At 43.6% G+C, this 253,451-nt stretch overlaps 6 protein-coding genes and 1 long non-coding RNA gene across 15 annotated transcripts in view; 5 read left to right on the top strand and 2 right to left on the bottom strand.

Annotated features, from left to right (window-relative positions):
- Positions 1-37,215: 37,215 nt before the first annotated feature.
- Positions 37,216-78,446, bottom strand: LOC306811450 (protein spinster homolog 3-like). Of its 4 annotated transcripts, none has more exons than XM_079325158.1 (15): positions 78,275-78,446; positions 70,139-70,239; positions 68,936-69,088; positions 63,296-63,618; positions 60,158-60,223; positions 59,558-59,694; positions 58,876-59,027; positions 57,938-58,004; positions 56,904-57,100; positions 54,972-55,124; positions 51,661-51,850; positions 49,109-49,174; positions 42,972-43,070; positions 40,209-40,377; positions 37,216-39,725 (listed from the first exon to the last, which is right to left on the bottom strand). In XM_079325158.1, exons 4-14 carry the CDS (start codon positions 63,492-63,494, stop codon positions 40,210-40,212), a joined length of 1,494 nt encoding a protein of 497 aa, XP_079181284.1. In that variant the 5' UTR covers positions 63,495-63,618; positions 68,936-69,088; positions 70,139-70,239; positions 78,275-78,446; the 3' UTR covers positions 37,216-39,725; position 40,209. The 4 variants fall into 4 exon arrangements, with proteins under 4 accessions (XP_079181284.1, XP_079181283.1, XP_079181286.1 ...); XM_079325157.1 differs by lacking the exon at positions 78,275-78,446 and adding an exon at positions 46,453-46,557 and having other exon boundaries at positions 68,936-68,987; positions 70,139-70,215; XM_079325160.1 differs by lacking the exons at positions 68,936-69,088; positions 70,139-70,239; positions 78,275-78,446 and adding an exon at positions 64,343-64,641.
- A 77-nt stretch (positions 78,447-78,523) lies between these two features.
- Positions 78,524-103,430, top strand: UBE2G1 (ubiquitin conjugating enzyme E2 G1). Of its 4 annotated transcripts, XR_013776672.1 has the most exons (7): positions 79,945-80,011; positions 93,276-93,378; positions 96,093-96,190; positions 97,257-97,435; positions 100,571-100,694; positions 102,628-102,663; positions 102,784-103,430. XR_013776672.1 is itself a non-coding variant. In XM_079325165.1 (6 exons), exons 1-5 carry the CDS (start codon positions 78,780-78,782, stop codon positions 100,655-100,657), a joined length of 513 nt encoding a protein of 170 aa, XP_079181291.1. In that variant the 5' UTR covers positions 78,524-78,779; the 3' UTR covers positions 100,658-100,694; positions 102,784-103,430. The 4 variants fall into 4 exon arrangements, 3 of the variants coding, with proteins under 3 accessions (XP_079181291.1, XP_079181290.1, XP_079181292.1); XM_079325165.1 differs by lacking the exons at positions 79,945-80,011; positions 102,628-102,663 and adding an exon at positions 78,524-78,825; XM_079325164.1 differs by lacking the exon at positions 102,628-102,663.
- On the top strand, positions 80,904-86,239 carry LOC306811454. Its single transcript, XR_013776673.1, has 2 exons — positions 80,904-81,490; positions 82,839-86,239. It is a non-coding gene; the product is annotated as an uncharacterized lncRNA (long non-coding RNA).
- Positions 103,431-107,140: 3,710 nt separating the features above from the next.
- ANKFY1 (ankyrin repeat and FYVE domain containing 1) lies at positions 107,141-138,187 on the top strand. Of its 2 annotated transcripts, XM_079325152.1 has the most exons (25): positions 107,141-107,244; positions 111,549-111,741; positions 113,254-113,372; positions 115,677-115,812; positions 116,733-116,856; positions 117,984-118,133; positions 118,616-118,781; positions 120,792-120,996; positions 121,541-121,609; positions 122,326-122,525; positions 122,946-123,043; positions 123,428-123,653; positions 124,540-124,638; positions 125,015-125,168; positions 126,074-126,242; positions 127,362-127,480; positions 127,823-127,979; positions 128,922-129,122; positions 130,358-130,534; positions 131,629-131,776; positions 132,047-132,137; positions 132,468-132,592; positions 132,807-132,953; positions 133,428-133,518; positions 134,453-138,187. In XM_079325152.1, the coding sequence occupies exons 1-25, from the start codon at positions 107,235-107,237 to the stop codon at positions 134,583-134,585; spliced, it is 3,507 nt and encodes a 1,168-aa protein (XP_079181278.1). In that variant the 5' UTR covers positions 107,141-107,234; the 3' UTR covers positions 134,586-138,187. The 2 variants fall into 2 exon arrangements, with proteins under 2 accessions (XP_079181278.1, XP_079181279.1); XM_079325153.1 differs by lacking the exons at positions 107,141-107,244; positions 111,549-111,741; positions 113,254-113,372 and adding an exon at positions 113,642-113,716.
- A 112-nt stretch (positions 138,188-138,299) lies between these two features.
- Positions 138,300-145,286, bottom strand: CYB5D2 (cytochrome b5 domain containing 2). 2 transcript variants are annotated; one of them, XM_079325161.1, is made up of 4 exons: positions 144,293-145,271; positions 143,396-143,536; positions 142,672-142,858; positions 138,300-141,120 (listed from the first exon to the last, which is right to left on the bottom strand). In XM_079325161.1, exons 1-4 carry the CDS (start codon positions 144,513-144,515, stop codon positions 140,907-140,909), a joined length of 765 nt encoding a protein of 254 aa, XP_079181287.1. In that variant the 5' UTR covers positions 144,516-145,271; the 3' UTR covers positions 138,300-140,906. The 2 variants fall into 2 exon arrangements, with proteins under 2 accessions (XP_079181287.1, XP_079181288.1); XM_079325162.1 differs by lacking the exon at positions 143,396-143,536 and having other exon boundaries at positions 140,861-141,120; positions 144,293-145,286.
- A 124-nt stretch (positions 145,287-145,410) lies between these two features.
- On the top strand, positions 145,411-202,516 carry ZZEF1 (zinc finger ZZ-type and EF-hand domain containing 1). Its single transcript, XM_079325255.1, is given in 56 exon segments — positions 145,411-145,872; positions 149,979-150,123; positions 151,120-151,314; positions 152,170-152,341; positions 153,715-153,914; positions 154,915-155,125; positions 156,638-156,754; positions 156,968-157,146; positions 158,191-158,289; positions 159,359-159,450; positions 160,383-160,531; positions 161,047-161,158; positions 162,247-162,462; positions 162,933-163,033; positions 163,370-163,539; positions 164,292-164,425; positions 164,711-164,781; positions 165,202-165,316; positions 165,934-166,093; positions 167,034-167,155; positions 167,240-167,350; positions 167,997-168,163; positions 168,734-168,815; positions 169,391-169,592; positions 171,268-171,398; positions 173,001-173,120; positions 173,122-173,242; positions 174,769-174,848; positions 175,737-175,830; positions 176,396-176,900; positions 177,495-177,659; positions 178,271-178,390; positions 179,282-179,443; positions 180,085-180,214; positions 180,453-180,591; positions 180,792-180,957; positions 181,426-181,688; positions 182,634-182,806; positions 183,353-183,491; positions 184,045-184,181; positions 184,593-184,870; positions 185,885-186,059; positions 186,586-186,718; positions 187,694-187,890; positions 188,446-188,565; positions 189,445-189,636; positions 189,994-190,094; positions 190,577-190,712; positions 191,680-192,039; positions 193,846-193,989; positions 194,834-195,002; positions 196,902-197,000; positions 197,725-197,890; positions 198,525-198,675; positions 199,132-199,203; positions 199,685-202,516. Coding segments are annotated over 56 exon segments (8,871 nt in total). The 5' UTR covers positions 145,411-145,536; the 3' UTR covers positions 199,760-202,516.
- Positions 202,517-228,517: 26,001 nt separating this feature from the next.
- Positions 228,518-253,451, top strand: part of ATP2A3 (ATPase sarcoplasmic/endoplasmic reticulum Ca2+ transporting 3) — a 52,886-nt gene continuing 27,952 nt past the window's right edge. The window contains 7 exon segments of the mRNA XM_079325256.1: positions 228,518-228,709; positions 246,019-246,036; positions 246,443-246,525; positions 248,451-248,555; positions 249,237-249,375; positions 252,042-252,122; positions 252,476-252,561. Of these exon segments, the coding sequence (XP_079181382.1) occupies positions 228,592-228,709; positions 246,019-246,036; positions 246,443-246,525; positions 248,451-248,555; positions 249,237-249,375; positions 252,042-252,122; positions 252,476-252,561 (630 nt within the window). The 5' untranslated portion in view covers positions 228,518-228,591.

The raw sequence follows: 253,451 nt of genomic DNA, 5'->3' as shown, positions 1-253,451 counted from the left end.
AGAGAGAAACCTTCTAGCACCAACAGGTTCTATCTGTGCAGTCCTTCATGGTTCCTGACCACCTGCCTTGTCCTGAGTGAAAGACAGAAAGGGGACCAGTGTGGATGCTGGTGAAAGCCAGGGAAAGAAGCAGCTTGGATTTTCTCAGGCTGCTCAAGGAAAACATAAGAGGAGGAATTATAACCATGATTAAGCACCTGCTGGATGTGTGAGAGAGGTGATGCTTTCATGAAATCATGTTTACCAGGGTGTCACCTGCCTTGTACCAAAGAAATCACTTCTGTCCTTGATACCAAGATCTACTCTATAAGTGTGATTTGTTTCTTTAATAAAGGGATTTTTACTTCTCTTCTGCATGAAGGAAGCATTGTTGCTGCATCCTTTGCACTGCTCTCCTAGCCCAACAGCAACAGACCAGTTGTCATGTTTTGAATTTTCTGGATAATACAGATGGATTTCAGAGAAGTAATTTAGACAAATCTGGTTTACAAAGAATATTGAGAAGTTTGAAACCTCACCACAGAGTCAACTTTTTATCCTAAGAACAAACAAGTAACAGGGCACCTGCCATTAATTCTGTTTGCACAAGTGTTAGATTGTGCCTCAGCCAGAAGGGAATAGCTGGGAAAGCTGATTTTATTATTCATTCACAAAACATTTTTCTACCATTATGAAAAAATACTCTCAGTGATACCCTCAAATCTGAATCTCCAGCTTTTGCTTATAAAAGCAAAACCAACGCCTTGGAAATACTACTATTGAAAAAAGCTGCCACATCTTTCTCTCTGAAGAAGTCACAATTTTTTGAATTGTGAGGTCTTTCACAATAGACAAGCCACAGAACTTTTATCACCACAGAGCAGCTGGCCCTTGATACCACATTAATGTCTTGTGGGTTTTCTCTTCTATACAAGTATTTTTAGCATTTGGGTTTTCCCTGATTTTTGGTGGACTGCACTCCCTGAGGAATAGGTGGTGGAATGAAATGAACATTCTCACATCTGAGCACCAAGGGAATAGCTCTGCCCTCTGCATGCAGCCCATGGAGAACTGTGCCATAAAATCATCACTAAGGAACTGACTTAAATTGCAGCTTTCCTCCCAAGCACTTGGAAACATCCTACTGCCACACAAACATGGCAGAGCTGATTTACAGCTTGTTTGGGTATCACAGGTAGGAGCTGATTTACTTTTGTCAGTTATCAGCAAGAGGCTGAGAAAAACTAGTTTTATAGGAGGCAAAACCTGGGCTGACTCCAGGCTGTAAGAATGCTCTGCTCCATCTAACCAGCTCACCAGAGAGGTGTGGTTTTGGCACAGCAACTGGGGAAAATTATACCAGATAAATAAATGCAGTTCTGACAGATTCCATTCCTGTCCCTTCACAAGCTGCTTCACTTCCTCTGTTCCTCCATTCCATAGACAAGGTGTCCTCTAAGAGATCAGACTGACTGTTTTGGTGGAAACAAGTCAAAAAATGAGGCACTTAAAAAATAAATTAGCAGTGTCCCTTTCAAGGTCCAGTCAAATATCTACAGGTCCAAATAGACATCTGTAGGATATACCTGTACAACTTTCTCATGCTGACATTTCCAAAGGAAACTCAATGTCTGCAATCATCTTTAAAGTGATGCAGAAATGCTCAAGCATCCAGTCAGACCCAATATGAGTCTAGGTGGGCAGTGGGTTCCTCTGCTGGGCTCCAAGGAGTCTGAGCAGCTGGAAAACAAGTGACTAGGAAAGCTTCCCCCACAAACAGATACAACAGGAGTTCCCATAAATAATGTATAGTAGCTATGGAGGCATCCCAGTGGCATTTTAATTCCTTACACAGGAAATCCAAGGCTAGAGGATAATTTCTTCCAGAATCACCATCTAGGTTTGTAGATGCAGAAAGAAGGGATCCCTTCAGAAAGGGCATAGCAGCAACCTGACTTGTCCTTCTGGTCCTTGAGAGTGGGAAAGAGCTTCAGGTCAGGTGTTCTGACATGGGAATGTATCTACTCATCAAGTGTCAGGGCTCAAACAAACACACAGCTACAATGGCATGGTCTGGGAACAAATCAAAGCAAGCTACTCCATGGGACTTGCTGCAAGGACAATACATTTTATAGCTACAGATTTATATGCAGGAGCAAAGAAGTAGACAGCAGTTCTAGTTAAAATATTTGAATACTTAATAAAAGAAATTGCAGGAGAATCACACAGTGTTTTGGATGGAGCAGTATCCCCTCAGGAAATGAGCCATGAGAGCTGCTCCAGGGTGCCAGTGGAGGAGTGCCATCCTCCTGGCATGCAGAGGAAGGGGCAAGGTCCCACCCCGTGGGTGTTTGAGGTAGAACAAGCCCAGCAGCACAAATATTTCTGTCATTGCAGCATTTTTACCTCACTGAGCAGTCTGGTAGCACTTCCAGATTCTTCAAATTGCTGTGAGGCACACAACTAATTTTCTATGCTTCTCTCAGACCCGAGTTCATACTGCAAGTCTGGAAACAGAGCTAGACTCCACCAGGTCTGTGCTGCCCGGGGTCAAGTCTTCTCCTCACACCTCCCATTAAGCACATTACAAGAAAGCACAAGAACGTGCTCCCGTTTCCTAGTGGCAGCAGGACTTTGGCATAGCTTGCAAAACACTTTGGATGTTTCTGAGAGCAGGTGCAATAGAAACATTATTTACCACTATATTTCCTGGCATCTTTCCTAGATCTTCCTCAGAGCAGATGGAGAATGAGCAGCACTAACTCTGAGCTGTGGGTGCCATCATTCACACATGCCTAATACTCCTCTGAGTAGCAATCACTACTTTCAGTACAGAAAAGTGTGCTCACCATCACTACTGCAAGAGGCAGAGCCCTTGCTCAGCAATCCAAAAACACTGTTCACAAGTGCTCCCTGGTCACCTGGAAGGGACTCCTTACTGCCACGAGCTCAGAGAGACCAGGGCTCAGAGTTACAACACAGCAGCAGTGATGAGGAAAAATATGTGAAGTATTTTCCTGCACCCCCAGGGGACAGGTCACAGTCCTATTAGCATGAAGCAAGAGAAAGGGGGGAGAAGGCTTTGAGTATTGTAATCAAACCACCTCGTAGGACAAAGGAAATGCTCTGTTTCTTGCAGAACCATGCGAGCAAGCAGATGGATGAGAAGCCGCAAATGTCCCATCCCCTGCGATGCTTCCCTCGTTGTGTTTGGCAGCTCCGGGAGGCTGAGCTGGCGTCCTGTGCCCGGTGCAGGAGCGCGGTGCTCAGCCGGGAGGGCACAGCGCAGAGCACTCCTTCCCGGGAATGTTCCCCGCCCTGCACTGCCCTCCTGCCTGCTCAGCCTGCAACTCAAACAAGGTTTTCCTGCATCAGCCCAGGTTTCTTCTGTCAGAGCAAATACAAGGGGGAAAACGCACAAAGAAATTTGAAAGTATTCGTATAGTGAAGCCTATTACACCAGCTCAGTCACAGCAGTTTAAATGCATATCCTGCTGAACGCTGGCATTCCTTTCCCATGTTTGCTGGGTTCCCAAAGCTAACACCCTGCAGTTTTCTGGACTCACTGATTTTATTGTGGCCATCCCAACAGGCAAAAAGAATATCAGCCACTTCCATTTGAGCCTCGTTGTCTCTAAGGAAAATTGTGGGAACAAACACCTATCTGGCCTTGAGAAAGGCCAATGCAAGACCTGTTCATATTCTCTGCTTCCCTTCCCTCTCTGCCTCCTTTCAGCCTCTGAAGGCTCAGGTGACAAAGTGACCTCCTGCAGGGAGGGCTGGGACAGGGGCAGGGCACAGCCGGGTCCTGCATTCCTGTGCAAGCACACAACAGTGCCTGCTCCTTCTGAGGGCAGGCAGCCCCCTCTCCTGGTGAAGGGCTACCTGCAAATCCAGCTCACCTGAGGATAGAATTCCATAAGGACCAAGCTTCCCAATCCCATGGGAGTTCATCTGACAAGCACAGACTGACTTCTCTGCATATAACCAGCAATCTTTGGACAAAAAGCAAAAATAGGAAAAAATTAGAAGACAGCATGTAGTAAATCTTCCATCAAAACCAGAGAGCCCTCAGCCTGCAGTTCAGCCAGGCCAGGTTAGTTTACAAATATTCCTTCTAGGTGAAGGAAATGCTTGGAGATAAAAGAGGTGGTGAGTTACCTGCATTTCAGTCAGCCCTGCTGGAAGGTGGGACCCCATTCTTCACACACACACACAATGAAAAACTAAAAACTGTCACTGTCACATGTGGCCCTGTGTGAACAGAAAACACAGGGTGCAGTAGGAATCTTCACATGGCAGATTGGGGCTGTGGCACAGAGCAATTAAGTGGCATCCTAAAGGTGTCACTGTAAGTCTGTAACACAGCCAAGGACTCAATAGAGATGTCAAATACCAGTGACACCCCTGTGTTTTCCTCAGGAGACTATCTAAAAATCAAGGCTATAAAAATTCACCTAGGTGATATAGCCATGGAAAAATACATTCCCTGGCAAATTCTATCCCTACCTCCATTTTTCAGAAGCTCTCCCTGTCCATCCCTCCCCTGACCTCTAGTGGCTTAGGCTCTGTCCAAAGAGAAGCCTTTCTAAACTGAAGTGTCAAGTGACTCTGCTAGTTTTGGCCCAGTAAAATGCAATCTTTCCCTACTGAGAATAAGTGTATAAATAGGAACTGAATGCTAACCACCTCCAAATGACATTTGGAACTTGCAGAGTTTGAACGAGACAAGCTTGGTTTGCTTTTACTATTTGTAAGCCTGCTCCTGTAGACAGCAAAGGAGGCTCTTCAGAGGAAATATTAACATTGGCTTAGCCCTTCCTAAGCTCAAGCATATGCAGGTTGCTGAGGGATTTGTCTGTTCCTCCTGCAGACTAAACATGAGAGGGAAAGACTAGAGAAGGTGCCTCACAAACCCAGATAACACAGGAACAGAAGCTGGGACAGTGCACCAGCACAGCAATGGCCACTTAGAACATTCCTGTTGCTGTAACCCAGATGTGGTTACCTAGGAAATATTCTTGTGCGGGTAAATGGGTGAAAACATGGCATGCTTTAATTTTGGGTGGAGACACACAAAGTCCTGTTAGCTTCTGCAGGGGGGTGCAGGACACTTTATGAAGTCTGGATACTTTATGAAGTACTAAGATTAAAGCAGAACATGCCCAATATCCAGTTTCTTTGCTGAATTAATGCACTGTTTATAAATGCAGCTCCAAGGTCATTGTGCCTTAGCAATCAAAACTATGTGGCACAAATATGGACATGCCAATGTGTGAGAAAGATTACAGAAGAAATTGATTCTATGTTTTCTAACCAGGAGTAATTCCAGGTGGTCAATGGCTCATAAGTTGCTATTGACTTAGAAATGGATTTCCCATAATCTCCTTGCACAGAGGATGTAGTAAAGAGCAAGAGAAAAGTGGGAAAAGGAATGTGGGAAAGATGTGTTATTGCTCAGGAAAAGACAAAGAATGTCTTCCCTGTATTTTTAACTCCAAGGACCTGCTCTCCTTCCCAGCTTCAAGTTTGGAATTTCAGCCAAAAGAGCAGATCCCAGACTATCTTCAGAGCCCTTCCAGGTGATGTCTAAAACATTAAGGTATCAGCAGGAGTCCCTGCATGCACTTGTCAGTAATGCTAAGAATAAAACCATTTGCGGGATTGAGATCCGCTTATGAACGGAAAGAGAATAAAAATTTTCCCTACATTTCTTTGCAATCAGTTTTTTGAACTCTCCCTGTTCCTGTCATCACACAGGGTTCCTTGAGGTGAGTAGGAATTATCTTCTACTACAAAATACATTTTCTGATATCAGAATAAAAGATACCTGGGTGGAAGCTGGTGCAACAGACACGCAGTTTGCTTTGAGCTGTGCATTAGTCACACACCTGCAGAACATCCAGGTGTCACACAGGACTTGGCAGGTACCACTGAACATCACATATGTGAAAAATAAATCATCCAAGGTGAGGGCAGAGAGTGCATGGAGGAGCACAAAGTATTCCAGCTTTCCTACAGAAATTACAAAAATAGAAGTGTTGGTTAATACTGTTGGTTTTACAACAATGCATTTTATTAGTTTGCCTTCATCCATGAACTTTCCTAGAAGACATTGTTACTTTCAACTTTCTCCTACCCAGCCCATTGAGATGGGTGAGAGCCACTATATTCTCCTCAAAGCTAAAATTTCTTCCTCACAAATTGATCCTCAGCCCAGGTTTGCAGAGTGGAAGCCAAGCCAGAGCCACTGAGGCATTTCCAGCTGCCCTAGTTCAGACCTCTTTATTCTGTGACCATCCCAGAACTTTCCCTGGCTTTTGGACTCAGAGCTACAGAAATTGGGAACTGCCCACCAGTCCCTATTCCCTCTCAGAACTGCCCTGTATCACATGCAGAAATTCTGAGATTCACTTGCCTGTTCCTAAAACTCACCCTGCCCTGGTTTGTGGTTGCAGGGCTGGTTTGGTCACATGTGCTTTTTGAAAAATAAACACTTATATTTAAAACCAAATGAGATTTTGACATGTGTCCAGTTTTCTGCTACTTTTTTTTTTTTTTTTTTTTTTTTTCCTCAAGACACTGCTTTGAAGCAACTAAAATTATTTGTTTGGGTTAAAGGTAATATCAATTGATTATATTTCTTTTTAGATACCTGTGATTCTAGTGAGGGATGGATAGGAATCTCACAGCTCTAAGGGCCACTCACTGACACACAGCCCAGCTGCCAGATCCACTCCCTGCTGTATCCTCAGTACTCACATCACACACCCCTCCAGGGCAGGCCCAGAATTTGACCACAAAGCATCCTAAGAACACAGAAAGGGTCAGGTCACTTCAGGGGCCTTTGGTCTCTGAGGAGACACTGCTGAACAAGCAGTCCCAGGACAGCCCAAGGACATTTTGTGCTGTGGGGGAGATAAGCTTCAATGCTATCAGTTAATGGGAACATTAAAATTTGCTTCTAACTTGAAATTGATAATCAGTTTAACCTTGAATATTCAGGATACATCACCCACACCTACAGGAGTTCAGCATCACTCACAGCAGTGGCCTTTGCAGGAGATTTAGGGTGTGTCTGTACATATTTAACCAGCAGAAGATATCTTGATTTCACAAAGAGGATCTACAGAATTAGATCAGTTAATGCTGCCAGTAAGATTTCATCAGTATAAATTACTGTAGAGACCCAGAGTCTGATCCAATCATCACATCTGCAAAGACTCCCACTGGTCTCATTCTTTAAAATCAGAGATGTTCCCTGAGACTTTAGCTAGGGATTTTCCTAAGTGCTCCTAATGGGAGAACATATCAGTCATTAATGCTTCAGAAAATACCACTTCTCACCTGCCATTGCATTTTGTCACCAAACCTCAGCCCCATTTTCTTACTGTTCTTTCCACAGGGTTCATGACCTTTGCCATGCCCATGGTGTGGCTCTGGGGCTGCCCTTTGCAGGGCCAGGAGCTTTGCTGAGCTTTGTTGAGTCCTTTCTGACCCGGACTGTTCTGTGATTGTCCCCTGGCTGCTGCCCAGCTCACACTTTTGGGTGCACTTCCCCTCTCAGCACCAGGGACATTGCTGTCCCCACTGGTGAGTGTGCTGAGCACATCTCTGCTGCACTGGGGAGGGACTGAGGTGCCTTGGAAACTGAGCACAGGCTTTAAGAGACTCAGCTATCCCATGGGAAGGCTGTGCTACAGAGGGTTTCTCCAAGTCCTAGGCAAGTCACCTTTATTATTTTTCTGCCATGATTTCTCAAAACAATTTCTAAAGGAAAGAATCTGGGAGGAAAGCCTACTGAGTCTGTTGGGGAGTTTTCCAGGAGGAGATTGCTGTCAGCTGGGATGCCATTGTGGGGATGCTGCTGTTCTCACACATGCACAGCTCTGTAGCAGAGAAACACAGAAGGAGATCAGCACATAGAATTAAGAATGTAGAAACAATTTTCTCCTCATTTGTCTTTCTCCTGGGGGATTCTTGTTGAGATACATTTTGTCACGGTTGTTTTGGAGTTTAATGCTAATAAGAATAAATTTAATTGCAATCTTGATATTCCCTCTGGTATCATAATGGATACATGTAAATAATTTGAAGGAAATAATATTTTTAATGCACTTTCTCATTAAAGAAGCCAATGAAGGAAGAACCATGCACACACTGGTGTTGATTATTCATGCTCCATTCTATACCAGAAGACCCTGGACTAGATTGCATCCTCAGTAGTGTTATTTTACATTCCAGGCTTCTAAAGACTGGATTTGGGATGTCTTCCAGCAAATGAAGAGATTCCATGTGGTCCCTTTGAAGTGGTACCTAGTGATTATTTTCCTCTCTGTTTTGATAAGACAGGTTACTCCAGGTATGCTGCCAGTTCCTGTTCATTTCTCTTTTGCCATCTGTTTCTGGTAACTTTTGTGTGTGCCAGACACTCTGGATTTTTATTACTCATAGTTAATGCAACAGGGAGCCTCTCCTTGCCTATTGCCCCCTTTCTTTCTGTCCTGATCAAGTGGTAGTGGGAAGGGAGAGGAGAATGATGCTGTTATCCACAGGATGCCTTGACTTACCCTCACTTAATTAACAGAGTCTGCAGCAACACATGCTGATATATTATAACAGTTATTAACACAATGGTTGTATTTCAACAAGTTTGCCTGCTCATGAAGTACTTTTGATGGCCCCTCAATTTTGTTGCTCACAGTCCACAACCTTCCCACAACACAGGAGCTTCTTTGCATTTACAGTTGATGCATAAAGTGGAATCATCATCAACACAGAAGAGACCTAAACAAATATTCCTATTTTATAGTACTCAAGTCAGGATATCTTTGAGACAGAAACCAATTCCATGGCATGATTTTCTGTACTAGAGAAGGATGGTTAAAAAGATCCAAAGAATTATTAGGTCAACAGAAAAATAGAATATGAAAAAAAAACAAAAAAACCCAAAGTGATGTGAAACAAGGCTACTGGGTGAACACAAGTGCTGAAAAAAGGCTGAGATATCCTATTCATAGATGGAACATCAGCCACTGAGGGAAAAAAAAAAGTGAAAAGAAGCAAATAAAAGGAAAAAGTATGGCTACATTTACTGGGAGAAAACAGCTCCTGTAGCAATTCAATTCCAGCTTCTCTATAGCACATTTCACATTTTCAGATAAACAGAAACATTGCCATCAAAGAGTTTTACCCTGAAAGAAGGTGTGCAGAGAGCTGCTGGTGTGACAGCAGATTTTTCCTGGCATTTTGTTTTGATATCTTCTGTGTACTTAGTGACAGATCTGACATCTCCTCCTCAAGAAGTTTCCACATAACAATGCAAAAAAAAAAAAAAAAAAAAAAAAAAAAAAGAGTCAAATTTGCTTTTTTGTTATGGATTTCTGTTTTGGGGGGGTTTTGTTTGTTGTTTTTTTCTGCTGACAATAAAAAACTATTTAGCAAAGCCAGTTGCAAGTCATAAAGCCCATGTTTTAACTCCAGAAGGCACAGGTAATATTGCTAGACTCAATTATTTTGTGGGAAGTCACAGCAAGGATGCAAAACTGCCTTGTGTGGTGACAATGACACCAGACTTCCAAATTCCCTCCCCACTGCCCAGCAATAGGATTCTCTTAACATCAGTGCAGTTTTGCTATAAAGTAAAAAACACAATTTACACAGCAAGAAATATTGATCTTCCTTAGGAAAATCCTTCAAATCTAGTTAATGGCATTTAATTAGATGGGCAGAGGGAAGGCAGAAGTTGTAATCTGCACTGGGAGAAGACAACAGAGGATTCCTGCCTGGGACAGGGAATGGGAACAGTGTGAGGACAGTTGTCTTTTTGCTATTCTAATGGAAAGAGCAGTGGGCAGTAGGGAGAAATGTCAATGTCAGACAAAAGCTGTAGAGCCTGTGCTGGGGTTACTTGTGGTTCCCTGCTCAGGTGACTCTGCCCTTCACAGGAGAAGTGAACGAGGAAAAAAAAGTAGAAAGGGAAACCACAGTCTGCTCTGAAGGCTAAGCCAGGAACAATCCTCTTTTGCTATCAAAGGAGAACTGGACTAGCAAGAGTTCCTCAGCCAGGCAAATGCAAAGATTTGCAGAAGACATGCTGTGGGAGCTAATCAGGGTTTGTTAAAATATGTATGTGCACTAAATAAAATATCAAGTGGTATAAATACATCTCTGTCCCAATTCATTCTGCCCTGCCAGGAGAGCACCACAGTCTACACAGCTTCACAAGGAGATTCTTCTGCATGCACTGAGCTTCAGTCCTCAGTTCTGATCCCTGTCAGACACATCAGGCATCAATCACATTTTGGTGTTTCTTTATGCATCTGTCCCTGCTAAAGTCCTATGATTGCTTCTTGGTTTATACTATTTTGTAGCTCTTTGCTTTAAATTCACCATTATGGGCCAAACATGCAGAGCCTAACAATAAACATCTCTTCAGTTCTCTGGTGCCACACAATGGGGCTTACAAAAGCAGGATAACCCAGCCCTGCAGCAGGGTTTGTTTGGTCTCTCACCAGGTGAAGGTCAATGTACATTGAGTAACAGCAGGTACCAGAGTCCAGCTGCTCCATTTGCCCTGTGCCAAGGCAGTGCCACCACAGTCCCCATGCACACAGGTGGGATTCACCTCTCCTGTGCAGCCTGACAAGCAGCTGCTGGGAGCCACAGATCCTGACACATCAAATCAGTTCTGTTTGCAGCTCCACTTGTGGAGAGGGGCCAAAGCAAGGTCACACCAGCTCTTACAGGTCCCTCTTGGGCACAGCTGCCACATGTCCAGACTTTTACAGTCCTTCCCCTTTCCCTGGCCTCTTAGGGCACTTTCTGTGCCCTGTCTGGGGGCAGCTCTCACTGCCAGGCAGGAAACACAAGTTGTTAATACATCCTTCCTGCAGGAAGCTCTCCTTGCCCAGGATGGAAGGCATTGTGAGTTAGCAGTTCACTTCCACCAGGATCCTTCAGAATTTTTCAAACACTGGTTATTTTAGGGTTCTAAGACAACTATTGTTTAGTTTTTTTTATGCAGTCTGGGAAGGTCTGGGCTGACCTGCATCCTCAGCACACACTGTCCTCTTTCTCCAATGCTGTGCCTTCTTTGGCATGCTCAAGATTCCAGCAAAGTCCAGAGATCTCTGTCATAATGTTCCAGCACTGGTCACCATCTGTCCCTTAGGACCAACAGACTTCCACCCACACAGAGTGAAGCTTGGGCAGGTTTTCATAAACATGTTGGGGCAGAATTAATTGCAGCTTCTGGACATTTTCACATAAGCTCCATCCTTGTGAAGCACATCCCAAAGTGTCTGTCCTTGCAGGAGGAGGGGAAAGGAGCTGAGTTCACATGAAGATGACTCAGCTCTTTCTTGCTAGAAATTGCTGTCAGAGCCCATGATGCTCTGTTGATTTTTGCCTTTTTTTTAATATATTCTCTGTCTTCTTTACACATATATTTGTAGCTCTGTAGTTTATTATTATATCTTAGCTTCAGTATTTTCCTAGGCTGAAAGACAAAACATATTCCAACATATTCCAACATATTCCATACCCTATCTTGGGTTGATAGGTTCAGACCAGCTCTTCAAGACATATTTTGTAAACAAAGTTTAGTCCCCATCTGGGGATAGAGGTTTAGAAGGTACTAGAACTGGGAGCATGACTTCACTGAGTGTGCTTCTAACTGGGGATTCTTGCTAATTTGCAAAATCTATAAAAATTGTATCACATTGTGCAGGAGTGCATCTTTGGCATTTTCCACCTGATAAATTGTGCACCTAAGGATCCTTATATAAAGGTAATCCCTTTTTTATCACCCTAACTGTGTTTGGTTTGTAATTCTGGGACCAGAGACAAAGGAATCACCCATTTATGATTTATGGACTGTGTCAGTTTTACTGTAGGAAGGATTAAAACCCATAGGATAAGTAATGTAAGGAGATATAAACCCCACTGAAATGGGTCTGTTTGAAGGATTAATAGTACAGCTGGCAGAAAGAATATCACTGTCAAGCTAATACATTACTCTTCTGGAACTGCACCTGGTTAGTTTGGACAATACAGTCCTAGTTCTTAAATACCTGCAGAAGTGTCTTTCACAGGAGGAGTGGCTGCTTTGATTCACTTTGATGCACTGTCATCTGACTTCTCCAAGGCACAAACATGATACAGGGTGAGCTGCAAATTGACTCGAGGCTCTAGATAAACTGCAAGTTTAAGATTAGAAAAAATAAGAAAAAGGCCATTAAATAGTCAGGAAGTTATTTTGTTTGGTGCCCATGCAGTTTGACATCCTGGTTAGATGAAGGCAAAAGCAAGTCCTACAAGGTGCCAGGCAAAATCTCCTGGATGTGATCACTTACAAAACCAGGGGTGATACAGCCCAGTGTTGGACTCTTTGTAGGTTACCCAGCTGCAGAGCAGTGAAGAACAAACACCTCTGGCCATCTTCATCCTCACACCCCAGCACCTGGGAGAAAAGGAAGCTGCAAGAACATTTGACATCTCCAAGATTCCTGTGAAATAACTCCCATTGGTAGTAAATCAGCTTTGCACAGCTCTGTGTGCTCAGGCTGGGCTGCATTACATTTGCATGAAGCACATCTTTCCCCAAAGCAGATCATTGCCCTTCACAGCACAGCTGGCACTTGAACCTGCAATACCTGAATATCTCTTCTAGACTGTGATGCCTCCTCACTTTGTTCATCAATCCTGCTAAATAAATTGCAAAGGGAAGAATCTTTCACTTTGATTTCTCTGAAGGTACAATCTGAACTCTTTTTGTTATTGTAACCAAATTCTAGAGCCCTGCAAATCGGTTACCATGCTTTAAAGCATGAAGATGAATCTGTACTGACTTTACTTCCAAATCAATTCCTCTCAGCTCTTATTGCTTCTGGCTACATCAAAGTTAGGGTGGAAGCACCCACCCAGCCCAGTCCTTGGCTCAGCTTCCAGGACTGTGCTAAGCCCACAGCCAAACTCACAGATGCAGAGAGGCTGGAAGGGGTGTAAGGCACTGCAGAGCTCCCCCAAACACCTCAAGCCCAGTGCACAAACCTGCATTTTTAGGATCTGAATCACCCCTGGCCAATGCTGTGCTAACAGCAGAGGACTGTTACTGACCTACCACTACAGCTTTAATTCTGGAGAAAGGCACAATCAGCCTGCAGGACCCACTGGGGGCTTTGTGCTCCAGACTGGTCTCAGCTGGTCATTGCTGAGCAGCACCTGGGCACCAAGAGCAGGAGAATTTCACTTCAGCTTAGGAAATCCTGCTGCCCCTGGAATCTATGGCACCTGTGACTTCCATGGATGCTGATGCCAAGTGTTTTGAGCTGTTACACCCTCCCACCTCATTTAGACTAGTTGGAAGGGTATTTTATTTCCTTGCACCTTTGTCCCTGAATATCTGAACCTGGAGCCAAAAACTGTGTTATAGAATTAAACAGGTGCTTCATCTGTACTGGCTCAAGTTGGCTTTTAGGGGAGATTTAAATACAAGCTCACAACCAGCTGAGTCCTCCTCTGAGCTCTGAGGTGAATTTCTGAAAGCCCTGAGAGGATTTTATCCAGGGTCTATTAGCCATTGTACAGCAGGAGGTACATTACCATGGAAAAACAACTCCAAGGAAATAGCTCAGATTTACAGTGCAACTGAACAGAATGGGAAATTAAGTAGTCCCAGGTGAAGCCTGAGTAAGTTCCTTGTAACAGGAAGCAGGAAAAAAAACCTGAGTGAAAACTAAACAGGAATTGCTCCAGGAAGGTGTGGATGTCTTTCACTCATTTCCCTATTTAATATTAAGAATTGTATATTTTATCCAAATTTTTACTCTATATAAATGCACTTGCAAATAATATTGCACACATATAGAAAATTACAACCTTCTGGGTGAAAAATTCTTTACCAAAATATTTATGTGCTGTTGTTTGTAAGCTTTTACTGCTGTGAAATACTACAAAATATTACCATGTATGTGGATCATAGTCCTGCAGTGTCATGAGGATGTGATGCTAAATGCTTATGGATATTGAAAACTCAGTGAATTGAGAGGTCTGGGTGATAAAACTCTGGAGCAAAAACCAGCAGGGAAAAAAGAGGGGGAGGGGCAGCTAACTAACCAACCAACCAACCAAAAAAACCCAGAAAGACACAGGATTTAGTGTAGCTGTCAAAATAAAATAAATACAAAATGGGAACAATACCAAGCATGTACCACATTGTACACTGAATATTACATTACATGGCTGAGGAAATACTGTGAAATACTGCCAAGAGCTCTTTAGCCCTCCTGGGGTGCCATCAGCATCAGTAAGGTTCAAATGGAAATCCCCTCCCTTGGGAGAAAGCAGCAGGAGCACCACATTGTGACCCTGCTTTGGGGAGCTGCTGCTCTCAGCCCAGGGAGGGGAGATCTCTGTGTGCTGCTTTCCTTTTCCACCTCCCAGAGCTCACTGGTGACTCCTAAACTGGTACAGATCCAGTAAGACCCTGCACTGGCAGGAGAGTCAGCAGCACTGATCTCTGCTTGCCTAGAAAACAAGTTTTTAGGACTGCAGCTATGAAAAAAAAAAAATACCCTCCAGGGCAAAGCAGACTGACTAAACCCAGGTGCACGTAACCAAAGTGCAAAGACACAATCCTTGACTTCTGTTCTGGTACAAGGCAAAGTGTGGCCCAAGTGTCACTTCCTATAAAGATGGGAGCTGGGCAAACCCTCAGTGTGTGTGTGAGATGGGAGAGCCCTGCTCAGGGCCAGGGGAGCCAGGCAGGAGCACGAGGTGCCTCCATCCAAACTCCTGCTCTGCCATCAGGGATGGAGGCTCCATGGGAAGGAACAGCTTCAAACACAGAGTGGCAAGAGCCAGGAGCACAGAGCTCTGTGTGACAGTCCCAGATGCAGGAGAAACAGGACAGCAAACTAATATGATTATGTAGAAGCTGATTTATTGCTTACTTTTTAGCTTTAGTTATGTATTTTAAGACTCCTGTTTATGTGATTACACATTTTTTGATTGGTGGTTTTATGTTGTTTATGTCCTTTGCACAAGCTTCTTAGATGTGATGGTTGGTGGCTGTTTAAAGTTTTGATGCTCACTTTTATTTGGGGTATTTTAATTTTGGTATTCTGTATTTTAGCTTTTTTTTATTATTTAGTACAGTTTATTTTTTAGTGGCTTTGAAGGGTTTTAACAAGTTGTTGAAAAACACTTAAAATGGCTTATTTTGTGCACTTGTTATAAACACTGGTTTAAACTAAGTAATATATAGAAAACAGCTAAGCATGTGAAGAAACAGTAAAATATGCAGCAAAACAACTAGGCAGTAAAACATGGAGAAAAGCAGCTAAATATAGTTTGGCTGATGCACACAGTACAGAGCAAGGTCTCTGCATTTCTAAAGCCAAGTTCTGTAAGTGGGCACATTCTCACTGTTGCTTATACAATATAATTTGCATCCCACATTCCTCCACTGCATCTTCATGATCTTGCATGTTATGTATCCTGCTTCTCTTAGATAATTTGAATTTGTATAGGAATATTTTTCATCCTCCAACTATTTTTCTCTGTCTAATACTAAAGCACTAATGCATCTGGGGTCTCAAGATGTAGTTGATGTGTGCATTGAAACAAATTTACCCAAGGCAAAAATCAAACTTTTTGATCTGCACATCATATAGAATCTCATCTGCAGTGCCTACTACATGAAGTTAAATACAACAGAGACATTTCTTTTCCAAGCCTATGCTCCAAACCTCACTGCTCCAATTCCATGTTCTGTCCAAGGCAGCAAGCAAACCCTGCACAATTGTCCTCTGGAAATAAGTTCAGTTGTATTTAGAGCAAGGAAGGTACCTCTGGGATGAACATTCTGAGCTGGATGGAGCAGCAGTGCTTCTGTGCATTGATACAGAGGCTGGTTGTGAAAAGAAGCCTGATTTGTAATGTGATTGTGTTTGTGAAAATGCTCACTGCAAGTGCTGCTTATGTGTGCTGACCCCTTAAATGCAATTACTGACTATGATTACAGCTCAGATTGGAAATATTTTGTGCTTAGCCTTCAGGGAAATAATCAAGAACAGAAAACGAGATGGAATTGTGTCTTCTTACTGAAGCTGAAAAGTAGTCTGCTGTGGGCTGACACAAAATGCTTCTATACATTAACTAACTCACCAAGGGAATTCTGGGTGGCAAAAGACTTCACAGGCGTTAAGGAAAAACAGTGGATCTGTATAGGCTAAAGTAAATACTCCTGAGTAACCAGAACAGTGTCTAGGCCAGACAAACCCACCATAGTTTTCCTTTTTACTGGGGCAAAATCAGATTATTTGGCAGAAGAGCTGAAGATGTCCATTCACACAGAGGGTTCCCTTGTGGATGGAGCATTGTTGGGATCCCAGCATATCCACAGCTGTCTCTGGGCCACGACACTCCCTTGGAGAAGCCATCCTTTGGGTGGAGTTCCAGGTCCCTACTCCCTGCCAGCCTGAACAGCCTGAGGTGCTGCATTACAGACATGGGCTGCACCTTGCAGAGTAGTGATGAACATGAACACTGCAGATTTACATGTAGGGATATCCCAGAGAGCCTCTGGCAGAAGTCCCCTGTGTCTCTACTGAGATTGTTTTGCTTTAAATGTGAATCTCCTGCCTTGCCTCTGCCAATCCCCTCCAGGGATGCCAAGATTTAAAGCAACTGTAAGCAGACAAAAAAGCAGAAAGCCTGATTCAAAGACATGTCCCTATGACAGCACAGATTACTCTCATTTTTTTTACTCATTTACTCTCATTTTACTTTCATCCCATTCTGGTGCTTTGCTGGAAGTCACAGAATTTCCTCATCACAAGGAAGGGCTCTGATAAACAGCTCCTCACACGTGGCTCCCAGTACAGTATTGTTGTCAGTAACACTCTGAAATGTTTCTGTGTCACAACATTTAGCCTGTCAGAGTAATGATGCATTTAATGCTCTGAAGTTCATAGGAGACAGCAAGGACTAACTTATAAATAAGCACAATGGGAGTTAATTTCTGCAGCATGAAAATATTGCCTCAAATTGTAGTTCCACACAATGCAGGTATTCTCGAATCCTTGGGATTGCTCATGATGGCAAAGTAGCTCCATGCAGCAGATAAGCAGCAGCTGAAAAGAAAAACTTGGCTACTCATGGGCTTTGCAAATCAGGGCAGTGGTACAAAATGAGGATACCTAGATAATGAATTTCCTGTTCACAGTTTGGAGTATCCCAGTTCCAAAGAAAGAACCACTCCTACAGAACTGCTGCCAAGAAACCTTGAGTGAATCAGCCTCAGACACACCTTGTGCAGGATACAAGACATATTCTGACAGAAGTTCTAAAGCCCACATTATTAATGACAGAAAATGAAGCTTTATTGAACTCTTTTTCCATTGGTCTCTCCCTGTGAGACTTTATCCTGGATCCCAAGGTGTTTCCTATTAGACACCCTTTAAGCACTGCAAAAATCACTGAGAAAATCCAGGAGGAGCCCCTTGGACCACATCTTTCAGATGTTTAAAATGACCTGGCTTAGCTTGGAATCCAATATTCACTATGCCCTAGAAGGATGGATGGGGCCACTCTAAAACATCAATAGTACAGTCTCTCTGTCATTTAAGCAATTACTTCATTTCTCTTGCTACTGCCTGTAAAACAAATCCTTCAGCAGTGATGGACCTGAGCTTTGTGCTGTATCAGTCAGGACTTTAATCCTGTTGTTTTCTCACTCAGACTTTACCTTGCTCCTCTGCATATCAGAGCCAAGGTTTATGCCAGAGGTTATTGTTTTAATCACCATTTTAAAATGTCTGTGAAGGGAAAACACTCCATCAAGTGCCAGGACTTTTTTCTCTCATTTTTTTCTATTTTAATAAACTGATGTTCTGTTTCTTTAGTAGATTTAGTTCTCACCAGTGCTCAATTTTTACTCATTTTTTAAGTCTAATTAGTCAGTATTCAAATGTGCCATGCATTAATTTGGCCACTGCTCAAATCTCACACAGATTTCATAAGAAAATGGATTATTTGAATTTTAAACACAGTCTGTTCCACCAATTCTGACATATCAAGCAAACTCACAAGCCATTAGGGCCATAAAATGCCAGCTGACCTAACAACCTGCAACAGCACAGTGTGAAAGAGCTGTTTATGTTATTAAGTAATGTTCTGGAGTGAGAGCTACACACACTGATCCTATATAATTTGTTTGCTCCAGGATTTGGGTGAAGCCCAGGTATTTGGCTACTTCAGCCTCAGTGCAGAGCTGCTGGCCATTAGACACAGAAGCAGAGGCTGGAGATTCCCAGAGCCAGGATTCACTGTGACTGCAGCCACAGAAAACAGATCATCCTGCCTGCTTCACCTGTTTAATATGATAATGAGGTCATTTTAGCTAATGGGCTTTAAATGCATCTTTTAGGGTAGTCTAGACAACTCCTTAGCACTGTCATCAGAGCAAGAAGGGATTTCTGCATTTCTGTGCCAGTTTGTATTGGAGAAAAGACAGAGGCTGATCAGAGCTTGAGGCAATCAGTTAAAGACAAGCCTAAGCCCCCACTCCTCCTCTCACTGCTGGGTGCTGCTGTCAAGTGTACCAAGGGTTTTTGCCTTCACTTAGAACACTCCAGTTCTGCTTTAGAGCATTTCCAGGTTCCCCCACTGCCTCTGGCACATGAATCTGTGGCCATCAGCTTGTCTAGACAGGGCTGTTGGGCTGGCAGCTGGGCTATTGATGTTAGCATAGGAAAAGGAAAGTGCATTTGAACACAAGTTCGAGGCTGCTCTGCCTCTGCTAAGGCACTTGGGTGGCACAGCACAGCCACTGTCCCTTCAGCCAGTCTAGACAAGGCCACAGGGACTCTGGGATCAGGGCTGAGCACTCAACTTGCATTTCCTTGAAATGCAATAGCTTGGTTGTAATTCAGCACGACAGCACCTTCCAAACACAGCAACCTGTGAAATAAATGTTTCAGGGTTCAAATCAGGGTTAGCCTGACTCCTTTGGCAACACTTCCTCCTCCAAATAAGTGCAGAAATTACAGGAGAAAAGCAAGTCCACCCAAACCATGGCAACAATCCAGGACAAAGATGATTAATAAAATCACCTTTAGGTGAAAAAGCACAGGACTGCCGAGATCTTTGCAAATAACAAGCTCTGAAATTCCACCACTGCAGCTTCCATAAGGCAGCAGTGTTCAGAACTGTGGTAGTACCCTCACACTGGGCAACAGCAAATGAAAGGGAACCTTCCAGTTTTACCTCTCTACACATGGTCAGGAAAAAAAAAAAAGATGAGCAAAGTGGGGTGTTTGGCTGCCAGAGCTTTTAAGCATCTCTGACTTGATAGTTCTTCTCAAAATGAACATGGGACCAGCTGGAGAAGGGACTTGGCAAATCATCTACAAAACTTTTCACAACACTGCCCTGGCAATGGGATCTGTTCCATCTATCAGTCTGATGTGAAGACTGATGACCTTCTTCAGGTTCTGTGGACCCAGATATGAGCAAATAAAAGAGTTCTCTTTTGTTCCAATAGTGAAATTGCACATACATATGAGAAATTGGGGGTGGGAGAGACAAATTTTCACAGTGGGGAGGGGTAGAGACAGAACTTGCTTGGGGATAAATGAGGGTTTTCAGGTGCATTGAAAGAGCCTGTAGCTTTTGACTGAAGAGCTTTCCAGCCCAAATGAAGCATTTTACTTTGCCTTTGTAAGATGCAAGAGTTATACAATTTAATTTTTTTCCCATTTCAAACTTTATATTTCTTAAGTAAAAGTCAGTTTTTCAACTGGCAGTCTTAAGGCAAAATGCTTTGGTATTTCAAAAGTGCTGTGCTTAATCTTTTTGAGTTAAAAATATTTGCCACCTGCTTCAAAGGCTGGCATAACTGGTCAGGCATGTAGTGCTGAGCAGAGCCACGGTGGTTCTTGTTGCAGTCCCAGTCATCTGGGATTAAGGCACAATGCAGCTTGGACACAACCTTTGTATTCATGTCTGATAACATTTTTTAAGTTATCAAGGACTTTGAACACTCAGTATCTAAGGACAGTCTTGCAATTTTTTGGTTTAGTCTGTTTTAAAACTTCTGATCAGCACAACAGGACTAAGAAGCCTGAATTTAAGAGGAATGACAAAGGATGGCTAAAGCTCACTGTGTTTGAATACACCTCATTGTGCCTTTACAGTCCAGGATTTTCTACAACTGTCTTTCCAGCACAGTATTTTTCTGGATATAATTGAGCTGGTAAGTGGCAAAGAAGAATGTGAAGAGCTCTGTCCATCACTGCAGCAGAAATTAAACTAAAGCTATTGTATCACAGGCCACTGGATTTTCTTCCCTCAGATGCTGGATGCAAACACTTTACTAATGAGTGAAAGCCCAACTTCTGTTTCCAAGGAGAGAAAACACCAAGGGTTTGGTGGTTATTTCCATGGACAGTGCCAAGCCAGCAGAGCCATCACCTTGTTGTGCTGCTGTGCCTGGCTCAGAGCAGCTTTGCACTGACCCAGATGATGGGACAGGGGCGAGTCACTGAGTTACTGCACCTTGCAGAGCTCTGTGCTCGCTCATCTGGGCAGGGCTGAGGCACAGCCCACAGCTTTCCCCTCAGCACCACTCTGAGCTGCCCCTGGATCACTTTCCCCATAAACTTCAGGGGGAAATGCACCTTTCAGGGCAGAAGAGAGATTTGAGAGAAGTCATTGGGAGCCTGTGAAATGCACAGAATGCAATGCTGTGAGCAGCTGCTCAGGAGCCCCTACAGCCCCTGCAGGACACCACAGTGATGGGCTGGCACAGAGCCTCTCTGCTGCTGCCCACCAACACCCAGCCCTGCACTGCCACCACACCTGTGCCCCAGGAGCAGCTCCTCAGCATCACAATCACACCAGCCTCCAGGAACACCAGCTTTCCCTTCCCTCTCTGATTATCAAGAAGCATTTGGGAATACTGATAGAATAAAAAGGGGAAAAAAAATTTCCCTTCAGAACAATCCCAGCAGGAGCCTTCTTTGTCTCCCTCTGAGAAGAATTGGTTTTGTGTTACACTTAAAGACTGGGGAGCCACACAGTGCAGCAGGCAGAGGCAACAAGCAACACCTTCCATAACTCAGACACTTCCAAGTTCATGCTGATCCCAGTGCTGCAGAGGATCTGCCTCCCAATGCACCCCCATCCAGACCCCATCTGGGAAGCCTGTGGGAAGCAAAGGCAGGCAGTGAATTTGACTGTCACTCACTCAGACAAATCAGTGCCAAAAGGAGTGCAGAGCTTAGATTTCTAAACTGCTTTCTCTGTTGTCATCAAAACCTACTTTTCAAGCAAGTCTTGCCAAGGCTTCAAATCTTAACCAAACTATCAGTCTAAATGATGAAATTGGAAAAAGAAATGGAAGAAATCTTATAAAGCACAAAGCCATTCTAGCACACAGGCAGATGAGGCCACAGGTATAGGAAATGCACTTTGCTGTCTGAAGTGGAAAAATGATCAGCTATGGGATGTGTTTTTCAATGGAAGATCAAGTTTCCATTACCCTTGCCATTCATAGGTCAAAGTCATCAAAACTCCACAGCAAAAAAGAAAGAGATGCACCTGTGCTACCAGAGAGTGAAGGATGAGGACAAAGATAGAAAATCAGAGACAGAGAGGCCTTTGACATTCCTCAGGAGAGAAAGGCTTTTCCATGGATTTAAATTAAAACTGTGCAGAGAGCACTTTGCTGGTAAGCAAAGACGGACGGCTGCCATTAGCATGAACAACTTGTCTGACACATTTTGTCTGTGACCTTTTGCTGTGACAGGGAAGGCAGAACCTCGCCAGATTGTTGTGGCTAAAAAATTATAAATCACCAGAAGAGTGGTGAAACTAAGTCATTTAAAACATTTTTTTTTTTAATCCACTTCCCATTAAGGATTCAACACCAACACATATTTCCTTTACAGAAACAGGGAAAAGTTTCTTTTTGCCCAGCTTAACATATTGGATTTGTTTGGTAAGGTTTTGGTAGCAGGGGTACAGGATGGCATCTGTGAGAAGCTGCCAGAGTGTTATTGTGTCTGAAGGAGCCAACACCAGTGCTGGCCAAGGCTCACATTCAGCATGGCATTTCACCCAACACACTTGATACCAGCAAAGGGCATTGGATGTCTCTGATCCATATTGCACTGAGCAGCAGAGCAGGACAGGGTAGGGTGCAGGCCTGGCCAGGAACAATGACTCCTTTGCATTTTCCATGACCTTTTGCCCTTTGGACTCTATGGCAGCTGTTGACTTAGCAGGCCAGCCACTGCCAGGGTTGGACACTGCCAGGTACCAGAAGGATTTACACTCTCCAGCTAGCTGCTTTCTCTTCCATAACAACAGCAGCATTATCTCCCACATGGAATTTGCCCAGCAATCCAGCCTGGCTCTAACACTGTATCCTGTATGTGACAGTACACCATCCCATTGCCAAAACACTCCCTAACCCCTCCAGCATGCTTAATGATGAATGAAGCACTAAATTTATTCTCAGTAGTTATACACTTGAGGCAGATACTGTATGACATGAGAGATGAGGGTGTATTGAACTTGTACCAGGCCACAGCTTTTCCCTGTTTGTTTGGCCAGGTGTGTGATAGTGTCCAGCACACACCACATCAACATGATTTAATGGAGTTCCCATCACTGTGGTGCAATCCTGGAGTGCAGCCTCTCCCCCAGAGAGGAGAGCAGAGACAGGCTCAGATAAGCATGTTTCAGAAGGAAACAGGAGTATTTCCACCTAACTTTGTTCTTGAAATGTGTGTGAAGACATAAACACTTGCTGTTCAGGTCCCTCTCCAACTTTCAGCCTGCTTCCTGCTGGAGCAGTCTGCTCCATTCATACCTGATTCTGCTCCCTTCAGGACAGCACTGGGAATATTCCCTCTGAAGTGAGGGAGTGATGAGCACAAGCTCTGGGGACAGGCCTGAGTCCATCAGCCCAGCAGGCACTGTGTGCCAGCAGCAAGTGGCACCCCAGAGAGGGGCTTGGCTGGAGAACAGTCCTGACTATCACTATCAAAGTCTCATGCCAAACCCCAGGATCACAGCCACAGAGCCTGAGGAAGGCACAAGTTCAACAGTAATGGGAGAAAAGCTCAGTACTGTCCAGATGTTCCAGTGCTCTGGAAGTCAAAGATTTAAAAAAAATAAAATAACTGCAATGTATTAGAAGTTGAATGTATGAGCAGCAATGAATTAGAAGTGTTAGTTCAACTGAGTCTTCTGTGACACTGAAGTCAATCATCAGTGCATGACAAATTACCAGCAACTATAGATCATTAATTCTCCTTGAGGTCCCAAATGTCCATGGGTGATGGATGTGAACCCAGATCCACTTTATGCAGGGGTTCAGACCAGCTTTCACCCATATGTTAATCTTAGAAAGCTAAACCAAAAAACTATAGAAATTTTTTTATTAAATCCAACAGACAAATCCACAAGAATGATGTGCTGAGCTGTGCTGTATGAGCCCCTCCCTTCCCAAGCAGAGCTTTTCAATGGACATGAAGATTCCTCAAGTCTAATTCATTTTTTTAAATTAATAATATGTTGTGCAGGAAATAACATTTAAAGTTGATGTCAGACACTGGAGTTGTTTGGATTGCTTCTGAAACATTCTCCTGCAGCAGAGTCCAGTATTATGGCAGTCAGCAGTAACAGGTATTACATCAGAGCTCAGAAATCAGTTCTTTCCTGTGATCTCATCCCCCTGATGAACAAACCCATTAATTAACCAAGTAGTGCAATTGGCTCACTCCTGTAGCAGCACCACTCACTGATTTTGTGAAGAAAAGCTGCTGCAGGGAGGATGAGTCCATTAAAGAAAGAGAAAACTGCCCTGCAATCTTTCAGGGAGATTATACAACTGCATCAAAATTAAATTGACATTAATCCAATTCTCATTTCATTGTTGGCCAACAAAAGCTCGTGTGTGATGTGGAATGGTCTCTTTACATTCTAACCAAAGTCTGGAATATAAATTCAATTTTTATTTTGTCTTTGGTCTAACCTTAGAGGAAGTCTGCAAAAGTCATTCTTTCAGGCTGTAATTCACTGGTGGTGTCCTGGGTTGATCCCCTTCCCTACCAGGTGCTGTGGTCACTCCTATGAGCTGGCTGGTGCCACTGCTCTGCTCCCCAAGAACTTCACCCACAGACAGGCACCAGTTTCTTTCCTGTGCACTGGGGATCACTGTGAAACCTTCCAGCTGCAGCCCTCACTCCTGGCACACACAGCAGTGGCTCTGCAGGGCTGCTCTCTGCAGCTTCTCCCCATGTGCTCTGGAGTTCAGAGCACAGCCTGGTGTCTTGGGCTGCAATACAGGATGTGCCCAGCAATGTGTATTCTATCCCATCTGTTGCAGCCGGGTGTGGCAGTGCCCCTGATCTCCTGGCACATGTTATCTGCTAATGGGCCATCTTTAAACCAGCTGGGAAATCATCTTTATCTTTCCACAGCCCATCCTCCCTCCAGGAGATATCATCTGCTGCTGGCCCATTCAGTCCCACTGTGTGACTGATAAAATTCCATCATCCCACTGGGAGATGCTCCATCCAGGGGAGGAGCCAAGCCTTTCCCACCTAGATGAAAACTGAGATTTTGGACACCAAAGTACCTTCTTTCCACTGGATTCCAGAGGAAAGCCAGACCTTTCCACATCATCCCTGCACCTTCAGAGGAAACTGCACCTTCTCCAGGACTGAACCACATCTGCCCCTGCAGGAGGATGCAGCCACCATTGAATGGGACTGCTGCCAACACCTTGACTGACTGACGGGTGTCAGCTTGGATTCTGACTCTGGCAGTGTTGGGATTGTAATACTGTATTTCTATTTTGATTTTCCTAGCAAAGAACTGTTATTCCTAATTCCCATATCTTTGCCTTAGAACCCCTTAATTTCAAAATTATAATAATTTGGAGGGAGGGGGTTTACATTCTCCATTTCAAAGAGAAGGTCCTGCCTTTATTGGCAGACACCTGTCCTCCAAACCAGAACACTTGGGCAGTGAGAAGCAGCACTGACAGCTCCCTCAGCATGGCAGGAACCCAGCGAGGTGGGCACCAGCCCAGGTGAAGGTGCCACCTCAGCCTGCCATGGGGGAAGTGAACCCAGCTCATTCCAGGAGCCATCAGCTCCTGCTTTGCCCAGATTTTGAAACCAGTACGAATGTGGCCAGCAGGGAGTTGTCAAACCTTTAATATTTAATTTGGGGCACTATGATAAGACTCAAAATTAAGCTGGATCCAGGGCAAAGTAATTAAAAACATGACTGGGGAATGGTCCTACTCGCATTTGCCTCAGGCACCTTAATCTGCTGCAGAAACACGTCAGCATCCTCCCCGTGGGACTGAGCACCAGTGACCCTCCTCAGCAGCACAGGATTGCAGACTTTGAAGCTACAGAAGCTGCATGAATGCCAGAGGGAATCTTTTTGTTCATCCTGATGGCATTCACCGCAGGGATTATCGCTAGGAACCCAAATGAGGTGAGCATGGGTGCAGTGACAGTTTGTAATCTATTCTGATTTCTTTACATCACCTCTCTGCTTGGAACAGCCCTGCTGCCTCCATCCACTGCCTGATAACAGCAGCAGCTTTCAGTCTTCTGTTTTAATCTACACAGTTGTTAAAAATTACTTTTCAGCAATTACCTGACATAAATTTTAGAAGTTTGGAGTTGTTGTACTCAGCCAGCTGATTAGAGCTGCAGAGTCAGAGCCCCATAGTGCCCTGGGTTCCTGTTGGACTCAGAATGATCTTTCCTTTCAATAACTTGAGCAATGGCAGAATATTCACATAGGTTGTCTCTGGACACTGCAAAAAAAATCCAACTCAGATTTTTCCCAGGCTATTACCTCCAGCTCGAATCTTTCCCAGGCTGAGGACTTTTCTCAAAAATAAACAAGAAAATTTAAAAAAAAAAAAACCCAACATAAATTAACACCTGTTGTTGATCACAAAGCTCTACATGTGCTACATGATGTTTTACAGGAAACGTATTTTCAAAGAAGTGTTTCCTTCTTAGACCAATGAGCCTTTTCTATTCTGTATTACACAAACTATCCTATATAAGTATGGTGGCCTTTCAATAAACTGCTTCTTCTACTGCTTTAAAAAAAGCAGTGTGTGTGTGTTACTGTATTATTCACTGTTCCTAATCAGACAGTGACAGGTTGTCCATACAGAACCAAAACTAAAATTCATTCCTGGTAATTCTATGTGGAGAGGACCTGCCCCACACAAACCATAGGACACTCCACAGCTGAAGCCCTTTCTACCAAAACAGTATCAGACCTCTTTGCAAACTCTAGACAAGTGCAATGATTAGAACAGGGAGCATTGTCTATCCCCCCTAAGCAAGAAAAACACAATAAACTTGGCAGCTTTTTTAAAAAAAATATCCAGGAATACTGGATCCTAGCACATTTCCCCAGCCAGCAGCATCTTCCCACCTGCTGTTCAGTGACAGCACACACAGAGCAGAGTCCATCAGCTGGTGCATGGGGGAATTATTAGGAAAAGCTGTTTCAAGGGTGATTTCAAGCTAAAGTAGAATGTTGTGTAATCTCCAGCTACCTGTTATTATTCCTTATTAGAGAAAGAAGAGCCTCTCAGTGATCACTAACACAGCAAGATGTAACAGAGCTGACAGGGCTGACTCTCAGTGCAGTCAGCAGAGCCCAGCACATTCACCAGCCCCTCCATGGTGCTCCACAATGGGGAAGCACATCCCAGCTCCTTGTCCAGGTGCACAGGGGACCCAGAGCTTAGGGGACTAGGAAAAAATCCTATTTTCTTTTTATGTTATCCAGTTCATGCCCTGCCCACCCTTCAAGGACCTTGCTGTCGTTCAGAAATTAAAGCATTTTGATGTGTGTGCACTTCATTACAGAAAATCGTGCTCAGAGCAAGTCTGTGGTAAACTACATGGAAAAAAATTATCTGCAGGAGAAGAGATTCCCAAAGCACTCCAGCCAGCCCTGCAATTATTTGACAGCTAGTTTGGGGAGAAAATGGAGCTAAACAAAGGCTGCAGCAGTACTCTTACTTACAGCACCAGTTACATGTTACAGAAAATGGGCCTGTCAGCCAAACAGGGATTTCAGGCAATATCTTAATTCCCCAAAACAGTTTATTGACAGTGATTTACATGTGACAGGAAGGCTCCCGAGCAGATGGAAAGCTGGCAAGCTGTTTGGAGAGCTGCAGTGCAAGGAAGATTGCCACTGAATGCTCCAACAGTTCTATAGAGCAGAGACAAACTAAATATGCAAACTGTAAATGTAATTAAAAGGACTGGAGGGATTGGTTGGGAAGGGAGAATGAGAAGGGCTTGAAAGGTATATGTGGAAATATTTAGGCTAACACGTGGGATTTGTAGGACAACATTAGGAAGGATGAGTATCAGAAAAAGAATAAATTTATGGGGAAATCCACAAGGCTGTTTACTAATGCTCCTGATACACTTAACTAAGATAATTAAAAGCTATAGGCTAACATGCCATTTAAGGAGAAAAGATTATAAGAAACAGCCTGGCATCAGCAAAGAATAAATTGGTCCAATATACATTTAATGAGTAAGTCTCACAAAGGATGCACTGCAGATCTAATACACAGACACACAATCCTGCTTTGCCACTGCCACACTTACTTGGGTTCCACATTTTTAGGTCTCCCAGTTCAGCACTGACATCATAATTTCTCGTGAGATATTAGGATTTGTGTCCTCAGAGTCAGCATTTAGTTCTGTCCCTTAGGAACTCATTCCAATTTCCACATGTGCCAGTGCAAGGAGGACTGGAGCAGCCATCCTGAGGGCCAGGTAACCCCAAAATCACAGTGTGCCTCAGGGCACAGCCCAGGTACCACTGTGCCTGGCACAGCAGCTCTAGTTTGACACTGCTGCAGGGGAATGGCCCAGCCCAGGGACACTCAAGGTGCTCTGCAAACCCCCAGCATGGCCAGTTACAGGTGGGAGTGCTGTCACTTATAGCACGTAAGTGACAAAATAAATGCCCCTCCCAGAGTTTCCTCTTTCAGCTGGCAAAAGACAAACTGTCTTTGTGTCATTGTGGGAACCTATCAGTTGTCCTCTGCACCATCCTGCTCCTTAGGGATCACATTTACAGTGCACAGGGTACAGAACTAAGTGCAGCCATGTCTGACTCCCAGCCCCCTGGCCAAAGGGAAGCTCCTCTGAGCCCCCTGCAAGCAAGGACAAACATCAGAGGGGAAGGGGGAAGAAACCCTGGGGCTGTGGAGGTTAACAGGAAGCAGTGTTCCCTCCTAAGCACCAGTAAGGTCACCCCCAGCACAACAGGCATTTCATCCACAGGCTTTGTATTACAGATGGAGCACACACAGACCAACAACTTTCAAAGCACAGTTAACAACAAAAAACTTACCAGCACCACCACTGAATCCCTTCAGTATCTTCTTGTAGCTGGAGAGATGCATTTCCTGACAGAGGCTTTATACTTTTCCCTCCCAGGACTGTTCTTTGTTCCATCTTACACCTTCTGTCTCACACAGTGGGCCAAGAGCTCAAAGCCCTTTGATTTTCTACTTCTCTGTGGATACTGAAATCTGATGCTTCAGGGGGTTATGTATATCTAAAACCAGCCCTGAGCATCCCAACACACACCTACTGCTGGAGGCTGAGTGTGCCCCACCAGAAACGTTTCCTGAGAGAAAAAGAAAAGCTGCAGTAGTGTATTTGTGATCTACAATAAACCCCTTACTGCTAAGGCAGAGATGCCCCCAAGGAATAACAAAAAGCCCAGCTAAAACACTCTGACCTATTACAAGACTTAGAGAACTGCCTGTATTTGAGACAAGACAGAAATAAAATTGCAGTGGTCAAATTTAAAATGAGAGAACATTTGGTTGTTATTAAAGGCAGCATCAGCATCACCTGTAACATTCAGGGCACCTGTAAAGTAGCAAAAAAAGGCTGTTTGAGCACCTGTGCCTTTATAACCCATTCCAAAGTCAGCATTTAATGTGTGTCTCTCTGGCAGCACTTTGAGAAATTGTTCTAAGGAGAATGTCCTGTACTAAATGCACTGTAATAAACATAGTGAGTCTCTCAGTTGGAGCTTCTTAGTGACACAGGGAATCCACAGCTGCCTCTCCAGCAGGGCAGGCCAGGAGTTGCACCATGCCTTTGTCACCCAGGTGAGGAATTCTGACCCTGGAGAGCCCCAGACAGAGAGTCTCACACAGAGATGTTAAAATATTATTCCCCTTGGCTTGCTGGGAGTGTGCAGCTCTTTCCCTCTCTTACAGCCAGGTCAGTGTCTTTAAAAGCAGGTGGATATATTTGCCTGCTGTCATTTCAAGCCTTTTAACCACAGAACAGAACAAGGCTATTTTTTAAAGCAGGGTGCTGAGTGACACTGGGCTTGGCCAGTTTCCCAGCAGACACAAGGATTGTTTACTCTTGACAGACACACTCCAGCACCTGTGGAAAAGGCTCTTCATTCCTGTTTCCACTTTGGTAATTCACTTTCTCCTTCAGATCACTACACGTATTTCTAAAATTAATCAACACATGTCCTTTATTGTGTATTTTATCCTGTAATTCAGAAAATGGGCTTGTTGCCATTGAAGCTGCTCTACAAAATACTCCTAAAGCTGAATTTCACCAGATGAGACTTTTTAGGAGCAGGAGCTGTGCTGGGCCAATAGACCCTTCTCTGTGTTCCCTGTGTCACTGCTGTTGTCACAGAGGGACAGATGGGCCATCTGACCACCACCAAGAAGTAAGAGTTTGCTTTGCTCCAGCTCCAACTGTTTGGAAGCAACAGTTAAGAGTCAGCTCCATCTATCTCCCCCCAGTCAATGGGATCAGATTTTCCCAACTCCTCTACACAGTACCTCCATCCTGTAGAATGCTGGCCTTCCTCTGAAGAGACAAAATATTCTTGAACATTCAGGATGTCTTTAGGTAGCTCCTGGGGATTGTTCAGTGAATTTTCCAGTGGTTAAACCCATATTCTTCTTCAATGTGTCAAGTCATTATATGTGTCAGAGTCATTTAAAGTGAGATCTTGCACCTTGTTCAACCAGACCATGACAATATAAAATAACTCAAAGTTAGTCTCAAACTGTACATCACTGCTGTGTATCAGCAGTTTTTGCAGATATTAACAAAAATCCTGTTTTCACTGAAATTTTGCAACATCTTCATTCAGTCAGGGGAGATGAAGGAGTAGATTTATCAAATCAGAGAAGAATTAGTCTCTTGCCTCAATCAGGGACCAGCTGGAGTTACTTCAGGAAAAAATGAAAGAAACTGTTCAGGGTTTAAAGTTGCTGCCTAATTTTAGATTAAAACACTTCCCTGAGGATCTTTAAAGTAACTTTCATTCATGGCAGGGATTTTTTTTTGTTGTTGTTGCTGCCCACCAAAAACCTTTGGAAATGTTTACTTGCAGTAAACACAGCACTGCTGGGCCATAGGAATGTTTCCCATGGGTACAGCAGGTACAGGTATATTTTACTGCTCAAGTACCACTGGCTCAAGTCAAGCTGGAGTCCCAGTATCTCCTCAGGACTGTGTTTTGTGTGTGTACATGTTAAACATCAGACTGCAATGTTTTATGTACCCATAAATTATAATGCAAACAGTAACAGACATTAAACAATGTCCTGATTTTATAAACAGACCTAAATTGTCTCCAAAATTCCTACCTCACTTCAAAAAGCAGTGTCACAGACATCACAACCAAACCCAACCCATGGTTAGCACAAGGTGTGAAGGAAAACAGTGTTTGGGCAGCAATCATAACATTTCTCATTGTTACCTGTAAGCATCAGAGGAATACAAAGTGCTTTGATCTGAGAAAGAGGCAGTGCAGGATTCCAGGTAGAGTTTAGCATAAATTTATTTCATTAAAAGTTTCATTAACCTGAATTGCTTTGCATCTCATTAGCTTCAGACATTCTGGTTTAGCATATGTTCACCTTCTTCCACTTTTGCACTCCTTCCTCCCCTGTCAGAGGGTTCCTGAGTGCTTTGCTATACACCAGCAGTAGCTTCCACCACCACTTCTGGATGCTGCTCTGGTAAAACACGTTGATTCTGGAAATACTGCAGCTGGCACTAAAGCCTTCCAAGGGAAAGCTGAAAGCAGCATTCCTCTTGGCTACAGAAAATTGATTTTTCTAAATTTCGCATTTATTTGCCATTCTGGAGAGAGTGCCTCATGACACAGGATCTAGTCAAGAAAAATTGGTGAAACCTCCATGTCCTGCAGTCCCAGAGATCACACACTCCAGGGACAGAGGCCATCAAACCTTTGTCCTGGCATTCCTGTGTGAAAGCCAACACCTTCCCACCTCACGAGAGAACATCTTTTACTCAGACATGTGGCAGCCCCTTTTCTTCTTTCTGTAGATCACTCTAATCCAAATTCCCCTCCTTTGATTTTCCCATCTTCAGCTTTCTGCTTGTTACAGTCTCAACTTCCCATGCCATTTCCTACTTTCAGGTTATAGCCCTCTAAGCATTTTAAATTTCTTCCAGTTGAACCTGCAGAGCAGGGGTCTCTCCTGAGAACACTCACCTGGTTTTTGCTGCTTTCGGCTGCAAGAACTGAGCATCTGAAGTCTTTACTTTGGTGTCCATGAAGGTCTGACCTTGGAGATGGCACTGAGAGCTCCTCATTGACACGTCCTTGCACTGGTGGCTGTTACCACAATGCCTTTCAGAACTGGCTTGAGAAGATGAAAAAGATAAACTGAAGAAATCTGGAGAAAAGTCAGCACTTAAATGCTGAAATGAAATTCCATGAAATAATCATGGCTCAGGTAGTTCATCTCAACTAGATGGATACACTCCTCTAGTTCTAAAAGGAATAGCAAGAGAATTGAAATCTCGCCTGATCTGGCAACACTATCAGTGAACATCATTGGGCATATTTTAAATTAACATTTTAATTTTCAGCATCAACTCTGAAACCCTCTTAAAACCTTTCTAAACAGATCTGTGCAGAACACCTTAAAAATGCACAACAATGCAAGGCTGGATCAAAGTTGCATGAGTTCCCCTCCCTACCAGGTGTGAGCAGTTTCCTGAATGGCACTAAACTCCATTGCTCCTCTAATCTGTGTTAGGAAAAGTGCTGTAAATCCAAGGGCACCACAGCCAAGGACAAACTTAAGGGACTGTGAACCTGCTGCCACAGTGTGAGCTCTGGACACTCCTCAGAAGGAAGCACTGAGCAGGGAACAAACAACCTGAGACTTCAGTCAGGTTCAAATCCCAGCTCTACCTGACCAAGAAACTTCTCTGGGCTTTACTACCATTAAAAACAACCTTACATGTGACACTGTTCCCTCTCAGTAAAATACTGCCCAGCTGGGGCTTTTTTGGTTACTTACAAGTGAATTGAGTATTATACTCTTCCTTCCCTCCCATTTGATTCTTTTTCCAAGAGACACAATTTCAAAAGATGGGAGAAAACTGCAACACTGGTGCCAAACTCCTCCTGTTGGTCTCTTCAGAAGCTGAGAACTGCTGGCACTAGCCCAGGAAAAGCAACAAAGAACAGGAGGAGTTTGGAGAGCAGCTAGACTTGCAAACCTCAGAGCACTGTAGAATAAACCCAACACAAAACAGAAAGATGATTGGCAGGGATGGGATGACTCTGCTGCTAGAAATGAAAGTGCTATGCATAATCAGGCACCTCTGACCCAGGAAAACATTGACTTCATTTGCAGCACAAAACTGATTGCAGATGGTATTTGGGGAGGGGAACCCAGCTATTCACTGTGCTTTCCCCTCACCAGAAAAATTCATTTCCTCTGTACTGTTGAGCAATGAAATGCACCTGATTGGGATCTGATGAGACAGCTGCACATAAAAGACCTGGAATGAAAAATTATAGAGTCCATGGGGCTGATGCTAAAAGTAATCCTATTAAAACAGTGGGCTGAAGGGGAAATGCACATATAACTCCTATTTTAATAAAGAATTAAAACAAATCCCTTAAAGGAACAAATTTATTTGGACATTTCTTTGAAATCCTAATGAGATTGTTGCTGAATTGGCTGGTGGAGAACAGGGTGGAGCAAAGCCTGACTGGAGAGCAAATGCAAACAGCTCAGACTGTCCCTGTGGCAGCCTCCATTGCCTTCAGCATTTCCATGTCTGACACACACAGCTCCTTGCTGGAGCTCAGGTGTCACAGCCCCTCTGGCAGATGCTGCCTCTGAACAAAGGAGTTTTAACACTGGCTTTCCAGGGCCATTAGAAATAAATAAAGTCCAGAGGTAAGGAGGAGCAAGAGGATGCATTTGGATTTTTTTTCTTGCACCTCCCCAGCATCACTGGAGGGCAAATGTTTGTCACATCAGGAAATAAAATGGGGGAAGGAGTAGGAAGCTCAGCTTGGGTTTAAGGTGCCTCAAGAAGCAACAGGTAGTTAAAGAAGCAACTTGTAGTTAAAGAAGTCTGCTGTGGAATTGTTGGGATAACAGAAAAGCCAATCACTTGTTAAAGTAGACCCATCCCATTTCCACACCTCTTCTCTAAGCTCTCTACTAGATCTCTCTTCACCTATTCTTTTTTTGGTCAAACGTTTTCATTTTATGGAACATCAGCAGATGGGAATCTTCCCCTTTCCCTCACATACTTTGCTGTTAAAAAGAGAGAAAAGTTCCTCAATTAAGTTGGCAAAAACAGCCAATCCCAATAAGCATGACAATTTTCTCCCCCAGACATAGATCATTGATTTCTTAAAAGTCACTGGTGCCAACACTTCAGTAATGGAATCACAGAATAGGCTGGGTTGGAAGGGACACTTTCCACTAGACCAGGCTGCTCCAAGCCCTGTCCAACCTGGCCTTGAAACTTCCAGGGATGAGGCAGCCACACCCTCCCTGGACAAGTCCTGTTGTTCTGTCATCCTCATCCTTCCAAGAGCCCTTGGGGCCTCTGGTGAAGTGCAGCAGAGAACATTCACTGGAGATTGCTCCAAGTCACAGAGCTGGGAGCTGTGTTTAACCACACAAACCCTCGAGGGAAGGCAGCTGCCATGGCAATAACTGCACCTGCTCCATGGCCAAGGTGCTCCCACTGCACTTGGAGGGGGTGATGAATCACATTGACTCACACACCTCCAGAGCAGGATCAGACCCCACGGTGTGGGCAGGTCAGTGGGGTACAGATACCTATATCCAATACCCAAGGAAAACAATTCTAAAATTAGAACTGCTATTTTCTTTAGGAGCACATCAGGAAGGTAGCTCTGTCTTCCATGACTTCCAGGTAAACAAAGGGCCAAAGAAAAATAATTCCCTTGCTCAGGAGCTTACCATACAATTCCCATTCAATTGTTATTGCCAAATTAATTGGAAGGATAACTCAGAGAGACTACAGGTTTAGAGGGGCTTTTGTGGTAAAAATCAGATCATAAACATGATTTTCTTGGATAAAAGATTGCCTAAACACTACCCAGCTGCCACTGAGCATCCCCTTGGTGAACATCTTGTCATTCCTTATACATAACCCAGATAATATATTTACTACAAGAACTGGATTGGTAACCAGCACTTTTCATCTCTCCTATTCCCTGCTGTGCTCACACCCACACACCCCTCTGACACCTGGTTCTCTCCCTGCAATGCTTCTAAAAGTCAGTGATGAGCACTCTGCTCCTTTCTACAGTGATCCACGTTTTATTTCACTACTGGAAGAGTCCACATTTATCCAAATGCATTGAAGAAAGCTTTTTCACCTGGTTTACTGCAGAAATATTCTCAGCAAGAACTCGGGATTCTGTTTCAGTTCATATCCTCCCTTACAGTTCTGCCTGCTCCCACCTCTGCCATACCAGTTCCAGTGAGATCTTCTCTGCCCTGGTTGTCAATATACACAAAAATTAAATTCAGGCACTGAAAACCTGCCATGACAAAAGGCTGTGCAGAAGTTAACAGCTGCTCTACTTATCAGACCAAAGATTGAGCAACACTCTCAGACCTGCATTTCTCAAAGTGATGTTTTCATTAAGCAGGATATTTTCCTTTCTTTCCCTGAAGAAAATGCCTACAACCAAGATTTCAAATTAGGCTCCTAAACCATTATTTAAATCTTCAGGCAAATGGCCTGAACTTTTTCAGTGTTGGTCACACAGTGACTTAGCCTGCCTTTGTTAAGAACTGAGGGATGCAAAGATCTTGGGAAAATAGGAATGAAAAAAGAAAAAAGTGAGCCCCTTCCTAGGGTATATGCTGGTAGAATTAAACAGGTAGCCTGAAGTCAGCACTTTCAAATATTATTCCCTCCATCTTTTTACATCAGTTTCAAGCCTACTGCCCAACACATTTGATAAAGCAAATTATACCTGCATACATGAATGCATAAATTTACCTCTGAATTCAGTTTAAAATAATTTTTCACAATAATATACAAAAATATTAGGAAAAGACCTACCAGAGTGTATGAGCAGATAAAGTCAGACCTTGGTGCCACAGTTTGAGCTGAGTCCTGGGCAGGTTGGGTTTGTTCACTGCACAGACTCCTGGTTTTAGGGAGCAGGTTTGGTTGTGTTTGTGTTTGGCTGTGTTTCCCAAACCTGCTCCATCTCCCTTGGCAGGGTCAGGCCTGCTGGGATACACACACATTCCAAATCTGGGCACTTCTAACAGAGCATTTACAGAGCACCTTCCTACAACTGGATTTGACAGCATGTACATTAATCTCTCCAATTACAGCCATCTGACTCTTGGAGGGTATGTAGGCAATTTACATACTAATAACAAAACTGTTAAGAAACATGAAATTACACAAAGTGGCACTCACACAATTTTGATCAGCTACACAGCATCAGGATCAAGAGCCTCCTCATATTAACCTTTGTTTCCCTTATAAGCCAAAAGATTTCTAAGAACCTTTCATATGCTTTATTGGATTACAATCAGGGTAATTATAGCAGTGAGATGAATCCAGTGGCTCTTTTGTAATGGAATACATCCAGTTCCAGCTACTTGAATGCCAGCCTGACTTGGCAGGGCCCCACAGACACTGTTCTTTCATTGTTTTTTTGCCTATTCCAAGGGATGGAGTGACAGCTCCCCAGTCCCAGGCACCCTCACAGGCAGAATGGGAGAACCAGGTGCTCAGAGGAGCCCTGAAGAATGAACAGTGTTTGCAAACCAGCAGAAGGATCTCTCAAGAAAACTTTTGCCATAAAGGTTTGGGGATAATTGAGTACTTTTAGCTTTCTTAGTTATTTCATAATTTATTTCAACAGACACTGCAAGTGCACTGTATTGTGGGGAAGGAAAAGAAAAAGCAGAGGTGATGAATCTATTTCTAAAAAACCCCTAAAATCAGCTACAGCTTAGATATGGGTGATTGGGCCTTTCTGCACTCATATGATGCTATTGCCTTTAGCTTCCTTTCCATACAGGAATTCTACAGATTCTAAGCCAAGAGGACACATGTACCTAATGGTAAAGGCACCAGGTGAACTCCAGTCACTGGGCAGTGAAGGGCTAAAAGGGGAGACAAGTTTCAGCCAACTATTCTGAAATAGAATATTGGGGAAACACCAATTTTCACTGCTGGAGTACTGACCCAGGGCACCTGTGCAGGTGCTGGATTTTTCAGTGGAAGTTAGGAATGAGTTAGTAAAAAACCAGCCATCAGGGCTGGTATAACTCTGAGCTGTCATAACTGACTCAGGCTTAGCACAGGCCCTTCAGAACCCTCCCCTGAGCATTCTCCCCCACTTTTGACACTCATGGTTACATCAGCAGCATTATAAAGTTCACAGCTGTTCTGCAAAACAGTCTGTAAAAGAAATTTCAGCTGGAGAAGTAATGAGGACAAAGAGGAATAAACCACAAGGTGTTCTTAGAAGAGAGAAACCCAGACAGGATCTCCAAATCTGTTGCCTGGGAGGCCAAGCTCTGCCATCTGCACCTTCAGCCCCAGCACAGCAAGTTCCTGAGCTGCTGTGAAATCCCTTCCAGAGCAGAGCACAGGGCTACTGGCTTGGGAAGAAGAGAAAAAGTTACATGAAACATCTCTGGCAATTAAAATTCTGCTGACAGCAATGTCACACCACATCACTAGTGGAAGAAGTGAAGCCTCTGGAGAAGTGGTTACACAACCTGGTATTGTGACTTAGAAATATCCTGCCCACTGGACATCTTTACAGGCATTTGGCAGAACCTAGAAATAATCACAGTTCTGAAGGCAATCTTTATGCAAAGCAGAACTCTAAAACTTGTTTAAAAAATATCCACACAAACAGCAATAAAGGTCACCTGTCCCTGCTTTGGGAATGAGGGAAGGGGGGGAAAGATCAGAAGGATTACCTGAATGGACTTAGAAAATCCCACCTTGTGGAGCTGTTTCAAAGTGCCTCTTACTTACTATTTTGATTGGAAAGTGCAAAGAACAAATATTAAGAGTAGGAGGAGAACATACAAACAGTTACAGACAATATACATTTTGACAACTTGTTTGATTATCATTCAGTTGCTGCAAGGGACAGATTCCCTGTAGCAGGAATGCTGCAAAACAATCTCAATAACCAGCAGCTTCCAGCAGCAGCTCTTTCCAATGCAGACAGAGCAGTTGATTTTATAAATTTATTTAAAGCCCTCCATTTTTCTCTTACTTGTACTTAATTGAAACCATAGAAAACAACTGGTATTTCAGTTGAGGTCTGATTACCTCGTTCCTTCACTGCCCATGTGCCAGGACTCTGTGACTTTCCCTAAGGCAGGTTGCTGGTGGCATGAAAAGACTGTAATATCTGAAATAGCTACAGTGCAGCACAGCCCCCTCCAGCACTAAGATAACCCCTCCATGCAGAATTTGGTAACACCCATTAAGAAGCAAAACCAAGATATACAGAAAAGGTTAAAAAATTCTATTGCTCAAACAAATCCTAGTGAAGAAGTTCCATCTTTAAGACACAGGACCAAGCAGCTGATGGAATCAGCTTCCCTGCCATGGAAGCAGAGGCTCCCTGGGCTGTTCCATGGCCTCTGTCAGCAGCTCTCAGTGAGACAGGACAGGGCAGCTCCAGGGAGTCCAGGCACAGCTCAGATTATCCAGCTGTTAGTCCTGCTAAATGCAGGAAAAAAACCAAACCCAAAAATAGACATCCTTTGCCAATAAATTGCAATGAAAAAAGAGAGGCATTAAAAAAGACAGGATGACTAGTCAGTGTGATCCTGCTCCTTTCTATGCACTGACTTTCAGAAGGAGATTGGAGTAGGAGTGGGAAGGAGTTTGCCATGGACTGCTTGTACCATTTACAGACAGCATTTGGCATCTCTTGCTCATATGTCAAATACGTGCCTGCACAGTGTGCCAGATGCAGCTTCTGGTGAATTTTTAAAGAGGAATTTAATGCTGACATAACAAAAGTGATAAATTGCTCAATTGTTTGCAGGGCAAATCCTGAATGTACTAATAGAGAAGCACATGGAGCTGCTGAAATTCCTGCCATGGCTGAAGCACTTAGGACCTTAGCAAGCTTATGCATTCATATCCAATAGCAAAAATCCCTTCTTGGATATGGGGTCTCTGGGACCACAGGAGGTTCCAAAAGGTCAGTGGTATAATGGCCATGGCTAGTTTTTACAACCAGAAAAAGTTGCTCAATCTTTCAGAATACGAACTTCTATTTTAAAGAATTATTACACTCTTATTGAGTATCACAAAGTTTCTCTATTATTTCCCACAATGGTCATATTTCACTTCCTAGGTTTAAGTCAGATTTCAGAACACATTTTTTAAACATTAGGCAGACAGAAGAACAAAAACCTGCAGTAGCTGAATTATGGTATTTACAGGGACATTAGACATTCACAGTCCTTACAGGAATATTGTGCTTTATGATCCTTATGATTTACTGGGAGAATCATGCAAGATTCACAACACTTTACAATTCACTTGCCAATATCTTCCTCAGGCTTTGGCTTTAGGGTGCTACTGGGAGCTAAGCCAGGACAAACAGTGGAAGTTTGCCACACTGGTCATGGCCTGTTTGGTATCTGGCATGATATTGTGACAACAATACATCCCAAATTCCCTTCTCTTTGGAGATAAGAGTTCAAATGGACAGTTACATTTAAGTGGTTTTACAGCTACTACTGTCCTCTCTTACCCAAGGCCTGAGGATACAGTGAAGACCCTCAAAGTGTTAGGAAGAGGCACACCATTAAGATACTACACATAAATTATCACAACCCTTCAGTCTTGAATCTGACATGACTTTGATAGTTTTTGCTTCTCTTGGTCATTTTAGACAACTTAAAACACTCTTTTTACTGTCTAGATTTCCCAAATTCTACAGGCAAATATCATCCTGCTGAGAACTCTTAGGCCTCCCTAATCTCCATGAGATGTTGTGCCTCAAAAGCTCCTGCCTTGCTGAGGTCAGCAGTCATGCTGCTGACAGCTCTGTAAAACACCCTCTGGAGCTCCCCAGCCCCACAGAGGATAAGGGGAGTTGCCATATGCCAAAGCATGAGCAATTTTTGACTTGCAGTCAAAAGCATCCAAAAGAGTCAGTATGCAGCATTCTCTGCCATATGGAGGAATTGTGATTTGGCCTTTTCCCCAGCTGTATCTCATTAAGCAAAAAGGAAAGAAAAAAGGGAGGATGTCCTTTTCTTCTGTGCAAGCCTCGCCCCAGAGTTCTTCTTCCTTTGAGGGACAGTTCACTGCTGGTACCTGGAAAAACAAGGCAGAGAAGAAGGAGGCTGTAAGAATCCAGGTGTTTGGGGACAGGGCTCTGTCCAATTCAAAAGTATTTTTCTAAGTCTTTTACACTTTGAACATGATTTCTTTCAGGGAAGAGGGAGAAGTGCTACAGAGAGACAGGACTGGTTCTACAGGGCTGAGAAAGATTAGAATAGAAAAAGAACCTCATGTTCCATGAAGTCTGCAGGGGTACATTACAGCAAAGGATGATATTTCCATGTACTGCAGCATTTTGCACTAGCAGCAATTTTGCTTGTGAGCTCTGTGGTCTGTTTTACTCAATGTGGAAGGTTTGATTCATCTGACACTTTGCTGGGATTTTGCCCTTATCTTTTCCATAGAGACTAACACAGCATTACATTAATATGGTTTAATGCTACAGAGACAATAACCATGGCTGGTGCCCAAACTGGTCACCACAGCTGGATTTCAAAGTTGTAAAGACACAGGCACCTCAGAGCCTCTGTGCTTCTTGCCGATCCTCCTCGATGTAGAAAGATGTCAGGAGGAAGAAGGCTCCTCCAAGGACCCCAACAAAGGCACAGCTGACAAAGCTGTACTGCATGCTCCGGAAACTCCACTGCAGCGATGGCACCTTCCTGGCCTGGACAGCATTGGAGATCTGGGGAGGGAACCAGGCTGCCATTACTCTGGGGTAACACTCCATCCTCTCCTGCTTTAAACAGACTGTTTATAGGGTGAGCCTTGAAAGGAATAAAAGAGGCAGACAGCAGAGAGTCTGCTCCCAAAGATTGTCAAACCCAGTACCCAGCACATCTGTGCTCCACCGCTCTCCAGCTTCCAAATGGTCAAGAAATCTCATGTTGTTTCACACCTTCAGTGCCTCCAGTCACAGGCAGGAAGCATATTTCACCATTTGCTAGCCTATCTCCAGATTGCCAGCACAGGATGGGCATCTGGCAGTGACCTTTAGCATTTCTTGATCCCACTCAGTAGCTTTCTGTCTCCTTTATTGGCATCCAGTGGATAGAAACAGGGGGTCAAGCAGCAATACAGGCACAAGCAACAACATTCATAAGACAGGGAAAAGATGGAAATTAATCTTAGACAGGAGTGGGGTCTGCTTTTGACCCAAAAGACATTTGAGGAGTTATGGAGTGACATTGTGAGTAGGTGAGAGGAAGAAAATACCAGGCAGGTGCTTTTTGTATTGGTGGGAGAATGAGATTGTGAAGGCTATAAATGATACACATGAATTTTATTTTTGTAGACAGAAGGAAAATCTGATTTCCAGAAATTCAGTAGGATTCAATACTTAACCCAAGAACTTAAAATCTCTTCTTGGCATAAACAAAAAGATAAATGGTGAAAGCAGTCATTTTTATTCCCACATTTGTTCTTGATGGTTAGAATATACTGTGTGACTTGAAATGCATAAATATGAAACTCTTCAATCTTTGCTGGGTTTCTATGATTATTTATGACAGTTTAGGAAGATAAGAGGAAGATCAACTCTAAATGGGCACCTAGGGACTACAGCAAGCATAATGGCCACAATACAAACCTAATGCACTTAATTTTAAAATGCTTAGTGAAAAAATCTCAGGAGTGCAGAGGCAAGAAAAACAGGCTCTGAAAAAGAAAATTTCCTGATTCTTCTGCCAGATTTTAAGATAAAAGTTTGGCTGAAGCAGATTAGAAAACACTATAAGAACATGAAAGCAGAAGATTTGGTGTTTAACCAACAGCCATGGGAAGTGTTGGTGTATGGATTCACAGAACATTCCAGAGGACAATGAGGGTACTCAGTCCACAGGAACCCACTTGGACACACAGCAGTTTTACTCCTGCATTTATTGCCTCTGTTCTGTGTGAAGTTACAAGGTTATCTGAGATTAATCTCATCTGGATAGGCTCTTTTTGTCTTCACTCTTTTTGATGAGCAGCTCTTTAAGGTGACTTCTGCAGGTCCTGCACCCAGTGACAGGCGGGATACAACACAAAGCCTCAGTTCTGCCTGTGCCCCAAAGAGGGCAAGGACAGTGGGCAAAGAGGCACAGTCAGTTTAATCTTTCAGGCAGAAAGCTTAAATCAATTGATTGGTCAAAGGGAGAGTGAACAAGACATGGTTCCATTTTTTAGAGTACCTCTCATTTTTGTATCCTATTTCAGCCATTTTCCACAGGGTTGTTGGTTGCTGTGTTCCCACACACACATACAGTCAGGTAAGTGTGAGAGCAGGAGTTTCCTAACACCAACAAGTGAAGTGGTTTCTTCATTTGCCAAAAAAAGAAGTCAGCAGGGTAATCCCTCAGGGAGAGAGGCTCTCTTCTCTGCCAGACAGATTATGCAGTTGAGACTCTGGGTTTCACCAATTTGAGGACAAGGAGAACCTCCTGTGTGGCTGGACCATAAGCAGCTGTGCAGGTATTGCTTACTCAGGATTGCTGACCCTGTCTAACCCTGACACAGTTAACATAGGGTGAACTTCTTTAAATAAATTTTCATACAGACTAAACTTTAAATCAACAACAAAGATTCGATCTCCCATGTCAAGTAAAGCAGGAAACTCAGAATGGGTGCTTTGTGAGCTACTGTGTCTTAAAATGAATGAAGGAAGGAAATGAGACTGACAGATACAGTCCATTGGAACTACAATGAATGAACTGCACAGACAAAGCAGTATGAGGCTGATTTATGCAGAAGCACCTAAGATCAAGAAAATGTAGGAAGGGCAGAGAAATCAGGTCTCAAGGAATGTGGGAATTCAGGCTTAAAGTTATTTGAGACCAGAGCTTTAAAGGTCAAGTAGTATCTAAAGACAACATTGCACACTTCTGTTCTGATTTTCAAGAGACCATTGACTAATTGCAAGATTTCAAACTTCAGGATTTGACCTAAGATTGGGGTTTTAACACATTGAATTAATTTCCATGAAACTCCTCACAAACTTAGCAGAAAGTGCTTAAATCCCATGACACTGTCTTTGCAAGAATGTATGCCTCTAAAAATATATGAATTTGCAAATTTAAAATAAATTTCTACACAGTGCATAGAACTACTCACACCTACAAGCAGTGTCACAGGACCAAGTGCTTCATGCAAGTAAAAATGTTTACAAAATGTCTCTGAGTCCTAGAAATTGAGTAATTTCTGGTTTTGGACCAGGTAGTGCCTATGATTCTGCGAGTGTCTGTATTTCAATTTCTAGATGTTTACCCTAAGGAAAGCTCAATTAGGAGAGAATTCACTTACAATCCCAATGAGGTATGGGCTGCCTGCATCTCCCAGCAAATGGCTCACCAAAATCTGCAGGGCAATGGCTGTGGACTGTCGCCTCGGCGTCACCACGTACTGAAACAAAGCACAGCCCATGGGAGGGAGCATGAACACAGAGAACTTCAGGAGTGTCCAGCTGCTCTAGAATATCCCAGAGATGTCCATAGAGCAACTTCTATGCATTTCATATTCAAACACTGTTTACAACTTTGGAGACAGAAAAGTTATTCTGAGCAAAAAGGTACACTTTATCATTTGGTCAGCCTCTTCCTTTGTCTTCAGCATGTTTTGCTAAGGGAAAAAAAAATCAAGAAAAGAAGACAAGGAGAAAATAACAATAAAGTAGCTAAACTATGACTTCCATGCTTCCATACACAGCTCAGAGCAGCTTGTACAGATCCATTTGGCCATGCAACCAATAGAAGCCTCCAGACAGTATCCCTTGCAGTCACAATGATGTGCTAATAAGGATTCAGCACTGACAATCTCTCAGCAAAATATCTTATGACCTGTGTCAGCAGGCCTGGTCTAGACTGATAGGGAAAAGTGGGGTACCTGGAACCTGGAGGAGCTGTAAAGCATGTCAGCTGAGACCTTACAGACCCCTTGAAGACTGAGGGTTAGGACCCAACCTGCCAGTCCAGAAAGTGGCTGCTGATGTTTGGATGGTACTGCCTATAGCTGAGACATAAGATGCTGTAGTAACGACACCTCACACTGATTTTTGTTTTTCAGTGCACACAGTTTAAATAACAAATTGGAGAAGGAGATGGGGTGCACATCCAGAACATGGTAAAGCATCACGTAGATTATAACTATTTTGTCAAATGAAATACAGTAATTTGGGGGTAATAAGCCTGTGCTACTCAAGATCAACCATGCCTGAAGAAACCTTTCAATAATACATTTATGCAAAAAGCATTCACAGTCAGAATGCTTCAGAAGCAATTCCAAACCTTCATACCTTTGTTTTCTAACCACTTGCTCATATCAGAAACAAAATGCTTATTATTTTCTCAGTCCCCTATTCCACAGTTTGGGGGGTATTCTTGAAACTCACCTAAATGCCACTAAGTATGTCTCACATACTAATTAATAGAGTGACTGGTGTTTTATCAAGGGACAGACTCTAGCTGTATAATCTGTACTGTGGCTCTATCACTGCCTGCAAGGAAACATTAACATGCATTATAAGTTGGGTTTAAACCTAAAAAAGACTCTGCTCTCACATTTAATTTAGAGTTTTGTTCCTGCTTACCACATACTACAACCAGTTTCAGTAAAGAACCAGAGCACAGTGTCAGTGACCCTCTTAGGCACTTGCTCTCAACCTTGGATACACAAATCACTCTTAAACCAGCTGGATTAGAATAGACAAGCTCCTTCCTTCCTTTGCACATGTGCAGCTAATGTGTAACCTGCTCCATTGCTAGTCCCTCCAAAGCAGATATTTCTAAGCAAGGTTAGAACATTTCTTTTTCATCAGGAATATTTAGGTAGAGTGCTTCAACAATAGTACATATTAAACGAGGGATGCTTTGGAGTTCTTTCCAGAGTTACAGAAATCCACTGTGATGTCAAGTTGCCACAACACTGCATCCAGTCCCCAGACAGTGTAAGAGCAGAGTGATGTGTTCTGAAAGTCCTTGTCACCTGTGGGATGAAGGAACAATCCAACAGCTCCTTTTCACTGAGGCCAAAGCACACTATGGCCTAGACAGAGGATGTGCAATCTACCCACATTTTTTTTCTCTCAGAACCTGCCTGGATGATGAGCATGCACAGTTTGTCAACAGGCTCTCTTGTACAGAGACAAAAAAACTACAATAGGAAACTTTGAGCTTGGGGAGCAGACCTGGCTATGACAGACTGTACTAGACTGGAGAATGTCAGCTCTTGGCTCTCTGAGGTTTACATGTCATCTGTCTTAGACTCAAATTTCTTTCATGGATAATGATAGGCTGTGTTTGAGAAATGCAAATCAAATATTGTTATGCACTTAATATATCATTGGCATTGCAAGCATGAGAAAAGCTAAATATACTTTGGCTCTCCCAGTGACTTGCACCACTTCCTTACTACCTTTATTTAATATCCCATATCTGCAACTACAAGAAAACTGTAACAAGAAAAATACAAGAGAAGAATGGGATGTTTCTTATAGTTTCAGGGCTCATACAAACTCTGCCTTTGCTATTACTCAGGTTCTTCTGCACAACAGAAACTATACTCAAGATCTCAAGGCACTGTGGCATTCACTAGGAAAAGAAGAAATAAAAGACACCCTCCCACAGGGCCTGTGAAGTAGCCATGGGGTCGTGCCTGGCCACAGTGACTGCCCAGGACCCCACAAGGTTTCCCTGTGCAGGAGTGGAGGTGACACCCTGCACACTCCTCCTCTGAGGAGATCCAGCCCAGATGCCTGGACAGAGAAGCAGGTGTCCCAAACAGGTACAGTTTGCAGATCCCTCATGCTGCCTCTGAAGGTTTCAGAGACCCTCCCTGCAGACTGCTACAGAACTGTAGCTAAAAAAGCAGATGGAGCACACAGGCTGCTGAACACTTCTGTACCTCCCACAGCACTTCCAGAGACAGAAACACATTTGTAGCCTTCCCAAACCCCTCCAGTTCCAGCATCTCCTACACTATTAGCTGCCAAAAACCTAAAAGACAGAGTTCCATAACCTCACAGATGGCAAACATGTTTCATAAAGAATACTCAAAATAAAGCCTCCTGGTAAACCAGCAAGGCAGTTACAGCACTTCTTCACTTGCACATTAGGACTGCATTTGTACAGTAGATACTTTTGTGTTTACACTGAATAGGAGGCACAAAGGTGGCTACATGCAATGCCTCTTGATGCACCAGCCACAAAGGGAGGAAGTCCTTATCATTCAGTCAGCATCTTCCTTTGTCTTCAGCTCCACAGGTTGCAGGAGAAATTAATTCCTAGCTACATTGTCTGGCTAGTAGTGCCATGTAGGGAAGAAAGAAAAGTCATTTTCATGGTAAAATAAGAACATGCATTAGCAAATCTAGTTATATTATCAGAAATCCTATCAGTTCACATAGGAAACAAGGCTGAAAGAGAAATTACTGCTGTTACCAATGGCACCCTTCAGTCAATATAACAGCAGTAATACACTGAACTCATGGGGTTTCAACAGGATGAAACACAACTCCCAAGATTGCCACTGAATGTGCAGACATCTACGAATTCAGCTCAATTCCAGCAGTTTTCTGATAAAACAATTAGTAGCATTCAGAATTCAAGAGATCCAACCCAAAGCACATTTGTGGTAATAAACTTGATGTCTGTTCCCAGGAGAATACAGCATCACAGAGCTCTGCTACACCAAACTTCTCACCTCCCCACTTGTTGCCAATTGATACAATATTGCTGGCAACTGATCCTACAATATTCTAAAAGAAATGGAAGTTAGGGATGTTGGTCACCTGGGAGACAAGAACTTCCTTCTCTTCCAGATTTACACAGATCCAGGATGTGGCAATGGTGCTCCCCACAGATTTCCTGCAGGCTGCAATGTGGTACAGCATTCCCTAAGAAAACTGAGACTGTTGGAGTGATGGAACTGAACAAAATCCCTTCACAGCTTGGATTCAGGAAGGAGGTGTAAGAAAGAGCTGATAGTTACCATCTGCATCACTCTCCTCACTATGTACCACCATGTGTGACCATTACCTAATTTTGTGATGTCACCTTCCTCTTGAACAGTGTCAGAGGACAGAATGAAAATGCAGATGTAGTCTTTCAAAGAAAAGTAAATTAAAACTTAAAACTTAGAAAAGTTGGTGCCTCAACTCATGTAAAAAGGATGGCAATGGTATTTATACTTTCTTCTGGTGCAAAAAAAAAACCCAACCCAATTATTTCAAAATAAACTGAAATAGAAGATAAGTAAAAAAGTCAGTCTGGACCAGTGGTAGTTTTTTCTGCACCTGTTCACTGCTGCAAGGCTTCAGCTCTTTTCTCATAGGATAATTGTTTCTGACCATTCTGTGAAAGTCAAACAAGAATCAAAACCCTCTTGGCTGTTGGCTGAGATTTTAAGTAAGCAGCCAATTGGCTAATGCTGACTGCATTATTTACTATTTTATTAAAATTCCAGAGTGCAGAAAACTGACATGTAGAGAGCAGCACCGTGAAAGAGAACATAATGCACAGTCAGTGTCAGCAGGACTTGGCTGAAGAGCCATGAAATGTAGGTAGTTCCATTCTTTCATCTCAATCAGAATGCAAAGAAAGGTTCTTCAGCTATGAAATAGAAAGATAAACTCATGTCAAGGCAAGATCAGGCAGTGGAAGGAGAGTTCTGTAGTGCTTCACAGCTGGTCCCTTTGGTCACTAGAGAGTGCTCAGCATTTGGCAATATACTTTTTCATCCTTTGACAGACACTGTAACAGAGATACTTTTATCTCTGCTCAGCTTGTCTACTACTTGGGTTTAATTAGCCAGTGCAGATACCAAGTTGTATATCTGAGCAACTCAGACCACAGTGCCAGAGACCTGGGGGTAAACTTCCAGCTCCTGTGATAGCAAGGAGCAGTGACCTGTGTTCCACTGGAGACACAGGCTGCAAGTCTTTTTCCTGTGAACTGCTATTGTGTATCACTGCATGTTGTGCTACACATGAAGGCACTCACTGTGGTTCTTAAATGAAAGATTTATTATGACTGTGGAGTTTCCAGCAGCAAAGCGATTTCAGCTCCCTTAGATTGAAACACTATTAAATAAAATGGGAAATGTTCATGTGACTCTTGCTTAGGAAGAAACAGTCAAAGATCTTTTTTCTGCTGTCCCTTAACTTTGTCCTGATGGCTTTACACAATTTCCCCACTTCCAGGGCCACCTGCAGCAGCATTGTGCCTGTACCACACTTGTCAGAACAGTCTGTCTCACAGGGAGTTTCCTGCTCAAAATATTTAGGTTACCATCACATCCACAGTTTTTCAGCACAGGGATCCCAAAGTAGAGTTTAGGCATCTTGGGTGATCTGGCACTCTACTCCTCATGGAAAAGGGCAGTGTCAATTTAAATATGTCTTATTTATATTTTTGTCTTATGCCCATGGGTAGCAACAAAAGAATTTTCAATCATATAAATAACTTTGGTATTTCAATCAGCTTTCTGCAGTCTGACTATCAGATATGAGCATTTCTTTGCTTATTGCATTGATAAACCATATTCAACTTATTCATATTACAGATTATTAAAAAAATCATATAAACTACTTGATGAGACTATAATGATCTGCCCCAGGGTTTACACAGACATCTATTAATGACTGTGGAGCTACAACCTAAATGAAAGGTTGCCAAATTTTTATTGAGAGTGAAAACTCAAGTAAAATTACTAACTCTAAAAACCTTTGAAATGATAAAAAGAAGCTGCTCATCACAGTCTAGACAAACTGTGCTACAAGATGTGTGCTTTTCACATCACTCTTTCTAAAGAAATTACTGATGACAGAATCCAAATGAAATCATGCACTGCTATTCCTTGGCTTGTGGTGTCAGTCCTGGAATTCCCAAGAAGCCCTCAGAAATCACTGCTGACCTGATGCTCTGGCCATAAGTAGCACCACTTTATGAATTGGACTTGCAAGAGCTGGAATTCATCTGCACTGTATTCTGAACAAAGGAAACTTGCTAATAGTTCATGGTCTATCAACTTTGCCTCATTTGGATCATCCTTTCAAACCTCTGGAAAACAAATAGAAAATCTGATTATAGACACAAAATGACCCTGTTTCTGGTGCAGATAATTTTCTAGCAGACAACACAGAGCTGTACAGAAGCCCAGAATAGTATGGGCAGCACTAGAGAGTGCCACATGCAGGAGTTCCATCCAAATCAGGACATCTTCCTGGGATTATAACAACTTGGACTACTGCACCAGCACACCCTTATTGCCACAGGCATCCTTGCCCAGCCAGTACACTGTGGCAGATTCCAAGCAGGATACCAATAAGAGAATTCTCTGTAGGAGTTCATTCATCTCTCCCCAGAAAGCCACCAAGATGTAAGCTTAGGAACAATATTACATTGACAAAACACTTGAAATAAGGAAATAGTTTCATGAGCACTTACCAGCAGTATGTCTGTCACAACAGCCCAGTTTACAGACAAAAACAGTTCTCCAAATGCAATAAAAATCTGCAAAACAGGAAAAAGCAGTGACTATACTATACTATACTCTGCCTTTCAATATTGTGAAGATGAGACAGGCTCACTGACTGTGCTTATCTATGTAACAGTTGTCCTACACACCCATTATTTCTAAATTAGACACACCTCTCTATGCTTACAAGCACTAGCATCATCTTGAAGGTGGGGAAAGGAACCAAAAGAAGGTTTTGAGTCAAAAATGCTCAGCAGAAGAGCCAAAATAGGAAACACATACCACCCTTCCAAATTAACTGCTATGAACTACTGAACCCAAGAAGAGGAAAGCAAGATCCATGGAAGAGAAATATTCAGTACAGGTTTACAAAGTGCACAGGGATGCAAATGAAGCCAAGTGAACACTTCTGTGCCTGTACAAGTACTCTTAAGGGCTCCTTCAGAGAGAGAACTTCCAAAATGGAATGGATTCCGAGGAGCAGGCAGTCTCAAAACATTGGTGTCCTGTGGGAAATCCCTAATCCATCACAGATGGAGACTCAGCCATGAGGAAAAGGGGTAGGGAACTGAACAGTTCTTACAGCTGTGGTCTCAGAAATATTAACCCTCTCAGCCAGCACTGGACACAGCCTGCCTAGACTAAGCAAGACTTGAGGAAAGCACTAAAGTTACACCATTGAGGTGGAGCAGTGCCAGAAAGCAGAATCTCTTCAGAAATACAGGCCATAAAGTCACATGGTATCTGGCACATTATTTTTATCTACTAATCAGACTGCTTATGGTACATTGTTACAACAGGTACCAGCATTGTGTTTGGTAAGGTCTTGGCCAAGATGTTGTTCCTGGTTGAGGAAAACTCAGTCTAGGAAAGGCACAGTGACAAACTCAGATGTTTTTGGAGGGGTGGCTTACATTCTTCTAAGGAGAACTAGACCTAGGATATCTACAGATATCCTGTAAGTAATAGATATAAATAATAGACCTAGGATATCCACACATTCTGTGGTACTTGTCTGTTCTGTTCATTTGATTTCTTCTCCAAACCAGTTTGGGGAAAAAGTTCATTGAAGCACGAGATACTGAGTATAGACCATTACCCAGACATCTTTTCCTTCACAATGCTTTATATTAGGTATAAGGAAGAATTTCCCTCTGAGGGTGGTGAGGCCCTGGCACAGGATGCCCAGAGAAGCTGGGGCTGCCCCACCCCTGGAACTGTTCAAAGCCAGGTTGAACAGGGCTGGGAGCAACCTGGGATAGTGTAAAGTGTCCCTGCCCATGGCAGGGGAGTGGAACTGGATGAGCTTTCAGGTCCCTTCCAACCCAAAACTCTGATTCTATGATTCTAATGAAAGGTATATTTTTGTAGCTCCAACCAAATATATTGATTCACTCATCTAACACAGACTGGCAAATTAAACTCTTGTTCTCTCTCTTTAATGAAAAGAAATCCCCTGAGGAACACACTAAGAGTGGAGCTATGTGGGACTCTGAGAAGCAGAAAAAGACAATGGCTAATTCTTCTGGGCACTCGAATCCCCACTCTGGGATCCAAAAATAATCTTTAATTTCACATTTTGCTCTGTGCACACACTCAGACAGGCAAATCCACTTATGTTTTCTCTTTGTGTAAAGGTATTTTTCCACAGGAATACACATTCCTGAGGAGTCAGAAGGAAAACCTCTTTGAACAAGCATTATTCTTAGAAGCAAAAAACCTGCAAAAGTGCCTTTTTGCAGAGAACTGTTGATTACTGTAATTTACTTTACTTGGATCCTCTTATTTATGTTAATCATGGTGCTTTTGGCTGTGGAGTCACAGGAAAAAAGCACAGGAGTCTTTCCCTAGCTGTTACCAGATTATAGTTGAAATAGAGTTTACATTCAGTTCCCTCTTACAGGGATTTTTTGGTCATTCCTAGCAAGTTTCTGTTTTCCCCTTTATTGAGAATGGGATTTAAGTGATTTATACTTTAGTTTGCATTGCCAAAAACTTGACTTTGAAGATCAGCTAGTGATCTGGGTTTTGAAGGTGAGGGCTAAATTATTCTTTGCAACAACAGTGTGTATTGTACAGTCCCAACTACACCAACCTCTAAGTATTCAGAAAGCAAAAATAAATAAGAATACTAAATTAGCCACAAAGCATTAAAAATTAACATATGATTGAGACTTGTTTTAACTACATTTTTGCATAAGGGACATGTTTCAATGCAGCTAAATGCATAGTTACTATTCTCTTCTGCAGTGTGGGCACTCTGCAGGACCTGAGGCCCAGTTTTTGTGCTCTGTCTGCCCTTTATACTGTACCAAGGACTGCCCAGCATGGATCTCACAGGACATACCTCAGCTATGGGAGCATCAGAACCCACAGTTTACCTGGATACCTTGTCACAAGTCACTGAAACCTCTTGATGATCTCAAAGACTGCAAAGAATTCTGCAAAAGCCACCCCTCACCTCCTCCCCCTTTCCATTCTCCCCAGGATGCCAAAAGACATTTGGCTAATTGTCACTTACAAAAGTGGAAAGGATGTTTGTCTGGGCCACCATCAGAGCTATGTAGAGACACAGGGCAGAAATGAACATGCTTGTGGCACAGATCAGAGGATCAGCTTTGTTGTTTATCTTCCTTAATCGTCTTGCAGCTTCTGCCCCAGCAATAATACCCAAGATTCCTGTCCCAATGGTGATGCCTCCAAATATTAGGCTGGTGACAAAGCAAAGGATTCAGCTGAGCATAGTAAGACTGTACTGTGGAAAAATAAATGGTGTTAGCTTGTACCTGTGGTTTCAGAGAAATTTTAATGGGGAAGTTGAATTTTATTCCACTTGACATAACCCTCCCACTCCTTCTAAATGGATGCAGTCCCAGGCCTCTGCTGAAGCTGTGGCTTTGCAATGGTGGCTGTATCCTGTGGAGAAGATATTTTCCCATTTACAGAGCAGGTGTTATGCACCCAGGCTCAAGGAGGGCTCTGCTCAGTACAATCTGGCTTGGACATGCTGTGATTTACAGGAGACCCAGTCATCGTGGTTACCCTGTGAATCAATCTAGCCAGTCATCCCTGAAACACAGATGGAGTAACCCTGTATCACAATCTGTTGCCTTGGAAGAGATCCTAGCACGTGGAATGATACACATCTAAATTACAGCCCTCTGGTTAGCACAGCTGAGATGAGTCACTCCTCTGACTATGGGAAACACCTACCACTTCCCAGAAGAGTTCAAAGAATATTGAGTAGGTAACCACTGCCAGGTCCACATAGCATTTTCTGAACACAAAGTTTCCAATACCATTCAGCTTTTGTTTCCAATACCATTCAGCACATTCTGCAAATGCAAATGTGTTCTTCAGGAGCCATTAGAAGAACATGTCTGAATAGTTTAGAAGATTCAGCTTCCAAAGGGACTTCCATGTGTGGTTCTGTCTCTGTCCCAGTGAGACTCCCCAATGACAAAGCAAGTCTCTTGCACAAGATCAGTGGCGCTACTGCATCGTAATTCTCTGAAGGCAAGCAGGGACAGGACCAATGTATTCTGAGCACAAGCACTTCTGAATATTTTAGTGTGTTACATGGGAAGTTCTAGACATTTTCCTGAGCTTTTTCTAACTGCAAAGCAAAGTAACCAGCTAGGATATGATGTTCCGTTAAACTACAGCACATCCACTTCTTAATTTCTTCCTGGCTGACTAGGAAGAGCTCAATAATTCCACAAGAAAAAAAAAAGGTATTGCTATGCAAGATAACAAGCTAAGCAAATTTGTACTATCCCTGCAAGTTCTTCAGGATTCTGTCTCTGACTATAGCTTGATAGTGACATTATAGATTGCCACTCGACAGAAAAATCTCAGAGATTTGTTCAAGAGAAGCAAGGTCCTAGGTGACATTAGTTGATTGAAGCATTCATGGAATTGTGTTTAGAATATTCATGTATTGTAAACTGTAGTTGAAATAAACCTGCAGCTGGAATAAAAGAGAACAGCAAAAACTAAATCCAAGCACAGTTCAGTTGACAGGGAGTAGGAAAGTACAGAAGCCTAGTACTGGGGAAAAGCTCCTATGGGATCTTATAGGGTCTGAGAATGCTTGCTTATCTCTCTGATCTGTTCAAAAGTGTTTGCACAAAAACCTGAACAAAAACTTCACACTGCCTATTTATCAACCTTGAAAGGACTGAGACTTAAGTCAGTTGTGGAGCCATTTGAGTCTGTGTTTCCAAGGAATGTAAGTGACACAGTCCTGATCCTTAAACAAAGTCTGAAACTGCTGAACAGCCAGAGAGGAAAACATCTTTGAAGCATCCCTGGACAGGTCTGGTAAAGTGCAGCTCAGTTCTTCCAGCACCATCAGGTCTGACATAGTAGTTTATATTCTGCTTCTTTACATCCCGTTGGAATAACAGTCCAAAAACAGCCTTATGCTACTTCTGGCATGAGCTTATGCCAAGGTTATATTAAAAGCATCCTATGAGAAGCAGTACATGAGGTTAAACTATCAGATGCTCTGTTTTCACTTCCCTGGAGACAATGTCTGCTCTAACAACACTACTGTGGGATAACAATTCAGAAGTGGATTAGAAAACAAACTAGAGGCCAACACCTTCAACTTAACAAAGGAAGCACTTAAACTGCATCTGTGAAGAGATACAGCCAAACATCTTTAACTGTTCAGCTTCCCTCATCTGCCTACCCCAAGCCAGACTGCTGTGTTTCACTCCCTTCCCAGTACTGTTCATTGATAAGTAATGTGCCACTGGTGGCATCCATGGAAGGACAATTCATTTCCCATTGAAGGATTTTGGGATGACTCTTCAATCCATCTGGTTTTGCTACAACTCAGAAATCACTTTTGAGTAGACTCAGTTATTCCATTGCAGAAAAACAGAAAAATCCCATTAGCAGAGGGATTCAAGGTGTGATTACAGCTTTTCCCTTTAATTGTCCTTACCTGGAAAGGCCATGCAATAAGCACTTAGCTCTTGGAAATTCATTACAAAAGCAGAGACTGGAACAAGACTGGGGATACCTCCCAGAGAAAGGGATACTTGCATGGACACCACTGATAGGTCTCCATGTCACTGTTACTGTTATCACTGTTACTGGGGGACACTGTGTAGACTCAAGAGGAACACTGTATAGATGTTTGTTTTCTGGACAACACACTGTGAATAAAAAGTTTTCTTCCTTGGTGGGGAAAAGGGATCTCCAAAAAGGTGTGTTATGACTACTTCAAAGTGTTCTACTAGTGTAAATTCTAATTCTCATACAATATTTTATACTATTTATGAATCTTCATTGGTCTGGACATGCTCTGTAAGCAGAGCTCTGCTGACAGCTATTCACAAGATCTTGGTTTGATGTGATGATATGAGACTACATCAAAATCATCAAGCTTTCCTCAAGCTGGGAGCCACAATGAACTCACCAACATGGTAGGGATTATAAAACCAGAATAAGAAGAAGATAATAGGCAAGTTACTAAAACATAATATTTAAATATACTTAAATGGGTATTTAAGTAGCTTGGAATGCACAGTCATTTGTCAACTAAAAACTCCTTGCTAAAGCTGCTCCTTTTTCCCCTCAAGTGTTGCTATTACTGCTTCTTCCCATTTTACTTACACAGGGTTGGCATCATATTTCCAGTTAACTGAGTGCTTATAAACAAACAAACAAACAAGGGGAGTGTCTCAGATACCTGGAAGCAATTTAACATTCACAGCCCATTGCCTTCACAAGAAGTGCTCAGTCACATCCTCCCTTTGCAAACAAGCTGTGATTGAGCATTGTGCAGTTTCCAGGTGTACTCCCACAGGCACAGCTCACCTGTTAGATGAGTTGCAGGATTCTTGGAGGCATGGTGGGACAATGCCCTGGACAACCTGAGCTCTGTACAGAAACAGTGGCATCCACACGCCCAGGGCTCCAGTGACAAAGGCCATGGCAGTCAGACCCAGCGAGGAACAGACAAAACTACAGCTGAAAGTCAAAAGAAAACAGCTGAGAGATATTAGAAAGAATGGTGTGTGTGGAAAAAGGGAAAACCTACCTGCAACACCCAGGATCTCAAGCAATATCAAAACAATTCATTCAGACATCTTGTAACCAAAACCCACTCCCTTGAATATCTGAACTCTGATCAGGCTTTATTATGAAATTCAACAATAAAGCACTAATTAGAGCAAAGGGTATGACCTACTGATTTAATGTTAAATCCTGGTCTCTTGCAGATTTCATGCCAACTTCTGCCAAAACAATTGCTGTGAATTTTTTGATAGCAGAAGTATAACAATAGCAAGTGAGCAAGAATTGAATGGTTTAGTAGCTAAAGGAAAGGGTTCTATGTGCAAGTCTAAATGCCTCAGGCTTTAAGTTGTTGCTGTAATCAGTATAAATGACAGTAACATCTGGGTCTTCTGAACTGTGAAGTTGCAGTGGCTGAAGTACTCCTTAACTCTACCTGAGTGAGTAAAAATAGACTGAATCTCCACAGCAGTTTCAGACAAAAGCAGAAGCATTTTTGAAAACTGTCCAAACCTTGTCTCCTCCCTGCCCTATTCTAGCAGAAAATTAAGTTTTTGCCAGATTCTAGTTTAGGAGAAAGTCCCCTTTGAGGTCAATAGGGATGCATGAAATGTTAAGACTGCTGCAAATGATCAGGTGACTACCAAACTAGAGGATTTGTTAAGAAATTAACTTAATTCTGCCTTTTCTAAAGATAAAGTGCTCTTGGACTTGATTAAAAGTGGAACCACATAGTTTTTTGGCAGTATATCTTTATGCTTTGGAAATCAATTGCCCAAAGAAAATAAAATGGTAATCAATTGTTAAAAGAAAAGAAAATTAAAATAGTTTTATAACTGGGACATCTCTGCAGGAAAGCAACTTTGCAGATAGTCTAGATGTTGAAATGTCAGAAAGGTTCATTTTTGATTCAGGATTTTTTTTTTTTTTTTTTTAATTCACTTCAGGATGTAGATCTACAAATTGTGATCCTACAAAACTGTACCTGCCGTTCAGGATGTATAGAGGATGCAGATTTAGTGGGCAGTCAGAAACCGCTGGATCGTCTGGAAGAGCACTCCAAAGATAAGCAAGGTCCGAGGCGGGCAGGTTTTTAAAGGAGAAGCGTTGGGCGGGAAGCAGCCTGCGGGCAGCGGCAGCGCGGAGCCGGCTCTGGCGCAGCTGCACAGCGGCACCTGCTGCTCCTGCTGCTCCTGCTGCTCCTGCTGCTCCAGCCCCGCATCTGCCCCGGCACAGCCTCAGCGCCCGGCTGCGGGCTCACAGCAGCGAGCAACCTGCGCCGCGCCCCACCTTAATGTGGTTAAAACAAGATGGCATCTGCCAGCCACAGCGCAGCCCAGCAGCACCCAAATAACACAGAGTGCCTGAGACATGCTATTTCAACCTTCCTCAGGTGCTAAGAATTACAAGTAAATTTACACCAGAAAATGATGCACTTTTACCAATCTAGCTTCTGTAGGGAAGGGAAAATTTAGTAGGAAGTAGAGATTTAGATTTAAATAGAAGAAAACTGCCATCATAATTTCATCTCCCTTCCCCTCCTCAAAATGGGAGGATAGAAGAAGCGAAAAAGGTTTTTTATCTCTTTTGTAGCATACCTGTAAAAAAGTGGAAGAAAGATTTTTACTACTGGTGTTTCCATCCTCTTGTATACAGCATATGGCTCAAAGGAGTGAAGCAGGATTCAATGGTGATTCCTCAATAGAGGGAACCTTTGTAGCTCAAACCACTTACTTTTGGACAAGTGATCCCACATCTTGACACCAAGTAGTGTTGGCAGTTCTGTGCACATCTGGCTTCTCATCTGGCATCCCTCTTCGTATGGTGCCGGAGATGCTCCGTGCTCTGTGTGCTGCTGTCCTTCTCGGGATCCTATGAGGGACCAGCAGAATCAGGAGAAGCAGTGCCAGTCCTCCCATGCAAGGAGTTACCTGCAGACACAAGGTTGGTTAGATCAAAGATCTCCGTTTTCTTCTAGCAAGAACTCCAAAGCAATTCCAATTGCATTAGAACCACTATCAGAAAATTGCAGGTGTGTTCAGAAATAGATGTGTGCTGGTTTAGGTCATATTTGTAAAGAAAAAGAGGGACTTTGGTGACTTTGAAAGAAAGATAATAGATCCTCCCTCCCCATCATACAGATACATGATCACTCCTCCCTCTGATTTTGAAGAATAACATGTGAAGAAAGAAAACTGTACTGTAGTATTCTAGCCACAAATACAACAATCACTGATGAAATCACCAGTGCTACCTGAACAACATCAGTGTTACTCCAGTAAATATTCTGTCCATTCACCTGCATGTGCCAGCTGATTTTGTATACAAGGTATGATAAAGTGCTGATAAAGTGCATCCAAAGCACTGGTTGTCTCAGTGAGAGACATCATGATGACATGACCAGAACAGGTTATTTTCTTGAAACCCTCAAATAACAGTTGTTCCCAACAGCATTCCAGAAAACTGATGCTACCAGTATAATGATCATTTTACCTTCAAATTTTTCTGTTTGAGGAGGTCTTGGTGTAGTAACAACCATTCCAAATGTGCTCTCAGGTAAGAGGAACTTCAGCACCTGCCCTGGCTGCTGTACAATCTCACCTACACCTATCAGAGCTAGGTAGAAATCCTGCAGGAACTAAACATCATGTTCCTGACCTGTCAGGGGGTAGAAAGTCCTCCCACTGCTCACCTTTAACAGTGAACATAAAGAATTCAAACCCCAGTGATGATTTTGCTATTATGGTGAATAGAAGCTAGTGACTCACCCTGAATGCCCAGTGCCAGTCACCTGTGCTTTCTGCCACACCAGCTGCCAGAATATAACCACAGCCACTGTAAACAACAGAAAGGAATCATCAGTAAGCACCAATGAATTTTGGATGGCTGAGATGACATGTCTTGCCAGCTAAGGAGAACACACAGAAGTGTTCTGTCATAGTTTCCCAAAAGGGATAAACAGAAATAACCCTCATGCTCTGTGTCAGTCTGCTTGTCAGCCAGTACTAAAAAGAGTCTAACCTCCTCAGAGATTTGAGATGATGACAGTAATGTCCCAGATCCCCCTTGGAATACATATTCCGTAGAATGACGCTGCAAACCTGGATCAAAGAGCCCATAAAACATTTTATTACCTACTCCCTTCTGCGCTAGCCACAGGAATTATGCCCTGCAGGAATTTCTTTAGTTTTATTCTGCCTTCTGGACCCAGCCTTGGCTGCCTGCTCTGATACAGAGAATGCCTCTAAACCATTTGAAAAGCCCTTTTCTTCAGACACAATGTCAATTTAACTAAAAGAGGACAGGGGAGTACCACTTCTTCCCTGGGAGACATTTAATGGAGGGTTCTTGAAAACTCTGTCAAATAAACAAATACCTAAAAGCATTTGCCTTCCAAAACACAGAAATAAATTACATACTCTCATGCACATATTTCTTTTAGAATTGATTCAATATGTTACTCAAAGCCAGAGTTTCTAGAGTCTAGATTCTCCCTAAAAATGTTAGGGGAAAAATGCAAATTTTTTCAAGGTAAGTAGAGAAATACACCTAATCAGCTCTATTCAAACTTGCTAAGGAAGTGACAAATCCCTTTGCAAGAGCCAATGCAGGAATACATCAAAATAAATCTGATTAGGCTTCAGGCTATATTGAACTGTAGGTGTGGTCAGACAGAATTTCAAAAGGCCACTGCAAGAAAACCAACCTTCCCACTGGAATGAAGATGTAGAAGATAGATAACACTGTGGTCCTTTTTCCTTCCTCAAACAGGTCTGCAATGATGGTAGGTGCTATAGTGGAGTAACTGGCAGAGCCAATGCCAACCAGTCCTCGTGAAAGAACAAATATCCTGTAGTGCTGCAGGGAAAAGACATATTATAGTAAAAAAAGAAAAAAGGTCCATGCAAGAAAGAAAGCTTAAAGAGGGGCATTTTAGTGGATGAAATCTACCAGAGGAAATCAGAATTGAACTGCCTTTTGCCTGTGCCTGTGTTCCCTCCACTCACACCTGCTCCCCTCACATCTCATTGCTCAGCTTTCTCTTTCTGTACAGCAGTGACTTCATACAGTGACACCCAGAGGGAATTTCAGGACAGCATGGATAGAGCACATGTAACCAACAAGCTGCCACACTGTAAAGTCATAAACAACAAACATGCAGGACAAAAATAAAATCCCACCCATCACAACAATAATGTGTGGGCTCTCTATGACCTAGGCTGGACTCCAGCATCCTACAAGGCATTCCTGCATGGAGTCCAGGCTTAAAGGCTTGGAAAATGAGTGGTCACTGATGCTTTTCCAAATGTGATTAGAGAAGGACTCTATCAGGCCCTGCAAGATGTATGCAGGTTATTTTCATAGCACCCTCTAAAAAAGCAACATACCGACTCAGTGATGAAGGAGCTCCCTAAGGTGACACCAGACCAGAAGAAAATCCCAGCTCCAAGGATGATTTTCCTGTTGTAGCGATCTCCAAGGTATCCAAAGATGGGGGCAGCCAGCATGTAACACAAGGTGAAGACTGAAAATCCAACAATGAACAAAGACAATATTCTTTTAATTATTTTTGTCATATGTACTGCTCATCCCTCGGATAAAATAACCAGATAAATTCAGGTAATTTTTAGGGCAGGGGCTAAAGGCAGGCTTGACTTTGTAGGACTAGGAGGGGGATTGATATTATGAAAAAGACAAATGCAGACTCAAAATATCTATAAAACAATAAAATGTATGTGAATTACTCAACTTCTTTGTTTCTTGAGAGACCTTTCATTTTTTGTGATTCACATACTGTGGGATTTTTAAAGGACCCAACTCCAATCTGACTTTCAGTTTTGCATTTGGTCAGCCTGCCCACAAGTGGAAGTGAGCAATACCACACAGAAGGAGGAACTGCAAGAGGTAAATAACTGGACTGTGTTTGAGGAGCAGACCACAGAGGGGCAAGGCAAAGTGAATTATCTGAACTGAGGAGACTTTATTACCTGTTTGCAATAGACCTGTCTCCCCATCACTAAGCCCAAAGTACTTCTGTATATCCAACAGGATCCCTGCAACAGAGGCAGACATTGAATGACAGCAAAGTACCCTGCTCAGTCCTGGTAACTGCCAACTCAACAACAGGGCTTGCAAGGATTGCAGCACATTTAGTTTTTAGTTCAGATGTAAGCCATTACTCTACCACAAGCACAAGACACACAGAACATTAAAAATTCTTATCACTATAGATAAAAGTAATGATCTTTTGCTATAAGGATTTCATTAGAGTCAGTTTACCCACTGTTTCAATCACATCTGTTCTGCTTCTTTTGCACCATTAGTACCTAAGGACAAAAACAGTTTAGAGTTCAAAGTTTAATGGGCACGATGTGGAACAAAAGAGTGGATGTTAAGACTAAAAGACCATTTTCTTCTCCATCCTATGCCAGAGCTGCAGATTTTCTACCTTTCCTGTCTTGTATTTCAAATTTACACTGCTGAAAACCAATTAAAAATAGAAGAAACTGCTTTGAAAAAGCATACCTGTACTCCAATGTTGAAAGATATCAATTAAAAAAGACATTTACTTCTCATGCCCCTTCAGCTTTGTAAAAATAGATGAAGTCATAACATTATTAAGAGGATGAAACCACCACCACTTAAGAGAACAAGTTCTGTGTAATTTCCCTGCTGTGCTCACAGGAGCTCATCTGCAGCAGAAGGCAGTGGGTGCAGTCAGCAAGAGACACGCATTCTCCCACATTGTTTTACATGTTTTGCCATGAACTGCTCCAGCCACTTAAAAGCAGTGTGGGAGCAGCTAATTTAAAGCCAAATCCGTGTTCTCTCACAATCCCCATGGCTGCAGCATCAGTTCACTCACTATTTACTGGTGTGACTTCAAGTCAATGTAGATCAAGGTCCAGCCTAACAGCAGCTCCAGAGGTTTACAGCTGTTTCTCAATGACTCTTGAACATATTTTACATTTAAGTGTTTCCTAATGGTTTCAAAAGTTTAAATAACTGATTTAATTCAAACATTTTGCATCATTAAAACCAGACAATCAATTGTATCCTTCCTTTCTGGCAGCCGGTGACCAATTCACAGAAATACTGCATTAGAGGAATTCAGGTTTGATCTCATTTAGAACCAATCACAGCTGACAAGACTTGAACAGAACCACAACTTCATCTCAAACTAGCATTCACACTGAGCACCATTAAAATGTCATCCCCTCCACATAACTAAAATAACTGACCCTGTCAGCTCCTGTCAAATTACAAAGCATTGATTTGAACAGCTTGGTGAACAGAAGAAAGGGGAAAGGTGTGCATGGTCACTAGTTCCAGCACACTGAAGTCAGCAGACAAGTAAGGGGAAGAGCTTGTTTTCTGTGGCAAACGCTGGCAAAGCCTGAGAGCAAAACTGTCCGGAAACCACAACTTTGTAACCAACCACTGCCAGTTTACTTCTGAGCAGATACTCACACCTCCCCTTCTTCCCTTTCCTGTTAGCTGGTACCTATCAACATGGACACGCACTCGGACAGCCAAAATCAATTGCACTGTTGCAAGAATTCTGCAGTGGCACTGAGTTCTAGCAGGTGAACAGTATATTGCTGTGGTATAAACAGCAGCTTACAGACTCCCCCATGGCCCAGGAGTCATAGAACTAAGTCAAAAGTGGTTTAGTCACATAGTGTAATTAAATGAGATGTTTCAAAGGCCTGGGCACTATCCCCACCTCTGCTCTGGAATTCTTGTCTGCCCTGAAGGTACCTCACTCACAAGAGCATGTTGGGAAAATTTGAAGCTCTTAGCAGGTTAAGGAGCCCCTGAGTAGTTAAAAGCCTGGAATGAGCCAAATGGCTTCTTGATCTTAACCCTCCCAAGGGGATACCCTCCAGCATCCAAGTCCTTTCTTGAAGATATTTTCATCCTCTTCTGTCCCCTGCCCTTCTCCAAGGAAAGTTACTTGAAAACAAAAATGCATACACAATTTTTCACTAACAGCCTTGCAGTGTCATTCAACATGCACTCCCACTTGCTTCCTTCCCTCTTGTGTTGTTAAAAAGTACTCAAAAAACCAGCTCAAACTCTTAAACCCACTACACTCTTAATTTTTAAAGGTACTATCTGAATGTCCTACATTTCTGAATGGTCTAAGTAGCAAAATAATTACTTTCTGCACTGTAACTAGGTATTAATTCCAAATTCAATAACCCATCCTTTGTGCTTTTTTAAGGTTTTAAAACATTTCTGTTTCCCAGGCCACTCAGAAGTAAAATATAGCAAGCTCACAACAAGTTTCCCCTATTTTCTAAATCAGATCCCTGGAAATATGGAAGATGCTTAGGAGTAATACTAAATAGAAGAATTTACAGAGACCACAATTTATATGGGAGGAAAAAAACCCATAGCTTCCCTCCAGTTTACTATAAGCAACTCTTGATTGTCTCCACCTAGGGGAAAAAAATTGTTTAAAATCATATTTTGGAGGAAGGATATTACTTATTAGACAAGAAGTCATAACTTGGGTAGGGGAAGGCTTAAGGAAGTGGGTCTCTATTCTTTATCTACAATCATGTTCCACTCTTCATTGCAGAAATCACACAACTGTCAGCAGCTCACAAGGAAGTTAAGCCTCCCCTAAGCAAACTAACATGGATAACAAAGTCATCACAAAGATGACAGTTTTTGAACTGGTAATAGAGGGAATAGCATCAGTATTCTTCAGATAAAGGAATGCCATATAGAATCTGCTAGATGCAAAGAAGGCCTTGTAAACTGCTGTGTACAGTGAAGAGAAGCTCCTTAGTCAAATCTCTGCAGAATCCAGACACAAAAATGGACCAGTTGCTCTGTATGCTAAAGTCTGTTTATAAGAGACCTAGATTTATAAGTATTTATTTTTATAAGCATTCAACTAAATAGTAATACCTAACAAATCACTTCCAGGTCTTTCCAGATTTATAATTGGAAGTTTCATTACAAGTATGATCAACAGGCTAAAGTAAATAAATGAAGAAAAGAAAAAAGATATGTAGCATAGCCTTACTTTAGAAACATTTGTAGAGTTTAGAAACATTTGTAGAGCTGTTAAGAAGTTTCTTTTTCTTTAGAAGAGGAAAATGGGTTCTCACCTGGCACAATGAACCAATCAATGAAATTTATAAAATTCCCAAAGCACAGCACGGCAACTACCAGGCAATCCCTCTTTGTGGGACTGTTCCTTGACACAGACACTGAAGGACATTGTGTCCCATCTGCTGCAGCAGCTCCATAATCCTGTCCCTCAAGGTGTGGCTGGAGCAGCAAGTCTGTGTCTTGATGTTCTTGCATGTTTCCAGTGCAGACACTCAGCAGGGATGATGAAGCATTTCCTCACACAAAATTGATGTGCTGGGGCTATGAGGAACTTCAATCACTACGGTCATTTCCGGGGCTGAAGCACAGCCACTAAGAACTGAAATGAAATGTTCTTTGTGGTCAGAAGAACTTACAAAGAAAAAAAGCTGCAGTGCTGTGTTTTGCAAAAGTGCTGAAGCCCATGTCCTTGAAGACAAGGAAAAGTAAATGTAAACAAAAGCAAAGTAATCTGTTGTGCACCTAAGAAATAAAACAACTCTGCAGTGATCTCATAGAAACTACAAATGCAAAAATACTTGTTGTCAGTGAGCTGCCAGAGCTAAAACCAGTCTTTCTAGAGAAAAAAGGGAAAGAGAGAAAGAAAGACAGAGAGAGAGAAAGAGAATGAAAGAAAAGAAATAACACTATCAGCCTTTAAAACAGGGCTGTGTCTTCCCCTTCCTTCCCCAAAAAACAGGTCCAAAAGGGGAGGAGGAGAGGGCACAGAAAGGCATTCTTGCTCTTTTGGCACATTTGGACGCCTTTATCAGTCTTCTTTCTTCTGTCTACTCACATTTTTAGAAGTATTCAGTCACATGTCTTTTGAGTGACTTTGTGGATTACCAACTTCAGAAGCTCATTTATTTTTTGCACCCTGTTAAGAAAATTTAAAGTGAAAATTACCAGCAAATTTCAAGAGTTTAAGAGTGAGGCAGCTAATTTGAATAAGGACTGCTTATGGTTTATGACTCATGCCTGAAGACACAGATCTGTGGTTGGGCATTTTTTAAGAACTGGGTATTTCACACTTTAGACTAACTAAAAAACAAAATAGCACCTACCATTCTCGGCCCTTTTGCAAAATGCTGACTCCTTTGCTTCCACGTGCTCAACACGAGTATTTAATTCTATCTTCTTTTTCTTCTATCTCCCTTTTTCTCTGCTATAGACCACAGAATGTTCTCTGAGCAACAGCATTTTATCTGTACTATCCTAATGCTAACTAAACCAACGAAGTCAAGAGTTCCTTGGAAGCTCTTGGAAGCAATAAATAACCAACACAATTCTGTAGGAATTAAGAGTTTTATCTCCAAGCTCCGCCGTGAACAAAGGGAAATCAGAAGCACCTATTTCCACTACACGACATTATTTGCATCGCCAGTTTGCACGAGTGGGATCGGGCGGTGGCAGCGCCGCGGTGCTGCCGCTGGGTGGCGCCGCCGCCCCGCCCGCTCCCATCGCGGCTCCGAGCTCCGGATCATTGCCCGGGCTCCGGATCATTGCCCGGGCTCCGGATCATTGCCCGGGCTCCGGATCATTGCCCGGGCTCCGGATCCCCGCCCGAGTTCCGGATCCCTGCCCGAGCTCCGGATCCCCGCCCGGGCTCCGGATCCCCGCCCGAGCTCCGGATCATTGCCCGGGCTCCGGATCATTGCCCGGGCTCCGGATCCCCGCCCGAGCTCCGGATCATTGCCCGGGCTCCGGATCATTGCCCGGGCTCCGGATCCCCGCCCGAGCTCCGGATCCCCGCCCGAGCTCCGGATCCCCGCCCGGGCTCCGGATCCCCGCCCGAACTCCGGATCCCCGCCCGAGCTCCGGATCCTTTCCCGAGCTCCGGATCATTGCCCGGGCTCCGGATCCCCGCCCGAGCTCCGGATCATTGCCCGAGCTCCGGATCATTGCCCGAGCCCCGGATCCCCGCTCGAGCTCCGGATCCCCGCCCGGGCTCCGGATCATTGCCCGGGCTCCGGATCATTGCCCGGGCTCCGGATCCCCGCCCGAGCTCCGGATCCATGTCCGAGCTCCGGATCCCCGCCCGAGCTCCGGATCCCCGCCCGGGCTCCGGATCATTGCCCGAGCTCCGGATCATTGCCCGGGCTCCGGATCCATGCCCGAGCTCCGGATCCCCGCCCGAGCTCCGGATCCCCGCCCGAGCTCCGGATCCATGCCCGAGCTCCGGATCCATGTCCGAGCTCCGGATCCATGTCCGAGCTCCGGATCCCCGCCCGAGCTCCGGATCCCCGCCCGGGCTCCGGATCATTGCCCGGGCTCCGGATCCATGCCCGAGCTCCGGATCCATGTCCGAGCTCCGGATCCCCGCCCGGGCTCCGGATCATTGCCCGAGCTCCGGATCATTGCCCGGGCTCCGGATCCCCGCCCGAGCTCCGGATCCCCGCCCGAGCTCCGGATCCTTGCCCGGGAAGATTTTCTGTGCCTGATGCCCAGGCACAGCTCAGACCTTGTAAGGAAGGCCTCACGGGGCAGCTCGTTGGGGTTTAACTCTCACTTTGGATAGTGTGAATGTCTCTTGATCCAAGCATCTTCGGACTATCCTATATTGCTCTCAACTGACATTTACTGCTGGACCTCTTGTTTTGAAATGGCCCAAAGTAGGTCTCTAACTATATCTGCTATGACAAGAACACATTCTGCTTTTATAGAGCAGAATTTCCAAATTCTAATTTTCCAAAGACAAAGTCAGATTAAACAAAATGATCCTCACAAACACAAAACCACTAGTTTTAAACACTTCCCCTGATTTCCTTTTTGCCCTTTCTTAAAGTTTCCAGATAATACTTCTTGCTTTTTGTTGCTGTACTACCTGGCCACTGGTGCCATCACCTCTGCCTTCACATCCCCCTTCTCCTTTATCTCCATGTCACAAGCCACGTCCTTCCACCCACTCTGGGTTTCAGTGCTGGTACAAATCTGCAGTGGTTTTTAAAAGGGCCCCTGTGACTTTGCCTTCCTCTGTCAGCTCCTATAGCCATCATTCCCTGATAGCCACCCTGCCTGAACATGCTTGTCCTGTTCTCCACTACAATTTTCATGTTTGTCCAGACCACACTGCACCTAAAACTTCTACCAAAAGCTTGTGACAATCCACTTTTGCATTGTGGGTATATAGAATGCCACTATATAATACAAGTCAACTTCTGTTAGGCAAGATCACAGCTCACTTCTTTATAGCCAATTAATTTTTTTCCTTATTTGTTCTGCCAGTCAGGCAGTCCCTTTCTTGGAACAAAGTGTAGTGTTTGCCTCCACAGCTTACCCTGTCGGTGCCAGGTGCCCATGCAATATAAAAAGCAGCTTTTTATCCCTGTCATACTCCTTCAGAAGCTCTGTTCTCTTGGTGGTTCATTTGAGCACGAGATCTCATAGCTGTGCCATGCAGTTAAACCCTCTCATGAGAGCAGCAAGTTAGAACCTCTTTATTCTCATGGTTGGCACTAGTCCAGGCACAGAGCAGCATATTTCCTTACACCATTTGGAATCTGGCTGTGGTACTGAAAGTTGTTTTCATGGCTGAACCTGACAGAGGCAACTGAGACCTCCCAGATGAACAGAGATGTTTGGTGATAGTTAAACTGGTTGGCTGATCCTCAGCAAATGTGCCATGTCTGAATCCCAACAGGACTGCTTACACACAACTGATGGGAGAGCTACTGGCTTTCCCGGAAAGGATTTCCAAGTATTTACTACAAAATGCCTTTGAATGTATTTATTTATCCAAATAACCTCTCATGGTGGATGCTACCACATCTGTGAACAGCTCTGGAAGTTTGCCAGAGCTTTCCCAGAAAGCTACATCAGAAGGGGCATTAATAGTGAACTAAGATGTCAGAAAGATATAAATTCAAAATATTTTGTTATCCTGATTAACTCCAAACTATTTCCATACATGTAAAAAAAAAGAAGCTTATTAAGCCACTAAACAGTAAACAGCAACAAAATCTGGTAAAAACTACATATGAAAATCATATTCTTTGTTTACTAGATCAAACAGTACTAATTTTAGGAAGAAAGAAATGAGCTACTATCTCTCTCATGCACTACTAGACAGAGAACATAAAGTAACCAAAAGAAAATACATACTTGTGTGTATTTCAAAGTATATATTTAATTGCTGCAATATAGTTGCATACCAACCAACAAGCATGTATTTAATGCAGATCATATAAGACTGGTCTGCATTTTGAGGTGTATTTTAGGCCTGTTGTGATGGAAGCAAATTCATAAATCATGAGATTCTTCAAATAGTTGACACTGGATTGGTGCAAAACTTAATAATTTCATTGTCTGACAAGAACAAAAATGAAATTTAACATCATTCTGGTAGACAGTTCAATAAATGCATGTCCAGACCCACCTGAAATATTCCACTCCAAGGAGATTCAAAGACAATTGTAGTGACTGCAAAAGAGCTGCAGAGTGACATTCAGGTCATTCAGGTAAGAGGCTGAGGGAGTTCAAGGTTTGTCACTCTTGTACCAAGGCTACACAATAGCTCACTTTGGTTTTGAACCCAGCCTGCAGTGTTAAATATAAAGACCGACTTGGACTGAGACAGGAGCACCTGGGTTGCACATCTGGAGGGGCAGCAGCCAAGTTTAAACCAAGTGACCAGCCTGACAGGAGGGCAGGCAACTCAAGAAATATCACCATGTCTAAAAGTAGCATAATTTTCAGTTATAGATTTATTACAGAATGAACACTTGATCCTGTTCTCCTAGAAGTCTATGTTACAAAACTCCAGAGATGACTCATCTACTAACGTGTATATTTTTCTTGCCTTTCAGCCCTCCAGACTGATGCACATTTGCCAAGCTGTTATTGCCTTGGAATACACAGCTGAGAGGGAGGGAGCCCAAGCACTCTCCTTCAGAGGGAAGTTTGAGAAATTCTGCACCTGCACTTTGTTGAATCTGCTCTATCTCTGGGTGGTGCTTGCAGCTACATTAGCCATGTTTAACACTCAGGTAGCAACTGTTGGAGATATTTAGTATTTTAGCATGAAATTTAGTACCTGAACAATCAAAACTAAATTGCCAACAGTTTTTCTTCACCTTTACAGGCAGAACTACATGTGTGAGCCATTATTTCATCTGAGTCTCTGTCCTTGGAACAGAGAATAAATCTTGTGGAACAAACGTGCAACAACAGCCTCAACCATTCAGACCACCAATCTTTATAGTAGTCCACTACTACCAAAAACTTTAAAAAAAAAAAACAGCTGGACCATCTGATCCACTATATACTTAATTGGAAACTATCTGCTAGGAAGATTCTCATTCTGTGAGTTTCAATAAATGCTACATTTTTAGTCACCACATCCTTTTTACCTCCTCACCCTGAGTTTCCATCTAAAATGCTTTCTTTCTTGTTGCCTGAGTAATAGCACAAAACCCAGAGTAGCTTCAATGGAACATATTCTAGCCTTGTTAAAGCAGCAAATAAAATTTACACACACTAAAGAATAAAACCTCCTATTTCATTATCACTGATAAATAAGCTTTATATAACTTCTGACTTCCTGGAATGCAGATCATGCTTTTGGTTGGGTAGGGAAGCTATTTCAGACTCTTCTCCTTCATCTTTTAAATTAGGAAACAAACTGCAGCTTTACAAAAGAAATTTCTTGGGATGCTTACCTAGATAACTTATCTCACAGGTGACATTCTCCTTGGTTGTATCCATATAATCCTGTCCCAAAAGGTACAGCAGAAGAAGTTACAGTTCCAGCACATAATCACAGAGCAGCAAAAGATGAATATACAATTTTATTACAGCTTCCTTCTTCTTCTCTGGGAAAACAAAAAGAAAAGCAAAAACCTCCTTTGCAAATGAGAACATTTTGCATTAACATCAGACAAAAGAAAAAGCTGCACATGGCTGGAACAGAGCTGCCTCTTCTAGCTGAGACTTAGTCAAGCACAGAGTAGCTCAAGGAGGTCAAGGGAAGTGAGGAATTATAGTAACTGTACACCAAAGATACTATTTCACCAACCAGTTTATCTGCTTTGGCCTTTACCATTTCTTTAGCTCAAGCTTATCTTTATTGGTGTAGCTGATAAGTGAATTTCTTGCATTTTGGGATTGTGGATGCTTCTGACACAATTATAGCAGGAAAGGGTTGTGACATGTGCTCGGATTCTGGAAGAAAACTGTGGAATTAAATGTCTATTTAACCTATGTTTTGACCTTTCTACCACAGTGAAACATTAATCCCCAGAAGAACCATTAGTTGACCACTGTGATACACAAGAGTCTTCTTCATTAAGACAACAGCAAAGCAGGTAAGTGCCATTTATTATGAGAAATGACAAATGGACAAGCATTGACAGAACAAAAATGGAGGCCCTTTCCCTAAGAGGCCTCTCTCTCTCAGCCTCACTACCTCCAGACTGAAAGGGAAGAACTGTAGTGGACACAACACTATCATCACTATGGGGAATGTTAAGGTCAGGGTTAACTAAAATTTTGAATAAACATTGATTTAAAATAAAAATAATCTAGTCAAGTATTGAGAATGTCTTTATTTCACAGAAATAAATCCTACACAAAGAGATTTACTGTCACTCTCAGTGCTTTCAGTAAGGCAAAGTGAGGCTGGATTTACCCTTTTGGGAAAGGCAGGTTTGTGAATTCACTATAGCCATGCCTAACTGATAGCACTGGGAAACAAATTCTGCCAGCAACAAAGGAAAAGCTTGGTCATTTTTAAGCACTAATCCCAGGATGCTGATTTTAATTACATTTATTATGCAAATATTTGGAAGTTCCTAAAGTTATAATTCAATTTAGATAGGGAATTGGGATTAAAACATATCTATAGTATCACTGATTGGTACCACCTTAGGCAGAGGGCAGCTCCCAGTCCAACAACAAGAGAACAAATGGAGAAAGTGGCCAGAGCCACTCTTTTCCTGGGCATCTTCTGTTTAATTTTAATCCACTTGAGATAAAAAAGTCTGTAAAAATCTTTACCAGTCAAACACCTACTTTTAGTGAAGCAAAGTGTTTTTAAAAAATCCATGAACATGAAGCAAAAAAGGTGAAGTGTGGGAAGGATTGTCTATCAGTTATATTGGTAACCTGACAAGAACTCTTTGCTCTGCTACTAATTCCTTTGCTAAAGCAAAGGGACCTCAAGCCTGCAGTCCTACAGCAAATGCTACCACAAATAATTTAAAGGGAGAGAGAAAAAAATAAACATTAAAACTTTGAAACACTTGCACAGCTCTACTCAACATCTGATTCTTGTTAACTAATGTACAAGATGTTTTCAGGCTTCAGCACTTGGTTTTTAAAGCTCTGGTTTGCATACAATGTTCTTCACACAATATAAAACCACAGTAATAAAATTAATATATGAATCATTTATTAATTACTTAGCAATATTAAAGTAAAAAGCTAGAAATTAAATATCTTTCTATTAATTTCATCCACAATCTTCTTCCACTTACTCTTTATACCAGAAATTTTACCTGTTCTGAAGATGGTCCCAGGATGTCTCACATATAAAATGATAAGGTATATGAATAAAATCTGGCCTTTCTTTCTTTCCTGGAGTCATGCTGGCATTTGCACACTTTACACACTTTTAATAAAGTATAAGAACACAGAATCACAGGTTTCTAATAAAAGAATTTTATTCTCATTATTTTAGAAGCTACTTTTCATTAAGACAAGTTCAGCACCAGTGGAAGAACTATTATCTCTTTATCCCTATGAGCCAGCAAGCAGCAGAGTCTCTTTTCCATACTTCAAAGTACCTTTTTGGATACTGGTCATAATAGAGCATTTGTATCAACTTCAGCTGGTATTTTTGCTTGCAAAAAAGTGTTATGACATTTATTATTGTAAATCCAGAAGTTAAATGAAGCTGAGAAGGGGCTTTGTTTCAAAGTCCAGAATGGTTGCAGGAGTTTAACTGGCAGTCATGGAAGAACTGCAACCACTCAATTTTTCAAAGTATCAAAAAAAAAAAAAAAAAAAAAAAAAAAAAAAAAAAAATGTCAATAGAATAACTTCTGACAGTTCATTAAAATTCTTCCTTAAGAAATGACTTAAAAGTACAGAATAAGGACAGTGTAAATCCACCAAGTGATTAATCTGTTCAAAAAGCCAAATATAACTGAAGCCACCTGTGTTTTCACTGCCTCCATTCCCCTCCCCCTTTTCTCCTCCTCCAACAAGTTCTTAGTCCTGACAGAAAACCAAAGCAGTCCTACACATCCACATGCTGAAATCACCAGACTCCCCAAGTCTGAGCTGTTCATCCCTTTTTTCACCCCCCTGTTTCCACACAGACCTGCTTGGTGCTCCAAAGCCCAGCTTTGCCTTTGGCCTTCAGGTGAAATGAAATTCAGCTCCAGAGTTCCTGTGTATAATATAACAATTGTGCTTGTATAATGTTCCAGCAGAGGCAAATATTGTATTATATGATAACACTACAGCACACTGATGGCTGGACTTACACTCTCTTAACCTATTTTTCTTTCTGGAGGGGACTAATCCTCACATAACATCTCTAAGTGCATCCACATTAAGGGATTTGGCACTTGAGCTGTGCAGTGCAGGTCGTGCTGCTTGTGCTCTCACAGAGCCCTTGTGCAGGTGACATTGGTATTCACTGCTCCTTTCATCTCTGGGAAATTTCTATCCAATCCCTCCCTGGCTGCAAACAGATTTCCTTCCCTTTTGTGCACTGCACTGATTTTGTACTTGCAAAGGCACCAGAATGTGTCAGGTACAAATATCAGCATATCTTAAAGAACTGCAAGTTTGCTGTTCCAAGAAAAAGTAACTTTCTTTCCAAGCCTTTTATATATCTCATAATCTGCAATTTCCAGCCACAATTTGAGGTAAGAGTCATCAACTGGGACACATTTTGCAAAATTAATTTTTGGGATATATGTTATAAAATGTAAGCAAAAGTAAAGAATTTATCAGTTAAAAGGAAAAACAACTTTTAAAGCATAATTCTTTATTTTAAACCAAGAATGTCTGTTCTTTTAAAAACAGCCCTATCTAAAATAAAATGTGAAATAAGGGCAGCCCACACACCATGAAATCCAGCATCACAAAGTACAGAATATACCAGTAGTTCAGGCTTGCTGCAGAAATTTCAGAGAAAGTCAAAACACCAAAGTGGTGGGTGTTACTGAGTAAGTGGCTGGAAATAGCATGTGGAGTGCTGAACCAGCTCCTTACAGCAGAGCTTCATCTGCAGGTGCAGAAAGAAATTTCTTCATCTGAGTTTATTCAACAAGTTCATTTTGATGCCTGGTTCATTAAAAGATGGGAAGCAAACAAGGATTTGGAGAAGGAAGCCAGTTTGATTTTTCCTTTTGACTTTTCCTTCTTGCAAAATGAGGGTGTGGGATGCTTAGCTCTAACCTGTGGGAGGATGAGATCTGGTTCTATGAATATCTTGGTAGCAGGGGGAGCTAAAACCAAATTTTCATTTCTCATTTGCAATTATTCTTTTGTGCATTTTAACCAAATCCCAGAAAATGTAACTTAACAGAAAGAATCAGTTAAAAGCTCACAGCATCTAATAAAAAAAATAGTACTTCATGGATTACAGAACAAAATCAGAAGTTTGAAAAATGTATGTTCACGTATCTGAAATCAATGACTCCAGTTCTACTGACTGTCAAAAAGTAGCATCATGCCAAGCACATGGAATCTGTTTAAGAATGTAATTAAAAATTATAAATATAAAATAAATTATGTAAATTAGTATTTCCAGCTTGCCATTTTAAATCGTGAATCAAGTATTTAACTCTCTTGTTTAAGCCAACAATAGTAAAAGAAAGTAGTGAAAACAGTATTTTAACTCCTGGCATCAAATTTATATACAAATAACCATTCTCAAATATATGTCCTTGTTTCAAGAAAGAATTCTGATGTTTATTTTCTTCCAGTAACATGCCAGCATTTCAGAAAAGGCAAATCAATTATGACCTGCCTCATATTTCACATCCTTGTGTTTGTTCCAAGGACTGAACACTGACACAGCAGTGGATCTCATGACTGCTTTCCATCAGGTATATTAAACTGATTGTCAATTAGGTCAGGCCTTCAGGTTACAGAGCAAAGATTTCTTCCACTCAATTCTTTAGAAATATGAGTTAGAAAATTGCAACTTTCATTTTAGTTTAACCCTCCCCATAATTATGTTGGATATAAGACAGTCTTTCATCATTAATTTATGCTGCTTTTGCTTGCAGATTTATTTTGATGTTGTTTTTTACTACTAATAAGGAAAGAAATCTAATTCTGAAGAAATTATGCCCGTGTTGTGTAAAGTGAGCACCTCTCAGGGGTCATTTTACCCTCTCCTACCACTAATGACTAGGCATGTCTCTGTTTCCCAGCTGAGAATGCTATCAGACTAAGTAATAGTTTAAGCTTATACAAATAAAGTTTGGAACAAGGTCATTCTGGTTTACCCAGGTCTTAAACAGCACCTTTCTGCCAAAAGCCTGAATCAACACCACCATAAGAATCCATAAGGATTTCCTCCAATTCCAGAGACTGTTTTACCACAAGTCTGTGTTCCAGGTCAGTTTTTCCAGGCATCAGTTCCTGTGAAGCCTGATTCATACCAGAAATCTTACCCAAAAGTGAGGTCAAAACACTTGTTTAGGTGTCACCCTTCAGTGAAGAACTTAGTCTACATCTACATCTGCTCTTCTTGGCTCAAGCAATCATTGTCCATGCTTCATGCCACAACTAAAGCCTTTATCAATGGTCAGTGAGGAATACTGCTGGGTTTATTATGGAATGACAGCCAGACACATGGTGAGGTTTGAACATTAGGGTCATCATGGTTTCATTTATTAGAGAATATAAGTCAGGACTAGCTCCTATTTCTGGCTCCAGGACTTGCTCTGGTATCTTGGGCAAGAAAATTTAGCACCATGGACTGATGTCCATCCAGACTATTTAGACTGGTAGGGAAGAATGGAGATTCTTACCTCTACAGGAGACCATCAACCCAGCAGGACCCTGATCTGAGCTGGAGAAGCTGAACTCTGCTACAACAAATGTAAATATTTTCATCATGCCCTGCATTGGAGGCAAGTTCAGAAGAGATGCATTAGAGCAGCTGCAGCAATTCCTGTAGCAGGCTTCTCTCTGTTTGCCATGCTACTGAGTCACTGGTCCATATTTTTCCAGGAAATCACACTTCTTCACACACACACCCACTTCCAGTGAAACGTGAGCCCAACAACATTTGAGTAACAGTTAAACTTTTGAACCTGCTCTGTAGGAGTAGCCTTGAACTCAGCACAAATACCTGAGGCCAGACTGATGTGTTCAGCCCAAGTTCAGTCCCAACTTTATTTATAGGTCACACCAGATTGGGAACAAAACAGTGTTTAGTCCTTGTTATGCTCTTATTCAAACCAGCAAGGAGCTATGAATCAAACAAAAAATACAATGAATTGCTATCTCCTTTTCCCCAATTTCTCTCTTCACAAGGAGTTTTCAGAGCATTTTTCTTTATGATGCATATCCATGGTAATGGCCAACTGCTACCTCTACATGCAATATATGAAGAAATAACTTAGATTTTACTACTCACAAGTAAACTCAGTCAAGGCTTATTCAAAAAAGAGATTCCTTAGAGCAAACTACTTATGTATCAATAAAAGCCCAGCAAAACCAAATGCTAGGGGGTAGACAGGAACACAGAATTGCTCAGCAAACTGATATTTCCTGGTGACAACTTGGATCTGGAACATAAGCTTTTAAACACTTAGCCTTTACTGTTTGCTAGATAAAAACTGCAAGAAACCCAAGCCTGCAAATGTTATAAAGGACATATAAAAGGTCCCTTTTTCTCTAAACAGGAACTGTTTTTAAGCCTAAAAACTGATACTTCACAATGCTACCATTTAAAATGTCTGTTCACTGACTCTAGCTTGTAAAATTAGAGGAGCCTTGTAGAACATGTTACAGGGAGATGTGTCTATCTTACCATCAGTTTTCTGAGTTTGCCAAGAAGCTGAAGTAGGGGAGCAGAAAATGTTAACAGTGTGAATCCAACTGGAAGACTCTATGTGTAATCTGTGATTTGTGTTGGGAAGGAGGAACTGGGGAGAAAGTCAAACAAAACACATCATATTCAAGAAAAGTAAGATGCTGAATGTGAAGCTTTGATCCTTTTTAAGGTGACAGAAAAAGTGCCAGGATTTCCTATTCTAATAATGAGATGAATTATTATGATAATATACCCTTGCCAAGGGAAAGATTAATGCAGTAAGGGCCACAGCAAATGGCTGTCAGAGCTGAACAGTCATTATACCAGAAATGGTCTCAGAAAAGAGAAAGTAATCTAAATTCTCATTGCCCTTCCACTCAATGCAGAGATGGGAAAGATGGCTGCAGAGAGGCTGCATGCCAGGGTCAGTAAAACAAATTAAAAAACCAATCTCACCTATTTTGAGATCTTTTCCTCAAATTGGTGCATGTTGCCTCAACAAACAGTAGGACAAGGTGTTTGTGCATAGGCAGTACAGCAAGTAGATATTAACAGAATAAAAGATCAGCTCATCTAGCAGGGAAAGGCTTCTCCCTCTTTTCAGGCAGCTTGGTGTGTTTAAGGACAGGCAACATGAGATGCAAGCCAACAGAGTTCCCCTCTGCTGTGGCATGGCAGCTCCATTTTCATGATGGGATTCCACAGTCTTTACTGCTGCAAGGAAACACTAAACTGGTTTATGCCTGGGTCCCACACCTGCCCTCACCACCGTGGCCATGTTGGACATTCTGCAGCTGCACACAAGCTGATTCCACAGAGCAGCATTAGAGCACTTCAAACTGCCAATGTTTCCCATAATGAAACACACTACTTTTATAAACTAGGGTTGAATTTGTTGCCAGAATAAAGGAATCTAGATTATTTGTGCCAGCATAAACCAAATCCTTTCTTTTCCAACCTACAGTCTCCTATGTTCCTTACAAGGAAAATCTTACACAGAGTATTGGAGAGCACAGAAAACTTCCTTTCTTAAGCCAGGTAATTGCCACCAAATGACCTAATGCTGAACAATACAGAATGATTTTGATGAACAGAATGTAATAGAAATAGAGTTGCTTCATATACCCTTTCAGTCTTCAGTGCTGTAGTTAGGTCCTCTATTAATAGAACTGTCAGAAAGTGTACTCATGCCTGAACTGACATCAGGTACAGAAAGTTGAGCAAGTGAATTTAGTGCTGGCTTAACTGACATTGTGAACAAAGCTCACTTTTTATTCCTGAAAGAGAAATACTATCCACAATAGTGTCACTTCTCATCAACATGCCTGAATTCCAATCTGGGTAACTGTCTCTTAACATAATAAGTTTACAAAATGTACTTGCACATGATAGCCTTCTATGGATAGACTGTTTTTTAAGATTGAATGAACCTGACTGAAGCAATACAAAATACAAATACAAAATACATTTAAGAATTAGAGTCAACCTACTAAGGAGAAAGGCTTTCACAAAGATTTTCTTTTTGGCTAAGGACACCCTTATGAGATGAATTTCAGTAATGGCATCATACACTATGGGATATTTTCTGTCATCCCAGTTAAATCATTGAAAAGGACACAGATTTAATCAGAACTGCAAGAATGTCTGGGAATAGTATTCTGATTAATTGTACCAGCACAGTAATGAAACTCTCAGACTATACTGGGCCTTCCAAATTGGAGCACAGGAAATGACGTTACCATTGCTCATTCTCTTTCCTTTTGTTGCAAACCAGTTTTGGTGTTCACAATATAATGCCTTTGTAGTAGAAAAAAAAATTAAAATTCCTTTTTATAAAGGATTTGAACATTTTGGCAAACTTATACAGGATAAATCTCTTTGTAGTAATTTCCTTCTGCAATAGAGCAGGGAATTTCCTGCTTTTTGTCACTGGTAATAGTGCTTCATCCAATTAGTCAAAACTGCATATACTTGAGAACTGAAATGTAAAATTAGGGAATCTAATGAAATATTTAAATCTAGAGGAGCAGAGCAGCCCATATGTTTTATTTTAGAATTCCACACACCTATTTCTCACACTGTATTTTTTCACAGTCAACATGTGAATCCACAGACAATTTGTACTTTTGTCAGGCTTCTCCTGGCGATATACCTAGTTCCTTGGGGTTAACTATCTTAATTTTTAGCTCTTTCCCTCTGCATTGCCTGTCCTCAGACTTGTAGTCATCCTTCAAAAGGCCTTTTTCCTGAAGGTTTTTGCTGGAGATCCAAACCTGAGCCAACGTTGCCCTTCAGGGATACACACTGATGCAGGAAAACCCCTTCACCTCATAAGCTTAAGGGCTGATTTAGGCCTTTTACCTCATTTTTCTTCCCTGGGCACATCCTCAGTGCATAGCACAGTGCTCCAAAGCATCCCCATCACACACACAGACAAAAAAGTACATTTTGTAGCAATCCTGTGGGAGCAACTTTTACCTGGCAGCTGGTAACTCTTTTAACCTCTTCTGTTTAGCTGCTCTTTCTAGCTGCTCCTGTGCTTAGTGGGTTGGAAGGTGGCAGCAGCCTGAGGGCCAGCAGGGCTCTGAGCACAGACTGTTGTTATATCTGACAGTCCTGTGCAGCTGAGGGCACCTGTGCCTCAGGGGCTGCTGAACCTCACAGAGCCTCCTCTGTGCCAGTCTGCTCCAAACTCCTCTTCTAGGCCTTGGACACTGCAGGGATCCAGGGCAGCCACAGCTTCTCCGGGCATCACCACTCTCAACAGGAAACATTCATTGCTAATAGTGTTCCTCATGAGGGCCTTTGCAGATCCCAGAATTGTGAGGGTTGGAAGGGCTCTCTGGAGATCACCCAGTCTAACCCCTTGCCAAGGCAGGGGCACCTGGAGCAGGTGGCTCAGGGAGGTCTAGGTGAGTTTGGCATTTCTCCAGAGAGGGAGACTCCCATGCCCGCCCTAGAAAAGTCTGTCCCAATGCTCAACCACATTCACATAAATATGTTTTTTCTCAAGTTGAGGTGGAACTTGCTGTGCTTTATGTCCCTAAATGCCCTTCGTGAGGAGATTCCCCTCACGAAGCACTCTCCTTTCCTCCTCGCTAACTCAGGCTTGACTCGGGAAGGGGAGGCAGGGACCTTCCCAACATGGCGGCCGAGCACGACTCCCCGCCCTCAGCCGCTCTCAAGATGGCGGCGCGGAAGGGCCGGCGGCCGGCCCGGGTGCGCCTGCGCGGCCCCGAGTGCGGTGAAATTCCTGGCGGGGGGAGCGGGAGGTGGCGGCGCTGAGGGCTCGGAGCAGGAGGCGGAGGGCGGCTCGGAGCCACGGCCGCGCTGCCCTGCCCGGGACCCTGCGTGCTGTGGCGGCCGGCGCCGAGCCAGACCCCCGGCGGGCGCGGAGCGGACGGGCTGAGGGACGCTCGCCGCCACCTCTCGCAGCGCCAGGAGCCGCGCCGTCCCCGCCGCCGCTGGGACTCCCTCCCCGGGCAGAGCGGGGGAGAATGACGGAGCTCCAGTCCGCCTTGCTACTGCGGAGACAACTAGCAGGTATCTGGGCCGGCGGCGGAGGAAGGAAGGGAGGGCGGCGGGTGATCCGCCGCGGGGGAGCAGCGGCCGGGCGGCCTCGGAGGGGCCGCGGCCCGCAGCGGGGGAAGGAAGGGGCGCCGGCTCGGGGAGGGGGCGGGCGTGCGTGTGTGTGTGAGGGGGGAAGGGGAGATTACGGCCCCCCCTCGCCGTGCTGTGCCCAGCCGGGAGCCGAGGGAACTAGGCCGAGCGGGGGAGGGGGAGCCCGACCGGCGATTGCTGCCAGGGGAGCCGGGGGAGGGGAGCGGGACCGGCACGGTGGGGGAGCGTCCCCTCGGCTGCCCCCGTCCCGCCGGGGCAGCGCGGGGTGGCGCCGGCCGCGCTCGTCGGGCCCCCAGCCCCCCGGTACCGAGCCTGGAGGACTCCTGCTCCCCTCCCCTTGCGGTCCCGTCTCCCTGAGGCAGGGGGAAAACCGAGCCGGAGCTCGTCCCGCAGCGCGGGGGATTCGTGTGGGCTGATGTTGGGGGGTGTTTGTGAGGCGCCGGGAAGAAGGAGGATTGTTCCCCCACCCCCGGAATGAGGCACTCCAGGCCCAGGCTGACTCCACGCACTCGCACCCCTTCTCGCGGGGACCTGCGGTCCCCTCGTCCCGCCTCCCCTCGCCGGCTCCCCCTCACCTCCCGTGCTCGGGAGGGGGAGGCCGCTGGCCCCTTTGTTGTCAGGAGAAGCGCCGGGGGCTCCGCAAGCACCGGCGGGGGGGAGATGACCGGGCAGCAGCGGCTGCGGGCGGGGGAGCGGGTGGGAGCGCTGCGGGGGGACCCGCGGGGAGGGGCGGGGGGGTCCGCCGGGGGCGAGAGGGCGGGGACGGGCGCGGGGGAGGAGGAGTTGGGGAGCGGGCTGGGGGACGGACGCGGCCTGGGTGCTGCGCCCGGGCTGGCGGCCGAGGGGAGCGGGGTGTCAGCGGGGTGTCAGACGGGCTCGGTGTCGCCGCGCCCCCTCCCTTTGTCCCCGGGCGGGCGGCCGAGCTGGCCCGGCCCGGCCCCGCCGAGGGGCCCCGCATGCGCGGAGCCGCACAATGCGGCTCCATGTGTGCGCTGCCACACTTAAAGGGAAACGAGCCGGCAGCGCTCCCTTCCTCCCTCCCTCCCCCACTTGCACATGTTCGCCGCATCCTCTGCCTGCTGGGCGATCCACTCAAGGAAGCACACGGGTCTTGGGAGAATTGGGTCGCCTTTTTCGTCCCTTACGTAAAAATAGCTTCGTACACACTTCAGGAAACGTGTGCCAGGTGTACCTAAAGTCGGGCAATTCCAGCGCTGTCTGGAGTTGGCCGAGTAGCCGTACAAAGGGACAGGGTCACTGGGTGGCACAGGAATTCCCGGAGGAGGATTTTGGCCCGAGATTTCAGTTAATGTCGTTGGAAGCCTAAGGGTGGAAAGCAGCATTGTTAGCAGTAAAGAGATGAGGTTGCATAACCGGGTATAGCGAACAGGATGGTGTGTTTGTGCATCTCCAGTACTGTTTTCTGGCTTTGGTTGATGATCAGTTTGAGAAACTTCAATATTGTTAACTACTAGCACAGAAGGTTTTACCCCTTTAAGGTGAAGCTCTTAAAATTTTAAAAAAAAAATCTCATACTGTGGCTAAAAATCGCATACTGTGGCCTTAGTCCTGAACATCAGCACGCACCTGTTAATGCGCTGGTAACTGCTGAAGTTATTAGTGGCACTCAGTGAGGTGTCTGCACTTTCAGATAAGCTAATAACGCCTCGGTATGGGCTTACTGCGGGAGCTCCATACTTAGTGTGACGTGAAGCTTCTCTCTCCTGTATATGATCCCTTAAGGAAAACAACAGTGTAGAATAGCAGCTTTCTAACTTCATTTTTAAAAAGGTTTTGCTAACCTAGAATGCTTCGGCTGTCTGGAATTTCTCTTTTAATCTACTAATTGTGCTCCACAAAAGAAAGTTGAACATTATAGCTGAAGTCTCTTGATAATAAGTATTCAGCTTCTGTGGTGTATTTTTTTTTTTTTTTGGTCTTATGAGATCTTAAGACCTTGTGTAAGCAGATTGGTTGGATATGTAAGTATATTTGGGGTTAACTTCTGTGTATTTTTCTGCTCTTTCTTATCTGAAGGCTTTATGTGTACTGGTGAGCTTTTCTAGTTATTACTGATTCAACTCTACTAACTGCAGCCATTTTCTTGCACCATGAAGATATTGTGGGGGTTTTGTGTTTTAAGTAAAATCAATACTTTTGGTATCCCTTTACATGTGCTAAAAGAAATTGAAACTGTATTAGAAGTGACTTGGAGTGTGCATGAAATATGGTGAGCTTTGAAGAAGAGTCCTGAACTCTTCAAAAGTCCTATGTGGGATAACTGACCTGAGAAACTTATCACATATGGAAGAAACTATCTTCTATGTGACATCTGAACTGAGCTGGACTGATACTGGTTTTTCTGGTGTCAGGCTGCTTGAAATTGTAGTGCAGAGGCTGAGCTTCATGATCTTCCTTCCCTGCTGCTGACTGTCTTCCAAGTCTCACCTGCTCCAACCTGTCCCTTCGTTAATGCCTACACTGTTTCTTCTACCTCACACCAAAAGTCACCACTCTGGTGGTATTTGCCCTGGTGGGACTGATATTCAGTCTCTGCTTCATGCCGTTTTTCCCAATATCAAGTGTGGTGAGTCATGAGGTTGTACCTGGTGGTTAGGTTTTGGATATGAGTTAGCTGACTTAAGTACTTTAAATTGCATTAGATCACTCACTTGTGCTTCAGTAATGACAAGAGATCTGAAGTTGAAGAAAGAAGTCCAGAAATGAAGAGAAATTGAAGTGAGAATCTGAAACTTGTACAATGGTGGTGCAGTTGAGGAGTATAAAAATACTTTAATGATGAGACCCTGGGTATCTTTTTAAATGCCCAGAAGAAAACAATGGCAGGAGGAGGGAGGAATGTTAAACAGAAGTTCTCAGAGTGGCTACCTGTTTGGTCCCCCGTGTGCTTTGGTTCTTAATTATGGGGAAAGAAGGTGTCTGGCACAGAGCACTTTAATGAGCTGTTTTAATTCCTGAGTACTTTGTCAAAGTATAGGTCAGCTGATGAGGCTGCTGGTTGTCAGTGAGATGTAAAACAACAGGTCTTACCAAGCAACAACAGAGCAAAACTTGACAACATAACCTGAAGTTGCTCCAATGAGTGTATGAAGGCAGCTTTTTTTTTTTTTTTTTTTTTTTTTTTTTTTTTTTAAAGCAAGCTGGCTTGTAACTTGAGCAGGGAGCTGGTACCACAGCACTGTGTACAACATGCTTCTGTGCTTCAGTGGCATGTTCTGGATGCTGATAATGCTCAGAGAGAAGGGACATTCAATGACAGTCACAAAATATAACTTCAAGTTACATGTGGGTTATTTTTTAATCTAAATTCTAAGTGGCTTCACAGTGCCTTTGCTAATGAAATACTGAGCTGGATCCTTAGGGACTAAGCATAGTAGCTGTTTTTATATTTACGTGTGCTCACCCCATTTAAGCACAAGAAGGATTCAAGGTAGTAAAAACTTAGGGTAGTTTTTATATTTTTGAGTTTTTTGGGGTTGCTTTTTTTTAACTTGAAATCTTTAGGAAGTGATATGTTGGGATCTCTTAAAAGCAAAGCCATTTAAAAAGGGTAGCCTAGGTAGAGCTGGAAGATCACATATCTATGGATATCTAAAATTAAATGCTGTTCCCTCTAAAATCAACTAACTTGTAAGCTGTAGCAGCTTTTGGAAATATCTTAAAATTCTGACATATTTGGTTTTTTTCTCTTTTTTTTTTTTTTATTTGGGAGAGGGGCACTTTGTGGCTTGATAATAATGTAAAGTAGAGGCCATGTCCATTTCTTTCAGGCAGAGTTCAGGAAAAACTAAGAGAAAAAAAGTTCCCCTGAACTTAAAAAAAGTCTATGGCAAGTATGTAGATTGGTGTAGCAGTGGGTTAGAAGAGTTCACCCCTCAGGGGAGCTGGTAAAGGATAAACTGTTCTTTTTACAGCCCCAAAACTTTATGCTCTTTAAAAAGAAATGCAGACAACAGGGTGTAAAGCTTTTCTTCAGTTTCCACAGCTGTCAAGCCCAAAGCTTTTACAGACTGAGGTATGTCTCTGAATACTTTTATTTCATCTTTCTGCCAAATTCTTGCTGACACAGGGACTTCAGAGTAGGCAGACTTGTCTAGTTCAACCAGCAAAATCACATAGGGAGGATGCAGTTAAATCAGTAGCACACAGTGGAACTAGAAGTGCGAGTCCTCTTTAACATAAACAGGGAGCATTGGAAATGGGAATAACCATGCCTTTGTTGGCTCAAGTTGAGCTGGCTTCTAAGTAATCTCCAACTTAGGATACAGAAAAAGCCACACTAATGCTTTTCTTGAACATGAGAAACATGGCATTATTTCAGTTTAAAGTGTATACAGCTTCTATTTCAAAGCAGGAATGTCAAATTAAAAACTAACAAGTTGGAAAACTGTATTAAATACTTAATGTGACAGTTAAACAGTTTTTTACTTTCTTCTGTGGAAGAATCTTGCTGTGTAATGTTGAGCTAGTTGAATTTTTGTCAATTAGGACTTACTTTATAAAAAAACCTATTTGAGTAGTGAACAGAGGGAATTGCAGAGTGAAGATCACTTTATTCATCAATGCTGAGATACATTATTTCTGGGGTGGCTGATGTATAAAATACCTTTGTTTACAGTTGAGCCCTGGATTACAGCAAGTTTGTCTATGGTAGTCATTTGAGTGGCACTGATGTGAAATATTAATTTGATACTATTTGTATTTGACCTGTTTCCTCCTCGTTGTGAAGGTCTGTTCATATGGACAGTAATATTCTAAATAAATAGGGCTCCAAGGTTCTACACATGTAAAACTTAGCATTTTTAAGTGGTCCTGAAGTTCTAAACATCCCTGCATATTTTTTTTAGAAGACTCATGTTTTTAGAGAACCTTAAATTTTTTTGTGTGATGCTTTTTGTGGTACTTAGGTACAGCATGTGTGTAGCAGTCACCTTAAACCCCTGGCAGTGTAGGGCTGTTACAGCAGATGAGATAATCCTGTTTCTTGTGAGGCTGTGCTGACAGAATTATCAAAGCTCCCTTTCTCAAGCTGACTTTATAGACAATATCATTGCTAAAACACAGGCCTTGCTTAGACTTCAGTCACTACAACAGCACAAGCAGCCTGAATTTGTTGCACTGTAAATAGCATGATAAATGTGACTAATGGCAAACTTTGCCTGCTACGTGTTAGTTTTCCACATGCTTCTCTTGTAGAAATCATCTGAACTTTGAGTCCTGAAAGAAAAGAGTATTTATAACAGCAGCCACCAGCAAAATTTCAGGAGTGCTGGCAGTTTTGGAAAGTGAGGTTTAGCTAAACTACAGAATGGGAGGGCTTGATGACTCAACCACTTGCTCAAACAGGATGAAGAAATAACCTGCTTCATCAAGGAGTCACTGCCTTGGCTCTGCCTAGGTCAGCTTACTAATCTTTCAGGGAAAGAACCAGACTTACCATGAACTCCGAGTTCTTTCCTGCTCTACTCCCCCCAAACAAGGCATTGTAAGTTACACCAAAGGCAGTAGAGTGATTTATTCCTGTTTTGTTTGAGAACAGTGCAATGGGAGAACATTGCCGGAGATCCTCTGAAGTAAGGAGCAAAATTAATATACCATTTGAGAAAATACTTCTATCAGAATTTATGCTTTGTTGGTAAGAGCTTCATTTGGACATGTTAAATCATGCAAAACCAACTAAAATGTCTTAACTTGTGTCATTGATACTGATTCCCACTTCAGTATTTGTAGTTATTTGCTGCAAACTAAGGGTTTCTTGATCTGCTCTCTCTATGTATTTGTTTAAGAGAAACTGATAGGGATAAATGAAGTGGAGTGAATGGTCTTCAGATGAAACAATATGTAATTATAGCTGATTCTGCTTTAACTTTTCTGTACATCGTTGAGATTTCTTTTTAATGCAAGACAGACTTGGAACAATATCCATATCCAATTAATATAGGGTTACTTGGTCCCTTCTGTGTTTGGTACAAGTTGGTTTTTAGTTCCCCCAAAGCCCTATGTTAAACAGTTTGAAAATAAGTGACTTTTGTAGATGAAACTTGTTTGCCTCACGTAGGCATTCTGCTGAATTTTCTTCCTGTAGTGTGTTTAATCAACCTTTTGATGTAAAATACAGCAGTTTGTTCCCAGCATAGAGATGGGGTTCTAATGAAGTGGAACTGGTCTGAAAGGTGGCTGCTGTTCTGAAAGCAAGAACTAACCAAATACTAAAATCATTGTGCAGACTTGGGTGCCTGGAAAAAGGAGAGCAGGTGGCTTGTGTGAGGAGGGGGGCATGTGACTCCTGAAACTCTCCTGTCCACTTTTTGTTCCAGTATGTGGGAACAGAGTCAGGACAACACTTCACATGCAGGCCTTTGCTCTCACCAAGCTGCATCTGCTCTGTGCTTCACTTTTCAGTGATGTGTGCATATCTGTCAGTGTCTGGTCTTGATGAGATCTTTCACTTACAGTCTCTAACAGGCTTGAGCTTTAGGCCACCCTAAAATGTAAATGCTCATACTTGCTTTTCTTTCCTACTCTCAAGTCCAAGGCATATCAGCTGGAGCAGAGATCAGATATCCAGACCTTGTAAGAACACTAAGTATAGCAATCTAATTGAAATGGGGTCCCACAAAAATAACTGCTCTCCCGGACAGAAATGCTAGTAGTTTTTGTATGAGTTTAGAATAATGATAAAGACTTTTTGATACACCCTCTGTAAAGGTTTTCACTTACAGTCTCTCTGTGTATGGATTGTTAAGGGAAATGTATTTCTGTGCTGTCATCATACACCTCATAGGTCAAGCTGGCTGTTTTTTTAGCTGGCTGGCATTTGGTGCTGCTCTAGAAGATGGTGCTGTCAGGAGTCATTTAAAGAAATGTCTTAAAACCATTCTAAATAACAATGTGGCTCAAATTAGGATATGCAAACCTGTTATTCATATTATAAGCAGGAGAGAAAACAAGCTGGAAAATTGTTCTTGGCTTGCACAATAACTTAGATGTTAACATCTCCTTCAGATGTTAACATCTCCCTGTGGCATAGGCATGCCATAGAGACTTTTCAGTGGATTTCTAATGGTGTCCTGTTTTTGTCTATGAACCATACACATCCCAGAGCCCTTGGCTCTATGCAGCAGTGCTGTTCCATGATTAATGTGTATGTGACTGCTCAGAAGATACTTGGATGGAACTTTTTTCCCTTATCTTTAGTGTGTTGGTAATTACCTTTCAAGAAGTTAATCAGCTTCTCCTGTCTATGATAAACTCAGCTACATGAGTGACACCTAGGATGACACCTGTCCTGCCAAATTCCAGCAGTTGTGTGCTGTAGGCATCTGAAACTTGTAGTGTCCTTTGGTGGTGAGAGAAATAAGTGTGTGTAGAGTGTGAATCATCTGACCTCTTTTTGACACCTGCCTTGGGATGACATAATTATGGTGTCTCTGAAACTACTTACCTGATAAAATCTCTTGAATGCAGCTGAGGATGACCATCTCAAATACAGGCACTTGCAGATACCCATTGAATGCTTGTCTAACTCTTAAGAGTGGAAGCAGGCATCAGACATGGAGGACAAAGTGGAGGTGGCATTTCTGTTACAGAGTGTGGTAGGTGAATGTGGCTCTTGCTGCAGGTGACTCTGTGGGCAAAGCACTGAATATTCCCTGGTGACATAATTGCTTCCTTTTACATGTGAATTTCCAAATCGGGGTTCTTCCAATTCTTTTTACTATCCTTGCTTTTCCCTTCCTCATAACACTTCCCCTCAAAATTCAGAACTTACTGAGTATGGTTTTGTTGTGGTCTTTTAATAGACCTTACTCATTCTCCATTTTAACCTGGGTGGTCAACTGTGCTGGATTCTGGTCTGATGGGATACACAGCATGCTTCTAGCAGTCTTGTCAAAGAAAGCTGTTCAGGAAACATTTTGTCTTGCTTTCTAGGAAAATTACATGACTGATGGTAACTTGAACATACATTCTGGACTTACTGCTGAGAACCTTAATTCTGGTAGCATAACTTTCCAAACAATGCTATGGCTTTCAAAGCTTTTCATCAGATGAGTATGTTTTATATTTCCAGTGATTCAGATAGGAAAGTAATTTGAACACCACATTTGTTTTGAAAGAAAAGATTTGTGGGCTTAGTAGGCACAATGTGGTGCACAGTAAATTAAGTTATTGAGTTTACATATTTGCTTAATGGCAAATGCATTGAGGGAGGGGGAAGCAGACCTTCCTTCTGTAGTGTGGGATGGTGGAAAGGGACTGGATTGAGTGTGTGTACAGAGAAGGGTCCATGTATGAGGACTGCTGCAGAAAGGAAATGTCTCAAAATATGTTGTGACTTTAGGACTCAGGTGAGATGGTGCATGGGAGCAGACAGTGGGCTGGGTAAACTGGGCTGCCAGGTTAGATCACTGGCTGGGTATCTGTGCTCTAGGTGACACTGAGAGCTGGTTTTGTGGGAGAGGAATCTAAAGGAGCATTGACAGTGTCTGCTGATTTCGCCTCCATGGATTTAAGGGATTATGGGGACCTCCATAAGAGCCAAGGCAGTACCAAATATCTGCAAGCCTCTGTAGGACTCAGTTTTTTCCACTACATAGCTAACCTGACCTTGCAATTGTCTGTCCCCAGGTGTGCCATGACTTCTGTGACCATGGAGCTACAGAATATGCAGAATCAAGAAACTCAGTTTTTAGCTTAATTCTAGAATAATGTGATATCTTACTTATGAAATCATTCTGATCTGTATTTATTCAATTTTCTCTGGTACCTTAATCCTCATACCTGTAGTGGCAGTTTTAGGAACTTTGTGCTAGTGCTATTCTCCACTTGTTTGCAAAGCCGAGCTGTGTCATGGCTAGGAATTTGACTAGGAATTAAACCAAAAATCAAACAAGAAACCTCCAACCTTGTCCTCTGTCCTTTCAAAATCTGCTTCAGTGTGCAAATCTAAGGAAGGTTTCACAGGTATAGCTGAGGCCATGGCAAGTGAAGCAGTACACAAAGGTGCATAGCACTGTTCTGAGATGCAGCTTGCCTGTTAGTGCTAATTGTACAACCTTTCTTACAAATCTTCTGAGCTCAGAATTTGATTTCTAGAAGTCTGAAATGCTGCCCTTATTAAGAAGGAGTGATGTGTGGAGCACTGGACATTAGTTGCCAGGCTAAAGTCAAACCTATGGCTTCTACTGAAATTGCTTGAATTGGTTGGTAGAGTCTCTGCTTAAGACAGGTTTGTCTTTACTACTTTAGTCTCCCTTCAAAATAATTTCAGTGTCCTTCAGACCTTAATCTGTTCTAAGTGTTTTCTGTTTGTCACTCCCACAGTGGCTATCAGGAGTGTGTGCATATTTTGTGCTGCATTTTGTCTGAACTTCTTGGATGAACTTGTGGAGCAAGACAGAACATGATGAAAGCAGATTAAATTGAGAGCTTGGGGAATACATCTCCACATAAAGAACATGTTACTTTATCATAATCTCAGCCCTAGTTCTCTAAAGTCTGAGATGTACAGCTGGGTCCTGCAGGCAGCAAAGTTTTGGAAATCCTAACTGCCCTCAGTGAAGTAATAGGACTATATTGAAGTCACAGTGTGGGGTACAGAGAAGAAGAGTCTAGAATGGGGGTTTTCAGTGTGAACAGTTGTTAGAAGCTCCTGAACTGGTGCTGAGCCTCCCAAAAAGCAAGGAAGACAATGCAAGTCTAAGGTGCAGCAGATGGAAAGTGCTGCTATGGCCTGTTTGCTCTAAGAGCTGTGTAAGCCAGCTAGATGGTTTATCCAGAAGCCTTAGCCAGGACTTGGGCTCCCTTGTCTGTTTGTCTGTTGTTTTTCTATCCACTGGCTGCACAAAACTCAAACACCGTGTAACTTACTAAAGAGGCTGCTATTGAAAAAATACAGGAGCTCATATTTTTGAAAACTTTGTACTGTAATGTGCTTAAAATGCTCAAAGAGTTCATATGCAGTGGCTGGCTGGGTGAGACATCAGGCTGAAAAGTTTGGATGCCATACATAGCTGTTCCATGGAGCTATGGGGCTCGTTCTGCTTAGTCATTTTTGTTGATGCTGTTTTGCTCTGGGATTGGTGAAGTCTCTTGGCTTATATAAAGGCAGTTTCAGTGAGTGTGGGAACATCAGTAGCTTGATGTAAACTAAACACTGAAACTGGAAGTGCAGCCCATGGTACTGTGTTGGCTCAAGTTTAAGGCCATGGTAACTTAGTTCTGCTTTAGTAAGAGCTAAAGGGAGACAGTGTGTTATGTGGCAGATCATGTGGAAAGGGAGCCATGGAGCTTTAAAATCTGTTCTGGATTTAAACAACTCTGTTGGATTATGGGCCTTTAGTCTTTCTCACCTCCCAAATCAGGTATTGGATTTAATCCCAGGTTCAGGACTGGGATTAAAGGAACTGAATGTCTAATTTATAAGCAGACACTGGATTCTGTTCCAAGTATGTTGCTGCTTGGCAGCTGTCCAGGTGTGTGCTGCTTTGGCTGTCAGCTGCTGCTTGGTCTGCACAGGACTCTACCTGAAACTGCTTCTAGACTCAGGGTAAGAATGTTTTGGATTTCTTTTTCTTTTGCTGGGTTAAAGGATCCCTATTATATTAAATAATCAGAAATGCAAATAAATATTGTCACAAATGCTAAACCAGACTTCAATATATAGTAGCTGCAAGTAAATGGCATTTAGTTAGATATGGACATGATGGAAATATGTTAATGTTCTCATGTATATTTAAAAAGTACAGCATATCTTTAGCTGAACAAGAAATCTCAAAGTAAAGCTTTGAAAAGAAAAACAATATGGAAGAATCCAATTCTTCATAGGAGTGTCTGGCTTCTCTGCTTTTCCAGGACTTCCAGGGCAGTTCTTCAGCAGGGCTTTGTAGGGGACCTGCACTGAGCTTGTTGGGAGCTGAATCCTTTGCTTTATTTTTGTAGGGAGCTGGTGTCCAGGCTGCAAGCAGTTAAGTGCTGTGGTGGGTGGGGACTGGCAGGCGCAGGGAGCAGGTGTCCCCTGCCCCGGGTGCAGTCGGTGTCACTGGGTGGCTGGGCAGTGACAGTGACACCGGCCTGGCAGCAGCCCTGTGTCACTGAGCCGTGTGTGTGTGTTCCTTTCGTGCCCTGCCTGCATCTCTATTCCTTTGGGATTTTGGTGCATGGATTTCACTACTGTGAGGCTCAGCTAGTGAAGAGAGAGGCAAGAGACAGGTGGTTCCACTGGTTAACTTTCCTGATACACAGCACTGACTATATCCAGGGAAAAAAAACAAAGCCAAACAAACCTTGGGCCTTGGCCTTTGCAGGTCTTAATGAGTAGCAGCTATTGGCTATCCATGGTAAAGCAGCCAAGGATGATGCTTTTCATGTCTCAGTGCAGAACTTTCCTGAGACTTCCTTTTTTGTCTGCCTGCCAGCCATGTTGTTTGGTTTAACATAAATAATCTGGATAGAAGAGCTCGTTTTTAAATTGCTGTTGGTAATTCTGCATGCCTCTTGTGGAGAAGGTGTATGAGCTTATATTCATTGTTTTTCCTCAGAGTATTTCTTCAATCAGCAGCTGTTTGAGATGTGCTTCAATACTGCTGTCATGGAAGGAAAATAACCTTTTCACAAGCTGAGACTGATGCCACCTCCTGTAAAAGAAGTAATGTGCTCATTAGCTTTATAGTCAACATCCACTAAGCAAACTGCTTTAACTGAAGATTTTGTTAATGATTGTCCCTTTCATACAGTTTACAGATGTTCTATGTTAAAGAAGCTGGCACCCAGGAATCTTATTCCTCCTCACAAGTTCTCTTGCAATATAGTCCTACATGGTCCTCGGTGTGAGTTAGGAGTGTAAGAGTTTTCTTTCTTTGGGAATAAATACATGCAAAATGTTTTGAACTACTTAGGAATAAAAGTTGTTTGAGGCTGAGACAGATGCAGAAAGAAATTGAAATAGCACACATTAAGAAATAGAGAAAAAAATGTGTATATTTGCTTTGGAAATAATGTGGCATATTTAAATAGAGAGAAACATTCTGAATTTTTTCCATCTTAAGTTCTGGCAGCCTTTAAAGTCTTATCAGTGAGCAGTGATAACTTGCAAACAATAAAGAAGCTAAAAGTGAGCAGTTTGAGTTACAACAGTTCACACAGAACTCTGCACAAATCCTTTTGTCTCTGTGAAAATGCAGAAATGGTGGGACTTGGGTTTCACAGGCTTAAATTCAAGTTTGAAAGTCTTGGGTGAGATAGTGAAACCTAGTATTTGCATTCTGACTTCTGTAGTTACTATGGTGGGTGTTCTGTATTGCAGTACTAATAATATCTGAAAGGATGATGTAAATGTCCTGAGCTGAGATGGCTTTTTTCACAAGCAATAGGTAATTATTTTAAAATGAAATCCTGCTTGAAAAAGCAGGTTATATTCAGCTACTGATGTGGTGGAACTTTTAATAGACCATGCTGAAGAAATGTTTTTCTTAAGGAGGTGGTGAGGGAGTGGTGAAGCTCTCTTTTAGTGTGAGATACTCACCTAGGTTATCTGCCCTTTCAGCCAAGATTAGTTACTCAAGCTTGTGCAGCTGTTTCCAAAGTTTCATACATGCCAGAGTCTGAAAACTGATTTGCTTAGATGAGGCATGGCCATGCTGTAGCTTTTGGGTTTGAGGTTTGTGTCTTGGTTATAGAGCCTGTGATGCTGCCTTTTCTTTCAGGCATTGTCTGGAAAAAACATGGTTGGGCTCAGTACCCAAATCTTTGTCTTGTACCTTGTGGACTGGATGGCTCACCTCACTTCCTGATTACACCCTTCTGAGTAGCTCCTAGGAAAACCCCTTTCACTGTGTTCCTTGGGATTTTAGAATTGAGTCATCTTTGTGGATAAGTTTGACTAAATTAGTAATTACCAAAGTTGATGTTGCTGCCCTCTTTTGAACCTTGGTCCTCCACATGAACTGAGCACTTTGTTTTCTCAGTGTGGACATAGACTCCTCTGTGTAGGAGGAGTTGATTCTTCTTGCCTTTTTCAGCCACACTTCAAATGATTCAGAGCTTAGCTGGCCACCAATGAGTACAAACTTATGGGTAAATCAGTTTGGACTTAATGGCAGCTTTTTCCAGAAAGGTATAAGGTTCCCACTTGAAGTTCCCCTGAGTGTACCTGAGGGCATTATAAGGCCCTCTGAATTCAAGTCTTGCAACTTTTAGGTTTACAAAACAGAAATATGTAGACAAACTGTTCTGTGAAACAGAATAATGAGGACTGCATAGAGTCTGACGGGTTATAAAATAAGTATGGTTGGTTTTTTAATTTTTTTTCCTTTGTTTTGTTTTTTTCTCCACAGTAACTGTCCTTCTTAATTTAATCTGGAAATTACTCACCAGTTGAAGGAGTTAATTTCTTTCCCCCTTCCTTTATGCTAAGTACCCAAGGTCTATCAAGACTTTGTATGTACTGTTGGAAATGCTGGATGAAGAATTCAAATTTGGCATAAATATGGCATTTAATATAATTTCTGACCTGAAGTTGTCAGTTAATAGATATAATCACCTTCCTACCCCCACCACTGCACTGTAGGCAAAACTCATTTGAAATGTTTGATTCCAAATCTTACAGTTTCTGTTCCTGGAGCAGGCTGAAAACAGAAGTTCAGTGGAGTCTAGACCTAGCTATGACTTGTGTGTAGCTATTTCCAGAGAAGCCTCTATCTGGCAGTAACTATATGAAGTAGCCTATAACATAATTCATACTGCATTTAGAATGTTCTATTGCTTATCATTGATGGAAAAAACTGTGAAGCAAAAGGAAGAAATAAAATACCTGAACAGCATAGCAGCTTATCTTCTATGTTCTCTTGTACTAGTTCAAAATATAATAAATCATTGTCTCCAGAATTCACTGGCACAGGTCTCAAATGCTTTCAGAGTCTGAGAAAATAATGTTAAAGTAGAATGTTACTTTTAAATAAAAACATAATGTGACTTTGGTGTTCTGTTAATGTTTTCTAGAGTTAAAGACAGACTTTAGTTTAAGCTGGTTCCTTGGGGTTCTTGTAAAGATTTTTTTATTATTAGAAAGCCTGTTTCTTTACTTAAATACTTGGGATCTAGTTTAGGAGACCATGTTGCATAGCTGTGTATTGTTCTGGCCCTTCTGCTCATGTTGCACTTAAGAGTTTTGGGGTCAGGCATGGTCCCAGCTCTGGCAGAAGTGTCTGTGGTGAGGGGCTGAGTGACCCACTCAGGCCATAGGTCCGTGTGCCAAATGTGGGGTTTTTGGTCACGTATGGACACAGGAGCAAAACCAGCAGATGTGTATTATAGACACCTCAAGTTACTCTTAAATTCTTTTTCCTACACAGAGCTCAACAAAAATCCAGTGGAAGGCTTTTCAGCGGGCTTAATAGATGACAATGATCTTTACCGATGGGAAGTCCTTATTATTGGTCCTCCAGATACACTATAGTAAGTACTGATACTTATACAAAAACCTAAGTGAACTTGATTTACTAGTTCTAGTTTGCTCCTACTGAATAGAAGCTCACCAAAACCTTTGTGCTAAATTAGGTAATGCTCTTCTGTTGCTAGCAGAATACGTGTAAATAGCTGGATTTGCCATGTAGAAGTTCTAAACTGCTTTGCTCCCTTGGGAAAAGGCAACACTGATCTCTTTGTACTTGTATGGAAAAGAAAGAGAATAGGTACACTTAGAGGCAGTTTCTGTTTTCTTTCACATGTAAGTAAGGCAGATAACATCCACTGTTTGCTGTTGCTGCTGGGAGGCTGTAGTTCAGCTGATAGTGCAATGTTAAATCATTACAACTTCCTGCTTGGGAAGGTAGGAAAGTATGCAATTCAACTGGGATGTAGTTGGAGGAAACAGCAGCAGTCCATAGAATTACCTTCAAATCCTGTCAGTTTGAGATGGGAGAACTTTCAAGTGCGACCTGGAGTACTTTGGGGGTATCATCTACTCCAGTTTCTGGGAAAAGGTTCTGTGCCCAGGAGAGGTCAGTTTAAAGTGTACTCCTGAAGATGAACTCTGTTCTCTTCATTAAGCTGTTGCAGTGCTAAACTACTGATACAAAAAGCCTAGTGACATTTACTTGAGGTCACTTTTGGTTGCAGCATAAAGTTCTGTATGTCTGTCAGTAGACTTGGAATAAGTATTTAAACCCAGTAATCAAATTGCTTGGCTTTTGCTCACTGCACTGTGGTTCTCATGTCTTGCATGAGATGGTTTCTCCAGCTTCTGTTGACCTTTTCTGAACAGTCTTGTGGTACTGATATATTCTCATGGCTATTTTATAAATACTGTCAATAAAGAAATGCTGGTTCTAATTAATTGTCATCTTAGGTGTTAAAAGTTGCAATAGTGGTTTTTAACTCCACTTTTATAGGGTCCTGAGTTGGTTTTTTTTTTTTTTTTTTTTTTTAGCTTTTAGGTAAGAAACTCTTTTGTTCTAGTCCCCATTTGCTGTTTTTCAGGGTAGTATTACACTGAATCCTTCATCCCTGGGCTGTTTGATAAGGATGATCATATATAGTAATTTACCTTAAACAATTTTCAGACATCAGTCTCATTCCTGGTCCCACTTCATTTATTCTGAGTTTACTTGAAAAAAAAATTAGACTTGGTGCATTACTCTACTGACAGAAACACTTTCATCAGGAATAGTGCTAAACATGGCATTGATCTCCCTTAACTGACAACTGTCTTTCATTAACTGATATCTAATGTATACCACTTTAATACCTGTGTTTATATGCAGTTGATATGGGGCAACCATGGGTGCCTACTACAGCCTAGTAGCTTCAGGATCTGCTTCTTTAAAAATGGAAAGGAGGACTTTTTGTTTGGAAAAAAAAAGGGGTTGGACTGGTTTGGGACTATCAACAAAAGCAATCTAGCTCTCCTTTGTCTTGACATTATGGATGTTAAAATAGTGTTTCTGGAATTCTTACCTCTCCTGGGATGAAGGATTCTTTGGAAACTGCCTGCTTTTTCTAAAACTTCTGAAAAATAAATGCTGTGGGTTCAAATCCCCTCAGCTGCTTCAAAGAGCCAAGTTACTTAAAGACAGTGTTTTTTGGGGTTATTTTTTGGTTTGTTTCTTTGGGGTTTTGGTGTTTTTTTGAGACACCGCTGGAATTGCACCTCTGTGGTTAGTGGTGGTAAAACATGTTATTTTTCTCAGTAGTCAGTGCACTTCAGAGACTCCTACTCCTTTACAAATACAGAAAAAGAATTGCACTGAACAGTTTTGTGTTCACCAGTTCTTTTGTCTGTTGGCTGCTGAAGAGTAGCTTGTCACACTGTGCATCTCATGCCATCTTCTTTGGATGTTTATGTTGCAGTTTGTGTTCTGCCTTTGCAATTGCAATTTCAAATTTTGTTCCAACCTTCAGTTAGAAGAAATGACAGTAGCAGGACAAATGTTATATTATTGACATTAGCAAAGTATTCCATCCATAAACCTTTCCATCTAATACAGGCCTCCCTATTTTTCAAAAGGTACTATTCCTGGCCTGTAACTCCACATAAAACCTAGATGTCTCTTGTTTATTATTGTTTTCCAGTTGAGTGGGTAACTAATGCAGAACACCTCACTGTCATGCCTGAGTCACTTTAGCTTAGTGTTGAAAAGGTGGCATTGGAAGTCTTTTTACATTTAATGCTCTAGACACAGCCAGAGCTTTCTGCAGTTTTTCCCTGGGGCTCACTGCTGGAGACTGAGATCACAAAATTAGGACTGAAGTCTCTTAACAGAGGAAAATGGGTGTCTGCTGAGCTGGACTTGAAAGGCAGTTATTGGCAATACCTTTTTTTTTTCCTGGTAATAAATGTACTGGGAGGAAAAAATGTAAGTTGTGATTCCAGATGGTAAATTCCTTGGCAGTTTTTTTAATTTCCCCCCCCCCCCCCCCCCCACCTCCATGGTTTTTCCCCTCTGGAACATCATCCTAGTTCTAAAAAAGATCATGTTGGGGAACTAGCAGTATCTTGTGAAAGAATCTTCTCAATGTAGAAACTCTTAACATTGCATATGGAAGTGTTGATACAGTTAATTACTAACACAATGTTAAGTTGTGTGAGGTGTAAACTTAGAACATCAGTAAGTTCCAATCTTCAGCTGAAGCTTACAAGAAACTCTACTAAGATATTTTTGATTCCCCAGTGAAGGTGGTGTTTTCAAGGCTCATCTTACTTTTCCAAAAGACTACCCACTGAGGCCGCCAAAAATGAAATTCATCACAGAAATCTGGCATCCGAATGGTAAGAAATGTCAAAGTTTCAATTTCTTTTTACAGTTCAGAACTAAAATGCAGTGAAGACAGATATTTCTGTTCATGTTAGAAATATGAAACTCTGCTTTTACTTTGCCATCTTAATAGAGAAGTAATAACAGTGGCAGAGTATGAAAATACTTTGAGTATTTTATGCTCTCAGAGCAGCACTACTCTGAGAGCATAAAATACAGTATTTTCAGAAGCTATTCTGAGTAGGTTCTTGCATTCTTGGTAATTGTTCAGGGATTTTTTTCTTAATTTTTTTCCTAAGTGCAAAATTCTAGTCTCAAGAGAAACTTGATTTCTATAGCTGTCTTTTGTTATACCTACAAATATTTCATCTTGCTTTTACTGACTTGGCAGTTCAATATAGAAGGCCCAAGGTTGTCCTCATCCAGTAAAGCAAGGAAAATCTTTTAGTCCCTCTAAAGGAGACTTTTAATGTCTCACTTACCTATGGACTGGTGGAGATTGGATGGGAAAGTAAAATAAAATGGAAGATGGTTTTATTGGGGAAGAGAAATGTTCTTCAGCTTCAGAAACTGGATGTTGAAAGGTGGGAGGAGACAGTGCTCCCATCAAAAGGACAAGGAATATTTTAATGCTGTGTCAGTTCAGCTCTGGAAATATCAGAGTACTTGTCAGGCACTTTCTAATTCCAGCAGTTTAAATCATATTTCAGTATGTTCCATTAATATCCAGCTGATGCTGTTGCTGTGGAAAAAAGTCACTCTCAAGTTTGCTGAACTTAACAGAAAAAGCTGTAGTGGAAGCCTGTCTAAATAAATAGTCTTGAGAATTGCAGCATGATGTTAGACTGAGTCCTGCTTCCCCAGTGCCCTCCCTGTCAGATCCAGGCACATTCAGACTTCCACCAAGCCCTGTTTATTACAGTTTAAGTTCTCCAATAGTTAATTACTTTCCCTCTTTATAAAGTGTTTTCACTAGCGTGTTTCAGACTAGCTGGAATGAAGAGGAACAGTTCCATGAGTGTCCTGAAGCAATGCCAGCATGTTGTTCATGACTGAAATATGCCTTGTTCTATTTTGTAGTTGACAAGAACGGTGATGTCTGCATTTCAATTCTTCATGAGCCTGGAGAAGACAAATATGGCTATGAGAAACCTGAGGAACGCTGGCTTCCCATTCACACAGTGGAAACTATCATGATTAGTGTTATTTCTATGCTGGCAGATCCCAATGGTGATTCTCCTGCTAATGTTGATGCAGCGGTAAGACTTTCCTTGGTCTGCCAATTGGCTTCAATGTAGAAACCTTGCAATGCCAGTTCTGTTTCTAGTTTAGCAAACACTAGCTTTGGGAAGAACCTTTGTCACAGGCTAAGGCTGCCATTGTGTTGGGAAAAGCAGTCATGTTGTCAGATGGAACTACTAATTAGTCTTGGGAAGTTTTTTTCACTTCTCTAGAACAGTCTTCCTGTCGCATGGATTAGAGCATCAGGTTTGACTGTGTAGGTCTCTGCTCTGAGAAGATACTCCAAGGCTTTACTGGGCATCTCATCTTCAACTCAACAGAGAGGGTTGTCCCAGACTAGACTGACTGGCTCAGCAGTGAGGAGAAAAGGTCTGATTTATAGTCAGAGACCAGAGTGAATCTGCAGGTGTGAGATGCAAGTGTTTGATGCAGCAGTGTTGTGGAGCATGGCCTGTGCTGTGTGTGTGTAAACACAGCTATCAGCTCTCCAGAAGAGCTCTGTTAGAGCAGAATATAGCAGTGAGACTGAGAAATGTTTGTGGTGGGGAGAGAGAGAAAAGTCTCAGTTCTGGAAGGGCATAGAAGGGCAGACTTCAGGCCCCTGCTCATCTGACATAACACTGACATGCCCTTAAATTGCAGTTCAGCAGTTGAGCAGTGAGTGTCTTCTCACAAAAGAGAAGTTTAACTGTGGGAGTGAGGAAGAAGGAGATGGGAATTGTGAGATGCAGAGTTTTGTAAAGGAATGTTAACCTGCTCTGTCAGCCAAACTATAGCTTCCCAAAATGGGTGGGAGTTTAGTAGTTTCCTGGAGCCTTTGATCTGCTATGTTGTATTTTCAAAGGTGGTTGAGCTCTGCTGAAAAGTCATCATGAGAACAGACATGTGGAACAAATTTAATGGGAAGAAAACAGAAAACAAAAAGTTGTAGTGAACAACTTCCTCATTTAACCTTTTTGTGTGGTGTTAGAGGTGGAAACAGACACCCAGGAAATATGGACATTTCCTGCTGAGAGCACTGAGAGGAGCAAGTTATTAATGAAATACTAAAAGTGCAGTTAGAATTCCTCAATTAACAAACTCATGTATGTTGACTGTAGCTGACCTAACCCTGGAGAAAGCACATACTTTTAGCTGTGCTTGTCACCTTCCTGACATCAGACTTTTTGTATTGTGCCCCACTCTGACAACTACCTCAGGAGTGGGTTTTTTATTGTATTTTTCCTTGGCAGAAAATTAATTTGCTTTAGGGCAAATGTCAGAAATGAAAACAGCTTTTTCTAGCCCAGCATGAAAGAACAAAAAAATGCAAATCTGACTGTGAAGATAGCAGTGAGGCATCACTTCAAGTGCTAGAAACTATTTTTCTGCCTGCAGCATTACATGTTTTAAGGAACTTTTCAAGTGCTGCTTGAGCAGTTGGCTTCTCCTACTGGACTGTATATCTCTTGATATTAGCAGAAAACATACTTATCAGGATAATAATCAGCAGCTTCTGTGTTTACTACAGCAATAAAATTTGGGAGTTACTATAAGATACTTTGTCTGCTGTTATTAGTTTCTGCTTTTAAGTGAGTCTTATCAATAAAGTGCTACAGGCAGTTCACAGGATTATAAGAGCAGGGATATACCTGCTTCCAGGAAAAATGAACTATGCATGTTGGAGTACTGTCTCTTGGAGTGGGAGAAAAATGAGGGTCAGGAATCTGAATAGATATTTTGAAAAGCAAATAGAAGAGTTCATGACCTAAAATTAGATTTTTGGAGATTGAGCTGTCAGATTGGAAACTCTGCTTGCTATTAAATTCTGAAATTCATAGAACTAGAAATATAAAAAGTAGAAACAAAAACTAAGGCTCTGAAGCTCAGAGGGCACAAATTCAATGCTTTTCTTGGCCTTAAGCCATCTTGTGTAACTGTCCTGTGTCCCAGTCCAAGGATCCAAATGTTTGCTGCATGAATTGCTGAAAAAGAACAAACTAATTAGTAGCCTTACTTGTGCTTTCATAGGAAGGTTAAGACATGCTGGGCTCTCCAATGTGCTGATGGTTTAAGTGAGCTTGGAGGTGATGGGTGTTAGGGTTTGCCATTTATCACTCAGATGTATTACAGCCTTCACCCCAAGTGGGAGTGAAAATGTGTTCTGTGCTAGATGGACTCAGGTGGAACAATGTGGGGATTTTCAACCCCTTCCCTCACCCCTGCATTAAGAATATATCGCTTGTATCAGAAACTAAGAACTGCAGAACTTCATGAAATAAGGGGTTCTTTGTTTTCCCCACTACTTCTGGTTGGAAGGCAGTACCCAGCACATCAATCTTAACCACAGCTGATGCTCCTGTGCTTTCATCTGAGCTCACTGTGAGCCTGGCACAAAACAAACCTGGCTGCACTTGCTCATGTAGGTTTTTGTGATACCTTGATGTGTGCATCTCTGGGTTCAGACTTCCCTCTTACTTATCTTCCTGCTCATCTTTATCTTGGCTCTTCATCTCTGCAGTTCTGAAATCAGATCCCTGTCACAGCCCTGTAGGTGAGCTGAGTATTCTCCTAAGGTCTTTCTCACAGAGCCAATATCTTACAGCCATGTCTAACTAGGAGGTGTTTGCTTTTGAAGGACACTGCTGTGCCTCTTCTGCATACTGTGACTTCTGTATTTCTGTCCTGGAGTGTCCTGACTAGATTGAAGGAAACTGAAATGGTCTTTAAAAAAAAATCTCAGAGTAACTGCTGGCTCTAGAGTACCTGTGTGCCTTTTTCACCACTGCAGTTAAAGACACTGTCTCTAACACATAACAGCTTGTGGTCTACAGGTTGAGTTTGCTGCTACTTTGCAGGCTGAAGCAAATTGATTTTAGCACAGACAATGTGAAATACTGGTAAGCCACCAGGTTAGTCTTGGAGAGTGTCTAAAATCCAAGGGGAAAATCACATCCTCGTTGTCTTGTGAGCAGCTGACACAGAAACCCAGAGCAAACTTTCAAAAGTTCTGAATATCACAGGTTTTCAGTAAGTAGCTCAATGATTGTAAGCAAATTTAGGTATTGACTAGATGGCTAATGTCTGAAAACATAAACACCAAGAGTCTTCCTAGAACTTGTACAACTCCTTGTTGTAGGACTGACATCTGAAAGCTGTCTATTCAATTACAGAAAGAATGGAGAGAAGACAGAAATGGAGAATTTAAAAGAAAAGTTGCCCGCTGTGTAAGAAAAAGCCAAGAAACTGCTTTTGAGTGACACTTATTCAGCAGCTAGTAGCTTCACTTTTTTCAGGGTAAGTATCCTTCTCAAGACAAGTCAGTTACCTGAGTTGAGGATTTCCTGCTTAAGTGTTGCTGAACTATTTTTCTCCCCCTCAAAAGCAAAAAGAAACCCCCAAACCATTCTTCTCAGCTGCATGATCTCAGTGGAGCTCTTTGGCTGTATGCAGTATTAAAGACTAAAAGAATTTAAGTGCACTTGACAGCCCATTCTGCCAAAATTGGGGAATTCTCTTGTACTCTTGTGTTTTATGCTGTTCAGAAGTTGAACTTCTCTTTATCAGAATTCATCCTGCTTTATTAATGGCACTTAGAGGTTACTGGAGCTGTAATAGAAGGGGGTGATAATTCCTTGATATTCATTATTGTGAAGAACACTTACTAGAATCTTAAAAGCATCTTAAAAGTCTTGTTATCTCAGGAGTTGTGGATTTTCTTGCAGATGCTGGTGGCATGTTGCACATAGGAGTTAAATGAGACTTCAGTGAGGTTGTCAGGAACCACTGAGAAGGGTTTGTTTCAGGTATCTATAGGAATGTTTTAACAAAAAGTCTCCTGGCACAGCAGAAAGCATCAAATTGAGATATTACCTGTCAATAATATCAAGAAAGGTAGTGTTCTCTTCAGCAGCTTAAAAAACATCTTTAGTGAGGAAGGCTTGGGGACAGCTTCATAAAAACAGCTGTGTTCTACTTGGAAACTGAACTGTGGCATATCTGAGAGCTTGGACAAGTTTTGACCTGAGAGTGGCTGATGTGATAGTTGCATTTTTTGCCACCCTGTTAAAGAGCTTCTGACTCAAGATACTCTGATTTACACAATCCCATCTCAGTTTTAATGGGACTTTTTTTTTTAATAACCTCTCGTAGAAAGCTCTGTAATAAAGCATGGCCCTTAAAGTGACCAAAGGCCAGGGATTTATCTTGGGTATGCCAAGGAAAAACTTCCTCCATGAGCTAATAATTTCCCACTCTTGCTTTTCAAAGCAGAACAGAGCTTCATGTTGAAGCTGCCTTTTCTTAATGATTGGTTTGACAAATAAACTGCTCTGACCCATTTGGCTGGCATACCCCAAATCCATATTTACTGGTTATCTACAGCATACATAACTCACAGGGACAGAAATATGGCACTGTATGCAGTTCAGAGAGGTTGTACAGACCAGAGCAGCTCACTGCATTCTTCTGCTGGGTAATTTTTTTAATCACAGTTGTACAAGAGAGAGTTCCTTTCTTACCCTTTGGAAACATTGGGGGGGTTGGGGAAGGGCTCCCTCCATCTGTGACAAATTCATTCTGCAGTCCTTATTGCAGAAATGCTTTGATTGAAAGGAACTTTCTCCAATATGGATTAAGCATGAAAAATGCTTAATATTGATCAAAAGACTAAACAAAGGAACAGAAAGTCTTGTACAACTGCCTGTGACTGGAGTGCAAGAATTGTTAATGCAACTGACTTTTTTTTTCCTGTCTTGGAGAAAGGGAGTAACTGTGAGTAACACTCCAGAGTATCCTTAACTAACCTCAGCTCTGTTGCCATGTTGAACTTAGCTATAGTGAAACAATGCTCTTGACAAATATTTTAAGTAATTGGCTGTGTTGCTTTTTTGGAAGGCAAAAGCTTTTCTAAGTCTGGTGACTCCTCCCAAGTGAGTGCTGGGCAGGGAATTGGATGAGAAGGGGCCACAGCTGGTTTCAAACCAGCCCAGTGTGACTGGGGGCTGTGGTGTCAGTGCTTGCTGAGCACTGCTGTCCATTTGTACCTACCATTCCCAGGAAGTAATGCACAGACTTTCCAGTGAGAAACCTGCAGTGTTTAGCCCTATGTGTGAATAATCAAAACTTTACACACTGTGCACTCAACAAGCAACACAAGTTACAGGAGCCAGCAAGTCTGATAATTGAGCTTGGATACACAGTGTGCTCAACTAACTCCAGTCTTTCTCAGGTGATGAGTTTGGATGTATCCATCTTCTGTTCAGAGGTATGTGAAGCTCTTGAACAAGTGTTAGTTATCTTCTTGAGCTTGAAAAACTAATTAACATCTTGAAAATAATTGAGGAAGAGGAGGGGTTTTATTTTAACACCTGTGATTTCTTTACAGGTCTCCAATTGAGAAACATGGCACTGTTTTTTTTCCTGCACTCTACCCACCTATTGCTGGACTTCAGTTGTTACAAGTTGGCAAACACTGGCTGGAACTGGGCTGCAATAAAACATGCCAGTTATCAATGCTGACAAGAGCCTAACAAGTGCCAACACAAGATGATTACGCATTTTGAAATCTAATGAACTGCTTTAACCTTCAGGAAGAATTGTAAAGATGTGTACATAGCACAACATGATCCGGATAATATATATACTGTTCATGTACATCCACAAATACACATTGTACCAAATAATGCTGTCTGTAGTTAGGGATAGAATTGTGTAAATTCTAAAGATTTTAGCAGGTTTTTTTCTCTCCCTATTCATTGTTTCCTGAGTTAAAAAAACAAAAACAAACAGCAACTTGTGAAGCATGTCAAAACCAATTAGGATACTAAGTTGTTTTTTTTTGGTTTTGTTTTTTTTCCCCTCCCACTTTAATTTTTCCTTTGACCCACCGAGGCTTAATTAAAATTTCTTGCTTATTAAAGTTTAGTATCTCTCTCTTTTTTTTTTTTTTTTTTTTTTAAATGTGGTCCCTTTTATTTCCCCCATCAGAACTTAAAATTTTCCTAATTAAACCCTGAAAGGATTTGCTATCAATTACTTGTGTCTTCTTTTATGACCTTTGTAGTCTCAAAGGTGCTTTTTTTTTTTTTTTCTTCACACCCCTTTTTAAAACCCAATTATTCATCCTTCTTGAATTTGGTATAGCAATAAAACTGGCCATGGAGCACCCTTGAGCAGCCTGATGGATTTTTAACTTCCAAGGACTTGAGTGCTTTCACTTGGAAGTTTGGTTGACTAAGTTAGTCCAAGATAAAAATGAGCTGCTTTTTATGGGTGAAATTTTTGGTTTGCCTTTTTCATTGCCTGTTTGTGGGGTGGGGTGTGTGTGGGGGAGGCTTGTTTTTTCTCAAGGTTGAGTTCAAGCATGCACATCTGTAGGCTTTCAAATGACTAACTTCTGGGTTTGGTATCAAAAATAGTTTTCCTCCTTTACTCTCTCCTGTGGCCCTTCATCTGCTTTGCCTTCTACTTCAGAGTTTTCCTCACCTAATGTACAAAGAAAATGGCGATGTATATTTTCATGTAATTTGATTTTTGGAATTCTGTCACCTTCTGTAGTGAGTTCTTCCAAAATATAATTTTTTCCAATAATAATGTGTCAAACTGGCTGTTTTGAGTATTGCAGGAGTACCTGTAGCTGGAGCACAACTTACCTGAACATCAACAACACAACACTAACACTTGAGGAATTGGACATCTTGAACAAGGACAGAGCAAACAAAACACACAACTTTATTCCTGTTGTAACCAACTTTGTCCCTCTAGTGAGCAAATACTAATCTCAGAGTATCTGCTCACAAGAGTTTTTAAGCCTTTGACAAAAGAAACTCTATAGAAGAACTTGAAACTACTCAACTCTTTCTTACCACAGCATAACCCACTAATAAATCAAGAGTTCCAGTGTCCAAGAGTCTGCTCTTAAGAGGCCTTCAGTCCTGAGTTGCTTGTTGGACTTCATTTGATGTTGCTGAAAGGCATATATTGCAGATTTGATGAGGGGGGCTGGAAGGAGGTGACAGTTCTTAGAGGCAAGGCAGCCCCTGGGGACAAAAAGGCATTTAGGGTAAGAAGACTTACAGGGTAAGGCACTACTTCCTCCTATAGGTGGGTTAGATAAACAGGCATGTTTGATACCTACATTTACAGAGTTGGAAATTAATTATCTTGTGAAATAATTTGTTAAATTTGCTTTCAAATGGCTGGGTTGCTCTTGCAGCCAGGCAGGTGTGTGCAGTACTTAATCCCTCAGACACCAGAGCTGATAAGAGTTCATATTGAAGCCCTTGTCCAAAAGGTCTTCAGAGCAGGTTTCTTTCCCATCAGCTGAACTACCTTTTTCCACTTAAAGTTGGGACTGTGCAGAATTTCAGTTGCATGGTGTCATTCTTTTCATTAAAAAAAAAAAAAGACTGGGAAAAAGCTGATCATCTTAAACCTAGCAATGGACTTGCTGCCCTTCATTTTCATTTTCCACAGTGTATCTAGAACTGAGGCAGTTCAAGGTATTTGCTACTTTCAGCAAGTTCAGCAGTGGGCTCTGTTTTGTGTTCCACAGTAACACAGTTCACCACAGAGTCACCTGTAATTTCACAAAATGGTTCAAGGCTTTATGTCTGTGCTCTCCAGAACCACTGCTTGTTTGTAATTTAGGGGGTAGGCCTGGAAATTTTTGTCTAGCTTCAGTGGTATGGAAGAACTGGGAATTCCACAGCACTCCTTCCCCTCTTGGTAAATACAAATACATATTTGGCTTACCCAGATGGTTTGTGATCCCACCTGACCCAGATACTCCCCAGGGAGGAGCGACACCGTGGGATGCTGTTAAGATCTACAAGCTGCAGGTATGGCTGATGTCCAGGGATTGAATGAAAGAGGCAGTTCAGGGTCTGGTGCCAGGTGTCCAGGTTGTAGGAAGCCTCTGGCAGGCATGGAAATGGCCTATTTCACTTTTCTGTGATCACAGTTGGCTCTTTGTTCCTGCCCCACACTGAAAGGGGCACTGGTGGAAAGCTGTTAGTGATGAAACCAAATAGGAACACCACTGAGGAGCTGCAGCATTGACAAGCAGTGTGAGGATTCTTGGTGAACAAGGAAGTAAAGCAGCATTCTCAGTTTTCCTTGTACAAGACTTTATATCTGATTGGGTTTGTGCAGGCTCTGTGCATCCTGGCTGCTCAGGTTCTCGAGGGGTTTATCCTGGCTGAGGGTTTGAGCTGATTTTTGCCCCAACACAGTTTGCCTTGCATTCCAGATACCACTGCATCACTGGGAGAAAATGAAAAGCATCAAATACTAATTAATGAATATCTAATTAGTGTGGCCATCTTAACTCCTTTTTTTCTATTTCTCCATGCTGCATCAGAGAAGATCCCCAAAACTCAGGACTGTCAACTGTCACTCTAAAATTCTTTCTGCTGCAATGCCTGAAAACACTTATAGGACCTGGATGATCAATAAGCAGAGCACATGAATTCTGAAGTGATTAGGAGTGTATTTAGGGCTTTGGTAGGGGGATGTGGGGTGGACTCCACTGTGTCTGTACCATCTGGTGCACTGCTCTTGGTGCAGTGCCATCATTCTGAGTCCCTTCAGAAACAGCACGAATTATTCTAAACAAATCAGAAGCTGCTTGGGGCTTACAGAGACTGTTGTACAACAGCCTCCTGCCCAGGCAAATCCCCAGAGGAGATTACAGTTCTCTTGATGCAAAACATAGCAGTGGTTTGAAATCTGATCCCTGTTGTTACTGAGAAATTAAACTAAATCACAGTTCCTCAGAAGATCGATAGCAGCACCATGAGCAGTGGGGTAATTTGCTATACAGCACTATCATACACAGCTGTCATCAAGCTGTGCAAAATGAGATAGGTTCTTTCATGGCAGGTCTAGAAAACTACAGTTTGTGGCCCTCCTGGGCCCAGCTCTGGATTTGCTGTTTTATCCAACACCAAAATAAATACGAAGCAGAACAACTTTTAGAAGGTCACTTCATGGTGGAGTCCAGAAAAATTATGTCTGCAAAACAATACTGTCCATAAAGTCTTCAAACGTTTAACAAAAGGTTGGTCCTCAAAGCAAGCAACAAATTTACTGTTGGACCAGCATCGAGTATTTGGCATTTCTGATGCATCTAAGCAGAAGCGATGATGAGCAATGACAACAGCCGAGGGGACAGCTATGTTCTATAGGGCTGGCAAAATCATCCTGTTATTGGTACTTGGTCATTGCCTGTCGCCTTTTCACCCGCCGGGCAGCAATGCAGTGTGCAGGGAGCAGATTCAGTGTGCAGGACGGCTGGCTCTGAAACAAAAGCAGGAATTGAAGCGACGAGGAGCCGCATGTCCCGAGCACGCTCGCTGTGGCTGCTGCGGCCGTGCGGGCGCTGCCTGGGCACAAGGCGCTCTCCGGGCTCGGGAGGCGGGGGCAGGTGAGCGGAGCTGCGTTTGTCCCGGGGCTGGCCGGGTTTTTCCAGCGCTCCTCGGCCGCGCCAGTCGCCGCCGTGCTGTCACCGCCAGCCCAGCGCTCCGGCCGGATCTCCGGGCGCCTTCTGCACCAGGGGAGCGCAGCCCCGGGGCGGCTCCGCCGGGCCGGCACCGCCTCCCGCCGCTGCGGCGGGGATGGCACGGGGCCGCGGGGCGGGGAGGAGCCGCGGGATAACGCGGGATAGCTCGGGATAAAGCGGGAGAAGGCGGGATAATTCGGGATAACGCGGGGTGAGCGGGTCCCTTCCAGTCCCGCGGCCGCTGGCGGCGCTGTCGCGCTGCTCTCGCGAGAGCCGCCGCCCACCCCGGCGCCAGCGCACAGCGGTCTCGCGAGAGCTGCGGCGCCGGAGCCAACATGGCGGAAGGTGAGGGGGGGAGCCCGGCTGAGGGGCCGGGCGGGGCCGGGGCCGCGGGCACCGGGGGTCTGCGCTGCTCGCGGGGCACCGCGGTGTGCGGCTCCCGCCGCTCTCTCGGGCGGGACGGGCTCGGCCCTGCCCGCGGCGGGTGGCACGGGCCGCTCCCGAGGTGAGCCGGAGATGGCGGGGACCGCGGGCGGACACCCCGGGCGGGGCCGGCCTGGCGCGGGCGGCTGTGCCTCTCCCGAGGGGCCGTGGGGTGGCTGTGGGCGGTGAGAGCCGGCCGGGACATCCCGCCGAGCCGTGCCCGCAGGCGGTGGGTCCCGCCCGGCTCGTGGGGCTCCTCCCGGGGCTCATCCCGGCGCTGTCCGGGGCTCATCCCGGGGCTCATCCCGGCGCTGTCCGGGGCTCATCCCGGGGCTCATCCCGGGGCTCATCCCGGGCTCCTCCCGGCGCTCCTCCCGGTGCTGATCCCGGCGCTCATCCCGCCGTGCCCTGCCCGAGGCTTTCCCTGGAGCAGGGCTGGCTGCCGGTGCTGCAGCCTCCCGCTCACTTGTGCCGGAGTGCTTCTGTCAGGTTCGGGTGAGATCTGTGAGCTTCTTGAGTGCTGCTGGTTTGCCTGAAGGCTGTCAATTACACCATGCAAATTAATTTAACCTAATGGGATTTGAAAAAAAAAACGCTTGGATTTTTACAGTTGTACTCTTTTCTGCAAGACAAGCTTCCTCTTTTGCTTGGAGGAAACTGAGTGGGCAAATGGAGCTAAAATGCTCCAAGTTACAAAGGAAATGAAGTTGGAGTCGTGAAAGCAGAGCATTCAACTCTTGAAGTGCAGCTCTTGGACAGTGGAGAAATTTTAGGAGCATTGACTAAGATGGAGCAGATGCTGCTGGACTGGCATGCATCAGCTGAGAGGATGCTGCAGTCAAGCTGGTTTGATATTCCTTAGAGAAATGCCTAACTTCTTGTGTGCTGAAATACCACTGCTTCATATTTAGCTGACAGTCTCTTATGCTTGCTTTTAAGCCTTGGTGGCCCAGTTCTGGAGGGCTTTAGATGTCCAAGTTGCCTTCAGGTAGTGAAACTTTTCCCAGTGAGACCCTCAACGATGTGAGGCCCTGGCTCAGGGTGCTCCTTTGCAGAATTAACCAGCAGCTGATACAAGCAAGCTCTGTTTCAGACAATCTATTCTTCTCAGAGACTCTTCCCTGACTTAAGTAGTTCTCTGGTCTTTTAGCTGAAAAAAGCATGTGACCAATGAATGATCCTGTGTGAACAGGAATAACAAGCTGGAGTTGTCACTCTCAGTTCCTCAGGATGTGTTGGAAATGGGCTCATTTTGTCCCTGCAAAGGAGATACCTGCAGCCACACTTTTCTTATTAAGAGCTACAGTTGAGTCAGCTGAAAAATGACGGCCTATAAAGGAAGGGAGCTTGTCAAATTGTGGTTATTAGCTCAGAAGCCAGTTGCTTTTTCTCATAAGGAAGTGTTGCCTCTGTCTAGAAAAATCCTGCAGATTTATTGCAATTGCTGCCTGCAGATTGAATGTCTTAGTAAGACAAGAGCCAAGTTTGTAATTTCTGGGTTCTGTACTGCTAATGCCAGAGGTTTACATGCAGACATGGGTAAGAACTGTTGGATTAATACTTGAGTGTAAAGAAACAATAGCTGTAGAGCTTTGGGGTGGTGGCAGGGTAAAGATCAAAAGTGAGGAGGAGCAAGAAAGCAGTGGCTTGTATGTCCTTGGGGAGATAAGGGTCAGAGTGTGGAGCAGTGGAGGGAGTAAGGAAATAATTTGGCTTTCTGAAATATTTCACTCAGGTCCACTTTGTAGGTAAATAAAATTTGTCTGTATGGCTTTTCATGGGTGGAATGGGCTGTGTGATGGGTTCCACTTGATCCTCCCTCTAGTTTTTGATATGGGCTGTCTCCTCATTGCCTTTTGCCTCCCTAATTGCATTCAGCTGTCTATTTGGTCCCAAGTACATATGTACCTTCTTCTCTAAGAAAATCACAGTAGCCTTTCCTGAAATCCTCTTCAAAGTCTTTGATATGGAATATAAACTTCTGCCAGTTCATGAGATGCTGATTAATGTGCCAGAAAGCTGTTAACAAAAGCTGCTCTTACTTACCTGGACTGTGGCTTAGAAGAAGAGGTATTTTGTGTTTTCCACTCTGCTGAACCCAGGCATCCTCTTCACTGAGGAGTTTGGATTGGTGCTCATTCAGCCAGAGGCTTACTGGGATCTTACTGAGCCTGTCCTTTAGTGTCTTGAGGCAAGGACCATCATTGTGTGCTTGTGCTTGCAGTAATTGTGCATTTTATCTGTTCACTCTTTAAGTGAGCAGTTTTCAGGGAAAATGGAGGCTTTGCTCTTGTGCTGTAAATGTTGATTAACTGGACATTGAGAACTCTCTTGAATGTGGATTTGAAATGTGCTGTAAGATCAAGTACTGTCCTCAAGTGTAGCTACTACTCAACATATGCAGATTGTTGTGTAGAATAAGAGAAACTCTTCATTTTACAATTCTTGTAATTGGTACAGTAAGCAAATACTTAGCTAGAAGGACTATCAGTCCTTCTCACTGAGTTTGCAGGAAGCATATGGTGTCAATCTGAAAACAAGAGTTCTCAGAGCTTTGGTTCTCTGAGGTACTTTCACTGCTGGTAGGGATTGTCTGGGATTGCCCTGAAAGCAACAGTAACCAGCTGGACTGTTGGTCATGCACAAAGCTTCAGCTACTGCTGTTCTGGGGTTTAAGGTAGTTTTGCATTGTATCCTAGTGATCCCAGGCTAATTTGGAGCTAGTGAGCTGACTTTGGTGAAATGCCATCTAAAAATCTCACTAGATGAACAGTGGTGCTGTTCATACACTAATTTTTGGTGCAGTTCTCAGTGACTTTTGCTCTGGGCTCCTGTCAGACTCCTGCTCTCCCTGCTGTAACAGTAGGACTTGCTTTGTGCCCCCAACACAATGCTTATGGAGAAATGAGGAAGGAGTAGTTGCTGAAGGGACATGTCATTCTAGTTCTGGGAACACCAAAACTGCATTCATCTTTTCAGAAAGACTGACCACAGCAGGATTTCAAACCTCCCTGAGGCTTGGTGTGGTGCTGATGGCACAATTCTGAAATCAGAGTATATTTCAGGAGAAAAGCAAAGATATCCCAAAGGAGATGGCATCTATGAAATTTTGAAGGATGAAGCTAACAAAAAGTCTGTTGAAGGAAGTTCCTGCCAAACCTGCTTATATAGCATTAACTGAAAAATAAAATGGGATATGTTGCCTCTTGTTTATCCATTACAATAGTTGCTAAATTAAAAGACTTAAGAGGAAGCATTTGCTGCAGGGTCCATAGAGGACAGGCTAAACAAGGTGTTCTGTCTGCAGCAGAGCCAGACTGATGCTCTGCCCTGGGGACCTGTGTCAGAGCAAGGCCAAGGTCAGCTGTGCTGTTGGACTTTTCTACAGAAGCAAGAAGAAAACACTGATTAACAGAGCTCAGTTTCTCATTCTTTGTGCTAGTGGTATTTTGTAAATATTTTAGAGAAGTCATTGAAATATGAATTCCTGGCTAGTAGGGAGTAAACTTGTAGGAACTTTCCCACCTAAAATCACTGGTTAGCTTTCAGATTTGTCCTCCCTGCCCCCTTTTATTTTAGGACTGGTGTGGGATTTGGCCTTACTGGAAAAATCAACTTAATGGTAGAAGAAACAAATGCAGCACTGTGATTAATAGCAAACATACAGTTTTTGCAACTAATCCATAAATAAACACTCATAATTTGGATTGGTTTTAAATACCTGTACAGATGTTTCCTTCCAGCACTGAAGTGTAGAGGTTTTGAGCTCACTGAAAAACTTAACCCCAGCATGTTGTGGAGTGACCAGTTAAGTGTGGTAGAAAAGTGGGTTCTGCAGTGGGGTGTTCAAGGCTCAGATTGCCAGGTGCTGTCACTTTGCTGATCATGAACTGAAATAACCATCATGGACTTGACTCCATTTGTGATGCCTCACCAGTGGAGTGCCTCCAGTGCAGGAGTGTGTGTGCCAGCAGAAGTAGTTTGATATACTTGTGACTGGCCTTTAGCATGTAGCTTCTGGGGACAATCTGTTTTCCACTCTGGCCATTATTTGGGGAATTTCTTTGCTGACAGGTTGAGGAGTTCTAAACACCTCAGTTAAATACTCTGAGGTAGATATGGTGTTGTCATTAAACAACATGTGTGATCTGAGGGTTAAGTTACCCTCAGATGCCAGACAAAGATGTGCATGTCTCAGCCTTGCAGTAACACTGTGTGCCTTGCAGAGGAGGTGGCCAAGCTGGAAAAGCACCTGATGCTCCTCCGGCAGGAGTATGTGAAGCTGCAGAAGAAACTTGTTGATACAGAAAGGAGGTGCAACGTTCTGGCTGTGGAGGCCAACCAGGACAATGCCAGTGACACCTTCATCAGTCGCCTGCTGGCCATTGTAGCTGAGCTCTACCAGCAGGAGCAGTACAGGTAAGGAATCCCCCCTGGGGAAAGGGCAATTACAGGAACCTTTGGTTTTATTGACTGCACTAGTCCTTGTCTTAGACAAGGAACACTCCCTGCTGCTGGGTGTGAATAGGGTCCTGAGTTGCAGCTGTAGATGGAAGAGCATGCTAAGGTCGTGGCATACTGAATCCTGTTCTTGAACTGAGAGCTCTGAGCAGAAGTTTGTCTCTCAGACAAGTTCAAAGAAAATTAATCATGGTCACTGTCAGCAGCAAAGCTCCCTTTGAACAGGAGTTCTGAACCATACTTAGTTGATGGATTAATTACACAATGTATCTGGAAAGACTCTTTCTTTCTTGAAAGGCTTTGTCCTAAAACGTTTTAGGTTCTGTATTCCTGTTGTGTGTGAAGAAGCCTGATTAATTTGGCTTGTCTGGTTTTATTAGTGATTTATGTGGCATAATGGTATGCTGTATTTTTGAATCTCAACACAAAATTATGGTTAACAGCTTCTTTTCCATAGGCACACTAAGGATCCCTTCCATATTCTAGATCCCCAAGCTGATTAAGTTCTGACACTACTATGATATTTATCAGATTCTTTGCTGTTACTGAAAGCAATGTCAGTATAGTAAAGGAGTTCAGTCTGTAAGGGAAAATCTATTTTAATTAAAATTTCCTTGCACCAGAATCTCTTCATGAGCCTCCATGAGAAGAGGCTCTGCACCTGCAAGAACATACTGTAGCCTGCTGGGTAAAAGATTTGATAGAGAGGATATGTGAGAAGAGTTGGAGCACTTTATTTCTATTCAGCTTCTTAGCTTTAAAGACATTGAATAGTTGTGTAAAAGGGCCTACATATCACAGAATGAGAAAGGCAGCAGGTCCCAGTGCAGGTTTCATTAAGTAACATCTCTGTGTTGTAGTTTATAGCAGTTTTTAGGCTTTGGTTTGGAAAATGGTCTGGAAAGCACTCCTACACAGTCAGAACATTTGCAAACCATGGGATTTCAAAAGGAGAAGGACAAGTATTTTCTAACTGCAGTGGATAACCTGGTGTAAAGGGTCAGGATGAAATGGGTGTTCTTGACAGCTGGTCTCCTGGGAGCTGGGGATTCTGCCTTGCACTCAGACTGCTGTCAAACAGCATTGTTCTCTTGCTGGTCCTGCCTGAAAGCATTGGTGCCTAGCTGACAGTATTAGTATGGACACTGTGACATAAATGTTTAACTTCAAGATTGTTGGCTTTTCCTAACTTCTACAATAATTCCCTTGCTGTTTATTCTGAAATGGTTTAAAAAACCAAACCCAACCAAGGATTTGAAATGTTAATGACTCATTGCATTTCTCCCTAGAAAAATAGGAATTGTCTTTTGACAACGTATTCTACTTAACCAATTGTGTTTTAATGTCTCCAACAACTTGAACCTAAATGTGGATAGCCAGACACAGATATCATGGAGGTGCTGAATCTAGACATACCTGAGTGCAGGAGAAGTCTGCATGATATGTGTTTATGCTTTTTTCTCCTACCAGTGATCTGAAGATCAAGGTTGGGGACAAGCACATCCATGCTCACAAATTTGTCTTGGCTGCACGCAGCGATACCTGGAGCCTTGCTAACCTTGCCTCAACAGAGGAGCTGGATCTGTCAGGTCAGTCACTGCTGGGTAATGTGATGCCTCAGTTGTCTTTAGGGTGACTTGTGAAAGGCCCTGTTGGGAGAAGATTATTTAAGTGCCTTTCAGTCTAGTGCTGTCCACTAAAAGTAGTGCTTAATCTCTTGAATACTGAGCTCTCTCTCTCTGAGGAGTGATAGTGAGCTTGTGAACTGGGTGCTAGTGGTAGTTAAATCAATAACCTGCCTTCTTTCTCTTTAACAAACAGGGGTTGAGATTGGTGGCCTGTTTGTCTTTTCTAGAGTCAACTAAACATATTGAAAAATCTATATGGAGGAGCTTGACTTCTTCCTTTTTGAGGAAGGACAGGGCTTTTTGAGGTAGTGTGCATAATTTCTCTGAAGCGTGTCATGGAAATACCTTGCTGCTTGTTAACACAGTGTGTGTGGGAAGTGAATGCAAGTACTGATGTGTTATTGAAATTGTTTGCTTTGCATATCTTTGTAAAACAGGTGAGGAAGAGAAGTTTTCTAAAAGACCATCTTCTACATGAACATTTTGTTCTGTTGTAGCTGTTTCTTGCATGTACTTACACTGGGGAGTGCTTCTGCAGACTGAACCTCTCAACAGGCTTTTGTGTTTTAACAGTGTAGGAGAGCATTATACAATTAATTTGTGAGCAATAAAACCAGGTATGAAGTTAAGCAGGCTTGTTGACTGGCATGTTGAGTATTAAACATTGGCTTCATGTTCTGCACTTAATCTTATCATGAATTCTAAGTGCAGACAAACTGAAAAATAGCAAGTCCCAGCAAGCTGGTTTTATGGGACAGCATGGACCTCCTTGCAACATGATTTGTGGATCTTTCTGCAGCCACAAGAAAATAGATGCCAAGGAATTTTGAAACTGAGTGGTGTGCTAACAAAAATTATTACTAAAAAGCTCTTATGTTAATTGTAGTGTTGCTACAAGTGGCAGTCCAAAGCATTTCTAACTCCACATCTAAGCTAGTCTGAGAATCAATTTTACATGTTTAACAATGCAAACACTGCTTGAACATATGCTAGTAAATGATACTTTCCATTGTAAAATTGCATTATTGATTTTTTTAAAAAATTGATAAATGGCACAAGGATTAGCTTAGGAAGTAGCTGGAGCAAGAAACAAGCTGCTCCCTAGAAGTAGTTTTCTTAAGGGGTTCTGTTAAGGATTTGCAAGCAAAGATTGCCTGAATGTTATCTTCAGAATGCAGGCAGCATTTGAGATAGAGCACTTTTAGAGTTCATGTAATCTGTAGAATTTTCTAATCTTTAAAAGAGTAGAAAGAGATGAACACATGTTCTCTTATTGAGAGGGAGAAAATGCACTCTTACCTCTGCCAAGGCAGACCTGATAGTACATCTCAAGTAGGCTTTCTGATTGCTTTAAATTTGGCAAAAAATACTTGTCTTACTAAAACCTTGTGATTCTTGGGAGGCAGTCTACATGCCAAGCACTGCTACTACTCTGCAGATAGTCTGGGCCAACCCTCCATCTAAAGGAGATGTTTTAAGATGGGTATTTCAGTGTCTTTATGGTGTTAAATTCAATTTCTTTTTAAAAGAACAAAACAGCTCGAAGGACTAAGGTTAATTTTTTAAATGAATGGTATTTCTGTTGTAGTTGATCTGATCTTCTGAAGTTATTCTTATCTACATCCTTGTAAGATGGATTGTCATTTTAATTGTGAGTGGATGACAGAGGTCCTTGGCCACTGCACTTGTGTAGTGTTTCATGGTGTGATTTTCAGTTTTTCCCACTGTGTAAAACATCAGTTTGTGATCAGTCTTGTAAAGACCTGAAATCTAACCAGCTCCTTAAACTGGCTGTTTTGCACTTTTCCAAGAAATGGCTACCAGCAGTCTGAGGTGCTTTGTAGTCATCACCAAAGTGTAACAAGGTGGAATTGTTGGTTGGAATGCAGCAGTTCATAACATATGACTGTTAAGTTAGAAAGGTTTTATTCTTGTCAGGTGTGGTTGTGCATTAGGCCATATGTGAGGATTTTATAAGGGCCCCTCAATTTGTACTATTGGTGTAGCAGGTAGATTTCATATGGCTCCCTGCATTCTGTACAGTGTTGCAGTGTAAGAAGGTTTTCCTGCTTGGTGCCAGCACTGTTACTTCAACTTCTGACCAATTTTGCCAATTTTGACATTTTGAACTAAGTACAGTTTCAAAACAAGGCTATCTTTTCCTTTTTGTGGTAGCTGTTACTTTTAGAAGTCAAAGGAATGGCAGCTCCTAGGATATGTGATTGTTTTTAGGTATTGTATTAATCCTGTTGCTCCCTGTAGCAGATGCTGACCCAGAGGTAACCATGGCAATGCTGCGATGGATCTACACAGATGAGCTTGAGCTAAGAGAAGATGATATCTTCTTGACAGAGCTCATGAAATTAGCTAATAAATTTCAGCTCCAGCTGCTTAGGGAAAGGTGAGTCTTAGTAAATATACTTGAACTCTTAAACTTTGAGCAGAAGTAAGATGGTAGCTGCTGGCAATAGGATAAAATTATACTTTTTCAAAGTCTTGAGCTTTTGATAAAACAGCATGTCATTCAGTTTATAAGGGGAAATGAAGCATTGTGCTAAACTAGCAGACTTCTTGTAGGTTTTATGTTTGCTTTTCAGTTCTTCTCCCAGTCAAACTAATAACCCTAATCTGGTGTTGAGAAAAGATCAATAGAATAGCATCAGGTTCAGGAGAAAAGAAAGGAGTTATTAGAGATTGCTAGGAATAATCAATGGCAATTAGTTTGCAATATTAAAGTGGCACAAGTGAAATTTTTGTAACTTCTGTGCATCTTGTGCAATCTTTCTTCAGAAATCAGTTTAATGTAACAGTTTGATGCTTTCCCATTCTGAGACTATGACTACACTGTGGCACTAGGGGCTAGGTTATCTTGAATTATAGTGTTCTAAACCATTTAGAGTTAGTGAGAAGCCTGAATGTACAAATTGAAACCTCGTCGGGTTTTGTACAACTTCAAAGCCTTCAATTTAGTCAAAGTACCCTTTGATAGAATAATCCTTACCCCCAGGGTTGTCTGTGGCAGTACATGACATTCATAATCTATGATTTGTATGCTTTCAACATGAAGCAACAAAATTGCTGTCAAGTGTTCTGACCAGAGAAGTTGAAATTTGTAAGGCCAATGCTAAGTCTGCTCTTAGGGAAGGTGTCTTCTAGGGCTGCTGATGAAAGTGTGCTTATGCAGTTCAGCCTTCTAGTAAAGCAAGTCCATGCCATATTCTTCTGGTATCTATGCAAAAGAGTATTGGGACTCTGTTACAGCATGGGAGAGTGATTAAGTAAAGCTTTGATTACTGACCACTGGCTTTCCTGTTCTGACAGATGTGAAAAGGGAGTTATGTCCCTGGTTAATGTCAGGAACTGCATCCGTTTCTATCAGACTGCTGAGGAGCTCAGTGCCAGCACACTCCTCAACTACTGTGCTGAGATCATTGCCAGCCACTGGGTGAGTCCTGGCTCAGGGAAACAAGAGGAAAAATGTTTGCATGTTATAGAAACTTAACAGTAGAATTTTGCTTACTTTACCACACTGTCTAACCTCAGTTAGCTGGTCAACTGTCTTGAGAATGTCTTGGTGGGGGAGAGTAACTTCTACCCAAAGACTTGTTCTGTTCATTGGAAATACTGCACTGTACAAAGTGTCTTCATTTCCTAAACATGACTGAGATAGAAGGGACTGTCTCCTAATAAGCAAGAGGGTTGTTTATCAAATCTGGGCTGCAAAGTGTTCAGAAGTTCATCCATAGTTGGTCTCTGTCTATACAGATCACAAATCCCAGGCCTGCTTTTACTTCTAAAAATAAGCCAGGGAAATTTATCTTCTGTAATGGAGGGAGAGGCAGCCAGTCTTCTAACCAACTTGAAAGTTTAACTTGCTCTGATCTCTTTTTGAAGAAAGTTTGATTAACTGTGTAATGAAGTAGCCTTTAAAATAACACTTGTCAACAATAGACTTGAGGGGGCTTTAGGTTATTCTGAATCTAAAATGCATACTCTAGATGTGGAGGTTTCTTTCCTTGGCTAATTCTAAGGCAGAGGGAAGTGTTTTGATACGTTAATACATAAAAAAGATGAATATATGTCACCCTGTGGGTCAGCAGTTTTAACTCTTGACTTTCTTCTTGACTCCTAACTTTTGATGCTTTTCTCTACCTGGAAATGAAGTTGCTTCTGTTTAGTCAAATGAGCACTAACTCAGATCTAAGATGTTTTTTTTCCTGTTTACTTTTATTTATAATTTTATGGGTCAGTCTTCAATAGTTGTAGGACTTTTTGTCAGAGTTAAGAATAAGTTAGAGCATGATTTTAAAGATTAGATGTTAATCCTCCATAGTAACATTAAAATGCTACTTTTCCATGTCTGTAGACAAAAAAGGAGTAAAAATTTCACTAACTGATCTTGAAACTAAAATGTAAGATTTAAAGCTTCCTGATTGTTTCTTCCTAATCTTAAAAGACTGAGATTGATTTTAACTGACCTTGTTTTGTGAACTTCAGAATTACATTGTGCAATGGCCTGTGTGTAAATAAAGCAGGAGTGTAGCTTACCCTTCTCTTTTTCAATGCTCCTAGGATGACTTGCGTAAAGAAGACTTCAGCAGCATGAGTGCTCAGCTGTTGTATAAAATGTTCAAGTCCAAGACAGAATATCCTTTGCATAAGGCCATTAAAGTTGAGAGAGAAGATGTAGTCTTTCTGTATCTTATTGAAATGGATTCTCAGGTATAGTAATGCTGATTTGGTCTGTCTTCTAGAATTTGGTGTTTCAAATAACTAGTTCCTAAATATTAGTCTGAACCTTGTTAGTGATTTTTATCACTGATTCTTATTTGCAAGTTTAGCATTGCCACAGCTACTTCTGTGTCTGTAATGGAGGTCTATCTAGCAATAGCTCCATGAGGACATAATTTAGAAGTGAGTCATAACATTTAAAACATCTTGCATGCAATGGAATATATCTAGTAAAATATATTGCTATGCACATTTAAATCTGAGTGGTTATAATAGATAACTTTGCTGTTTTATGGCAGTTCAGTAAGAATCATTTCCTTGAACAACTTTTCAGTTGAAATCTGAAGTAACAGGTATTTGTTCTGCTTGAATCAAAACTCTAAACAACTAGCAGCTAAATTGTGCCCCCAACAAAGGGCAAAGAAGAATTATTAATGTAGTTCTGATGTCAGTTGGCTGTATTTGTGTTGTAGCTTCCTGGGAAGCTCAATGAATTGGATCACAATGGAGATCTTGCTCTGGATCTTGCCCTGGCCCAAAGATTGGAGAGTATTGCAACTACACTGGTCAACTACAAGGCTGATGTAGATAGGGCAGACAAGAGAGGCTGGAGTCTGCTCCATAAAGCCATCCAGAGAGGTAAGTAGATGGGATGTGATTCTTTGTTAACTTTCAGTTGTTGCCAGTGTAGAATACATATTTCAAAGTCTATTCCTGTGTTATGTTGTAGTTGACACTGCAGTTAGAAAACTGTAGTGAAGTATGAACTTTGGCCTGTTTTGTTTTGGTTTTATTTTTTTTCAGACATAAAAGCAAACAGACTATTATTTGAGATCTGAGAGCCAGTCTGCTGACTGGGCAGACATGCTATGTGACATCTAGATGCAATCTAGTAGAACATTGCCTTCTAAAATAAGAAATAGAGGGAGACATTGGGAATATTCTAATTTGACAGTATTCTTTCTGACAAATAGTTGAATTGAGCATGACAACATAAGGGTCACAGAGATGAAGTCTTTTTCTAGACTTGGGTTGAATGCAGCATATGTTTCTTTGAGATATGAATAATAGTAAGAGACCTCACTACTGCACAGCAGTTCCAGATGAGGAAGATCTGACTGAAAGAGGATGAGGAGCAAGTGGAGGTACCTCTGCTCCAGTGCTGTTAGCAGAATGGAGTCTAACTACATGATTCTGTTGAGCTGTTCTCCACCTTAGAGTGGAAAATGCATCTTATGAGAATTGGAGCACAGCAGGTTCTGGTTGCCATGGCCACAGTACTCTGAAGGCTTTGGATCAGCAGCATCTTGGCCTGTGGTCAAAGTGTGGTAAAAATCTGCAGCCAGCACCTTGTGTTGCTCATTATTTCTGCAGTGTCTCTTTGGCTGCTCTATTCCAGAAAGTTTATTTCTAGCACCAAACTGTCTCAGACCCCTATAAGTAAAGGAAGAAGTTGGGAGTTGTTTTTTAAGCTCACAAAATTTAAATTAATCTCATGTATATCTAAACAGGGTAATACTGATGACTGATCCTGGGAGTGAGACTTCAGCTGCAGGAGTAGGAGACATTGTAGGCATAGGTCAGTGTTGGGATGGCTGCAGCCCTATAAAACACTGGAAAAATTGCAGCAGGCTGCTCTTCATTCTTAATACTGGCATTTGTCCTTAGTTCTAATGTCTGCTTTCAGTCTGAGCTAGAGCTCTGAGAATGAGCACTTGATTTTCAGAAACCACAGCTTCAGTGAATTAATCACAGTTAACAATCACATGTTCTGGAAATGAAGCTAAAGCAAATTGTCTGCACTTGCCACGATTCTTACTACTTATGATCACTGAAAAGTGGGGGAATGTTTATGTGGAAATCAGAAAATGGGATTTCTGTTGGCAGAGATAATCTAGCAATGTAAATTGAAACACTGTTCTTTGTTCTCCAGTCTTGCATTCAGGCCAAGCAAAATGTGAATATGTCTATGCAAAGTAGCCTTTGAAACAAGGGCAGCTAGTATTTTCCTGAAGTAATTTTTTCTCTGGTGTTTCAAATTCAAGATTTCATGTGTCAAAGTGGGTATGAGTTGAGACTTCTGAGAAACTCTCACAATGAGTTCTTGGGAATGCTGTGCATGGTGGGTCTACACTGCTAAAGCCCTTGTATAAAAACCCTATATATATATGGGGGCCTGAATTTCCAAGAGCAAAGGCAGTGTTATTACTTGTTTATGTAGTGAGACTCAACAGATTGGTTTGAACTAGAAACTTTGACAAGTCTTGGAACAGAATTTTTTGTTCAAAAAATACTTGTATGTTTAGTATCACAGTTTGTGCAATGTTTTATTAAAGCAACAATGGATTTATCTTGCTAGAGGAATGAGCAGAGTCAGTATCTCTATAACAATTAGCTGGTGTGAGAACTTGAGTCACAGGTAACCTGTGGGGAAAAACACTTTTTCCAAGGGCTTGTTGTGAAATATTTTAATCCTGAATTTGCAGTGAGGCATTGTTGAAGTTGCCTGTTGCTGAGGCATTCTAGGAGCAGATACTTGTGTTGGAATGAACATATGGTAGGGAGTGAAGTCATGTGTATCCATTTCCTGGAGTATAAAATACATAGGCTACACATATACATTAATAACTTTGTTTTATTTCACAAAAGGAGATAAATTTGCTGCGAACTTTCTCATTAAAAATGGTGCCCGTGTGAATGCTGCTACCCTGGGAGACCAGGAGACTCCTCTGCACCTTGTGGCATCATACAGCCCCAAGAAGCACTCACCAGATGTCATGGCAGAGATGGCACAGATTGCACAGTCCCTCCTGCAGGCAGGAGCCAATCCAAACATGCAAGACAACAAAGGCAGGTAAATACTGGGGGAGGGAAAGTCTGCTACCAGTGTAACAGACAGTGCTGTGGTGATCAGATGCAACCTCCTAAGGACCTATTCAGGTCTTTCAGCAAAGTACAGCTGGTGCTGGAAGCAGAAATTCAAGAGGGAAACTAAAATGTTCTCAAAAAATGCCAGTTTCTGCAGTGGGTTTATCTGAAGTGTAGGGCCTGTAAGCTTTTTCACAAGTTATGTTGGGCTGGCAAGCAAGTTCACAGAATAATATAGAAGACTTGGAATCTGTCATCTGCACAGTTCTGATAGGTGAAACTATTGTGCTTCTTTCCCAAAAGTTGCTTCTTACATTAATGAGTTTCTTGCTAGCAAAATTAATTGGAGTCATGTTCACTGAAAGTTTAGATTTCTCATTCTTTTAAGAAGTGCTTATGCCCTTCTCCTTTAAGCAGAGATGGAAGCTCAGCCCATAGTTCCCTAGGGGCACATTGGTGACTGGGGCCAAAGTCTGAAGTGTCTCACTTATTCCAGCTGTAACTTTTCCTGTTCTTTGCTCCAATTACAGGACCCCATTACACGTGTCCATTGTGGTCAGGAATGAGCCTGTGTTCAGTCAACTCCTGCAGTGCAAGCAGTAAGTGTCACTTGGATGTAAAATACACTGAGGTTACCTTGTACAGTGGAGATGTGACAACTGGTTTAACAACTCCTGTGCCTTTTTGCCTTGTAAAAGACTAGTAATAACTTGGGATGCAAAAGTATAAAGCTTTGCTTGAGTGGAGATGCTAAAACCATATCAGAAGCAGTGTAAGTTTTTGCCCTACTGTCAAGAAGCAGTGAACTGCAGCTCTGTGTTTTTCCAAGAGGCTGAAATAATTCCAGAGGTGAGGTAATGTAGGAAGCTTGATTTGTAGTGGAGCTAAAAGGAGTAATAACACTCTTGGAAGTATGTCAATATATTCTTGAGTTCAGCTTGGGTTCTGCTTATAGGTGGCTTCTTAGGGTGATGAAGCAGAACATTTAATTTGACTCAGTTTCATTGCAGCTGCATTTACAAATCTTGTACATGGGTTACTCAAGGAGATTTGCCTCTTTGTTACACTCAGCGGGACCCCAGACCTTGCAGGGATCCTATGCTTCCCTAGGAGCAATGAGCTTGAATTTAGTAGCACTAAAAAGTGCTGTGCTTGTTTCAGAGTATTCACACGTTCTCTGAAGTAACTGAAGTTACAGTAGTTGTTAGAGAGGTATGAGATGAACTGGTACAGCTGTTCAGACACCTGGAACTTCAGCTGTGTTGGGGAACCATTTTTTAACATATAAATTGGGGGTCACTAACTCTTATTTTAGACTAGACTTGGAGCTGAAGGATCATGAAGGAAGCACAGCTCTGTGGCTTGCAGTCCAGTATATCACTGTATCATCTGATCAGTCTGTGAACCCTTTTGAGGATGCCCCTGTTGTGAATGGAACCTCATTTGATGAGAACAGTTTTGCAGCAAGGTTGATCCAGCGAGGCAGCAATACAGATGCTCCAGACACAGTAACAGGTAAACCAGAGGTTTGTATTTCATTACAGATGGAAGGCTTGTGTGTTAAGTGCTTAATGCTGAATGCACTTGGAGGAGCTGCACGAGGTTTCAGCAGCATTTGCTCCATAATAAATGCTTGGTGGTAATTGCTTTACCCAGAGCTGGTGCACTGACAAGCTGAGATGGACTTGTAGGAAGTGACAGAAAATCTGGACTCATTGCCAGGCTCTAGTATCCTCTAAAATTTCAAGATGTGTAATCACTAGATGTAAGTGCATGTGACAGTCCAGTGTTGGAAGGGGGCTACTAGTAACCCTAGTACCAAGGGCATTCTTGGTTGACTTCAAAGTGTAATGTTGTAAGGTAGTGGGGAAGGTGTTAGCACACTTGTTAGTATCAAAGTGTGGTTGGATAACAGTGTTCATGGTTTTTCTTTAGGAAACTGCTTGCTTCAGAGAGCAGCTGGTGCAGGAAATGAGGCAGCTTCTCTCTTCCTAGCAACTCATGGAGCAAAAGTCAACCACCAAAACAAATGGGTAAAAGCAGAAACTTAATCTGAAAGTTCTCTTAACCTCTCTTCAGAAATAAGATAGCAGAGATCTTTATAGCTAAACCATATCTTAAAGCTCGTTGGAGCACTTTGTGAACCTTTGCATATTTTCAGGTATTTACTAGTGACCACTTAGATTCTTGTGGCACTGTTTCTGCAGAGTCACCAGTTGCTAACATGCTTTTAGCACTTACCACAGTGCCTGGTGTAATAAAATCCTTAGTAAAAGTAACTCGTGTAGTTTGGAGCTTCTAACGAGCCTCAGCTACCAGGAGTGAAACTCTTCACACCAGCTCTTGTAGTTTTAATAGTTTAAAAGCTGCTTCTCTCCATGTCTCAAGCTGTTAATCCAGCACCCTTTTTATTAAAGGGAGAAACCCCACTGCACACAGCCTGCAGGCATGGCCTGGCAAACCTGACAGCAGAACTCCTGCAGCAAGGAGCCAATCCCAACATCCAGACTGCAGAAGCAGTGCTTGGGCAGAAGGATGCATCTGCTCCTCCCTCAGCAGAGAATGTTCATCTGCAGACTCCCCTTCACATGGCTATTGCTCACAATCACCCAGATGTGGTGTCAGTCATCCTGGAACAGAAAGGTAGGTGTCCAGACTGTTGGTGCTGCAGTGAATTGGTGTGTCAGGATGGCATTCAAGCTGTTTTGACAAACTACTAAGAAAGCATGTCTTCCTGTAAACAGTGTTTAAATATAGCAATTAGTAAGACTGGCTAACTAGTCTTAAACTCAGCTCATCTGCTTGTTAAAACAACAACATTATTTTGTTTGTGTTTGTAAATTCTCCACTGTAGATAGTGGACTTGAGCAGTTAGTCTTGGGTTCTATTCTGCCTGTACAGCTGAGATCACTTCAAAGCATTTGCTTCAGGTGAATGCTGGAATCAATTTTGGATTAAGGCATCTTTCTGTGGTGAGACTTCTGCCTCCCTCAACTCCTTAGAAAGGGAACTTTGTACAGAGCAATGCTGGTATTATGGTAGAGTTGAGACTTCAGTGCTCAAATACCAGCACATGAGTTCATTAAATGATACTAGTCAGCTTCTTTCCTGCAGCAGGAAGAGAATTCGACAGCTGATTTGTCTCCTACCATAAGTGGGATTTAGAAAGATGTAGGTGAACTGGGGTAAATATTGTCCATCCCAGGGAATGGAGAAGGAGGGATGCTGCCACCATTTGTGGAGCCTCCACTCTTTATTCTCAGAGCTTTGTATATGCCACTCTGTTTGGAATTGCAGCTAGAAAGGGACAGGTTAAGCCTCTTAGGATATGTATTAAGATCAGGCTGTAGTGGCATTATGGTCTGAATCTTAGGCAGTGTCACATCAGGGAAGCTGAAGGTTTGCTCAGATCTTACAAACTCACTGCTAAAGCAACAGCCTGCTGCAAAATGTGACTCTGCTGTGCAGCTTTCAGTGTGTGACTGTGGGTCAGGTAAAGAATGCCCTAATTCCTTATGCTTTCTTGTAGCTAATGCTCTTCATGCTACCAACAACTTGCAAATTATTCCTGACTTCAGTCTAAAGGACTCGAGAGACCAGACTGTGCTGGGATTGGCTCTTTGGACAGGTATGTGCCTTCAGAATGAGAGTTTACAATGATAGGGAAGCTATGATGTGAACAAGATTTTCTTATAGATAAAACAGCTGGTGTGTCTTCATGTTCTGGCTTGTGCTGCAGGGGAGGAGTTGTCAAGGAGAGCTTTAGATGGTTGTTCATATTTAAAAATAAGTGTTCACATATGACTTAGTGAAAGATTTCTAGTCCTACAGCTTCTGCCCAGAACTGTACTTGCAATTCAGTGGAATTCTTCCTCTGTGAGCTCCCTGGTGGTTTTCATATCAGATCACTGTATTGTCTGTGCACATTAGCTCTGTTCTATTAGTCTCACTGTGTCTGGTTTATAGAACTGAAGGTAGAATACTAATGAGCTTGAACTGTTCAGGTATGCACACAATAGCAGCTCAGCTGCTTGGCTCTGGGGCATCCATCAATGACACCATGTCAGATGGACAGACACTCCTGCACATGGCAATCCAGAGACAGGACAGTAAGAGTGCCCTCTTCCTGCTGGAGCACCAGGCAGATATCAATGTCAGGTAAGATCCTAACTGATACAACTCAACTGTTCATGTGTCTAAGAACAGGTGGTGACTGCCTGTGTATAATGGCTTGAAATGTGTTTCACATGGTGATTTACACATAAGCTTGGCTCTGTTTTGTGGCACTAGTTATGGCTGAGGGATTACATATGTTAACTTGGACCTGTGTGTAGCTCTGTTGGTCAGTACCTTCTCTCAAGGCTTCAGAAGGAGGTGCCACTTAATTCAAGGTGAAACAGCATCCTCTGTAGCAGACTGAAGTCCTAGGGACAGGCCTAGAGGCACTGAACTTACATTGTGTCATCCATTTTCCAGCTTGTTAGAAATGCATGTTTGCTACCATCTAAATTAATTAGATACAGATCCAGCAACAGCAGTCTGATAAACTTGCCTCCTCATTATCTCCTAGACAACTTATATTAGAGTTAACAGAACATTTGTCTGCTTACATGACTGACAGTCTGTTTGTTAAATTTGGCAAGCTGTACTGTAATGAATGTTAAGGGTACAAACTGCCTAATGCTGCTGTCCTAACTTCAACTTTTTAACAGTTGGTGTTTGACTGTTGCTTGAAGTGTTGCCACGTTGGAGACAAAGCTGTTTGCTTCTGTGGCAGCAGGCTGGCTTGGAAGGAACTCAGTTCAAATAATGGCTGCACTTGAGTAATTGAATGTATCTGAGCTAAGAGCAATAGTTTTTCCAGCTTTAGAAATTAGTTACTTGGTAAAAGTGAGGGGAGGAAGGAAGGTAGACTACAGAGCTGTGATGAAATACATGGTGTGTTTGTGATGGTCTTAGCACAGCAAAAATACATAGGAGAGTCAATTCTTGGCTTTGCCAATGAAGTGCTGTCACTGAAATTTATAATGCATCTGTAACACTTGGAAGTGTCCCTGCTGCAGGACTCAGGATGGAGAGACAGCCCTACAGCTGGCCATCCAAAACCAGCTCCCACTGGTGGTGGATGCCATTTGTACCAGGGGAGCAGACATGTCTGTGCCAGATGAGAAAGGAAATCCTCCCCTATGGCTTGCCTTGGAAAACAACCTGGAAGATATTGCATCAACTCTGGTAAGACTGTCAGTTGGCTTTAATCTCACTTTTATTCATCTTCTTAGCAACAAAAGCTTTCATCAGCAAAAACAAACTCAATGCATGAAGAGAATAGACTAGTCCAATATTACTAATTTCTGGAGGTCTTTTCTTCACCAGAAATTCCTCTTTACTGCAGGACTCTTATAAATACTGTGATCTGCATAACTAAATATCTTGCAGCCACTTTAATAAAAATATATGTTTTATATATATTCTGCTGTCTGGATTCTTGATGTGGGAGGAGTAAGGATCTGCTTAGATCAGTCTTAGCACATGCAACTTGTGTGATGATCAGCTTTCTGAATAAAACTGAATACTCATTTTATACTTTAGTGTATGTGCTGCTTTTTGTTGCATCTTAAAATTGAACCAAGAAGGTCTTGAAAGGCTTATATTTACTTTAAAGACTGTTTACTTTCAGGCATGGGTGACAAGTAGACCTCCTTGTGTCTTTTTCATAAGGAAGTTAATTGAAAGCTTTGTCCAGTTGTCTGCTAGACACAGCTATTTAAAAACTCTGCTAGTGACCTGAGAAATGTGTCTTGTAACTGTTTTTGAGGTGCTGGTATTGGATAAGAGCATTCATGGAGTCAACACTCTTGAATACTCATGTTTAAACCTTGTCAATAGTTTGTAAAGTGGAGTAGAACAAGTCTAAAGTACCACATTGCTCAAGTATGCAGCAATACAATTCCTGGAAAAAAGCTCTCTCCGTTTAGCTGAATGACTAAGAAAGCAGGTAAATGGGACAGACCTTCAAAGGCAACATCTGCTGATGCTGCTTGATTTACTGTAGGCCCTTGTCATTGCTGAAAGTGAGGTAACTAGTCCAGCCTGCTTTAGATCTGTCTATCAAAGTATATGGACAAATACTTGAATTATTAATAAATACCACTTAATTAAGGATTACACAGTAAACCAATAAAGTATTGGAAGACTTTAAAATAACTTCCTGAAATTCACTGTCTGTCACAAGAATAAACAAGGCATCTCAAGTTTTACCTCTAGGGCATAATGTTCCAGAAGCATTCCAGGGACTGTAGTAGGAGCCTGTTGGAAAAAACCTTCACTGTGTCATTGGGCTTCTCCTTCCAGGTTAGGCATGGCTGTGATGCAACATGTTGGGGATCAGGACCAGGTGGCTGCTCACAGACCCTTCTCCACAGAGCTATTGATGAGAACAGTGAACAGATTGCTTGCTTCCTTATCCGCAGGTCAGACCCCTTCCAAAATGCAAACCTTCTAACATGCATGTAGGAATGTCCCTGGCATAAATTAATTGAATGCTATCTTCAATCAGGAACAACTATGTGCTTCCTTTGGCTTTTGCTGGGTGGTGACACTTCAGGAATTCTGACCAATCCAAGAGACACATTCTGTTATCTGTAACAGCATCATGTTCTTTATGACAAGAGTCAAACCAAAACCAGGAACTTGTGCTTTTTTAGAATGTGTCAGCAGGTGCTGGATCAGCTCTTGTAATCTTTTCTGTGAGCTTTTTTGAAGCAGTTTGTATCTGGATTAAATAAAATTAATTGACTCCCTGTTTGTTTTAGTGGGTGTGATGTGAATAGTCCCAGAAAGCCAGGCCCAAATGGAGAGGGAGAAGAGGAAGCCCGTGATGGACAGACACCCCTGCACTTGGCAGCCTGCTGGGGACTGGAGGAGGTGATCCAGTGCCTTCTGGAGTTTGGTGCCAATGTCAATGCCCAGGTATGTGGACAAATCATGCACAATTTTTTTAATTAGATTTTTTGCCTCCATCATATTGAAAACAAATTTTCCTCTCAGCTGTGTGTTTTGCTTGACAGAGTAAAGAAAATCTTGCTCTTAGAGCTGAGCCAGTGCAATGACTTGATGCAGCTCTGCTTGCTCTGCTGTCCCTTTTTACCACACCTGGTGCTTATCTGCCCATTTGGTGGTTAATTCAGGAGGCTATGCTAAAGGAAAGTGATACAGAAAACTTACTGCAATGTGAGTTTTCTCATGTAACAGTGGAATTCAGTGTCTTCTGTCCCTAGTGTGAATTAAAGGCAGGAGCACAGCTGCAATTAATAATTAAATCAGCTACAGTGTAAAACTCTGGAATACTCTACTTTGTTAGTTTGTTTGGAAAATGTCTTCTGTTATTGAGTAAACTGAGATGATGTAAGTATGAGTTACACTTCATTTTTGATTACACAGTAATCCTTTAACAGAAGCTTTGTAAATAACAACAAAAGATGTGAATGGATAACATTTTTAGGTCCTGATGCTGTTGAAAGTGACATTAAAACAAGTCACAGAACACAGTCACAAAGCAGCCTTGGCTGTAAACTGCTGCTTGATGCAAACAAATGTTTAAACACCTCAGATGACTTTGCTATTAAATTTGAATGCTAATCTCTGCCTCCAAAATGACTGACTAAATGGGAGATGTTATGGTGAGCTATTTGAAAGGCTGCAGGATTGAGGTCAGCCTGTTGAGAGAAACAAATCTCAATTTGCTTTTCTTACACTGTGAGTTTGAACTTGCCCTGCAGCTGTTTGGTGTCCATGCTGAAGGAAGCTGGAGAGGTCACAGGACTAAACTACTGTTCCTTGACCCCTCAGAATTAGGGAAGGATTTATGAACTACTGAATCTATACATAACAAACTTCCTGGTTTCCTTCTAGGATGCAGAAGGAAGAACTCCAATCCATGTTGCTATTAGCAACCAACATAGTGTTATCATTCAGCTGATGATTTCCCATCCAGATATTAAGCTGAATGTACGTGACAGGCAAGGAATGACTCCCTTTGCTTGTGCCATGACATACAAAAACAATAAAGCAGCTGAAACAATTTTGAAGAGGGAGCCAGGAGCTGCAGAACAGGTAAGCTGGGAGTGTTCAAACCATGCTGGATTTGTTACTGCACTAGTTTGTGGTAACAGCTGTTCCACTAGCCAGTTCTGTTTTATCCTTTTGTGGCTTTACATGCAATCTGTTTGCCAGATGCCAGTTCTCTTATTAGGAAACTGTAGGTATGTATGTGATATGTGTGAGTAAGAACATTGAGGGTTAGTGTCTTGTCAGATCTGCTTACCTTGTCAATACTAAACTGAGAAACAGGCATATGTGTGTATAAGGAGAAAATTCTAACTCTACTCTTGTCTTGTGCTGGACTAGTACAGAAAAAAATCTATTACCCAGCTCTCCTAAAGCTGTGCAAAACAGAAAACTTGACCTAAAATAACTGAATAACAGATGCTATGCTGCTCTGCTGAACTGTAAAACCTCCAACTGTATCTTCAGGCTTCTGGTGTGACACTTCAGGCAGCTGTTCAGGAGATTCTTCCTATCCTGTGTAAGTTTAATTACTAGTAAAATATTTGAGTGCTTAGTGAGCTCTTGTAATATATCTAAAACATGGTTACAAACACAGCCAGGTTAAATGTGCTTTAGCATCAGTTGCAAAGCAAAATTGAACAACATGTACTTGGTATTAAGCCAAAAAACCAAATTCTTATGTTGCCCAGAGCAGCTGTGGCTGCCCCATCCCTGGAAGTGTCCAAGGCCAGGTTGGATGGGGCTTGGAGCCACTGGACAGTGGAAGGTTCCCTCCCCATGGCAGGAGTGGACTGGATCACCTTGGAACGTCCCTTCCACCCCAAACTGTTCTTTGGTTCTGTGAATCCACTTTCCATCAGTGTGGCAGGATTCCATGTTGCTTCCTTCTCCTGGATTAATTGCCAGATAGACTCAAGCTTGTTTAATTTAACCGAGTTTATCATTAACTGCTGCTCAGTACTTAACCACAACAGCTGTTAACCTTTTCTCTGTCTAACAATATTCTCCAGTGTGTGGTCAAGAAATGACAAGGTTATAAAATTAGAAATAGAGTAGTGTGAGGCAGACTGGACTGAGCAGTTGCAGTAGATAATTTCTCAGTTTGGTTCTTTGATAGTCACATCTATCAGATAAGTCTCTAATGTCAAGCAGTGAAGGGAACACGATTCTACAGTTCAAGCAGAGGGAGCAAGTGTCTCTTAGTGAAAACATGTCCTGCTACATAAAACACCTTGTTCTGCAGCAGTAATGAATTAATTTCACGTCCCTCTGTGCCCCAGGTGGATAATAAAGGCCGGAATTTCCTGCACGTGGCGGTTCAGAACTCGGACATCGAGAGCGTGCTGTTCCTGATCAGCGTGCAGGCCAACGTCAACTCGCGCCTGCAGGACGCCTCCAAGCTGACCCCGCTGCACCTGGCAGTGCAGGCCGGCTCCGAGATCATCGTGCGCAACCTGGTGTGTGCTGGCAGCGCCCTTCCTCTGCCCCACAGTGGCCCTGCCTCACTGCATGTGCTGCAGCCACATGGGAGGGACACCCATGTGAAACAAAGTGCCCTTAGCTGAGCTGCCACAGTGGTCTTCACGTGAACATGTTGGGTTTGTGACCATCACTAGTGTCCTGGTTTGGAGGACAGGTGTCTGCCAGTAAAGGCAGGAGCTTCTCTTTGAAATGGAGAATGTAAACCCCCCTCCCTCCAAATTATTATAATTTTGAAATTAAAGGGCTCTCAGGCAAAGATAGGGGAATTAGGAATAACAGTTCTTTGCTAGGAAAATTATAATAGAAATACAGTAATACAAAGAACAATCCCAAACCCTGCCAGAGTCAGAATCCAAGCTGACACCCGTCAGTCAGTCAGGGTGTTGGCACAGTCCCATTCAATGGTGGCTGCATCCTCCTGCAGGGGCAGATGTGGTTCAGCTGGAGCAGTGCTCCTGGAGAAGGTGCAGTTTTCCTCTGAAGGTGCAGGGATGATGTGGAAAGGTCTGGCTTTCCTCTGGAATCCAGTGGAAAGAAGGTACCTTGGTGTTCAAAATCTCAATTTTTATCTAGGTAGGAAAGGCTTGGCTGCTCCCCTGGCTGGAGCATCTCCCAATGGGATGATGGAATTTTATCAGTCACACAGTGGGACTGAATGGGCCAGCAGCAGATGATATCTCCTGGAGGGAGGATGGGCTGTGGGAAGATAAAGATGATTGCCCCAGCTGGTTTAAAAATGGCCCATTAGCAGATAATATGTGCCAGGAGATCAGGGGCACTGCCCCACCCAGCCCCAACAGATGGTGACAGAATACACATTTCTGGCCACATCAACCCAACACAACTAGGTGGTGTTGCTCAATTTAAACAATCTTTCCTTGCCCTTTCTACATATTTGAACAAAAACACAAGTTGTAGCAGCTCAGTAATGATACCATTTTATACACTCTGGAGGCCTAGAACTATCCCTGTACAGTAGAGTGTTGTGTGCTTCATTCACAGAAATAAACTGTTGGGTAAAATAGCTTTGAAACTATCTTTGAACATATTCCTTCTTGCATCCTGACAGCTGCTTGCAGGTGCCCAGGTGAATGAACTGACCAAGCACCGTCAGACTGCTCTTCACTTAGCAGCCCAGCAAGACCTGCCCACCATTTGTTCAGTCCTTCTGGAGAATGGAGTGGACTTTGCAGCTGTAGATGAAAATGGAAATAATGGTAAACTTCAAGTTACACAAGTAAATGCCCAACACTTCAGTACATTTGTTAATGATGTCTCCTAGTGGTAGAGAGCTCACTGTGAATGGGCTTGCACTGGAAAGGTAAAAGAATGAAAGTCCAGGAAATCAAAGCAGATGGAAGGAGTTGTTTGAGAAAGAGGGTTGGGAAAGTGGAGGGGGAGTGTTTCATTTAGGTATTAGACTGTAATTACGGCTGATACACAGAGTCTTGAACCTTCTTTTTATTTTTCTTTTCTCTACTGTTCAGCTCTGCATCTGGCAGTGATGCATGGTCGTCTGAACAATATCCGGGTCCTCCTCACAGAGTGCAATGTAGATGCAGAAGCCTTTAATGTCAGGTAATTATTTATAGTCTTAACAGACTAAAAGAACCACTTTATGTTTTAAAATATGTGCTGATATGCTGCTTAAAAATATATATCTGGCTTGTATTATATTATTTATACATGAATTTAGAAGTGTACAGATGATTCTGTATCTAAATTCTGTGCAAATTATATTATATGTATACACCAAGGAAGGAAAGTTGAGGGAGTTGTCTATGATGTACTGAGTTACTGAGATGTAGCATTGTTCAAGTGGGAACCAAACTTGAAAGCAAGGAGAGTTGGCTGAGTAACTGCAGTATCAAGCAGACTTTAATCAGGATAATAAACTCTTTTCCCCAGAGGCCAGTCACCAATGCATATTTTGGGACAATATGGGAAAGATAATGCAGCAGCCATCTGTGACCTCTTCTTGGAGTGTATGCCAGAATACCCTCTAGACAAACCTGATGCTGAAGGAAACACAGGTAGGTGAGACTCAACAACTATTAAACTTAAAAGTCACTTGAGTTGTATTTGTGGCATGTCACTTTAAAAGCTGGAATAATTGGCATTAGTATGTTAAATACAGTAGGAGGCACACAGTACTTGGAAACTTAAAAACTAAAGATCCTGTCTGGACTGAATGTAACACAGTATACCACTCTGTTAACAAGGAACTCTCTGACTTTTATTTTTCAGTGCTCCTCTTGGCTTACATGAAGGGAAATGCTAACTTGTGTCGTGCAATTGTGAGAGCTGGGGCTCGCCTGGGAGTTAACAATAACCAAGGAGTCAATATCTTCAACTATCAAGTTGCTACAAAGCAGCTTCTCTTTAGATTGCTGGGTAAGTACCACTTGCTTGGGAAAGTATTTCTGGCTTATGCTTCCAGGATACTTTGGAGGAAAGAACTCTGGACATTTGACTTAGATGACAGTAATTCCAGGGAGGTGGAACTTGTGAATTTTATACTACAATCAGTGCAGGGTAGAAATACTAGTTTTTCTGGTGTTTAGCTGAAAAGTTGTACAGTGCAGACTGTTAGATAGCACTTTTTGTGGAAAGATAGACATGGGAACTCTTGGCTGGTTGTGTAGTCCAGTGTAGCTTCAAATACAGACATTGTTTTTTAACTAGTGCTGTACAGTGGACTGTGATGGAAAGCAACTATAGATTATCTACAAACAAGACTCCAACTCCTGCAAGAGTAGTTAAATCCATTATACTGAGTGCAAACTAGAACTGGAAATAGCCTTCAGGTTTAGTGTACTCAGGAGGTGTCTGAACCCCTTTTGCCTTCTCATTTTTACCTCTTAACAGATATGCTGACAAAAGAACCTCCCTGGTGTGATGGCTCCAACTGCTATGAATGTGCTGCCAAATTTGGAGTCACGACAAGAAAGCATCACTGGTAATATGAGCCACCTTGCTGTGCCTACAGGGAAATGGATTCCTCCCCAAATGTAGCTAGGCTTGTTTCTTTCAGTAGCTTAGGAAACCTTCATGTTAACATAGGTGTATAACTACTAATCCAGCTGAAACATTCCATCCTGTTTTAGATCAGAAACTTGTAGTCTGACTGATAATATTTTAAGCAGCTTGTGCATTTAATACTCTGATTGTAAATGAGAAATCATGTCCAAGTTCCAGTAGTGAAACAGGATTTAAATACCCAGATGTCAGAGTGTGATGTACTTCTCAGAGGTACAACAATATATTTTACTAAGACAGTGAGTTAACAGAAGTTTAATGGTAGCTGTGGCAGTGGATTATCAGGACTTGATTATTTCCTGGAGAGAGGATGGGGTCAGGGAGAGCCTTCTGTGGAGGCATGAGGTTCAGAGAGGACAGACACTGGGGCTGTGGCTTACACAGGAAAAACAGGAGGGAGCACACCACCACCACCAGAGTGGTAGGATGACCTGCTCCAAAAGTGGTGGCAGATTTGGGCAGGTGTTGACAGCCCAGGTTTGGGATCCTGTCTGTAGTGTGGAAATGGCTGAAGATGGACATGAGCTGCTCTTTTGTAGATAGGAGTTGCCTTTTTTAAATAGTCTGAACTTGTACAAAAAAGGTGTTAAGCTAAGATTTTCTTAGCTCAGTGTGCTAAAGGAACTACATCAGTTGAAGCAGGACCAGGTGACTCACTAGTACAGAACCACAATGTGCTGTTGGCATTAGTGAATTATTCCATGACAAATATCAGAATATACAAGACAGTCATAGCATTTCAATTGCTGGTGTGTATTTAATGATACTGTCATTGATAAAGAATGTCAAACAGTAACATCCTGGTGCTCACTAGGAGGGAATTCACTCTTCTCCCACTTTTCTTCTGTCAACAGCCGACACTGTGGACGCCTGCTCTGCCATAAGTGCTCAACAAAGGAGATTCCTATCATAAAATTTGATCTGAACAAGCCAGTTCGAGTTTGCAACATCTGCTTTGATGTCCTGACTCTGGGAGGAGTCTCCTAGTATGCTGTGGAAGTAAAGGGATTCCCAGTCAGTGCTCCTGACAGCAGCTCTGCTTACAAGCCCTCTGGATAGGGAAGAGGAGGCCTATACATGTCTTCTGCAATAGACTGAACTAATTAAGGACCCTGTTATGATATACTCTGGTATAAATGATTTTGTATGACTGTAAATGTATTGGGCTGTGATAGACTTCACTAGGAATCAGAGTGGATTGTTCAGACCAAGTGACAAAAGAATTTAGACCCTCTTCTAGTTGCAGTGGGGTATGGAAGCTGAAATTTATACTGATTGAATCTGCATAAAACAGGTCTGTCCTCAACATGGTGCTTTGCACTGAGCAACTCTATTAAGTCCTGTGGCTTTCAGGCTGCTTAGTAGAGGTGGTATTAAGTTTCAGGGTAACCAGGTATCTTTCTTTGCTTTGTCTTAAAGATAAACGTTCCCCTTCTCTAGAGAAGACTTTTTGTGAAGCTAAACTGAGCTGTTGCAACCACTGTTCAAGAAACTCTTCAGAGCTGGGGGTAGTTCTAAGTATAGCTCAAGAATTGTGGCCTTACAACAGAAAGCTTTACAACATCTGATGCAAAGCAGTCAGAATTGCAGATCCACATCTTGATACCTCCTCAGCAAATGACTCATTAGCTTTAGCATGTTCAAGAGAAGTGCAAGATTGTTTTAGGAAATGCTCTTGCTCATATCTGCTGGAACTGTCAGTCTTCATTGCACTTTCATATTTGCATTGCTGGTCCTTCAGTTCATGGCACTTGTATAAATGACCATGAGTTTGCTGAAAGGCCTGAGCATGTGCTAAAGGAGGAACACTAAAACTGGTGAAGTCTAACTCACAGTACAGCAATAAATGCTGAAGTGCATTAGGAATCCCAGGAGGGAGAGTAACACTTTCCTGGGGCTCCAGGGACCTGGTAACTGCTGTGGGAGAGTCAGTAACCCTACCAAGTGTAGAATGTGCTGCACCTCTAGACACTAAACTTGGGTCCATTTTCAGCAGGATTGCTGGTGAGTGGGAGTGTGTGTGCATGGAGGCTTCCTATTAAGAGTAAGCTGCAGTATTTTAATCTAGGCTGGTTGTACTCTCTTAAACATGCTGAATCTGTGGAAACCTACCACCACATTGTCTAGGTAAACAGGAAAAGTACTTGACTGGTAGACCAGCTTGTGATTTGGTGGGCAAAGGCTTCAGTTAGAAAAAAAGGGGTACTTAAGCAAAAAACTACATGCCATGTTAAGGCTGTTTTTATTTCAAGAGAAGAAGCTAGTATAGGCTCAGTTGAGCATTCCTTGTCTTTACTCCATGAATTGGTGTGCATTTTTTAATGACTGTTATCTCTGCTGAACAGTATGGACAGGTGATGATGTGTTGCCCTGTTTGGAGCAGTGACTTGTTGGTCTTAAAGAGTAAGATGAGATGATGAACCAGACTGCTGCTGCTATGGGACACTTGCTCAGTTTTTCTCAAGCTTGTACAAGGAGGATAGGAGAGGGTGTAATTGGTGACATTTGTATGATTAATTCCACATCAAGTCTCATTTCATCTGCACTTTGATCTTCCAATATGCACATGTGTAACTGGAATCACCCCTGTACCACTAGGGAAGAACAATGGATGACAATACAAACTTGCCTCACTGTTTGATGTCTGCTGCTGTCATGTTGCAACAGAATGCTCTGGCTAACACAGCTGGTCTCTAACACAGTTACTAATGCAAATGGTGCATCTGGCATAATATTGTAGGTGAATGGGGAAGATAGTGGTGTCAATTAATGTTAGCTACAGCAACTGAGGGTGTCAGTTAACTACAATCTACAATTCAGGGGCTTTTGAGTGAAAGAGATGATGGAAAACATTGTACTTCTTATATTTCAGAGTGTCACTGGTTGCAGATCTCTAGCAGTGAAAGAATGATGGAGAGGATGCATTTGGTGAAAGAAGTCTTGACTGTAATCCCATGATAACATGTTGTTTTCCTTTTTGGTTTGGAGCTGAAGTGATGTGGAGGGGTAAGAGTGTGCTCAGGATGCTGAAAGACAGCAGAGGAGGAGATTTCCAAGGCCACAGTCTATGGGCTTCAGCCTAACTGGAAAACTGCACAGCATGCAATTGCCAAAGCATTTAACATCACTTTTTCAGTGGCTTCTCTGATGTAAGGGCAAGGGAACAGGGAGCTCATCTCTAACAGACTAAGCAAGCTTTTTAATGATGGAAGATGTGGATCTGGTGAAAATGCAGTTTAACTGAACGGCAGGTTAAGGCTGGGTAGTTGCTCTTCTGAAAAAAACAGGATCTTGATTATTACTGTGAAACTGGGAAAGATCTGGGAAACCATCTGTAGTGCTCCTGGTTTGCTGTTTACAGCCAGTACTGTCCCAGCTTACTGAAGTCTGAAAGGAAAGTTGAGGTTATTGTTAAATGTACAACCTGAGGTGTAATTTAAAGCAACTAAATTCAGCAAATTTGATCCTTTTAAAGTGCCTTTGAGATAGTTTCCTTCCAGCCAACTCTAAATAGCTTTCTGCCAGAGCTAAAGGGGAAAAGCTCACAACTTGAACCAAAACCCCAGTTAGTTCTTTTCTAGTTCAGCTGAGGAGTTGACCCCACCAGACAACTGGTGGGACTCAACCCCTCACACACTCTGCCTAGTGTTGGTCTGAACTCTCAGACCACTGAGATTTTTTTTGGGAGTTTTGCTGGCAATGCTCCACTACAGGGTACAAATGTGAATGAGGCACTTGGTAATGTAGTGGTGGTCAACACATTTCTAACTCTAAACAACTGCTCTTCCCTTTTTGTAGCATAATACAGTTGTTACCAAACCCCCCACCCCTCTTACCCCTACTTTTGTGGTATAAACTCAAGACTCAAGTCTGCCAAGCACTGAACAAAAGGTTAGATGGAAAATCAGTTTGTGTCCCTGCAAGTGCTGCTTCCCAGGAGGCTTCAGGCACTCCAGCAGGGCTGTGTGGGGAGTTGGGTGGTTCATGCTGTAGCTTTTTGTTCTGAGACTGGATTCCTTTTGATTGCAGTCATCCAGCACTCTTACACAAGCAAATACCATGGTCCAGCACTTACACAAGCACAAACTGTGGTCTGGCTGAAATTTTTTGTCTGTAAAAATGCAGTCACTGTTTCACACCACTGAGTGGAGTGAGAATGTTGCTGTTCAAGGTACTAACAGAGCAGAGTAAGTTGCTGGCTAAAAGCTGACAGATGCCTTAATGACTTCCCATGCTGGAGATAACAGCTTGTCCAAGTGCTTGTGTAGTGCTTATAAACTAACATGTAACAGTATGGGAGGCAAAGTTTGGATCATTTTGTAGATCAAATGTTAATAGGCAAGTCCTCTTTTTTCTGTAACCAACAGAGGTGGTCACTGCAGCAAACTCATCTCTAGAAAAATCAAAGCTTGTATGAGTGACAGAAATAACTGAACCTTCTAATACCCTCTGTGAAATAGAAAAGGAAGTCTTAGAACAATGGCATTTTATCTGCAATGTTTGTCTGGAGTCGTTGTAAAAATGTATTTTTCCAATATGCATTACTTTGTGTAATAATTCTACTTGTAATAAAATGCAGTACTAGATGATGCATCTTGAGGTGAAACCTTGCTAAGGAACTATCTGCTCCTGCACAGACAGCTGTCCCCCTGCAAGCTTCTCCTTACAAACCACCAAGAAAACCAGGAATACAACATCCAGTTGGGCATAACAACTTTATTCTTTGTTCTGAAATGAGTCCATGTTGTGGAACTGCTGCAGCTGTTCTTCTGGCTGTCAAGGTCTGGTGTTGTAGTTTGTAGCATGTAGTTATCTTGAATGCCTTGTACTAGACTTACCTAAAATCAGTCTTGTGAAACAAACCTGAGCTCCCCACGGGCCAGAGCTGGTTCATGGAGTTCATCAGCCCAAGTTACTAACACTTGGTGCACTCAGTTGTGCACTGGAGGCAGCTCAGCCCCCTGGAGAGCAGAGAGCTGCTGCAGCTTCACTTCAGGAAAACTTCAGTGCAATAGCAAACCCAGGCAAGACTTCTGGGTGAGATTGTGATGCATTAGTCTTTTATTAATAAAACTTACTGAAGTACAGACAAATGGTGAGCTTTATTAGAGCACTGTCTTTGTGACTAGAGCCCTCTGTAGCTATCATTGTTTTCTTCACACCCTTTTCCAGCATGGCAGAATCCAGCTGAGCTGCTGAATTGGAGTTACAAGCATGACAGTCTTGGAGCACTTCAGGTCAGTGAGGGTGGCTCCTTGTTTGCTTTAATAGGTGACTTATTCCTAGTGCAAGACAAACTCTTCATCCCCAGTGTTTCCAAGCCCTAAACTGAGGGATAAGCTGGGAACTGGTTTTCAACAAACTTGAACCAACACCTTCCTGCCCTGCCTTTTTGCAGCAGTTTATTTGATTTTTGTGTAGCTCTTGCTATCAAAACCATCCCCTCAGCACTATTTGCATAGTGATTGAGTGTTACAGCAAGATGAAACTTGCTTAGAAAGTCAAGCTGGTCCACCTTCACTGGGACTGGTTTACCTTCACAAACTACCTCTTAGAGCATTTAATAGTCTGGAATTTGCTGCAACTTTTAAAGAGCTTTAAAAAGCTCTTTTAAAGGCCTTTGCCAATCATTTGGGTGGATGATTTCACTACTTCAAATGCAATTTCTTTTTAAAGTGGTGGTGTCTTCTTAAATGTGACAAAGGCCAGAGTTGTGGGGGCAGTGAAGTGCTGCTTTGCTTTCCTACACTTTTTACAAAGCTTGGTCTGCAGCATTGTGTGAAATGAGTTAGTTGCTCACTCCACCCCCAAGGATGGCTCAAGCCCAGAGCTGGGGTTTGGTTTTGCCACAAATCTGCTCCCCCTGTGAGGGATCTGAGCTGGCACAGCAGGGCAGAGCTGGAAGAGCTTCTCTTCAGGATCATGACAGGTAAAACCCCCCCAAAATAAAAACACAGCCCCTCTGCCTTCCCTCATTGTTACAAAAGCATGTACATGTTTAATTGGTGTGTGGCTTCATCCCTGGCAGCTGTAGCATCCTCTGAGCTTTTATCAGTGAGAAATGCTGTAATCTGTCCTCCTGCAAGGGAGTGAATGGTGCCTCCTGTAAACTTGCCAATTAACTAACTAATCACTTCGATTCTGGGTGTCTCTTTAGAGGTGCTGGTAGCTAAAAATCAGTTTATAAAGACTTCCTAGCTGCTTAGACATAGGTGGCAGCTGCCTTAAGAAGAACTGACCACAGCTCAGCAAGGATCTGTACCACCACTGGACCCTGATCTGCATCTCTCTCAAAGCTCAGCTACACTAAAACTAATTTTAGCAGCAGATCCCAGCAACTGCTTCCCTGCAGCTTGAGGTTTGTAGTGCCTGAACCCTGTGCAGGTATCCCTTCCTTCCTTTTAGCCCCACCCAGAAAGTGTAATAGCCTGCCCTGCATTTCTGGGAGTCACACATATTGCTGAATTCTGCCAGCTGTGATACACTCAGTATGGATTTTAAGAGTGCTGGGTCTTGTAAGGGCACATCCAGCTCAGGTTATAGTCTGATAGGCACAGACCAGATGGGAGGAAGTCTTATACCAGAATGGAAACAGGAGGCAGATTACAGTAGGATGGTTCTGTTGCTACCCAGGCAACAAAAAGAAAGCTATTTAAAACTACTCATTCCTGATCAGAACAGTTTGAAAGTGGTGAATCACAGACCAGGAGAGTGAGGTTAATATCAAACAACAATTCTCATAGGTGGCTTCAATATCTTGGCACAGTATCTAATGCAAACACTGAGTGAGGAAATACAGTTCTGGCCTTTGCCTTCTCTACTCCAAGAATTTGATAAAGCTTGTGTGTAACTAAACTGTGCAAGTTCCTAGATACTGCAGCCCTTAATTGCAGAGGAAATTCAGGGTTCTCCCTGCTACCTTTAAACTCCTTGGAATGAGTCATGTGCCTGGGAAGGAGCATCAGCAGTGCCCTGCAGCAGGACCTGAGGACTGCACCAACTGTGGGCAGTGATGCTGCAGCAGTTCCTGTGCTCACTGACCTCACTGCCTTAAACCACTGTGCACACAAACATCCATTTCCTGACAGCACAAGAAATGTGCAGAAATACCATTCAGGCTGTGCATCTTACAGTTTGTTCCCAGGTGCAGAAACATTTCCCACAGAAATACAGAAAGCATCCTGTTCCTTGATTTTCTTGCCACTCCATCTCCACGTGTAAAAAAGCATCACAAATAACACGAGATTGTTATTGTTTAGAAGAGATGAGAGTGGAGCTGCCCACCCTTAGTGCAAGGCTGGGCTGCAGTCAGCCCGGGGGCAGCACACACTGCTCGGCCAGGGGAGGGCAGCCCTCGAACTGCTGCAGCTGAGGGTCATCCAGGTCGCCAGAGTGGCTGTGCTGGGAGTGTGGCTGTCCCCAGGGGGGGCCCGTGCTCCTCACACACACACAGCTGCTCCCCTGCTGCCCAGGGCTGAACAGCCTCCGAGGGACTCCGGCCCAGGCTCGCTGCACGCCCCCGCTGGGAATGCAAAATGAAACCAATCACCACCAACCCCTGACACTGCTGCCTCTCAATACAGAATCCTAAGGAATAAACACAGACAATCTGGGAAAACTAGAACCAACACTGACAGAGACTTTGCTCCCAGCAGCCACCATCCCACAGTGATATCCTTTTATTGGCTGTGCTTCAGAAGTCTGTGGCCTGAGCCTGGTTTCATCACTGCTGCTAAAGGATCCACCCTTCTGAGAGTGACCAACTCCTGCATTCATGTTTCCACTGCTGGGAGAGGAATCACAGCCTTCTGCAGCACAGCAAAATGCCTTTCCTGGAGGCACCTAAATGCTCACAGGTGACCACACATCTTCACAGAATCACAGAGGCTTGGGCTGGAAGGGAACTTAAAGATATCCAGTCCATCCCTGCCACAGGTAGGGACACCTTCCAATAGACCAGACTCTTCTGTGCCTTAATATAGAGAACTGGGAACAAAGAAAAAGTACTTTCCCAACTAATTCATCATGTCTCTTTATGCCTAAGTGTCTCTATGGGCCAAATCCTGCCTGTTCCCCAGCACTGCAGCTTTTAAGCCTCTTACACAAGTCCCTGCCACATGGCACCTGATCCCAAGGCTGTCCCCAAGCTCAGAGAGGCAGATCCCTGGGGTACACAGGGCTGCTGACATCAAGCTCAAGCATTTTGCAGTGTGGTCTGTGAAATGATTTCACCTTCAAACAGAATAGTCCCTAAGCAGAGAGAGAGCTACTAACAGGAAAGTAGGAAATGATTATTCAAAACTTAAGCTCATTTTTATGTGGTTTAAGTGAAAATGTTGTGGTATCAGCCTATGAGCCAGGCTGTGAAACTGTCTGAAAAACACAGGTTTCAGCTTGTATTCCTGACAGGTGACAGAACCTGTTTGAATCCCAGTCCTACTGGGATTTCTGTGCTGTTTGACTGAGAACAGGAGGATCAGGTGCACATGTGGTAAATTCTTTGATTCCAGTGTGACAGAAGAGGTTCAGCCTGGAGAAGAGGAGGCTCAGGGGGGACTTTCTTACTCTCTACAACTCCATGACAGGAGCTTGAAGCCTGGTGAAGGCTGGGCTCTGCTCCCAGGGAACAAGGGACAGGGTAAGAGGAAACAGCCTCCAGTTGTGCCAGGGGAAGTTTAGGTTGGATATTGGGGAAAATTTATTTAATGGAAAAGGTGGTCATGTACTGGCACAGCTGCCCAGGGCAGTGGTGGAGTCCCCACCCCTGAAGGGATTTAGAAGCTGTGTGGATGTGGTACTTGGGGGCACAGGTTAGTGCTGGGGGAATGGTTGGACTTGGTGGTCTCAGAGGGCTTTTCCCACCTGAACAACCCAGTGAATTCAGCCAGGGACAGAGTCCCTGCCTGGCAGCAGCACTGCACACACAGCCTGTGCCAGGCCACAGACCTCACCTTCCCATGGAGTGTGGTGGCTGCAGGAGCCAGGACACCTTCCCAGCCCCTCCTGCCAGGAGAGGCAAGAACAAAGCACAGGGCACCCAAGAAAGGCTCTGCTCCAAAGGGGACAAGCTTACCTCTGTCTGGAGCACCAGAACCGGGTGCCTTTAGCAGAGCTCCATTCAGAGTTGCAGGGTGGGAACTGCTGCTTCCTCTGTTCACTTTCTGCTTGGAATTTGAGAGCTTCCTCAATGGCAGCCTCAACCTCCCTCAGGGCTGCTGTTGGTGCCCCATTTTCATCGTAGAATCTGCCCACCAGCTTCCCTGGGAGAGGAGATCAATTAAGACCACAGTGTTTCCAGGCAAGGAAAATGCATATTTCTGGTGGGGTTTTATTTTTAATTTATTATCTAAAGACAAAAATAAAAGGAGATTTCACCATGGCCCAATTTTAGAACTGAACTGAGCTTACATCCCCTTCAACCCTTGGATCACACAGCAATTTACCCACATTAATAAATCCATGCAGGATAAGCTTAGGCACAGACTCATTACAGACCTGAAAACCAAAGCCAGTTTCAGCTGCACAGCCCAGAAACCATTCCCACCCATGCACCTCCTTCCCCAAAACAGTTTCCCTGCACTGCTGCTCCTGCAGTCTCCTGGTGATTTCAGGCTGGCTCTGTGCATTATGCTGGGCAGAGACAATCAAAGCAGGACAACAGCCAGCTGGGAAAACTACTGAACTTTCCAGGGGAGGGAAGCAGACCTTGAAAATCGGTCTGGGCTGCAGCTCCAGCTGGTCACTCACAAGGTTCAGGACCTTGGGCTGTGCATGAGCCCAGCCCCAGTGGCACCTACCCACGGGCTCGTAGTTGTCTCTGTAGAAGCTCAGCCAGCGGTGGATGGAGAGCAGCTGGGCGGGCGAGAGCCCCGACACCGCGTCCACCAGCCCCGCCTCGGTGAAGTCGCCGCTGGCAAACGCCCTGGTGGCATCTCTGCCTGCGGGGAAGGGCGTGGTGAGAGACCCCAGGCACTGAGGGAATCCCCCAGCCCGGGAATGAGCCCCCAGGCATGGAGGGAATCCCCCAGCCCGGGAATGATCCCCCAGGCAGGGAGGGAATCCCCCAGCCCGGGAATGAGCCCCCAGGCATGGAGGGAATCCCCCAGGCAGGGAATGAGCTCCCAGGCATGGAGGGAATCCCCCAGGCAGGGAATGAGCCCCCAGGCATGGAGGGAATCCCCCAGGCAGGGAATGACAGCCCAGGCATGGAGGGAATCCCCCAGGCAGGGAATGACAGCCCAGGCATGGAGTGGGTTCCCCAAAACAGGAGGTGAATCCCCCAGGCATGGAATGAATTCCCCAGGGGTCAATGCCCCAGGTATAAGGGAATCCCCCAGGTATGGCGTAAATCCCCCAGGTATGAGTGAATCCCCCTATGTATGGGGTGAATCCATCAGGCACAGAATGAATGCTCCAGGGGTAAATCCCCAGGTATGAGTGAATCCCCCAGGCATGGGATGAATGCCCCAGGCATGGGGTGAAAATATGAGCGAATGTCGCAGGGATGAATCCCCCAGGCATGGAATGAATCCCTTAGATATGGGGTGAATCCCTCAGGGGTGAATCCCCCAGGCATGGAATGAATCCCCTAGATATGGGGTGAATCCCTCAGGGGTGAATCCCCCAGGCACGGAGCGTGTTCCCCGGACAGCACTGACACCCCCCACGCCCCCTCCCCGGCCCACCGGAGGTACCTGCGAGCCCGCTGTAGGCGCCGCCGGGCCCATAGTGCTTGCGGCCCCTCTCCACATCGAAGACCCGTCCCAGCAGGGCGAGGTAGAGCCCGGGCTCGCCCGGCGCGCCCCGGTAGCGGCGCAGCTCGGCGGCGCGGAGCAGGCGGGCGCGGGGCTCGAACCCGCGGCGCAGGAGGCAGGCGGCGGCCAGGCACAGCAGCCCCGCGGCCGCGCCCCGCCACATCGCGCCGCCACACCGCGGCACCCGCACGACACTTTCCTCGCCGCACGGCAGCGTGGCGGCCAACCACGGCTAGCGCCGCGCGCGTGCCGGCCGGCGCCAGGGCGCGCTTTACGGCAGCGTGGCAGTGGGGCACGGAGACAGTCGTGGCGTGGCTGGGGTTGGAAGGGAGATTAAAGATCATCTTCTTCCACCCCCTGCCCCGGGCAGCGACACCTTCCACTGTCCCACGGTGCTCCAAGCCCCCTCCAACCCGGCCTCCAACACCTCCACGAATGGGGCAGCCGCAGCTCCTCTGCGCACCCTGCCAGGGCCTCACTACCCTCACCGGGGACAAATTTCTTCTTATTGATACTGTTCATAAGGACCTTCACAGAACCACAGAATCTTTAGGGTTCTTAGTGCCCTCTGGAGATCACCCAGTGGAAACCCCTGCCAAGGCAGGGTGACCAAGAGCAGGTGACACAGGAAGGTCCAGGTAGGTTTTTCCACGCCCTTCCTGAGCAAATCAGTCCCAGGGCTCTGCCACACTCACGTCAAGGAGCTTTTCTCAGGTTGAGGTGAAATTTATCGTGTTTTTGTTCATGGCCATTACTGTCACTGGACACTACTGAAGAGTCTGGCACCCTTTGGAGATACTTCTATGATTTAAGGAGATCTCCCTTAGTCTTCTCCACACGAACCAGGCGCAGGTCCCGCAGTCCCTGCTCACGACAGAGCTGTCCCAACCCCCCCCCCCCCCCCCGCTGGATCCTCTCCAGCCGCTCCTTCTCGTTCCCTCGGGGGCAGCGGAGGCTGCCCGGGCGGGCTTTGCGGCAGCGTGGCGCTTTGCGGCAGCGTGGCGCTTTGCGGCAGCGTGGCGCTTTGCGGCAGCGTGGCGCGGGTGCCGCTTTACGGCGGTGTGGCGGCCCCGCGCTGACAGGTGCGGCGGGCGGGAAGTTGCTGACTAAGGCGGGCCGGGCCGGGCGGGGACCGGCGGGAGCGGCGGCACCGGCGGCGGCTGCGAGGGGCTCCCGAGCGGCTCATGGGGACGGCGGCGAGCCACAGCAGCGAGGAGGAGGAGGAGGGTGCCGAAGAAGGCATGGAGGGGGCGGCCGGCGCGCCCCAAGCCGGCGCGGCCGCGCCGGCGCTGCCGCCGGCCGAGGTGCTGCTGGAGCAGGCCCGGCTGCGGGAGGCCACGGCGCGGCTGCGGGAGGCCGCCCTGCCCGAGCCGCTCGTGTCGCGGCACCACAGCGCGCTGGTGCGATGGCTGGAGGAGCGGCTGAGCCGCGGCGACGAGGCCGTGAGCCTGGAGCAGTTCTGCGAGGTGCTGGAGAGCGTGTCCCGGCTGGCGGCCGGGTCCCGCGGCGAGAGCGAGGAGGTGAGAGCGCCGGGAGCGCCGTCCGCAGGGATCGGGGAACAGCTCGGGCCCGGAGCAGCCTTGGAGATCAGCCCGTTGCACTCCCTGCCACGGGCAGGGACAGCTTCCAGTGGGCAGGGTCGCTCAGAGCGCCGTCCAGCCTGGCCTTGGCCATGGCAGGGATGGGGGTTCCTCCGGGATCCGCCTGCCCGGGCCGGGCGCGGTCGGCCCCGAGGGAAGGGAGGGAGGGGAGGGAGGGGAGGGAGCTCCGCGGGGCTGCTGGAGCTCGCTCTCCCCGCTGGCACCGGGTCCCTGGCCATCCACGCGGCCCTGGAGAGCCCGAACACACGTCCTGGTACATGGGGAGAGGCCGGACCAGAAGGTTCTGTACAAGTTTGGAAAAGCAGCAGCTGCTGTTGATATACAGCCTGTCAGATATCCCTTTAAAAAAAAACAAAACCAAAAAAAACCCAACTTAAGTCAGTTATCAATGATCATGCTCAGCAGCCGCTTAAGGATGAAATGGGTATTTAAAGCAATATTTCTGCTGTCGCTACTGCTTCTGCAGCTGAGAGCACAGGTGAGGTAGGAAATCCTGCCTGAGTAATTCTTGATACTTAGTAGCGTGATCTGCAAGTCGAAGTTTGCCACGCTTAATTTTATTGTAGCTTTTTAAAACCAGCTGTGAAATTGTCGAGTATCTCTTTTACTGTGAAGCAGAGCTTTCGGAAAAACTTGGAAGAAAGTTGTGTAACAGAGATTCCCTTCCACAGACAGAAAGGGTTACTCTCAGCTTTTAATGGTAGAAGAGAGTAGCTTGCTTTCTGCTGAGATTCCCAGTTTTCCCCTTCTGTGGGAAAGGATATGGAGAATTTAATGTCTAGAACACTTAAGCTTTAGCTTTACTCTCTAGCAATCCAGAAATGCAGCAGGATACTCTGTTGGGAATTCCACACTCACTTGAGAAAGTGGCTGTGCCTGAATTCCTTAGTGCAAGCAGTTCCTGAGGCTCAGCAGTCACTTCCTGCTGTCTTTGTTTTGCTCCCGAGTAGCAGAATAACTGTGTAAACTGTTAAATCATGCACACACGCCTCAAATCAGTGCTGACAGGTCAACCAGGCTCCTGGAAACTGCAGGGAGATTCACTTTCATCTACAGATAGGTGTGTTTTTACCAGACTGGGTTAAGTAGCTTGGTAAAATGCTGTCTCCAGTTCTTTTACAAGAAGAGCCAGTAACAAACCCATCTTCGTTTGTAACAACAGCAAGGGTGAAATTAGTCCACTGGGGTTCTTCCTGTTGGCACAAACAGCTGAGCTTTGTGGGCTGTAGAAATATTTGGAGGATTGTCTGTATTTCACGTCCTCTGCATGGGGAATCTATTTGTTTTGGTTTCATTTCCTGCTCTAGGGAGTGGGGAAAAAACTAGTCACAGGATTTACCGTGGTGAGGGTACGTGGTCACATTTGATCTGTCCTGCAAAGTCGAGATGTTGAGAGTTCTGTGGAAAAGCTTGATGTCATTTCTGCAGCTGGCACTAACCCACGAGCTGTGGTATTTGAGCTTTCCTTTTACACTGATGAGAAGTTTAGGCGTGGCAGGTCAATAGGTTTCACTTTTTAATGTCTGTAGAGTTCTGCCAGGCACAGCCCAGGCTTGATCTGTCCTTTCAGTTCTCTGTTCTCAGAGCTTTGAGCACAGACTTCAAATGTTTTATGAACAATGTTTAAATGCAAAATCTGTTTTCTAGATAAGCTGAACTTCTGAATCCTTCTTAGCAGTGCTTCAGCAGTTGTCATGTATCCAGCAACATTAATGCTGCAGTTCTGCTGAGAGCAGAGGATGAAGTTCTCCCAAATCACCTTTTGGATAACTTGTTGTGCCATGCAGCTCCTGAGCTGTGAAATGAGGGGCTGATTTTTCCATGTGCTGTATTTCCAAGCGACTCTCTCACTCATCATTTCCTATGAAAGATGCTTCTCACATGATTCATCATGTTCAGGGTTGAACTGTGTGGAGTTGCTGCTTTTATGTAGGAGTAGGGAGAGCTGAATTGTGTAAGGCTGCTGCTGAATTGTATCATGTCCCAGTCCTGCACACAGCTCAAAAATTAAATACAGGTTGACTCTCTCATTTTTTCCCCCCACTTTTTTCTTTCTTTTCCCCATTACACAGGACAGCAGTGGAAATTGTGTTTGTTTTTTATCAAATACAGAGTTTAAATTATACTGGACAGTCAAAAAATAATTTTAGAGTTCTAGATTTGGTGCATATGATCTCTCCTGAGATCGTAAGAAGAGTTTAAAAATAAAAACAAAATACTGCATTAAGATGCAAAGAAAAGCATGTAAGTAGTAATCCCTCCTTACATGAGAGTATAAAAAATTGTTTAAAGTATGTGTCAGCAGATTCAGTCTTGTTGCTTGTGTTTTATTGTGACCAGTAACATCACAAAACTCATTCAATTTGTAGTTTAGTAATTGTGCAGTTTGACTTCAAATATTAGGAAAAATGGTGAGTGTGATGTGATGTGAAACTGTGCATTGAATTGTTTTGGCAACTGAGTTATGTCTATTAGAATTAATTCCCTCTGGCTTGTTGTCCCAAGCAAAGGTGTTGGTTTTTTGTTTTGGGATCTGCTTAGTGCCTGGGCTGGACTGGCCATGGTGCCTGCTGGATGCTCAGCATCAGCTTTGCTGCTCAAAGTGATTTTTTGAAGGTGATCATTATTAGCTTGGGTTAAACTGTGTGTATAATAAGATTTATAAAGCTTCCAAGCTAAAATCCAGCTCTGTGCCTCAGAAGTGCCATGAGAGGTTTACTCAGCTAAAACACTGATTTCCATTCTGTTCTCTTCTGAGGACTTTGCTCTCATTTTGATGGTGTAATTATGTCATGGTTAATTGGCAGGTTATTTTGAGCTAATCATTTCAGGTTACTACTCTCTAGGATAGCACTGTTAATGGTACATCAAGTCTGATAATCAGGCAACAAACCAAGAGATTGAAGCAGGAGCTTCCTCCTGAGCAGCAGTGATCCCTTGACTCAGACACCTGTGAGATCATCTGTTCTTAGAGACCAAATTTACTTGGCTTGGGTGGCTGAACATGGAATACAAAGTTCAGGGCAGTGAGACTCAAGTCTTGCTTGTAAAGAAATACCTTTTGTAAGTGTATTCCCAGTTTATATGAAATAAGTGGCTGCTCCTGAAATACCCCATTTCTCTTTTGGACTAGATTCCATTTTTAGCAATTAAACAGAAGTTTGTTTCAAAATTTAATCTGATTGTCAAAATATAGCCAGATTTTTAATAGTAGTGTGCCACTGGATCATGAGTTCTCTGAAATAGCTAGTTAAAGTAAATTACATTTATGAGCTTAGTTCTGTTTTATAAGCTCAGCTGAATTAAAATACCTTGTCCATTTGTTAGTTCTAAGCTGTGAAGTGCTGTGTGAGTTACTTTTTGTACATGCTCCACACAACTTTTTATATTAAATTTTTTATTAAGGTCAAAGTTAATAAAGCTGCCAGTGATTCTCTTCAATAAAAAAAATCTCAACCCTTTTCTAACTCTCTCCACTGTTTCCACAAATACTCAGACCAACTATATTAAACTGATATTTTGTGTAGGAAGATGGTTTATGGAAGGAAAGATCAAATGAAAAAAATATTACTGTTCTTAGGACAATTACTTAAATAAAGAAAATGTGTAAACCCTGAAGGAATTTGAGTGGATGCAGTGAGAGAGGGATGCAGCAGTGATGAGTAATCAAAGGTGTGGCTTTTGGAACCAAACCACCCTCAAACTGAGGAGCTTTCTAGTGAGCACCTTCCTTAAAGTCCCAGCACCCATGGATGGATCCTGCTGATTCACTGGTGTATATGATGGGCTGTCTCCACCTAAGCATGACTCCAGCTGGCTTTTATAGGAATGCAGTGCAAATACCTTTAAACTTGCTAAACACTGCAGATTTCCAGCCAGGCTGCTTCCAGTTACCATGAATTCAATACTTAGGGAAATGGATTATTTTGATTTTGTTTTAATACTGTTGCAAAGCTTGTTGCTATGGTTTCTATGAAATACCTTAAGGAAATATGCTGAAATATTTTTGTTTTGTTACTCTTCAGGCCTTTGCACAGTTTGATGCTGAAGGAGATGGCACTGTGGACGTGGAGAATATGCTGGAGGCTCTCAAGAATTCTAGTGGTGCAAATCTTCAGGGGGAGCTCAGCCATGTGATCAGGCAACTGCAAGCTTGTTCACTGGTGCCAGGTATGGGAGCAGAGTGTTGGAAGAAAGGCTTTCCCAAGCCTTGCCCCATAGAGAAGGAGTGCTGCTTCAATAAATTGCTTTAATAGCTTTGCTTGTCCTAATCTTATCAAAACCATCCTCCAGAGGTTCTTGGTTCTATAGTGTCAAGCAAGTGGAATTGCTGTAAATGAAACATTTCCCAGAATTACATGCAGTCATACATAATGACTGTTTCCTTCTCTGTGTGACTGGGGAGTGTCTTACCCCTGTTTGGTTTGTCTCACAGACAGAAAAGTGTACCTTGCAGATTTGTGGTGAGTGCCCAGTTAATGCAGTCTTGTACTTGGTAACTGGAAGAATAAATCCTCCATGGAGTCTGTTCCAGGGGATGAGTCACAGATTTTATTATTACATTGTTACTCAGCATTTGAAATACTGATAAAACATAATTCAGGTTTTATGGTTTATAGTTCAGAAAGTGTCAGTTTCCAGAATTTGATTTCTGGGATAAGTGTCAGTTACCAGCTTTCCTTCCAAGTGTTTGATGGTAAGTGGCTAAAGGGGATTTGCCTTAAAGGATCAGACAAGAAACACTAGAACTGGCTACAGAGAACTCAGAGGAGAGAGGGCTTAGAGAGTGCTGTTGTATGCATGTAAATGCACTGGGGTTCAGAGTACCAGTGTTGAGGAGCTGACATTTCTGACCAAGTTGGTGGAAAGCACTGGGCACCTCTTTGGGAATAATCCACAATGCCAAAGAGAACTCAGTGTAGCTCAGGGTGAGTGATGCTAGCACCTGAACTTGCTAATCACTTAGCAACTGCTTCATTTGGATTTTGAAAGTAAGGGTTTGGGACAGCAAAATTGTTTTGAACTCCTTCAGGCATTTCAAGTCACTGGCAAAAATATTTTCCTGCACTTTTCCCTGCTGTAGAGGTTGCAGACTTGAGCTGCACTCTCTCATAATTTTCCATGCTTCTTACACTGTGGTACCAAGGAAATAATGTCTCTTTCTAGGGTTTATTGATATATTTTCTGAATCCAAAGAGCGCCTGGGCCTTCACGCCTCAATGATCCTGAGGTTCCTGCACCGGAACCGCATTTCCAGCACTGCCATCCCTTACCCAGTGCTGGAGTACTTCAACAACATCTGCACCATGCGCTCCTCCGTGCTCAAGGACGCTCTGGACCGGCTGCTCCTCAAGGAGAGAGGTAGGCACTGCCTTCCTTTGACAGGTGGCAGTGTCACCATGCCTTTGGAAAAGAGACTACAGATAAAATGAAAACTTGCCTTACTATGTCACCTCTAACAGCCTCATGGTTTATGAATGCTTTTGTGGATTTTTATTGGTTTCTTGAAGCACATAAATTAATTAATGAGCTACTCAGCAATCTGAGTAACACTCTGGAATGTTCTTATCTTTCTCCTGGCCTGTTTCAGAATCCATGGTTACTCATTTGTGATATTCTGTATTCAGTCAAATATCTCTGCTAGTTGCTGCAAACTTAGTTTCCATGTGAAGGTGGAGGTGACTGTTCAATATTAAAAGATACTTTATCGTTTTGGATTGAATCTTTTACTATATCTCTGGTGGGACTGGCCTGCTTCCTACAGGGAGGGCTCCATCTCTTTAGAGCTTGACTAGATATTTTCAGATTTCTGTACTTCTATTGAAATAGATCAAGTTACATGGGAAAGAGAGTGCTTTGTCCCTTTCCTAAAATACATGAGTTGAAGTTTTCTCCATTGTAATTTACTTTTCCCTTTCATCTGTTTTTACTTGGGCACAAAAATAATAAAGCTCTGGTGAGGCCAGTAATGGAAGGGCTAGATAAAGGCTATTGAACTCCAGGGAATGGAGGTGTTTTCATACTGAGAGTGGTAGATAGAAATTATTGCAATTTCATCTGAAATGAAACTTTGCTGTCTCCCAGTTTCTGTCAGAAACAGTCCTTTGGGGGCTGTGTTTTGTGCCAACAAGTTAATTTGTGTGAGGTAGTTCTTACAAAGGTACAACAATACTCAAAACAGGCCAAAGAAAAACATTCTGAGTGATTTCTTTGCAGAATACCCCAGCGATCTGAATGGTAATCAGGAGTCAGACAAGCTGAAGTCTGTTACAAAGTGCTACACACACATCGAAACCTCCTCCAATTCCGCCGATATCGACAAGATGACCAACGGAGAAACTTCCTCCTTCTGGCAGTCGGACGGGAGCGCTCGGTCCCACTGGATCCGGTGAGTCCTGAGCCCCTGGGCTGTGGGGCTGGATTCATCCTGCCCAGGGCTGCCCCATTACTCCCCTCCTCAGCTGGGCAGGGGAGAGAAAATGTTACAAAAGGTTCTTGGGTCAAGGGCAGGGAGAGCTCTCTCATCAACTGCCATCACAGACAAAACACACTTGATTCAGGGAATTTAGTTCAATTTATTAAATCAGGGTGGGGTTAGGAGAAACAAAACCAAATCTTCCCCCTTTCTTCCCAGGCTTAGAGAAAAAGGGAAGAGAAGTTCTCTTCTCCCCTCCAGAGGCACAGGGGGATGGGGAATGTGGGCTGCAGGCAGTTCACATGCTGGCTCTGTCTTCCTCCCACACTCCTTCCTCCCCTGACTCCTTCCTCTTCAGGGGCAGGACTCACACCCTTCCCCTGCACCAGGGTGGGGCCCCTTCTATGGCAGACAGTCCCTCTCAAAGTGCTCCAGTGTGAGTCCTTCCCATGGAGTGCAGTAACAGAATCACAGAATATTGAGTTGGAAGGGACCCCCAAGGATTGTCAAGTCCAGATCTTAAATGAATGGCCCCTATGGGGGTCAGTCCTTCAGGAAGAGGCTGCTCCAGCATGGGTCCCCCCATGGGATCACAAATCCTGCTAGCAAACCTCCTCCAGTGCACTGCTCTCCCCATGGGGACACAGGTCCAGCCTCCAGCAACTTCTCACACCCTGTAGCCCCCCACTGCTAAAACCTTGTCACACAAACCCAATACAGGTGTAATTGAAAACAGCTGGAATTAATGAATAACAGATAAAAGCACAAGTCGTGAATCTCTGCATAAAATTTAAAAGCCTGACTGCCAAATAAAAGGTCACCTGTATCTGCTGTGGTTACACAAACTCGTTGCATAGTGAAGCTTTCCAAGCTGCAATACAGATTCAGTGGTTGGTGTTTGAATAGAAACACTTTGCCACTGTCCAGGAAGTTCCATGAAACTGAAATGTTCAATGAAACACAAATATTTAGTTGGTTTTTTCAGTGGTAGAACTAAGAATGTGTGCTTCAAAGAAAAAAAAAAAATCTCATTTTGGTCATTATTGACATTGCATTTTTATTCCTGAGGAAGGAATTCTCAGTTGAAAATATAAATAGAAAATTTTACAGTCTCTCAGAGACAGCTGTTTTCTAAATGAAAATTTTTTAACTTGTTCACCATGGTATGGTGTTAAGAGCATCTGTGAAGCATTAGATAAATTTCAGAGGATTTGTTTGCATTTGTAGAGGAGGAAAATCATATAATACCTATTATATATGCATATATATAATATTATAATATATAATACTAAAATCTTGACTTACCTTCTCTTTGCAAGAACTATTTTCTCTTCTTTGCTTTGCAGTTTAAAGATGAAACCAGATGTGGTTTTGAGACACCTGTCCATTGCAGTGGCAGCTAGTGACCAGAGTTACATGCCACAGCAGGTGACAGTGGCAGTGGGAAGGAATGCCAGCAGTCTCCAGGAGGTCCGAGATGTTCACATTCCAAGCAATATCACTGGCTACGTAACACTGTTGGAAAACGCTAACATTAGTCAGATGTGTGAGTCTACAAAGATACCATTGGGATATTGCTTTGCTGCTTTTTGGAAGGTGAAACCTTGGGTAGATCATGGAGAGATGTGTTGAAGTGTCAGTAATCAAAGGTGACACTTTGGGCATTGTTCTTGGGTCAGAGAAATTGTTTTAATTCTGGTTTAATTTCTAGCCTGTAAGAGAGTCTTCTGAGCCTTTCTCTTTAATGTGGGCTAAGGGTTGAAGAAAAAATTACTAAAGATGCAATTTTAGCCTTTCAGTGTGAAGACATGGGGCAGTTTTAAAATATCCTTGCTTGCAGAGTGAAGGCATATGTTGGCTGATAGTATCTAGCTAAAAAATCTGTGTGTTTTTGGTACTGAAACTCTGAAGTTAGTTCAATGTAATGCAGATTTTATTTTTGATTCTAGTAGCTCTGTGGGTGCTATATTGAAATCAATCAAGAAAAGCTGCTCCTTCCTTAGATGGTTTCTACAGCTTCAGGAATTTTGTCCCTTCAGTTCCAAAAAATCCTTTGAGAGTAGCTTTCACTGCCACAGAAGTGGGCAGCAAGGATGTTGCTCCTCAAAAGTAACCAGGACAATGCCATCTGTGCAAAATGATCAAAGACTTGTGTGAAAATTGTCATGTAACTTTAAACTTTGCCTTTAGGCTTTTCCCTATTATATCCACAACCACTTGCTTCCAAGACACTTCCTATGTATGTAGGTAGGAAGTGAAATAATCTACAATCTGTTTTCCACTTTGAGGATATTTTATTACAATTTCTCCTAGTTTCTAGCCATAGCATCTGTAATGGATCCACAGGCTATTTGTGCAAAGGCTGAATTCCCCAGATCAGAGGGTGCCCAGTGTGTCTGGCTGTCCATATCAGGCACTGCTGTCCCATATCTGCCGTTACTTTTCCAAGAGGCCCTTCTCTAACTGAATATTTGCAATATCTGGATTCTTGTAGCTCTAATCCAGCAGAAGAAATGGGAAGAAAATGCTGTGTTGTGTTTTGGCAGATGTACAGATAAACATCAAGCGTTGCCTTAGTGATGGATGTGACACCAGGATCCACGGGCTGCGGGCCGTGGGCTACCAGCGCGTGAAGAAGGTGGCGGTGTCCGTGTGCGACGCCTCGGCCATCTGGTACTGGTCCCTGCTGACCTCTCTGGTGACAGCTTCCATGGAAACAAACCCAGCATTTGTTCACACCATTCTACAGAACACTCAGTAAGTACCAAACTTGCATGGGCTGGGATTTTATCTGCCTCTTAATTTTTTTAAGAAATTCTTCTGGCTTTAGTAAGCAATCTGTCATATGTAACTGGTTCCCACTCCCTATGTTAAGGTGTTTAAACATCTTTTTCTGTCTCATTGTTCAGAGTTTTGATGTTTTTCTTCTATCCATTTGCAGATACTAGAACAAGTGTAATTCTCCTGGCTGTTTCATCTAATCTAGTTGTTAAACCATGACTGAATGGACACTGAGAAATAGATTTTTCACAGATCCATTTACTTGTAATGACTTTGAGCAGCCTAAAATTAATTCAGTTTTCTTGTCCAGAATTAATAATCAATAAAATGAACATCTCCCCCTTAGGACTGAAGCTTAATTTTGCTTAATTTTCAGCAGATTTCTTCTTATGTAATACCTTGTCATGCATTTTATGTGGATGTAGTTGAGTATATGCACCATCTCCATGCAAATGTTTGCTTGTGGTGATTGGCCATTTTCTGTGTAATGTTTCCTTGTTTGATTGCCAAACACTTCTGCTCGATGACTTGAAGGATTGGAATCCTAATAAAGCCTCTCCACACCCACATGAGCTTTTACAGAGCTCAGTTAGCACGATGTCACTGAAAAGCAGAGCTGTCATTAGGTTAATGAGTCCTCTAGGCTAAAGTCCACTAAGCCTATCTTTTAATTTATCATCTGTGAAATCTCTTTAAAGTTTAGATAACTTAATGCATGCTCATGCCTTAGACAGGCCCATAGTTTCAGGCTTTGCTGAAACTGAGGGCCTTCAGTTTTGGTGAAGTTCAGATAGTTTTTAAAAATGTAACATGAACACTGAGCTAATAAAGCATTAAAAATTATAATGGAGAAATCCTGACTAAAGTCATGCTTTCAGGAATTAGATTCAGTGTTTGGAATTATAAAGCAGAAACATCAAACTTCAGAATTGGATGGAACAACTGTAATACTGAATGAGAAAACTTTAGTGTTGGATGAAATAATTTTGGTGAAGCTGCTTAAGAATTCCTAATTTCAGGGGTTATCACATAATCTTTGGAATTTCAGAAAAATTCTGATTTAAACTAACAAGTATCTTTCTTAATTTGTCTAATTCTCCTGAGAAAATTTAAAATCCGTTTTCCCTTTATGCACATCTCTTGCTCAATTCTAGACCAATTTAAAATATAGCAGTGCTTGGACACTAACCTGTTTCTAATGCTGTCACAGATTTAATTTAAAACTCCTTGAGATGTTTGTCTCATTAAATCTGAGATTAAGACTAGATTCAAGATTACCCAGCAGTTATTGAACTTTCTCTTTAGAATGCAATACTGTTATTCCCTTTTGAAGAGATTCTCTGTGTAAATAGATTTTTTGCACTCAGAAGCAATTTTCAGAGACCTGCCCACACAAAACATGAAGATTTAAGCATCTAATTCACATTTAGGAGGCTTTTTTTTCCAATTCTGTCTGGTTTCCTGACATTATGTTTCACTTTTTCCTAGGAAAGCACTGCAGCACATGCCACCTCTCTCCCTAACACCAGGCTCCACAGATTTTTCAAGCTTCTTATCACCAAATGTTTTGGAAGAAGTAGATAGCTTCCTTATCAGAATAACAAGGTGAGCTTGTGTGGTTGATGCAGTGGGAAGTGGTTTAGAAGAATCTGTAAATCAAATTTTTACATCTTTACTTACATGCTCTTTTTTAAGTGTCTTGAAAAATAGAAATACATCAAGAAGCAGGCACCTGAGGGATTGTGTGGCAGCTTGTCTTTATTGGAAAGCAAAATGTCCCAAATTTTCTTTTCACACTGCTGTTTTTTTCTCTCACAGTTGTTGTACTACTCCAGAGGTGGAGCTGACACTCCTGGCCTTTGCCTTAGCCCGGGGGAGTGTTGCCAAAGTGCTGAGTTCCCTTTGTGCCATCAGTGATCATTTGGACACTCCATACAAGGCTTCCTCACTCATCTCTTCCATGGCTGCAGTCAGACAGAACCTGCTCTATAAATATGGTAAAGGAACAATCCTGGCTCTTTTCTTGTACAGGCTTAACAAAATACACAGCTTGGAATTGTTCCACTTGGTGGGTTTTAAAATGATCCAAATCTTCTTCATTAAAAACTGTCACTGAAATCACAAGCTAGCAACTGAACTGCCCAAAAGGTTGGTGGTTGATCATATTTCTGTGATCAAAGAGTTAAATCAGGTAGGATCTTCTCAAGAGAGAAAACATGAATTTTATAGATAATGGCCCCTGTATCAGGATAGTGATGATGGTGTTTGTGTTGCTTAAGGCAAATGACTGGAAGTATTTTTCTTCTTCCATTAAGACATTTGTGTGTTGAGTGAGCCTCAGTGAATGCTCTCTCCTGTGGGCACATGGAATTTAAGATGCATTTTGAATGTAATGTCATTAGCATCTCTTTATGGTTCTTTCACTTTTATAAGTTGAGTTAAAATTAAGTTTTTATAATCTAGTATGCCATGAGCTGTTCATGGTCTGGCATCAGGTGGTGATTTTGCTGTATTTGCTGTACTTGTTGGATAAATCTCTTTTTTCTCAGGTATCAACTTCTGAGATTTTTGTTAGTCTCCCATGAAAAATTCTACCCTTTCTTTGCCTTTAGTATGTTTTCTTTCAGTAGTTCTTGTCTTGTGCCAAAGAACACGTGGATTATTTTGTAATTATTGATTTTTGAAAATTTTGAAAATTGGTTCATTTTTCTCAGAGTAGCTAATGCCTTTTGTAAGTGATATTTAATGAATTGTGAATTCCAAAGTGTGGCAGCAGTTGAAAGAACATTAATTGTCAGGAATTTCATGGTCCTTCTGTCTGTATCTGAAACTCTAACTACTTTAGATTAATGTGTCTCTCATATTCCAGTTTCCCTCCTGTTATTTGGGTCTGACAATGGGAAAAATCTCATAGTATAATAATTTTTTCTTTTTTTTTTTTTTTTTTTTTTTTTTTTTTTTCTGAATGAAGAACTTTGGAAAATATATTTTACCATTTCAAATAAATTGGATAAACCTGTTGATTTTTTTTTTTAATTTAGGAAAGCCTTTACGACTCACTCTGCAAGCTTGTGATGTAAAGGGAAAAGAAGATAAATCAGGGCCTGAAAACCTCCTTGTAGAGCCATGGACTGGGGATGGTAAGAGGCTGGACTTAAAATCCATAATATTAGAATCATAAAATCATTTAAGTTAGGTGATTCCACCAAACATAATGATTGTTAACAATGCTGTGATGGTGTCCCATATTTACTTACATATATTTCATTCTTTATAGTTTTATGCTATGGAAAATTTGAAATTTTTAAAAGAAAGGTAAACTAACAAACAAAAAATGAAACCAAAACATATATAAATTTGATTTTGCGGTACTGTGGATTTCTCATAAACCAGTTTATGGTCAAACAAACCAACCAAACAAAAAGGTTGGATTTTGGAGACAGTTATTAATATTCTATGTGGAAGTCAGCAGTGAGCTGTCACAGGGAATATTCTACCAGAGCACACTTTGTGGGCTGAAGTCATGAATCACTGTTAGTTTCCCAAATATTGGTGGGGAGAGAGTTTGTAGAAATCATTCAAATTCTCACAGCACGTGCCTATTAGTTCTCCCTTAATGCCTCTCTTTGTTAATGCAATGCTTTTATGTACTGAACACAACCTAAACAAAGAGATTTGTGTTTCTTGACTTCCTTTTTAAGTGAAATGCCACCTAATCTTTTTTTATTATTATTAGTTTATTGTCTTGTGCAGTGCTACTGGTAAATAAAAGCCATTGTGACAGAAAATCAGGCACATTCTAAATGCTTATTTTACACCTCTGTTTGTTCATGTGTATTATTTGAGTTTATTCTTTAGTCATTTTGTGGCTTGTCTACTGTTGTTTTGTGGGTCACAGTTTGGGGGGACTATTCACTGAGTTCAGTGAATAGAGCCACAAGCTAAAGTATTTGGGAATTACTAATAAACTTTAATAAGAAAATATTCTTGAAACTGCTGCAGATATTGCAGTGCCCAGAGAGATACTGCCTGTGTAAAATACAATTTTTCAAGTAGTCCCTTTTATTTGGAAACATTTGCTAATGAGTATGTCACTGACAAACAATTGTGATTTTGTTTCCCCCCTTCAGCCCACAATCCCAGTATTCTCTTTCAAACACCTTGCATTAGCACTCATTCAAACTCATTCTGTTCCCACTGCTGCTTTAGGTTTTCTTACTGAAACTGGGAGAACCAGAGCAAGTATCATTCTTTCTACTGGAACTGAATCTTCATTTCAAGTGACACAAATTAGAGTAAAGGTATGTAGTTGTTGGGAGTTTTTTGTAGTAGCAGACTTATTTTTTTTCCCCATGGTGGAATTGAATTTGGATATTTTTCATATGAACTAAAATTTAAATTCATTGTTAAATACTATTATTTTAGAGTTTTTCTTCAATGTAAGTCAGGGAACTGCAGAAAAATGAGATCCTAAATTGTTCCAGGGAGCCACAAGCATGTAATAAAGACATTTATTTTATATTGATTTTATCTATATCTTGCCATATATATCTCAAGCCAGAGACTCTTTGGTTTATGGTTTCACTCTGAAGTGTGTGGATTTATATACAAGATTTTTTCTCTTGCATTTAAAATAACTTTTTGACTCTGTGAATAACAGATATCAAGATACAAAGCATGTGAGTTCAGATTAAATGGAGGTATTTTAAATTCTGTTTAGAGACACCAGTGCAGTTTGAACATTTTGTGTGACTGGATTAAATCTCATGGCCAAGACAAAACTTCATTGAGGTTTCTGCAGCTGGATTGATTTGTTTACTTAAGGCAAAAAATGGTATTATTTAATTCCCAGAGCCACAATGCATATTTCTATGTCAAAGAGATTTAAACATGAATGGACTTCTGGCAAGTAAATTCTAACTGAAGGTGGAGAGGCAGCTGAGTTGTTTTACAGTGTAGTGATATTAATAGGGAAATGTGATTTTAATTTTGTTTATTTTTTAAACATAAAAAGAAAACAAAAGTACAATGGGAATTAATATGGGGAACTCTAGTTAACCTTAGGGTTCTGGCAGGGTGATAAATACAGTAAATAATAACCATATCCATGATCTCAATTTTCATACCATTTCTCTAAATGTGTTTCATTTTCCTGTGCAAAGGATTGTCAGGATTTGTTGCTTTCCATAAGTTCTTGTTTTCCTTATGCCTCGTTGTGGATTTGCCCCTTCAGGTGCGGCGAGGAGCCATCGGGGCTCAGTGTGGGCTGGTGTTTGCCTACAATGGTGCCTCAGAAAAGTTCCATGCTGAGGAACACTTCAAAAGGTTTGAGAGCTACGACAAATGGAAGCTGAGAGAATTCAAACAGTTTTTAAAAACCAGGTATAAAAGGATTTTTGCAATGCGTACATGAAAAATTAATGTTATATTTGATCGTTTTGCAATGGTGCTTGAACTGCTGAGAATTGTTACAAGTGACCTAAAAATGGTGCTTCATTTAATGAGCAGCAATATGATATGTTTAACAAAATATGTATGTGGCTTTTGTTTTTAGCCACTTGATTTAAGAGCCTGTTACAAAAGGGATATAGTAAAACAAAACAAACCTTCTACTTGAGGTGCAGGTCAATGATAACAGAAATTTTTAAATTAAGTTGTATTTAATCAGTTTTTAGAACTATTGCTTAGGAGTAAAGGGAGGTTAAGGGGCCATGACAAAGATTTTCCTGATTTTTTCTTTTACCTTTCATATGACAAGAGTTTTGGGTTTGTGAAACTTTGTTATCTTTCTTCATCTTTATAGCTATAACATCCTCTAAGTATTTTGTCAGAGTATCAGCTTTGCAATGTGTCTAAACTTTTCCTTTAAAAAGTGTGTTCCATTCTTTTATACACAGAAGCAGTTATTCATGTGATGATTTGGGAGATGATGATCCTATTGGCTGGTTTGAAGTAGAAGAAGAATGGGATGAAGTTGATGTCAAAATGCAGCAATGCAGAGTTGCCAAAGTAAGAGCCCACAAAAACCCCTTGGCCCAGTCACAATGAACAGGGACTCTTTTCTGTGCCAACTGAAAATTCTATTTTGTGAGGGAAAACTTTTCTGTGTCGAGAAAAAATTTAATAAGCTTCTAGTTAAATGAATAATTCAACTTTTGTCCTCTGAACTTTATTCTTTTTCTCTGTATGCATATATATATATATATATATATATAAAACTGTGGTTGAGTGGTGCTTCATGTTCAAATTTAATGCAGAGTTATGTGATAATGTGCAGATGACTGGTTTTAATATGATTGTTGGTTCATTCTGGTATCTACAGCATTTAACTACTGTGTAGTCATAGCATTTATTCTTTCAGAGCCAGGTTCTTCAATCCATATTTCAGTGGGCAAGCAATTACAAAGTGTTTCCTGACCCAGGGAATGGAGACTCTTTCATTTTCAGAATGGCAGAAGATTGTTTTGACTTGTGGTGCTTGGTGCATTTGTAGGGAAGGTTGCATTTCAGACCATGGCTCTGGAATCAGCTGTTGTGATTCCCCAGTCCATCTGCACTGTGGAAATTAAGAGAATTGGTGGCATTGCTGTGTCAACTGAGATTTTTTTTCTAACTGTTGCTGCTTGCTGAGTTACTGCTGCTGCAGAGTAACTGAGTACATGTGGATGGCAGGACTTGCTGTTCCTTCAGTTTTGTACTCTGCACCTCACTGAGAACAGACTGATCAAAGTATGTTCTAAATATTACATATTAATCCTTTGCTTGCTTTTAAATGCAGCTAATAATTCTTTACCCTGCAAGAATACTGTAGCTATGGCAGTGAGGAGCAGTGTGTGCAGAAAGAATGAACTGATAATGAATTAAATAACTTTGCAGGCACCTGTAGAGGTCATAGAACCAAACCTGTGATTTTTTGGATGTAGGGAGAGGTCAAACTTAGCCTGAATATCAGGCTCAGTATTTTACACCTCTGGAGGTGATAGACAAGGGACTAAGGCTTTCCCCCTCAATCCTCATCTGCCTACACTCAAGCCTTTTAAAAGCCCAATCTGTGTTAGCTTTTAAACCCAAATCTTGTGCTGTTTTTGTCTGTCTAGTACCTGATGATCAAGTTCCTGTGCACCAGACAAGACTCAGCAGAACGGCTCGGGGTGCAAGGGCTGAGTGTTCTGGGCTATCTGCGGCCCCCGCGAGAGGAGCCCTGCAGGACCATCAGCTGCCTGCAGTGCAGGAAAACTGAGGATGACACAGTTTGTGGCACAACTCTGCTCCTGAAGACACTGCATTTCATCCAGCAGCTGGCACTGGACCTGGTATTTTTATTTCTTAGTGTTTTTTAAGCCTCTGTTTGCCAAGCTAGAAGGGATAAGGCTGTGCGAACAGCAGTTGTGAATGGGCAAAGAAAAGTTGGGGTACTTTTAAGAAAGGTTAAAAAGCATGTTGTGGAAAAAATATTTCTGAAAAATAGAATTCTGTGTAGTTTTGCTGGAGGTCTATTATTTCCAGTTAAATTAGATGGAGAGGTGGAGGTAGAGAAAAGGTGTGGGATCCTAGAAATCCAGAAAGAGGGGAGGATTCTGTGAATAAGGTTTCAGCATGAACTGTCACATTTAGACACTAGAAAATCCATGAAATAATTTAAACTGTATTTCATGTTAGCTGCAAATTTGTAGGAAAGCTGGTTGTACTTTCTTTTTAGCCCAGTGCTCAGGGATTTTTGTTTTACAAGTGTGCTCTGTATAGAGTTAACTTTCCAATCCTGCATTTTCTTTGCCTTTTTAAGGTTCAGCAGAAGGAGAGTGGATTAAGATACAAGTCATTTTTAGATTTCACAGGCCTTGATTTGCAGCTGTTCTGGAATTTTTACAATAAACTGCACCAAAAGTAAGTTTCTTCTTTAGTCTCTGCTGAAGCACTAATCAGTGTATGTGTGTATAAATAAAATATGCTTTGTTTAGTTACAGCAATTTGTTCTTCTTAAACTACATCATTTGCATAAATAACATTTCCCTTCTGCTGCCATATGTACTTTTAACTATAAAGTTATGGAGAAGCTCAAGCTGTAGTTAATTGAGCTTGTAGCTACACTTCCTTTGGCTGTGTCTCTCCACTCAGTGGTTTTTATCTATCTGAAATGGTGGCTTTCATAGCAAAACTTATTTGGTGCAAAAGAGCTGCTTTTCTAATTTTTGCTTCTGTTTGTTATATATCTTCTTACAGCCCAAGGGAAGAATGTATCTTTGCTCAAACACTGCTGTTGCAGCTTCTCCAGAGCTGCTTCTCTGTACTTACTGGAGATAATAAAACTGCTAAACCTCAAGAAACTACTCAGAGCAAAACATCTGGTCACACAGAAGCTGCAGAAGAGCTTTATAGACATTTGTGTGAAGGTAATTTTTATTCAATATATATTGATTGTTTTGTCTGTTAAAGTTTGGGAAAAGATATTTATTCCTAGAGGCCAAGTCAGCTCCTGTTCCTTTGTTTCTCCTTCAGGTCAGTGTGTGCTAATTAGTCTATCACTAGAAACTTTCCTTGGCCCAAATAAATGTTTTTTGTAAACTTTCTGAAAGTGTGGTCTGGAAGCAGCTGCAATAGAAAACTCCTTTTGAATGTATCACCTGCTTGTGCCACCAGGGAATGTGATCCTTTAACATTACTGGGGTTTATTTATTTCTGATATTACATATCAGCATAAATGAGTTCATGAGTAGACTGTGAGGTTTACAGGGACACAGGGAATATTCTGGAGCCAGTGAAGAGAATGGGAATTGCACATGAGATTTCATTGGAAGTAGGGTTGCACACTGTTCAAGCATAATTTGAAGAGTCTCCTGCAAAGTGAGCTAGAGGAAAAATACTTTCTATAGAATCTGTCACGTCTTGAAAATGTTATTGGCTATGATGGGTATCAAGTTACAATTTTCTTAGAAATCATTGACTTGGTGAATAGATATATTCTTTCTTACTATAAATCTTTCTTGCTATAAGTTAAAGTTTCCCCTCATTTCTGTATGTATAATGGGATTGCAAGGGCTTGCAATTGTGTGGACTAACTAACATTTAATTCAGTTATGCCTCTAACATATTAGATGGGGTATTAATTAGAACTTGTAATTTTGTTTCTTTTTTGTATGAGCAGTAGTGGATATGGAGGACAGTAACTCCATGCCAATGAAAATGCTGAAAGAGGAAGTTAAGAACACCTTACTTGGAGGAGCAGCAGTTTTTTTCCCAGACAGACAGACCAGGCGACAGCAGCTCTTCACCATGATGGTAAACACTGAATGAGAAATTGTTTATTTAGTGCCTTTCTTTATGCAGAAAAGAGGACAAATCTGAGTAGTTGTTCTCAAATAATGCATACTTTGTCCCATTAAAGTAAAAACCATTTTTTTTGCCTCTTTTTACCCTTTTTCTCTCTGCAGCTTATCCAAGGAAAGAGGAGCTAACCCTGCCTTTCTAACAAAAAATGAATAATAGAACACAGAAATTAGAATTCTTTGTCACAGAGGAGGAAAACAGAATGTATCATAAAAATAAATCTTTTTCCTTTTCTAGAAAAACATCACAGAGCAAGAGCATAAGCAATCTCTACATCTTGCCTTCAGATCCTTGTGTACCCACTTCAGGTAAGGAAATTGAAAATATTTGTCTGATACCCCTGATAAATATTTATTTATAAGTTTGTAATTAATCCTTTTTAGGAATGTTACTTTCCTGAACAAGAATTCTCTGAAGTAATCAACTAATGTTGATTACTCAATATTTTGATTAACTGAATAGCTCTGTAAAACACTGGCCAAGGTTGGTGCTGAAATCATAGTATATTGCACTTAGGCTTCTCCTAGGCTGTCTTCCAATTTTTTAAGTAATTGTTTGTCAGTGCTGATGGTTGGTATTGATTTAATTAGTATGGAGTAATCAGAACACAAACTTTTGATTTTCATTGTAATTATACAGTAAGATTTGACACAAAAAATACAAAATTTCTGGTTTGGAATATTTGGAACTCCTTGTTGTTGGTTAGTAAGAATATCTTTGTTTTGCAGTGATCAAGATCCAGGTGGACTCTTATTATTACCAGAGAAAGGAATTTCTGCAAATTTTGACATAAGTGAAGTACTATCAGTCATGGACACCCTTCTGCTTGTGGCAGCAAGAGAGGTAAGAGAGCTTTGCTCCTGCTTCTTTACCATGAGTTTTGTAGGCACTGAAGCACAAGCTGCTTCCCTGCCATGGATCCTAAGGAACAGCTTCCCTTCTGGATACAACTGCTCATGGCTGTGCAAGTTAGTAGGATTAGCTTTTCCAGCCAGTTGAGGGTTTTCCTTTTAGCATTAACATTTCATTAATAGTAGAGGAGGAAATGAATAATATATCTCCAGTATGAAATATGTAAGATGTGGTGTTTTTCCATAGCATTGAAAAGATTTTATGGAGAAACACTGGGATACAGAAGGAGTCATTCCATTTTAAGAGGAGAGGATTGGGCATGTCACTAAGGGAGCTGGAAATGGAGGAGGGTTATTTACATATGCAGAGAAACTGTGCTGAGAGCATTGAGTGACTCATATGTAGCTGTTCCTATTTAAAATTGTGATATATCAAAACAAAATGCATCACTTGCTACATGGTGTTACATGCTGCTTGTCATTTGCATTTCATCTTTTTCTGGAGTGAGTGGGATGATGGTGTCCATCCCAGTTTACTTGGTGCATACTGTGTGTCATGCTGCAGCAGAAGAGCCTCCATTACATTCATGAATGTTCCTTATTTTTCAGTGTGAAATGATGATGCTGGATGTTGCACAACAAGAGAGTGGTGTAGTCTTGTCTTCCTTATTCTGGTCTGTTCAGGGCAGCCTCCTTTCCTGGTGCTATCTGCAGCTTAAAGGCACTGATGATTCAGCCAAGGATCTTGCAGTAGAAATACTTAAAAGCTGTAAGTGCTGGGGTTGAGTACAGAATTTAAATATGGTGCAATACAGGACTTTAAAATATGGTTCTGCAAATTGCAGTATAATTAGGGGTCAACAAAGGTTGCCTGAGGCATACTCAGAACTATCATAGCATTTTTAATCTCTCTAGGAAGTAATTAATAGGCATATTAAGCAACTTGGAGTTTTAGTTGATAATCTTATCAGTACAGCTAATCTTTCAGTTGGGAGAATCTTCAGAAAGCATTTCAGTAATGGGGGCCAAATACTGAAAAAAAACCAAATAACAAATTTGAACATTTTTATTTCTTAGAATCCCTTACTTTGGTAAACTCCTGGGTGGTGATGTGTGTTTTCTCGGATGCTTGTAATAGCCAGAAGAAAGGAATTTGGTTAAAAAGCTGGGTACATCTGTGGGGGTTTGTTGGGTTTTTTGTGGGGGGAATCATTAGGTTTTTTTTTAATGCAGCAGCTTGGTGTTGAGTTAATAGGGCCAAATACTTAACAAGGTGTAATTTTATGTAAAATTACATCAAATTGATGTTATTTATATATAAATAAATCTACTGTGTTCCTGTCTTACATTTAAAAATGGCCTAAGTCTGTGGCTAAAAATTCCTACCCTCACTTGTTACTTCAGCTGCATTAGCAGTGTATGGAGACTACTGGATACATGGAGGTTGTTGAAACAATCTTGGAGTGTTTGATGAAATTACTCATCACTCATTTTTTTAGTGATATGGTTGATAAGTATGACTTGTTTCCACAACAGAAATATCACAGAAAACTTCTCTGAAGTGTTGGGTGTTGCAGCCTTGGGGCAGCAGATCTCTTTCTGCTCTATTTGTCCTTGTGCACATCACCATGCACCTAGTGTTTGGTAAAGGGGATTGTGGGAGCAAATCCTTAAGGTAGATACTAAGGATTCTTTTTTTTTCTCTTCAGATGTGGGCCAGTTCCTGTCAAATATCAGAACAATTTTGCAGTCACTCTTATCTCACTATAGTGGCAAAAAAATAGTAGAAAAAATCAGTAGCTCTGTCTTTGCTATGGCAACTCGTCAGCTGGTAAGTGACCTGTGGGATTTTATCCTGTTCCTGGGGACATGGCTGTGAGTCTGGCATTTTCATGACACCTGTGTTTGCTCCTAGGTCATCTTCTTGTTGGATTTTTGCACTTTAGACATTCCACACTGTACTCTGCTACAGGGATTCAGCACTTTGATAGAACCACTGAAAAGCCTTTGTAGTGAACCTCATAAGGTAACTAAAGACACAGGCACTATTAAACATAGTGAAACAAAAGCAAAAATGTAAGAAAGACATAGAAAACTTGGGTGATTCTGTTGATGAGCCTTGGAAAAGAGCTAGAGAGCTTCTAGAAGTGTGGGATGTGTAATGAAATGTTGAGTGAAGAATGAGAAACATCTACTGAGATGGGCAAAGTGGTCAGAAAGTGCAACTGGAATGAGCAGCCTGGAAGTGGAAGGTTGATAGGTAGGAAGGGATTCTGAAAGTAAAGAGGAAAAGAAATTAAAAATAGTATAGACTTAACATTTTTAGCTTCAGTGTTTGTGGTGATGCAAATAAAGTCTGTACGTCTGTAGTATAGATGTTTAAATCTGCATTAGTCATGCAGACTTTTTGTCATGACTGGAGACTTGCAGTCACTTGTGGGTGAGACAGTCTCCTCCTGCAGGAGACTGGGTGGGTTTTGCTTTAGAAATGCTTCTTTATCATGATTACCAAGGGTGTCTTCAGAATGAACTTCAGTGTAAATCAATGCTGTAGCCTTTTAAATGCTGTTTGTATGCACAACTGGCAACTTAAAAGTATAGACACAAAAATCTAGTGAGGCAATTTATTTTTTTCTTGCCTTTATATCTAAGAATGCATTATTTTTGTTCAGTTGGACATGGAAAGCTGGCAGCAGGAGCAGCCTGTAGTACTGCGAACCTGGACAATGGAATCACCTCATAACTATGAAAATAATTGCCATGATGTCTCAGTCTTCCTGTGTCATGGGGCAACTTACTTTGAGGTGGAATTTGATGAAAAATGTGAAACTGAAAGGAGGTAATTTAATCTGTGATAAATTCCAGTGTCTGTTTGCAGAGAGGCAATTCATGTTTCAATGGGCACTCCACATATGCCATTTCAATTTCTTCATTGTTCAGAGCAATACAGAATGTGCATTTTTTAAATTACCTTGTGCTGAAAGTTACCTCTCCTGGCAAATTTACAGACATGCTGCTCATATGAATTTTGCTTCCTTTGGCCTTGATCTGTTTTCTAATAATTCTGTGACCACCACAGTTCGTGCTCGTGGTGTTTATTTTGTCCTCTTTCTATTGGCTTGGTTTCTCTTGGTAACACATCAGGCTACTGCTTAGTTAAAGCATTTGCCAGATGTTAGATTTGGCATCCATTACCAATTCCAAAGTTCGGCAGGACACCAGATCTATGTTTGCTGGGACTTGTGCATTGAAACAAGAAATAAATTCCTTAGCAGTCACATGAAGGTGTGGCTCAGAAAGAAGTGACAGGGTGTGCTTAGATACAGCACTTGTGAAAATCCAAAAGCAAAACCATTCTCCCCCAAAACTTACAAAGTCAATTTGGAATAATGAATTGCAATTTTCACAGGTATGATTACCTGGAGTTTACTGATGCCAGAGGGGCAAAAACTCGTTACGATACAAAGGTTGGCACTGAGAAATGGCCTAAGGTGAGCACCTTTAAAATTCTGAACCAAATTATTTATCTAATCTTAGGAGGTCTTTATGATCCCTGTGAAAACCTACTATGTAAAAGGATGTGTGCTTTTGTGCATGGGTGTGTTTATTAGATTTCTCAGGTGGGGGGCAGGAGATGGGAAAAAAAGTCTGAAATGCTGCTAATAAATTAATAAAGAATCTCTCTTTGCTCCTGTTATCAAAAGAACAATAAGTTAAAGTGAAAGGGAATAATCATGTTTAACTGCCAATAATACATGGGTAAAGCTTGCTCTGCCCTTGCAAGTTTTTATATCGTAAGTGTGGCCCTTCCTGAGGCTCTGTCCTCAAATGGGATGCTGCTCTTCTGTTTTGTGACTCTGACTTTTAAAGCTCAATCATGTATAAAATTGCTCATTAAGCTGTTGAATAGAAGTTTTACCTGTTTAGTGGAGATGGTGGGGGAAATTAGATCTGTTATGGCTAGAGCATAATACTAAACCCCCAGACTTGCTGAAGGGAATTCCTTACCCTGAAACATTTTCCTGTCGTGTACATTTGGCAAAATGACTGTTTTGTTGCTCTGTAGAAAGTGACCTTTAAGGCTGGCCCACGGCTGCAGTTTCTCTTTCACTCTGACAGCAGCAATAATGAGTGGGGGTACAAGTTCTCCGTCACTGCTTACGGCCTCCCAGACGTTGCCGTGTCTTGGGGCTTGGATTTACAGCTGCTTGTCTGCCGGCTGATGGGGCGCTTGGCTTCCCGCAGCATGGCCCTCAGATCCCCCAGAGGTGAGTGCTGCCACCCTGCAGGGACACCAGCAGCCCTGATGCATCTATAGGAGTGTCAAACACAAAATCGAGTTAATAAAAATAGAGAAAGTTTTCTGTTGCGCATAGGAAGAGTTAGGATTTTAGCTAAAAGATAGATTTGCTGTTATGAATTAAAGCAGATAGATAGACAGGACTTGCTAAAAATAATTAAGAGTTAGTTAAAAGAAGTCAGATTTAAATAACTAGTTGCTTGTCATTTTTATGTTTGCTCAACCGGGTTTGCAATTAGAAAAGGAGAAATTGATAAATAGATCTAAAAAAACACAAACAATTGTGAATATTTGATATCTCGAAACCAAAAGTCACAAAGGGAGGAAATTGGAGTTCTCCCAGAGATCATTTGTATTGTCACCTATGGGAGGGGTTGAAAGTTTAGGGTGAGGAAGACTCCCCTTAATTCTTCTTTTCATTACCCCTCCCCATAAAATAATCCACTGACCCGACTGAGAAAAGCAAACCACACGTGCTCAGTAGTCATTAATTACCATAGAGCAGGGAATGGGAGGTGCTGCTGTTATGAAGATGTAAGTATTCAAAATTTTGTAAATAAATAGACTCTGTAATCACTTGTGATTTTGCAGTGTGTTTTAGGGGATTACCCCATGCAGCTGCCCAGCACTGAATTAAATGTTCACTTTCTAACTTTAAATTGTTAGTCTTTTGTCTCTCACAGTTGGGTATCAGTATTAGATCAATACCCATATTTTTGTAAATCACATGAACCTGGAAGACTTGCTGTATTGCAAGTCCATGCACTCATGGAAGTAATCCTACTAAGCTATATTACATTTATGAACTAGTATGTTCTTTTTTTTCCCCATTTAAATTTATTCCCTGGTGCTGTCATCCATCCCACATTGGGAGTGTGAATATGGAGCCAACAAATTGAAAAAATGACAGGGCTTAGGACACAAATGATTCTAAGTTTCACATAAGCATTTGGTATTGAAGGAAATTTGAAGTCACAAATTAAGATTGGTCGGTTTCAATAGTTAAGTACACTTAGGATTTGGGCCTTGAAGATAAGTAAAATAAATTTTGAAAAATAAATTAAAAAAAAATGTTTATTGTTAAATTTAAAAACAAGAACAATTCTCTGTAGCTTCCTAAATCTGAATCCATCCACCACTTACAAGAAATTAAATAAGGCTAAAGAGTCCTTGCTCCAATCAGGTGGTCCATATTTACCTTGGAAAATTTGACAATTACTTACTTGTGAATTCAGGGAATTAATTGAAGTGTTTGAGAATATTTTCTCCCTTTCTTAATATAAGCATGTTTTTTTTTATTTTTACAAGTTAGGTGTTTAGTAGGAAAGATATTAAAATCAGAATATTGCTGTAGTCATAGTACAGTGAAAATGTTTAATTAGAAATGCTTCCAAATTGTAACATTGTCACTGTCAGATAAGATTTTGATGCTGCCATTAATGAAAGGGTACATCAGTTTTCTGTACCACCTTAGAAAAATAGAGAACATTGTTAAATTACTTGTTCAGTCTATTTGCATTTACTTTTTGTTGTGTGTCAGTTTTTTTTCCCTGCTGAATGTTGAACATTAATTATTTTCATTAATCTGTAAAAATGAAGAAAATTATTTAGTAACTGAAGCATCTGTTCTCAATTTCTTGCAGAATTAGGTAGTGAAGCAGACTTGCCTCCTTTGAAAGTAACATCAGTTATTAATTCTCCTCTGTGGAAACCTGTCTTCAGGCATAAGATGTGTCCTGAGGCACTCCCAGGAGCCAGGCAAAGCAAAAATGAGGTACTGACCCTGCTTGTGTTCCCCTGGCATGAAACCCATGTGTGTCACACAGCTTCATTGGCTTTATGGAGCTGGAATGCCCTTCAGCACATGCTGCTCTGCTAAACTTGCCATTTGTGCTACTGGATTCAGATATCAAGGAGGAAAGAAGCTGTTGTTCTGTGCCCTTTATTAATTTCTATTTTCATAGAATCATGAAATAGTTTAGAGAGACCTTCAGAGATCATCTGTTTCACTCCCCACCTTGTGCAGGGATCTTTTATTGTTCAGTTTGCTGAGCTGTAGTGGATAAAGTTGCAGCTTATTGCTGCGTGTTTCTCAGCCAGTGCTGAAGTTGCTGTGTGTTTCTCAGTCTGAAGTTGCTGTGTGTTTCTCAGTCTGAAGTTGCTGTGTGTTTCTCAGTCTGAAGTTGCTGTGTGTTTCTCAGTGCTGAAGTTGCTGTGTGTTTCTCAGCCAGTGCTGAAGTTGCTGTGTGTTTCTCAGCCAGTGCTGAAGTTGCTGTGTGTTTCTCAGCCAGTGCTGAAGTTGCTGTGTGTTTCTCAGCCAGTCTGAAGTTGGTGTGTGTTTCTCAGCCTGTCTGAGTTTCTCAGCCAGTCTGAAGTTGCTGTGTGTTTCTCAGCCAGTCTGAAGTTGCTGTGTGTTTCTCAGTGCTGAAGTTGCTGTGTGTTTCTCAGCCAGTCTGAAGTTGCTGTGTGTTTCTCAGCCAGTCTGAAGTTGCTGTATTTTCTCAGCCAGTCTGAAGTTGCTGTATTTTCTCAGCCAGTCTGAAGTTGCTGTGTGTTTCTCAGCCAGTGCTGAAGTTGCTGCGTGTTTCTCAGCCAGTCTGAATTTGCTGTGTGTTTCTCAGTCTGAATTTGCTGTGTGTTTCTCAGTCTGAAGTTGCTGTGTGTTTCTCAGTCTGAAGTTGCTGTGTGTTTCTCAGCCAGTCTGAATTTGCTGTATTTTCTCAGCCAGTCTGAAGTTGCTGTGTGTTTCTCAGCCAGTCTGAATTTGCTGTATTTTCTCAGCCAGTCTGAAGTTGCTGTATTTTCTCAGCCAGTCTGAATTTGCTGTATTTTCTCAGCCAGTCTGAAGTTGCTGTGTGTTTCTCAGTCAGTCTGAAGTTGGTGTGTGTTTCTCAGCCAGTCTGAAGTTGCTGTGTGTTTCTCAGCCAGTCTGAAGTTGCTGTGTGTTTCTCAGTCTGAAGTTGCTGTGTGTTTCTCAGCCAGTCTGAAGTTGCTGTATTTTCTCAGCCAGTCTGAAGTTGCTGTGTGTTTCTCAGTCTGAAGTTGCTGTGTGTTTCTCAGTCTGAAGTTGCTGTGTGTTTCTCAGCCAGTCTGAAGTTGCTGTATTTTCTCAGCCAGTCTGAAGTTGCTGTATTTTCTCAGCCAGTCTGAAGTTGCTGTATTTTCTCAGCCAGTCTGAATTTGCTGTGTGTTTCTCAGCCAGTCTGAAGTTGCTGTATTTTCTCAGCCAGTCTCAAGTTGCTGTTTTCTCAGTCAGTCTGAATTTGCTGTGTGTTTCTCAGTCAGTCTGAATTTGCTGTGTGTTTCTCAGCCAGTCTGAAGTTGCTGTATTTTCTCAGCCAGTCTGAAGTTGCTGTGTTGTTCCCCCTCTCTGCAGGCTCGGAGCTCTCCCCACGACATCTGCCGTAACTTTCTTATCGACTTTGCCAAATCAGATCCTGCCCAGGACTTCAGTGGGCAAAAATCTGAACTTTTCAGAGGACTTATACAGGCATGTAAAAAAACAGACCCCAAAGACAGATATAGTTGCTGGTTCTACTGTTGATCAAGCTGTGAACTCAACATTTGCTGCTTTGGTGTATCTCACTCCAGATTTATTTGAGAAGCTTCAAAAATATGGTAACTCTAATATTATTAGATTATCTTAATAATGAAGACTTACAGTTTGTAAAAGGTTCTCTTACAGCTGAGTTTATAACATTTAAAAAGCAGTTTAGTGGGGCAATTTAAAGAAGATATTCTGTAGAAAATAATTTAGGCAGACTAGGTAAGCTTTCTCTCTAGAGTGATTATTTTTTATTAACTATAATTGCCTTCAGAGCACTGACAAAATATTAATAACCATCAGAAGCTACTAATTCTGTAAAGCTGTACCTAAAGAGGGTAGTGATGTCCTCTGGGGTTTTAATTCAGAACAATGTGGCTCCAGTCAGAGGTTCTTGGATCATTTTCTACATTGTACCTTTTCTAAAAAGCCAGCAACAACTTCTGTTATTAATTGTTGTGGTTGGAGGAGGTGTGAATTACCTCCCAAAATACCATTCTATAGAAATCAACCCTGCCATCCTCAAAATATATATTTAACTTTCTTTTTTCTCAAAAGAAAATAATATTTTGCTTTTAACTTACTGGCCATTGTATTACAATTTATGTATTTTTCAGTAGATAAAATGAACAAGTTTTTGACTTACAGCATCCTTCTATAAAGTTTATTGATATGTTTGAAGTATTGTATAACAAGATGTTACTTGGTTTTGAAGGATTTCATTTTAGATTTTCACTTTTTGTCGTAATTTTGACACTAAACATTTTACATTTTCATAGAATGACTGAGCTATTTTTTGAGCTGTGAAGTTATGAGTAAAAATGACTGACACAAAGACTGACTTGATGACTAATGTGGTTACTGCCTTTAGTCATTTTGTCTATGTCTGACAATTGAGCTAATTTTCTGAGTGACGTTGAAAACTGGACAAATATTAATGAGTGTTTAAGAAATCCATCCCACTGTTCTGTCAGTATCTTCATCTGCTGGTTATGCTGGGGCAGACTAATTTCTGTACACCTGTTCACCTGTGCTATGGGAAGTTTGGAGAAGGGATGCTGAAAAAAATACAGGACAAAATTACAGAGGGAGAATGGAAGAGGGAAGACTGAATAAGAATATCTTTTTCTCCATAGTCACTGTCAGGGCAGTCTGAATAGAAACTGATTTGTCAGGTTTTTGATTTTTGCAAATTGGTCTTGAAAGTCCCTTCCAGAAATTAATAGTGTGAAACAGTAGAGAAAACAAATGCATCCATAAAGCTTTAAGCTACTTCTAATCATTTTTTGTTTTTTTGATAAGCTTGCATCAGTGCTATTGCATGCATAGGAAGGATTTTATTTTCCATGGCTTCAGGCATCAATTCTGGGAAGAGATGAGAAAGTCACTGGTAAATTAAGTTTGTGAATAAAATCAGTCAAGGTGCAGTTCATTTATTTAGGATATATGAAAGTTGGCAGGTTTATCCTATTTCCTTACAGGTGTAATTCCAAGTATTGACTAAAAGATGAAGGGAAGGCTGTAGCATAATTTTAGTTAAGTAGTTGTATAAAAATTGAGCTGTAAATAAAAAGGACTCTTTTCTTTCTCTCATTTCCAGTCAACAGTGGAGGCAAGGTGCCTTTGAGTGATGAATTTGCACAAGTATATTCCCTGGCTGATTCCATTAGAATATGGATGGTAAGAACACTCAGGGGGATCTCTATTATTAAGTAAAATAATTTACTTTAGAACTTTACAATGTTAAGGAGTAGAATGGAACAGTTTTTTCTTCAGTTATTCTACATCAAGTGTTTTCACTTAGAAAGAAAATATGTTTATTTTGGAACTTTGGACTTAAATGTCTAAGTGCATCCTTACACTCCTCTCCTTCCCTCAGCCCTAGATGTATAATCATGGGTATGATGATACCCATGATTCAGTCAGGACTGAATTTGACTGCAAATCCATTAATTTGTGCTATATTTTAGCAAGAATGTATGTTGTAAATTAGATTCTTACATTGCAGTTGGAGTTCTTTGGAGGTGTATCATATAAAGAAGTGTGCCTTAAACATCATTCCATTGTCTTGTGACTTCCTCCTTTTTTCTGTCTAAGAATTCCTGGCAGGTTGATGTACTAGAATTACAATGGGTAGATGCATGTTAAAATGAGTAACTGCCTTTACCCATTGCATGACAGGTGATGTTTGCATCTGACAGAGCTTGCTAGTGGGGTGACACATTTTTGGAAGACTTTATCTCCCAATTAGATGTATATATTTTCCTGAGTGCTGAGGATAAATGAGAAGCCTTCTTTTCCTTGGAGGACTGATGCACATCAAATCACAGGACAGGGAATGGTCTCAGCCTGCAAAGCTTGAGCAGCTCAGGGTGAGGCTGTTACTGCTCTGACAGTTCAGGTGCTGCTCTTTTGGGCTCCTGGGTGCTTTGCTCTGCAGTTGGGAATAGTAACTACTGTCATCTGTTCCTGAGATTAAATTCCTTTCAATCATTACAGTCTTCATCCTGCCTTGCTGTGTAGATACAGAGAGAATTGTATTTTAACTATATTATGGTCTGTCTACAGTTGGAAATGAAGCAGAAATCCCTGATGGGGAGGGGAAATGATGCTGAGGAGAAGCAGAACACAGAAGCAAGTGAGGTGAACCCAGAAATTCTTGGTGAGTGTTCCTTGTATGTTTGAGTATTGCAGATAGCTTAGGCAAGCATTGCCTTGTAAACCTGGAGACATTATTTTTGCTGTGAAAGGTAAGTTAGCAACTGGGGTTACTTTTTCATACCTCAAGAGATAACCCAGTGTAACTTGGATTAATTACCTGGGATTGTGTTCTGCTATTCTTTGCTTTTCTTACTGAAAACAGTAAGAAGATTCTGCTGAGAGTGACTTTTCACTTGGGTCACCTGGTTCTGAACTTATGTTCATCTGTTTTTTGTAGATATTTCTTGCCATATTTAACTGATATTAGAACTGCAGCTGATTGTTATTAGAACAAAATGTGTTCTCACTGACTACTCTGTACTTCATATGGTTCAGTGTGATTATTCAGATTTAGCATTTGGAAATCTGAACTTAAGAACCAGTAGCATGGTGATCAATATAACAACAGCATTTTTAGCTGTCTCAACTGAGAAGAAATAAGATAAATCACTTTCTTCATAAGATTAAGACAGCAAATTTGTTGTTCTATTTTCATGGTTTTAACTCTTCCAATTTTTATGCTGCAGCAAAACTCTGTGTGCAGAAGAGCCTTTTGTTACTGAATTTTTTGCCTGTAAGAGCAAAGACAAAAGAGAATTTGGAAGCCCAAGACATGGATGATCCCCAGCAGTATGTGAGTGATAAATGCCAAAGACAAGGATCAGCTGTGGACATGGACTTCCAGGCAGTGCAGCCAGTGTCATCCAGTGCAGGAATTCACCCTATTTCAAAAGAAGGGGGTCAAACATCACAGTCTGATCTGAAAGTTAAACAAATTCCAGGCCTCCACCAAGCAGAAACTGCATCTGCATTTCATAGTAAGCCTGTTGAAAATACAGTTTCACAGCAGGAAGATGTGTCATCACCTCCTTCCACTCCTACACGGAAGTCTCAGCTGGGCCGTGGAAGGTTGAGGCTGCTGTCCTTCAGGTCAATGGAGGAGCCAAGAGCTGTGCTTACTGTGAAGGAAAAATACCCCATTCTGAAGAACATATTAGACTTTATTAAGGATCAATCACTTTCACATGAGAGGTAAGCAAATTGAAGATGTTGTCAGTTACACAGAAGGTTGTCTTCACACCTTTTCAGGTGGAATAAAGTATTTTAGCAGCACGATCATATAGCAGAGTATTTTGTATATAAACAGTTGTCAGACTTAGGTATCAAACTTAGTTATTCATAAGGATGTAGGGACTCAGAGAGTAGTATTTCATTTCAGAATGTAAAAAACAGTCACTTGGCAATTTACTGTCTTGCTTCCTCAGATGTATTTGCAGAGGTGTTTTGCTTTTTATCTACAAAAGCAAAGACATGGTGTATCACTATTACCAGTGCTTGGTATCAAATAGAAACTAGTTGCATCTCCCATTAAATTACCTGGTATTCTGAAGATGTAAATCAAAAGAGAGATTTCCAATTCTTAGCTTGTCTTTTTTGGGCTCTAGAACATGGAGGGGGGCAGGAAGAGCTGGATTCTGTTCAAAGCTTTATCACTCACTCCAACTAACACCCTGAAATGCAGCTGAAAATTCAAATACAAAGCAGTTGTGTAACTAGTCAAGCACTTTAATTTTTTTGTTTTAAACATGGTGTTTTGAAGTTTTCACTGATATTTTTTTCTTTCAGTGTTTTAAAGGTTCTTGCTTTGAGAAAATCCCAAGGGCAGAGTATTATGGAAGTGCTCAAGACCATCCGCCAGTGCCTGGACTCACTTGGGCAGCCACACTGCTTCCACCCACCCTGTGTGCTTTTTCTCCTAGAACTTCTAGCCTGTCAGAAAGATTTTACAAAGTAAGTAATTATTTAGGCAAATCTCAGCCATATGATTTACTGTCTTGGTTCTCATGTTCCTCCAAGCATGTATATTGACAAGAGTCGAAATTTCTGCCTTTTTTAGGCTAGTAGGCATATCTTGTGTACTTCATTAAAAAAACCCACAAAAATTAATAATTATTTTCAAGTGGGACTTGTTTGCACAACTGTTCATGCCATGAACATGTTTAGATCTGTTTTCTGTATTGTGTCTGGCCTGTGCTGTCAGAACTCTGTCACTTGGCTTCTCACTCATCAGGAGCTTTCTGTGGTCATCTTGCAATGCACTGATTTCCTGTAAGATCTTGATTAAGTTTTTGTAAAGCAACTTTTTAATTTAAAGGAATATTCTCTTCTTAGTGCTATGAGAATATTCTCTTTGCCTGTTCAGTTTCTTCACTTCTGATTCCTGGTACAGGATTCTTTCATTTTCAATTGAAAATTCTAGACTGCATTTTTAAATAAAACTAACATCCTTCTCACTTATGAAGAAGGGTTAAAAAGGGCCTGTTTGTAAAATTTGCACAAATCATGCTACCTAAAATATCACAGTGAATTCTAGGTTACTAAACTGACTCTTTAACTTGCAGCTACTTTGGAAACTTGGAAGGCTGTGGTGCTGAACTACACAAAGAGATTAGAGAGTCCTACTATCAGCTTGTTTTGTTCCTGGTCAATGCTGTGAAGGGATTTAGTACAATTAATGACAGGTACAGGCCCTTGCTTGCTTTATTTATATGATGTTTTATTTTTTTTTCCTTTCTCCACACCTTCTCCCTTGTAATTTGCTGTTTGTCATTTAATATCTTAATTAATTTTATGTATACTTTCCATTATTTGCAGCACTAAATGAGGAGCCTTGATCTTGTGATCAAAAATGTCAAGTTAGCTTTCTATTACTAGAGAAACAAAGGAAAGCACAAAAACTTATCAGGGGTTAAAAGCTTGACTTACTGCATTTTGTAGTTACAGTTCTGCAGTGTGTGTCTCTGAAGCTTAGTAGTAAAATACTAGAAATAGCAAATTTATTGTGGAATAATTGGGCAAAAGGGTAATGCCACAAGAAACATGGCAACTCTGCAACCATGCTCAGATGTTAGAAGTCATCTTTTGGCAACATTCTGGTTAAATTTGGAGGATTTATAGCCAGGTGTCCTAGAGAAATGAGAATTTTTTGCTATAATGTCATTCTCTCTGACAATAACTTTCAAGTCCTTTGTTCAGTTTCAAGTGAAAATGTCAAAAAGGTTTCAAACAGAATAAATTCCTGCAAATACCAAGAAAATGCTGTACTGTAGAGAAGAGACAAACCCTCTTGCTAATGCTCAGGCAACAGTATTAGTTTGATCTCAACTGAATCCAGAAGGAAAACTGTCTTTATTTTGAAGTCCATAGTCTGTACTTGCTAAATTGTGTAAGTTGAATACTTTGATAAACCCAAGTTCCTGCCACAGAGTTACTTTAATGCATAATAAAGCCTGAAAATCAATGTGCAGGGGTTTTTCTATCCTTTCTCCCCACACACAATTTCAACTCTAGCTCTGTGAACTTTAGATCAGCTTCAGAGCTGTCATGTTTTAATATCTTTTATTTTTATTTAGGTCATTGCTTCCTGCCTTATCCTGTGTGCAGACAGCTCTCCTCCACCTCTTGGATATGAGCTGGGAGCCCAGTGATCTTTCCTTCTTTGTGGAGATCCAGCTGCCACATCTCCTCATGACCACCTCACAGGAGAACATCAGCACCCATGACAGTGTCATTTGGTGAGTCAGGAAGGGTCCAGATTTCACATAATACTAAATGCTGGTTCCATTTTATCCAGAAAGATTCCTGAGCTTTGTGCTGGAACAAGCAGTGAGGGTACTTTTAACAAGTACTTTTAACATCATTCTGCTCTAACATCATCCAAGGGCTCAACTGAAGTATTTCAATTTGTTTTGCTGGTACAAAAACGATTGGAATTTTATGTTTAACCAGATTACTACTGGAACACTTTGCTTTGCAGTGCAGCAAGATGTATACAATAGTGTTTCTTGCCATGATGAATGTCAAATATTTTTAACACTTTTATGTGACAATTTTATAGTAGTTGTACTTGCACATGAGCAAATGTGAAGGAAAAAAAAAAATATCTTAAAACATCTGGTCTGATCTGATCTTCCAGCATTCCCAAAGCTGTTTTACAAGAGTAAATTTTCCTGATTTTTGCATTATGGTCCCCATATGTTTTTAAGAATATGTCACAGAAGCAAGAAGCAGGTGTCTGTATGGTCATTTATTAACTGAGTGATTTCTCACAGTTCTGTTTTTATTAGCATGTTATAGCACTTTGTTAAAAAGTAAAGCTTTATTAAAGGAAACCTGATAGCATTCAAACCTAATTTTAAGCATGCTTTTCTTTTAGTCAGTGGAGTGAAGAAGATGAAATTGCAGACTACAAGCAGAACTGTGAATGGATGGATGAATGTCAGGATGTAACATTTGAGGCCTGGTATGAAAAGATAACTCAAGCTGACCCAGAGAAGCAGAGAAAGGTGACCTCATGTTTTATATATTTATCTGCAGAAGGGGTAAATAACAGACCTTTAAAAGCCTAAAGGGGAGAAAGGAGTCTGGTTTTTAATTTTTATTATTTGGATCCCTGTAGACTTTCAAGAGTCTAAAATGATTAAAAGATCCCCATTCATTCAGTAGAAATATTCTGCTTCCTGTCAGAAGCTTTCTCAGGGTCAGCAGTGAATACTGCAGTAAGCTGTTGCTCTCTTGCTGTAGATGCACATGTTTGTGGCTCGTTACTGTGACCTGCTGAACGTGGACATATCCTGTGATGGCTGTGAGGAGATTGCGCCCTGGCACCGCTACCGCTGCCTGCAGTGCAACGACATGGATCTCTGCAAAACCTGTTTCCTTGGTAAGAGCCATTCAGTAACCCCCAAACCCTGCATGTGAAGCCAAAACAGTATCTTGTAAATTATACACAGAATGAAGTCAAACACTTTTCTCCTGGGTTCTTTGGAAATGTTGAAGTGTTCTTTTCCGAGTATGAATGTGAACTTGAAATTAGGAAAGGTCCTTTGTCCTAAAGATTTACAGGGAAATCTTTCTTTACAGGTGGAGTTAAACCTGAAGGACATGAGGATGACCATGAAATGGTGAACATGGAATATGCCTGTGATCACTGCCAAGGAGTTATCATAGGTCGAAGAATGAACTGCAATGTTTGTGATGACTTTGACCTTTGCTATGGATGCTATCATGCAAAGAAATACTCTGACAGGTATTAAAAATGGGATTTGCTTTTCCCCATGTGACAGAAAGACAATATTTAGTAGCTAAATACAATCAGTCATTCACATGGTGCTTCCTATAATGCTGTGTCTGACATCAGAAATCTCCTTGGTCTCCTTTGGAGAAACAAAGATAGGATCAGTTCAGCAAAAAGGTTTGGAAACCTTCCTCAATTTCTGAAGTAGCAGTTGTTTCTTGGTAGCAGTTGTTTTCTGAATGTGGCTAGAAAAGCTGCAGAAGGAGTTACCAGATATGACCAGATAGAAGAGACAATCACTGCTGTGTAAAACAATTGTCAATGCTTGACACCAGAGGTCATAAAAAGCAGGTCCACAGTTTGAACCTCTGGAGTGTGTTGGGTTCTAAGTGGTTTCTTGTGAAGGTATTTTGTGTTGACTGACAGTGTGGATTATCCAAAGGCACCTGCATTGCCCAGTGCTGTCCCTTCTCCCTGCAGCCACCTGCCCACGCACAGCATCACCGTGTATCCCATGGTGACCATCCGCATCAGTGACCGGCAGCGCCTCATCCAGCCCTACGTCCACAACTACTCCTGGCTGCTCTTTGCTGCCTTGACTCTCTACAGTGCAGATCTGGCAGGTGGGGAGGAAGCAGATGGAGAGAAACTGGATCCTCAGGTCCTCAGTCATGCCAGAGTTCTGCAGCATCAGTGCATTCAGCTCATTGGGGACTGCCTGATGAAAGCACAGCATGGAAAAGGTGAGTCAGCTCCTCCTGCTCTGAACAATGCTTTCTACAAGTGTCAGAAATGTCTGTGGTTACAAGTTTCCAAAGGAAAGGGGAAGCTACTGTGTACTTCACTGAGAATAACTGTTTATGTAGAAAGCAAATGTAGAACAAGTGTCCTTCAGGGTCATTGGAACATGGAAAATAGAGTGCTTGAGAAAACTAATTTTATGCTTACATAAACATTGGAGACAACTTGGCAAGTCTCTGGTTGTTTTTTTTTCCATCTTAGCTGTTGTAAAGGGATCAGTCAATACAGCTTCATGTTCTTTTGGTAATGTATCACTGACAGCTGAAGGACAGCAAATAACTTGGTGGAAAAATTTTTTGTTCTGCATCTCTTGGGAAGAGATTTTTAACCATGTTTGTGGTATGAATTCCTGTAAGTGGTGTTCATTAGTGTGGAAATGGAGGTTTCTGTAAACAAAGACCTACAGAAAATAGGGTTATACGAGAGGGACCTATTTTGAATTTATCAAAAATTCTAAACTAAAATTCAAATAAATTCACTGGTCACTTTTGTGAGCAGCTCTAATGCAACTGAAATAACACCACCACCAAATATTTACACATGCTCAGTAATTGATCTGTTTGCAATATACAGTTCTATTGTGCAAGTAGTCAAAAGATTGAAAAATAAGACAAATGTCATTTGCTGTTCATAATTTACTTTCTACTGCTTTCTTAAATTAAGACTTCTACCCCAGTGGCATCCCTGAGGTGGAAGATGTCACCATCTGTCCATCACTAGAGTTTAATGAATCTACATAATTATGTGAGCTTGATAAAAATATGTTTTTGATGGAGTTAATGTTCAAAAGAAGTGTATAAGAAGTTTGCAGTTCTCTGTTAAAGTGTTTCAGTTCTGCTTTGTGTCTATCTTTCCAATCAACAGCTAAATAACGTTCTTGCTCACAGGACTGAAAAATTCAGCTCTCCTCTGCATGTTACCAGAAGATGAGTCCTTCTCAGAGAGTGACACTGTTTCAGGCAGTCCTCCCACAGACAGTGCTCCAAAAAGTCATCCTGCTGATAGAGCAGGGAAGGGAAGAGATGAGAAGCGCAGCACAGGCTCTCTGCTGCGTCGTGGTGTAAGTACCTGTTATTTCCAGTACCTGTTATTTAATATCAGATGGGTGATCTGATATTAAACACCTTCAGCTTATTCTGAATGTGGGTCTGAAATAAGGGATAGCGAATTTCATTTGTAGGTCAAAATTGGGGAACAAGGGGACAGTTGTTTTTTCTTTCATTAGATCTGGCTGATCAAAAACTTCTTGATCTGAACTGATTCACAAGTGTTGCAGGAGAGGAGCATGTCATGTTCTTTGTGAAAGGGCTGTCATTTCCCCTGGTTGTTAGCACTCTAGAGTAGGAGTGTGAGTTTCCTACAGTTTCATACAGTGTTTAAAACTATTATAGTGTAGTAATTTTATGTAGGGAAATATGAGTAAAATTAAAGAACATAATTTGTGTGGAAGCTGAAGACATGAATGCATCAAGAAATTCTTCAGTAGAAGGTTTTAGTACTCAAAGAAAAATGTTTGTCAAGTGCAGATGACTGAATTCTTTCCATGCTTGTTCCTGCAGGTATTACATATTGTTTTAATCTTTTAGTACTTCTGTTTTATTTTTAGGGGAAAGGAGATACTCACAAGGAAATCCAGTCTCCTGCAGAAGATAAAGTAGGGAAACAAGAAATTGAAATCAAAGCTGTTTCTGCAAAGAAAGCTGTTGTGAGACAAGAATCTTTGGATGAGAATGATCCTGCAACAGGTAAAGAATAATTTCTCATTTTCCCTGTCACAGAAATACCACTCATCTGCAAACAGCTGTCCTTTTTATTCCTAATCCAGTTTTGCATATTTTCAAATGTCTATGTCTGCTTTGTGAAAACCTGCCAGACATTGCTTTGAATAAATGCCTTGCAGTCTGTTTAAAAGAGTCTGGAAATTGGAGTAAATTTCCACAAGTATTTATCCATGTATGGAGATTATAGTCCCAGTTGGTCTAACACAGCACTTGTGTATTCTGATGCACTTGGAACCAGAAAATGTCTTATCCTGTTAAAGACTGGGATTGTAAGAAGTTTGATAGTTAAATGGATCTGTCTGTAGCACTGTCCTTTAGATGTTTTTACAAGATGGTGTAAATTTTTTTACCTTCTGTTTCCATATACTTTTTAAAGATTTTATTTTCAAATTCTAATAATTATTTTTATAATTTGTATTAATTTTTAGATTTGAATTATAAAAATTAAGCTATCACTTTCTTTTATTTTTAATGTCACTTAGGAGATTGTCTTACTTTGTTTTTATTTACAAAGCAGGTGACTCCCTCTCAGAGGATTTAATCCAAAAGCCAACAGAGAAGGTTTTAATACCTAGTCAGGAAGAAGTTTTTGCTGAATGCTCTCAGAAGAGGATTTTGGGGTTGCTGGCAGCTATGTTACCGCCTTTCAAATCAGTTAGTTCCTTTTACTTCCATCTGGGTAGTTTTCTAGGTGCACAAATAACATAAATTAATAGGAATTAAATGTGGGATATGGGCCCATGTTGCTTCCATGTTATGAAATGTGAATTAGAATGTCTTTTGACATTGACATCACTAAGGAATGTAAGGGCTTGTTCCTGGGTGAGGGGAGAGGGAAGGGAATTTTAATGTATCTGTAAAGTAGTGTCTTAACTGATGAGCAGAGTTTAAATCTTCAGTTTGGCTTCACATGTCAGGTCACACTCACAGGTCAATAACCAAAGTAGGAATGTAGTTTCTCATTCCTTCTGTCCCATTGGAAGACCTTTAGAACAGCATTTGCTGACTTTGACTAAAACTCCTGTTTTCTTTCCCTGCCTCACTGAGATTCTTCTCTCTTCACAGGGATCCACAATGTCTCTGATGAACCTGGAACAAATACTTCCCCTGATGTTTCATGTTGTAATCTCAAATGCTGGCCACCTGAATGAAACTTATCATTTAACCTTGGGACTCCTGGGCCAGTTAATCCTCAGGCTTATGCCTGCAGAAGTGGATGCTGCTGTGACTAAAATCCTTTCAGCCAAACATAATTTGTTTGTACCAGGAGATGGGTCTGCAGTGCCAGAAGGATGGAAGACAACTCATCTTCTGTTCAGTCTGGGAGCTGTGTGTTTGGACAGGTGCTTCTTACCCTTATCCTATTAGTTAATCTGTGCTGTACAGTAATTTCCTTTCATATGTGCCTCATGCATAGAGGCTATTTAATAGAAAGGTAATTAAACCTGTACCCCTTGAAGGGGCTTAGCATCTGCAGCCTTTGTTGCAGTGAGAATCCTAATTTCCTTCCAGAAGAAGGCTGGCTGCTGAAGAGTGGCCCAATTTTGTGTGCTTTCCTACACAGCATGTCATGGAGGAGGAAGTGGGGTTTGGAAACTACAAGGAAAACCAAAAAGTCCTTTATTTTCTGTGTGATATTAATTCTCTCACATTGTTACAAATCTCTTGTGTAACTTGGGAAAGGAGGAGGGTGTGTCACAGAACTATCACCAGTGCTGAGTTCTGGATCTGGCCCTTTCTATGTAAGAGTATTTGAGACAGAGGTTTTTTGTAGTAAAAGTGCACTGGAAACAGCAGGGAGGGACAGATTTTGAAGATTCTGAGAAATCTCTCAAGCATTCTGAGATTAATGTCATGTTATTTTTTGTTGTAGCTGTGTTTTACAGAGAGGGTTCATAAAATAGAAAAGCATATGAAATTTAAAGGCAGAATATCCAGAGCATAAGCTAAGGGAAAGGATTTTCTCAAAAATGAACTTTAGTGTAAGAGACCAGTCCCTGTAGGTTATCTGTGTGATTCACAGAGCGAGCAGGTGGTCACATACATGGGAAATAAACCTCTTACTGCCATGCAAACAGAAACTTCTGAGTTCTAAACTAAAATTCAGAGTTAACAGTGGCAGTGTTCAGGCACACTTTGATTTGGGACCCTCTCAGAAAACAGAACAGTATTTATGGAAAACAAAGCAGAATTCATGTCTCAGCTGGCATGAAAGCTTCAAGTATTTGGAAAACCAGCTGTGTAATAATTTGAAAGCTGCTGCTGTGACAGATTGCCAGTGACATGCTGCCTTGAGGAAGAGCAGCTGCAGGCAGGTGTGCAGCCAGGTTCCTGCAGCAGCCTGCTCTGTCTTTCAGCCGGGTGGGTCTGGACTGGGCCAGCTCCATGGCAGACATCCTGCGCGCCCTGAACTCCTCCGCGCAGTGGCACCACGTCATCGCTGCCTTCACTGACCACTGCGTTAGGCAGCTGCCCTTCCAGCTCAAGCACACCAACATCTTCACTTTGTTGGTGCTGGTTGGCTTTCCTGAGGTAAGTGACCTGTCAGTCCTAAAGGAAACAAAATTGGTTAATGCTTTTATGTATACTACAGATTCCATCGATTTGGGACAATCTTTATAAACTCTCAAAATCTGGTGTGTGTCAGGGTTCACATCTTTCCACTTGTGTACAAATAATGTTGATGTAATGAAGAGTAATGAGTTGGTTTTGTCTGGCATTTCTTTGGATGCTACTTAGAAGTGCTACAAGCAAACCAGCTTTGTTTTTTCCAGTATCTAAAAGGACTTTTATACAAGTAAAACAATCCATTCTCCATCTTCATATTCATAACTAATCCATTACCTATGCAACATTAAGTTGGTTGTTGTAGATATTTCTTTCATATATATATATATATATATATTTCTTTTTCATTTTCTAAAAATCAGTAAATACCAGGCATCAAGCAGTGGTTCAGCTAAAAAATACAATAGGAAGAATAAGCAAATGTAGCCAATATAAGACATGGCTGTGCATTTGTAAAGAAGTTCCAACTGAAGTTGTGCTGCTGTTTCAGGTGCTGTGTATGGGCACTCGTTCTGTGTACATGGACAATGCTAATGAGCCTCATAATGTGATCATCCTGAAGCACTTCACTGAGAAGAACAGGGCAGTGGTTGTAGACATCAAAACCCGAAAGAGAAAAACAGGTTCTGTGACATTTTTGTTTTATCAGAGAATCACAGAGTATTTCCTTACAGTTGTTATGGATACCCAAAAGCAAATGTTAACTAGACCTCTGTGCAGGTCTGCAGAGTTTGAATTCCTTTATTACCAAGTTGTCTGTCTGACTTTCTGCTCATAGGTTACCAAACTCTGCTTGCAGGTCACTGCCAAATTGTGCACCTTCTGCAGGAATTATTTCAATTGTCTTTGTTCAGAAAATTATTTAGAAAACTGTTGAGACCATTCTGTTAATTGATAAATCTCAGAAATAGGCTTTTGATAAAAATGAAACAGTTGTTTCTGTTTCAGGATTTGTGTAGTGCCTGTGTCTTATCCTTTACAAACCTGTGCTTAATGTTATAGAACAACTGCTAATTTAAAAAAAGTTTGGATATCCCTAAAATTTGAGACCAAGTGAAACATTTCATATATAACAAATCAGTTGGGATTTTAGGAGCAAGGGCTTTTCTCTTTGCATGACCTAATATTGTAAAGTTAATAAAACAAAGGTTGACTACTGAAGCTGTGTAAAAGGCATTTGGAAAAGTCAACAGGCTAAGCCACTTTTTGATATTGAAGGAAGATTTGAATATAAAAGCTTTTCTTTTTGTTTAATTGTTGACATTTTAAACAGTAAGACCAGCAATATTTATTTCATCATATCAATTGCAGGACAGAATTTTCCCTGTTTTAATTGTAAAATACAACATATGCAAGCTTTGCATGCTGTCCTGCTAATGTGCAAATACATAATGTGCTGTTGCCAGAAGTGACCTGGGGATTTTTAACTTGTACTGAAAAATGAAATACTTTCTTGACTGTTCAGGGAATCTGAGATAATTTTTGTATAAGATCTTTATTAGAACATAATTAATGTAAGGATGTCTCATATCTACTAAGAGATGACTCTACAACATTTTCATGTGAACCTAGTTAATTGTGTTTTTTCTCTTCTGTAGTCAAAGACTATCAGTTGATTCAGAAATGTGGGCAAGAAGGCAGTGACTCCCAGACCCAGCTGAGACAGTACCTGCAGCACTTTGTCCTCATCTCCACCCACCTCCTGCAGACCAGCATGGACAGCAGCTATGCTGAGGCAGTGGAAACAACCTGGGTCTTGTCACTGGCTCTCAAGGGGCTTTACAAAACTCTGAAGGTACTTGAAATAAAAATTGATGTTCTGTCCTGGGCTACAGGAACTTGGGTATTGACTGAGCACACTGGGGAATTCCTATAAGGGCATTTCTATCACAGCTGGATCCCTTTATTCCTGGTCTGCAGGGGGTTGAAAATGTTGCTGGCCTTTAAATAGCTTTTGTGAGTCTGAGCTGGAAGTTGTTTTGCTTCTCCTCTGTGGAGGCCAGCCATTCAGGAGAGCTCAGGGAGAAATTCCTAGAGATAACATTTTATGGAGTGAAGCTCACTCATGAAATATTTAAAGAGGAATTTTTTTTTTTATTTCTTTTTGTTTATTTTGACTGTCAGATCCAAACAGATACTCATTTACTACTCTGTACACATCATAGATGATCCCCATAGATGATCCTTAAGGGATCTGGAGATTTTTATTTTAGAGAAATGAAAGGAAAAGATTCCAGTGTAGTTCATCTGGGCAGGAAATTCACCTGAGGCTGTGTGACAAGGTCTTGCCAGCACTGTGATGCATTGTTCTTTTTTAGTTACTTATTTGTGTGTGTGTCTATGTGTGCAGATTCATGGCTTCAAGGAGATCCAGTCTGCCTTTCTTCAGTCTGGTTTGCTCAAACTTCTAGTGAAGAAGTGTAGCAAAGGAACTGGCTTCAGTAAGACTTGGCTTCTCCGAGACTTGGAGGTGAGAAAAGTGACATTTTGTTAAAAGTCAGGCTTCACACAGTGGCATGAAAGGTTATGGCAGTACACTGCCCTCCTGGGGACTCAAGATTATATCTAATTAGTCTCTAAAAAAAATGTTCACTTAACTCTATCCCTGAATCTGCCTCCTTCTGTCCATCATAATTATGTGGATAATAGACTAAATTCTTTAAAGCAGGAGCTGATTGTCACTAATCTGATTTATTTGAAAAGAAATTTGCAGGATGAGACATTACTCACTCAGATTATTTTATGGATTTTATTTAGGCTGTTCTTGAAAATTCCATTCTTCACTAGAAAATAAAGAAAAGCATGACTTGCACAAGGTTTTGCTGCAGTGCAGGTGGGGAGATCAGTGCACACATGGGCATATTGTTTCACAGTGGTTGTTAATTGCTGAAAGATAAGTGTGGTTCAACTGTTAGTTATGTTTTATCTTTGGCAGGAGTTATGTCAGTTCATTTTTAGGACTGTGATGAAGCCAAAGGGCTGTTTGCAAAGGAAAAGGGTGTGTAGGTGCATCACTGGCATTTTGGTGATAGTCACCTTTGCTCTGTTTTTGTCTTGGAATCTTCAAATCTTTGATGTACTGAAATGGTTAAATAATTACTTTCTCAGCTTTGCACTTTCAGCTAATCGCTGAAGTTGTATTTGCAGCAGCATGGAAGGTGTAACTCATTAGTGAAGTGGGAAATGGTGTTGTTTTGGGGTTATTTTTTATTTTTGAGGTGTGCTTCTTTGTAAAATAGCATGTGTCAATGTCTGTGCATGTCTGATAACGTTCCTCTAAGATGCTGATTGCAAATAAACTAATAATACCTACAGCTGTCACACCATATGCTACCTTTTTTCTGTGCAGATTTTGTCAATAATGCTGTATTCCTCAAAGCAAGATATCAGTTCCCTGGCTGAACAGGAGGATACTGAACTGGAAGACAGGGAACAAGATCAAGATGTGGAGCAGCAGCCTGTTGTTGCTCCTGTTGATTCAGAGCAGAACAAACTTGATCCTCTGGAGGGCCTGGATGAAGCCACCAAAATATGTTTCTTGGTATTCAAATTAGTTTACCTCCTTTTGGGTAAATGTGCATTTGCTAGTTGCATAAACCATTTGGTAATTCATATGTTGTTTTTCTTCTAAATTTAGAGAGTATGGGTCTATGATTTCTATGCATCATTCTTTAAAGAAATTAAAATAGAACTGCAATAATGAATGCTACAAAATCATTATGCAGTGTTTTGCTAAATTGCTTCTCATTATTATTAATCCAGATACTAAGTTCATGAATTCTCTACCCACAAAGTGGAAAACAATGTCTAGATCATCCTTAAAGAAATTCCATCTTTCTTTTCCACCTCTAATGTGTTTTTGGGTTTTTTTTTTCGTTTCCTTTTGCTTCCTGCTCAGATGACACACGATGCACTTAATGCACCTCTCCACATTCTTCGAGCTATGTATGAATTGCAGATGAAAAGAACAGATTCTTTTTTCCTGGAAGTTCAAAAGAGGTATGTGAAAGTCTGGCTCCAGCAGAAAATCTAAAATCCTCTCAGTGCTGAATAGAAATTCTTCCAAGGATAAGATTTGGTTTTCATGTGTGAAAAAGTAAGGAAATAAACTCCTGCTAAATTGTACTTATGGAAGCAAGTCACCATGTTCTGAAACACATCACATGCTCTTTTCTATGGGGTAACTCCCAAATGAAGATCCACTCTGGCTCTGAATTGAGAAAGAGTCAAGAGCTCACATGTGGCTTGTGGTACTCAAAGCATCTCACAGAGACACCATGTTCTCACAGAAATGAGTGATTTTGTAACATTTAAATCCTACAGCTTGTTAGAACAGGGGAACAGTTAACACGATAAAAATAGGCAGAGTTTAATCTTTCCAAAACAGAAGGTGGGCAGATTTAATTTGCATTTAATTGCCCTAATTGAGTTTGCATTACTTTGGAAACACATTAGTGTATTTTTGATGTTGCTTTGCTCAGGTTTGATGGGGATGTGATCACCACGGATGAGAGGATCCGGACGCTGGCTCAGAAGTGGCAGCCCAGCAAACGCCTGAAGCTGGAGGAGCAGAGTTCCAAGGCAGTGGATACAGATATGATCATCTTACCCTGTCTGGTATGGACACCTCTTCAAACTGGAACAATTGGGAAATAAGGATTTTTGACATTCAGTAGTTTCTGTTTAGTAACTTTAAACCTCAGAATTTTTCTTATACATCTGAAATAATCTGTTATCAGTGTTTTATGTCCAAATGAGTGAGCAGGTACAAGAAGCAAGTATTTCTTCCATGTTATTCCTTCCTTAAGGAAGTGAAATTTGATTCCCAGGTCAGGAGAACAAATTGTGATTGCAGGCTGTAATTTCCTCCCCTTACACAAGAGAGATTGTATCTCATTGCTGTAAGCTTATGCCATGCTACTGTTTGAGCTTATCATTGTTATCTTACAGTAAATTCAGCAGAACAAGGAAGCAATGAATTTATCTTGTAAAGTAGACACTGCACTCACAAGCTTTAGGTTTTGTATTCAATAACAGGGTCCCCCAGCTCTGCTTTATTTTGAGAGCTCATTCCTGGCCATGTGGTGTCACCAGTACAGCTGTTTATCAGTTGCATGGCAAAGGGGAAGGAGCTTCCTGAAGCAGTTTCATGTAATTATAAGAAAAAAATAGGCCTTTCAACAGCTTATACAGAGGCTGTGAAATACCCATGCCTGGAAAGTGTCCAGACTTTAATGGACAAAGCCCTGGTTTTGAAGTTATCTAAGCCTTAAGTGAAATTTGGACCACGAGTCCCTCCCAACTTCCCTCATTTCAGGGCACTTGGTAGCTTTACCTCTGTAGGTGAGCTTCAGTTAACATCTCTGGTTAGAATTCTAACTGCTGTTTCCACAAATGCATCAGTGAATAGTGAGGTGTGTAGACATCAACAGTGTTTCTTAGGAAATCTGTAGCTGTGTGAGAGATCCCACTTTTGCGGGGTTTTTGACAAATTCATTTGTAAACTCAGCTTGCAAACAAATCCAAACATAAGGCAGTAAATTATTGACAGCCTGTTTTCAACCTTGCATCTCTCTTCTTGCAGTCAAAGCCTGTACTCTGTGATAAAGCAACAGAAGAAACCAATCCTGTTGCCCAGAAACTCATCACCAACACAGAGAGTGACCTGCAGCTCAGCTACGCCAAGCAGCGCCGCACCAAGAGCTCCATCCTCCTGCACAAGGAGCTGGACTCCAGGAGCAAAAAGGCTGTGAGGGAATACCTGTATCGTGTCAATGAGGCAATTGCAGTTCTCTATGCCAGGCATGTGCTGGCATCCTTGTTAGCTGAGTGGCCTGATGATGTGGCAATCAATGAGGAAATCCTAGACCTCAGTGGCCCAGCCCATATGACATACATCCTGGACATGCTGATGCAGCTAGAGGAGAAGCAGCTGTGGGAGAAAGTAAGTGGATTTCACTTAGACATGTGAACAAAACCTGTGCCTACATGCCATGAGACTCTGATTAACAAAAATACTTGAGGTTCCTTTCTACAACTAAATTCAAACTCCCAACATTTAAATTAGTTCTGAGAAAACAGTTGGAATCTGTCAGTGTCTTGATGTGCTGATCTTGTTAACAGAAAATGGAAAAACTAGCTGTGCAGAGAGAACTCTTTCAGTAATGAAGGAGAAATTGGTAAAATTAGCAGTCTGTTTTGAAAGCAGGCAATCTAGATGGTAATCTAGAGAAACTGGTAAAATAGGCAGTGCCTTTTAAAAGCTGCTTTTTCTTAGATCTCAATGTGTATATTGTAATACCTGCTACTCCACTGATGAGCTGGTGGTGGAAGTGATCTTGGAATTACAATAGAATGTTGTAATGAAAGTGTCAGCTCAAGGCTTCACAGCAGTCAAAGCAAATTAAGTGAAGGGAATCTTCAAAGAGGCAATGAAAAATAAAGCAGAAGGCATTGGTATGCCACTGAACCAATACTATGCACTCTTTTGGACTGCAGTGTCTCTCTCATCTCATTAAAAAATTAAAATAAAGATGCAGTACAACTGCAAGAGGCCTAGAGAAGAATGGCAGGGGTTATTACAGCCATGAATAACTTCAATATGAGGAACCAACTGGTTTTCTTCATTCTGGATCTTTCCCCTGTGGGGCATTGAGGGAGAAGGAGTAATGGAAAAGTCTGTTCCTCTTTCTCTGTAGATTTAAAGCAGTAAATAGCATACAAAAGTTAAGAGCAAGTATTATTCACTGACCCTCCCAGTAAGAAAACAAAGGAGTGTCAGATTAAGGTAATAAGTGGCAGGTCCAAAACAAACCAAAAGAACAGGTTCTTGACACAGTAAGTCATGGAAATTGTTGCCCCAGGGTGTTTTTATGGGTTCAGAAAAGGGCAGGATGAACTGATAGAATAAAATCTATTAAGGCATATTAAATGCAAAAGCCTGGCCTTTGTCTTAGGCAAAGAGTGCATTCAGGGAGCTGCTACATGCTGCCTTTGTTTTTTAAACTCTTTTTCCCAAGCAATCAGTTTTTGGTGAATTTGCTGGCCTGAGCTGGTGTGTTACATTTTATAGGAAGAGTTAGGAGATGGCAGGTGAAGACCTGGAATGAGTTGCTCTGATGACCTGAAAGGGCCTCAAGTAACAGAATTCCCAATTCAGGGCTTTTATGCAGTGCTATAGAAATAATAAAAAGGGAGACTCGGGTGGTTCTGAATTATATTTTGTGTGTCCTGATAGATTAAAGGCATTTTTTGGTAGTTTTAACACACAGGACTTGCATCTGCTGTTTTCAAAACTTCAGCCATCTAATTGATACCTTATCATTTCTTCTTATGCACAGAGTTGTACTTGTTTATTTGTAGGCTGAAATATATGACATATTCTATTCAAATCAAAACCTGTAGGTATAGAAGGTGCCTGTGTAGTATGGTAACAAATTTGTTTATCTCACTTGATTACAGCTTTAGTCTCCTGGATTAGCCTTGATTCTAACAGTTGTATGAAGAGACTTAACCAATATCTGTCATGTTTTTATCAAATAGAGAATGAAAATCTAGAACAGAGGACAGAGTGAAATCTTTTGTGCTTATGGAGGCATCATTTGTGAATGTGTCTTGTTTCTTGCTGATACTTGATTCCCTCTTCCAAAATATTGTGTGGCTGGACATGGCTTGTGTCAACCATCAGCATGACAGTTGTAAATGTTCTTTTGACAGTAAATTGTATTTACATGAGGTTTCTCCTGCCCAGATTCTCCAGAAAGTGCTGCATGGCTGCAAGGAGAGCATGCTGGGGACCATGGCCCTGACAGCCTGTCAGTTCATGGAGGAGCCAGGGATGGCAGTGCAGATGAGGGAATCTCAGCATCCTTACAACAACAATACCAACTTTGAGGTAAGGCAGCCATGGATTGCAGAGCATGACTTGGAGCTGAAATCACCCAGGGTGGGAGCAGAAGCCTCTCAAAGTTCCACGTGGGTGCCTGTGGGACTTCTGTGCTTGAGGCACCTGTGAAGTCTGTTCAGTCTTGCTTGGAAAAGGCTGATGTCAGATAGCTCAGGCCTTGCCCTGCATAGAAACATGTCCAGTCAGGCACTTTAATGTAACTCTAATTCAATCACATGAAAAGTGCATCACTTACATCATTTTACTGTGCATGTATCTGAAGCAGATCAGATTTGTAAATAGTTTCAAGGTCTTAATGATGAAGTGTTTCTACCCTTCCTTCAAAGATTTGTTTCAGTTGGCCTGTTACTCCCTTGTGCTGTTAGATGAAAGGAGGAGTGGTGTCTTTTTTCTTGCATTTCTCATTGTAGACTCTTTCCCTGACACAAACAGTTTTTTCTCTTGATACTGTTTGAAAGCATTTTTCTGATATAGTTTGGTAATTATTGCCTCTGGGAAGTCTTGAGATTTTAATTTCCCTGCTACTCTGACTCTGATTTTTATATTTAAAATGCATATAAGCCCTTAGGTTCTGGCAGTGAGATCAATATCAGCAGCAATTACTGCTTTTGAAAAAGGAAAGCATTGCTGGCGATTAATTTTACATGCTTGATAGCTAATGTGGACAATAGGCCATGTTTTACATTTGTTTAAATTAGGGTAAAAATATCAAAGAGTTTTTTACTCACAGAGATGCTGTAGCATTTTTTATATTTCTCTTGTTTGTATGGTGAAAGTTAAGTGGGTTCTGGGCAATACAGTGTGACACAAAACTGCTGTGTTTATTCCTCAGGATAAAGTTCACATTCCTGGTGCTATCTACCTCTCCATCAAGTTTGACTCCCAGTGTAACACAGAGGAGGGCTGTGATGAGCTGCTCATGTCCAGCAGCAGTGACTTCCAGCAGGACAGGCACAGCTTCAGTGGCTCTCCACAGAAATGGACTGACTTTGAGCTTCCAGGTGAATGCACTGATTCAAGGTTATCTAGGATATTTATATAGGACATTGCTGGGGATCCTGAGAGAAACTCCTGATGAGTTCAATGTGGATCTTCCTGAGATGTGTAGGAAAAAAGCCAATTCTTTCTTTGTGCCACTCTGTTTGCTCTGACGTGCTGCTCTTGCATTTGTTTCTGAAAAGTGGCTTATCTGTTGTTGTGCTGTGACCTTTCTTTCCACCCCTCAGTCAAAGCATGCACTCAGCTACTGGAAACAAATTTGATCTTGATTCTGTTCCAACACAGTCCTTGTTCTGCACGATATTCACTTACATTGTTTATGCCCTGTCTTACTTTCCACAGGAAGCACATTTTTTTATTTAAAAAAAAAAAGAAATATATGCTTATCTCTGTCTCCATGCTCTGCTGCTGCTCTGAGCAAAGAGAGCCAGTGCCAGCACCTTGGCTCCAGCTGGTGCCACTGAGCACAGCTGGAAAAAACCCAGGCTTTGGCTGCCAGCTGCACTCTGGATTCTCCAAGCACATTTGTGAGAGCACAGTGAGGAGCAAATGCAAGGGAGCTCAAGGACTGCACAGTCCCCTGCTTGTGATTTTAAACTGTTTTAACCCTCTGAGCATTGGGGTGCTGCAGGAAGTTCTTCACTTCAAGGACTGTCAGCACTTGTAAAGAGATTTAGGAGCTTTCTTAGCAAACCAGTTTGGGTTACAAGGTGCTGGGTTTGGATTACAAGGTGCTAGTTAAAAGCAGATGTGTGTTCTGTAGGAATATTTTAGATTTTGTGAGCTTCTATCTGTCTACTTTTCCCTCTCTAATAGTTGCTGAGGTTTGCCAAGGAGCTGAACTTACAAGCCCATTGTATGGAGCAGCCTTGGCTTTGAAACTTAAGTTTCACCCAGTGAAAGTTCATTTCCAACCAAGGCTGGTTGGATTAAGGCTCTTGATTCCAGCAGGTTTTAGCTGAAACATTTAAAGGCTTCTGGGCTTTTCATTTGATTGAATGGCTTTCTCCTATGAGTAGGAGAGAACACTGTCTATTTCAGGAAATTTATACAAACCAACACACCATTTCATGATAAAAATGGAAATTCTTTTACACATATTGCATTTTAAATCCTAAAAAATGTTTTCAAAATTTTTCTTGTTCATGAAACTATGAAAATTCTGCTTCCCAATGAAATCTATCCTGCTTGTCCTAGGGTGACAGGCTTTCTCATGGGGTAGAAAGATATTTTAAGTTTTAACAGCTCTAGTATTATGGAGTACAGTAGGTAAGAAGATGGTTTGTGTTGTGCAACAGCCAACTACCAGGATTTATTCAATAGTGGCAAAAAACTTTTGAATGTTTTTTGCCTGATTGTAAAGTGGTCAAATGTTTTGACAGTTCCTTCTATTTTTAAGTAGATTAAGTATTTTTAAGTGATTAAGTTTAACAGTTTTATTCCTTGGGGTAAAAATGTTCAATTTAATTTTCTGACATGTAAAAATTTTACTTTCAAATATTTTAAATCTTTTGTCCAATTAATTTAATTGTTGTAAAGAACTTGGCTGCCTGTATAGGGGTTCTTGTTTCATAATTCATAACTGATCCAGTAACACAACTGGAAAAGTGAAGTTACATATCCAGAATATGGAGTTTCTTTAATTTCCTCTATTTAGTTGTCAAAAATGTAAAAGACATTTTCCTTCCTATCCAGTGACTTTAGACAGGGGAAACCATTGTGGTTTCCTCTTTGTCACCTGTTCTTTGTGCTTCATAGTTACCAAAATATAAAAGACCACCTCTCTTGAATGAAGACATCTAGCATAAAATAATTTCAGACTTTTCATTTAAATTGTATTTGAGATGGCAAAACAAACTCAGAAGATAATAATGTGGACTTTCTTCCTTCCCTGCACATAGGAGACACACTCTACTACAAATTTACTTCTGACATGAGCAACACTGAGTGGGGTTATAAGTTTACAGTGACAGCAGGTCATCTGGGAAGGTTTCAGACAGGTAAGAGATGCTCAAAATATATTGAAAAGTGCCTTTTTTAATCATTTTGCTCAACTTTGAGAGACCTGTGGTTGTCCCTTTTCTTTGATTTAGAATTTGCATTCAGTGTCTTAGAAATAACGTGGTCAGTTTTGTTCAAGTTGAAACTCAGCTGATTTCCTCTTATTTCCTGTGATTTTTGGACACAAAATCTTCACAGAGACTTGGAGATTACAATTATAATAATCCAAAATCTCATTATATGATAGTAATTACAGACTATTTAGTAAACACTCCAGGATGCTTTAATTGGAAACAGAAATAGTGGTAATTGCATTTTTCAGAAGTGATTATCCATTAAAATAGGATGGTTCTGGGTCTAATTTCTAGCATAAGAGGTTTTGTTAGTTTATATTAGAGTTTAAATATTTTTAATGAAATTGAGGCTGGTGGATAATTTGCTACCAGCAAAACTCTACTGCATGTCGTAATAGGGAGGGCCTGTGTTTTGTTTGCCTTATTTGGGCAGAAATTTAATTTTGGATGTGATTCTTTCTAATTTTTATGTAAGTTTTACCTCAGAAAAGAGTTGCCATGTAATCTAGAGTTATCTCAGAATTTTAATTGGCATTTTAATTCAATATTTCTGGCTTGCAATACTTGGTGTACAGAGAAAATTGATTCTACGAACAGAAAGTGTCCCTACAAAACTGACCAGCTGTTTGAATTTTTTTTTCCCCCCCAGGGTTTGAAATTCTCAAGCAGATGCTGTCTGAGGAAAGGGTCATTCCTCACCTTCCACTGGCCAAAATCTGGGAGTGGCAGGTGGGAGTGGCGTGTCGCCAGACCGGGCACCAGCGGCTCAAGGCCATCCACCTGCTCCTGAAGATAGTGCAGTGCAGCAGCCAGGGGTGAGTGCTCCAAGGGAACAGAAAGACACTCAACTCACACTATTTTGAAACAAAAAACCCTGTGATTTGAAGCAGGTATTCTTAATTTGCCTGTCAGATGCAATTTACAGTGCTTCGGTAGCAGAAATGTTTTACTCTCTCTTCTCTCCTGGCCTTTAAAGAAACCTGTGAATTCAAATGTCATTGTAAAGAAAAATCATCATCACAAAACAGGACAAAGGTTGATTTCAATTAATTTTCTAGATAATAATAAGTTTCTAAATTTCTAGAAATTTATTCTCTCTGTATTAGTTATACTGCAGAATTAAGGTAAGGATGAAATGGTGAAGTGATGATTTGATACCCAGTAAACTAAATAGCTTTCCAGTTATTATTTTGAGTTGCACCATTTAAGCCTGTAATTGAGTTTTAGAAGGAATATATGTTCTTTAGCTTATGTATGGCATGAATATTTCTAGATGCAAGAGCATTTAGCAGAGTGGTTATTTTTTCTTTTTAACTGTCACAAATGTATGGTTTTGTTCTCTTAAATTTGATTTGGTTTTGGTTCCCCCCCATCTCCCCATTCCCAGAAATGGGCATGGTGGTTACTCACTATTCTATCATGATTTCATTTAAATTACTTTTTTTTCAGGGACTGTGACCTCACCTTATTGAAGCCACTTTGGCAGCTTTTCACCCATATGGAAAACAACTCGTGTACTGACACGGCCAAGCCTGGTATTCTCCTTCCTCTTCATCGTGCACTGGCAGAACTCTTCTTTGTGACAGAAAACAGAGTTACTGTAAGCAGTTCCTGCTGGGAATGACAGAATTCAGTGTTACACTCAATTCAGTTTTCCTTTATCCATCAGAGCTACACAAACATTAACAGCTTTCACTTCTAAATTCTAATTAGAGGGGAATTCTGTTACCTTATCCATCACTGGATTTTAAGTACTAGTCATGACTATCAAGGCCCTAAAGCCACTGTTTGTTCTGAGAGGAATTCTAGTTTAATAATTAATTTAAAGGTATTTGCATGTGGTTTTTGTTGAGTTGGTTTTGAACTTTAAATATGAGCAGTGTCATGAGCTCATTTTTGAGATCACAAACTGTGCTCTAGTTGGGAGAGTCTGGTGTGCAGTTCTGATACCTTTGCTTCTTGGGGACTGCTCTAATGATCAGCATTTTAATGTTAATGAGTAGATTATCACCTTTGGTAGAAACATTGGTGTTCATTGCATGTTTTCTGGCTGCAGGAGCTTGGATCTCTACAGGAGTATTTGCTTGCCTTAAATACTGAAGATCATCTTCATCGCTGCACAGCACAGGTAGGATTGCACAGCCCCAGGGCTGGCTGGGTCTGGGATCTCTGTGGCAGACACTCCATGATTTCTCATTGCCAGTGGAGTTTGTAAAGGACATATTCATGTACTTGGTTATTAGAGTATCTTGACAGGCCTCTGAAAGCTGTGAGTGAGCTATGTACAAATGCTTTTCTAGGATATTGGGAAGGAATTCTTTTCCATGAGGGTGGTGAGGCCATGGCACAGCCTTCCCAAAGCAGCTGTGGCTGCCCCATCCCTGCAGTGTCCAAGGCCAGGCTAGATGGGGCTTGGAGCAATGTGGGCTGATGGAAGGTGTCCCTGTCTGTGGCAGGGAGTGGAATGAAAGTATTTTTAAGGTCCCTCCCAACCCAAACCATTCCATGATTCTAAATTTCTATTTCTGTTTTTGTTTCATACAATTTCTTTATACTTTGGACCTGAGGAGAATATTTGGTGTGACTTTGTTTTTCCTTTTCTTTTCTAGGCCCTGAAAAACATTGCTGCTATCAGCCTTGCCATTAACTATCCAAACAAATCAACAAGTTTCTGGAATGTTTAATACTGGCTCAGGCCGGAGTGCATGGGATAGAGTAGTTTGTCCATAGGACATTGGAACAAACATCTTAACTCCCTTCAGGAGAAGTTCCTTCAGCTTCAGTGTATGAGCACTCTGCAGCCTTCCTTCCTTCCACCTTGATGTAGAATTTGTAAAAGTAACAGTGCACTTCAATGAAAAAGCACATCTCAGAGTAACTCATGCGTCCTACAGTTATGTATGCACATATTGTAGCATGTTAGAGTAAACACAACAATATTGTTTTTTATTCAGAGGAAGTAAAGGAAAGAACGTAGCTGAAGTATGAGAATGGAAGGCCCCCACATTTGTATCATCTGCTCCTGAGGAAACTTGATCCTTAAAACGTGTCAGCTTCAGAAAATACTGCTGAACTCGGGGTGATGCCATCAGCAACATCTGTTGTACATCTTCAGAGTGAAACAGGCAAACCAGAACCTGCACCAATGGTCCACCTTTGAATCCTGTCATTTTTGCTTTGGAGGCTACTTCCCAAGGAAAAGGATTTCAATTCTTACTCAACTGCAGGTTGTAAAACAGATTGTAGATGATTTCCAAAGCAGTTGAAGGATTCCAGTTTCACAGCATCCTCATGCAAGAGCTTTATGTTTCTCCTGTTCTTTGATTCAGTCATCTGGGTCACCTGTTCTTACCTTGCTTTATCTCCAATACATTATTCCAGGTAGCCCATTATTGTAGTGCAGAGGGCAGAGGCTGGCCTTCAGTCACAGGGCAGTGGTGATATGAAGACCTGAAGAACTTAGATGTTTCTAAAAAATCACATCTTTACAAGAAATTTGGAGGCTTTTTTTCTTCAGTTATTTTGATATTAGTGGCTTAGGAGGTCCTTCTTGGCAATGTTGGGAACCTGAACTCCCAGCACTCAGGGTGGGGTTAATGATCAATCCTCTCTTATCTTACAGAGCAATAACCACATTTCTCTTAGTGTACATGGAATGAATTGCAGACCTTCTATGCTGAAATAAATTGGCTTTCTTCCTGCACATTGGTTATTACCTTTCAAAGAGGTAAAAAGAACACAGAAAGGTATTTTGGGTACTATTGCACAGTTTGTAGAGCTGACCTTGTCAAATATAAATTCAGATTATTTTAATGCTAATTTTCTTCACTTCTTCACCCCAACACTGGAGTGTGGAAAAAAAAGTCAGCCAAAAGCTCTAGTAGTAACTGAATGCAAGTTGTGTAAACCAGTGGCTCTGTCAGAAGGAAATGTATTTATTGACCCTGCTTGTCCAAAATTTGAGTGGTGCCCAAATACCAGTGCACAGGAGCTCTGCTTTGGGGAGTATCCTCTGAACTGATGCTCTTATCAGCTGGGGCTGGAGTTTAAGGGTGGCCTAATCTCCCTCTGAGAGGGAAACTTGCAGTAATACATCCCTCAGATTTTTTTTATGGGCTCTTGTGCTGTAGAGTTTTGTTTTGCCTTCTGTTCAGCCAAGTGAGTGCATAGTGAGTGCTTGAATCAGAATGTGATTATTCTGCCTGAAAGACAGCTGAAAACCAAGAAGCACCATGCTGAAGCCATTGCCTTCAGGAATGGAGTGGCTCTGTTAGCAAATGAGAATGCCAGGATTCAGGAAGAGTGTAGAATTTGTGCAAGACTGAAAGGAAGCAGAGAGATGGTGCTCTGAAAGCCCTCCTTGAGCATCCTGAGTTGGTTTCCTTAAAGACATCAGGATGGGAAGGGAATTATCAAGATTGTGGTGTACTTCATGCACAGATCATTCTGTTCCCACATCCACACAGGGTGTTTGAGTGTGACTCCTGCAGGGTGTCAGGGATCCCTGGGGAACCAAGTGCTTCACACCTTGTCCTTGTTTGAGCAGATCCTGGGCACGGGGAGGTGCTCCACCAAAAGGAGATGTTTCTAAATTGATGTTAGGGAGCCATATGGATGGGGCAGGTGAGCACTTGGGAATTGCTTCTCTGGAGCAGAAGGACTTCAGTGCCTCAGTGGCACCCATGGCTGAGGAATCCCAGATATGCAATGGGCTGCTGTGCTGAGCTGTGCAGCTGCTGAGACCTGCCTGCTCAGACTAAGGCTTTTTCTTTTTCCACATCAGGGATGAAGACTGTAAATAAACCATTCACAGAACCTGTCACAGCTCTGTCACAGTCACCTTTTTTTTTTTCTGTTGGACTGTCCTTTTGCTTTCTGGATGAAGACATGAGGCTGCAAGGATGACACAGGAGTGGCCAGAATTCCTTGCTAGGCATTACCACTCAACTTACTCTACCAGCAGTGACTGGCCTCATGAGTCAGTCATCTTGCCCTGAAGGAACTGTCTAGGAACAGTGTCCACTAAATATAATTTCTACCCACTAGATGGAACTGAAGGACTGTGACCTGAGTTGACACTGAATCTGTTGCTGCCTTATAACTCAAATCATTAATTATGGATTTTTTAACAGACAAGAAACACTGATTTTTATTTTTTTTTTCTTCTGGTAGCTCTAAAGAGAGAGGAATAGAATACCAATAATGAATATTCATGATCTATCACACTTTAAAAATTATGCAGAAGTTCCAAGTGGATGTGAATGATGCTATTGAATTGTATAAAACTGTCTGGAAAACAGGTATGCTGAAAAAAAATGTGCCTAATATAAGAAAAACTAAAAAAGTTGTCCTGCCTGCATCACCTATGATGTGTTTAAAACAAACCATATTATTCCTAATGATACATTTGACTTGCTTTCATTAAACACTTAAAAACGAGAGTTTTATAATTTCTTTTCTTACGGGTTTACTACTTTGCAATTTTTATCAGTTGTTTAAAATATATCAGACCTTTAGATTTATTCCAGTTCAGTTCAACATGTAAAAAGAAAGCTACAGATGTGGGTAAAATATGCAAATGAAGAGAAATATATTGTAAAAATTCTATAAAATCAAAAAAAGTACAACACAGTGTCTGTTTTTTTGTTTGATTTTCTCCTCTCCTCACTGAATGTTTAATGCTGGACTTTGTAGTGAGATCCAGGATTTTTCTTAGGAATCCTCATTTTCCATGCCTGTAAGCAAACCTGCTTGTCCTCATGTGGTTGGTAAATATCTGATATTACATCAAGCTGTGCAAGAACCAAACTTCTGGAGTCATCTCAAATTCCAGCCCTGCTGTTTACATTCCAGTGGTCTTACCCTAAAAAATTCAGTTTTCCTGTGGCTATCCATTGGTTTCAGTGCCTGTGTAGATTCACTTTGAGACCTGAAACACACATCTGGAGGCTCCAGATGTCTCCTGTAAAGCTGAGATTTGTATCAGTGTTGATTCTGACTAGTGATGTTTATCAGCAGAGGTGCTTATGCCTACCTGCTCCAGTGGGTTTCATTGAAAAGGTTGTTTGCCTTGGGCTTGCCTTGAGGAAAGGGCTGTGTTGAAGTCAACATCTTCCTCTATTTGCCCAAAACTGCAAGTTGTTTCCTTGGAGAATGGTCTAATTAGGTGATTTTATTAAACACAAATAAATAATAGGATTGTGAGGGTGTGGGAGAGGGAGGATTGTTCCTGAGGTTTGAGGTTTCAGCTGATAAACCTGAAAGAATTCAGTGTAATTGTTCTGAAATGAAGTGTGGTGCCATTGGAATGTGACAGAGGGCATATCCACTTTGGATCTGCTTTTCAGGTCAAGTTTGTTAAGACTGTTTTTCTTCCCAGAGATCAAAAGTAGGCTGCAAGTTAGCTTAGAGGTAGGTGACTTTTGAAAAATCTGTTTTTAGGAGAAGGCTGAGCTGTGATTAAAACAGAACTGGTCCAACCCCTGTGTCTTCACAGCCCAGCTCAGGACTGGTGTTTCTAGTGGGTTTTGTACCTTCACAAACACGAGGGCAGCACCTGCCTGTTTGTACCATTTTAAACTGGAATGAACATCTGCAACTCCCTGGAATACTCTGCTATAAAATCTGGGCACCCTGGGGCAGAAAAAGGCCCAATAATCTGATTTAGTCGTTCTCCTTTTCAATGGTGAATCCCCCTGAAGTGAATCATGTTGGGTCTGCTGGGGAGGCACCAGGACAAGCATCATTCCTGTTTCCAGGGGATAAAACCACAACCAAGGCAGCCTTGGAAAGCATGACCTGGCCTTTGGGGAAAGCTCTAGAATGCTGGAAAACACATCAGTGTGTGTAAAGAGGTTGGTTTCCAGCCCTGGACCAGGAGGTCAGGCTGGATAATAACTGGAACAAAGAATGTTTGTTGGTAATATGGCCTGGAAAAACAGGAACTGTACTGGGTTTTGAGGGGTGAAACTCAATCTGACCCCCCTCACATCTGCATTTAAAGCCAAGTAGTCAACCCTGGTTCAAGTGAATAAGAGTGAAATCCACTGTGAATAAGAGGTGAAGGAAGTGAGATTAAAGCTCATTCTTTCCATGATCAGGTCAAATGTAATCAGGTCTATTCTGCAGTCAAATCTTTCCTGATTTTTACCTAAGAAAGAACAAATAATAAAAAGCTGATACCCAGCTCCAGCTCAGACTGCAGTGGGCCTCACATGTGGGTATGCAGGAATAAACACTTGAAAAAAAAGAAAACCAAACTCTTTTTTTCCTCCAACTGGAAACATCCACAAGCATTCCTGATAAATAGATGGAAATCTTAGCCAGTTTTGTAGTGGTACTTAGCATTTAGAAATTCCTATTCCTTGAATATAAAAAGAATCAATGTTTGGATTTAGGGAGCATGAGAAAAGAGGGAACTGGTCTGTGTCAGAGATGGGGGTCTTTCCTCACAAGTGCTGAGCAGTTGGCTGGGGAGTTTTTCCTACTAATCCTTTTCTGACAACAGCAATGAATTTTTTTAAGCTGGTTTCTTCTTTCCATTCCCCACTTCACTGTCTGACTTTCCATAATCTTACTGCATAAATCTTATTGTATTTTTGGAGGTTTTTTTCTTAACATTTGCAGTGCAAATAACAAATATTTAAACTTGCATTGCATGGAAAAAGTCAGTTTTATGAAACCTAAGGAAATTTGAAGTGCCTGCAAATGTTTGTCAGTGGTAGCTTCTCTTACAGGCTCATTTCCAAAACACTTTTGGCATCTCCTCACAGCTGGATCATCACATCAGCAGGTGTTGGTAAGGCCACACTAAATTCATTTTATCTCTGTATAATGAGTCATTCTTGCACTGGCACAAGGTGCCCAGAGCTCTGTGGCTGCCCCGTCCCTGGAGGTGTCCAAGGCCAGGCTGGACAAGGCTTGGAGCAGCCTGGGACAGTGGAAGTTATGGAAGGGGTGGAATGGGATGGGCTTTAAGGTCTTTCCCAATCCTATTCCATGATTCTCTTCACATGATTCTTTTTCATGATTCTTTTACACACCTGTATGTTGTGGGCTGCACACAGCCTGCCTTTCAAATACCCAAAGCTTTTAACTTCCTCAACCACATAACATTTCTAGAAACCAACAAAATACCTGAGGAATCACAGGAAATGCTTTCCCTTAGGATTTTATATTTTCTCATCAGCAAAAACATCCTGTACCAATTATCCTCTCCTAGGCTGAGACTTCGATGTGAGTATGTGGGTAGACATTTACTGGGGCTTCAGTTCATCACTGTGCTTATCTTGGATCAAGTTAAATATGGAATTAAGGTGTAATCTTAAGCACATCTAGTTCAGCTTTTAAAGGTAGGCTTTCAATTGGGTTTGTTGCCTTGGAGCCTAAACAGACGCTGCAGTTGATGGGAAGTGCGCAGATCGTGTGGCTTCCCTCGCATCCAGCAGATCTGCAAAGGCACAAAACAAAAAGATGAATTCTTGACTCAGGAGAAGTGTTGAGTCAGGAGACCTTTAGTCTCATCATTTTGCTTGAGAATAAATCATGCCTGCGTTTCTTACCCTTCTCCTCTACATCAACCACCCACAGAAAGCTCATTCATCAAAAATGTCAATGGTTTCCCAGAACTCTCCGCACTCACACCTTGGGGATTTTATTCCTCTGAGCAGCAGCTTGGGCTCTTTTCTCCCCACCAATGTTTTTTTCCTTGAGGAGGGAGTGGAGGGGAAGGTTGTTTGCATGTTTTGGTTTTTGGTTTTGTTCCTACTGTGACTTAATATTTAGAAAGAACATTTCATCCTCAGTGGGGTCAGTATTGGACACACTACTGGATTTTAAACTACATCATTTTCCCCCCCATTCAATTGCCAGTTTCAAAATACACTGTGATGTGTTTGATCTTTAGCCACCTTATTTTTCTGCAGAAGATACCTCAGCCTCATCAGAGGTGATGGCATCTGGAGGGTGTGCTCAGTGCTCACTGCTCTGCCTCCTGCCTTTTCCTTGGGTCAAGGAAGGCAATCCTGTGGGGACAGCACCTGGGGGGTGAAATAGTTGCTTTATTTCCCAGGAACTCAAAGCCTCTCTGATGGTAAAACAAGTCTCTCCTCACTTTTGCTCTAGTAATGGTTAACACCAGCAGTGCTGCTGCTGGCCAGTAATAGCTTGTTTTTAATTAAGCATAGATTGAGGGGGGTGAGGATGAGGAGCATGGCCTGGAGGTCCCAGTGCCTGTCCCCTGTGCTTGTGCTGGCCATGCACTGTAGGAACTACTCTGCTCCATGATGCCTCCTCACAGCCAAAACGAGTGTTAGAAGGGCACAAAAAAGATCTCTTCAGATCCTTGGGGTTTTCCCAGCTTTTTTCCAATGCTTGATGCCCCTTTGTGGGGTCCACCAAAGGTGCACTCCAGGCTGAGTGCCTGCTGCTCTCAGAGAGGTTTTTCTGCACTAAAATCTCGTTTCCTCCCCAGCTCATTGCTTCAAGTGCATCCTGAGCTCTCCTGGGGCAGCAGAGCAGGAGATTCACCAGCCAGGCAGGGTGTGACCTGAGCAGGGATGGGAGAGCCTGGTGGGAACAGCCACAATCCCTGCCAGGGAACTCCTGTTTCCTACAGCCACAGTCCAGGGAGCTCCTGTTCCCTGGCTTGTGCCCAGTTTGTTGCCTCCTCAGAATGTGGCTCGTGGCACACAAGTGACCCTTCACTCAGCTCTGCAGTTCCACCCTCTGAGCTTCTCGTGGTGGCACAGCCAAACTCTGCCTCAAACATCTCTTCTGGCTGCTGGATCTCCCAGGAGGCTTTTGCTGCACCAGGGCCTCATTTCTTCAGGGGCTGCAGAAGAAACAAGACAGGAGCCTGGGTCTGGCACCCCTGACACTGTGATGCTGTTGGATTGACCTGCTGGTGGTGGTGGTTCTGCTTTAGGTGCTGCCATCAGGGCTCTGGCAGCAGCTGCACAGCCCAGCAGCAGCATTTCACCTCTCCCATTGCAGCTGCTGGGCTGGGAGCAAGGGAGGCTGAGGGTGGATCCAGCTAAAGCACCAGCCAGGACACCTGCACCCCAAACCCTGGACACCTCTGCAAGGCAGAGAGCAGCAGCCCCAGGCTGCACCTGCAGAGGGTGACACAGGAGAAGCAGCCCCTGCAGCAGAGCTGGGTGATACCCAAATGAGCCATAATAACCACCCTTTGGGGACCCTGCCAGCCCTGGAGCTGCCCTGAGCACATTTCCAGCCCTGTGCATAGCCACACATTTCCCTGAGCTGCTGAGGAGCCCCACCCTGGCCCCAGCCCCGGGGGATGCTGCAGGAGGCAGATTTGTGCTCAGTGCATGTATCCCATCCTGATTTTCCAACTGCCTTCCCGGGAATCCCTGCCAGCTCATAAACCACTGTTAACCTCCCAAGAAGGTCCTTTGTGCAGCCTTTTGTCAACAGGGCCTGTCCCATTGCTATAGCTACAGCCCCTTTGCTGCTGGACACACCTGTTTGTTTTTCCAGCTCCTTTCTTTTGCCGTCAGATTTCTCTGACACCTCAATAAAAATCCTGAGGAAAGCCCTGCCCTGGTCCTGTGCCCTCCTCACCCTTGCAGATTAAGGAAACTCCTTGCTCCCCTGGGATCAGTTTTCTGCAGGCAGTGGGCTCTGGTATGGTTTTGTTTTCTGGTTATTACCCTTAAAATGCCTGAGTGGAGCAGGGCTGGGGATGGTGCTGTTTGCAGGCAGGTGAGCAGATTCCTTGGAAAGGGCCAGGTGTGGTGATGTCCCCATGGCCCCTCAGCAGAGATTTTGCAGACATATCATGGGGGTTTTTCACTGAATACCTCTCATGCATAAAAACTCCCCCAAATCTGTGCTTTTGGGATATCAACCTCATGTGTCCACTCAGCCCCTGGGGTCAGCATGGTGTGGAGAAAGGCTTCCCCCCAAAGAACTCTGCTTTCCCTGGTACCAGGAGGCTTCCCAAGGGTTTGCACTGCCCTACAGAGACACTTGAAAAAGGAAAATATTCCACATTCATGAGCTGTGGTTGTTGCACTCCCAGAGAAAAACACCCAGAGATGAAAACTCTCCAGGGTAAATTGCCCTTCATCTGCAAGGTGCTTTTCCTGCACCAGGTTTGGGTGGTGATGGGTTTCAATTTGTCTTCCCAAGTTTTATTTCTTCCCCTTCCAGACACAGCTGAGATTTGCCCCCATCACCAAAATCAGGATCCACTCTCTGTGCCTCCCTGCTCTGCTCCCTGGCACAGCTGAGTCACACTCTGTATACCAGGATAGCTCAGAGCCAGGCAGGGAAAGCCACCCCCAGGCTGCAAGGTTTGATTCCAGGCTTAGGCAAGGCTTAATCCCCTGGGCCAGAGCTCCAGCACTTCCCCCTGGCACCCAAAGTGCTGCTGACACAGAGCAGGGAGACACAGCTCCAGCCAGGCACAGACACCTGATGGTGTTGGTGAAAAGGATGGGCTGGGGCAAGGAGCAGCTCCCAGGATTCGGCTACTTTTGTGCAACAAAATAATGAAATTATTTTAATTAAAATAATTAAACCTCTTTATTTCACCAGAATGTTATTGCTCTTTATTGCCCTGCTGCTTTGGCAGAGCTTTTTAATGTGAAACACTTAATGTGTTGGAAATTGTATTTCTGATTAATGGGATGTATTTGGTGAGTGGTGAGTGCGTTATAGTTGTAAAAGGGGGGGAAAAAAGACCTTTAATGCTGTTAATAAAACAAGGCTGGGTTTGGCAGCACCTCTCAGGCCTTGCACCTCATCTGCCCCTGTGCTGACAGTCCCATGGATGCTCTGACCCCTGGCACCCTGCTCAGCTGCCAGGTCTTGCCTGCAATCCAATAACATGAGTCATGCCCCAGTTCCAGCCTGTGGGGACACACTGCTGCAGGTCTGCAGTGATGCTGCACATCTGGAGCACAGGCACATCTGGGCTGGTGTGTGCAAGCAGGAAGGGCAGGGGGACAGCTGCAGCATTTCAGAGATGTCCTGGCTCCCCCCTGCTCATCATCCCACGGGCAGACCAAGCCCAGCTGCTGTTGGGTGGAAAATGAGCATTTTCAGGAGCAATGGGCATTCCTGCAAGCCAGAGGGAGCAGTGTGTGTGTGGTGGCAGCTGCCCTGTGCACAGTCCCATTTGTCTTGGAGGAAAACATCCAGTTTTGATATTTAAGATTTCCAGCAGTGGAAAATTCACAGCAGCCACAGGCTGGGGAGCCAGGCACTAATTGGCGGAACTTGTAGGAAGAGTGTCCCTCCAGCTCTTTTCCACTGGAAAATCCAAAAGCTTATTCCAAGTGTTGATTTCTTGTAAAAACTAAAGCAAAACATGCTGGGTGGGGAAGTAGGGGTTAGGGAAGATCTTGGAAATGTTGGAGCAGCCCTTTTCACTCTGTCAGTACAAATATTTACATTTTTTTTATTGTAAAGTTACTCTTGTTTGGAAATAAGTTGTTTTATTTTGCACTCTGTTACCAGCTTTGACAAATCACAAAGAAAACAAAGTGACTTTGCAGAAATATGATGTTTTGGCTAAAGAAGAACAACTTATTTTATTCCAAATTTTTCCTGCGAACATTGACATTTTGGGGCCTTTTCCAGCTTGGAAATTTCAGAGAGAGCTCTCATCCCTGTTTCTCCAGCTGTATCATAGAATTGTAATTCTTGAAGGGTTAATAAATCTTATAATAATTTTTTAATCCATCCTGTACTGCCTGGTTCTGGGGACTGGAGCCATCTGCCACTTCCTATTGCTGTGCTCAAACCCACCCAGAGCATCTGCTGCTCCCACCAGCAGCACTGCTGGGACTGAGGAAATCAATTAGAAATCATTAACAGCAGAGTGCTGCAGGTCACACCTTGAGATCATGCAAATAGCATTTGAAAATAAAATCTTCTCCTATTGAAAGCCATCTCTGGCTGGGTGAGCACAGGTGTGTTTTCTCCCTGTGACATCCCTCCAGGTGTGAGGATCACTCCAGGTGTTTGCCCTGCACTGGAGGGGAGGGAGTGGTTCAGGTAATTAGTGCTGGGAATACAATCACAGCTAATGGGGCCAGGGAGAGCTGGGGAATCCCATCCTTGCCCATGGTAGGAGAAACAGATAGGAGGGGAGGGATGGTAGAGGTCCCAGCAAGGCTGTGGGCTCAGAAGAGGCTCCTCATTAACCTCATTATGTCCATCATATCATGGCCACATCCAGGCTCATCTTGGGGTTTTCCCTTGGGATTAAAGATCCATTGAAGCACTGCTGTCCCCAAGGCCTTTCTGTGGACACAAGCGCTTTGCATCCCAAAGCTGGTGCCACCACATGTGTCCCCAGGGCAGTGGCTCCAGAGCCACAATGCCTGGCAACTCTTTCCTTCCCAAAATCTCCTTTGATTCCTGCACAGCCACTCTCCTGCTGCTGTGGGTGTGGAGAGGCTCCCTCTCTCACCCTGCAGGGCTGTTCCCATCAGGAGCTTTGCTGCAGGGTCTGGGGGAGCTGTGCAGCCCCTCCCCAGCAGCACCAGCCTCCCCTGGGGCTGTGCTGGGAGCAGCTCATGGCCTCTCCATGGAGAGCAATGAGCACAGCTGGGGGCTCTGGCCAGGGCTGCCCTCTGTCCCAGCCATGGGCAAACTGGTCCTGATGGCATCCCTGGCTCCCAGCTCATTTCTCACCCAGGCTGGAGGGTTTGCAGGGGGTGCAGGGGGTGGACTGTGGGACAAACCCCTGTGTCCACTAGCTTCTGCTGGAAACCTTCCCTTTTGGTGCCACCATGCCCTGTGCAGCAAGGGGGGAATCAGTCCAGGCTTGCAGGTGTAGGGAGCTGGTTCAGGTGTGCCAGCAGAATTAAGCTGTGCCTGACCAGGTGGGATGGGAAAGGGCCAGTCCCTCCTGTAAAGCCCTTTGCAGGGCACCCACGGCCCTGGTGATGTGTGATGTGCCCAGGGTGGGATGTGCAGCCTTTCTTGTGTGAGACCTTCCTCTGTTTCCAGCAGCTCCAGAATCTCCTCCCACCCTGCACCTCCTGCTTTCAGCTCTCCTGGTGATCAGGTTTTGGTCCAGGCTTTCTGTGTGCCCCCCTTGGCTGCTGTGAGACCCCTCTTGTCCTGTACCAGTGCTTGGGGCAGGACAGTGGGCACCTCTTCAGCAGAGTTTTTTGGGATGCTGCAGGGAAGAGGCTCAGCAAAGCCCAGGGGGGGCTGGTGGGTCACTGCTGTGCCTTGGCAGTGCTGGAGGTCTTGGCTCACTCAGGGCTCACGATGCTGTTCCCTGCTCTCCTCTGGCACATCCTCCCGCTCAATCACTTCCTTCCTCCCATCCCGTTTTTCCAGCAGTGCTCCTGCTGCTGTCTCCTGTCCCAGCAGCTGTTTTATAGCACTGGCTATTTTGACTACTCAGTTAACTATTTATCCAGATGGAGCAGCTCTGGTGTCATGAGCCTGGCATGTTTTTTCCATATACAAATTCTGTGTCAGAGCGGAGGCGACAAATCCCAACTATCCCTGTGAGGTGTCCGGGGTGTTTGCTTTGGCCACCTCCAGCATCCCCAGCTCCCAGCCCTCCCCCAGCCCCTTTCAGACCAAACTTGGGGGTTTTTCCTCCCTTTCCCTGCTCTTTCCCTCACCCAGGTCCCACCAAGGGACCTCGCCCTGGCCCAGCTGCAGTAAGGAACTGGCTGCCTTTATTTTCCTAACACTTAATTTTAATCAAATGCAAATCCCTAACGCTTTGCAAACCTGGTGACCTGTGCAGATGTCAACTGCTCTGGCTGGGGATGTTATTTGCTGCCTGGGAAGGACTCCCTAGCCCTGCTGGCAGTGTTGGGGAGGGGTGGCCCCATGGCCATTCCTGCTCTGCCCATCACTGAGGCTCCCCAGCCCCAGTGAGGATTTGGTGCATCCCCCCAGGGCCCAAAGGCTTCACTGGGGCTCTGAATCTGGATCTCTGCAGCCCCACTTAGGGCACAAACCCACTGCAGAGCTCAGCTCCCAAACATGCAGCTTTTTCTCCCTTTTCTGCTGCTGCATGAGGACTCTTGGCTTACAGCTGCCCTTTCCCAGCAGGGTGGTGTGATCACCCTCACAGCTCTCCATCTCCACTAGGCATGAGAAACAGCTTCATCTGAACAGCTCCTTGAGCAAATTCCTCAGAGGATTTTCCCCTCCAGCTGGACTGGGGATTTCCCCAGGAGCCAAAGCTGTGGCAGGTCCCAGCAGGGCAGAGGGTGCTCTCACCCTGCAATCCCCTGGAACACACCAGAGACCTGCTTTGGCTGCTCAGCAGCATTTGCATTGAAAATCCCAACTTTGAAATGCAAAAAGTGATGTGATGGAAGCAGTTGCAACAGGGAGTTTACAGAAAAGCCTAAATATTTATTTAGAAACATTGTGTTTTTCCTCTGCTGTTGAATTTCATATTTATTTCATATTTATTTCCTTTGCTCCATCCTGGGCTGGGGATGAGCAAAGGCTGCCTCAGCTTAGCTGCTCTGGAAGGGACTTGCACCATCTTACAGCAAAACTAGCTGAAATTCAGAAAACCATTCCAAAACTCTCCCTTCCAACATTTCTTTTTCTTCCAGCTCTTTTCTTTGCAGAGAGCCTGAAGTTTCCAAGCACACTTGTCACTCGGTGTGTGAAAGGAAAGTTGGCAGCTCTCCAGCCTATTGTCACAGCCCCTTATGAAACTCAAGGATTTCAACTACATTTCCTCCCTGCTGACCACATGTTTTTGGCATTTCTTCATGCACTTGCAGGGTGCAAAACACCAAAGGCAACAGGCACCTCACCCTCCAGCCCCTTGTAGGGATGCACAACCTATGGGAGGGTATTTTAATGAAGATAAATTGCTCCCAGCACAATCAATTTAGTAAATTCCCTGTTGTTCTGTTCATGAGTTGTCAGCCAAAGTTTGCTGAGGGGCTTGAGCTGATGGTTGGTTTCTTGGGCTGCATCCCTGTATCCTGGGACTTCAAGTATCCCATCCCATTCACAGGGCTGGGATTTATGGCAAGAACGTGCGTGTGAGGGGTTGAGTGATGTAAGAGTCAAACCAGGTCAGAAATGTTTATTTTCAGTGTGTGCTGGTTGCAGGACACGCTGCCACCCTGGGCTGCTGGCAGCTGGGCTGAGCAGGCTGCACCAGGGCAGGAGGAGCAGCCCTGCTGTGTTTCTGTGGAACACAAGTGCACCCTTGGCCAGCAGCCACCCAGCAGCTCGAGGGTGTTGGGCTTCCTCAGCTGCCTGGCCATGGAGATAAGCAGGGAGCAGGAAATGTCTCACTCCAGGCGGGATGGAGCAGCTTTGGCTCGGGCTGGGAGCTCAGGGGCAGTGCTGGGGATATCCCTGGGGTTTGTTGCATGGCTTTGCTGCTGGGAACAGTCCCAGTGTGGCTGTGGTGGGATTGGAGGGGGCAGGAGGTGGGGCAGCAGCTGCCAACATCCCCATCCTGCAGCCACACACCACCCTGGCTGTGACCCTGCAGGGGACACAAGCACCCCAGGCTCGGGTCCACACTCACCTCAGAAAGGCAAGTTGGAGGTGATAAGGGAGAGAGTTCAAACTGGAAGAGGAGAGATTTAGATTGGGTATTAGGAATAAACTCTTCCCTGGGAGGGTGATGAGGCCCTGGCACAGATTGCCCAGAGAAGCTGTGGCTGCCCCTGGAAGTGTCTAGAGCCAGGCTGGATGGGACTTGGACAAACCTGGGATAGTGGAAGGTGTCCCTGCACTTGGAACAAGATGATCTTTAAGGTGGATTCCAACCCAAATCATTCCATGACTGTGTGAAGCCTCCCCGTTTCCCAGGGAAATGCAGCATCTGAGCAGGCACAGGAACAAGGACACTCCATATGCTGCACATCCACAGCACTGTCAGAGCCAATCTGCTGAGGACAGGGAGCTTCCTGCATGCTGTGCACAAGAATCCAGGGATCTGCTGAATGTGGGGCACAGCAAACCACTCTGCCCCAGTGATTCTGCCAGAGCAGGATGCTGCCCCTCCCCTGAGCCAGGCTGGGAGCTGCATCCAGCACAGCACTGAGCTTTGTGCAGCAATTAGCAAACAGCCCTGCCCGGGGTGCAAAAGGGGGATTCCAATCTGGCTCCAGAAAATCAAACCGACCCCAAGTTATCTTCCCAATGTGAGCCTGGAAATGCAGGAAGAATCCCTGCAGCCTCTGCCAGCAGCTCTGCCCTCCTCCACAGCAGGGATAATTGCTCCAGCTAGCAGCAGGCTGCTCCTGGCAGGGCTTGGCTGGCACACAGTGTTCCAGGGACCTGCTGCTTCCCTGGGGCTGTGGGAGCTGGCACAGCCCCCAGGTGTTTGCTGCCTGCTGTCTCCTGGGATTTACCTTGGGATGGGATGGCCCCAGCTGGGGCTGGAGGCTGCTGGAGGGCTTGGAAAACAACAGCTCTTGCTCAGACACCCTGATATTTTATAGAATCCTAGAATGCCAGGCTGGAAGGAATCTTGAGGATCATCTGATCCAACCTTTCTTGGCCAAAGCACAGTCTAGACGAGATGGCCCAGCACCACATCCAGCCAAATGTTAAGACTCCAAGGTTGGGGAAACCACCACTTCCCTGGGGAAATTATTCCAATGGCTGATTGTTCTCATTGTGAAAAATTTTCCTCTTGTGTCCAACTGGAATCTCCCCAGGAATAACTTGTACCCAGGGCAGGGTGTGATTTTTTCCTAAAGGGCTCTTGCACACAGCTTTTCCTGGAGGGAGGAAAAAAAATAATCAGAGTAAAAAGAAAATAATTGGAGTAATAAAATGGGGGTGCACATAGGGCTAAGCATCAGCAAACCCAGCAATAGCAAACTCCAACAGCAGCTCTGAATCCTCTGTTTTATTTTTTTTTAATGCAGTGAGTACAGGACAGAGCAATGGTTTTGCTCAGCACAGCCAGAGTGATTCCAGTTGTGCCTGGGATTGGGTCCATGGTGAGCTTGAGGAGAGGGACCTGACCCAAGCAGTCACTAGCAGATCATTTAGGAGTTTTATTCCTTTATTGGTGATTAATAGCAGTGTTTCATTTCTAATGGAAGGAAATGGGGAGGAAATGGTTTCTTGCCTTCATTTGTCAGGGATTGTTTAAAAGGGTGCTCGTGTTCCCTGGAAATAGGTCAGGGCTGTGTATTTCCAGGGATGAGGAGCTGGTCAGGCTGAGGCTGGGTGTCAGATGGTGGGATGATGGAGGAGCCCAGGCTTTCCTGTGTGAGGCTGTTTCTCTCTTGCCCCCTCCCTGTCCCCTCAGCCCTTTGCAGGGACACCCTGTGTCCTGCTGGATGGAGCCACAGGCTTGCCAGCTGAAGCAGCCTTGCTTGTGCAGAAGATCAGCAGTTGACTGGGTGGAATGAATTCTCCTGGCATGTCATGAGCTCTGTAAGGAGGGTGCATCAGCCCTGGGAGCTGTGTGCCTCCCTGGGGGGGTTGGAGTAGATAGCCACACAATCACAGATTCCTAGATTGATGTAGGTTGGAAAAGCCCCCTGAGATCACAGAGTCCAACTGTCCCCCAGCACTGCCAAGGCCACCAACCCCTGTCCCCAAGTGCCACATCCACAAGTCTGTTAAACCCCTCCAGGGCTGGTGACTCCACCACTGCCCTGGGCAGCTGTACCAGGGCTGGACAACCCTTTGGGTGAAGATATTTTCCCTAATATCCAATTTAAATGTCCCCTGGCAGAATTAGAGTTTTCTCTTGTCCTGTCCCTTCCCTGGGAGCAGAGCCTGACTCCCCCAGCTGCCCCTCCTGCCAGGGAGCTGTGGGGAGTGAGAAGGTCCCCCCTGAATCTCCTTTTCTCCTCCAGCTGATCCTCATCAGACTTGTGCTCCAGACTTCCCCATCTCCACTGCCCTTCTTGGGCACACAAATGCATTGGGCATAGAGCTGTCAAAAGAAAAATCTAAGTTTTGACTGCAGTGAATGTATTTCCCACAACTCCCTGTGAAATACAGGGACTGGGAGGCACCACTGGGGCAGCCCCATGGACAGGAGATGGCAAAGCCACTGTCCCATGTCCTTGCAGAAAAGCTGGGATGGAGTCACTGCCACTGCCTTGTGTGTGTCAGCCCCATGTTGGTATGCAGTGGGAAGGTGTAGAAGGGTTGAAGGGGCTTCACCCCTCATTGCTGCCCTGGCATTGTCCTCACTGGGGCACTGGGGGAGTTCCAGAGGTAAATAAGGATGTCTGGAGCTCATAAATGCCAATTGCTGGTCAGTTTGTGCATGGAGGTTGAGATGTTTCCATTGTGCAGAGCTCAGGGCTGAGCAAACCCAGGGCACCTGAGGTGACTCTTCCACCACCCCAAGCCCTGCAGCAGACACACTTGGACACCCTGGAGACCTACATTACTGATAATCTAAACCATTAAAATAATTCATTTGTGCACTGGAAGGACTCAACCCTTGGAAAAGTTCCTCTTCAGCTGAAATAACACCATTCCTGGTGGCCATCCCCAGCCCTGCTGTGGGCTCTTGGGCACTAACTTTGTTAGGGGTTTTTAAATTTTAAATGAGCAAAGTAGTTAATAGTTGCTATAAAGCTGTTTATTGTAAAGGTCCATCAGTCTTAAAAGTAAAGTCACAGACATTAAAGTCTATGCTAAGTTTTGGCAGAGAGTTTTAAATAGAAGTAGAAGCTGCTCTTGCCAAGGTCCTGGGAAGCTGCAGCAGCTCTTATCTTTTCCTTGGGTGTTGATGATGGGGGCAAGAGAGTAAAGCAAAGCAATGGTAAAAAGTGATGGCAAAAAGCAGTGGCAAAAAGCACCAGCTCTTTTTAATGTATATTCTTATATAGAATCTTTTTAACAAGTTAAGACACAAACTTGGATTACCACTCTTAACCGATTAGAATTTTAGCTTGTTAACATGTCAGGTTACATATAAATTATGCATATGGTTTATCTTGTTTTATTTGAAAAATATAAGTAATATTCTTATTATAGCGTTATTATGTTTAAAACTATGTTTTTGGAGCTTCCACTGAAAACACTAGTATGTTTTTCAGCCTTTACTAGAACTTGCACTTCTGCTCTGGCATCTGAACTTTTTACTTATTAAAAGCACTACAGCTCATTTTAAAACTTACTGACTCACTCATTTTAAAACTTAAACTTACACCTCTACTTTATGTGTGAGTGGCTTAACACACTTCAATCCACTCAAAGGCTTTAATTCAATCTGATTTCTGCCTGAAGAATTCAGAGAGACTCTGGACTCTCACACTCTGTGTGGATCCCTCCAGACATCCCACCCTCCCCAGGAGCAGTTCCAGCAGCAAATGTTCTTGTGATTTTTCTTATTTGACTTGATCTTTAAGAAAATCTTTTTATCCCAGGCTGTTTCTGATGTAGGACACAAGGGCTCAGCTCTGCTCCCTCGTCTGAGAGATGCAGCTGGGTGCAGCTTGTAAACCCTCTTAAGTCTTTATGCACCTGGGGATTCTTGTGTTTTAAATGTCAATTTGGCTCTTTGTGGTTTATTTAAAAGTGCACTTGGGGACTCATCAGGCTGACTGAGGGGAGAGAGAGCTTCTGGCTTCACAGGGAAGCTGGAAACAGGCACGTGTCATTTCACAGGGTGGGAGGAAGGAAGCCAAGCCCTACATTGCATCCCACCAGTACCAGGAGATGCCCTGCGTGGGTCTTCCTCCAGAGCTGTGAATTTAGACCTTAAACAAAAACCCAACCAAACCTTGTTTTGAAAGAAGTGCTGGATTCTAAATATATGCATGCTGGGGTTTACATATGGAGAGCACTTGCTTCACGTCTACAGCTTGAAACTTGGAGTGTAAAAATAGCATAAAAGCCAAGATTGGTGTGAGAGACTCCAGGAGAAGAGGCAGGCACAGCACATGCCAGCTCAGATGAAATCAGGGACATGGTGCAGCTCTGAAATGCTGTGGGGGCTGCAGGTGCCACAGGGATCCTGCACTGGGGGCTGTGGACAAGGGACAGACACAGCAAAACCCAGCAGAGAGGGAGGAGGTTGGGGCCAGCTCTGTTTAATCACTGGGGTTGAGCTCAGTCACTGCAGCACCACTGGCACAAGGTGAGCCTGAAAGTTGCTGCCTGTTCCCTGCTGCCTGGGAGGGGAGCTGGGCCAGCCAAGGGAGGGTTTCCCTGCCTCTAGTAGGGCTGCTTGTGTTTAGTGAATGATAAAGACTTGCAGATACTAAAAACAATCCATGTAGACCAAAACCAGGAGCAGGCAGCCCCATAAAAAGCCAGCCCCAAAGGAGCCCATTTTTTGGCAGTGCCTTTTCTCATTCCCCAGGGCAGGAGCAATGCTGGTCATACCCACTGGACTGCTTTTCCTGCCATTCCTCTTCACAGCTTTATCCAGAATAAGAGAAGTGGCTTTGGGAGGTGAGTTATCCCAAGGGGCTCATTTTTTTCCCTTGAGCCATGGGGTTTATTTTCCTCCACATGCCTGGACCTGCTGAGCCCAGCACAGCCATGGGTTTATGGAAACATTTCCCATTGGAATTAGAGGCCATCCACTGGCACCAGCAGTCTGCTCTAGTGATATTCTAAACACTGCTGTGTTTGGTTTTCCCACTCTAACAAGTCCTGCACCACCAGTAGAGCCACTCAGCATCCTCAGCCCCCCCAAATTTGAGGTTGAGCAGTAATAGCAACACCCCAGCAATCCATCCTGGAAGAGAGCGACTGTGAAATAATCACACAGCCAAAAACTACTTAGAATCCTGAGCACTCTGAAGCCTGGATAGAAAACATACAGTAATATTCAGTCAAGATATGGAGAGAACTAAAGGAGAAGAAAAGGATTATGGGAGCAACTGGGAGTGACCATGCAAATTGAGATTATACAACACTCTGTGATTGGCTGGAAGCTTTCTAGAACATTCCTATAGTCTATATAAATATGTGCTCAATCCCACTTTGGGACCTTCTAAAGGAGCTACACAGACCTGTGAACATAGGACATCCAGGGAGCAAGGACTTTATTTATTAGAGGCAGGTGTGAGCGGGTGTTTTGGGTTATGTTTTATGTTGCACTCCCTTTTATTTCACTGTATATTAAAGCCTCCAGTTTCAAGCCCTTTAGTCATTCCCATCCCTTTATTATTTTTTAGCCACTTCACCGGCACCATCCCGGGGTCAGGGTGGGCTGGACAGGTTCAGGTGTTGTTGGCAATGTTGTTGTTTCTGCCACATGGGCTGAGAGTGGGACAAAGCCACTGGCTGTGTGTGCATTGGCATGGTCACAGCCCCGTGAGCACCAGGCTCTGTCCTCCTGGGGACATTTTCCTTTCTCACAGAGAGGGATCCGTGTCCGTGCCAGGGCTGAGTCACCCTGGTCGTGAGGAAAGGAGAGAGTGTGTGTAGGGGGGGGATTAAGACAGTCAATCATGCTTTCAGCAAGCCTGACATCATCTGTGATATTTTTATTTCCAGATTCCCGGCTCTGATTTTTGTGGGAAGGTTGTTCCTGAAGGGGCAGCCCTGGCCTGGTACTGGAGGTGGTGACCAGAGCCTGGCTCCATCCCATCCACCCCAGAGCTGGTACTGGGGTGTGAGCAGATTCTGGCTCCATCCCATCCACCCCAGAGCCTGTGCTGGGGTGTGAGCAGAGCCTGGCTCCATCCCATCCACCCCAGAGCCTGTGCTGGGGTGTGAGCAGAGCCTGGCTCCATCCCATCCACCCCAGAGCCTGTGCTGGGGGTGTGAGCAGAGCCTGGCTCCATCCCATCCACCCCAGAGCCTGTGCTGGGGTGTGAGCAGAGCCTGGCTCCATCCCATCCACCCCAGAGCCTGTGCTGGGGTGTGAGCAGAGCCTGGCTCCATCCCATCCACCCCAGAGCCTGTGCTGGGGTGTGAGCAGAGCCTGGTCCCTGTTTTCAGAAGGGTGAGATGTGGCATTTCCCCCTAGTGAAGCTGTTGCAGCCCCATCCCTGGAGTGTCCATGGCCAGGTTTGATGAGCTTTGGAGCAACTTGTTCCAGTGGAAGGTGTCCCTGCCCGTGGCAGGGGGATTGGGGTTAGATGGTCTTTAATGTCCCTTCTAACCCAAACCATTCCATGGTTCTCTCATCTCAGGAATGTTTTGTCCCAAAGCTCCAGTCCCTGGAGCAATGTAAAGGGGAGAATTGCAAAAGGTTGGTTTTTCTGGGTTGGTTCCTTTATTTTTTGCCTTCTTAGTCCCACAGGCACACCCTGAACCCCCTTGGCCCAAGCCCAGCAAGAACAACTAAAGCAATTTGATTCGGAGGGATGTTCATGAGCAATGCTTGGACTGGGAAACCATCACCAATTCCTCAAGCTAGAAGGCAAAAATGGTGGGAAAGAACCTTTACATCTCCCACAAAAACCATGGTGTGAACAGCAGTCAGCGATTCCAGGCTCAGAATCCAAACCAAAACTGAGCAATCACACACATTTTTTTTTCTTTGTGGAGCCAAAAGCTGTTCCTGTCAGGCTATATATTTGCTCTCTGATTAATATAGGAGATTTTTTTTTTCAGGGAAGAGGAATGGAGAAGCTGACAGCAGCATGTGAAGTATTTGGCAAAGGGTGCCTTTTATGTTGCGTGTAGGTAGCACTCGATATATTTGCAAGCTATAAATAGCTCCATACTTATGTACCTCCCTCCACATATTGTTTCCACTTCTTTTGCAAACTACCTGCAAAACACAGACACCCTCTGAAGCTGTAAATACAGCCATTACACTGACTGACAGCCCATTCTCCAAAGTTGTGATGCAAAACACCTTTGTGTTTTCTGGGGAATGGGGCAGGGATGTGGCCCATGTATTTTGGGGTATCAATGCACCTGGAAGAATAAGGTGTCCTTAGCTTCTCCTTTCAACATGAAAAACACAGTAAAAATTTTGGTAAAAAGACCTACAATAAATAAAATATTTTGTTTTGGTCCCTCCGACCTGAACAGCCCAATGATTTTTATCATTTGGGATTCCTCCCATTCTCATATCCAACTAAATCTTTAAAGGGAAGATTCCCATTTTTTTCCTTAAGAAGTGCTGGAACAAGATCCTGGGACTTCTGGAAATAAAAACGCTGCTGCCTTTTATTTTTCCCTGCTTTTCCCAGCTTGATTTCTCAGTCAAACCAGTCCCTTTTACACCCAGTTGCATTTTTTTGGCTACAAACTCATCAGCACAGTCACTGCCGTGTCTTCCCAACTCATCCATCCTAACTCTGCACAGGAATGTGCTGGGTTGCCTTTTTTGTCTCTCGAGGGCTTCCCTGCCTCGAAGCTGAGGGTTTGTGCAGGTTTATCTGGTTTCCCTTTGTGCAGCTCACTGAAGAAAGAGGAAGGAAAGGCGCTGCTGCTGCTGCTCTGTTAAAAATAGCAGGGCTGGGGCTCCCAGCCTGGCTCAAGGTCACTTCCCTGAGCCCCACTGCTGCACACTTGTCACCAATGACCCTTTTTGGCACATTTCTGGTGGTTCAGAGGCAGAAAAAAGCCTGGAGGAGGACAGGATGCTCATTGCCCTCAGCTCCAGGCTGTGCACTGGGTTTGTTTTCCATCCCAGTGGCACATCCAGGGTTCCCTCCTGAATGTCAGGGTGTGATGGCTCTGGTGGGATCTCTGCAGCTGGGGAGATGAAGCTGGAACATCCTGATTCTTTTTCTTCCATGCTGGCTTGTGCATGGGACCTGTGCCCCCAGTGGCTTTTAGTTTTTATTTTTAATATTTAAAAAAATAATTCAAATTACTTTTAAATTTTTTATTTTAAAAACCCAGTTATTTTAATGCTTCTTTTAAAATGCTTTAAAGCTTTATTTTTAATTTGGTATTTTTAAATTTTACTTTTTTATTATTACTATGCTGTGCAGGTCAGCTACTGGCTGAGACCAGGGCAGCCCCAGGTGACCCTGGTGACTTGCAGGGGAACAGGACACAAGTGCAGGGCAGGGGACAAGCTCCATTCCTGTCCTCAGCATGGCTTGGTGTGGGCAGCCAATCTCCTAGGAAAAAGCAGGAAGGATTCATGCACTCAGAAACCCCCTGTTTCCCCTTTCCCACTCTTCAGCCTTAAAAAGAAATTCCATGGTAAAACCCCAGCTCATTATTCCCTGCAGGGTGGGGGGTGCTGGTGTCCCCTTGGATCCCAGAGCTCCATGCTGGGATGAGCACCCACCTGCCACCCCAGGGCACCCTCCCTCCAGGGAGCAGGTGAGGAGGGGTGAGGTTGCTTTGCTCCCCTTTTACATCCCCACATCCTCTGGGCATTTTTGGCTTCAAAGCCACTGTGATGTTTGTCCCCAGTGGACATGAGCAGTCAGAGGGGACCAGTCCCTGGTGCTGTGATATCCTGAAATTCCTGCCTGGCAGGGAGGGGGAAGGGCTGAGGATGTGAGAGAGAGAGGCAAACCCTGGTGATGCTGGTCCAGGGCCAAGCAAGACTCCAGCCCTCACCCTCCCCTTGGTGAACATCACATCTCCATGGAGAGCAGGAATCATTCCTTCTGCCTGGGGAAAACCAGACCTTTTTCCATTTTTGGCTTCTACTTTTGCTAGAAGGAAATAAGGAGTGAAATTTTGCCCACAGGGAGAGGGTTGAATTAATCACCCCAACCATCAACCCAACCCCAGGTATGTGAGGGATCCTTGGTACTGCCTGGGAACCTCCTATTGTGTTATTTGTTTTCTCTGTTTCCTAAACTCCAGCAAATCCCAGAAATGACACTCCACAAAGGCACTTTTTTTTTTTTTTTTTTTTTTTTTTTTTTTTTTTTTTTTTTTTTTTTTTCAGGAGACATTTTGCATCAGGGAAAAACCCACTTGAGTGTCAGAGTGAGTGTTGTGGTGTTCCCCCTCTAATGGATATTAATGCATTTTCCTGCCTTTGAAAGGAATTGGAATACAGTTTAAAAATAATAATAATGGGCCAATACTGGTCTGGATTCATAAACAGAGGCTCCTAAGTGTGCTGCTGGGGGAAAATGCCAGGGAGTTTGGAAACACCACAGGATCCAAGCTCAAATGTAGTTTGGCCATTCCAGGCATTGCACTTGGGAAAGCCCCACTTCCAGCTTAACTGTGGACAGGGCCATGGAAGAAAACATGTGCTTAAAGCTGCTGCTGTAGAAGTCTGAGACTTTAGTGAATTCTAATTTTCAGATCCCATTGGCAGTGGGATCAGAGCTGGAAAACAGGGTGAGTGCCCTGTGCAGCCACAGAAAATTCAGACAGACTGTTCCTCCTGATTTTCCCTAGAGGTGACAGCCTGCCTCAAAATCCTGCAGTGGCCAGCTGTTCCCAGATGTCCATCTCTGGGCTCTGCAGAGCTGGGACTGCTGCACATCCACACCATCCCTGCATCTGGTGGGATGCAGCCTTGCTGCTTCCCTGCCACCTTCTGCTGCATTGGTGCTCCAAGAACCAAATCCTGCTGTAACCACACTCCCTCACCACCCTAAGGTGCACAGGGCAGCACAGCCAAGGGAATGCATTTCCAGGAAGGGTGGGAACCCCAGAGCTCCAGCCCTGAGCATCGTGGTGGTGAGGATTGATGTTTGACCCACAGCTGCTGCAAGTCCTGGCCAGGGGATTAGAAATAAACCCCTAAGTCTGGCTCTGAAAGGTCGGCTGGTGTATAACATTTAGAAAAGCCTCAAACTGTTATTTCAAGGAGTATTATTATTTTTTTTCTCCATAGAAAAAGCAAATATCTAAGCTGCTGTGGAAAAAAAAAAGCTGTTCCTGGCTGTCCCTTGTGGATGGGGATTTGCTGCCTGTGAACTGGGATATGCAGTGAGAGGAAGCCTGGAGCAGAAAGCAAATGGCAGTGGCACTGTCACCTTAATTAATTAATTAATTAATTAATTAATCCCCCTGTGTGTGCCAGCCCTGGGGCCAGGGGAGGTGCTGGAGCAGGACATGGGGTGGCTGCACATGACCCGGGGTGATTTGGGAAGGTGAGAACTGAAGGGATTCGCTGCTGCCCCATTAGCTGCACTGTTTGGGTGCTGAGCCCTGAATCCGCCCTCCGTGGGCTCTGCCGGGAGCCCCCAGTGTGGTGTGCTGAGCTCAGGGTGGCGGTGACATCCCTGGGAAGGTGAGAAATGCATCCGAGGGCTGGCTCGGCATCCGCCACCCACTGCTCACCCCTCTGCTTTCACCTGAGCCAGGTGTGGAGATGGGGGCGCTAATCGCGCTGACGTAGAAGCAAAGAGGATTAATAAAGTCTGCTAGAAGCCGTGTGCTTTCCCTGCGGCCTTTGGAGCCGTAATTGCTGTGGCAGTGCCTGAGCTCCGGTCTTGTCTGAGCCCGGCTCCGGTCCCGCCTGGTCTCGGCTCCGGTCCCGCCTGGTCTCGGCTCCGGTCCCGCCTGGTCTCGGCTCCGGTCCCGCCTGGTCTCGGCTCCGGTTCCCCCTGCCCCCCTCGCTCGCCGATCCGCAGCCCGGTGCTGCCCGCATCCCGCTGTCCCTGCTTTCCCAGCGAGCACCATCGTTTCCCCATCTCAGGGGGGCAAAGCGGAGATGAAGGCTCCAGGTTTGTAAAACCCGGGAGTGAGGAGCGTGCCTCGGTTCGCATCGCTGCTGCCCCGGGGCAGCTCCAGCCTCCCACCGCCCTCAGCCCCAGCGAGAGGAGCAGGGCAAACGCACAGCTTCTGGGACAATTACCCCTGATTTCCTTACAAGATTATAATCAAAACTGCCCGTAGACTTCCATGTCGTGTACAGAGCTCATTCTGCCCTGGCTGGGCCCTGCTCTTCCACACTGCAGCCAAAAAAAACCCCAAAAAAACCTCCTCAGTAGCCTGGGAGATGTTAAATTCATTCCTTTCTTCTTTTTATGGCTCTCTTAAGCGTGTCCACCTCCAAAAGTTTTTACCGTGGGGGAAGCCAAGATAAATAAGGTTTGCCCTTTGTTTCAGGGCTACAGAAGTGAATCCCCCACACTGGGGGGAATGCCAGGGTCCCCCACAGCCCAGGGTGTCTGTGAACCCTTTGATTGCAATATTGAGTGTGTTTTCAGTCCATTTTCCCTCACTGATTAATTTACAGCTTTCAGTCACTAATGGTTTTCATGGATTGTTTAATTATAGGTGGGGTGGAAGGTGCTGCCTTGTTACCAGGGCTGCCAGATGTTCCCTTTGTAACTCTCACCTCAGTTGCTTCCAACCTTGTCAAACTTTAACCTCTGCAGCTGGGACAGCATCTTTGTACTCTTTTCCAGTACAAGGACTGGGTGAAACTGGGAGAAGCAGGAACAGCAGCCTGGACCTGGCCTAGTGGTGGGGACTCGTGGGACACTGCTGGGCTGCAGGAACTGCTGGTATGGGAGAACTGAAAAAAGGGTCAGGAGATGCTGAGCAAAGAGGGTCTCCAGGTGGTGCATGCACAGCTTGAGCTCTCTGTGTCTTGTCTCTGTTCTCATTCTGCACAAGGAGCATTAATCCAGACCTTCACCTCCTCGTGTGCAGTCTGTGGTGTAGGGCCTGTCTCAATCATGCCCAGGAGGACACCAAGAACCCTCTTTGCAAAGGCCTTGCTCTAAGGGCAGCATGTTTGCCCTGAAACAGGCTAGCAAGGCCTGAGAGGTGCCTGGCATGAGCTGCCACCAGGCTAACCAAGCTGGGGGACCAGGGGTCCCATCCCACCCCTGCCAGAGCTGCTGCTTTCAGAACAGCCCCCAAGCTTTGGGGGTCATCTATTGCAGCAGGTCCTCTGTGCCCCTGGCCAAGAGCACAGTGTGTGCTGATATTTTCACATTACATCCATTCCTCCCAGGCACCTGATGGAAATCTCCCTGATGAGGACAGGCTGAGGGAGCTGGGACTGTTCAGCCTCAAGGAGAGACTGAGAGGGGACCTCATCCATGTCTGTCCATATCTGAAGGGGGGATGTCAAGAAGATGAACCAGGCTCTTCCCAGTGGTGCCAAGAAATAGGACAAGAGGCAGTGGGCAGAAATTGATGCCCAGGCAGTTCTATCTCAACATAAAGAACTTCTTTCATTTACATTGACCAAGCACTGAGCTATCTGCCCAGAGAGCATGTGGAGTCTCCCTCACTGGAGATATTCCAGAACACTCTGTGCCATGTGTTCTGGGATGACGCTGCTGGAGCAGAAAGGTTGGATCAGATGAGTTACTGTGGTCTTTTCCAGCCTGATTCCTCCTGGGATTCTGTGAACCACTCAGCCCCATGAGCCAGGGAGCTCTGGGGCAGACTCTGGCCAAGACCATCACCACAGCCTGGGGGGCTCAGCAGCACAAACAGCACTTCTCCTCCCAAAACACTCATGAGAGGCAGATGAACACAATGACAGAGCTTGAAGCAAGGCCAGCCTGCAGGGCTGGGAGCTGTGCTTCTTGCAGGAGGGCCTGTGACATGCTGGGCTGAGCTCTGGAGCACCTTCAGCTGTAGTGAACCAAAACCATTTAGTTTATCAAACTTGAAAACTGAACCTGCATTTCTTCAGGACCTCCACTCCAGTGGAAGCTGCAAAACATTTTCTATAAATGAATTTACATAAATAAATAAGCCAGAGCTCCTCCCTGAGATGTCTGCTGTCACTTCCTCATGCTGGCCACTGTCCTTGCTCTGCCCTGGGCACATTTCTGCAGAAGTTGGGTTTGTCACCCTCTCAGCTGGAGAGCAGTGCCAGTCACCATCAACTACAGGCTTCTTCCAGCAACAGTGGGAAAACTGGAAGTACCTGAAAAGTCAGAAGTTGGTGTTCACATGGGGAGAGCCACTGGGAGCAGGTTTGAGCTGGGTCATGGAAAAGCTGCTGGAGTGAGAGAGCCAGGTCAGGTGCACTGCATCAAAAAAATCCCACAGATGTGGTGGTGGTGCTTACCCTTAGCTGGATTGTACAGTGGATTTTGGGGACAACCCTCCTTTTCCAGATCAGAGGAGCTCATCATGGTGCTGCTGGTGGTCTCTGCTGCATGAGGGAGCTGCTAGAACCAGTCATTTTGCTGTTGGCAAGAGGAATTTAAGTAGCCCATTGCAAAGAGGGAAGTGAATTCCTTGTGTGCTGTAACTGGAGCTCTGGCCCATCTGCAGCCAGGCAGGAAGAGGACAGGGAACCTGGCTGAACAGGGGAGTGAGATGGGCAGAGGCCAGTCCTGCTGTCTGAATCCTTGCTAATACATAAGTGCCCCCAGGATAAGCCCATTCCTCAAATATGGATGCTCTGCCTTCTGCATGAGGATGAGGAGCACTGGGGAGTGTGAAGAGGGATGTCCCAGGATGTCTGGGACACACACAGAGCAAGGCTGGTGCTCAGATTTCATCACACAGGAGGTCTCTTAGATCCTTTCTTTCTCTGCAGTGACAATTGCATCTCACATTTCCAAAGACAAAGGCAGCCCAGCACAGCTGCCCCTCTCTGGATACAGTGCATTGATGGGAGCAGTGGCAGTGTTTTCCACAAGGGTCAGGCAGGGATTTGCAATTCCAGGGCTCCTGCTGCTATCAATAGAGTCATAATCCTGCTCCCACCAAAGTCAGTGAATTTGGAACTGCTGTGCTTCCAGAGAGTAGGAGCAGGGCTGGGGCATGCTCAGCTTCCAGCTGGAAGGAGAGTGCTGGGGGGGACCCAGACAGCATCACTCTTGGGCAGCTCCCTTAGACCCCCCAGCTGAGCTGCACCCATGCAGCATTCCCACCTCCTGCTATTGCTCCTGATATTATTTATAATATTTTGGTGATGGAAATTTTAGTTCTGCTTTTAACTGCTTAAGACACAGCTATTTCCTCTGGACTCTTTCCACTGCCCACAAACCTGCCCACTTCTCAGCCTGGAAATCTGCCAAAACATGGACAGGCTCGGGGAGCTGGGCTCTTCAGCCTGGAGAAGAGAAGGCTCCAGGAAGAGCCTGAGCCCCTTCCAGTGCCTAAAGGGGCTCCAGGAGAGCTGGAGAGGGACTGGGGACAAGGGATGGAGGGACAGGACACAGGGAATGGCTTTAAGCTGAAGGAGGGGAGATTTAGATTAGGTTTGAGGAAGGAATTCTCCCTAGTGAGGGTGGGGAATTCCTGGCACAGCGTGCCCAGAGCAGCTGTGGATCTCTGGAATTGTTCAGGGACAGGCTGGACCGGGCTTGGAGCAACCTGGGGCAGTGGAAGGTGTCCTTGCCCATGGCACGGGGTGGGATGGGATGGGCTTTAAGGTCCCTTCCAGCGTTTGCCAGCGGGGCCGGTGCCGCAGCCCGGGGCGCGCTGAGCCCGGGGCAGTGCCGGGGGTGGTACGGGGGCGCTGCCGGTACCGGTACTGGGAGCGGGGCGGTACCGGGGGCGGTGCCGGTACCGGTACTGGGAGCGGGGCAGGGCGGTGCCGGGGGCGGTACCGGGGTCGGTGCCGGTCCCGGGGCGGGGGCGCTGCCGGTGCCCGGAGCGGGGCAGGGCGGTGCCGGGGGTGGTACCGGGAGCGGAGCGGGGCGGTGCCGGGGGCGGTACCGGGGGCAGTGCCGGTACCGGGGGCGGGCGGAGAGGTGCCGAGGCATCGCCGTGCGAGCGGCGCCCCGTGTGCCTCCTGCGCCCCCGGCCAGCAGCCCCGGGCCGGGGCATGGAGGCGGCGCACAGCATCCCCGCGCTCGACGTGCTCCGCCGCTTCGGGGTCAGCGAGAGCTGCGGGCTCAGCCCCGAGCAGGTCCGCCGCAACCGCGACAAGTACGGCCCCAATGGTCAGTGCGGGACCGCCGTGGGATGGGGGCGGGTGGGAGGGGGCAGCGATACCGGGACACCTGTGTCCCCGCTGGGACCCTCCACCGGGACCGGGATGGGGACCCCGACTCTCCCCACCGGCACCGAAAGGTCCAGGGTGCTGCCGTGGGTTCCCCCCGGAGCATCCTCCCGGCCCCGGCTGTGGGGATGTGCCGCGAGACGCACACCTGTTGATTAGGGCAATATTTATTTGTTTTAATTACAGGCTAATTACCGCGGGTACGGGGCGGCCAGGGACGTCGGCAATTAGCGGGGTGTTAATTGCGCTGGCGGAGGGACAGCGGTATCTTGATAGCAGGAAGGAAAGAGGGGAAGGGCGCATTGCCTGTGGGTGACAGAGGGAAGCCCCAAAACAGCCTGAGAGGTGTCCGGGTGGGGGGACCTCGCTCGCCCCTATCGGTGCTGTGGGAGAGGGAGGGGTGGTGGGGACACTGTCCGTGTACTGGCCCGGCCTGGTGTCCCTGTGTCACACTGACCCTGCCAGGTGTCACACTGATCCTGGGCACCCTCTGCGAGCATCTGGGCATCTTCACGGGATTGAGAAAGGGAGTTTTTAAACATGTGTTTTGCAAGTTTTCAGTGTGCCCAGGAGGGGCTGGCTGGGGTGTCTGGACCTACCCAGGTGATTTTAGGGTTGCTTTGTTCAGACTGTGACCAAGGTCAGAAACAGGAGGGTTTAGGGTGGTTTGCTCCAGTGCTTTGGAGTGAGTCCCTTCTCAAACTTCTGCAAGGAGATAACTGTGTGAACTCTCCCCTGGGCTGGAGCTTGTTGCATCTCCTTTTTGCTTGGTCCTCATGGATGAGGCTAAGGAAAGCCTGAGTAGATGCTGGCAGGATTACTGTCCATATTTCTGTTTGTTGGGAGGGCTGTTAGGTGGGATCAGAGGGCTGTGACTCCTGCAGCCCTGTGAGCAGCTGTCCTGTGCTGAGCTGTGCTCAGGGCTCCATCCCAGCAGTGCTCCCTTCCCAGGCAGCTTCAGCTCCCTTCCCTGAGCTAGAATGGTCATAGCTGCACTTGGGAGCTCCTGCCACAGAGCACCTGCACAAGCTGCAAGCAATGGAGCCTCACATCTGCTCCTGCTAGGCTTGATTTTGGAGAAGGACAGCTGGAGACCTGTCTGGTTAACTGGGAGGAGCCCCTCTGCTTTGGGGGCTGCAGGCAAAATACATCCTTAATGCAAAATACACCCTCATCAAACAGGTGGCTGGTCTGATTTCAGGGTACAGTTGCAGCCAATTTCTGCACCGTGCCCTGGTCCTGTGGCTGAAGGGAGGTCAGTGCTGTGCAGCAGGGTGTCACTGATGGGCATCACCTTTGTGGGGCTCCTGGTGGCTTTGTCCCTCTGTTTGCCCAACTGAATCACCATCACTGAGTCAGGCTGCTCAGTGCACTGGGCTCTGCCTTGAGAAAGGGAGCTCAAAGGTGTGACGTAGGTGCAGAGCAAAGGGTTCGTGCTGGCAATTAGTTTGCCTTTACATTTTTTTTCTTCTTGCTTCCTCCTCCTGCAAGCAGCAGCTCTGTGCTCTCCTCGCCTGTTTTGTTTCCTGTGCACCCCAGCATTGGGTTTCTCACAGGCTGTTGGTTCACAAGAGCTTCTGGCTTTGGGTGTCCTGTGTCTTCCACCCTCCAAGCTCAGCTCTGCAGCTCCTGTACTGCACAGCTCCCAGCAGTGTGCCTGAATGTTGAGAGCAGTGATGTGGGCAGTGAAATGTGGTCGAAGGTTTTTAAATATTCTGAATTTCTGCAGTTTCTGAGCAGTAATCATATTTTTCTCATGATGCAAGAGACAGAGACAGTTTAGAACAGTTTAAAACCATGCAGATAGGGACCTGTGTGGTTTGCTTGGTTTAAAACCTTAAGCAAAAAGTTGAGGTTTTTCCCAGCATGGTGAGCACATGCAGGTTTGTTGTGGCAGCAGGCACCAACCTCCTTGTTCTAGGATACCCTTGGCTGTCCTGTTTGGGAGAGCTGCTTGGGGTGAGGGTGCCACAAGGGAGCAGCTTGGGACAATGAGCTGGGCTGTATCAAATTGCATTTCAATTTAGGTTTAAATTAAACTCTGGCAGCAGAAGTGTGGGGCAGTTTGGTGACTCGTTTGAGCTTGCACAGAAGGGGAAGAAAAATCTCGTGTGGCTCAAAGTGCAGAGCAGACCTTAAGCTCCAGCCACTTTCATTTTCTCACCCTCCTGTCTCACATTCATTCATTTCCTTCTAATCTTGAGCTCCAAACTGCCAGTGTGGTAGTGAATCACAATCTAAAATACATCATCTTTCTGAAAAACTGCCTCCTGACATGCTTCATGGAGCTGCTGGCTGCTGCTTTTTTATTGCATTTTAAAAAATATGAGCTGCAACGAGCTCTGACGTTAAGTGAGAAGCAGCTGTCATTGGTGTGACTGATAGAAAATAATTTTATTTTTGAGGGCGGTATTCTTTTGGAGCTTAGAATTGGTTTTTTTTTCAGATCCAGTGCTCACAAGCACATTTGCAGGAGGAAACAGAGAGTAATACTGATTATTTGGTATCTCCAGTTTGTGGCTGGGGAGCCAAGCAGTGTGGTACAGATTACTGGAGTGGAAGAAGATATTTCTCCATTAGGAAGAGCTTGTGTTCTCGTTTAAGCTCTGTCATCAGTGCTGTCAGCATGGCCTTTCATTTGCCAAGGAAACTGGAGAAGCCGCACAACATTTCGGTCTCACCATGGCAATTCTGAATCTCCCAAGTCAGTTTTAATTAATAAATGCTTTGGATGTCTCACATGTGCCTGTCAGGTGCTTCCCTGTACCTCATCCCATCCACCAGCTCCAAGCTCCACAGGTTGCTTTTAGACCACAAAACTTAAAAAAAACCCAAACAAAAATAACCAAATGCACATCTGTCATTTTATAATAGACTGAGCAGCAGGGTACGGGCATGCAAACATTTTCCTTCCTAAATGTAAAACCAGGGGCATGATTTCCCTCAAAATGATTTGAGTTTTGCTAAGGCACTACAGATGTAAACAGGAGTTGCTTCGTGGACAGACAAGTGATTTTTCTGTTTTAAATATAGCTCTGATTTATCTCTTCTAAATGGATTTCTGAGTGTAAATGAGCATACATTTCAGGCAGGATATTGCTGGCATTAATGCCTATGCATAATTTTATTTGCTCCATCGGTAACCTAAATGGGCTGTGAATGTCAGCAGAGTCAAACTCGGGGCTTCAGCATAGGGGTGTTTATCTCGTGTTTCATCTCCTCTGACTGAGGCAGGAGCCCTGCTGCGGTTGGAAACTCAGCTGGGCAGGACCATCCTGCCCATCCTCCCTCCCTGGGGGCTCACCCATCCTCTTCATTCCCCGCCCTGCTCCGGGTGACCCCTCACCATGCTCTGCCTTGATGGAGGTGCCATGTAGCTGTGTCTAAATGCTCTTCAAACCAGCTTCAGCACCAAGCCCACCAGCAAATTTGTTTGTTTTTTTCCAGCCTACCTCCCTGTGTCTCTGTGAGCTTCATCCAGCATCCCAAATCTTTGTGTTTATTCTCCCATGTGCGTGCCTGGGCGGGAGGAAAACATCCCCAAGCCCAAATCCAGCTCCTCTCCTGAAACCCCCCAAGGAGCTGGCATGGGCACACACTGAGCCCCTGTTCTGCTAGGAACAGCACCCATATGTGATTTATTTCTATCCTTTCCCCAGGATGAGTGTGTCCATCCCTCTGTCTGTGCGTGCTCCGCCTGCAGAGCGGGGCTTGACGTGGAATTAGCTGCTGGCGGTTGCTAACGAGCCAAGGTTATGCTCCAGCTCCCTCTTCACAATAATAAAAACAACAACAACCAAAAAAAAAAAAAAAAAAAAAAAGGGGGGGGGAAGAAATAAAATTTCTATTTCACGCTGCAATATTTGAGGTGGCAGCAAGAAGAGGAAAAGCAACATTTTCTGACTCATCAAACTCTGCGCTCTGTTCCTCTGTGCATCGCCCACCTTCTCCACCCCCGAAACACACGCTTAGCAGTCTGATTCATAAACATGCTACGGGTTGTGGGGCTTTTTTTTTTTCTCCTCCTCCAAATCCTTTCCTTGAGGAGACGTGCTGAGGCATTCAAACCTTGCCAGTGCCTTTAAATTTGGGGAGAGGCTACACAAAGTTTTCGTAATTGACAAGGAAACTTGGGGTTTTCATCTCTGAGGTTACCTGCATTCACACCTACCTCTGAAAAACACTGTGAATCAAGAACAGTGTTCAGAAAAACTGACATCTGCTGTCTAAATGCTGCAGGAACCAGGGAAGGAAGATTTTCAGGGCAAGAAGACACAAACTCAGCTAAGGGAGAAGGGACTGTGTCTGGGGTTGGTCTGCCTTGTGGCACAAGTGTTATTTCATGAAGATTTTTATTTCATTGCTGGTTTTAAAGCTGGGGGTGGTGGAGGTGGTGCTACAGAACACTGATTTAAGAGGAGCTGGAGGCACTGTGGGTGCCCAGATGCTGGCTTGGGAGGTGCTGCTTCCAGTAAGGGGCTGGAATGGGTCCTCCAAAAACACCATTAGTAGCAAAATACCTCCCTTCTCCCAGGGTAATCCTCTTCCCCAGTAATTCAGGTGTCTCTTTTGAAGTCCCTACTCCAGCCAAAATTTTATGGCCATCCTGGAGCCACACTTGCCATCACCACCAAGTCACACCTCTGCCCTTTTCCATTTCAGCACCATTGGTCCTTCTGCATGTTTTAAGCCTTTTCTTATCTCCAGATCTGGTTTGGATCTGGGTCATGTCCCCCTGGGGTAAATCCCTGAAAAATCCTATTGATATTTATGTTGCAAGTAAGTTTTCCTTTCTAAAGCTTTCCTCAAACCCATTTTTCATGAGTAAAAAGCATCACTCCATGCCTCGCATTTCTGTTGCTTTCTTCTTCCCAAGGAGAATTTTAATTTTTTGAGAAGCATCCAAGCTGCTGCCTTTTCACTCTGCTTTTGATCTGCTCCTGCAAAAGGGATGGTGTGAGAACAGGGGGCTGCTGCCTGCAGGTTGGGTCTGTCCTGGCACAGCCACAGCCCAGGTGATGCCTCTGGCATGGACCCCATGGCACATCCCTGACGAGGATTTGTAAATTTGCAAATGTACAGGGTTGCAAATGCTGGCACAAAGCAGGGCTGAGCAAGGGAGACTTGAAGTGACTAAAAGCAGATGGTTGTTGTTTCTGCTGGGGCCAGCTGCCCTGTGCAGCACTCAGGACCATGGCTGATCCTGTGCACAAAACCTCCCTGTGCTGTGATCTGCATCAGGGATCTGAACCAGCCCTCACAGGGCATCACAAACCTCACAGGGCTGCTGCTGGCCCCAAGGTGCTTCTGTTATCATAGTCCTGAAAATGAGGTGGTTTGATGCTTTTCTGTATGCTCAAACCTCTGCAGGAGCCAGCTTTGATTTTTCTCCCACACACAGCTCTTGCAGAGTCAGTTGGGATGCTGATACCCCTCCAAAATATTTTTTGCAGCTGAACAGGGTGATGTTTTCTAGCACTGCTGGCACTCATGGTCTCTTAGAAATACCAAGGCAGGTCATGATTATCAGAACAGTGTTGGGGTTTTCTGCTTGTTTTTATATATTTTCTTTCTTTTTCCCCCTATTTTTTGCCCCCCTGTTTTCCTTTCCACACATGGATGACCTCCCATGGCATCTCAGATGGGGTGAAGGCAATGCAGGCAGCCCCTCAGTTGGAGCACCTTGGGCAAGAGAAAGCTGATGCTGAGGGCACTGGGATGGGTGGAAGGGATGGATGGAGGACAAGGGGCTGTGGCTGCTCTGAGTGGGTGGGTGGCAGCAGGACAGAGCTGTCTGGGGTTTCAGTCCCATCAATATTGCATCAAAGTGCAATATTAATACACAGAAAACTCAGAAAGCACCAACCTCACAGCCCGTGTATTATTCTGCATCTGATAATTATTGTTTTTTGGTGCTATTGTTACTCATGATCTCTTTTTTTTTTTTGTATTTCAGTAGAAGTAGAAAGTATAACCTAACAATAACCTATATTTTAATAAAATCCCTGGCTGCTCCATGGAGCTGCTGTTGTTACCAGTTACCTCACTGGAAAACAGGTAGCAGAGATCTGGGCTGGAAGTGTAGAAATGTTGAAAAAACTGGTGCCAAAAAGCAGCAGAGAAGATTGTGGTTCCTGCAGTGTTTCCATGACGTGAGCACGCACCGGAGGCTCCCCGTGGGCGTTAACCCCTGGCAGGCAGGGCTGCAGCAGCTCTGCTCCCCTCATCCCTGCTGCCAGCACAGAGCTGCACTGGGGCTGCCTGTTCCCATCAGGAGCAGTGCTGGTGGCTCCTCTCCCTGCTGTGCCTCTCTGGGTGACTGAGCCACTCATCCCCTCAAAGAACACATCTGAGTGCAGAGTGCTGCTCTTTTGGAGAGATGCTGGATTAATCCTTGCCTTGATTAACCTCTGTAACAAGCATTTGCTGGTTTGCTCTGGGAACCTCCCAGTTTTTGAGGTTTGGCTGCTCATTATCACTCTGTAAAAGCCTTTTCTGTTTCTCACCCGCAGAGGTGGCAAGTCTGTGGTCAGGCTGTGGTTTGGTGGTGATCCCATTGCCCGTGTGCTGCCTGGTCCAGCACATCCCTGGACATTCAGGACATGTGGTGGCATCAATCTGTGACCTGTGATGGCTGAAATCTGAGATGCTGTACCTCTTGTTAAAGTCTAGATCTATGGTAGTCCTAAAGCTAAGTGTCAGTGCTCTGATCATCAAAATCCTCCTAAAATTTAAAAGCTCAGAAATCTGCTGGATGTGCTGGTGCAGATCCTGGCTTTGTACCCTCTGGTCCTACATGAACCCACTTGAGATTATATACACATTTATATATCCTATTGGAGATTTTATGTTTTTCATTTGAGATTGTATATGCATGTCCCATTTGAGATTATACATATGTGCTCTATTTGAGAGTAACACATGTCCAATCTGAGATTTTTTTATATATATACACACATATATATATTTCCCAATGGAGATTTTATGTACATGTTTTTCATTTGAGATTGTATATGCGTGTCCCATTTGAGATTATACATATGTGCTCTATTTGAGAGTAACATATGTCCAATCTGAGACTTTATATATATATATATATACACACACATATATATATCCCATTTGAGATTTTATTTAGACGTTTCTCATTTGAGATTATACATGCATGTCCCATTTGAGATTATACATATGTCTTCTGTTTCAGAGTAACACATCCAATATGAGGGGTTTTTTATATATATACCCCATTTGAGATGTTATATATGTATATACTTTCCCATTTGAGATTATATATATATATATATGTATATATGTATATATATATATGTCTTATTTGATAACCAGCTAATATAACATTAACACACTGATAACTTATAGGTATAGATATAGATACAGGTATAGGTATAGATAGATACAGATATAGATATAGATATAGATATAGATATAGATATAGATATAGATATAGGTGTAGATATAGATAGAGGTATAGAAATAGAAATAGATATAGATATAAATATAGATATAGATGTTATAGATATAGATATAGATATAGATATAGATAGATATAGATGATATAGATATATACAGATACAAATAGATATAGATATAGATATAGATATAGATATAGATATAGATATAGATATAGATATAGATATAGATATAGGTATAGATGCAATTCCCCCCCACACACATTGGCAAGTCAGTGTGGGACAGCTTTGAACAAAAGTCTCCTTTATGGAGGGACGGCAAAGCGCAGACAATAACAATCAGTTTGTCCCGTCGGGAGTGGCAGATCCCTGCTGGAGGACAGTGACAGGGCGGTCCCGGTGCCGGTGCCGGTGCCGGTCGGAGGTGCGATGTTTTGGGGAGGAAATCCGCTCCTTGCTCTTGCGTGTCCCCTGTGCCCTGGGTTCCTGCCCGCGGTATTTTTGCTCCGGGTGTTTCCTGCTGTCGGAGCAGCCCGTGTGTTTCGGGGCGGCGCTCGGGCTGTGCCGGGATGCGGAGCCGGGACAGCCCCGAGTGTCCCCCGAGCCAGCGGCTGGGAGAGCTGGGACAGCTGTGCACGGCTGCGAGTGCTCCGAGCCTCGTCAACAGACAAAACGCCTTCTTTTATTTTTATATTTTTTATTTTTAAATTTCTGTTTTTTGATATTTTTTCCCTCTCTTTCTGGAGAAAGCCGCTGGAGCGCTTGCAGAGCCGTGCTCAGGGCAAACGCGAGGCTCTGGGTCTTTGTGTTAGATATGTGCTTTATTACACATGTGTTTTGTTTTTGTGGGGGTTTTTTTGTTTGTTTTTGTTGTTTTTTGTTTTTTAATTTTTTAGGAGTTTTAAAAAGTTTTCCTAGTTTTTTGTTTGGTTGTGTTGGTTTTTTTTTTTAATTTTAATATATTTCTTCTTCTGCTTTGGAAGCAGTTTCCCTTGCCTCTGTCGGTGATAAAAATCAGTTGTAATTTTGGGAAGGCTGTGTAGGTGGGGAGATTCTCTCTTCTCTTCCTTCACCACGGGCAGTGGAAGCTCGGAGATCCTGGAGGGGAGCGCTGGCCCCGGGCTCTGTCAGTGCCACATCCATCCCCAGGGATTTGCCCCGTAGAACATCAGCTCAGTTTGGCAGCAGGACCCTCCCGTTCCCGGGAGAACAGCCAGGCTTGGGATAACCCTGCCTTTACCTGCCTTCTGCACTTCCCTTTTTCCATTCTGCAACCTCCCGAGTCAACAGAAGGGCTAAATTAAGGAATATGTGGGGAGTGAGTGGAAAAGCAAAGCTGAAAAAGGCTGGCTCAGCAGGGCAGGGCGGGGCAGGGGAAGTGATGGAGCTCTGCTCCGGGCACTGAGGGTTCCCCTCGGGTCATCTTTGGGGTGTTCTTTGGGTTTTTTTCTGCCTTTCTGGGATTTTCCATCCTTTAGAGCCAGGGGTGTTCTCTGCTCCCCCCCGGAGGGGACTGCTGCAGTCACCCAGGAGTGACTCAGGCCCATTCTGGGGTTCCTCTTCTGTGTATAAAGCCTAATTCAAATTATTCTTCCCCTTTTTACACCTTCCCCCCCTTTTTTTTTTTTTTTTTTAATATCTAAATATATTTAGATAACCCTGTGCATAGATATATAGATAAGATTTTATCCTTATTCACAAGTCTGTGTTGGTATCATGTATGTATACATGTGTAATATTTCATCTGTATAGTTGTGCACACAGATATTATATACATTTAGAAGGAGATTGTGAAAAAAGCCTAGAAGGGACTTGTATTTCCAGGGATCTCCAAATATCTCATTCCAGGAAAGGAACTCCTTAAACCACACAGAAATGTGTGATCCTCAGAGTTCACCCATGAAAAGCTTTAATTGTCCAACTCACCCCTTTCTCCCATCCAGAAAAACAGATCCTTTCTATCCTACAGAAATTTTTTTCTTCTGATATAATCCAAACTAGACTTCATTTTCCATGAAAACCCATCCAAGAGGATTGCTGAAAATAGACTGTTCTCTGAGAACAGATACCAGAAAAAGCAAAGGGAGGGCTGGGGGCAGGTCATCTGGGGCAAGGAGTTCTGCAGAATAAATTAATGATTGATAATCTCAGTTGGAGTTAAAAGCAGCTCATTAGCACTCATTAGTGGGTCGGGGGATGCATCACCCTGCAGATGCACTGGATGCATTTTATCATCCTGATTTTATTATCAGGGGAGGTGGGTTGGGATGGGATGCCATGTACAAACTTCAATATTCCCCACAGGTTTGCCATGACAGAATCATTTCCTCCAGAAAACAAACAAATGGAAAAAATACTCCAACCCAACTCCCTCCAGACCACACTGAGGATGGAGTTGGATCCATTCAGCTCTGAGCTTGGGGCAGAGAATGTTTCCACCCCAGTGTTCACAGTCTGGACTTTCATGATCCATAAATGCACAGTTTGTGCCCTGGGGCTTGGCTGCAGGCAGCAGCAGGATTGATTAAAATTTATGGATTAAAACATAGCAATTAAAACAAACAGCTTTGGGACGAGTCAGGGTGAGCAAGTTCCTCATCCTGGCAGGGAAGGGGAAAAGATGCAGTTTGGATTTAAAAGCAATATCCTGTAGTTCTTGATTTCTTTTTCCTTTTTTAAAATTGACTCTGCAGTTGTTTCAGTAGTTACATTTGTAATGTAATTTATTATTTCTGTTTCTTACTTACTTGTATTATTTTTTGGTTTATTTTCCAAGACATGCAAATGTGATATCCTTAATGGTTGCTTACAGCCTCATGGAAGTTGCTTGTCTCAGTGTAAAGGGATTTTGGAGCTGTTTCTTGGGGAGGCAGTTTTGCTGTTTCCCCACTGAGTCACTCCCTTGCCTTTCCCTGCAGTTATGGAAAGGGTCTGCTGGAAGCAGAGGTGGGAAGAAGCAAAAAATACCCAACAATACCCCAAAACTAAACAAAAATCCACCAAACCTTTAGCTTTATTTTGATCAAGCTCCTGTAGTGGTTGTGGGGTTTTGGGTTTGTTTTCCTCTTTTTCCAAAACCGTTACTATTTAAATGCAGATTTTTAGCTTTTCCACCCGGGAGCCGGAGCTGGAAATTCTTTCCACTGCGTTGGTGCAGGAGGGAACAAACCACTGCTTTTAGTTTGCTCACATAATCCATCCCTGGCTGGAGCCAGGGTTTCCTCCTTCCCCTCCCTCCCACTCCAGAGCAATCCCAGGATCTGCTGATGGGAGCAGGGGACATCACTTGAAGTCCCATTTCCCAAAGGTTTTTCCTTTAAATTTCTCCAATATTTTATTCTTGCAAGCGCCACGTGGGCACTGGAGCAGCAAGCCCAAGTGGCAGCTTCATTTTTCAGAGCAAAGTGGGCAAAATCTTCTGTCTTTATGTTTCTGGCCTTCAGGAAAGGAGGTGGGATGCTGGCAGGGAACCAGTTTGCTTTTCACTGTGCTCAGGGCTGGGCAGTTAGTGGCCCTGTGCCAGGACCCTCTGATCTGCAGTGAAGGGAAGCTTGTGCTGCCCAACATTTTGGGGATGAGCCATTTCCAAGAATAAAGGAAGGAAAGTTTAAAGTGAGATGGGTGAGGCTTTCCTTGTTTATTTTACACTGCTTCTTGGACCATTGGTGTGATGCCACACTCCTCCTCCATCCCTGTTTCCCTCTCTCTGGACACTGGGGCATGGTGGTGGTGGCTTTTCCTGCAGCACAGGGTGTCATGTCTGATTTTCTGTGAATAAGAAGGTAGTTTTGGGCTGGGTTTGCTTGGTACTTTGCTGTTCTTGGGGGGCACATCCAGGATAATTGCATTTCCTAGTCTCTGACCTGCTGAGATCAGCTCAGCTGGGCAAAAAAGGAACAAATGAGCCTTTCAGCTTTCCCCCTCCCACTGCAACAGTGGGGCTGCTCTGCACTGGGACCCCATCACTGTCCTGGGGGACTGATGGTGCTGGGATGGGTTCAGAACCTGTCAGTTTGGAAGAGCAGGGTGAGGGTGGGATGAGCAGCTGGCCTGGAGCTCTGTCTGCCCCCAGAAGCCTTTTTTTTTTTTTTTTCCATTTTTAGAATTTTTTTGCCAGCCATTGACAGTGTCCAGGTGCCAGTGAGGAAAACGGTTGGATCATTTTTACAGTAAAGCACTGCCTGGAAAACAGCAAGGATGTTTCTTGCCTGATGCTCTTAAACCTCTGCTGTCCATCCTCATGTTATACTCACCCACCCTGGGCTGCTGCCACCCCCAGCTGCCTGAATTTGCTTATTTTTGGGGTGGTGGATCCCCCATCCAGAGCAGTTCTGGGCTTTTGCAAGGTGCAGGACATGGCTGGAGCAGGGATGAACGCTGGGCAATTACAGGAACAGCAAACCAATGGTGTTTGCCATGGGAGGGGGGGGGTTATATCTCATTTATTTTATCTTTCTGGTGCCTTTTGAAGCAGCCCTGAATGAGTGGCTGTCGCTGGTGTAAGCAAACCTCACCTGGCACACAGGAAAAAGCAGCTGTGAGGCGATAGGCAAATAAGGTGCTGGGGCTGGAGGGCTCCCCACCCACAGCACACCCAGAGCCACCACCGCCTTTGCTGTGCAGGGGAAGGCACAGGAGGAAACAGCCGTGGCTGTGGAACCAGCCCTTGGGGGTGGTGGAGGCAGGGAAGGGCTGAATCCTCCAGGACCAGGCTGTGGTGCAAAGCAGAGCTTGGCTGTGGCCACGTGGCACAAGGATGGGGATGGATGCTCCATCCCTGGCAGTGTTCAAGCCAGCTTGGAGCAAACTGGGATGGTGGAAGGTTGGAACAGGAGGATTTTTAAGGTCACTTCCAGCCCAAACCAGTGTGATTCTGTGCTCCCAGTGCTGTGCCTGCACCCATGGGGTGGTTTTTGTGCAGGGTTATTTCCTGTGTTCCCTGGGGAATGCTGGTTGCTGCAGGTCTGTGGGCTCACATGCTGTCAGTGCAGCCTGGGGTGTGATTTCCATGTGTGGGTGGTTGGGGTCAGTGACTCCCCTGCCAGAGGGTGCCCTGGGACAGCCCCAGCCATGCTTGGCTGGTGAGTTTAACATCTGGGGCTTTTCTGGCAGGGAGCTTTGGGGTGTGTTTGCCCCCCTCCTGCTGCAGGAGCATGTGGTAGTTGTGTTTCATCCTCTGGGAGCATCAGGGAGCATTAGCAGCAGTGTTTGTCATCCCAGATAATGCTAAAACACCTCAAAAATGCTCATTTTCACACTTGTCACCTGGAGGATGAGGAGCAGCCCCACACTCCATCCTTGGGTGGGATTTATGGGCTGAGTGTGTGTTAAAACATTCTGGCAAAGCCTGTCCTGGCTGTGCATGCAGCAGTTTTGGGTTTTGGGGAGCAGTGCTGGCTGTCAGCAGGGATGAGGCAGAGCAGACATCCCTCCAGGATGGGATCCCAAACATCCCTCCAGGATGGGATCCTTCCCATGCAGCCAGCCCTGGGAAAGGCAGCCAGTTAAAATAACAATTTATCCTGCCTGCTGTCTTGTGGGATGGAGGAAGGATCCCAGAGCAGCCCTGCCTGGGGTCCTGCTTTATGTCACAGCACAGGAGCTGCTCTCCCAGCTGGGGTTGTTTCAAGGTTTTCTTACCCTTTTCACTGCTATTTTACTGCCTGTCAGCAAAGTCCAAAGGAATTGGATGCATCCCTTATTTTGTACATTCATTTCTCCTTCCCTGTCTATGGGAAAAGATAATAAAGGCAGAAAAAAAACAACAAAAAAAAGTGATTACATAGAAATAGAACATAGAAATATAGCTTGAATTAAGTTATTTGGAGCAAAAAGTTGGGCCTGGGTGTGATGCTCATCATTATTCTCCCAGAGGGCATCATGCTCTTCCTACATAATTTGGGGACAGAAGTGTTTCCCTTGAGGGAAATCTGATTTTATCCAAGGGAAGCTCCTGAAATGAAGAGGGAAAATGGAATTTCAGTGTTCACCCTGCAGGGTGTTTGCTGTTGTGGATTGCACTGTGGATTGAATGTGCCTTGTCACCTTGTGCCTCACTTTTCCCCAATCCCAGTGAGGTGCAGGATGGAGAAACACCAGCTGTGCAGGGATGTGCTGCAGGGGTTTCTGCTCCTGTTGCAGCAGCAGCAGCAGCTCAGACGTGTCCCTAAGCTGCCCCAGCAGCAGGCTGTCCCCGCTGGTGTTTGCTTTGGCAGGGAGCAGGGCTGGTGTCCCCGGGGACACGGGGCTGTCACTGAGCCCCAGGGCAGCCTGTGCTGCTGCCCGTGGGTGGCACCAGTGCTGATTTCCCTTCTCATCACCTGCTGGCCCTGCCCTGCCACGCTGCAGGTGCCAGCCCTGGGCTGCCTGCCCTGTTGGGGTGGGCAGCAGCTGCAGATCAGCCTCCTGCTGAAACTGCCAGCCCCACCTCTGCCGGGTGCCCGGGCTCCTGCAGCCCCTGGAGCACCTTTGGGGGTATTTTACTGCCTGTTTGGGACAGCAGCACCACACGGTGTGATGGCACAGCCAGGAGAGGCGTCGTTGTGACAAGCTCAGAGCAAGTGCTCAGCAGTCCCTGGAGCTGTGGATGTGTGCCAGGCAGAGCCCTCTGAGGTGGTGGGGCTGGGGGTGCCCTATCCCAGAGGGGACAGTGCTGTTGTGCTGGTGGGAATGGCCCTGTGACATCCAGGCTCCCCTTGGCAGATATGCATTCTCTTGGCTCTGCTCTCCAAAGCTGTGATGCAGAAGAGGAGCAGAGGAGCCCCAGATGTGTCTCCAGGCTGCAGGTCCTGTGATGGGGCTGCTCAGCTATTTATGGTTATTTATGGTGCATGTGGGTGACACAATTCGGGGTTCTCTGAACCACCATTACCACTTTCCACTCTCGATGGTGTCACTGCATTTGTGTCAGGGAGCTCCTGCCCAGAGCTGGATTTCTGTGCTCAGCCACCATTCAAAGCAAGGGGTAATTCAGGTGCCAGCCAGGAATTTCCATTTCAGCCTCTTTGCACTCACCATGCTGTCCCAAGGCAGTGACAGATTTGGGATTTTGCTGTTTTCCTGCCCAGATGGGACATGGCAGCACTGCAGACTCACACAGAACTTGGGTTTGCTGAGTAGTAAACCCTCTTATTTCTAGTGAGACTTTGGATATGACAGAAAGAAGCTCCAGCCCCAAACCTTCCTGTTTTCCAGTGTGTTTTTATCAGCTCACACCCAAAAATGTGGGTTTATTGTGACTTTCTGCCCTTTTTCTCTGGGTGTTTGGGTGCTGAGCTGCCACATGAAGAGTGGTGGAAGGAGTCCCTGCTGTCAGGGAGCTGCCTGGCTGTCAGTGTGCTCAGAGCTGGGCTTTGGGAGGTGCCTGCAGCAGCAGTGGTTTGGTGGCAGTGGTGGCAGCGTGTCCCTGCCTGTGCACGTGTTTCCTGAGCTCACAAACCCTGCTCTCATCAAGATCTCATGCAAACCCTGCTCTGAGAACAGCAAACCCAGTGTGGGAGAAGCCCTGAGAGCACTGGGCTGTTCCAGGTGGCTGCTCAGGGTGGAAAGTCAGCCCAGGCTGAGCTGTGGGAGCCCCAGCTGCACCCCAGGACACCTGCCTGCCCTTAGCCCTTACCTTGCACCCTTAAAAGTGCAGTCTGGATGGAAATAGCTGCAGCAGGTCTCTTCTGCTTTTAATTTTGGAGGCTCTCTGGGCTGGGGAGAGGAAGCTGGGGGTGGGGAGGAGCTGTGAGAGGACAGGAGGCACTTTGCTATGACACGCTCTGTAGAGTCAGTTCAAACACTGAAGGTGCTCCAAGATTAATTTTATTTTTTACTATAAAAGTAATTATAGGCATGATGTGCTGCTCTGTGTCTCACAGTGGCAGGGGATCAGAGTAACCTGACCCAGGGGGATGTGGGTTTAAAACTCCTCATAGTGGGTTTGCCTGTGAGGGCTGAGGACCTGGTTTGAGGCATGAGCACATTCAGGCTTCTTGTTTTCACTGGTTGGTTTAGTGAAGGTAGATTTGGTTTGGGGTTTTTTTTTTTTTTTTTCATTCCTCTGAGTGAAAATAGGTGGTGGAAAGCAGATGAGCAGGTTTTGCTTCCTGCTCTCACTTAGGGCTCCACATTGGGGCTGTTTGGAGACAGCCACAGTGGTGGGGCATCAGTGTCTGCCTTGGGATTCCTCCTGGACTCATCTGGCCCTTTATGCCCTCCCAGAAACACAAGGAACAGGAGAAACATCTTGTTTTATCATAGGATTGTCAAGGGTGGAGAAGATCTCTAAGTTCATTGAGCTGCCACCTGTTTCTTGTCAAGAGCCCTGAGAGACCTGGGGAGAGGAGGAGGCTCTGGGGAGACACCAGAGCCATTCCAGTGCCTGAAGGGGCAGCAGGAGAGTGGAGAGGGGCTTTGGAAAAGGGATGGAGTGACAGGAAAGGGGAATGGCTTCCCACTGACAGAGAGTGTGGTTAGATGGGACACTGGGAATAAATTCTTCCCTGTGAGCATGAGGAGGGCCTGGCACAGGTTGTCCTGATAAGCTGTGGCTGCCCCATCCCTGGCAGTGTCCAGGGCCAGGCTGGACGGGGCTTGGAGCAGCTGGGACAGTGAAAGGTGTCCCAGCCCAGCAGGGGTGGAACAGGATGATCTTTAAGGTCCCTTCTAGCCTAAAGCAGCCTGGGATTCTGATGGGTGCAAAGGGAGACAAGCACCCTGAGGGTCCCTCCTGAGCCCTCCCTGACAGTCTGGGCCAGCCTTGCCCACAGCAGGGCCAGCACAGCCCTTGCTGCCCAGGAGCAGGAGGATCTTGGAGGACAGCAGGGTTTGTGCACTGATGCCTTTTGGGACTACCTATAAACAGAAACCAGACAGAATTAAGGGAATAAAAAGTGGTTCTATTTATTGAAGGGCATTCAGGTACATTTAGGGCAGACAAATCCACCAAGTGCTACACCCAAAATGGATGATGGGTTTTCACACTTTTATAAGTTTGGTCCATTTGCGTATTGGGGGTTAATCTTCCAGTTACAGCTTCAGGTAATGAAATCATTTACCCCAAGTTTGCTCCCTCCCAACTCACTTTTGTTTACATTTCTTGGGGCTTGTGACAGTGAGGTGTCCTTGATTCCCAGGCCTGGAGGGGAATTGTTGGGAAAGCAGTGGCTAACACTGTATGGAGTTTAGAGTTACACACTAAAGAACTGCAGGATTACAAAGAGATGGGAAATATAAAAGCTAAAATCTTAAGGCATCACATTGTCCAGTGCTTGTGGGACCTGTTGGTGAAGGTCATGGTCACCTCCTGGGGATGTGGGATCTTGGGCAGGCTGGAGCCTGGGAGCAGTGTGGATGAGGCTGTGCACACTGGGTGGGTCCAGGACAGCTTGGAGCAGCTGAGCATCAGCTTTGGATTTGTTTCCTAGAGCATTGCAGGCTGTAAAGTACAACAGATTAATAGGAAATGTGGTCTGAAAGTTACAGTCCCCAGTGGGGCTGTATTGGGTTTTTGGCAGGGCATTTTATGGGATGGTTGGACTTCTGTGTCTTGGATTTGGAGAGGGCAACTCCTGAGGAGTATTTTTTTAGGCAGGCTGAGTGCTGGAGCCACTTGCAGTAGGGCTGTGATGTTTCCAGGGCTGCTTACTTGGTGTTGGGCTGACAGGTTTGAGGACAGGCTGCTTTGCTGTGGGAATTTGTGCAGAAAAATTTGCTTTTTGGGGAACTGCTGGGCATAAGGGAAGGGGTTGCTAGTCTGGGTTCAAATCACTAATTATCTTTTTATTTTTATCATTTTTTGCTGTACTGTGCTCCTTGGGCTGTTGATGAAAACCCACAGAGCTCCCTGCAGAAGAAGGTAAGTCATGGGCTGGACGTGGCAGCACATGCCTTGAGTCTGGGTGGAGTGTGCTGAGGACAAGGAGCAGAGAATCTCTGGGGTTATTTAATCTTGGTTTTAATCTCAGAGAAAGCTAGACTGACAGTAGAGCTGCCCTGTGACGGTGAGGCTACCTCTCTGACTAAAAACACAGGGGATTTGGTTTTGGTAGTTAAAAACAGACCCAGTAAAACCAGGGCAGTGCCAGAAATGAAATAATTTCATTTTAGAGAGAATCCCCTGTGCAATGCCATGTCCTGCCCAATGCCCCTGCCCAAACCAGGGCAGCCCTGAGCAGGCAGGTATGCAGTTCACTGCCCTGGGACCTGTGCTCTGGGGATTTTTTGGAGCACTAACTGTGCTTGTCTTCATGTTTTCCCACCAGGAAAGTCCCTCTGGGAGTTGGTGCTGGAGCAGTTTGAGGATCTCCTGGTCCGCATCCTTTTGATGGCAGCTTTTCTGTCCTTTGTAAGTACCAGGGCTTGGGCTGGCCCCTGCTGGGCACACAGGTGACAGCCAGAGGGAGGGCAGGTGCCTGTGGGGTGGAGATGCAGCAGCAGAGCAGTGGTTTCTAGGGCATAGAGGCAATATCACTGCATCTGCTTAGAGATGGAGGATTTTTCAGTAATGCTGATCCATCCAAAAATGGTACCAAACAGCTCCCTGGGCTGCCTTCAGTTTACAGCAGGCTGATCTGAGCTTGGTTTGCAGTGCCCCAGTACTGAACTGCCAATTCAGTTTTGCCCACAATCTACCTTGGGAACAACTCTGCTTGAGGAGATGTTTCCCATCAAGGTGCTGCAGATTTTTGATTTGTGGAGTGTAAATCAGTGTGTTTGGCAGTAGGATGACAAAGCTGAGACTCCTGTCCCTTCCTTTTGGATGTGGCTCATGTGTGGATAAGGGGGAAGGCTGGTCCCTTTTGGGTTTAATGCACTCCCAAAACAGCATGCAATGAAGTGAGTGCAGGTAAAGCAGGTGTGAAGCCTGTGCAGAGGTCAGGTCCTTGTGCCAGTGACTGTGTGACAGAGCAGAGGTGTTGCTGTGTTGACACAGTGCAGAGCAGTTAAATGGAGTGGAAATATTTGTGTGTGTGCTTCATTTGTACTATGGTATGAGGCCTTTGTGGGTGGAGAGGGGGCTCAGTGTGGGAGAAGCCACAAGGTCAGTCCCTGCTCTGCAGAGCTGCTCTTGGTGCACTGATTATTTGTGTTGCATCACTGACCTTCTGCCCAAGAGGGGCTGCAGTGCTGCCTGATCTCCCATTCATCAGCTCATGGCCATGGTCTCCCCAGCCATCAGCTCATGGCCATGGTCTCCCCAGCCATCAGCTCATGGCCATGGTCTCCCCAATCATCAGCTCATGGCCATGGTCTCCCGTTCATCAGCTCATGGCCATGGTCTCCTGTTCATCAGCTCATGGCCATGGTCTCCTGTTCATCAGCTCATGGCCATGGTCTCCCATTCATCAGCTCATGGCCATGGTCTCCCCAACCATCAGCTCATGGCCATGGTAACTCCAGTCATCAGCTCATGGCCATGGTCTCCCCAGCCATGAGCTCATGGCCATGGTCTCCCATTCATCAGCTCATGGCCATGGTCTCCCATTCATCAGCCCATGGCCATGGTCTCCCCAGTCATCAGCTCATGGCCATGGTCTCCCCAATCATCAGATCATGGCCATGGTCTCCCCAACCATCAGTTCATGGCCATGGTCTCCCCAACCATCAGTTCATGGCCATGGTCTCCCCAACCATCAGCTCATGGCCATGGTCTCCCCAGTCATCAGCTCATGGCCATGGTCTCCCATTCATCAGTTCATGGCCATGGTCTCCCATTCATCAGCTCATGGCCATGGTCTCCCCAGTCATCAGCTCATGGCCATGGTCTCCCCAGCCATCAGCTCATGGCCGTGGTCTCCCCAGCCATCAGCTCATGGCCATGGTATCCCCAATTATCAGCTCATGGCCATGGTCTCTCCATTCCTCAGCTCATGGCCATGGTAACCCCAATTATCAACTCATGGCCATGGTCTCCTCAGTCATCATCTCATGGCCATGGTCTCCTCAGTCATCATCTCATGGCCATGGTTTCCCCACAGGTGCACTGAGCACAAAGAGAGGCTTTCCTGGTGCAGACATCATGCAGGCATTGCCTGGCTGTTTGCTCCAGCCCCATTTGTTCAATGCATCAGCTTATCCCAGCAGAGGAGAGGAGGTTCCAGCAGTGGGATGTGGCAATTCCCTCTGACCAAGCCATGTGGGTCTGGCCACCTCCAGGTTGTTTCCAGCACATAACCACCTGTGGTTTGGCTCTTGTTTCCATCATCCTTCTTAAAATGTTGCTGCTCTTGTCTGAACCACATTGTGCTGCTTCTTTTCTTTTGCCACCAGATCCTGGCCTGGTTTGAGGAGGGGGAGGAGACCACGACAGCGTTTGTGGAGCCCATTGTCATTATCATGATCCTGATTGCCAATGCTGTGGTGGGTGTGTGGCAGGTAAGGCTCAGCCTGCCCTCGGGGTCTCTGCTCCACAGGCTGAGATCCTTCATCTAAAGGTCTGCTTGCTTCATGCCTTTGGAAACTTCTTTTCCAAAGGTTAATTTTCATGTTGGCTGTGCTTCCCCATGCCCCTGCACATATGCTCAGTCTCTGGCTGCCTCTTGGCTCGTTCTTTCAGTCTTTCTTTGGCAATTCTTGCAGGCTGGAGCTTATCTTGCAGTTATCCAGGCAAAAACTGCTTGTCTCCTAGCCAGGGACAAATGCATTTTCCAAGAAAAGTCTTTACTCTGCCCCTCAGCTCACTGTGTCCCTCCTGGGGGATGAACAGACACTTCAGCCAGTGATGCTGCTCCTTTGTATCTCTTCATTATAAGGCCATTTATTTATCTGCAGCTTGATCTGAAGTGAAGCTGCCGGATGGGGAAAAATACAGTTGGTTGGGATACACTGCTTCCCAAACCATGAATGAGATGACCAGCCCCAAAGGTCCAGGCAATGCCCAGGATCTGGAGTGATTAAACCAGCAGGAATCATTTTGCAGAGGCTGAAGGAGACACGGTGCTGGTGCCATCCACGGCACGAATGCATTCCAAAGGCAGGGCTGGGGCTGCTCCTGTCCTTGCAGTGGCAGGGGAAGGAGCCTGGCAGCAGCAGCAGCTCTGCCCTGTGTGCCTGCAGGAGAGGAATGCAGAGAGTGCCATCGAGGCGCTGAAGGAGTACGAGCCCGAGATGGGGAAGGTGATCCGCGCCGAGCGCAGCGGCGTGCAGCGCATCCGCGCCCGCGACATCGTGCCCGGGGACATCGTGGAGGTGGCAGGTGGGACAGGGGCACCAGGGCCTGGCTGCCAGAGGGAGGCCCTGCTCTGGCCAGGGGGTGCCCCAAAGCTGAGCCTCTTGGCAGTAGGGAGCAGCAGGAAAGAGAACAAGGCGTCCACTTCTGACGCGGGTTTTGTGTCTCGGGAGGGTTTCCCCTTTTTCTGGGGAAGTGGGAGAGCTTTCAGTTTTGCACCAAGATTCCCTGTTTCTGGAAGCAGCTCTCCCCTGCACATCCCTGGACCAGACATGGGTGAGGGGCCAGTGCTGGGTGCAGCCTGGGAGAGGCAGAGGGGATGAGCTGCAGGCTGCTCCTGCCTCTGGGTGGGTTGTACCCCCCAGCCCTTCTGTGGGAGCTGTGCACTCAGCAGAGCTTGCCTGGGGGTGTGCTGCCTGCCCCAGCAGAGCTGAGGAGGATGCATTCCAATTATTCCATCTTGTTTGTTCCTAAAATGATGCTGTAAAGCCCCAGAGCCACAAAACTAATCCTCTCCTTTCCTCCTCGTGGCCCTGCTGGTGGAAACATGCTGCAATCCCTCCTGTGCCCAGCCAGCTTGCTGTTATTTATGCTCCTGGTTGGGCTTCAGCTGGAAGATGAATATAAAAATAATGGAGGGAGGATCAAGCCAGCCAGATCCTCAGCTGGGTGAGCTGGCTGCACTCCCAAACCAGCTCTGACAATGCAGTCCAGCTGCTGACCTGGCCTTTAATTAAATTAATGAATTATTAATAAAATTCTGCCATCTTTTCCTGAATCAAGTACATACTGCCTGCCCATCAGCAGCCCAATATTACTTTTTAATGGCACCATCAGCATTGCAACTAGAATGGAAAGAGCTGAGCTCTCTGGAGGGGTTTTGCAAATTATTAGCAAATTGTGGGTTTAGGAGGTTATGGAAAGTGGTGAGGGTGCTGTCAGGTGCCTGGTAGGAAAGCACACCAGGAGGAAAAGCTTTGAACCTGCCGTGGACATCCAGGTGATGCCCTGGATGTGTGACAGTACAGGCAGGAGGGACTGGATGCTGTTTGCATGTGCAAATGTAATAAATTTGGCAGCAGGGAGCAGGAAACCTGTTACACTGAGACAAGGAGGGGGTGGTTAGAAGTTGGCAGGCTGCTTAAACCCAGCTGAGTTTTGCCCTTTTGTGATAAGGCCATGGAGGTGAGTCCTGGTGCAGGCAGCTTTTGCCTTTCTCAAAAAGTGCAGGCAGAGCATCTCCTGGGGAGCTCCACTGGGTGCTGTGACCCCTGTGGTGCTCAGGCAGGGCCAGTGGCCATGTCCAGGCAGTGTCCTGCTCTTTTCAGCTCTTTATCTTGGGAGATTTGTGGTGCTGGGGGCCACATGGCACACATTCAGTACCTGGCTAATGGCCAGGCCAGGTCTGTTCTGTGCCATAGGATAATAATAAATAAATAAATAATAATGCACTGTGCACCCTGGAACAATATTAAATAAATTAATAAAAAATAAATAATAATAAAAAATAGAAATAAATAAATAAATAATGTACTGTGCACCCTGGAGCAAGTGGCACCAGGGCTCTCTCTGTCCCTGGATGTTTCAAGAGTTCTCCTCTGCAGGATTGGCTCATGTTTGCAAGTCCTCCTGCCTTTCCCAGGGGAAGAGGAGCTCTTTGCTCCCTCTAAGTTGCTCCAGCCCTCTGGAGCAGATGCAGAGCCTGAGTCTGTGCATGAAGTGGATCTTTTGGGGGGGTTCTGTGCTGGCCCCCCCAGCTCAGTGTCCCCCAGAGAGGGGTGGCAGGGAGCAGAGCAGGTCTGGCTGGGTGGCAGATGCTGCTGCTGCATCCTGGAGCATTGGGATCTGCAGCTGGAATAACTGGCTGGGTGGTGGAGCAGAGCCAGCCCCCTCCTGCTGTGCTGGGGGGGTTTATGAGCCCTGGGAGGAAGCACTCGTTAAAGTCTGGGATTTGAGAGCATCGTTAGCAGCCAAGCCTGCAGTGTTGTGTAAGGGATGTGAGGGGCTGGCAGCCAGGGCTCCCTCAGCCTCAGGATTTCCAAAGTGTTGGAGCAGGGTTGTGTCCTGCTGATAAGGGAGCAGGAGGAAGAAACCCAGTGGAAAAAGCAGCTTTAATTTTTTTTATTTTTTTTTTAAGGAAGCACTTGGAGGGTGGTGTTGGGTGCATAGGGCAGCTTTTACCTGTGCCCACTGTGCTGTGCCAGGAGAGCCAGGGATGGTGTTTTGTCGTGGACACAGAAGGTTTTCTACTGTTAACAGCTTCCAGTCAGCCCAGAGAAACCTGAAGCAGGGTTAGGACTGGCATTAGGAAGTTTGGATTGCTTTAACATGGGGATGTTCTGGGTTTTTTTTGCAGGAAAGAGGCAAGATGGGGGTGCAGGGAAGAGGAGAGACAGGGACATGGTGGGGAAGGGGATGCAGCACAGCAGGCAGGGCACCACCAGGGTTTGTCTGGGGGCTGACTTGTAAATTATAGACAGACAAAATTAAGCTTTAACAAACTTTAAAAGCAGAAACGGGGTATCCCAGTGCAGGACCCTTTGCCATGGGCTGGACCCCTCTTTGCTCCAGGCTGGGTGCTGCTGTGCACCTGCACATGGCTGGTCTGAGTCTGGGGTTTGCTGTCCCCATTCCTGGGGTGCTGGGTGCTGCCAGTGCCTCCTGGCAGAGCTGCTGTGCTGCTGTCCTTGCAGTTGGTGACAAGGTGCCAGCAGACATCCGGATCATCGAAATCCGCTCCACCACCCTGCGGGTCGACCAGTCCATCCTCACAGGTGGGTGGGGGCTCCTGGAGCACAGCCTGCTCCCTTCTGCTGCCTTCCTGGAGGAAAATTTGGAGCTGATGCTGGGATAAGTGCTTTGCTGGGGTGGGAGAGCAGGGTTTAGATGATGCTTGGACCTTCCCAGGTCCTCAAGTCACGGCACAGGTGAAATGTGTCTGGTGCTTGCACACAAAGCCTGGGGTTTCCTGTGTGACACTGGGGTGTGACATTCCCATGGTGGGTGTTTGGATAGCTTGGTGCTGCTCTAGGGTGCTGTGGGATGTGTGGTTCAGGCTGGGGACAGGGATGGGCTGGGGCTGGAGGGGGAACATGGGTGGTGCATCTCTCCCCTCTTGTCTTGGCAGGGGAGTCTGTGTCGGTGATCAAACATGCTGACCCCATCCCTGATCCCCGGGCTGTCAACCAGGACAAGAAGAACATGCTTTTCTCTGTAAGTCCCTTACCTGTCTCCACCTCTCCTGTGGCTTTCCAAAATGCAGAGGCTGGTGGATGTGGGAGATCTCTGAGTAGAGAAAAGACCTGAATCCATAAAGAGAGCCCCAAATCCATAAAAATAAGAACCTGCTTCATTTGGATTTCATTTAGGCTGTGGCACATAAGGCCTTTAAATACCTTGGGCAATCTCAGAGCACTTTTTTTCCATCAAGTAGGATGCATTATGGATGGGGAAGAGGTTTGTGGTTGAGCCTGGAGCTATTGCAAATTTGGGTTTCCTCCTTTTTCATGTTCTTCCCAGGCAGAAAGTCAAGTCCTTAGGGGGTTACAACTCTCAGGAAGGGTTCTCCTGCTCCTTAGGGTGGGTTTACATAAAAACCCAAGATGTCCCATTTTCCCTTTGACCAAGATCTCATGTTCTCCTTTCGCAATGAGGAACCCATTTCTCTGCTCAAAAAAGATAGATAGATATAGGTATAGATACGGATATAGATACTGTTATATAGATATAGATGCCACTCTGTATATACATATATATATATAGATATAGAGATAGATAGATAAATATAGGTATAGAGATAGATAGATATAGGTATAGAGATGGATATAGATATTGATGTATAGATATATAGATATATAGATATATAGATATAGATATATATGCCACTCTGTATGTACATCTATATATAGATATAGAGATAGGTAGATAAATATAGGTATAGAGTTAGATAGATAGATAGATAGATAGATAGATAGATAGATAGATAGATAGATAGATAGATAGATATAGGTATAGAGATAGATAGATAGATAGATAGATAGATAGATAGATAGATAGATAGATAGATAGATAGATGTATAGATATAGGTACAGATATAGGTATA

This window comes from Erithacus rubecula (assembly GCF_903797595.1).
Source record: "Erithacus rubecula genome assembly, chromosome: 22".
Lineage (NCBI taxonomy): Eukaryota > Metazoa > Chordata > Aves > Passeriformes > Muscicapidae > Erithacus > Erithacus rubecula.
This window is presented reverse-complemented; position numbering and strand designations above follow the sequence as displayed.

Excerpts from the sequence above, each read along its gene's own strand:
- CYB5D2 (XM_079325161.1), bottom strand. The coding sequence starts at position 144,515 with ATGTGGCGGGGCGCGGCCGCGGGGCTGCTGTGCCTGGCCGCCGCCTGC. Across the intron at positions 143,537-144,292 it reads CGCCTACAGCGGGCTCGCAG|GCAGAGATGCCACCAGGGCG; the intron begins GTACCTCCGGTG and ends CCTTCCCCGCAG. Across the intron at positions 141,121-142,671 it reads TTCTGGTGCTCCAGACAGAG|CGGGGGCGTGCAGCGAGCCT; the intron begins GTAAGCTTGTCC and ends TTGCATTCCCAG.
- LOC306811450 (XM_079325157.1), bottom strand. The coding sequence starts at position 63,494 with ATGCAAGAACATCAAGACACAGACTTGCTGCTCCAGCCACACCTTGAG. Across the intron at positions 59,028-59,557 it reads GCTCCTTCATCACTGAGTCG|CACTACAGGATATTTGTTCT; the intron begins GTATGTTGCTTT and ends TTTTCCCTGCAG. Across the intron at positions 51,851-54,971 it reads TCCTGCAACTCATCTAACAG|CCTAATATTTGGAGGCATCA; the intron begins GTGAGCTGTGCC and ends CTTTGTCACCAG.
- ANKFY1 (XM_079325152.1), top strand. Across the intron at positions 121,610-122,325 it reads CAACTCCTGCAGTGCAAGCA|ACTAGACTTGGAGCTGAAGG; the intron begins GTAAGTGTCACT and ends CTCTTATTTTAG. Across the intron at positions 129,123-130,357 it reads AGCCAGGAGCTGCAGAACAG|GTGGATAATAAAGGCCGGAA; the intron begins GTAAGCTGGGAG and ends TCTGTGCCCCAG.
- UBE2G1 (XM_079325164.1), top strand. The coding sequence starts at position 79,960 with ATGTTCGCCGCATCCTCTGCCTGCTGGGCGATCCACTCAAGGAAGCAC. Across the intron at positions 80,012-93,275 it reads CCACTCAAGGAAGCACACGG|AGCTCAACAAAAATCCAGTG; the intron begins GTCTTGGGAGAA and ends TTTCCTACACAG. Across the intron at positions 97,436-100,570 it reads CTGCTAATGTTGATGCAGCG|AAAGAATGGAGAGAAGACAG; the intron begins GTAAGACTTTCC and ends ATTCAATTACAG.